The 245000-nt window shown below is 45.4% G+C and overlaps 5 protein-coding genes across 11 annotated transcripts in view; 3 read left to right on the forward strand and 2 right to left on the reverse strand.

The window, feature by feature from the left end:
* DUS2 (dihydrouridine synthase 2) overlaps positions 1-63494 on the reverse strand; it is a 68499-nt gene extending 5005 nt beyond the window's left edge. The window contains exons 1-9 of the mRNA XM_068259848.1: positions 63137-63494; positions 57976-58102; positions 48698-48743; positions 45536-45627; positions 31959-32002; positions 31142-31202; positions 29941-29988; positions 26967-27032; positions 845-915 (exon numbers count right to left, since the gene is read on the reverse strand). Of these exons, the coding sequence (XP_068115949.1) occupies positions 845-915; positions 26967-27032; positions 29941-29988; positions 31142-31202; positions 31959-32002; positions 45536-45627; positions 48698-48743; positions 57976-58102; positions 63137-63276 (695 nt within the window). The 5' untranslated portion in view covers positions 63277-63494. The remainder of the gene's footprint in view (positions 1-844; positions 916-26966; positions 27033-29940; positions 29989-31141; positions 31203-31958; positions 32003-45535; positions 45628-48697; positions 48744-57975; positions 58103-63136) is intronic.
* Positions 63495-65269, forward strand: DDX28 (DEAD-box helicase 28). The gene has a single exon (XM_068261171.1). The coding sequence runs from the start codon at positions 63564-63566 to the stop codon at positions 65172-65174; it is 1611 nt and encodes a 536-aa protein (XP_068117272.1). The 5' UTR covers positions 63495-63563; the 3' UTR covers positions 65175-65269.
* A 9159-nt stretch (positions 65270-74428) lies between these two features.
* On the forward strand, positions 74429-84901 carry GFOD2 (Gfo/Idh/MocA-like oxidoreductase domain containing 2). 5 transcript variants are annotated; one of them, XM_068261299.1, is made up of 3 exons: positions 74429-74515; positions 77172-77457; positions 83142-84901. In XM_068261299.1, exons 2-3 carry the CDS (start codon positions 77199-77201, stop codon positions 84038-84040), a joined length of 1158 nt encoding a protein of 385 aa, XP_068117400.1. In that variant the 5' UTR covers positions 74429-74515; positions 77172-77198; the 3' UTR covers positions 84041-84901. The 5 variants fall into 5 exon arrangements, with proteins under 5 accessions (XP_068117400.1, XP_068117402.1, XP_068117404.1 ...); XM_068261301.1 differs by having other exon boundaries at positions 74435-74480; XM_068261300.1 differs by having other exon boundaries at positions 74444-74534.
* A 7749-nt stretch (positions 84902-92650) lies between these two features.
* On the reverse strand, positions 92651-198506 carry EDC4 (enhancer of mRNA decapping 4). Of its 3 annotated transcripts, none has more exons than XM_068261771.1 (28): positions 198341-198506; positions 185984-186149; positions 180238-180349; positions 177751-177850; positions 174917-175103; positions 171696-171846; positions 171287-171391; positions 168586-168695; positions 165334-165417; positions 162530-162625; positions 157493-157592; positions 157215-157395; positions 155205-155277; positions 150124-150212; positions 147126-147304; positions 142763-142851; positions 137115-137274; positions 134008-134474; positions 129830-129979; positions 127127-127163; positions 123465-123645; positions 122463-122618; positions 121708-121823; positions 117059-117224; positions 110845-111031; positions 106147-106366; positions 99945-100108; positions 92651-94563 (listed from the first exon to the last, which is right to left on the reverse strand). In XM_068261771.1, exons 1-28 carry the CDS (start codon positions 198414-198416, stop codon positions 94371-94373), a joined length of 4095 nt encoding a protein of 1364 aa, XP_068117872.1. In that variant the 5' UTR covers positions 198417-198506; the 3' UTR covers positions 92651-94370. The 3 variants fall into 3 exon arrangements, with proteins under 3 accessions (XP_068117872.1, XP_068117871.1, XP_068117873.1); XM_068261770.1 differs by having other exon boundaries at positions 129830-130000; XM_068261772.1 differs by lacking the exon at positions 129830-129979.
* Positions 198507-222260: 23754 nt separating this feature from the next.
* The window catches only part of SLC12A4 (solute carrier family 12 member 4), a 135468-nt gene continuing 112728 nt past the window's right edge, over positions 222261-245000 (forward strand). The window contains exon 1 of the mRNA XM_068261427.1: positions 222261-222492. Coding sequence (XP_068117528.1) covers positions 222360-222492 — 133 coding nt within the window. The 5' untranslated portion in view covers positions 222261-222359. The remainder of the gene's footprint in view (positions 222493-245000) is intronic.

The raw sequence follows: 245000 nt of genomic DNA on the forward strand, positions 1-245000 counted from the left end.
ACTTAGATTCTAACCTCAGTAGAGGGAAGCCTCTGGATGATCTCTAGAGGCTTCACCAAGCCTCCTGCAACCCAACGCTTCTTGCTGGGACCCTCTTCCCGTCCAAACCCCTGCCTGAGTATGAGCGTGTCTGCACTGCACAGCCACAATCATGGCCTGCTCCTGCACAGCTGTATGAAGGAAAGAGCTGTGCTATTGTGCAGGCAGGGGACAATTGGGCACCTGCGCAGTGTGGCTGCAGGAGAATGTCCGTGCAAATTTATTTGACAAGCTCTTGTTGAATATGTCCAGAGGGTCCCAGCGCTGAATCAGCAGGGTGAAGGAGGATGGAAGGAGCCACAGGTTTCCCTTTACTAAGTCTCCATCTTTTGCAAATGTGTGTTACCCATAGGTATATTTTAAAACAAAAGCAGTTGCCTGGCAGTCATTCGGATGTTTCAGGCTTCAACAGTGCCTGAATCAAACAGCTAAAACACGCCTGTGGCTAATCAGTCTTAGAACATCTAATCCTGGAAAGCCGCGAATGTGCCTGTGCAGGTGATACGGCTTGCTTGGCAGTTGGAAACAGATGTTATTTCCCACAATGCAACGAGGTTCACAGGCAGGAAACTGTTAGGACCACCGTCATCATCAGACATCACACTGTGGGAGGGATTTCACCACAACATCAGCCATACAGACCCCTTGATGATCTATTTGAGAAAAAGTAAAGAATTCTCGTGGGAAAGGAAGTATCAGCTACTGATTGGGATGAAATTCAATCCTTGGTTAAAGTTTCTATTTAAAACCCCTCTTTAATTAAGTTTCCCCTCTTTGGTTTATATGGCAAGAACAGAGAGGTTACCTTCCATGGACAGCAATGGCTGCAACACCGGTTTTCTCAATAATTTTCACTAAGCTGAGAGTTTCTTCTAGCTGAAATATGAAGGATTTTAACATACATTAAAAAGCAGCATGAAATGTGTTTTATGAAACTATACACAAGATCTAAAGTAATGCATAGCAATTTTAGCAACTTAAACTGCTAAGTGTAGAAAAAAATTAAGGTAAAAATTAAATGTATCATAGCAATATTTAAAGTGTACCTGAGATAGGGACTTATATATAAAATAAACATACTGTACCTGGGGCTTCCTCCAGCCCCCTCCAGGCTTATCGATCCCACGCCTCCTCCACCTCCTCGTTTTGCCGCAACTGGCCCTGGTAAGTCGTTCAGTCGGCGCAGTCCAGCCGAGTGCGCTCTCGTGTCTCCCTGTCATCGCCAGGGGGCATACTGGTTTCAATATTCAATAATACAGCTTAACTAAACCCTACTCTCACACAGAACCCTCCCCTTGTGGTGCCTAACCCTAAGACCCCCCCCCCGTGTTATTTAAACACTAAGACCCCCACTGGTGCCTAAACCTAAGACCTGCTTGGTGGTACCTAACTCTAAGACCCCCACAGCCCCGCTGGTGCCTAAACCTAAAACCCCCTTTCCTGATGCCCTTTCAAATGTAGAAATGATAACATATTTGATAGCGTAAAATGTATACATCCAAACAAAATACTATGACAAACACTACAATGTTGCAAGTTTCAAAAACAGAATATATTTCAAAAACTGTAATTTTCTAATGTTGAAAACGATATATATCGGGCGCCCATTTTTCTGTTTTGGGCACCATATTAACGATATTTGCATTAGTACCAATGGCGATGCCTAAATTGGCCACTAGCCACCAGCACCCTTTTTTCCTGGGGCCCATACACTGGTCGATTTCAGCCATCATTCAATCGATTCTATAGAATCGATCGATCAGAAATCGATTCTCGAGAATCAGTTTCAATGGATTTGATCTATCTGAAGGATGGAAGATCTAGGTCGATCTGCTGCTGTTAGCAGATCTATGGCCCATACAGTTGCATTGGATCTAATGGTCCAATGATGCATTTAGATAGATTTCCAATAGATTTAAATCTGAAAATCTATTGAAGTCTGTTCCTAGTGCGTGGCACACATCTGATGGTCAAATCTGTTGCAAATCTATAAGTGTTTGGCCACCTTAAGACAGAAACAGCTCTTACTAAAGTGGCCAATGATCTTCTTAAAGCTAAATCCAAAGGCCATTAATCCATACTCCTTTTTGATCTGTCATCAACCACACCTAACTCCTACCGATACTTTCATCTGCAGGCATAAAGGGCTTCGCTCTCTCCTGCATATCTTCCCACCTCTCTGGTAGGTATTTCACAGTCTTATACTTGGATATGATCTTCTGTCCACATCCTTTGTCTGTGGAAGTACCTCAAGGCTCTGTCCTTGGCCCCCTCCTCTTTTCCATTTACATGCACAGTCTTGGCAAATTTATCAACTCATTTGGTTTCCAATACCATTTATATACAACTGTTTAAAATGTGGAACAGAGGCGCCACCAGGATAAAAATTCATAAAACTTTAAAAGTGCTTGGAGGAAGTGGTGGGCTTGCCTCCCAAAAGCAGACAAGATATCCTGTTTTATATCAATAAATACATTTATTATACGGACCCCAGCACTTTCATTTGGGGTACCCTATAATAAATGTATTTATTGATATAAAACAGGATATCTTGTCTGCTTTTGGGAGGCAAGCCCACCACTTCCTCCAAGCATTTTTAAAGTTTTATGAATTTTTATCCTGCTGGCGCCTCTGTTCCACATTTAAACACACTGTGTCCACTTCTGGTGGAGGGGATTGCTACCCCCATTCTTGGTTCTTTTCTACAGAGAGCGACTTCTGAGCCCTGAGTGAGGACAGGCCTAATCTCCTCACCTGCCTTTATAGTGGTTGCCTGAACGGTCACCCATGTTTGTGAGTATATTTTCTCTCACTTTACCATTAAAACATTTGTCTCAACATACTACACTATATTGGGCTCTCGGTTTTCTCTTTTACATTTATATACAACTAATACACAACTGTACCTCTCGGCCCCAGAACTTAACTCCCTCTTTACAAGTGTTCCTGACTGCTTGTCTGCTATATCCTCTTTCATGACCTCACGTTTCTTAAAACTTAATATGAATAAAACAGAACAAATCATTTTTCCACCGCCTCTGTCCACATCTCTGCATGATATAACAATCTAAAAGTTAATAACTTTAAAACTTCAGTCCCCAAAAGCACGGTGATTAGGGGGGTAATATTTGATTCCTCTCTCGCTCTTTTATTCCTCACATTCACTCCCTAACCAGCTACTGTCATCTCAGGACACTACTAAATTGTTAGTAGTCTTGCCCGGACTATTATAATATACTGCTTTGTGGACTGGCACCACTCCAATCTGTACTGAACTCGGCTGCTCGACTCATTCATCTTTCTTATCGCTCTTCCTCTGCTCTTCCTCTCTGTCAAGCACTTTACTGGCTGCCAATTAACGAGAGAATCCATTTCAAACTCTTTACCCTAACCTACAAAGATCTTCACAATCTCTATTCCCTATACATCTCCTCAATGGTTTCCAGGTACCAACCCAACCACAATCTCAAATCTGAATATGACCTTTTGTCCTCCTCTAGAATTCCCTCCTTGCATTCACATAAACAATATTTTGCATGTACTTCACCTCTCCTCTGGAATCCCCTGCCACAACACATTCGACACTCTCCAACCTTTGATATCTTTCAACGGTCCCTCAAGACTCACTTCAGACATACTTGACGTAGTAAGAGTTGCTGAACAATTAGTAAATTAGCAGCTATGTGTATGACTGGAGTTTTTCACACAGGTTCTTCTAAATAAACTCCAGCTATACTGCCTTTTTTGAAAAATGAAAAAACTTCTTAGACTATGAGTTTATTATGCAAGAGCATTCACATCTGTTTTTTGCTTCAACAGGTGAATGATCTGACTGTCAATAGAGGTTTCTTAAACGATAAGTGAACCTACACCATGTTTATATGCATTCTACCCCTAACTGCCTCCAATCAACGTGTAGTTATACTTCATTACTGATTATTGATCTGTTCAGCAGACAGTAGTCTACTAACGCTTCCCTATTACCAGCAGTAGTGTTGGCCGTGTCTAGGAAAACTCATGAAAAAGCATGTGATCAGTTTAGTCAGGTCTCTGATTTACTAGTCATGATCATGTGCTAAAGCAGAATGTGATCACGGCAAATCAGAGCTTGCAAATCTATCAGCTGATCAAACAAATCACATGCTTCTCCATGAGTTTAGACATGACCTTCACCAACCAGCTGTCTGTACACTGGATACCAGGGATCTGTGGCTGTCATCTTCCACTGCATTCCCACTGCCCTCCAAACTAGCTACCACTGTGATTCTACATACTTACCATATCTGTGACTGCCAGGTCTGATCTAGGCATAGAAAGGAAGGAAGTCGATTACAGAGAGAACTACTCAGGCACAGAACAGATCACAGATATTGGATTAAGATCACAGATGCTTAAAAACCCAATGGTGAGAAATTTAGCGGTTGGAGAAAGATCAGGGCAATGGGGAAGTGCCTGAAAACAAAAAACATAGCCAGGGAGTTTTTCACATCTCTTTGGGTGAGCAAACTTGGTAATAGATTATATTTGAATGATTACTCAAGGGATAATATGGGGATGGTTTAGCACAATGACATGTGAACCCAACGTATTTATGTAGTGCGAATTTATAGTGTACTTATTTTTTAAATCCTTCATGACCAAAGGAAGTTCTGTCTTAACTCTTCTTTCTAGTGGCTCTACAGTGGGTCACTATCTCTATCTAGTATGAAGGCTGTTTAGAATTTTATATGGCTTTACCACTTTTGCTGCACTAGTAAGGTTCTATTGAGTCTCAGGGAGTGCTAGTTTGTGGATGGATTTGCTGTTTCGGAAGCCAAGCCAAGCCCATTCCCATCCCTTGCCGCTATCCCTCTCCACCAGCCATATTGATAGAAATAACAGCACATGCCGCCACCACCAATACTAAGGCTAGGACGATGGCACACATGAGGATACTTAATAGATTCTTAGTTTTATTCTAATGAGAGTATGGTGATCCGCCAAGGCTCACCAGAGCCCCAGTTGACATAGCAGCCAGTGGTAGTGAAGTACTATTACACAGTCTCAGGGCCATGTCATACAAGAGATGTTGTTGATGCTACCAGTTCATGTTAAGTAGTTAGTATTGATGTCAGCTTATGATTTTAGGACAATTTTTCTGTCGGGTCCCTTTTGGTGCTCCTCAGTAAATCAGGTCATTATATCACCTCCTATAGTATTCAAGATGAAGGCTGAATACGTCCCCTGAAAAACTGGGATAAAAGCTGGTGTGATGGCATGGAATTCCATTACTTGATAGCCATCCCATAAACACAGGGAAGTTCACATATAAAATAGACAGTTCAACCACTCATTGCCTTTCACCACTGCCAAGCCTTGTCTAAAGTTTAGACAAACAAAACCAGATACTTACCTATGGAGATGGAAGGCTCTGGGTCCTATAGAGCCTTCCTTCTATCCTGGTACCCGCATTCCAGCGAAGTCACCCCGGTTTGAATCCCCCACCACCAGAGGCTTCGGGAACCCAAGTGCTCCCGAAGACAGGCGTCTCTGTACTGCACATGTGAGAGCGCTACCGCCCATCTTTGAAAGTACTTGGGTTCCTGAAGACTTCCAAAGGCTCCCGCAGTGGCAGAGAGCAATATTCAACCAATCGGTCAGACACCGAGGGACCGTGAAAGGAACGGGAAGGCTCTAGTGTTCCCCAACCCTGTCCTCAAGGCCCACCAACAGTGCATGTTTTGTGGAAATCCACAGAGGTAGTTAATCAGCTCTGCTGAGACACTAATTACCTCACCTGTGCATGTTTGTGGTTTTCTGCTAAACATGTACTCGGTGGGCCTTGAGGACAGGGTTGGGTAACTCTACTCTATAGGACCCAGAGCCTTCCCTCTCCATAAGTGAGTATATGTTTGTTTTTTTCCCAGCTTAAAATTTAATTTAAATGACTAGAATACTCATGTGGAAAGATCCAAGTAGGTGCAAGAGAAAATAAAAAATAAATAGAAAATAAAAAAGGGCAAACAAACAACTTGGAAAATAAAGTTGCCTCACTATACAGGACTACCCCACTCACAATGGCATTGATTCATGAAATTGCAGTAATATTACCGTGCATACACACCGCAACGTAATAATACAAAGTGCATGGTAACGTGAGCTTATCTCGCGGTGTTACGGTGCAAGTAGGTATTACAAGGTATGACCACAGTTTGCAGAAACACTGGCACTGAATCAGTAGTGTGAAAAGGTGTTTATTGTAAACCATATGGTACATGCAAATATAAATGCCAATAAGATGCAACCATATGCACAGCAAGCTATGTACAAACAACCAGGGAAATGCAGTGACAAATAAGGCCCATACACACATCGGATTTTTCCGAACGACGGGTCGTTTGAACGTCCCGTCGTTCAGTCGTCCGCACGCCAAATCGGGCGTGTGTACAGACTGTCGTTCGGGTGATAAGACTGATTTTGAACGATCCGCCCGGCGGATCGCTCAAGACTAGTCTTATCACCCGAACGACAGTCTGTACACATGCCCGATTTGGTGTGCGGATGACTGAACGACGGGACGTTCAAACGACCTGTCGTTCGGAAAAATCCGACGTGTGTATGGGCCTATATACTGTATACAATGATGCAAATATGATGCAAACATATACAACCCACATCCACCGCAACTATATACAGGTGATCACCAATCAATGAGAACATGCAAACCAACCTATCTATCTAACTAACTAGTGCAAATAACGATGAATATATACAAATATACAATTTATACAAATCAGCACGGTATCACAGGGAACAGGCAAATCAAGACAGAGTATCAGGGTCAGCAACGGGTAATCAGATACATACAAGGCACAGAGGAATAAACGGAAGCAGAGTCAGGACAAGCAAAGGTTCAGCAACAAGTCATCAGATCAAGCAAACAGGGTGCAAAGATCAGGAATCAGAGAACAGGCGTGACCAGGAACTCAGACCGACAGGGAACAGAAGTTCTGGCAATTGTTTGGAGGAAGAGGCAGTCTTTATATAGTCCATGTAACAGGAAGCAGCTGGTAGTAAGTGATCAGAGTTCCATTAGATGCCTCTGCAGGCCAGACAAAGAACTGCAAGTCCTTGTATGCAATGACAAGCCACCCGCTGGTGAATAGCGGAAATCCAAGGCAGTCCAACTCCATACCACCACCAGCAGGCAGGAGATGACAGAACATGATTTCTAACACACGGTAGTTACACGCTTGCGACGAGATGATTACCACATGCTTTGTAATACCACCGCGCGATGTGTAAGCGTGGTAATATTACTGCAATTTCATGGATCAAGTCTAATATTTCCATCAGGAAGGGGGCAGGTTCAATTCAGAATCCCCCCTTTCCCGATGTAGTGTACCACAGCGAAAAATCCACCCGGGCTCTAGCCTAAGTAACCGACCATATAAATCACCTCCTCTCTTTGGTTTATTTTTAAAATGGCATAGGGCACTTAAGGGTGAAGGCATCAACCTGACCATTCCGACATATGAAGATGTATTGTGCTACTAAAGGCCACAAACACACTGAAACGAAACTCTGCTGCCACTATTTTTCATGCGCCCCCCAAAAGAGTTCCATCTGTAGGCGACATTCTCATAGGCGCCTATGGCTTGTCCAAATTTCCCCTGGTGCCACTCTTGCCCAAATTGTCCATTTCATGCTCCTACATAGATGTTCTAGATAGACTAGTAATACTAATATAAAACACCTGTTCATTTAACCACCCTAGCGTTCTGGACGAGCTGAGCTCGTCCAAGAAAAAGTTGCTGCTAGTGTTTCGGACGAGCTCAGCTCGTCCAGCACTTCCCCCACTCACCGCTGTGCAGCGCGTGCATTCGGCCGCCTTCTCTGTGCTGCTGCGGGGCTCCCTCTCCCTCCTGCTGGGCTCTGATCACCGGTCCCCGGCTCCCCCGATCCTCCGGTCCCCGCTCCCCTCTTCTCTACGCAATTCTCCGGAGATCCGGCAGTCAGGGAAGATGGCGTAGCCCAGCCACTTCCTCTGACGCCGGCTCCTGCGCCCCCTAGTGTCCGTCGCGGCGACAGCATCATTAGATTACATAGGGAAACAAACTCTATGTAATCCAATCATGCTACTGTAATTCAAAAAGTTGTGTGCACAAACACAAACACCTGTCAGCTCTCAATAAAAGCCCTGAACCGTTACTGCCTCTCCCTCTTTCAGAGTCCCCAGAGTCCAGTGTTAGTCTGTTGTCAGCTATCATCTGTGATTTCTGTGCGATTTCTGCTTTTTTCCAGCCTTAGCTTCGTTCATATTACTGTCAGATTGCGTATTGCTTTCCGTCTTTTTCAAGACGCTGTGATCCCTGTGCGTTTGCTTTTGCCGTTTTTTTGTTGTTGTTTTTTTTTGTCGCTGCCCGTGACCCCGTACCCTGCTTGGGGTCATGGCCTCGTCCTCCCGGAGGCGTGTGCGTGACGAGGAGTTGCTGGATGTCCTCGAGGCAAGCGACAGCGAAGACGAGCTCCTAGAGGAATCGACAGACAGCGAGGTTCCCGATAACCTGTCTTCGGAGACGGAGACCAGTGATGAGGAAGCCGAGGAGCCAGTGACGGTCGCACGCACCTGGTGTGAGCTGGGGAGCCCCACTCAAGCTCCGCCACCCAGGTTCCCCTTCACAGGGGCACCCGGGCAGAAGATCGCGTGCGACGAGAGTCCGCTGTCCTTTCTGGAGCTCTTCCTGACTGATGACGTCATCCGCAAGATCGTTGAGGAGACGAATCGCTATGCAGCGCAACATCAGCAGGAATCTTCTCTACCCAGGTTCTCGCGGAGCAGGAAGTGGGAACCTGTGACCAGCAATGACATCTGGGTGTTCCTGGGGCTCGTCATCCTCCAGGGAGTTGTTGGTAAGCCGCTGCAGAAGTGGTACTGGACCACTAATAAGATCCTCAGTACGCCCTTCTTTGGATCGGTTATGTCCGAGCCACGGTACACCCTCATCATGAAGTATTTGCACTTCGGAAACAACGAGGAGTTTGATAAGGCCACCCATCCCGCACCCAAGCTGAAAAAAATTTGTGACCTATACCAGATGATTGTTGCGAACTTCAAGGCTGTGTATGTTCCAGATCGCGACATCACGGTTGACGAAAGCCTCATGGCATATAAGGGGAGACTGAGCTGGGTGCAATTTATTGCATCAAAAAGGGCACGCTTTGGGGTGAAGTCGTTTATGCTCTGTGAGGCCAAGTCCGGGTACATCTGGAACTCTGTAATTTACACGGGCAAAGGCACCAAATTTGCCCCTCAGTTCAGCCAGTTTGGGTGTGCCACCTCCTCTGTCCTAACCCTAATTGAGCCATTGCTGGATCAGGGGTACTGCCTGACGACAGACAATTTCTACAGCTCCCCTGAACTTTTTGATTACCTGGTCCAGCATAAAACCGATGCCTATGGTACCTTGAGGGCTAACTGTCGCAATCTGCCGCCGGCCTTTTCTGCCAGGAAGCTGAAGAAGGGGGAGGTCGTTGCCTGGCAGAAAGGCAAAATGATGGCTCTGAGGTGGAAGGACAAACGTGATGTATGTGTCCTCAGCACTATTCATAATGCCGAGACTGTCCGCACCACCAACAGGAGTAAACAGGAGGTGGATAAACCCAAAGCCATACTGGATTACAACAACACTATGGGGGGTGTGGACAGGGCTGATGGAGCCATGACCTTCTACCCGGCTGTCCGCAAGCAGCAGCGGAAATATTATAAAAAAAATTTTCCGCCACTTACTTGAGCAGTGCTTGTGGAATGGCTATGTGCTATACAAGAAAAGCTGTGTAAGGCCTGTACCCCACCATGACTTTGTCTGGCAGCTGACGGAAGCAATCTGCATGAAGTACCCCCCACCAGAGTCAACATCTAGACCGGGGCGCAGGGCATCATATGTCGTGAATCCGACACGGCTTTCAGGGAGACACTTTGTGGAGTACTTGCCACCGACCCCACAGAAAGCAAACCCTACAGGAAGGTGCGTTGTTTGCTGCAATAAGAAGGACAAGGATGGCAAAAAGATGCGGAAGGAGACCCGCACTTTTTGCCCCGACTGTGACGTGGCACTTTGCGCATTACCATGCTTCAAGATCTACCACACTAAAAAAGTGTTCTAAAGTACACTTGTACCCTGTATAATTTTGTTTCTGCCTTCATTTATTTATTTCTGCATTGATTTATTTATTTCTGCATTTTCTTTATATTTCTGCATTGAGGAAAAATGCAAGGTATTTCAGTTTGTCATTAATAAATTTTATTTTATTTTTGACAAGAATTAGTGTTTGACACTTTTATTATACTCAGAATGTATACTAAACTCTTGCTTGGCTCATTTTGGTAAGTTACAGGAAAAAAGGTGCTGAAACCAGTGTTAGTTACCTGGTAACATCCTTTTTAGTAACCTCCAGGACAGGTCCACCATGAGACGACATAGGCTCCTCCCAGGAACAGGAAACCTCCAAATTAGAGCACTCTATAAATTTTAAGCCAACCCCTCCATCGCCAGTCAACTACAAGAACTGTTAACCGTTAAAGAGGCATATTCATATTATTATACACATTCATCTATATATATCCCGTTATCCGGGTGGGTTACGGACCTGTCCTGGAGGTTACTAAAAAGGATGTTACCAGGTAACAAACACTGGTTTTTCCAGTAACCTCCAGGACAGGTCCACCATGAGAAGATGAGCAAGAAATCTTACCAATTTTAGGGTGGGCCGACTGCCTGCAGAACTTTTCTCCCAAAGGATTGTTGTCTTGCAGTCATCAGATTCACCCTGTAATGTCTTGAAAAGGTGCACATACTTGTCCACGTAGCGGCTCTACAAATTTTTTCTGGCGTAGCACCCGCTCTGTAGGCCCATGATGTAGCAGCTGCCCTAGTTGAATGAGCCCTAACTGCACCTAGTAAAGTAGATCCTGTCAACCTATAGGCTTCCTCTATACACAGTCTTATCCACTTGCCTATAGTTCTTTTTGACATCCTCATGCCCTTAGTAGCTCCTGACGAATTAATAAATAGAGCTCTTGATTTCCTAAAATCTGCTACTCTGTCCAAATAAGCAATGAGACACCTCCTAACATCTAAGGTTGGTTCTTCGTTGAAGGAGGGTAATATGATCTCCTGGGATCTATGAAAATTCGTAGCTACCTTAGGAAGGAACTCTTCACATGTTTTTAATATCACCCTATCATTAAATATGAGACAAAAGGGTTCATCACAACAGAAGGCTTCCAGTTCGCTCACTCTCCTGGCTGAAGTAATTGCTACTAGAAAAATAATCTTCATTGTTAATTGTCTTAATGGAATTTCTGATACTGGCTCAAATTGGTCTCCCTTTAAGACCCTTAATACCAAAGAGAGATCCCAACTCGGAATCTTTTTATTAATTATAGGTTTTCTTCTTTCTATGGATCTAAAAAACTGTATGATCAGGGGGTCATTTGCTAATTTTTGATCTAAATAGGTAGATATCGCTGTAACCTGTACCTTCAAGGTACTGAGGGCAATGTTTTTCTCCACACCGTCCTGTAAAAATTCTAATACGGTTGGTATTGTCTCTCCGGAAAATCCTGACTCTTCTTTCCACAAATTGAAAGTCTTCCAGTACTTTAAATATATTTTTCTAGTTACCTTCTTTCTACAGTCGAGGAGGGTACTGATAACTCTCTCTGAGACACCTCTTTCTCAAAGGAGACCTTTCAGAAGCCAGGCACACAGGTTTAGATTTGGTATGTAACTTATACTTCCTCTCTCTACCTGAGATGGTATCCTTCTGTGAGGCAATTTTATCGGACCCTCTAGTCTCATTTTCAGGAGAATCGGATACCAGCTCCTCCCCGGCCAATCTGGAGTTATCATGATCAATGTTGCTCTGGTCTGCCTTAACTTTTGCAAAACTCGAGGTATTAGCTGGATTGGTGGAAACGCATATGCCTTTCTGAATGTCCATCTCTGACTGAGCGCATCTACCGCCTCTGCTCCCTCCCTTGGATTTAGGGAATAGAACCTCTTGCATTTTGTATTTGCTCCGTTTGCAAAGATGTCGAGCTGAGGTCGGCCCCATCTCTTGACCAGATTCCTGAAGACTTTGTTGGATATCTCCATCTCCGAATTTGATAGTCTGTGTCTGCTCAGGAAATCCGCCATGGTGTTCAAAGATCCCTTCAAGTGGACTGCTGTGAACGAGAGGAAGTTCTCTTCCGCTATTAATAGAATTTCCATCGTCAGGTCTAGAAGTTTTCTTGATCTTGTTCCCCCCTGACGATTTATGTAGGCCACTGTCGTGGTATTGTCTGTTCTCAGTTGAACATGTTGCCCCTTCAGGAACTGTACCACCTGTACTAGTACTTCTCTCACTGCTCTTAGCTCTCTGTAATTTGATGACTGATTTCTTATTAGCTTTGGCCAGAGACCCTGAAATATCTTCCCCTCTAAATGGGCTCCCCATCCTAGGAGACTTGCATCCGTGGTAATGCATCTTTGTGCTGGTATTGTCCATAATCTTCCTTCGGTTAGGATCTTTTCCGACATCCACCACTCTAATGAGTTTAGTATTATGTTTGGACATCTCACTTCCCTTTCTAAATCTTCCTGCTTTTTGTTCCAGACTCCCATCATCCAACTCTGGAGCTCTCTTGTGTGTAACAGTGCCCATTGGATGGCAGGAGATGTGTAACGATCGGTGGGTGCAGAGAGTATCTGATTACCGGTGATCTGCAGTATCACCGGAAATACAGATATATACCAGATTATAAGTGATCTGCAGTCTCACCGATAATCCGATATACAAACTAACCTCTGTTCACCTGAGTAGAGTGTAGTGTTTAGTGTAACAGTAACACTTAGAGGACAAGGCCTCAATGCAGCAAGGAGTACTGCACAGATTCCTTCCGCAGACCTGAGCTCTCCAAGACGGGAGGAGTCAGACTGACAGTAGGAAGGTATATCTGAAAGTGACCCTCAGGAGGGAGGATCGCTAACAGAGCGAGGAACCGCCTCTAACGGTAAGGTCGGTTCTCGAGGTCGGACAAGCCAGGTCGTACACACACAGACAGATAAAGTACAAGATCAGGAGGCAAAGGCGGAGTCAAAGTACAGGCAGGGTTCAGCAACGGGGTATCAGATATATCGGGGTACAAAATCAGGAGGCAGAAGCAGAGTCAAGGAACGAGCCGGGGTTCGGCAACAGAGTATCATAAATAACGAGGTACAAGATCAGAGTTCAGAAGGGTGGTCAAGGCAGGCAAAAGTCATAACAGATAATCACAATCAAACTAGTACTTTAGCTATCAACAGAATCTAGCTAAGTGTAGGATTACAGCTCCAGCTGGTCCCGGCACACTTACGGATCTGACTACGGATCTGGGTGCTCCCACATGTGTGATCGCACGCCAGACAAAGAGCAAGTGAACAACCAGCAGTATATATACTCTAGGACCTTTCCAGGACCTCCCTAATTGCTGGTCCAATGGGAGCAGTGGAATTTGTCAGCTGACCCAGCTGGTCAGCCGACACCCTTCTAACTGCTATTTAAACTCTGCCTCTGTGCTCGCGCGCGTGTAAGTCTGAATCTTGGTGGACTATCAGTCCCAGCCACACCAGTACTGTCATGCAATGAATCTAATGCAGGGGGCCGCCTCTGATGCGGATTCCGCCGTTACCAATGCGGATTCCGCCGCACTGCCCATGCGGCATGCAGCGTTTTTTTTCCGCGTTGTGACGCCATGCTGGACGCGGAAACAGCCGCCTCACCTCGAGAGACGGCGGCTTTTCCGCGTTTCCTCACAGTACCCCCCTCCCGAGGAGTGGACTCCGGACAACTCCTACCAGGTTTCTCGGGATGTAAGGCGTGAAATTCCCTCCTTAATTCGTCCGCATGCATGCGACTCCCCGGTACCCATTGTCTCTCCTCAATGCCGTACCCTTTCCAATGTACGAGATATTGTACCGAGTTTTGTACAACGCGTGAATCTAAAATCTTTTCTACCTCGTACTCAGGTTGGTCATCCACCAACACAGGAGGAGGAGGAGTGGGACCCACATGGACTGATGGCTTAAGCAGGGATACGTGGAAGGACCTTACCCCACGCATGCTGGCGGGAAGATCAACAGCGTAAGTGACGTTGTTGATCCTTCTGGCTATCGGGAAAGGCCCGACAAACCTGGGACCCAACTTGTCTGAGGGCTGTTTCAGGGCCAAGTGACGTGTGGATACCCAAACCAAGTCTCCTGGTTGGAATCTCCACTCCAAAGACCGTTTCTTGTCAGCTTGACCCTTCTGACTCAGAAACGCCTTTTCCAAACTGTCTCTCACCGTCCGCCAAATATCTATAAAAGACCTTTGCCAAGCCTCCAGAGCTGGAAACGGAGTGGAGGCCACTGGTAACGGTGAAAATTTGGGCAATCTTCCAGACACAACCTGGAACGGAGAAAATCCAGTGGAAGAACTTTTCAAATTGTTTTGTGCAAATTCTGCAAAGGGCAGAAATTTGACCCAGTCATTCTGCGCCTCTGCAACGTAGCATCTCAAAAACTGCTCTAACGCCTGGTTGACCCTCTCCGTCTGACCGTTGGTCTGTGGGTGGTAGCCCGATGAAAACGACAGCTTCATGCCCATTTGATGACAGAATGCCCTCCAGAATTTAGATACGAATTGGACTCCCCGATCGGACACTATGTTTTCCGGAATGCCGTGCAACCGGAACACGTGTTTGATAAACAAGTCTGCCAATTCCTGGGCTGAGGGGAGTCCTTTCAAGGGCACAAAATGGGCCATCTTGCTGAAGCGGTCGACTACCACCCAAATGACCGACATGCCCTCTGATCTGGGAAGCTCACCCACAAAATCCATGGACAAGTGGGTCCATGGTTCACTCGGGGTGGGTAAAGGCTGCAACCTCCCTACAGGTGCCAGCCGGGAGGGTTTGCTTTTAGCACATACCGCACAATCCTTAACAAATTCTTTGCAGTCGGCTGCCAGAGACGGCCACCAAGCGCACCTGGCCACAAGATCCTGCGTTCTAGATGCCCCAGGATGTCCCGCATTCTTGTGTGAATGGAATATCTGTAGCACCCGGAGACGGAATGGCAGAGGCACAAATAAAACCCCCTCAGGCTTCCCCTCAGGGACATCCTGCTGAAAAGTACTCAAGGTCTCTGTCCAGTCTTCCCAGGTCTCTGTTACGGCCAGCACCAAATTTTGTGGGACAATGGTCTCTGGGGCAGAAGGCTGTGCTGTCTCCAACTCAAAGCATCTGGACAGGGCATCTGCCTTAATGTTCTTGCTACCCGGGGTATACGTAATTATGAACCTGAACCTCGAAAAAAACAAAGACCATCGAGCCTGACGGGGACTTAATCTCTTAGCCCCCTTGATGTATTCTAGATTCTTGTGATCCGTGTATACAGTAATTGTATGTTCTGCTCCTTCCAGCCAGTGACGCCACTCCTCAAAGGCAAGTTTAATGGCTAAGAGCTCTCTGTTGCCTATATCGTAGTTTCTCTCTGCCGGAGAGAACCTACGAGAGAAATACGCACAAGGGTGTAGCCTTCCCTGCAAGCCTGACCGCTGAGACAGCACAGCCCCTACCCCAACCTCCGAGGCGTCTACCTCAACAATAAAAGGATAAGAGGTGTCTACATGTCTCAGGATGGGTGCGGAACAAAACAAATCTTTTAAAGTGGAGAAAGCACTTAATGCATCAGGAGACCAGTGGGTGGTATCTGTCCCTTTTTTCGTAAGACAGGTGAGGGGTGCGATAACCGTGGAATACCCCTTTATGAACCTTCTATAATATTTCGCAAAGCCTAAAAACCGCTGTAAAGACTTCAACCCAACCGGCTGAGGCCATTCCAAAACAGCGGAGACTTTGGCGGGGTCCATAGACAGGCCCGTGGTGGAAATTATGTACCCCAGAAAGGCGACAGATGTGACTTCAAAAATACACTTCTCAATCTTAGCGTAGAGTGAGTTTTGTCTTAATTTGTTGAGTACAAATTTCACATGCATTCTGTGCTCAGAGAGGTTGTTGGAGAAAACAAGTATATCGTCTAGATAGACCAGCACAAATCTCCCCAACACCTCTCTGAAGACCTCGTTGATGAGTTCCTGGAAAACGGCCGGGGCATTACATAACCCAAAGGGCATCACCAGATACTCGTAATGCCCGTCTGGCGTGTTAAAGGCCGTTTTCCACTCATCGCCCTTTCTAATGCGCACCAGGTTGTACGCGCCCCGTAAATCCAGCTTTGAGAAGATCTTAGCATCGGTGACCTGCGTAAATAAATCGTCTATCAGGGGTAACGGATAGCGATTCTTTACCGTGATCTTATTTAGTCCCCGGTAATCAATACAGGGCCGCAGGCCCCCGTCTTTCTTTTTAACGAAAAAGAAACCTGCTCCAGCAGGCGATCGGGACGGCCGGATGAAGCCTTTGGCTAAATTGTCACGGATATATTCCTGCATAGCCAATTTCTCTGGCCCAGATAAATTGTACAAATGACCCCGAGGGGGCATACAACCTGAACGTATATCAATGGGGCAATCGAAAGGGCGATGTGGGGGTAACTTGTCTGCAGCCTTGGGACAGAATACATCAGAATATTCCACATATTGCTCAGGTACCCCCTGTACATGAACCCTGGTTTGGCCCAATGTCACCTTCCCTAAACATCGCTGAAAGCAGTGTGCTGACCAAGAAATTAGTTGGCCGGTGGCCCAATCAATGTGTGGAGAATGAAGGTGCAACCATGGCATGCCGAGTATAATGGTGGAGGTTGTCATATGCAACACAAAGAACTGTAACTTTTTCCAGTGCAGTACCCCTATGGTGACCCCCACCTCTGGTGTCTGAGACAGTGGGTGATTCCCTTGCAGAGGAGAGTCATCCACTGCCGTAACCTGGATGGGTGGTTGTACTGGTGTGAGCGGAATACACAATCTCTTAGCAAACTCAAAATCCATAAAATTTGCCGCGGAGCCTGAATCGATAAAGGCTTCCGTGACCTCAGTCTTATCTTCCCACGTAACGGTACAGGGAAGAAGCAATCGTTTTTCTTCTAGGGGTAAAAGTCGGACGCCCAGGGTGCTACCCCCCACCACTCCTAAGCGGTAGCGTTTTCCCGGCTTATTGGGGCAGTTCTGTACTATATGCCCCCCTTCACCGCAGTACAAACACAGCTGTTCGGTCATTCTCCGTCTTCGCTCTACCTGGGTTAATTTTGACCGAGCAATCTGCATCAGCTCAGAAGGAGGCAAGACGGGAGAAGGTGAAATAGTAGGAGGTGGAGTCACTGGGACCGTGGTGTAAGATACCCCTCTGAGACGGGAACTACCCCTGGTCTGTTTTTGGTAGCGCAGCCTGCGGTCGATTCGGATGGCCGCTGAGATGGCCTCATCGACTGTTCTGGGCTCGGGCTGGCTTAACATCAAATCAGAGACCTCATCGGACAGCCCTGACAAGAAATGATCTAATAGGGCATAGTTGTCCCACCTGGCCGTAACTGACCACCTCCTAAACTCGGCCGCGTAATCTTCGACCGGACCTTCGCCTTGACCCAAAAGCTTGAGCTTCCGCTCAGAAGTCGAGGCAAGGTCCGGATCGTCGTAAATTACTGCCATAGCTTTAAAAAATTCCTCTACAGAGGTAAGAGCTTTGTCTCCGGCGAGCAAGCTATACGCCCAAGACTGGGAGTCGCCGGACAACAAAGTTTTAATAAACGTGACCCTCTGGGTCTCAGTACCCGAAGATTGGGGTCTCAACTCAAAATAGGACAACACCCTACTCCTAAAATTTCGGAAGTCAGATCTGTGGCCGGAAAAGCTTTCAGGTACAGGCATACGTATGTCAGAGCTAGGAGAGGATCGCACATGATCCACTGATGTCTGGAGGGTTTGTACAGACCCTGATAGGGCATCAATAAGAGTTATGTGAGTGCCCAGTACTTGATTGATGTTGTCCACCGAAGCGGCAAGTACACCCAGACAATCAGTGTTTGCGTCCATTTTGTATTTTGGTCTGGCGTTCTGTAGCGATCGGTGGGTGCAGAGAGTATCTGATTACCGGTGATCTGCAGTATCACCGGAAATACAGATATATACCAGATTATAAGTGATCTGCAGTCTCACCGATAATCCGATATACAAACTAACCTCTGTTCACCTGAGTAGAGTGTAGTGTTTAGTGTAACAGTAACACTTAGAGGACAAGGCCTCAATGCAGCAAGGAGTACTGCACAGATTCCTTCCGCAGACCTGAGCTCTCCAAGACGGGAGGAGTCAGACTGACAGTAGGAAGGTATATCTGAAAGTGACCCTCAGGAGGGAGGATCGCTAACAGAGCGAGGAACCGCCTCTAACGGTAAGGTCGGTTCTCGAGGTCGGACAAGCCAGGTCGTACACACACAGACAGATAAAGTACAAGATCAGGAGGCAAAGGCGGAGTCAAAGTACAGGCAGGGTTCAGCAACGGGGTATCAGATATATCGGGGTACAAAATCAGGAGGCAGAAGCAGAGTCAAGGAACGAGCCGGGGTTCGGCAACAGAGTATCAGAAATAACGAGGTACAAGATCAGAGTTCAGAAGGGTGGTCAAGGCAGGCAAAAGTCATAACAGATAATCACAATCAAACTAGTACTTTAGCTATCAACAGAATCTAGCTAAGTGTAGGATTACAGCTCCAGCTGGTCCCGGCACACTTACGGATCTGACTACGGATCTGGGTGCTCCCACATGTGTGATCGCACGCCAGACAAAGAGCAAGTGAACAACCAGCAGTATATATACTCTAGGACCTTTCCAGGACCTCCCTAATTGCTGGTCCAATGGGAGCAGTGGAATTTGTCAGCTGACCCAGCTGGTCAGCCGACACCCTTCTAACTGCTATTTAAACTCTGCCTCTGTGCTCGCGCGCGTGTAAGTCTGAATCTTGGTGGACTATCAGTCCCAGCCACACCAGTACTGTCATGCAATGAATCTAATGCAGGGGGCCGCCTCTGATGCGGATTCCGCCGTTACCAATGCGGATTCCGCCGCACTGCCCATGCGGCATGCAGCGTTTTTTTTCCGCGTTGTGACGCCATGCTGGACGCGGAAACAGCCGCCTCACCTCGAGAGACGGCGGCTTTTCCGCGTTTCCTCACAAGATGTTGACGTCAGAAAACCTAGTATTCTCATGACTTCTCTTATTGTCAGAACTGGGTTCCTTATACAGTCCTGTATTATTTTCTTTAGTTTTGTCATCTTTTCTTCTGTTAAATACAGTCTTCTCCTCTCTGAGTCTATCACAACTCCTAGAAACTGTATTCTTGACTTCGGCTGTAGCACCGACTTTTCCCAATTTATAATCCATCCGAGAGTCTGTAGTTGATCTAGTACTCTCTCTGTGTCTTCTTCCGCTTGTTGATATGAGTCTGCTACTACTAATAAGTCGTCTAGATAGGGAATCACTAGGATTCCCTTTACATGTAAGTCTTTTATCACTTCTCCCATCACTTTTGTGAAGATGCGAGGTGCTGATGAAATTCCGAAGGGCAGGACTCTGAACTGGAAGTGTTGAATTGATTCTTTTTCTTTTATTGCAAACCTCAGAAATTTTTGTGACGACTCTCTTATTGGAATGTGCCAATAAGCATCTCTTAGATCTATATTCGTCATTACACAGTTGAGGGTTAGTAAGTTTCTCACAGAGAAGATTGATTCCATCCTGAATCTTTGATAAGTCACAGAAGGGTTTAATGGCTTCAGGTTCAGAATTAACCTGAATTTCCCCGTCGGTTTCTTTACCATGAATATGGTCGAGTAAAAACCCCTGCGAAGCTGATCGCACGGTACCGGAACTACCACTCTTTCCTCTATCATGCCTTTTATGATGCTTTGCAAAGCCTGACGCCTTTGTTTCTCTTTTGGAAGAGGAGTGGAAATGAACCTGTTTCCCGGAAGCGACCGAAACTGAATTTTGTACCCCTGACTTACAAGATTGAGGATGAAATCGTTTTTGGTTATGTTCGTCCATTGGGAATAAAATCCTGTTAGACGACCCTCAACTCTTTCTTTGGCGTCACTTCTTTTCTTGGTTTTCTGGGTTCCGAAAAAGAAAATTCTTTCTCGTTCCCTCTCTGTTGATGGCCCAGTGTTTTCTTCTCTGCTGAGGTTTATCCCTGTTTTCTTGCCTATTTCTTCTAAAGAATCTTTTGTTCTGTATATATTTCTTCTTCTTTGGAAACCCCTTCTTTCTATCGCTAGTTCTTTCTAATATTTCGTCTAGCTGGGCCCCAAATAAAAGCTCCCCATCAAAAGGTATGTTACATACCCTAGCTTTAGAAGCCTGACTTCCATCCCAATTTTTAATCCATAAATTACGTCTGGCGGAATTAATTAGGGCAGTCGTTCTTGCATTTACCCTTATGTTTTCTGCTGCCGCATCAGTTATGTAGTCTGTGGCCTTTGAAACCACTTCAAGTGATTCTAAGATTTCTTCCTTAGATGCCCCTTTTTCTACCTTTTCTTCTACTTTCTTAACCCATACTGCTAACACTCTCGATACACATGTTGTTGCAGCTGCTGGTCGAAAATTTGCTCCTGCTGAGGTCCATGCCTTCTTCAGAGCAAATTCCACCTTTTTATCCTGTGGATCCTTAAGGTATCCGAGGTCCTCAAAAGCTAATTCATTGTCCTTATTTACTTGAGAAAAAGCTGCGTCAAGCCTAGGACACCGATCCCATATCTTGGCATCTGTTTCTGCAAATGGAAATCTTTTAATAAACCCCTTAGACATGAATAACTTTCTATCCGGGTATTTCCATTGACTCAGAATAGTATTCTTTGTAGACTTATGCACAGGAAAAGTAAGGGCCTCCTCTGGTTCCATTCCCTGGTACAATTTATCATGTAGTGACACTTCTTCAGATTTCTTTGTCTCAATCTTCAAAGTATTATTAATCGCCAAGATAAGTTGGTCAGTTTCATCAGCCGGAAACCTGAACATAGAAATTTTCCTTATATCTGACTGACTCTCTATACTTTTAACCGAAGATGCATCGGAATCATCTCCATCATCCTCCTCTCCTTCCTCTTCCATTTCCTCTTCAGAGGAAGAAATAATAGGTCTTTTAGTGGAGGATTTACTTTTACTCTTACTTTTTGCAGGCCGTTCGGGCTGAGTAGCATCACTATTAGGTGTAGGAGTTACCGGTACTGTTGTACTAGGGCCTGCATTACTAGTATCTGTAGCTGGGGTCATGGCAGCAGAGAAAACTTCTTTCAACGATTTAATTGTATCAGACATCTCCTGCTTAACAGCTGACATAATCTCCTCCTTTAATCCCCCTGATTGTTCCTGAATTAGTTTAACAAAACAGGGTTGGCAAAACTGCTTATTATAAGTATGGGCAAGTTTTGTGTCACAGAGCGGGCAACGCCTCCTAGGCCTTGACGGGTCAGTAGACTCTGTGCCCTATAATAAAACACAATAACAAAAGAAGTGTCACCTGTCTGTCTAAAAAGACCTCTGTAAAGCAACACCCTTGTGCCCATGACAGAATGTGAGGAAAGCAGCTTCCCTACCCCAGACAGGAGGAAATAAAAAGGTACTAGTATTTCAGAATAGACTATACCAAGGACCTTTAAGTAAATATTTACTGGATAATGTAACACATTAATTCAAGTACTTCATTAAAGGTGTCCACATAAACACATTGCAGAGACCACCAAAATCCAGAATATATTAGCATAATAGCATAGTATAGTATCATATAGTAGCATAGCATAGAATAACATAGCCTAATAAACTGCTATATAATATCACAGACCTCAGACAGACGTAACATATACATATATAATGTCTATGAAGAGACCTCAGATCAGACGCTAAGCTGCCAGGCAAAAACACCAACCAAGTCAGACCTCAGCATAGACGCGGTGCAAGGCGTTCGGCTCATACCGTAAAGGTCCCCAAGCCTTCCGCCACCTTACCTTTCCTGGCTCCTGCTTAGCGTCCATCCTGCTCCGCTCGCAAAACGAAATGCCGAGCAATGCAGGCTTCCGGCGTCTCTTCACCCACGCTTCCGGAAGTGACGTCACGTAAGGGTGGAAGTACGCTAACGAGCGCCGCCATTGAGGGCAAAAACCTTCGCCAACCCTCCGGAGGCCCAGGCTTCTCCTCGTCACTTCCGGCGCGCCACAGCCTCCGCCATCAGGGAATCATGGACGCCGTTCGCGTCCTCGGAACTACCACCACCAGGGCAGCCATGACGCTTCTTGGAGAAGGTAGATATTCTCCTCCTCCTACCGGAACCTCGACCCTCTCCAGGCAGGTCCCCATGCGCCGCCAACCACGGTCCCCAGCACACCTGGCTAGACGGACCGGCGAGCGACATAGAGTACTCTTTCCTGGAACAGGAAACGTCAACTGGCGATGGAGGGGTTGGCTTAAAATGTATAGAGTGCTCTAATTTGGACGTTTCCTGTTCCTGGGAGGAGCCTATGTCGTCTCATGGTGGACCTGTCCTGGAGGTTACTGGAAAAAATTAAATGTACCGCTTTTTGCACAGAAATCCTTGGGAATCAGAACGGAACTCCAGTGAAAATAATGTAGTAAAAAAAGTGCTTCATTTTTCACCATAATTATGTATAAATGATTTAGTCAGTGTTTGCTCATTGTAAAATCTTTCCTCTCCCCGATTTACATTCTGACATTTATTACATGGTGAAATTTTTACTGTGGGCAGGTTATGTAGCTGCTCCTAGCTGTTTTGGCTGTTAGAGACAGCTGTAAACAGCTAATTCCTGTCTGTGAACATTGTTACATTGTGGCAGTTTGCCCAGAGTACCGTGGTACTCAGAGCTTCTTGTGGGAGGGGTTTCAGCACAAAATCAGTCATACAGCGCCCCCTGATGGTCTGTTTGTGAAAAGCATTATATTTCTCATGTAAATGGGGGTATCAGCTACTGATTGGGATAAAGTTCAATTCTAGGTTGGAGTTTCTCTTTAATTTTTCTGGTACCTGCAAGCTGACAAGTAACAGTCACAGAATATCCATCACTTTTCACAAACTGAAGCAGTTTTGAGACAGGATTATACCACAAACTCAGCGCACATGTCAGAAGGATCTGTCAGTCAGTTTGTCAGTTCCAGATGTAGTTCCTTTTAGCAACAGTATAAAGTGTTAGTATTGTGAGGGAAATAAATCCCCCTCTCTAGGTCTAAATAATCCCAAACCATCCAAATTTACTCAAGTTTGCACTTGCATTTGGCCATTAAACAGGGCACAATGACAACACTGACTAAACTAGATACAGAGATTTTTCCAGTGCTCAGACATTTGGTGACTTTGAGGATGGTACTTCATGCTGCTGCTTTACTATAGCTCCCAGGCTTCAGGAAAACACATATACTGTATGACATCTAGTATAAGTTGGTGGCCCATTGCATGGACTTCAGTTTGATGACAGAGTGACCTGGCATTCAGAGAATGCTCTCCATCCACAGCAGATGTCTTACCGGTTCAAAATGTTTAGACCTCGGTTTCCATGGTGACATAGCATCTGCCCGTTTCATAGAGATCTCCGCAAACTGAGTGAGACAACCTTCTTGGCTGACACACCTGTTTGCACTTGCAAGTTTCTCTTTAAGGTTTTTTTTTGCCGAGTAGAGGTTTTCAACTGAAATGTGGCTTTTAAACAGTAGAAAGCTGAGATTAATGTTACAGGACATAGTGGTTAGTACTCTCGCCTTGCAGTCCTGGGTCCCCGGTTCCAATCCCAGCCAGGGCACTATCTGCACTGAGTTTGTATGGTCTCCCAGTGTTTGTGTGGGTTTCCTCTGGGCACTCCAGTTTCCTCCCACATCCCAAAAACATACAGATAAATTAATTGGCTTCCCCTAAATTGGCCCTAGACTATGGCACATGCACTACACAATACATACTGTATGACTATTGTAGGGATTATTATAAACCCCTCTGAAGGATAGTTAAGTGACCAGACAATATACTCTGTGTAGTGCCGAGGAAGATGTCAGAGTCTGGCTATTAAAACAAGCAGGAGTATACCAGTACTACATCTACTTGCCAGAGAGGGGTCCTGGCCAGACTTGGCAGACTGCGAAGGAGCTGACCCTGAAGCGTCCTCCATGATCACAAACAACTAAGTGAATCATGGACATAGCATCTAGCTATATGCACAAAAAAAGGACCCAGCTGAAATTACTAATTGCAGCCCCTGCTGCTTAATTATTCAAATTCGCTGCACATACCTTTTCGAATCAGACTGGATGCTGATTCGTCCTCACCGCCGCGGCCCCTGCCGCATAATTAATTTCAGCCATGTTTGTTATTATCAGCGTCCTGCGCTGAATATTCCTCCTCTGCCACAGCCCCTGCCGCTCTGCAGACCTCAGATCACGCGGGACCCCATCGCCTGAATACTTCCGGGTCAAACGGAAATGAACTTCTTCCATACACGCGCATAAGTCTGCTGCCACACACGGAGATGCCTCCATTACGCTGCAGGACTCCCCACTGCTCACTGCGCAGCTCCTCTGGGAGTTCTGGCACACGTGGCCCCTGCCTCCAGACATGGATAGCGCTCCTGGAGACCTCTCTTCCGCTCCGTCCGGGGACAGGAAACTAAACTGAAGTATAGAAGTAAGTAGGTGCCTTTTATACAGCTGCCTATTGCTTATGCAAATTATTTTTTTTTCAGTTCCTGTCCACGGTGGGGAGGGAGACAGGTCCTCACCAGGGGTGCTGTCCGAATGACGTTCTGGGAAATAAATAATAACAACAATAATAATAAAACAAAACATTGCTTAGTCTCTAAAGTTAGTTTTTCATTCACCTAAAAATATTTCAATCAAAAAAGAGAAAATAAATTCACTTATGCCTTCAGTGTGTGTGTGTGTGTGTGTAACCTCATTTTGGGTTATATCGCATGCCTAATGGCTCTTTGCCAATCACTTTCCACGTTTCTGCTGTGTCCACAGCCTTGGGGCTTAAATCCCTTCACTGTCAGCACAGCGCACTGCCTTCTGGGAAACACGACTATTTATGACACTCAGGTGAGCCAATTACACCTGTTCCCAAGTCTAAACCCTGGACTGGAACTGCAGGAATGACATGCATGGTTTACCCCACTACCACACCTGGATCCCCAAGTGTCCTGTAAGTAACAGCAGTAAACCAGCTATCATCTGGGAACTTTTTTCCCCAAACAGACCACAGTTTACAAGGAATACAAGGTCACTAAGTTGTGTATGAACTTCCTATACATCTATCTAATCATTTTAACTTAACTTTTTTGTATTAAACTTTATTTCCTTTATCCAAATTACAGTATTTCCGGTTATCAGTAAAGTTGAAAATTTTCTAGACATGACTCTCAGTAAAGTTTAATAGGCTCATTTAGAAACAGACATCGGGCTTGTGATTCTTGTTATGTTATAACAAGTGCATATTGTTATTAGTAATTACACGAACCATGTGATCCCCAAGTCATCTGACTGTCTAGTTGGTGAAAGGCTGCTGCAGGTCCTTTGGACACAGAAAGCCTCAACAGTGCTTACACTTTTAGATGGAGAGGGATCAGGCAGCTTGTAATATGACTGTCTTCAAAAGGAGTTTAGACTGAAGTGGTAACTTACATTTATACAGATAAGTCAAGTAAGAAACATTACATGTTTTTTTTCAACGGTCAAAAAGGGAAAAGAAGTAAAGCCGGCACCATCAATAGCTCTTTTACAATTCCCCATCTGGTCCGTGTGGACAGATGGGAGGTACGACCGGCTATGCCGTCGGGCGTGGGGCTGCACCGGCCATAGTGGGGACATCTAGCAGCACACAGCGCAGGTGAGCCTTCTCGCTGCCCATTGGCTTCTAACTTTGCACATGAGTTTCAGGTCCGCTCATGTGACGCGGCGTGGGATTGGCTGACATGTATACACAGCCTGTGATTGGTGTATTTGAATGTAAGGTGTGGTATTTAAACTGCTGTTGTATTGCATTATACTAGACTGTCATTGCTTGATAAAGGAGCAGGTCCATCGCTCAGAAACGTCGCTTGTACCATGTGTACTTTATGAAGGCCTTTAAATAAATTGTAAAAGAGCTATGATAATAAATATTCCACTATGGCTCCTCTTCAGAGCAATGACAAGCCCTCCTCCAGCTCATATGTTTGCCGTTGTGTAGCAACAACTAATCATGCAGTGGCAGCTCAGCTCAGGGAAGTCTCCTTCAGAAGCAAGTTCTTTGCAAACCAGAACTGAGCTCTGAGGAAAGAAAGGAGGCAAGTAAGCTCCTTATTGGCCGGCACACTAGGAGCGAGAGCAGTTGTCTCTTGCTCCTCACAGAAACTTTATGAGCCGGGCCACGTGCTGCATAACTCGCTCTGCTGTGGGGGGAGCATCAGAATAGAATAATCCACAGCTGTACTCAGAAAGAGGATTCCCCTCTTGCATAATGAACTGCCCAATTACCCGTCGCCGTCAGTTTGCTCAGGGGACGCCGACAGTAAGTTAGATAGAAACAATGACATACTGCACAGCAAAAATATATGCAGTGTTCATTCTTACTGTTGTTGGCATATTGATCTATAGTGCTGCCAGAAATAATGCAAGTTTGATACAATTCCTTTAAGCACCTATTTGGGGCACTTTTTTCACTACAGGTACACTTTAAATGCTCAGAAATCTTTATGAAGGAGGGTACTTTGAATGAAAAGTATCATCAAAGAACGATTTATGAATGGGCAAAATTTTCAGAGAATAGTAATGCAAACAAAGGGTAAATACAATACAACCCCATTTATATACATGACTCTGTTTTTGCTAACACTACTGCAGTAAAGCAGCAGAATTATAATTGTACATTAATGGAAAACTATAGAAAGTACTTACTGTGGGAAGGATGCGTATCTTACAGGTCACTGGTATGGAAATCCCTTTAACCAATGTTCTGAGTACCTGTAAAAAATACATATACGACTAAAAATACATTGCAAGTCACCTAAATGCAGCACGGGGTCAAGAAGCTAAATAAGAAACATTTTTAATTTTTGTTGCAAGTCAGTTAAATAAGTCATGGCAAAAGAAAGGATCTGGAACTTGAAAAAGAGTCAATCCCTCTTGCCTCAGTTGTCCCTTAAGTGTCAAGTTGAATTCAAAACACATAACCTTTACAGCTGTGACTGTAATAATTCCTACTTAAAGGACCTCTGCCACAAAAATCTTAAAATTTAAAATATATGTAAAAATATACAGTTAAGAAGTAGGTTTATTCCAGAGTACCGACAATAAGACAGTGTCTTATATTAATTTTTGCTCTAAAAGATGTGCTAGGGCTTATTTTCAGGGGATGTCTTATAGTTCTGTTAGGAAGTGTCTCTCAGCAGAACATTTCCTGTTCCTTTGTACTGTGATGTTCATAGATTTGAAAGTATGCTACTGTACTGATCATTCAACTGCCCTGTCTTCCCTGCACAGCTGATAACCTTGCTGTATGCTGCGATGACAGGATCAACGCTCGATTAGCACTGCACCAAAGTGTCCCCACTTACTGGCTGCCTCTTCCTCCTCTAACTTCCGCTAGGGCTTATTTTCGGGATAGGGCTTATATTTCAAGCATGCTCAAAATTCCAGCAAGGCCTTATTTTCAGGGTAGGTCTTATTTTCAGGGAAAGAGGGTAAAATGAGCCATAAATTACTTTTCTACTAGGTTGCTGTCACTTACAGTAGGTAGTAGAAATCTGACAGAACTGACAGGTTTTGGACTAGCCCATCTCCTCATGGGGAGTTCACTGGCATTTCTTTATTTTCAAAATACACTTAGTGAATGGCAGTTGCTCCGTCCAACTGCCAAAAAGTGTACAGTGAGCAGGAAGGCTGGCCAGCATCTTTGTATAAATCTTTTTCAGGGAGTGTCTTTATAAAGAATAAAGGCCATGCCGAGAAGCCCCTATGGAGAGAAGGACTAGCCTAAAACCTGTCGGTAATGTCACATTTCTACTACCTACTGTAAGTGACAGCAACACAGGAGAAAAGTAATTTATGGCTCATTTTACTCAGAAAGAAACGTACTTCTTATTTGTATGCGATTTTCGCAACAGTTCCTCTTTGAGTGGGTACAGCAGGGAGGACAAAAACTAAAAAAATAAATAAATCATGAATTAAAACAACCTATTCACATTTTTCATACATTTTTCATGTTTTCATTAGTAAGATTGGGTGCAATATATTTTTCAAACACTGGATGGTGCAGTAGGGTCAAGTTTGACCATATGTTCCTATACTACTATTTTTCAAAATAAAAATGGTTGCTTAAAGGACAACTGAAGTGAGAGGTATATGGAGGCTGCCATATTTATTTCCTTTTAAGCAATACCAGGTACCTGACTATCCTGTTGATCCTCTGCCTCTAATACTTTTAGCCATAGACCCTGAACAAGCATGCAGCAATTCAGGAGTTTCTGACATTATTGTCAGATCTAACAAGATTAGCTGCATGCTTGTTTCTGGTATTAATCAGACACTACTGCAGCCAAATAAACCAGGAGGGCAGACAGGCAACTGGTATTGCTTGAAAGGAAATAAATATGGCAGCCTCCATATTCTTCTCACTTCAGTTGTCCTTTAAAATTATTGTGGAATTATTCAACTATTTTATGAGCAAGAAGTAATAATCTGAACATTTGTATAGCGCTTTTCTCCTGTCGGACTCAAAGCGCTCAAGAGCTGCAGCCACTGGGACGCGCTCAAGAGGCCACCCTGCAGTGTTAGGGAGTCTTGCCTTGAACTCCTTAATGAATAGGTACTTGACCTAGCCAGGATTCGAACCCTGGTCTCCCATGTCAAAGGCGGTGCCCTTAACCAGTACACTATCCAGCCACTACTAGAGCCGGCCATACACTATACAACTTTTATTTTCCATTGGTACTGTGATCGGCATCACAATCAACATCACCATGAACCAACCTTCAGATTCTGTGATTCGAGTGATGCCTATCCCAAACACAAAAATCCACTACAATTTTTTCCCATCATCAATTAGATGATCTTGTCTAATTGAATATCTAATTAAGAAAAAAAATTGTATAGTGTATGGCTACCTCAACAATGCATACACATGCATGAGGGTTACTCGTGGGGATTGGGACTTGATCCCTGCGGTGACAGTGCTTTACAGATGCATCGCTAGCCTATGGAGCAGGGGAAGGGATGATGTACGAAGCATGACAGAGGGGGAGGGCAAGTAGGGAGAACAATGCTCTTGACCTGCACTCGGTCAAGATGATCCAAAACTCTGGATCTCTTGGGGATGCATCGGGGAGGTTCAGAGGATTCTGTATGCACGACATCCCAGTGACATACTGCCTGTCCAGCATGGGATGCAGCAGGAGCATCGCAATGCAAAAAAACAAGTTTAAGACCATCCTGAGTGAAATATCTCCACACAGCAAAGTGGCGTAGTGGTTAGCGCTCTCGCCTTGCAACGCTGGGTCCCCAGTTTGAATCCCAGCCAGGTCAACATCTGCAAGGAGTTTGTAGGTTTTCCCCCCCGTGTCTGTGTGGGTTTTCTCTGGGCACTCTGGTTTCCTTCCACATTCCAAAAACATACAGATAAGTTACTTGGCTTCCCCCTAAATACATGGACACAGGACTATGGTAGGGATTAGATTGTGAGCTCCTCTGAGGGACAGTTAGTGACAGCACTATATATATATATATATATATATATATATATATATATATATATATTCTGTACAGCGCTGCGGAAGATGTTGGCGCTATATAAATACTAAATAATAATAAAACTGTGTTAAGTACCGTAAGTGGTTCTAAGAAAGAAAAAAAAAAAAAAAAAAAAAGTACTTACTTCCTCAACTTTTTCAGGTTTGGAGAGTAGTGCTGCTCCCATGCCACCCTAAAACACATAACATTGGCAACATTTTTTTTAAGACAGGCATCAACTTCTGAACACTAAAACTGGCCACACACCATACATTCTTCGTTGTATAAAGTTCCCTCTTCTACAGCACATAACAGCACTTTTGCTACAAGCTAGGAACAACTCTCCGGAAATGTATGACAAGACCTGTCAGCACAGGTGATAAGTGGCCTCTGTGAGGTAAGCTGCCTCCAAGGTAGAAGCAACAAAATAATGAGATGTAATTTATGTGATGGGACACTACCAGGGTGGAGAGCAGAAAGATGTGGATTAGCACATTTCAGTAGTTCTAGTCCACAGTTTCACAACTAAAGTCCCACAAGAACCACCCCGATGGTTCTGTCTGCCACAGGACAAGCCAGTTCCTTAATCTACCGCATCACCTAATGATCTCCTCCAAGTCCCAGCTTGGTGCAAGAGGATCCTGGTTGCAATCTTTGAGACCGTAAGTAGATTTTCATTTCTTTTTACCAGGCCATCCTGCCCACCAATACTTTGGGAATATGGTAGCCCCACAGTGGCACAGCAATAGGAAATGAATAGGTAGCAAACACACCGGGGCCCTTGAACCAGAGGAGCTCACTAGGGGTCCTCATTCAACTGATTTTTTTGGTGCTATGCTGGTAATGATCACCTCTTTATGTGCTTTGATTACCGGTAGTTGTAACCATTAAGACTTTTCTCCTCCCCAGCCTACACCTCTCTGACACTGCAGCTGTTCTTGGCAGGTTTTGGTGCTCCACATCAGTTCCTATGCATGGAATGCTTTAGGGGGCCCAATGTAAAACTCGCACTGGGGCCCAAAAATCCTAAGCTTCGCTACTGAAGCCCCACTTATTCCAAGGTAAATGGGGGCTCACAAATCATACAAAACAGCCATACTTGTTATAAAGGGTACATATTGGCCTTATTTGTTTCAAGAGGGTCATGATGGTCACACTTGTCATAAGAGGGACTTACAACCACAAAAGTGGAATAGGACACTTTCTAATAGCTCTCATTGTCTTTCATTATATTAGATAGGTTTTTCGAGTTTACCTATACCTTTTTTCTATAGCTACGTCAATTACATTCCAATTTAGAGTTGAATTACATTCCAATTTAGAGTTTACAAACCAGTTATGCATACCTTAGTTGAATATTCCTTTGGACAGCCCATGTTGATATCAATGGCAGCAACATCTTCTTCTCTTTGTATATGCATTCAGAAACACATTGAAAAAAATAAGAGAAAAGCAAAACGCAATAAGAATACTGCATGGCATCGTTTTTTTAATTCACACAAGTATCTAATGCCATTTCTGCTTCTGGTGGATGTTGTAGAGATTGTTATGTGTGGGAGGGGCTGCGGCTTGGGTTTCCAGAGACCACCCTATAGGTTGAGGCCCCCCAAATTTTGGGAGCTTCTAAAACCTGGAGGGCTGTTCTGTGCGGTTTATTCTTGAACCACACATGTGCAGCAAGCTCTTGCGACGGGAACACAATCGAGGCATGCAGACTAGACTGTGCATGTGCAGCATCTCACAACTGGAGCCCCAGTCGCAGATATTTTGGAGCCTGAAGCAGTGCAACGGAGGGGACCCAGAGGAGACTGAGGGACCTGATACACTACAGGGGGCTGGGAGTTCAGATGTTTAACCACTTTAGATTCTTTGCCATGACTCTCACATCCTAAATGGCCCCCCTACTACATACTGCTGCCGCATGCTCCCGCGTCTAAAATTTAAAAATTATTGGGAAAAAAAATACTACCCAAAGAAAGACTAGATTGTCCCAAAAAAACAATATATGTATCACTCTGATGACATAGGTAATAACAAAGTTTTTGCTGCATCAACAGTGACAGGCGAAATGCCAAAATTGCCAGGAATCTTAAAGGGGAAAAACCCCGGAATACAAAGTGGTAACATTTGGAAATCAAGTTTAAAGCAATAGTATGAACTTACACAAGTTTAGCCACAGCCAGAGCTCTCTCTGCATCCGCTGTTCCCTGTATATAAAACAAAAATAATAATAATGAAAGGATAAAAATGCTGTAAAGTGATCAATCAAATCCATCCCATGTAAAGTACATTCTTTTTTAACACATGGAAGGTGCATGCACAAATTTGCGGTAATACTGCCATGCACAGACATCGCTCTGCAATATTACTCTTACTGTGTACCCTGCACTGTGTACCACGAGTTACGCTATTAGTGCAACCCACACTACGCAAATAGTAATACCATTGGTAGCGCACTTTACCTTAGCAGCGGTCATGCTAGTAGCAGTGGCTGGATAGTGTAATGGTGGGCTCTGCCTCTGACACAGGTGACCTGGGACCTGTTCAGTAAGCCAGAACCTATTCAGTAAGGAGTCCTTGTAGGCTACTATTATTATTATTATTTATAACAACGCTGTGGAGTCGGAATTGGAGTCGAGGAGTAATTTTGGGTACCTGGAGTCAGAGTTGGAGTCGGTGGTTTCATAAACTGAGGAGTCGGGAGTCTGAGGATTTTTCCACCAAATATAACACCCTGGTAAGAATTAGACTAAGGAGTCAAGTGGTAAGGTGTGGTAGATTGGGGGTAGGCTATTGTAAAGAAATGTGTTTTAGGGGCTTGCTTGAAGGTGTTGAAGGAAGGGGCGTTCCATAGGGTGGGGCGGCTTTAGACACCCTAACACTACTTCTGACTACTGAGCGCACCCTAGTGGCTGAAGCTCAAGCGTTTTGAGTCTTCCTGGAGAAAAGCACGATTTAAAATGTTATTTGTCTTGTAAGTAAGGGTAATGCTACCGAGCAATGTCTGTGCAAGTTTGTACATAAGGCCTCAATGAGCATATGAATATTGTATATTTATTCAGACTGCAGATTAAAAAAAAAAAAAAAAGTAAGGCTACAGACTTAAAAATAAAAAAAAAAATAAACTGAAAAACTGACTTTGAAATAATGTATTTCATAAAACAATAGATATAGTAATTCCTTCTATGGAAAACCGTCTTTTGGCAGAAAATACTTCATACGACAGTTCTTTTAACTGTTTAGCATAACTGAAAATGTGGGCCAGCCAGTTTTTAAGCACCACCCATAGTAGAGGCGCCAATTCCATGTAATTGTACTTTATTGTGATAATGCATAATAGCTTTAAAGTGCCATAAAAAAAATGTATTCAGACGTATGTGGAGGTAACACGCATGGCGTAAGTATTGCTCTCCCAACAAGCTAAAAATACCATATTATAAAAACCCAAATTAAAAACAAATTCCATCTGTAATGCAATTCAGGTTCGGTAAACTCACTGAAGCAATTGTAATTACATTGTTGTTTACAACCATTGAACAGTTCTGGTCATATACACTGCTGGTCACCATCAGTACCGGACTCCTGGACAGACCTTCCTCAATGTTATTAGTGCAGTTTAAAATCATACAATAGCGCTGCAATTTTCAAAACAGTCCATCTTCTATGCACTGCTGGCATCCCTGTCCATATTGGACATATGGATAGACTCTTCTGAATGAAGAAAGGATGATACAGTTGTCTCACCATCCTGAGCAGACTGCAACAATATCTGTACTATATACAAGCTTGCCTCCCAGCTTGACAGACCCGTCTAGAGCTTAGTCACTTGGTGTGTGAGTTGGGTGAGCACTCACATAGTGGGAACACCACCCCACTGGACGTGTTTTGCCCTACACAATGGGGCTTCCTCAAGGTGAAGTGAAGCTGGGAGAAAAGGGGCGTTGCCTCCATTTCCAGTCTAGCCCAATAAATGTCAATTCACAAAGTTTTGAGCATTTGATAAAACAAGGCAGTTATTCAGTATTCTTTAACTAACAAACAGGCTTTCAGCAAAATGAAAAGGCAAAGGAGCCAGCCAATAGGAGGAGCTACCCTGTCTAACTACTCACCACACTGGTACCTGCTGTCCTGCCAGGCAGAACAGCAGAAAATAAACAAAACACCAAATGCAGGAGCAGGGCACATTCATAGAGGTTTCCTGGTAAAGCTTTACACGTGAACAGGGAAATACTGATACAGAGAATAAAGAGGGACTAAAAGAGATAGATCTAAAGGACGCTGGGGATGCCTTTTACTCTTGTAGGACAGAATCAGCAACTTGCAAAATGACTGGTTCGTGTTTTAGGCAGATGACTTGTACTAGAAGACAACTCTGGCCAAAAGTGGGAGAACATTACTGCCGCTTGCTGCAGAGACCTGCTCCACAGCTGTGTCTCATTTTGGCATTCTAGAGATGCCTGGACTTAATATGTTGATTCAGGCTGGTTGCACATGGTGCGGTGCGATTTGCAAGTGGCAGAAGAGCCAACCGTAGCGCATCACACCGCACTATTGCATGAGATGCCGACAGGAAAATCTGCATGCCTCCATCACTGTGTATGCAAGTGATGTCAGACGTCACTTGTGTTTGTCCCCTAAGTCATATGCACACTTCTGGACAGGAAGTGCATCACGCGATTTCGCCGGTATGTGCATGATATAAAGATTGTTGTGGTGCCATTGACTCCAATGCATCACGCTGCACCGAGCATACTGTGGCCCGTCTCATTGACATTAATGGTCACTGCAACGAGGGTGCAGCCAGCGAGAGTACACAACTCTATACCATAGCGTGAAACAAGCCTCAGCCTTCTCCAGATAATGTGCATAGGGGTCTTTTTCAACTACATAGGCATTGTCCCAAAGTGTGTTAGCGTCTTTTAAAACACATATGATGATGTTGTAACATTTTACAGTGGGTTGCAAAAGTATTCAGCCCCGTTGAAGTTTTCCACATTTTGTCACATTACTGCCACAAACATGCATCAATTTTATTGAAATGCCACGTAAAAGACCAATACTAAGTGGTGTACATGTGAGAAGTGGAACGAAAATCATACATCATTCCAAACATTTTTTACAAATAAATAACTGCAAAGTGGGGTGTGCGTAATTATTCGGCCCCCTGAGTCAATACTTTGTAGAACCACCTTTGCTGCAATTACAGCTTCCAGTCTTTTAGGGCCCTTTTCCACTAGCAATCGCTAGCGTTCACGCTGAACGCTAGCGATTGCTGAATCGCAATTAGCGGCGATTCCCCGACGTTCGCAGCCGCGATTTTGCTATGCTATGCACTGCATAGCAAAATCGCGGCAAATATCGCTCCGCCGCGCGTTCGCGTTCCCGACAAAAACGAATCGCGGTAGTGGAAATGACCTACCGCTATTCCTATGTTAAAAAGCAAACCGTAGCGATTGTAAAATCGCTAGCGGTTTGCGGTTTTGCGATTCAGTTTGCGCTGGTGGAAAAGGGCCCTAAGGGTATGTCTCTACCAGCTTTGCACATCTAGAGACTGAAATCCTTGCCCATTCTTCTTTGCAAAACAGCTCCAGCTCAGTCAGATTAGATGGACAGCATTTGTGAACAGCAGTTTTCAGATCTTGCCACAGATTCTCGATTGGATTTAGATCTGGACTTTGACTGGGCCATTCTAACACATAGATATGTTTTGTTTTAAACCATTCTATTGTTGCCCTGGCTTTATGTTTAGGGTCATTGTCCTGCTGGAAGGTGAACCTCCGCCCCAGTCTCAAGTCTTTTGCAGACTCCAAGAGGTTTTCTTCCAAGTTTGCCCTGTATTCGGCTCAATCCATCTTCCCATTAACTCTGACCAGCTTCCCTGTCCCTGCTGAAGAGATGCACCCCCCGAGCATGATGCTGCCACCACCATATTTGACAGTGGGGATGGTGTGTCCAGAGCGATGTGCAGTGTTAGTTTTGTGCCACACATAGCGTTTTGCATTTTGGGCAAAAAGTTCTATTTTGGTCTCATCTGACCAGAGCACCTTCTTCCACATGGTTGCTGTGTCCCCCCACAGTGGTGCTCACCGCCAGGTCGTGATCACGCTTACGCGTGGATTCACGACCATTTTGACGCATTCCGCCTCGGACACGCTAAGCCGTGAATAGATTTTCAACCACGAAAATCTACTTCGGCTTCGCGTGAATGCGGGCAGAAATCCGCATTCACGCTCGTGAAACCCGGGGCTGAAGTCGTGGTTTGCGGAAATGCGTCAAACTATGCGGAAGTGACACATTGCAGGCCAATCAGAGTGCCCCAGCCAGGCCCTAGCAACCAATCACAGGAGGGGAGCTATGCCCTCCCCTCCTGAATATAAAGCGGCGGCCATGATGGAAAAGCTCTGTCCTTGCTACTAGACTGTGGTGCTGAGAGGATTATCTCCAGGCCATTGTTGTTTGAGCAAGTGCATTTATTGTGTTAAAAACAAAGCGTTTTTTTTGCTAACACTGCTCTTATACTGTACACAGTTAGCTAGTCAGTGAGTGATTGCTGTAGTTAGTTGTAGTCAGTGTAGTGTAGTGGGAGTGTGGGAGTCTAGTGATTATTTAACTGTGTGTAGTGCTGTGCAGGCAGGTTCAGTGCTGCAGTGTAGTGGGAGTGGGGATTATCTGTGTGTAGAGTGCAGGCAGGCAGGTTAGTGCAGCTGCAGTGTTCACTTGTATATTCCAGTGACAGTTATACACTTGTACTATTTGCAGGCAGCCAGTCACACCGCCGGCGCCGCCACTCTCTGCCAGCGCTGTTCATTCATTCTGTCAGTGACCTTGTGCCGTGCCCAGTGCCCACTGCTCGCTCGCTGGCATATGAGCATCTCATTACACAGTGTGACATCCTTGTGTGCCCACTGCATCCTTCAGTGACCTAGTTGTATATCCAGTGCCCACTGCTGTGCCCACTGCATCCTTCAGTGACCTTGTACTGTGGCCACTGCATCCTTCAGTGACCTAGTTGTATATCCAGTGCCCACTGCTGTGCCCACTGCATCCTTCAGTGACCTTGTACTGTGGCCACTGCATCCTTCAGTGACCTAGTTGTATATCCAGTGCCCACTGCTGTGCCCACTGCATCCTTCAGTGACCTTGTACTGTGGCCACTGCATCCTTCAGTGACCTAGTTGTATATCCAGTGCCCACTGCTGTGCCCACTGCATCCTTCAGTGACCTTGTACTGTGGCCACTGCATCCTTCAGTGACCTTGTACTGTGCCCACTGCATCCTTCAGTGACCTTGTACTGTGCCCACTGCATCCTTCAGTGACCTTGTACTGTGCCCACTGCATCCAGTGATTCATTACTAGCAACATGTCTGGCAGGGTTTCGCGGGGTGAGAGGAAAGGGAGTTCAATTGCCTCAGCCACTTCTGGGACTGCTCCACGTCCAGGGAGAGGACGCCCAGCTGTACGTGGTCGTGATGCAGCAGAAAAGGGGGCAGCAAAGCCTGGGCCGAGTCAGCGGACGCCATTGTCCAAATATTTTAAAGTTTCTGGTCCCCGTGTGGTGGTTGAGCAAATGGAACCTGACGTACTCATGGACATCATGACTTCCTCCCAGACCTCTACTGTGAGCACCACTCCAAGCAGTAGCAGCAGCAGCCAACATCCCACGCTTGTTGTGACATCCACCCCAGCACCCACTGGTCAGCAGCCCTCCCAGGATGACAGCGTTCTGTCCCTCAGTCCGGCATCTGGGAACCTGCTGATGCAAGAAGCACAGGACTTACTGGGGACTGATGTGGCAGAGATTGAGATCGGGCCACAATCACAAGCGTTGTTGAGTTCTGGTGATGAAGAAGAGGGGTCTGTGTCTGGGGATGTAGGGACAGAAGAGGAGGCGGGGGAGTCAGAGGAAGAGCTGGATTATGATGATGCTGCTGATGATGACGTTGTGGACCCTAACTATGTGCAGCCTGCTGAATCCGTGGAAGAATGGTCAGAGCAGGATGACGAGTCACCTCGGCCTAGGCAAGGATATCGCCATATGTCAGGCAGGGGCAGGGGCATCGGCAGCAGTGGGCGTGGAGGAAGTAGACATGACACTGCTTCAGCCGGCACCACCACCATGCAACCCCCGGCAACTACTACCACACATTGCTCCGCTGCACCCTCTGCTAGTGGGGGCCGCAGTAAATTAAAGTCACCAGTGTGGGATTGCTTTGAGGAATGTACTGATGACAAAAGGTATGCGGTGTGCAGGTTATGCAGCAAAAGATTGAGCCGTGGGAAAAGTCTGAGCAAGATGGGTACCTCATCCCTCCAGGGCCACCTGAGAAGCCGCCACTGCCGCGAGTATGCGGACTTTAAGAGGAAGCAGGCACTGCTGGCAGGGGTTCCTGAGAGCAGAAGGCCCACCAGCGCAGCAGCATCCTCCCTCCCTCAGGGTCGTGAATCCCCCACAGCAGCAGCAGTAGTAGCACGCAAGCGCTCTTCCACCTCGGCTGCTCAGGACACAGACATTGAGGCTGGCAGCCAGTGTTCGTCTCTCTCCTCTGCCTCCCCTGCATCCCAGCGTCGTCAGACCCTGCTGAGCGACACCTTTCAGGGTCTGACCAAGCCTCTGCCTCCAAGCCACAGGCGGATCCGCAAACTAAATGGCTTGCTGGCCCGGGCCATGGCATCACAGCTGCTTCCCTACTCCCTGGTGCAGGAGGGGAGCGCCATGCGGACGCTGCTCCAATTTGGCATCCCCGAGTGGCAAGTCCCCAGTCGCCACTATTTCAGCAGGAGCGCGATCCCAGCACTCCACAAGTTTGCGGTGGAAAACGTGGCCCGTTCCCTGGACTACTCTGTGGGCAAGCGGGTCCACGTGACCATGGACTCGTGGAGTAGCAGATTTGGGACAGGTCGCTACCTGTCCTTTACGGCCCACTGGGTGACACTGATGGAAGGGAGGAAGGACAAGAGCGCATCAGCCCAGCTAGTGGTGCCACCACGCGGGATCAGGGGGGATGCAGAAGGGTCCTGTCACGACACTCCCTCAGCACCCGGAAAGCAAGCCCGCCTCGGCAGCAGCAGCGCCAAGCCTCGGCACTGCCAAGCCCTTTTAAAATTGGTGACCCTGGGGAAGGAGAGGCTTACGGCCACCAACGTCCTGGCCGCCCTCAGGAAGCAGGAGCGGAGGTGGCTGACCCCCAGAGGCCTGGAAGTGGGGTATGTGGCAGCCGATAACGGGGCCAACCTGGTGGCAGCAGTGCAGCAGGGAAACCTCCAGCACATCCCCTGCTTGGCCCACGTGCTCAATCTTGTGGTGCAGCGCTTCTTGCGCACCTACCAGGGGATGAGCGAGCTGCTGCAGGATGCCCGGGCGGTGGTACGCTTTTTCCGCCTGTCACCCACTGCCTCTGCACTCTTGTCCACCTTACAGCAGCAGTATGGAAGGCCACAACACCGGATGATCATCGACATGCCAGTTCGCTGGAATTCGACTCTGGCCATGTTGGAGCGGCTGTGTCAGCACAGGCTGGCTCTTAGGGCCTACATGCTAGACCCAAGTGTCCCCAGCAACCAGCAAGTCCCCATGATTACTGCCACTCAGTGGACACTGATGCAGCAAGTATGCCTGGTGCCGAGTCCCTTCCTGGAGGCAACCAAGATGGTCAGTGAGGAGCGGGCCTCTGTGTGCCAGTGGGTGCCCTTGGTTTGTCTACTGGAGCAGGCAATGGACAATTTAATTGAGCGTGGGGATGAAGCCCTGAGGCAGTTGGAAGAACAGGAGCAGATGGCAGCACAGTCCAGCTCAGAGGAGGGCTCACAGCAGGTAGTGGAAGAGTTGGAGGTCCCTAACCTGAATGAGGAGGAGGAGCAGAGTGCAGCAGGCGTTGTACGTGGATGGCGGTTTGAGGAGGACAACGACATGGCACAGGAAGAGGACAGGCATGCGTTATGGGACAATGGCGAGGAAGATCTTGCTGGCAGGGCCCACTTGTTTCCCATGGCTGTGCACATGTTGCGCTGCCTTCGCAGGGACCCCCGGGTGATCCAGATGCGTTCAAGGGAGGACATCTGGATTACCTTGATGCTTGATCCCCGTCTGAAGGGGAAGCTGGGAGACTTAATGACGCCATCCACCACCGAGCAACGCACAAGGGAGTTGAAGGAGGCCCTTGTGCGCAGACTACTGGAAGCATTCCCCCAGCATTCCACCCCCACTGTAACTGCTCTGCCAAGCCAGCAAGAGGTGCCTGCCATTGCCACTAGCAGCACAACAACAACCACCAGCAGCAGCAGCAGCAACTGGCGCCCCGGAGACCTGAAGAGCCTAAGCAAGAGCCTGTATGCAGTGCAGCAGCCCAGAACAGAGGTGCCCGCCACAGCATCCACCACCAACCAGCACAAGCAACGACTGACCACCATGGTGTCTGACTATATGGGGTCATCCAGCGGGCTCAATGACACCGACAGCCCCGTGGACCCCTTGGAGTACTGGGTCAAGAGACTGGACATCTGGAGCGAGCTTTCCCAGTACGCCCTGAAACTCCTATCCTGCCCTCCTTCCAGTGTCCTCTCAGAGAGATGCTTTAGTGCGGCCGGTGGCGTGGTCACAGAGAAGCGCTCTCGGCTCTCCCACGCCTCTGTGGACAAACTCACCTTCCTGAAAATCAACCAGGCTTGGGTGGAAGGTGAGTTCCTGGCCCCTATTGTCGGACACAGGGGGACATGAAGTGGCTGCTGCATGTGCTGTTGTTAACTATGCCTGCCTTTATAAAGACATTTACTACCTGCCTAGTGCCTACCTTGGTAAATTTTTTGGTGTTATGGTACTACTACCAGTAAGTTGCCATGGTCCTCCTTCTGAGCTGCTGAACTGACCGCCCGCTTTGTCCTCCTGACTCAGTCGCTACTACACTCTGCATTCACACTGCCCGGGTCGCCGGGTGCATTTAATTTTTTGGCCAGCACTATGACGCTGTGCTACTTCTACTGTGCTGCTGCTGCTGAACTGACCGCCCGCTTTGTCCTCCTGACTCAGTCGCTACTACACTCTACGTTCACACTGCCCGGGTCACCGGGTGCATTTAATTTTTTGGCCAGCACTATGACGCTGTGCTACTACTACTGTGCTGCTGCTGCTGAACTGACCGCCCGCTTTGTCCTCCTGACTCAGTCGCTACTACACTCTGCGTTCACACTGCCCGGGTCGCCGGGTGCATTTAATTTTTTGGCCAGCACTATGACGCTGTGCTACTACTACTGTGCTGCTGCTGCTGCTGAACTGACCGCCCGCTTTGTCCTCCTGACTCAGTCGCTACTACACTCTGCGTTCACACTGCCCGGGTCGCCGGGTGCATTTAATTTTTTGGCCAGCACTATGACGCTGTGCTACTACTACTGTGCTGCTGCTGCTGAACTGACCGCCCGCTTTGTCCTCCTGACTCAGTCGCTACTACACTCTGCGTTCACACTGCCCGGGTCACCGGGTGCATTTAATTTTTTGGCCAGCACTATGACACTGTGCTGCTACTACTACCACCAGTATGTTGCCGTGGTCCTTCTGTGCTGCTGAACTGACCGCCCGCATAGTCCTTCTCCTGACTCAGTCGCTACCACCACTGCACTCTGCGTTCACACTGCCCGTGTCCACTGACAACTCTGCTGCGATGTCATTGCTAATTGCTGCAAAAAAAAAAAAAAAAAAAAATTACAAAAACCTCTCTGGAGCCTTTTTGCCGTCAGCCACTCATCCTCCTCCAGCGGTACCTTCGCCGCCAAGTGCCATTGGAACTCGCCTTCACCTCTTTGACTGCTTAACGCGTATATCCCTTTTTAAAACCACTTATTACCAATTAATAGCCCCATTTAAAGTGTTGATTTCACTTTAAAATCCATTTTCTCTAGAAAAAATTTTTTGGGGGGAATTTTTTATGTTGAAGTTATGTTGCCCCTTATCACCTCGATAATCCATGCTATTTGGGGGACTGTAGCATGTATGGGGGCTTTGTTATTAACGTTAAAAGAAAATCCGCCTCCGGGCGTGAATCCGCGCGTGATTACGCCATTCACGGGAAAAAATCCGCGTGGTTGCGTGGACGCGGACGAAAATCCGCATGCGGCGGGGCCGAATGCGGATTTTTTTTTGCAACCACGCGGATTTCCGAATTCGTGGATAAGGCACATCCGAGCATCTCTGGTCCCCCACATGGCTTGTGGCAAACTGCAAACGGGACTTCTTATGCTTTCTGTTAACAATGCCTTTCTTCTTGCCACTCTTCCATAAAGGCCAACTTTGTACAGTGCATGACTAATAGTTGTCCTATGGACAGAGTCTCCCACCTGAGCTGTAGATCTCTGCAGCTCATCCAGAATCACCATGGGCCTCTTGACTGCATTTCTGATCAGCGCTCTCCTTGTTCGGCCTGTGAGTTTGGGTGGACGGCCTTGTCTTGGTAGGTGTACAGTTGTGCCATACTCCTTCCATTTCTGAATGATCGCTTGAACAGTGCTCCGTGGGATGTTCAAGGCTTTGGAAATCTTTTTGTAGCCTAAGCCTGCTTTAAATTTCTCAATAACTTGATCCCTGACCTGTCTTGTGTGTTCTTTGGACTTCATGGTGTTGTTGCTCCCAATATTCTCTTAGACAACCTCTGAGGCCCTCACAGAGCAGCTGTATTTGTACTGACATTAGATTACACACAGGTGCACTCTATTTAGTCATTAGCACTCATCAGGCAATGTCTATAGGCAACTGACTGCACTCAGATCAAAGGGGGCCGAATAATTATACACACACCACTTTGCAGTTATTTATTTGTAAAAAATGTTTGGAATTATGTATGATTTTTGTTCCACTTCTCACATGTACACCACTTTGTATTGGTCTTTCATGTGGAATTCCAATAAAATTGATTCATGTTTGTGGCAGTAATATGACAAAATGTGGAAAACTTCAAGGGGGCTGAATACTTTTGCAACCCACTGTATTTTGGAACGTTTGAGGTTCTTCTTTTGGATCTCCATCTTCATCAGCAGTCATGCTTGGAGTGTAGCTTCTGCCTTGCTGCAAGAAGTCTTCTATACATGTTTCTTCCAGTATTCCTGTAGCTTAGGCCCGGTTTACATTAGTGTTTTTTCCGGATCGGAACTGGAACATATACTGTACAAACGGAACGGATGTGAAAGGATCCAATGTTAATGGTGGGCTGGTGAGGGAGGGTTTATGCATACCTAATCCTCCGTAGCAGCTTGCGGTAGAGGCTTCCGTCGTCTTCTGCGTCATGTGACTAGTCACATGGTGCGCTGTGTAGTCACAGAGGAAGAAGAAGCCTCTACCAGGCTGCTACGGAAGATTAGGTATGTATTGCTGAGTGAAAACGGATCCGATCAATCATTGATCAGATCTGTTTTCATTATGTGAAACGGGCCGCGGACAGAGCCATTCGGATCCGTTGAAGCGGAGACCGGATCCGCACACCAGATCCTTTTGGCTCTAAAAGGCTATGTGAACCGGGCCTTAAAGGGAACCTAAACTGAGAGGGATAAGGATCCTTATTTTAAACAATTCCAGTTGCCCGGCAGACCTGCTGATCTCTTTGGCTGCAGTGGTGGCTGAATCACACACCTGAAACAAGCATGCAGCTAATCCAGTCTGACTTCAGTCAGCGCACCTGATCTGCATGCTTGTTCAGGGGCTGTGGCTAAATGTATTAGAGACACATGATCAGCATAAGAGTCAGGCAACTGGTTTTATTTTAAAAGGAAAAATCCATATCCTTCTCACTTAAAGGGATACTGTAGGGGGTCGGGGGAAAATGAGTTGAAGTTACCTGGGGCTTCTAATGGTCCCTCACAGACATCCTATGCCCACACAGCCACTCCCCAATGCTCCAGCCCCACCTCCGGTTCACTTCTGGAATTTCAGACTTTAAAGTTTGAAAACCACTGCGCCTGCGTTGCCGTGTCCTCGATCCCGCTGATGTCATCAAGAGCGAACGGCGCAGGCTCAGTATGGTCTGTGTCTGCGCAGTACACTCCTGGTGACATCAGCGGGAGAAAGGACACGGGCATGCAGGCGCTGTGGTTTTCAGACTTTAAAGTCAGAAATTCCAGAAGTGAACTGGAGGCGGGGCCGGAGCATCGGTGAGTGGCTGCGCCAACACAGGATGTCTGCGGGGGACCATTAGAAGCCCCAGGTAAGTTCAGCTCATTTTCCCCCGACCCCCCTACAGTATCCCTTTAAGGTTCCCTTTAAGTATCTGTAGCAAGGTTTATACTCTTCAAGCTTTTCAGCTCGACTACAAAGCTCTCTGCAGACCAACAAATCCCACTCAAACCAAAGCAGCTGAAAGCGATGAGAAAGTGATTATGTTTTCACTATCCACAGAACAAGACAGTGGGTTCTGTGCGTGTCTCCTGCAAGCTGAATTGCAGTCAGAGAGCACATTCCTTCATTGACTGACAAAAGATTTACACTGTGACAAAAATAAACTAATAGGAAATAATTAATGGAACCCGAGGCGAGAGGGATATGGAGGCTGCCATATTTATTACCTTTTAAACCATACCAGTTGCCTGGCAATCCTCCTGATCCTCTAACTGTAATACTTTTAGCCATAGACCCTGAACAAGCATGCAGCAGATCAGGTACTCTGACTCAGGTTTTACTGGATTAGCCATATGCTTGTTCCAGGGTTTTGACTCAGACACTACTTATGCCAGAAGATCAACAGGGCTGGCATTGTTTACAAAAAATATGGCAGCCTCCATATTGCTCTCACCTCGGGTTCACTTTAAGCACTTGTGAAAGTGATGGTGCGACAGGTGGCCATACATTCGTTAGATTAGCAGCAGATAGATCAGAAATCTGATGATCTATCTGATGTGTTTAGAAACATGTTTTAGTAGGAACAGATTTCAAATAGATTTCAGTATGAAATCAATTGAAAATCGATCTGATGGCATTTTTTTTTGCCATCAGATTTCCATTTGATCCAATGCAAAATGATAAGCAATCTCAACAGATCGACCTAGATTTTCCAGCATGTAAAGCTCAACACACACCATACAATCTTGGTTGTACAGATTTACCAAATCTATGTAGTATAAGGGCCAACGGATTAAAAATACCTTGAATGATTGATTGGAGAAGCTCTTATACTATATGAAAGTGGTAAGATTGAACAACCAAGATTGTATGGTGTGTGTTGAGCCTCAGATCAATTGAAATCGATCGAAATCGACTGCAAATCGATTGGTCAATCGATTTGCGACCAATCGATCGGCCACTAATCGGCTCAGTGTATGGGCCCCTTTAGACTATTCCAAAATAAGCAATTTAACAACACATAATGACGTCCTTAAAAAATACATAAAGCGACACGATAGTCCAGATAGACAGTTTAATTTACCTGGGCTTCTTCCAGTCTCCTGCACATGCACAGCGCCAAGCCGTGTTCCTTGATTGTGCACCTGCAGCTGGGAGCGTTCTGTGAATGCGCAGCTGCCTTTAGCTTACGGAACAGCACAGTAGCTTAAGGGAGACAAAGACAGCGAGGGACCAGGACGACTACAGGAGGCTGGAGGAAGCCCCAGGTAGGTTAAACTGGGAACCTTAGTGTCACTTTAGGTTCCCTTTAACTGGAGTTCCTCTTTGCTTGGTCACAGGATTACAGGTCTTTATACTACACCTATATTTCATTAATTTTTTAAAATTTGCTTCGAAGCACAGTGTAGTTATGAAGAGAATTCTTACCATTTGGAAAACCACCCGACCTCGCTCCCTCTCACAAGTCTGAAATACAACTCTCTCCGTTGGGGACACATAATCCACTGTTTGAAGGACTTCTGTGAAAGGCAAAGGCAAATCAACCAATTTCATCACTGACATTTATATTTAATCTGCCACTTATACTTGATAGGGCTTAAAATAAATGGTCACAGTCCTTTTCATAGTACCTCCCAGACCAACAAAGTTTCCTTTGAAAAATACAAAATGCTATAATGTGATGCAAAGTCCTTTCATATATCCCTGTCAGTATAACACCTGCAAGAAGTTGTGTTCTCAGAGTCCATATGTCTGTCTGTGTTTACTCAGATTGCTCCTATGCTCTCTTACACCACAAAAACAGTTAAAGTGTACACTGTGGCTAATTTATATCTCCAGCCCCAGGAGGACTGTGGGGTCCCTTGCAGGCCTCTCCGGCCGTTGTCCCAGGATTTCCTCCAGTCTCTTCTAAAGTCTGGGCCAGTTGTGATGTTCTGCTTCAACAGTGCTGTATTACTGCACAGGCGAAGAACGAACCCCCCCCCCCCCCCGCGGGAGTGCGATGGGGAGTGAGCCTGCGCACCCTGGGGGCAGGCGCCAAACAATAAAGCTACAGAAGATAGCAGAGGCGATCCTGGGACAATGGAGTGGCCGGCGAGGGAGCACACAAATCCTCACGGGGCTGGAGGAAGCCCCAGGTAAGTATAAATGCACCAATTGTTATCTCCCCTTTAACAATACGGCCTCCTTTCCACAGACTGTTGAGCTGTGTGCTCAGCAAGCAGTTACCAGGCAGCAGTAAGCAGTTACCGGGCAGCAACAGGCAGTTACCAGGCAGCAGTGAGCAGTTGTAAGCATTTGAGAGGCATTTCACTGCCTATCAATAGTGCGTGGAAAAGAGGCCTTAGTTAATAGACCACTATTATTAAACTTCAAATTATAAAATACGTGTACACATACAGGATCTTCTCAAAAAATTAGCATATTGTGATAAAGTTCATTATTTTCTGTAATGTACTGATAAACATTAGACTTTCATATATTTTAGATTCAAATACACACAACTGAAGTAGTTCAAGCCTTTTATTGTTTTAATATTGATGATTTTGGCATACAGCTCATGAAAACCCAAAATTCCTATCTCAAAAAATTAGCATATTTTATCCGACCAATAAAAGAAAAGTGTTTCTAAAACAAAAAAAAGTCAACCTTCAAATAATTATGTTCAGTTATGCACTCAATACTTGGTTGGGAATCCTTTTGCAGAAATGACTGCTTCAATGCGGCATGGCATGGAGGCAATCAGCCTGTGGCACTGCTCAGGTGTTAGGAAGGCCCAGGATGCTTCGATAGCGGCCTTAAGCTCATCCAGAGTGTTGGGTCTTGTGTCTCTAAACTTTCTCTTCACAATATCCCACAGATTCTCTATGGGGTTCAGGTCAGGAGAGTTGGCAGGCCAATTGAGCACAGTAATACCATGGTCAGTAAACCATTTACCAGTGGTTTTGGCACTGTGAGCAGGTGCCCAGGTCGTGCTGAAAAATGAAATCTTCATCTCCATTAAGCTTTTCAGCAGATTGAGGCATGAAGTGCTCCAAAATCTCCTGATAGCTAGCTGCATTGACCCTGCCCTTGATAAAACACAGTGGACCAACACCAGCAGTTGACATGGCACCCCAGACCATCACTGACTGTGGGTACTTGACACTGGACTTCAGGCATTTTGGCATTTCCCTCTCCCCAGTCTTCCTCCAGACTCTGGCACCTTGAGTTCCGAATGACATGCAAAAGTTGCTTTCATCCGAAAAAAGTACTTTGGACCACTGAGCAACAGTCCAGTGCTGCTTCTCTGTAGCCCAGGTCAGGCGCTTCTGCTGCTGTTTCTGGTTCAAAAGTGGGTTCATGCTTCCATCTGCTGAAAAGCTTTATGGAGATGAAGATTTCATTTTTCAGCACAAAGTGGCACCTGCTCACAGTGCCAAAACCACTGGTAAATGGTTTACTGACCATGGTATTACTCTGCTCAATTGGCCTGCCAACTCTCCTGACCTGAACCCCATAGAGAATGTGTGGGATATTGTGAAGAGAAAGTTGAGAGACGCAAGACCCAACACTCTGGATGAGCTTAAGGTGGCTATCAAAGCATTCTGGGCCTCCATAACACCCGAGCAGTGCCACAGGCTGATTGCCTCCATGCCACGCCGCATTGAAGCAGTCATTTCTGCAAAAGGATTCCCGACCAAGTATTGAGTGCAAAACTGAACATATTTGAAGGTTGACTTTTTTTGTTTTAAAAACACTTTTCTTTTATTGGTCGGATGAAATATGCTAATTTTTTGAGATAGGAAATTTGGGTTTTCATGAGCTGTATGCCAAAATCATCAATATTAAAACAATAAAAGACTTGAACTACTTCAGTTGTATGTATTTGAATCTAAAATATATGAAAATCTAATGTTTATCAATACATTACAGAAAATAATGAACTTTATCACAATATGCTAATTTTTTGAAAAGATCCTGTACAGGATTTTGACTAGTCCATCTTCTCATGAGGGATTCTCAGGAATTTATTTACTTTTTAAAAGCTCTCCTTGGATGGCAGTGGTACAGTCTGGCTGCCAGAACAGTGGAACAGTAAGTAGGCAGCAATTAGGCAGGCTGGCATCTTTGTATAGGTCTTTTCCAGGGAGGGATTTGTAGCTTTAAAAAGGCATTTATTGTGTAAAGTTATGCAGACAAAAATCTTTAAAAGAGGCTAAACATTTGTCATCTGAATAGATTTCAGCATATACTGATTTATATCAGTAAAGCCATATGTAAAACTATAAAAGTGCATACAGGAAAAAGACTAAACAGAGTTTTAAATAAACAACGCCAGTTACACTGTCAGATGGCTACCAGATTCAACCATCAGACAGATCCCTGTCTGCCTGAATCTGATCAGAGGGATCTACTACCGGCCACACACTGTACACAGATTTTCAATACATTTAGGCATGTATAAAATGTGTTAGGATAACAAGGGTAACAAGGCTTTGGAAGACAGGCTTTACTCTATGGCATGTGTTCTTAGGTTAAAATAGACTATAATTCAAATAAAAAGTAACTAAATAAATTTATTTTGAAGGTGGATTAAGTTAGTCTTACCATTTACAAGCCGTTTACACTGCAACATTTTTATATCAACCAGTTCCTAAGAAGGGCAAAAAAAAAGGGAAAAATGTATTTACACACATGCTAAGAGCAATTCATCTGTCTACAGGTAGTCCCCGATTAACAAATGAAATAGGGACTGTAGGTCCGTTCTTAACCTGAATGCATTCTTAATTTGGAACATTGTGTCACCTCTGTCTCCTGTACCTCCTATATGCGCCCCTGTGCTTCCGGTGCCCCCATCACCTCTGTGCCCCCCCCCCCCCATGGTGTCACCTCTGTCTCCTGTACCTCCTATATGCGCCCCTGTGCTTCCAGTGTCCCCATCACCTCTGTGCTCCCCCCCCCCATGGTGTCACGTTTGTCTTCCTGTTCCCTCAGTGCCACTCTGTGCTTCCACTGTGTCCCTCTGTACCACCACTGCCTTTGTGCCTTCTCCTGTTCTAGTGATGATTGTAATGTGCTAGTTTCGCTTACACAAAATTGGACGTTAACCTATTTTGGTTCCTGGACGTAGTTTCTACGTCCAGGAACCATGCGCGCTACCGCGCGCTCCCGCGGCCGATCGCGCGCGTGCACGCGCACTCCCGGCCGCGGATTTGGTAGCCAGGGAATCAATGTATCGGGCTATGGTGCCCGATCATTGATTCCTCTCCCCCGCTGAAAAAGCGACAGCTTCTCTCGGAAGCTGCGCCTTTTCTGGCCATTCCCTCTCCGATGAGTCACTCTAAGCGTGTGTTACGCTTAGAGTGACGTCATGTAAACAAACTCATGGCCGCCATCTTGTGGCCAAAAAGTAATACTACACCTGTAAGAAAAAAAAATAAAAATTAACACACATTTACATTATAAATCTATTGTTTACCTCCCACCCACCCAAAACTACCCAAATAAAATGTTTACTATAAAAAAAGAAACCATTACAATTAAAAAAAAAAAAAAAAAAATACATGTAAATATTTACCTAAGGGTCTAAACTTTTTAAATATCAATGTAAAGATGAAATATTTCTATTTTTTTTTATTTTAAACTTGTAAATAGTGATAGGTGCAAATGGAAAAAATGCACCTTTATTTCCAAATAAAATATTGTCGCCATACATTGTGATAGGGACATAATTTTAATGGTGTAATAACCGGGACATATGGGCAAATACAATACGTGAGTTTTAATTATGGAGGCATGTATTATTTTAAAACTATAATGGCTAAAAACTGAGAAATAATGAATTTTTCCATTTTTTTCTTATTCTTCCTGTTAAAATGCATTTACAGTAAAGTGGCTCTTAGCAAAATGTACCCCCAAAGAAAGCCTAATTGGTGGGGGAAAAAACAAGATATAGATCAGTGCATTGTGATAAGTAGTGATAAAGTTATAGGCTAATGAATGGGAGGTGAACATTTCTCACGTGAAAACGACGGAACCTGAATGGGTTAAATTTCGCAATTGTCATTATACGCAATTAAATATTTTGAAATTGAATAGATTTCACGTATTTAACACAAACTTCCAGAGGATCCCAGCGGTGGATCAGGTTTGCTTGAAAATGTGTATGCAGAACTCGCTACACAGTATAGTGTGTTGCAGTAGCATGTCATTTTACGTAGTTTAAAAAACATTTTTTTCTTTGAATTTTTTAAAATAGATTTTCTCAAAAACTAGAAGGTCTTGTTGAAAATATTTTTTTTTAAGTCAGACGTTTCTTCAGGGGTTAAGCTGGATGCACCTACCTACCAACCTACCTATATCACAAACAAACATGCATTTAAAAAAAAAAAAATAAAATAAAAAAAAAAATGATTTACCATAAATAGATACATTTTCAAATTGACAGATCCCTAATCAACTCAAGCAGGGGCAGCTGGGTGCTGCAGGATATAGATTGCTATTGTTACATTTTAGCTTATCAGCAAATCCAGGAAGATAAATTAGGCCATATTCAATTTGAGGAGCTTCTTATCCCCTCACAACGCTCGGGATTTACCAGCAAACTCAATTGCCAGCGTCACCTGAGCAATGTCTGAGCGTAAAGTGCGCAACTCAGGCGAATACCACCTATTCTCCTGTTGCTCCTGTGTCCCGAGCGATGAGGAGCAAGATTTGTGCTATGGAGTTGTCCTTCAGCACCACGGCATCCCTCTCCCTGGGAGATGCTCGTGCAACCGCCATCCACCCCTAGAGCCAGTAGGCTCCTAAGCATTTACCTGACGTCTGCCAATGCATGCTAGGCTTTCCTGAGTCACTCCCGTCACTATGAGATGCCTGCCGGACCTGCTGTACAGGCCACCGCTTGTCTCTTCTTGGTCAAGGGTTCAAACCAATAAGGATCCTCCCATGTAGGAATTTCTTTGGTCATTTTAGAGCAGTGTTCCCCAACCCTGTCCTCAAGGCCCACCAACAGTGCAGGTTTTGTGTAAATCCACCGAGGTAGTTAATCAGCTCTGCTGCAGCAGTAATTACACCACCTGTGCAAGTTTGCGGTTTCCTGCAAAACATGTACTGTTGGTGGACCTCGAGGCCAGGATTGGGGAACTCTGGTTTAGAGGACCAATGAAAATCCTCCTCAGGGAGGAATTACATACATTAAAAACCTGGACCAATGGAGAGCATGGTGGGAGGCTCAAAGATGCTTTGCTGGGGCTTCCTGAACAGTATATCCAGAGAGCCCGCAACATGAAGCAGTGCCCGGCAGGAAGTGGAGGAGAGACAGGTGGCCTCAACGGGTGTTGGGTAAGAAGAGTTTTTGGAAGTTTTTTGTTTTTTTTAGTACACTAAAATATCTGGGGGTCACCCTTTACCCATGTAATAGACAGGAATCTGGGGTCTAATAGCAAAGGAGGCTTCCAGATGCCCAAAGAAGCCAGCAGGACATAGGTGATACAGACTTCTCATCTCTTCTGTGCAGATGAAAAGATCACACCTATGTTTGATGGGAAGCATAGCTTCCCGGTGTGTCTTAAAGTGTACCTGTTGGGAAAAAGTGCCCCATGGGGTTCTCACATCGGTTAGGAGGAAGCCTCTGGATCCTGGAGAGGCTTCCTCTGTCCTCCTCCACAGGCCGGCTCCAGAGATGGGACCCCCAAAAAGTTGCTTGTCAGCAGCTTGCACTAGCACTGACCAGTTCGGCTTTGGTAAAAGCCAAGCCCGATTAGGTCAAAGCTAATCTGCATGCGCGAGCCATCAATGCCTGCATAGTAGCACAGACATGATTGGGCTCAGCTTGTTCCACCATTGCCCGAGTGGGTCTGTGTTACAGCGCGGACACAGTGTAGCTGGGGGGTTCAGTGCTGGATCAAGCAGCTGGAGGAGAACAGGGGGCGGCCTCTCCAGGACCCAGAGGCTTCCCCCTCCTGAGACAAGTATCTATTTTAGGCCATTGCAAACCCCTAGGTTTGCATTAAGGGGAATAGCCTAGGGGGTAAAAAATTCAATCGCCCAAGCTCTTTACCATCCGGTCGGGTGATAGTTAAAATTGAATTAGGGGACAGTCCAATCGCCTAATTTTAGAACTCTCTGACGATAGTGAATTGCAAAGAGCCCAAGTTATAATTTGTGACACAATGACACTGAAGCGAAAAAAAACCCTTATGATATAATGAATTGTATGTGTAGTATGGATAATTAGTAGAACATTAGTAGCAAAAAAATATTTTTTTCCGGTATAAAAATGACTTAAGATATTCCACTGTTTTATTTTATGTTTAAATCTACGTTTTAAGTTTTAACTGTTTTATTATGTTTGCTCAATGACATGCTAAAATCTATGAACCCCTTTTTATCTCATTCCTGCTCTCAGAAGCCATTTTCTGCTAGGAAAGAGTTTTATAGTTGGAATTTCTTATCAGTGAGGGTCACGCTGTAATAATTTCCTGTCTGAGTCAGGACTGAATCAGCCACTTACATACCTGCAGGGGCGTAGCAATAGGCCCTGCAGCGCCTGCGCCCGCGGGGGGGCCCGGCCCCCCCCTGGGGCCTGCTCGGGGCCGTTTTTTGGGGGCTGGAGGGGTGGCAGCATGAGGGGAAAGCCTTGCCCACAGTCGGCGGGGAGAGGGGAAGTTCCCCCCTCTCCCTCACCTTGGGGCTCTCCCCTCTGCGCTCCCCTCCAGCTAGTCAATGTGTGTGGGCAGCGGGCAGCGGCGGCGGGATACATACCTTCTTCCTTGCGTTCCATCGCCGCCTTCTCGCTCTAGCGGCTGACGTCTCTTCCGGAAGCGGAAGTGACGTCAGCCGCTAGAGCGAGAAGGCGGCGATGGAACGCAAGGAAGAAGGTATGTATCCCGCCGCCGCCCGCTGCCCACACACATTGACTAGCTGGAGGGGGATTTTCAGGTGTCTGCTGCCCACATTACGATTTTCAGGTGTCTGCTGCCCACATTACGATTTTCAGGTGTCTGCTGCCCACATTACGATTTTCAGGTGTCTGCTGCCCACATTACGATTTTCTGGTGTCTGCTGCCCACATTACGATTTTCAGGTGTCTGCTGCCCACATTACGATTTTCAGGTGTCTGCTGCCCACATTACGATTTTCTGGTCACTGCTGCCCACATTACGATTTTCAGGTGTCTGCTGCCCACATTACGATTTTCAGGTGTCTGCTGCCCACATTACGATTTTCAGGTGTCTGCTGCCCACATTACGATTTTCAGGTGTCTGCTGCCCACATTACGATTTTCAGGTGTCTGCTGCCCACATTACGATTTTCAGGTGTCTGCTGCCCACATTACGATTTTCTGGTGACTGCTGCCCACATTACGATTTTCAGGTGTCTGCTGCCCACATTACGATTTTCTGGTGACTGCTGCCCACATTACGATTTTCAGGTGCCTGCTGCCCACATTACGATTTTCAGGTGCCTGCTGCCCACATTACGATTTTCAGGTGTCTGCTGCCCACATTACGATTTTCAGGTGTCTGCTGCCCACATTACGATTTTCAGGTGTCTGCTGCCCACATTACGATTTTCAGGTGTCTGCTGCCCACATTACGATTTTCTGGTGACTGCTGCCCACATTACGATTTTCAGGTGCCTGCTGCCCACATTACGATTTTCTGGTCACTGCTGCCCACATTGCGATTTTCTGGTCACTGCTGCCCACATTACGATTTTCAGGTGTCTGCTGCCCACATTGCGATTTTCAGGTGCCTGCTGCCCACATTGCGATTTTCAGGTGTCTGCTGCCCACATTACGATTTTCTGGTGACTGCTGCCCACATTACGATTTTCAGGTGCCTGCTGCCCACATTACGATTTTCAGGTGTCTGCTGCCCACATTACGATTTTCAGGTGTCTGCTGCCCACATTACGATTTTCTGGTCACTGCTGCCCACATTGCGATTTTCTGGTCACTGCTGCCCACATTGCGATTTTCAGGTGTCTGCTGCCCACATTACGATTTTCAGGTGTCTGCTGCCCACATTACGATTTTCAGGTGTCTGCTGCCCACATTGCGATTTTCAGGTGCCTGCTGCCCACATTACGATTTTCAGGTGTCTGCTGCCCACATTGCGATTTTCTGGTGTCTGCTGCCCACATTGCGATTTTCTGGTGTATGCTGCCCACATTTGCGATTTTCTGGTGACTGCTGCCCACATTAGGATTTTCTGGTGACTGCTGCCCACATTAGGATTTTCTGGTGACTGCTGCCCACATGGCGATTTTCTGGTGACTGCTGCCCACATTGCGATTTTCTGGTGAACTCTGCCCACATTACGATTTTCTGTCCCACATTACGATATTCTGGTGAACGCTGCCCACATTACGATTGTCTGGTGAATGCTGTCCACGTTACAATTTTCTGGTGACTGCTGCTCACGTTACGAGTTTCTGGTGAACTCTGCCCACATTATGATTTTCTGGTGAACTCTGCCCACATTATGATTTTCTGGTGAACGCTGCCCACATTACGATTGTCTGGTGAATGCTGTCCACGTTACAATTTTCTGGTGACTGGTGCCCACATTACGATTTTCTGGTGAACTCTGCCCACATTATGATTTTCTAAAGGCCCACATTACGATTTTCTGGTGAACTCTGCCCACATTACGATTTTCTGGCCCACATTACGATTGTCTGGTAAAATGCTGCCCACTTTACAATTAATTTACAGTGAAACGCTGCCCCATTACGATTATTTGGCACCTATTGGGGGGGGGGGGGGGGGCCCATCCAAATATTCGCAGGGGGGCCCAGTGATTTCTAGTTACGCCCCTGCATACCTGATATTTGACTGATATTTAACTCTTTCAGTCAGAGAAAGAAAAAAAAAAAAAGGAAAACAGCCCAGTTATTTGTGTGCTAGGCACTTTACATACCCAGGTCTACCTCATCATGTCACCTCGGGTATCCTTTAACTCTTTCGGTACTGGAAACAACATGAGACTCATATCTGTGCTACAGACTAACCATTTGCGATAATTCAGGTTGAAGTGAGCTCCGAGATGTCTCCCAGTGCATCATTGCTGAATATATGCAATTTAACCATTGTTGCCCTTAGAAGCTAAACACACCTCCAGAACCGCTGGAATGCAATGATGTGTCATCTTGATAATTTGCACACAGCCATAATAATCCAACATGCATACAGACTGTTTCGGATTGGTTGATCCTCCACAGTGCATGGCATGGATTAATTTGGCTCTATGGAGTAGGACTTGAAACACCCAGAGGTAAAGACTAACCAGCAAGCTAATGGTGAACAAGAACGCATTGGAGTGTGTAAGGGGCTACAATGGTCCTAAAAGACCCCCTTACTAAAATGCTATGGAAAACAAAAGTTTTCTTTCTTTAAACAGATTTTGCAATAATTCAGGTTGGAGTGAGCTCCGAGATGTCTCCCAGAGCATCACTACTGAATATATGCAAATTAACCATTGTTGCTAATAATTTCTTAGCTGTACTACACATACAATTCATTATATCATAAGTTTATTTTTACTTCAAATTCCTTTTTAACTATGTGTTTCAAATGTGCAGTTATTTTTTAGTAAACTAGTAAATTTATTTTTACTAAATAAAAGTACATTAAGCACTACAAAAATTAAATGTAATTCAAACAGGACCTGATGACGCAGCTACTGGTTTAAGCATCTGGTGTAACTGTCCCTTACATAATAACATGCTGTCTGCTTACCAGGCTCTGCCTCCCTACTCTCACTGACACGCTTAGCCAGTCATTGTCAATGAACATCTCCTCTGAAGAATCGGCGATGCGCCACAATATGCTTCTTAAAGCGGTATGGTCACCAGGGCTGTGGAGTCGGTCCAAAAATCCACCGACTCCGACTCCTCAGTTTAGGATTCCACCGACTCCGACTCCTCTAATTTGCATATTACAATTTTGTTGATTGAAAGTATGTAACATGAAATTCGTCTCTTAACTGCCAACGCTTAGGAATTTTACAAGACAACTGAAGTGAGAAGGATATGTAGACTACTATATTTATTCCCTTTAGACTAAAACTAGTCCTTGGTAAGAGTACTTGTAAAAGGTACAAACCGGAACAAAGAACATCTATCAGGCCCTAGGCAATGTAAGTGTGGGTACATGTAAGAATGATGTGCAGGTACTCTGCATGGGAAGGAGGAGATTGTAAACAGACAACACCTCTGTGTTCAATGTGCACAGCATTCTCAGTGGATTCCCTGCAGCTCTGTGGGGAGTGCATATGTAGAGTATAGTACTACTGTGTAACAAAGTAAACCTGAGGCAGATTAAATTAAAGTTTTATACATACCTGGGGCTTCCTCCAGCCGCCTTCATGATAATCAGTCCCTCGTTGTCCTCCTCCACCACCTGGATCTTCTGCTATGAGTCCAGGTACTTGAGCCAGTCAGGCGTAGTGCGCATGCACACACTCCGCCGCCAGGAGCATACTACACCTGTGTAGCACTATTGCGCAGGTGCAGAACGTTCCTGGCTGTGGGAGCTGCATGCGGCTGGACAGCGCTGACTGGCTGAATTACCAGGACTCATAGCAGAAGATCCGGGTGGTGGAGGACAGCGAGGGACTGATTAGCCTGAAGGGGGCTGGAGGAAGCCCCAGGTATGTATAAAACTTTACTTTTCATCCGTCTCAGTTACCCTTTAATTTGTAGTCACCAAACCAAATTTTAATAACATATCAAATTATTTGATTTCATGAGCAAAGGGAGTGCATACATTTGCATAAATCAGCATCAATGCAGAATTATTTCCATCTCGTTGACCATCTCTATTAGTGACACAGCTACACATCAGGCTTTATTCTTACAGCATAGATGTTATTTAGTATATATGAGATTCCTGTGTACACATCATATATACAGTCACAATCAGATATGTATATCTGACCTTAAAAATACGGGGACTGCTTTATTGAAGCAGCACAAGTAACTAATTTTGATTGGTTTATTTCATTTTTGTGGACTAAGCACAGCTATTACTGTATATATACATTATTTTTAATGACTATTATCTGAGAAATAGAACATTTTATCATATTTTCTATTTTAATTACACTTACAAATTCATTAGGAGTCGGAGTCGGTGCATTTTTTCCCGACTCCAGGCACCCAAAATTGCCCGACTCCACGACTCCGACTCCACAGCCCTGATGGTCACCATAAAAATCAAATTTCAACAGCAACTGGTCTGAGTGTATTAAGTGATAAAGATGCTATTCCTGCATTCAAAACTTTCTCTGCTGTTATGGTTTGGAGTTATCACATACTTTAGGAGCACTGGCCCTAGTGCCAAACAGTGCCAAAAAGTTGAATGCCGGGAGTTCTTTTGAATGCTGGGAGTTCTTTTTATCTATAATATATTCCTCCTCTTCCATTTATTTCCCTGCCTAGCTGACCACTTGTGTTTACAAGCAAGGCTGAGGTGACAGTGATTGGATGTGTATATATATTAAAAAAAAAAAAAAAAAAAAAAAAGACTCTGGGAGGAGGGCAGCTAATGAATACACAATGGGCAAGAAAAGGGAGGGGGGGGGGGACAAGAGTCAGGAAGGATATGATGTCAGCATTAGCTTGGCAAAATGGCCACTGCCTAGAATAGGATTTTCTGCTTTTCCTTTGTAAAATTCACAGGAATCATTAAGTGGATAGCACAATACATCTGTTATGTAAGAAGAAGTAGTATTTATCTTCTTATATATGTGTTTTTTTATCTCTAGGTTAGCATGGGTGTCACTTGTTCTTTAAACAGTTTTAAGCTATTTATAGGATAGAAAGAATAAAACTCTACCTCTTCATTTGTAATTGGTGGTGTGCATGCATTTTCTTACCTCACAGTAAACAATATCTGCACCATAGTCTAAAGCAAGAAGGCGCATGGGCAAAGTCCCCACACGGACCATGGGAGCCAAAATGATTTTGTCAGAGAAGGAGAGACCCATGACAACTTTGTTGTTCCTAGAAGGAAAAAAAAAAAAAAAAAAAAAAAAAAAAAAAAGTTTAGCAAAAGATACACTTTACTAAGAAGTATTAACTAAAAGATTTCAGGAACAAGTAAATCAAGAAAATCAGAAAACAACACTAAAATGTAATCAACAGAAAGTGACAATGGAGCTGGTGCCTTAACTGCTGTGATTATGTAGCAAGCATGAGCGCTCATGCTTGCTAAACAGCCACGGCAATTAAAGCACCTGTTTTCTCACTGACCTGAGGAAACAGGCAAGTGCCCGCACAACGCATTGTCAATTTTATGTGCTCAAATTAAATACTTTTGTTTAATAAACTGGTGCAAATTCTTCAAGAAAGGTAAGATTGCCTCTTTGTTTATAAAATCAACAGATTAGCCTAGCTTTTATGCATTAGGCACCTCCACCAGTTTTAATTGTCTTGTCATTAATTATTATCTGTTTATACAGTGGGTTGCAAAAGTATTCGGCCCCCTTGAAGTTTTCCACATTTTGTCACATTACTGCCACAAACATGCATCAATTTTATGGGAATTCCACGTGAAAGACCAATACAAAGTGGTGTAGACAGTATGTGAGAAGTGGATCGAAAACCATACATCATTCCAAACATTTTTTTTACAAATAAATAACTGCAAAGTGGGGTGTGCGTAATTATTTGGCCCCCTGAGTCAATACTTTGTAGAACCACCTTTTGCTGCAATTACAGCTGCCAGTCTTTTAGGGTAATGTCTCTACCAGCTTTGCACATCTAGAGACTGAAATCCTTGCCCATTCTTCTTTGCAAAACAGCTCCAGCTCAGTCAGATTAGATGGACAGCGTTTGTGAACAGCAGTTTTCAGATCTTGCCACAGATTCTCGATTGGATTTAGATCTGGACTTTGACTGGGCCATTCTAACACATAGATCTGTTTTGTTTTAAACCATTCCATTGTTGCCCTGGCTTTATGTTTAGGGTCGTTGTCCTGCTGGAAGGTGAACCTCCGCCCCAGTCTCAAGTCTTTTGCAGTCTCCAAGAGGTTTTCTTCCAAGTTTGCCCTGTATTTGGCTCCATCCATCTTCCCATCAACTCTGACCAGCTTCCCTGTCCCTGCTGAAGAGATGCACCCCCCGAGCATGATGCTGCCACCACCATATTTGACAGTGGGGATGGTGTGTTCAGAGTGATGTGCAGTGTTAGTCTTACGCCACACATAGCGTTTTGCATTTTGGCCAAAAAGTTCAATTTTGGTCTCATCTGACCAGAGCACCTTCTTCCACATGGTTGCTGTGTCCCCCACATGGCTTGTGGCAAACTGCAAACGGGACTTCTTATGCTTTCTGTTAACAATGCCTTTCTTCTTTCCACTCTTCCATAAGAGCCAACTTTGTGCAGTGCATGACTAATAGTTGTCCCATGGACAGAGTCTCCCACCTGAGCTGTAGATCTCTGCAGCTCGTCCAGAGTCACCATGGGCCGCTTGACTGCATTTCTGATCAGCGCACTCCTTGTTCGGCCTGTGAGTTTAGGTGGATGGCCTTGTCTTGGTAGGTTTACAGTTGTGCCATATTCCTTCCATTTCTGAATGATCGCTTGAACAGTGCTTCGTGGGATGTTCAAGGCTTTGGAAATCTTTTTGTAGCCTAAGCCTGCTTTAAATTTCTCAATAACTTGATCCCTGACCTGTCTTGTGTGTTCTTTGGACTTCACGGTGTTGTTGCTCCCAATATTCTCTTAGACAACCTCTGAGGCCCTCACAGAGCAGCTGTATTTGTACTGACATTAGATTACACACAGGTGCACTCTATTTAGTCATTAGCACTCATCAGGCAATGTCTGTAGGCAACTGACTGCACTCAGATCAAAGGGGGACGAATAATTATGCACACACCACTTTGCAGTTAATTATTTGTAAAAAATGTTTGGAATCACGTACGATTTTCTTTCCACTTCTCATGTGCACATCACTCTTTCATGTGGAATTCCAATAAAATTGATTCATGTTTGTGGCAGTAATGTGACAAAATGTGGAAAACTTCAAGGGGGCCGAATACTTTTGCAACCCACTGTATGTGCTGTGCCAACAAATGTGCCAATGTTTTGAAAGATATTTTTGTATAACAAAAAGTTTTGAATCAGGATGATATCATTTATTGGCTAACTTAGAAGAAAAGCAACACTCTACTGCTTCTTCTTTGTTTAACAAGCAATACTTTATCTATGCTCACACTTGATTTGCTTTACTCAATCATATAACAGCATGTAGGTATATATGGAGCAACTGCATTGCATTTAAAATGTAAGCAAAGTGATTTTTAATTCTACAATTAGATACTTACCTCAGTAGTAGGAAGCCTTTGGATAGTCACGAGGCTTCCCTGATCCTTCACAAACCTCCGTTCCAGCACTTGGTACCTCCAACCATATTTTAATTTACTTTATCAAGCGCAATTTATGGCAACTGCCTCTGATAGCTGAACTACATAAGGATGTTGAGCTAAGCACAGCCCGTTACGAACTCATTTACCTCTTCTCCTTTATGTGAACTTGTTCAGAATCAGAATCTTTTTATTCACCAAGTACGACTGGGTCATAACCAGAATTGGTTTTGGCACGTACAGCAAGTATACAAAAACATTTAAAATTTGGTAGGAGTTCAGACATTACTCAATCACAGCAAAAAGTTGTACATAATGACCTTAGCATGAGTACCAGGAAAAAGGCAACAGACTGAAAGTAGCCTACAGGGGAAGAGGGGGGTTCAGAAGTCTGATAACAGATGGGAAAAATTAGTTCCTAAGCCTTGAGGTCTCCGGAAACTTTGGACTGATAGGAGTCGGCTGAAGAGGCATAAGTCTGGGTGGGAGGGGGTCGGTGGAGATCTTCATTGCTCTGGACCACAGTCTGGTGTTGGAGAGGAGGTCAAGTGGAGGAAGGGGTTTCCCAATAATTATCTTCACTGTTCTGATGGTCCTCTAAGTTTGTATCTGTTGCTAGCAGAGGAGCCAGTGAACCAGACCAAGATAAATGAGCAGAGGACAGATTCAGAAGTCCAGAAGGAGTACCCTAGCGTACGTGTCCAGTCTGTCGAGATGGACAGTGATGAGCTCCAGGCATATGTTCCAAGTTTGTTTGAGCATTAAGGGCTGCTTGTACACTAATGGTTTGTATACTACCTGGAATAGAATCTGTATGCAGCCGCTTTCCAGCGTGTGCAAAGCAGGTGTCGGTAACTACGAGAAAAATGCAAAAAAAAAACTTGCTGCCTGAGACCGATAACATCATCTGAGTGCTGGAAGCTGCAGACTTTTTTGCCATGCTGCCCTCTAACCTCTAGTGTGTGCGATTTTAGATGTTGGTATAACACCATGGCATAATACAAGTTCATATTTGAGCCAGTACACCGCCTGCATGGAGTTTGTATGTACTCCCCTTTTTGAGTGTGTTTCCTCTGGGTACTGATTTTTCCACCCTGATTCCTAAAACATCCAAATAAAGTTAATCAAGTTCTCCACCAAACGGTCCTTTCACACTGTTTAAGTTGCGTTCTACTGAGTTGCGATGATATTGCTATCGTGCACCGAGTGCTGTGTGGCAGGTTCCCAAGGAGTAATGCACTGCATGCTGTGCATTTACTGGGCCACTTGCACACTTATAGTGGCAGTAAAGTATACTTTCATTGTGCTGTATGCCTCTTATAGTTGCACTGCACTTCTGATGTGTATTGCGACTTTTCGGCATTGATTCGATGGTATCACAAATCAACAAGCACAGTGCGAAAAAACCCTGAGACTTTAAAGTGGATCCGAGATGAACTTTTACTCACTGCATCATTGTGTTCCTTTCCTATTGTTTATACGGCATTCCTCAAGCCAAATACTTTTTTGTTTTAATACTCTAATTACCTATAAACTAAACAAGCCTCGCCCACAGCTTTTCAGAGAGCCTTGGCATTTTCAGACAGTAGCAAGGGCTCATGGGAGCTCAGTCTGGGCAGGAGGAGGTATTACTAGCCAGAGATTTCAGAGGCAGAGAGAAGGAGGGGGTTTAGGTTTTTTTTCACAGGCTGAGTGCTGAAGATGCAGATAAGCTTGCCTGTGTGTAATGTTTACAAACAACATGGCTGCTGTCATTGTATCACAGGAAGAAGTAATCATATTCTATTGAAGCTGTTTGCAGCTAGATTTGCTCTGTAAACGATCCAAACTTTAGATAAGATATATAGACAAGTTACTTGTTATAGTTAGTTTTTCATCTCGGATCTGCTTTAATAGGGACATTAGACGGCATTAGTCTAGTTTAGGGGACCCAGCAGGAAACTTCATAGGGTTCAGTTCTCCAATCACTGCACCCTCTTTAGCACTAAGCGGTGCGACTGGCTGAATAGTGTGGACTTGTTTACTACAACTGATCTGAAACCTAGCAAATCAAGAGGGTGCTGTCCACCCAATCATGTTAGGGGAATTTCCCTTCGAGGTTACCTGCTGGGTGCCTTAAACTAGGCTAGTTCCCCTTATACTATAACGATGGTAAAATTATATTAAGAGCTAGTCTGAGGAATAATTAGTGACATGACTCCATAAAGAGAGGTGGGAGATGTCAGCACTCCATATATATAAGAGGCTGGATGGTGTACTGGTTAAGGGCTCCGCCTCTGACATGGGAGACCTGGGTTTGAATCTCGGCTCTGCCTGTTCAGTAAGCCAGTAATTCAGTAAGGAGTTCATTGGGCAAGACTCCCTAACACTGCTACTGCCTACTGAGTGCGCTCTAGTGGCTGCCTCGCAAGCGCTTTGAGTCCGACAGGAGAAAGGCGCTATACAAATACTGCCATTATTATTATTATTATATACATAATGATAAAAATATGAATATAGCAAAGGAATAGCAAATATCTTCGTTATATTCTTCCAGCTGACACTTTAAGAGGTGAATAATTTGACACTTTTAGAGGTGAATAAATTGCATCATCTTATCTCATTATTGTACACCTGTAAAATGCAGTACACACAACTAGCAGTTACAAATGCAGAAAAAGTGGAAACCTGAAATACTGCAGGTGTGGCTGAATCCGAATTCCTTGAGAAACTAGAAGCTGGGTGACTGGAGGAACTTCTCTGTGCGATGGAAGTGAATAACAATAAGAATGACCACTTCTGAGTCTCCCCGGAAGCTTAGCCAGCATTTCAGGAAAACCCAGGATAGCCTACAGCTGCAAGCAGCATGCTACTGTCAGGGCATTTTGATGACGCTCCAGTACGTCATTGCCGTGCGATCAGGAACTAAAGCCGATCTCTGCTGTCTCGGAGCAATGATGACAATCACTGCTGCCCATCACTTTTTGCGGCTGCCCATGCGCAGTACAATATCGTTGGCTGAGGCTGTCCTGGGTGCAGCTGCCTTCACGTCATTGCCGTGTGACCAAGAAGTAATGCAGAGCTCTGTACGTCATTGCTGTGCGACCAGGAAGTAATGAAGAGGTCTGCCATGCTGCCCTTGCTGCGGGCTCGGTGGCGGGCGCTTGCGGCTATAGGGCTGAGGTTGTCCTCGTCCTCCTCCGCAGAGCAGCTGCCTGTGGTTCGGCTCTCCCGGAACACACAGATATGGATGGAGAAGCAGGCAGAGCTGCGGAAGGCGGGGAAGATTGTAGCACCCAGAGTCGGAAAGCTTCTCATCAGCACTCGCCGGCGGGAGCTCATTCAGGCAGCAGGGGAGACGTGTGGCCGATGGGAACAACCCCGGCTGGTTAGCCAAGGATGGAAACATCGGGAGTCTCAGGGGGATTATTTTAACATTAACCGTATTCAGGAGCACCGTGTTTGGTCGGAGACAGAAGGCTCGTTTAGTACTCTTAACCTGGATGAAAGGCTGGTCACTGCTCTGGAGTCCCTGAACCTCACGACGCCCACCTGGGTGCAGAAAGCGGCCATCCCCAGTTTGCTTCGGGGTAGGAACGTGTTGTGCGCCTCGGAGACTGGCAGTGGGAAGACCTTGGCGTACCTGCTGCCCATCATGCACAACTTGCTGACCCAGGGGAACCTTTACCCGGAGAACCCCCACAGCTTGGTACTGGTACCATCCCGAGAATTGGCATGTCAGGTGGCTGCAGTGGCCCGCAGACTTGGTTCGCAGCTGGGTGTTATGGTGCGCCTTTTGGGGGGAGGACGAGGCCAGAAAGTGATACAAAATCAGCTTGATCAAACCTCAAAAGTGGATGTATTAGTGGCTACTCCTGGAATTCTCTTAAAAGCTCTGAAGTGGGATAAAATAACTTTAGCACATCTTCACTATGTTGTTTTGGATGAAGCAGACACACTCTTTGACCAAACCTTTTCTGACTTAGTGGAAGGCATTCTTGCCTATACTCGAATAGCTTCCCATGCGCGAGAGGTGGAAAAACGTGATGAGAAAGCCCAATTAGTGATTATCGGAGCCACTTTCCCAAAGGGGGTTGGGCAGATCCTTGGTAAGGTAATGGACCTTGGTAGTATTTACACCATCAAAAGCAAGAGGCTGCATTTCCTCATGCCACATGTACAACAAACTTTTATGAGACTTAAGGAAGCAGACAAAATATCAGAACTACTGGAAGTATTAAAGAAGCATGTTGCAAACAACCAAGAGACTGGTATTCTTGTATTTTGTAACATTTCAAGTACAGTGAACTGGCTTGGCTATATATTGGATAATCATGGTATTAAGCACAGCCGTCTCCATGGGCAGATGCCTGCTGTTATGCGGCTAGGTATCTTTGACACCTTTCGGAAAAATAAAACTAGTGTGTTGGTTTGCACTGACATAGCCTCTAGAGGTATTGATACTTCTAAAGTAGACACTGTGATAAATTATGATTTCCCTCGCTCTTTAGAGGACTACCTACACAGGGCGGGAAGAGTTGGACGTGTTGGCAGTGAAACTCCAGGCAGCGTAATAAGTTTTGTAGCCCATCCGTGGGATGTTGAACTGGTCCAGAAAATTGAAACTGCTGCCCGCAAGAGAAGTAGACTCCCTGATATGGAGTCTAGCATAAAACACCCTGTTCCAACTAATGACCTGATAAAGGAAAATGAAGATGAACTTTGAAGTAAATGTTTAATATGTGTGTGATTATTAATAATACAATTAACACATGTTACATCGTTTTTGTAAGTAGATGGTTTATACATCCTAATTTATGTATATTAAATAAAAAAAAATATTCATCAATACTAGTTTGGAGAGCATGCTAGGTTTTTGAATACAAAATGACTGCTTGCATGCCTCAAAGCACCCAATTGATTTTAGAGGCTTTTATAGAGGCCACTACTGCTGATCTTTTAAAATATTTTCCTGGTTAGTTCCCACCACAAGTGTACAGAAAGGTAAAAAAAATCATGCATTTTCTATATGGTGGGTTTTTTTGTGCAGTTCTTGCTTGTGCATTTGTGGTTCAATGTAATTGACTGAACCAGTCATGTGTATTGAACTGCATGTAGATTTCCCTATAAAATATGCAGCACTGTTTCTAAAGCTGGCCACTAACGATACAATCTTTTTCATCCAATCTTACTATTTCTATCTAATATAAAGTAACTACCTAAATTATCCATTTAATATATTCTCTCCGATTACTCTTCTGCTACATAGATTTGGTAAAATTGGATGAAACAGATTGCACAATTACCACCTTAAGATATTGAAAACTTGCATTTTCCACAAATTTCAGTACTGGAGACTAAACCTGAACGCCAGCTTAACCACTTAAGGACCACAGGCTTAAAGCCCAGGACATTTTTTACAAAATAGGCCACTGCAGCTTTAAGGCCTCGCTGCAGGGCCGCACAATTTATCACACAAGTGATTTCCCTTAACCCCCCCAAACATTAAATCTATCTTTTTAAAAAAAAAAAAATTGTATACCTCCCACCCTCCTCCAGCCAATCACTGTGATCAGCTGTCATAGGCTTCAGCCTATAACAGTGGATCACCCCTGAGCCTGCTAGCTGAGCGCCATCATTCAATCGGGGATGTGCAGGCGATCCCCTGCAATCTCCGCCCCCAGGACTGCACACCGATCGGCGTTAGGTGGTCCTGGAGCTGCCGCCGCATCAACACCAATTGGCGTGGAGCTTTCCTGTAATAGTTAAAGCGTACCATAGTGAAAAAAGTGCATCTCGGAAGGAGGAAGCATCAGGATCTTAGAGGCTTCCTTCATTCTCTTCCACAGGCCTGTTCGAGCGCTGCACTGGGACACCCGAAAAAAGGCTTGTCATGCAGGCGCACTAGCACCGTTCCGCTGCCGCTATTTCCCCTAGAGCCCCACCGGGGCAGTGTTAGTGCACATGTGCATGGATTCTACTCTACGGGGGTCCCAGTGGTGGAATGGGCTGATGTACCAGGACGGGGGGAGCCTCCTTAGGATCTTAAGCTACTTTCTGGAGGTAAATATCTTTTTTTTTTTTCCTTTATATAAGTCACAGGTTTAAAGGATAGGCAAGGTGAACTACTTTGTGCATATCAAAGCTCCAGGCATGTAAGGGCAGGAGTCCTCATGCCCACTCTGTGTTCTCCCCAGAATTTTTTTCCAGGCGGGTTGTATGAAAAAGTGTCCTGCTGTGGCGAGACGGAGAAACACAGGGCCGATGGTTTCATAGGGGCAAACTGGGTAAATGTCCAGGGCCCCATAATGCTGTGCTGTGAAGCCTCGTATCTCCTGCTAGGAGAGGTAAATTTATAAGCTCAGCAACTCTGCTAACAGCACCGCAAACGAGGGGGATAAGGAGGCAAGCTGATGACAGCCGGGTGCTCACCAAAATTAGCCGGAAGGTGCACCCAGCTAAAAGGGCCTGGGAGGAACACTGCAACCCCTGGTCAATCTCCTACCCCCTCCATTCCGATGTAATAGCCCCTGCAAGTTGTGGCCTGGGCGTGCACTACTGCGCAAGCGCTGGCCCACCGGCGTGCGTCTTTGCACTCTGTGCATGCGATATGGAGTGCGCATGCAATCAAGGACACGAGCCGCCAGTCCAGTGTTTGTGCAGTAGTGAACAACCTGGCCAAGACTCCTGGGGGCTATTACACCAGAATGAAGGAGGATGAAGGTGAACGGTGGGCATAAGGACTCCTGTCCATGCCTGGGAGCCTCAATTTGCACAAATGAGTTTGCCTTGGGTACCCTTAAAGCTTGATTCACAGTGGTCAGTTGTGTTGCAGAATTATTCTGCATGTTAACTCCTTGCCCATACAATTCTATAGGCCTGTTCACACTATTGTACTGCGTTGTAACTGATTGCGTTATTCTAACTGGCTGAATGCAGGCTTTGTATTAAAGTCTATGTCCAGTATCCATTGCAGTTCACACTCATAACACGTGTGTTATTCAACTGACCACTGTGAATCCAGCCTTAATGTGAACCCGAGTTGAAAATAAACTGATAAACAATATTTATCTTCCTACTCCTAAAAATGAAGTATCCCAGGGTTTTAATTTATATTTACACACAAAGTAGGCTGAATGTTTTACTGTCTCTAATAAGTAGCAGCCTATTAAGTGTTCCAGAGTTAAAATACATGAACTATTGACTTTTTCCTATCTTCCCCTGCCCTCGGAAGCTATTTTCTGCCAGGAAAACTTTTATGGCTGTAATTAGCTTATCAGTGATGTGGACAAGATAGAAGCATTCCAGAAAAATTAACTCGGATAGCAACATAAAACAAGTAAAACAGCCTGATTATTGTTTTGTACTGTACATACACGTTTATCTCATCATGTCATATGTAGCTTCGGGTACACTTTAAAGCGGTATTGTCACCATAAAAATCAAATTTCAACAGCAACTGGTCTGAGTGTATTAAGTGATAAAGATGCTAATCCTGCATTCAAAACTTTTTTGCTGTTATGGTTTGGAGTTATCACATACTTTAGGAGCACTGGCCCTAGTGCCAAAACGTTGAATGCTGGGAGTTCTTTTTATCTATAATATATTCCTCTTCTTCCCTGCCTTGCTGATCACTTGTGCTTACAAGTAAGGCTGAGATGACTCCGTGATTGGATGTGTAAATAAAAAAAAAAAAGACTCTGGGAGGAGGGCAGCTAATGAATACACAATGAGCAAGAGAAAGGAGGGGGGGGAAAAAAAGAGTCAGGGAGGATATGATGTCAGCATTAGCTTGGCGAGATGGCCACTGCCTAGACTAGGATTTTCTGCTTTTCCTTTGTAAAATTCACAGGAATCATTACGTGAATAGCACAATACATCTGTTATGTAAGTAGAAGTAGTATTTATCTACTTATATATGTGTTTTTTATTTCTAGGTTAGCATAGGTGTTGCTTGTTCTTTAAAGAGTAACTGTCAGGCTGCAGAAGCTAATTTAAACCTCTATTCTCCTGTGTTAAACAGTTTAGAAGGAAGCCTAAAAGCAATTAGTGAAGATAAAAATCTCAGTTACCTTTGATGTGTGCTTATCAGCAAGTCTGTTATTCTTAAGAAGACGCAAGCCACATATCATACTGCAAAGCATTCTGGGGCTCTCCCCTCGGCTGCTAATGAGACGTTATAGCAGCTTGTAATCACGTAGCACTGATAAATCTCGGGCAGAGTACACTGCAGGAGTCAGCTATTGTTCCTAGCCACATGGCTCATTAACCTCCCTGGCGGTAACCCCGTGTGTGACACGGGGTAAGCCGCCGGAGGGTGCCGCTCAGGCCCTGCTGGGCCGATTTTCATAATTTTTTTTTGCTGGACGCAGCTAGCACTTTGCTAGCTGCGCCAGCACTCTGATCGCCGCCGGCCCCTGCCCGATCGCCGCTATCTGCTGCGGCGCGGCCCCCCCCAGACCCCAGCGCTGCCTGGCCAATCAGTGCCAATGACGTCGGTGACGTCATCCCGCCCCGTCGCCATGGCGACGGGGGAAGCCCTCCAGGAAATCCCGTTCTATGAATGGGATTTCCTGATCGGAGATCGCCGAAGGCGATCGAAGCGGGCGGGGGGATGCCGCTCAGCAGCGGCTATCATGTAGCGAGCCCTCGGCTCGCTACATGATTAAAAAAAAAAAAAAAATTTTTAAAAAAACTGCTGCGCTCCCTCCTGGCGGTATTTTTCATACCGCCAAGGAGGTTATTCACTGCACACTGTGTTATTTAGTACAAGCTTATCTGTGATCAGGAAGCAGGCAGGACATGACGACACATTTGACAGAAAAACATGGAGCCTGCCATGAGCTGTCAGGAGCATCTATCTCTGCATATACTATATACAAATTCTGTGAAATCCAAACGTGGACAGTGAAATGCATATGTAATGTAAGTACAGCCAATCTTTAGCTACTGATATATGTGTTTATTTTCTCTGAGACCTTATACCTAACAGCTCCTCTTTAAGGTTATTTATTGAGAGAGGAGTGGAAGCAGGGTGTACTGCAGCTCTGACAGGAGTGAGAGTAAGGTGTACTGCAGCACTTACAGAGTGAAATCTGAGTGTACTGTAGCTCTGAGAGAGGAGTGAAAGCAAGGTGTACTGCAGCTCTGAGAGAGGAGTGAAAGCAAGGTGTACTGCAGCTCTGAGAGAGGAGTGAAAGCAAGGTGTACTGCAGCTCTGAGAGATGAGTAAAAGCAAGGTGTACTGCAACACTGACAGGAGTAAAAGCAAGCTGTACTGCAGCTCTAAGAGATGAGCAAAAGCACAGAGTACAGCAGATCTGCGAGAGGAGTGAAAGCAACGTGTACTGCAGCTCTGACAGAGGAGTGAAAGCAGTGTGTACTGTACTGCAGCTTTGATAGAGGCGTGAAAACAAGGTGTACTGCAGCTTTGAGAAAGGAGTGAAATCAGTGTATTAAAGCTCAGAGAGGAGTGAAAGCATGGTGTACTGCAATTCTGACTTTTGAGAGAGGAGTGAAAGCAAGGTGGTTTACTGCAGCTCTGACAGCAGAGTGAAAGCAAGGTGTATTGCAGCTTTGAGAGAGGAGTGAAATCAGAGTGCTCTGTCTGTAGCTCTGAGAGAAGAGTGAAAGCAACGTGTACTGCAGCTCTCACAGAGGAGTGAAAGCAAGGTGTACTGCAGCTCTGACAGCAGAGTAAAATCAGAATGTACTGCAGCTCTAAGAGAAAAGTGAAAGCAACGTGTGCTGCAACACTGACAGGGGAGTGAAAGCAAGGCATCCTGAGCTCTGACAGAGGACTGAAATCAGAGTGTACGGCAGTTCTGAGATAGGAGTGAAAGCAGGGTGTACTGCAGAACTGACATCAAAGTTCTGAGGGACAACAAATAAAAAAAGTATTAACAAATGAGAAGAGGGCAAAAGTCAAAGGAAAATAACGTTTGGATGATACCATTTATTGGCTAATACGAGTAAGCTTTTGGATGTGCAGCCTTCATCAGACTTCGATTAAACAGGATTGAAATCTAATGAAGGCTGCACAGCCTAAAGCTTACTCTTATTCTTTTAAAGGGACCCAGAGCCTAAAAATAGTAAAAAGATTCATACATACCTGGGGCTTCATCCAGCCCCATCCGCTCAGATTGCTCCCGCACCGCGGTGATCCGCTGCCCATCGGGTCCCATCACTGACGTCATTTGGCTCCAGTCTACACAGGAGAAGTGTGCCCTCTATGTATCTATCCAGCGTCTGCTGGAGAGATACGCAAACAGTGCACTTCTCCTGTGTAGACTGAGCGGACTGACGTAAGTGACGGGACCCGGTCCTGGCCTGCGCAGTACACCGCGGACAACGTGACTGTGATTGACAGCAGTGCTCACGCAGTATGAGGCCGACCCCGAGTTCCTCTTTAATATTCACTGCAGTCCTAGCTGGCTCTGCCTCCTCCACATGCTGCTGCAGTGCCAAGGTAATCTTTTCCTGTGTCTGAGAAAATCCTCTGTGTCCTTTGTGAGATGGCTCTGGAGCCCTTGGCAATTGCCCAGGTTGCCCTTATGGAAGTGCCAGCCCTGCATTTCCCTGTTCACACGGGTACATTTTCCTGCCACCATAACTTTAACCCTAATTAGCCCCTCCCCCCCCCCCCCCCCATGCCAGGGAGCCCCTTCAGGCAGTGAGTGAGTGCCAGGGAGCCCCTTCAGGCAGTGAGTGAGTGCCAGGGAGCCCCTTCAGGCAGTGAGTGAGTGCCAGGGAGCCCCTTTAGGTAGTGAGTGAGTGCTAGGGAGCCCCTTTAGGTAGTGAGTGAGTGCCAGGGAGCCCCTTTAGGTAGTGAGTGAGTGACAGGGAGCCCCTTTAGGTAGTGAGTGAGCGCCAGGGAGCCCCTTTAGGTAGTGAGTGAGTGCCAGGGAGCCCCTTTAGGTAGTGAGTGAGTGACAGAGAGCCCCTTTAGGAAGTGAGTGAGTGACAGGGAGCCCCATTAGGGAATGAGTGAGTGCCAGGGAGCCCCTTTAGGAAGTGAGTGAGTGACAGGGAGCCCCATTAGGGAGTGAGTGCCAGGGAGCCCCTTTAGGTAGTGAGTGAGTGACAGGGAGCCCCTTTAGGTAGTGAGTGAGTGACAGGGAGCCCCATTAGGAAGTGAGTGAGTGACAGGGAGTCCCTTTAGGTAGTGAGTGAGTGCCAGGGAGCCCCTTTAGGCAGTGAGTGAGTGACAGGGAGCCCCATTAGGAAGTGAGTGAGTGACAGGGAGTCCCTTTAGGTAGTGAGTGAGTGAGTGCCAGGGAGCCCCTTTAGGCAGTGAGTGAGTGACAGGGAGGCCCTTTAGGTAGTGAGTAAGTGACAGGGAGGCCCTTTAGGTAGTGAGTGAGTGACAGGGAGGCCCTTTAGGTAGTGAGTGAGTGACAGGGAGTCCCTTTAGGTAGCGAGTGAGTGACAGGGAGCCCCATTAGGGAGTGAGTGAGTACCAGGGAGCCCCTTTAGGTAGTGAGTGAGTGCCAGGGAGCCCCTTTAGGTAGTGAGTGAGTGCCAGGGAGCCCCTTTAGGTAGTGAGTGAGTGACAGGGAGCCCCTTTAGGTAGTGAGTGACAGGGAGCCCCATTAGGGAGTGAGTGAGTGCCAGGGAGCCCCTTTAGGTAGTGAGTGAGTGCCAGGGAGCCCCTTTAGGTAGTGAGTGAGTGACAGGGAGTCCCTTTAGGTAGTGAGTGAGTGACAGGGAGCCCCTTTAGGTAGTGAGTGACAGGGAGCCCCATTAGGGAGTGAGTGAGTGCCAGGGAGCCCCTTTAGGTAGTGAGTGAGTGCCAGGGAGCCCCTTTAGGTAGTGAGTGAGTGACAGGGAGTCCCTTTAGGTAGTGAGTGAGTGCCAGGGAGCCCCTTTAGGTAGTGAGTGAGGGACAGGGAGTCCCTTTAGGTAGTGAGTGAGTGACAGGGAGTCCCTTTAGGCAGTGAGTGAGTGACAGGGAGGCCCCTTTAGGTAGTGAGTGAGTGCCAGGGAGCCCCTTTAGGCAGTGAGTGAGTGCCAGGGAGCCCCTTTAGGCAGTGAGTGAGTGACAGGGAGCCACTTTAGGAAGTGAGTGAGTGACAGGGAGCCCCTTTAGGAAGTGAGTGAGTGACAGGGAGCCCCTTTAGGCAGTGAGTGAGTGACAGGGAGGCCCCTTTAGGTAGTTAGTGAGTGCCAGGGAGCCCCTTTAGGCAGTGAGTGACAGGGAGCCCCTTTAGGAAGTGAGTGAGTGACAGGGAGCCCCTTTAGGAAGTAAGTGAGTGACAGGGAGGCCCTTTAGGTAGTGAGTCAGTGACAGGGAGGCCCCCCCTCTAGCCGCCGACGCTCCCCCCTCACCTGGCAGTGTATTCAGACCTCAGGATCAGCGGGAACCCGACCAGTACTAGCGGGCACCGGACGCACCCGCTCAATATGCGGAAGTGATGTCACTTCCGCATATCAGTGCGGGCGCTGGGTCCTAGCGCCCGCACGATTGGTCGCCGGCTCGCCGCCTGATCCTGAGGTCTGAGTGACGCGGCGGCGGCTGGAGGGAGCCGCTGACAGAGGGGGTGGCGGTGCGAAGAGATCCGTGGCACCCCAGGACAGATTGGGGGCACGTGCCCCCCCAAAATAGGGCTAGCGACGCACCTGTCGGCCAGCGTTATCATTGCACCCTATGGCAGAGTTTCCCCGCACTATTCGCCTGCGGGGAAACTGCGGATTCGCTGCGGTTTCCGCTCAAGTGGAAACGCGCCCTCAGTCTTTTCTATGGAGCTGAACTCCACATCAGAAAAAAATCTTTGCAAGATGCTGCACACAAACATGCTGTACAGACACAAAAGATCAGTATCTGCAAAAGATCTGTTCCTGCCAAAGATCTGTACCTGCAAATTGCATTCATAGTCTATGAGATCTGCAGATCATCATACACACTTTGTTTAACTGATGTTCATCTGCAGATCAGATCCACCAGGATGGATTTTCAGATCTGCAGATGATTGTATGATCTGCAGATGAATGTCAGTTAAACAAGGTGTGTATGATGATCTGCAGATTTCATAGACTATGAATGCAATTTGGAGGAACGGATCTTTTGCAGATACTGATCTTTTGTGTCTGTACAGCATCTTTGTGTGCAGCATCTTGCAAAGATTTTTTTCTGATGGGGAGTTCAATCTTACCACCCTTCATGTAGTATGAGAGACATACCTTCACAGTCTTTTCTATGGAACTGGTCTGTGATCTTTCATTTTCCAAAGAGTGCGATGTGTGTATGCACCTTTAGCCTCCATGTGGTGTCAGTTCACCTCCGGGTGGCTCTTCCATCAGCTGCATACACGCTGGCGGCACATAGCATCTGACGTCAGACGCTATGCACTGCCACCAGCGTGTATGCAACTGAGCCACCCGGAGGACGGACACCATGTGGAGGTTGACACAGGACAGGTAATGTATAAATACACACGGTCGGGGGTGGGGTGCGACAGCACATTTATACATTAGGAGGGCAGCGGCGGGGGTTCTGAAATCGACCGCTGTATCCCCGATCAACCAACTTCGGCACAACATCTTGCATCAGGTGCAAACGATTAACGTGTCCAATTTCATCCCGAAATTGGTCGCATCGTTGGACGGGCCTGTACTTGGCGGCACCGATTTTCAACCAATTCGATAATAATAATCAAATTGGTTGGTCAATTGGCAGCCAAAGTCGCCTGATGTATGGGCAACTTTTCACTCAACACAGCACAATCCCTTCTATCTGAATTAACCACACTATAGCTCTCCTGATGAAACCTCATTGTAAACTACTCCCTCTCCAGATTGTTCAGTGTTACTGCAGATACACCTTCTCTCCTCCACAGCTCTCTATCTGTTAGCAGAATCCCACTTTCCTCTGCTGCTTGCTGCTTACAGCTTCAGCCCTGAGCCCTGCAGTAGTAGAAAGAAATCCAGAACTCCCGCCCGTGCAGGAGGTCACATGATTCGGTCACCAGACTCTGACATCACATCCTCCTTGAAGCTATTCCACTCGGGAAGGCGCTGTGATATCCTGTGCTGGGTGCGTCTCCTGACATTGTAATCATCGCAGATGAGGTGACTGAGAGACTGTGGGGTGAGAGTCCGGTCTGGCATCTGTGCTATAGCTTAGGTACTGGGTGGGATGAGCTGTCAGTGTGCTGCCATCTGCACAGCTTCAGCTGCTAAGGCTGGATCAATGTGGAGGAGTAAAGATCATAGTTTTGCATGCAACCCTCTTCCCCCACACCGTCCCATATAACCCCCTGAGCAGCTAGTCCTGTAACTTTCTATGCAGTTAATTTATAATTGCGAGAAGTGCTATATTGGGTATAATTTATTTTGTAAATTTCCAATTAAGTTACATGTTCATCTAGTGCAAATCAAGTTAATTTTTGTTTTATTATTGGGGCAACCTAAGTAATCGCCCCAGGGTTACGAGAAACAGCCAACGCCCCCCCTTCCCAGCCCAATCGGTCTCTCCCTACTTTATTGTGGTCCCCGGGGTCCCTGCACTTTTCAAAAGCGTAACGACTCAGCAGCTGCGTTCCTCCATTAGTTTCTGCGCTCCCATGTTCATCTTTGCAGGGGTGCCACATTTCAGTGACCCAGTGTATGTTATTATGTAATATGGGGATAAAGATGGAAGCACTCAGGGAACACTCTGCCAAAACTTAGCAGGGGCGCTGGGGACCACAATAAATGTAAGGGTGGGAGACCTGGGGCTGCTGGCTCGGGCACTGGTGGGGGAGGGGGGATTTTCCAGAAACAAAGCGGAACCCTAATGCTGCCTTCAGGGGGTGTCACTGTCACGGGGGCCACCAGTTTAATTTTGTCCCAGGGCTCCATTCTAACTAGAACCACCATGACTGTTACTCCATGCCCTGCCTTTCTCAGTGTATGTGAGATTAATTGTTGATTCTCCTGAAATGCTTCTCCTGGTTTTCTTATTTTACAGTGTTTTTCAAATGAAACAATACATGTGACTGGTTGCTATGGGCAACCTGCACAAACCTCACTCACCTAGAAATGATGACAGCTGGGCAATGGGAGCAAAGGTAGAATGTGTTGCCATCTATCAATTGAATGGCATACTTCCGCACCAGACTATGGAGGACCCTGTGCTGTGTGTAGTAGTTATCATATTCCTGTCACTGAAGTGGGCTGCAGTCATATTTCTTGGCTTTGCATTGCTGTTTGTGGAGTCTTACACTGTTTGAACTCTTAAGCCCATTGACTGCAATTTACTTACTAGCAGTGGCTGGTTAACTGATTTGCACTTTTATAACCTGATTAGTCCCTGCAAATGTCTTGTTCCTGTAGAACTGGAACTGGCACATTCATTCGATTTCTGGATCATCACGGATTGTGACCTGCATGTTTGTTCTGGTTCACAAATAGTGTAGTGAAGGACGACACTCCCAGTGCTTACATCTTTGAGGACCAGTTGCGTATGGCGGTCTCCATATTTATAGCGTGAGAGGTTTGTGTTGAAAGAAATCTGTACTGTGATAAATACGATGTTGCTGACATTGTTTGTGTGAAAGTTGCATTAAGGCTACTTTCACACTGGTGTGTCGCGGTCCATTGCATCAGACAACATAATCACATTGCAAATGCGAAGCAGTTATACTATAATGGTACATTCACATTTACGCCTTAGCATTGTGTTGCGATGGATCCGGATCTACTATGCAGGTATCTGATGGTACCTGAAACTCTTTTTTAAGTCCATATATTTATCATATCTGTATCCCATATTTATAAGCATTAAGGAGGCATGACTTCTGATAAAGGGGCGGAGATTACTTATTGGCTCTGAAGTTGTAAATCTGACTCTGAACTAAGGGCCGGTCCAAACAGGTACCAAACGTAGTGCTTGTGGTGTTCGTTGCTCAAGTGCTGTCCGTTCAAATGAATGGAATACTCTATCCCGTCATCTAGTCCTTGACGTTTACATGTAGTGTTCAGGAATGGCTAAGTTCCACGTATGATGTGACAACGAAACACCGGTAATTCTCTGCTCATTTGCAGGAAAGCTTCTGGCATCGCCTGAATCTGACATTACTGAAAGTCCATGTGAACTGTCCCTGAGGGCTCAGGCACTCTGTAAGCTCTTTTCTCAGTGCTCTTTGGCCACCAGAGCTGATCGTTCAGAAACAGCCCTATCAGTCCGCTGACAGCGCGTACACACACGCTACTATCGGCTTAAAGACCGCCCAGCGGGAGGTTCTGGCGGACCCTTCGTTGCCGCTGGTAGTGCGTGTACGCACCTTAATACTTTTAGCCATAGCCCCTGAACAAACATGTCAGAAACACCTGATCTGCTGCTGCATTATCGTCAGATCTGAAAGATTAGCTTCATGCATGTTTCTGACATTATTTAGATACTATTGCATCCTAATAGACCAGCAGGACTGCCAGGCAACTGGTATTGTATAAAAGGAACTACATATGGCAGCCTCCATACATTTCTCACTTCAGTTGTCCTTTAACTCTGCAGGTCCGGCTCGACAGGAATATTACAGAAGCATTACTAAGCATTCTGTTTTACATGTTTGTCTTAAGAAGAATGCATGGCTCTATGCCAGTTTTTACAAATCTCATGGTATCGGATGCTGCAGAAATAGCCAGAAGTATGAATCTTCTCCACGTAGTACAGCAGCATGTTTTGTTTCTGAAGTTTTGGCCACAAACTATCTTATTTTAACTGTTATTGTTTTAACCCGTTTAGGTGCTTCTCGTAATTTGATTCTTAAAAATGAAGACCTTACCAGGCATAGGAGTTTTCGGAACGGGGAGCACAGCTCGGGTACTGGTGCCGCTGCTTCGGTCAGAAGGGTTTCAGATTGAGGCTTTATGGGGTAGAACAGAGGAAGAAGCTAAATCCCTAGCAAAAGAACTGGATATTGTGTTCTGCACCACTTGTACAGACGATGTCCTGCTGCACCCTGATGTGGACCTTGTGTGCATCAGCATTCCACCCCCTCTCACTCGTCAGATTGCAGTTAAAGCATTAGGTAAAGTATGTGTGTATCTGCTGAAGGATGGGTCAAGATAGTGCTTTCATTAAAAGTTAAAACAAATGCTTTACCCCCATGATTCTACCCCCCCATCTATCACAGTGGACGATCCCTGTAGCCTCACATTTACTTCCTATGCAGACTGCCTATGAGGTAGAAAAAGGGAACATCAGATATTTACCTAAGTAGTGGGAAGCATCCCAGATCATCCTCAGCCCCACTGCTGTTGCCCAGGACCCTCTTCTTTTTCACGGACACGCTCCGGTTTATGAGCACGCTGTACCGCATATGCCCGAGTACTAGGGCTGCAGTCTGAGCAATTTTTAGGTAATTGATTGGAATCGGTTGTTTTATAAACTGAGGAGTTGGAGTCGGATCATTTTTGTACCCACTCCATAGCGCTGCAAGGGATGAGGAGTTGGAGCGATTTGGGGTACCTGGAGTCGGAATCGTTGGTCTCATAAACTGAGTAGTTGGATGATTTTTGTACTGACTCCACATCCCTGCTGAGTACTGTCTGCGCATGCGCAGTAGCACAAACCCAGTCGTGCATAAAGATAAGTCTTGCACAAACGGCTTTGTGCTACTGAGCTTTTGCACACAGCACTCGTGCATACCCAGTATGGCTACCTTCTTACTTACTCGGATGGAATTTCCGGCTGTGAGAACATATCTGCAAAGTCCCAGCGCTGGATGATCTGGACTTTCCAAAGGCTTTAGGTTTACTTTAATCTTGCTATTCTCACTAGTCATATGCTAATCCCCCATCCAGTCTTGAGCTACACCTCCCTTTTAATACTTTTATAAAAAGTAGCAATGCAGTTAAGTGACATGCTGGCCCACCTCTACCCCACAACTATTCATGCCACATTCCAGAAATGCCCATACTACAATTTGCATTGCTGTGGCCATGCCCACTGATTTCGAACTGAATTAGTGGAAATTATTAGTGACTATGTCACAATTATCATTAGAGTATTGTATATGCAATTCTGACTCCCCTTATCCTATGTATCCACTCAGTATCCCCTTAGATCACAGGTGTGGAACTCCAGGCCTGGAGGGCCAGATCCATGCCAGTGTTTAGGATGGCCTGAGAGAGGAATGTGTTCTACCTGATGGACCGCACCTTTCCCGATTCAGACCCATCAATTCATTTGAGCTGTGTCAAAAATGTGTGAGGCCCTCGGCCCTTGTAGGACCGGTTTGACATACCTGCCTTAAGCCTGGAACCCACTAGAGCGTTGTTTTTTTTTAGTGTTTAGGGAGCGCATTCAGTCGCTAGCGATTTCCCTAAACGCTCTGCCAATGTAAATGGATGGTACAGACAGGGCTGTGGCGTCGGTACAAAAAATCATCCCACTCCTCAGTTTATGAAACCACAGACTCCAGGTACCCAAAATTGCTCCGACTCGAACTCCAACTCCACAGCCCTGGGGACAGATTTCAATTGCAGTCGCAGGACATGCAGCATTTTGGGAGCATTTCCATTCTAATTAATTGTATAGCAGGAAAATTGCTCCCAAATTCGCTTGCAAAAACGCTATAGTGTTTTGTGCTTCTAGTGGGTTCCAGGCCACAGACTATAAACTCATATGTGCAAGGATCTTTCTTATTGTATCTTGGTATAGCCGAATCTACTATGCTTTCCTATTTATATTATTTATTTGTGTGACATCACAGATTGGGTTGGTGCTGTATTAATAATATAGAGTACGTACCCTTAAAAGGATGATAGGATTGGGACATCTGTAGTTGGAGTGTGGATGTTAGTATAAAGGCAGTCCTATTCCCCATTTGAAGTTTATTGTGCAGAGTAACAGTGACTTTTATTCATACTAAAGAAATATTAACTTTATCTTATGTGGTCCTCACATACATGTAATTAAAGCACCGAGAAATTTTGGCACAGTGTAAAGCCGAAAAATGTCTTACCCTGCAAAAGACCTGGCGGCATTTATTACTGTCCCCCCTCTAGCCCGCTGTGGACTCTGGGGTAACAATTCGTCTGGCTGCTGAATTGTTTTTATTGTAATTTGGGCTCAGTCTTTTGAAGGTTCCAAAATACAGTGGGATGCGAACGTTTGGGCAACCTTGTTAACCCTCCTGGCGGTTAATTTTTTTTGACAAAATGGCAAAAATCCTTTTTTTTTATTTATTTTTTTTGTGTTTCATGTAAAGCTACCAGAGTGGTAGCTACATGAAACACCACTAGAGGGCGCATGTGTCCCTCTAGTGCGATCGTCGCCGGCATCAATAGCAAACAGGGGAACGCGTATATAACGCGCTCCCCTGTTTGGCTTCTCCTGTCGCCATGGCGACGATCGGAATGACGTCATGGACGTCAGCCGACGTCCTGACGTCAGACACCTCCGATCCAGCCCATAGCGCTGCCCGGAACTCATTGGTCCGGGCAGCGCAGGGCTCTGGCGGGCGGGGGGGCCCTCTTGCGCCGCTGCGTACGGGCGATCGCCGCAGAGCGGCGGCGATCAAGCTGTACGCGCGGCTAGCAAAGTGCTAGCTGCGCGTACAGCATTTTAAATGGAGCAAATCGCTCCACCAGGGGCTGAGATATCTTCCTGCGCGGCATAGCCCGAGCTCAGCTCGGGCTTACCGCCAGGAAGGTTAATTGTCAATTTTCCTGTATAATTTGTTGGTTGTTATAATAAAAAAAGTCAGTTAAATATCATATAGGAGACACACAGTGATATTTGAGAAGTGAAATTAAGTTTATTGGATTTACAGAAAGTGTACAATTGTTTAAAATAAGCCAGGTGCATACATTTGGGCACTGTTATTTTATTGATTCCAAAACCTTTTAAATTAATTATTAAAACTCAAATTGGCTTGGTAAGCTTAGTGATCCCTGACCTACACACACAGGTGAATCCAATTATAAGAGTATTTAAGGTAGTCAATTGTAAGTTTCCCTCCTGTTTTAATTTTCTCTGAAGAGTAGCAACATGGGGGTCTCAAAGCAACTCTCAAATTACCTGAAGACAAAGATTGTTCACCATCATTGTTTAGAGGGAAAGATACAGAAAGCGGTCTCAGAGGTTTCATCTGTCTGTTTCCACAGTTAGGAACATATTGAGTAAATAGAAGACCACAGGCTCAGTTCAAGTTAAGGCTCAAAGTGGCAGACCAAGAAAAATCTCAGATAAACAGAAGCAACGAATGGTGAGAACAGTCAGTCAACTCACAGACCAGCACCAAAGACCTACAAGAACATGTAGGGAAAGAAAAGTACATACTCACTGCTCCCCTCGCTCCCTGCCGTCGGGTCCCGCTCGTCAGCCACAGCTCCCGGTACTGTCCGACTCTCCTGACCCGGACATACTGCGCCGCGCATGCGTAGTATGTCCTGTAATTTTTGCTTCTGGCGTCGCATCATGACGCCAGAAGTATGGACACTCCCCCGCCTCCTGCGCGTGCGCTCCAGCGGCTCCACTATAAAGCTTTAAAGTGGAGCCGCTGGAGCGCACACGCAGGAGGCGGGGGAGTGTCCGTACTTCTGGCGTCATGATGCGACGCCAGAAGCGAAGATTACAGGACATACTGCACATGCGCGGCGCAGTATGTCCGGGTCAGGGGCCAGGAGAGTCAGCCAGTACCGGGAGCTGTGGCTGACGAGCGGGACCCGACGGCAGGGAGCGAGGGGAGCGGTGAGTATGTACTTTTCTTTCCCCACACATTGCAGGTTTTATCTCTCGGCAGCCTTTCGGCTGCAGTATCCTTTAAAGGACTTCCGAGGCCAAAATTAATAAAATCACACTATACCTTTTTTTGCAGAATCCACGGAGGACGTCCTGCCTGTCCTCCGCTCCGTTCCGCCATCAATGCAGGTCTTATCGTTCCCCTACGGCTCGGCCCGACCCCACCGAACGGGTCGCACGGATGCCACCTCTAATATGGCCGCCGCCTTGCTCCGCGGCTGCGCAGTACGCTTTGTTGCTAGCGCGACTGCGCAGCCTGTGTGCGCCCGCCTGACGTACGCTTGGGGAGCATGCCGGGACCTAGTACACGGCAGGAGGCGGGCAATAGGCTGCGCAGTCGCGCTAGCGACAAAGCGTACTGCGCAGCCGCGGAGCAAGGCGGCGGCCATATTAGAGGTGGCATCCATGCGACCCGTTCGGTGGGGTCGGGCCGAGCCGTAGGGGAATGATAAGACCTGCATTGATGGCGGAACGAAGCGGAGGACGGGCAGGACGTCCTCCGTGGATTCTGCAAAAAAAAAAAGGTATAGTGTGATTTTATTAATTTTGGCCTCGGAAGTCCTTTAACCCTCCTGGCGGTTTGCAAAAAAATCGCCAGGGGGCAGCAAATCTTTTTTTTTTAAATTTTTTTTTTTTTTTTTTTTCATGTAGCGAGACAAAGTCTCGCTACATGATAGCCGCTGCTCAGCGGCATCCCCCCAGCCCCTCCGATCGCCGCCGGCGATCGGAGATCCGGAGATCCCGTTCAAAGAACGGGATCTCCCGGAGGGCTTCCCCCGTCGCCATGGCGACGGGGCGGGATGACGTCACCGACGTCATCGACGTCGTGACGTCAAAGGGGATTCCGATCCACCCCATAGAGCTGCCTGGCACTGATTGGCCAGGCAGCGCACGGGGTCTGGGGGGGGGGGGGGGGGGGGCGGCTGCGGCGCGACGGATCGGCGGGTAGCGGCGGCGATCGGGCACTGCACGCAGCTAGCAAAGTGCTAGCTGCGTGCAGCAAAAAAAAAAATTATGCAAATCGGCCCAGCGGGGCCTGAGCGGTGCCTTCCGGCGGCTTACCCCGAGCTCAGCTCGGGCTTACCGCCAGGAAGGTTAAAGCAGTTGGAGTCACTGTGTATCGTTCAACCATTCAGCACACTTTACACAAGGAGATGCTCTATGTGAGAGTGATGCAGAGAAAGCCTTTTCTCTGCCCACAGCACAAACAGAGCCACTTGAGGTATGCTGACATGTATGCTGCTGCTGCTGCTGCCCCCAGACAAATACACATCGCTGATAGCGAGTCTTTTAGAGGAGCCAGACTCCCGAATTCCTATGTAGAATTTTTTGCAGCAACAAACAGATCTTTGACTCAGAGCAAATATTGCCTTGACAAAGGGGCCCTACGCGGCTCCGAAACGTTGGCCATATTTTTACATGAAACCAATAAAGATTGATTTTGGATGTGCCAGCTTTCCTCCTTGTTGAATACTGCATAGAGGGCGTCATCCCTCTTTTTAGCTGTTGCACTCCCCTTAAAGACTATGGGTTTGATCCATTAGTGAGTGCGAGACAATACTTCCAATGTTGTGCAGAGAAACACCTGCCCTGCTTTCTCTCATCTCGCCCCACCCGGCTACTTTTTCATGACACCCGGTTGGAAGAAATTTCTGGGGAGAATACTGATAACAACCAACAATTTATACAGGAAAATCATGACAATTAACAAGGTTGCCCAAACTTTTGCATACCGCTGTAACTGTCTGAGCATCGCCATAGCTGTTATTCACATTATGGCCTAAGCTGGTGCCCAAATCTCCAGCTCAATTTTTGCCTGATTCGGTGGTCCTCATCTCTGTACAAACTCTATTAATGGACATAAGTTTCAGCATTCTCTGGTGCATATCCACTGTCCGTATGGAGTCAGGTAGGCTTCTGTATTTTTTACTGAGCATGGCTCACTTTTCTTCTTATGTTTTCCAGGAATTGGGAAGAATGTTATCTGTGAGAAAGCAGCTACATGCGTTGATGCCCTTCTGATGGTTAAAGCAGCTTGCTACTACCCTAAACTTATGAGCCTTGTAGGCAATGCTCTGAGATTCCTCCCAGCCTTTGTGAAAATGCGACAGCTCATTCAGGAACAGAATTACGTGGGAGAAATCCAAATATGTGATGTGCGTGTGTACTGGGGAAGTCTGCTGAGTAACCAGTATAGCTGGATCTGCGATGAACTGATGGGTGGAGGTGGTTTGCATACTATAGGCACCTACATAGTTGATCTGCTGACATATTTGACTGGCAAAAGAGCAGAGAAAGTACACGGACTTCTCAAAACCTTTGTGAAGCAAAATGATTCAATCACTGGAATCCGACACGTTACTAGTGATGACTTTTGCTTCTTTCAGATGCAGATGGCTGGTGGGGCTTGTAGCACAGTTACCCTTAACTTCAACATGCCTGGGACATTTGTGCATGAAGTCATGATTGTCGGATCTTCAGGAAGGTTAATCGTACGTGGAACTGAACTCTTTGGCCAGAAAAACTCTGCTTCTGAAGAAGAGATTTTGCTAGCAGATTCTTTGACATTGGAAACAGCTGAAGAAAACCAGTTTGATAAAGTTCCTCTGCCTTATTTGAAAGGCATGGCGCACATGGTTGAAGCATTACGGCTCTCTTTCCAGAACCAAGAAGATCACAGAACGTGGAACCACACCCCACTTCTAGCAGCAGCCACGTTTGAAGATGGTTTGTATATGCAAAGCGTTGTGGATGCCATCAAAAGGTCCAACCGGTCTGGAGAGTGGCAGACGGTGGAATTAATGACTGAAGAATCAGATTCCAACCAGAACCTGAGTCAAGCACTTCAGAGGAACACTATTTAAAAATGGCTGACAATATCTGCTCTATGGTTTCTGACAGTATTTTAACAGAAGGTTTTTAGGAAACATTGCATATATTAAATATTAATTTATACAGTTTTATAAGTAACATTTTTACAGTTCTTGAAATGACATGAAAACGTCTTCTCTTTCCAAGTCAACTATGTTAATGTCATAGTTTTTAGCAAACTTTGACAACAAGTCAAGTGGACGTTTGAGTAAGGCCTATCTCTGAATATCTACAGAATAAAAGCAGGCAAGAACTCGTTATAGTCTATGAGGCAAACAGGAAACTTGCAGTACTACACCTTGGTATGTGCAGGTCTCCTTTGCAAGAATGTTTTAGAAATGGTCAGTGGCATGCTAAAGATTCCAGATTGCATGCAGCTTGGAAGTGAGCTGGTCAAGTTCACTCTCTACTAAATTCAATTGGTCATCTTCTAAGCTGCAAATACAGTTTGACCACCCTTACTCATGTTATGAGTAGGGATGGTCCATAAGATGCAAATAATTTCAAGTTGCAGAATTATACAAATTTTGTAAGCAAATTTATGCAGCTTGTAAATAGACTAATCAAATTTTACTTCAGCAGGATTTGATTAATTCATTTTCATGCTGCATACATTATTTGCATAATACTGCATCAGCTCAAATTTATTTACATCTCAATGACCATCCCTAGTTATAATATTGACCTCAAGCCATGTAAGAGGGGAAGATCAGATATCCAATTACAAAAGCACAAGGCTGACACTACATTCTAAATATGGTTGTACCATTATTGTTTCAGATAAGCTAAATGTTTTGAAATTTTAAATGTAAAAGGTATTTCTTTTCTAATATTAAAGTGTATTTACAAGCTAAGTGGTTTTCATTGCTGTCACCAGAAGAGCAAACTCAATCAGCACTACAGGACTGCTGATAACCTTCCTCATGGGCGTAGGGTAAAGTTAGATGCCAGGTAAAGCCGCTAGAAGAATATTGGCAATGCTGCTGCTATTACCGATAATAGAATATCAGTAATATTCTGTTTACTTGGGCTGTAGCTAGGATCACACATCTAGGGAGTTGCCCAAGAAGTTACAAGGCCTATAGAAGGGTGCTTGTGTAAAAGTGTTAAACAAGTCAACAATTATATGAATAAGTGGAGTAGAGATAACATGATGTTGTTAGGCTGGGCCGCAGCTGTTCACATGAATGTTTTGCCTCTATTTCTGTATGCCATGCAGATACTGATGCTAAGGCCTGGTTCACATTAGCGTTCACTGTCCGGATCCGCACAGTATACCGTACAAACAGAACGTATGTTCCGCATAGCAATGCAACGTCTATGCGTACGTTCCATACAGAACGGAGCCGGATCGGATCCGGACTCTTTTACAACATGCGCTATTTTTCGGGTCCAGATCATCTGGCCCACGCACCCGGACCGGAGCCTGACTGCACCATCAGGATATAGAAACCAATGGGGAACGGAAAGCACAGAAAACACTGGCTATCCAAACCAGATGTTCTAACCCATTTCATATGCGTATACTAGCGGCCATTTTGGATGGGGACACATGAGCACAGCATTCCTGGAGTGGAGCAGCAGTGACTAACGTGCTGGAGCTGTTGGCAGTATGTCTGAGGTGAGGCCTAAACAGCGGAGGAACTTGATTCTACAGGTGCACCTTCTGCTGACCCCCAACAATTTTAATAGTAATTTCGCTATCTTTACCACACGGATCCGGATGGCAGCCTGATGCATGCCTCATGCAAACAGACCGGATCGGAACCAATACGGTTCCGATCCGGTCCGTTTGCATGCCAAAACGCAAGTGTGAACGGGGCCTTAGAACCTTAACATTTACACAGGCCCATAAAAAAAGGAAGATTAAAGGTGCCCATACATCTAGCGATGATGGGCAGATTCGACCAAACGACAAATCTCTTTGAGAGAGATCTGTCCCTGCCCATACACCGCAGGCCTTCCCCCCCCAAGTGTATAAAGGTGCCCCCTGTATGTGCATTTATACATCACCTGTCCTGTCTCACTTACCATGTGTTACCCATCTGTTTTAGGGTTCTTCATCTTATCTGCGCTAAACGCCAGCACTGTGTGAGGGGCAAATGGAAGAGGAAGAAGTACATGATGGGCACAAATGGGTGTACCTTTACACTAGGGGGAACAGCTCCAAGGGTTCAGTCACTGTCGTTTGGCATTACCGCTATGCACCTTATCAACCACAATGGCCCAACATCTTGCAGCATGTCCGATTGATACATGTGACCAATTTCAGTCTGAAATTGTCGCATTGTCGATCAGGCATGCTCTTGGCAGCACCTTTTTTCACCCGACACGATAATTAGCTGATTAGATGATCAATTGTCCGCCAAGTCAAGAGATGTATAGCCGCCTTACGGTTAATTAATGCTAAATGATAATACCTGAAGGTGATAGAGGGTTTTTCAAAACAGTTTATTGTACACCATAAACGTATTTTACGGCATTTAATAAATTATTTTGAATATACTGATTGGTCAAATTTGACAAGCCTGGAGGTAAAGAAACACTTACCTTTATCTTTAAACCTTTTTTAAATAATTTTATGTTCTTTGGGTACCTCCTACAGTATCCATTATAACCTCTGTTGGGGATGCTTTACATATCTAGGTTTTTTTTTGTTCTGGGGTGCAAGCACAAGAGGGTTTCTCTCACCCGAATGGGGATGGACTTTCCCCACATGCCACATTGACAGTGGTTGCTTGGACAGCAACCTGGGCGTTTAAGACCCCTTCTATTTAATTTGGACTTGGCTTTGTTGTACTGACAAACTGCACTATTGGGATCCTGGTGTTGCCATCTTAGTGTAATATGTATACAACCTTTAGTTAACAAAGATCAGCACCACCACTCATGAAGAAATAGCTCTTTATTCAGACATGTAATTAAAATCACATGCCAAAAAAATGGCATATGCATCTAAGACCATTTTTTTGGCATGTGATTTTAATTACGTGTCTGAATAAATAGCTATTTCTTCAAGAGTGGTGCTGCTGATCTTGGTTTCTTGAATCAGCGACCCTTGGGCATTAGGGTCATATCAGCTTTAGCACACTCCTATCTCCATTGGAGTGCTTGGTTTAACACTGTGTGTATAAACTTTAGGTAAAATAAGGCTGGATTCACAGCAGTCAGTTGAATAACGCCTGTGTTAGAAGAATGTGCACTGCAGTGGAGACTGAACATAGAGTTAGAATAACATGATCAGTTACAATGCAGTACTGTGACCAGGCCCATAGAATTGTATGGGCAGTGAGTTGACATGCAGAATTAATCTGCAACGCAACCGACCACTGTGAACATAGAAAGTGCTTGCATAACTTGCAACCACCATAAAGGCCTGCGGGGAGAATTCCACACCTGCTCGAGTCCAGGCTAATTCAACTCTGGAAAAAGGTGGTCACTCTCCTACTAAAATGGTTGTATGGAGACCTAAAATTCCAACCTTGCAAGAGGTGAGACACTTCATAACTGGTGGTTGAAGGCACCCAGTTGTGATGATAAAAATTAAAAACTGATTAAGGAGGTAGTGGTTGGCTTACCTCTCAGAGCCGCCCAGCCCCCCAAAAAAACATCTTGGTAGTAATAAAAACAAGAAACACCAAGAGCCCTAAGTGTAATATGTACTGGTAAATGGTTACTAGATAGAGTAAATATTAATACTCACAAACCAGGGTTACCATTAGGCAACTACTGTAAAGGCAGGTGGGGAGATTTTCCTGACCCCACTCAGGAAGAAGTCGCTCTCTGTAGATGAGAAAAAAGGGGGTTCAACCCTCCACCCATGGTGGACTCAATATTACGCAGGAGAACAGAGGCGCCAAAAGAATAAAAGGAAGCTAAATGAGCTTAAAAGCCAAATTCTTGGTAAATAGAGGAGGTAGTGGTGGACTTACCTCCTCCAAGTAGACACACCACGACTGTAGTAAAGACAGTCAATATATTTTATTTATGAACTCCAAATATGCAACGCGTTTCACAGGTTTTATCCCGCTTCATCAGGCAATAACAACGGAGCAATAGCTTATGTGGTCAGTAGAAGAGCCAGGCACCTCTGTGAGACAACGGAGCAATAGCATATGTGGTCAGTACTACAGTACGACTGTAGTAAAGACAGTATTGACTGTCTTTACTACAGTCGTCGTGTGTCTACTTGGAGGAGGTAAGTCCACCAGTACCTCCTCTATTTACCAAGAATTTGGCTTTTTAGCTTCCTTTTATTATTTTGGCGCCTCTGTTCTCCTGCATAATCTTGGTAGTAATAAATGTTATGAGCACATAAGGAAAGGGTATGCAGCCATCCTCCATTAAGCTTTGGCCTAACCCATTTCTAAAGATAGATCTCCATCTCGGGGTGTGGGCCTTCACCACCCACAACAACAGCAGAGTCTGCTGTACTGGAAAGCTGTAGCATGATCAGGTGGGTGAATGGGGTGTGGCCAGGAAGAACATGATAATGCAGAATAGTCATGGTCAAGTAGATGCAAATAATTTCAAGGTGATGCAAATTTATGCAAATATGTATGTACATTTATCCAGCTTGAAAATCAACCAATCAAATCCTGCTAAGGTAAAATTCGATTGGTTAATTTTCAAGCTGCATAAATTTGCATACATTTTCATCAACTCGAAGTTATTTGCATCTACTTGACCATCACCAATGCAGAATGCTTTTCAAAAATGACTGCCACATGCAGATTGGTAAAACTATATACAATACAACTTAATATTTAGCATGTAATGTGTCAAAGGTCAACACATTTGCTTTAAACATCAAACGTGACTTGTTTCAATGTTTTCCCTGTGCTGTTAGTAAAACTTAAAGTAAATTTTTTATGGTACATAAAGATAGACCATTTCAAAGCACACTTGAAGTGAGAGGGCTATGGAGGCGGGCATATTTATTTCCTTTTACACAATGCACATTGCCTGGCTTTCCTGCTGAGCCTCTGCCGCTAATACCTTTAAATACGGCCAGCTCTGTTCCTCCCGATGCCACATAGCCCTGCCCCCGCTGCTGAAACCTCTATTCTGTTTTCTCTACTTGAGACAGAAAATAGAATTGGAGGGGGGGGGGGGGTTCTGCTCGGGCTACACAACAGTACCTGGCAACCACGCACATTTGGGGGGTTTTTGGGAGAAACGGAGCCAGCAGGTAAATATGACAATATATACAATATATATACAATAAGATAACTGCATAAAATGAAAGTATAATTTCAGGCTGTGAAGCCTCTGGTTCCTCCATAAAGGGAAACAAAGGATACCAGAGCCCCCAAAAAATGTACTAAACGGGGAGCAGGCATGTATGGTGAGCTGTCCTGATGCTCACTGCTCCCCCTGTTCTCCTCTCTGCCCCCTCCGGTAGCTGGAATGGCCCAGTCTTCTGGACAGCCGGGTCGGGAAGTGTTGCGTCTTTCTGGACGGGCTTCACGTGTGCTATAGACACAACCGCTGCTACACGCGACGTCACGCGTGCGCTGATCACTCCCAGCCGCGGGTTCCGTACTGTTGTACGCGTGCCAGCAGCGGTTGCATCGTGAAGGGCGCAATGCTTCCCGGCCGTCCAGAAGACGGGGCCATTCCAGCTACAGGAGGGGGCTCTGGTATCTTTTAAGTGAAAAAAGTTTAACTTACCTGGAGCTTCTTCCAGCCCCCTGCAGTCATCCTAGTCCCTTGCAGTCTTTCTACAACCCTTCAGTCATTCGCTGCACCACTGAACATGCGCGGACCTGGGTCTCTAGATCAGACTCCTGCACCTGAGAGCGTTCTGCGCATGCACATTAGCAATTTTTACATACTGCACAAGTGCAGAACACTCCCGTTCACAGGAGTGGTGCGTTTGGCCCACAGCTGAAAGAAGGGCACTGCAGTTGACCGGAGGATTGCGGAATGACGGCGAGGGGCTGATAGAAACCTAAGTTAAAGTGCTCTTTTTTAAATTTTGTTTTCTGTTAAACTATTGAGGCACTGGCAATACCTACAATCTGGCAAGCTAACCCTATGTGAGTGATTATGTAGCACAATGTGACAAGAACATAAACTCAGTATCTTAAGTAGTCATGGTCAATGAGTTGCAAATCATTATGGCTTGCATGCAGATTTAATGCAGGCTATATGCATCTTAAAACTGGACCAATTAAATTTACATCCTCTCTTTTGGTTGGACAGATTTCAAGCTGCACATATGTAAGCTAGAATGATTTGCATCTCGCTCAGCATGGCAACATTCACACTTGTCAGTTTTTTATGTGCGTTTTTTACAGAAGCTAATGAAATTGATGGGGAAAATGCACACAGTGCTGCACTACCGTCACGTTTTTTTTTCTGCATGTGAAAAAATGCTTTCAAGTGTGCAATAGCCCATTAAATAACATTGGTTCTCATTTTCCTGTGCAGAAAACGTACACAAAAACAGACAAGTGTGAATACTGCTTTATAACTTCAAGGCTACGTTCACAATGGTGCATTATGGCATAATGGCCTCTTTTTAAAGCAGCATGCTGCTATCCCATGTTCAATGTGGCTGGTGCATTGCGGTATAACAGTGTGTGGCGTCGTAGTGCACTTGATGCATTGCGTTACTGCAAAATGTGCACGTTATTAGTGAAGCATACTTTTCATAAGACTGAATGCTTGACTGTATTTCAACGTGCAAATATGCTGTGCTGCTTTCCTGATGCGCTGTGATCCTGCTGCTACAGGGAATGCAACGCAGCAGCCACTGTAAACCTAGCCTTACATACCTTGAAACACAGAGTAGGGACACCAAGAGCCAAATATAGTGTAGTAGTACTGGTAGTTGAAATTAAGTATGATAGAGTAATAAGCTATACTCGCAAAGCAGGATTACATCAAAGGCAGCCACTGTATAGGCAGGTGGGGAGATTAGACCTGACCCCACTCAGGATTAAGTCGCTCTCCGTAGATGAAGAAAAAAGGAGGTAACGGGCCCTCCACCAGGGGTGGACTTGATATAGCATAGTATGGATATAGAGGCGCCAAAAGGATAGAAATATCTAAAAAGTTTAAAAAATGAGGAGGCAGTGGTGGACTTGCCTCCTCCAAGCAGACACACAAATAAAATACAACAAGTTTATTTACATACTCCGGGGGACAATGCAACGTATTTCACAGGTTTGATCCTGCTTCATCAGGAAATAACAGGGCAATAGCATATGTGATCAGTAGAAGAGCCAGGCACCCTGTCTCACAGAGGTGCCTGTGTCTTCTACTGACCACATATGCTATTGCTCCGTTGTCTCACAGAGGTGCCTGGGTCTACTACTGACCACATATGCTATTGCTCCGTTGTCTCACAGAGGTGCCTGGCTCTTCTACTGACCATATATGCTATTGCTCCGTTGTCTCACAGAGGTGCCTGGGTCTACTACTGACCACATATGCTATTGCTCAATTGTCTCACAGAGGTGCCTGGCTCTTCTACTGACCACATATGCTATTGCTCCGTTGTCTCACAGAGGTGCCTGGCTCTTCTACTGACCATATATGCTATTGCTCCGTTGTCTCACAGAGGTGCCTGGCTCTTCTACTGACCACATATGCTATTGCTCCGTTGTCTCACAGAGGTGCCTGGCTCTTCTACTGACCATATATGCTATTGCTCCGTTGTCTCACAGAGGTGCCTGGCTCTTCTACTGACCATATATGCTATTGCTCCGTTGTCTCACAGAGGTGCCTGGCTCTTCTACTGACCACATATGCTATTGCTCCGTTGTCTCACAGAGGTGCCTGGCTCTTCTACTGACCATATATGCTATTGCTCCGTTGTCTCACAGAGGTGCCTGGCTCTTCTACTGACCATATATGCTATTGCTCCGTTGTCTCACAGAGGTGCCTGGCCTTTCTACTGACCACATAGGCTATTGCTCCGTTGTCTCACAGAGGTGCCTGGGTCTTCTACTGACCACATAGGCTATTGCTCCGTTGTCTCACAGAGGTGCCTGGCTCTTCTACTGACCAAATATGCTATTGCTCCGTTGTCTCACGGAGGTGCCTGGCTCTTCTACTGACCACATATGCTATTGCTGTTGTCTCACAGAGGTGCTTGGCACTTCTACTGACCAAATATGCTATTGCTCCGTTGTCTCACAGAGGTGCCTGGCTCTTCTACTGACCACATATGCTATTGTTTCGTTGTCTCACAGAGGTGCCTGGCACTTCTACTGACCACATATGCTATTGTTTCGTTGTCTCACAGAGGTGCCTGGCACTTCTACTGACCACATATGCTATTGCTCCGTTATTGCCTGATGAAGCGGTATCAAACCTACGAAACATGTTGCATTGCCCCCCGGAGTAAGTCCACCACTGCCTCCTCATGTTTTAAACTTTTTAGATATTTTTATCCTTTTGGCGCCTCTGCATCCATACTACATTACATACCATGGAGAACTTGTAAAGGCTAAAGTGAAAAAGGAATCACCTCCTGCTTCACACAACTCTGACTACCGTGTGAGATAGGGCTTTCCCATCCTTTATTTAGTTATACCAGAGATCACCTAAGTATTTACAGCAAAATACTTTAAACAATGGAGATAGATATATAAAAAAAACACTTGAACATTTTAATAATGCAAGTTAACAACATATTTTGACAAATTACAAATATTCTTCTTTAAATATTTACGTCATCAAATCTATAGTTTTATTTTATACCTCTAGTATATGTGGAGTCAGTTTTTGTTTGTTTTGTTTTTTAAAGAGAACATGAAGCAAGAGGTATATGGAGGCTGCCTTATTTATTTCCTTTCAAACAATACCAGTTGCCTGGCAGTCCTGCTGGTCTCTATGGCTGCAGTATTGTCCGAGTCATACACCAGAAACAAGCATGCCGCTTATCTTGGCCGACACATCTGATCTGCATACTGGTCAGCCTCTAGTAGTATTAAGGTAGCCATGCACCTGACGATTATGGGCAGAATCGACAAAGAAACAAATTTATCTCTAATCGAATCTGATTAGAGATACATTTGTCTCGTGTCGATTCTGCCCATACACTACAGGCCGATTCCCGTCCGAATTCAGCATGAGATCTTCAGGGAATCGGCTGAGCCCGCCACATCCGCACTGCCACAGAATGTATACATGTGCCCCCTCATGTGTGTGCATTTATACGTTACCCGTCCTGTTGCAGCCTACGCGCGGTGTCCCATAGCCTCAGGGTGGTTTTCCATACGTGCTACTGGCGCATAGAGTCTGACGTTGGCGCATAACGTTTGACATCAGACGCTAGGTACCAGTAGCGTGTACGGAGAGCCAACCAGAGGTTACAGGACATTGCGCGGGGTGCCACATTTATAAATTGCGGCAGAGGTTTCGTAACTTTGTCACTCGTTCCAGAAATCGGCGTCGTACCGCCACGCACCCGACCAAGCAACTTCGGCCCTTGCAGCATGCGCGATAGACAAAGCGACCAATTTCCGTCCCGAAATTGGTCGCTTTGTCAGTTGGGCATGCATTCGGCGGCAACTATTTTCATCCAAATCGATTAGAATAATCTAATTGGATGTTCTATTGGCCGCAAAGTCGCCTGATGTATGGCCACCTTTAGAGGCCGACGAGCATCAGGATAGCCAGGAAACTGGTATTGTTTAAAAGAAAATAAATATGGCAGCCACCATATCCCTCTGTCTTCAGATTCCCTTTAATTTTTTTTTCTTTTTGCATGTAAAAAAGTGCGAGCTTTCTGCAAAGCAACAATCACTCTAACATGCACACGTTTATATATTTTAAAAAAACAAAGAAAAAAACATACTGAAACGTGAGCGAAAACTAGTTAACACTGCATTCTCAAGTCCCTTAAAACAATTGTGTATTTTATTGCTTGGATTATACTTTAGAAAAAAAAACAAAAACTCAATGATTAAGTCTTAAAATTCAACCTTTTAAAGATGTACAAAAGTAGTATATTACACAAACCAAGGATGGTGTTAGTGGCAGGTCACTTGCTGCCACAACAGAAATTTCAGTATACAGAACAGGCACATATAGCATGGTCTTTGTAAGAAAGAATACCCCAAAAATTACACATGAATAATGTCAAAGATCAAACCGGGTCATATCCCAAATCCGCAAAAAAAAAAAAAAAAAAAAAAATCTATAATTTTATGGTTATGAAGAAAGTGGAAGCATACCTTAATGACACAACCTGTAATAGAAATCACAAAAAAAAACACAAATCTCCAATTTTGTATATGGAAATCTGTGTACTTATTACAATCAGATTTGTATGCGTGGAACCTGGCATGTCTTTGATATGTGTGCCTAGCTTACATTTTGTGTAGCTAATCCTTGTAACAAGACCATTAGTCGCCGGGCAGGCTTCCGTGATGGGTTGTGAGAGTCCCCTTGTAGGAACTGGAGCAATCTCTGACGCACTTGGTTCATCACAGGGCCCATGTGATCTCTGGTGACCGGGTCGCTGTTATCCAGATGCATCAACGCTTCTTCCAAATAGCTGAAACAAGACGAATCATTTTTAAAAGCAGGCCCTTTACATTATACAAATCAATCCTATCTAATAAAAGTGCAGATGTCTGCGTCTACCTGCGCCCACGTGTGCTGACGCTGTTCTATGCAGGCACGGGGGCGTGTGCGAGTGGGGCTGCAACACCTAGTTCTGGTTAATAAACAAACTGGCTTAATTCCTAGTACAGTATAATCTTGTTCTAGTAAACTCTGATATAGTAAAGCTTTGGCTGTAGTAAACTAAATGTCCAAGTCCTGGCCAAGCACTATTATAAGTATATGGGAGTAACATCTGGTACAGTAAGCCCTGATATAACAAAATTTCTGTTATAGTAAACCTGTTTTTTGCCCCCTGCGGTATTCTGTATCCAGCTATGCTGAAAAGTGGGCGGTGCATAGTCATACATCAGTTGGAGATCAATGAGTTGTGGTCAGAGGGTGGTCTGGCAGCCACTTGTACCATGCCCGCCATCTGCACACTATGGGCCTGCGTGGATTACCTCAAAAGCACCGGCCAGTGAGACATATGCTTCCTGTTTAAGTTGTTGCCTGATTACTGAGGAAACTGCGACTTGCTTGTGCATGGCTGCAACACTACAGCATCATCCAGGACTGCATAGAAATGTGGACAGAAAAGAGCATGATCTGTACTGTATCCACATTAAAGAGAGTCTGAAGCCATTTATTTTATCTCTTCTTATTGTGCAGTTGAGATCCAAGCTGATTCGCCGCATCCCCGCGGCAGAATGAGGTATTTATCCCCCTGAAATCCCGGGGTAAAATTCTGCTTCCTTGTAGAGGCAGAGCTGTGTGCAGTAGCTCTGCCTCTTATCTAGTCAACCTCTGCCTCTCCCCGCCTCTCTCAGTGTTCTTTCACTGAGAAGGGCAAAAAAGGCATAGATCGGCTGAGATTAACTTGATAAGAGGCAGAGCTATTGTGCACAGCTCTGCCTCCACCAGGCAGCAAAATCTGCAACTTCAAGTCGTGGAATTTTGCCCCAGGATTTCAGGGGGTTGAATACCTCGTTTTGCTGCAGGGATGCGGTGAATCAGCTTGGATTTCAATTCTTAAAGGAATATTGTAGTGGGGTCGGCAGGGCCGGCGCTACCATAGAGGCAAAGGAGGCAGCTGCCCCAGGGCCCCAGAGCTTGTAGGGGCCCCCAGTGGCTACAAGAGGAAAAAAAAATTTCAAATCAACCTTATAGTTTGAGAAAATCGATTTTAAAGTTTCAAAGGAAAAAAAATACACATTTAAAAATCTGCCGACTTTAATGGTTAATAGCAAATCCACCTTAAATGCTAGAAACCCTAGATTTGCAGGATATGTTAAGGAGATCATTAGGAATAAGAGGAAAAAACAATTTTTCAAAAAGACCGTATAGTTTTTGAGAAAATCGATTTTAAAGTTTCGAAGGAAAAAAGTATACTTTTGAAAGCGGTAAATGTCACTTTTAGTAGCAAACCTAACGGTAGTGTAATTTTACATGCATCAAACGAAAGCGCAATAAATTTCCTGACGAGGTTTCCAGGGGGTCTATACGCAGTCGCAGCGCTTTGGCCAGGGATCGCTATACAGCCGTAATATGGCTGTATGAAGATCCCTGGCATTTTTTCCTATTTTCCCCCAAAAAATTTTATGTTTAGAGTGTGGGAATTTAAAAAAAAAAAAAAAATTATGTGGGGTCCCCCCTCCTGAAACTTTTTAACCCCTTGTCCCCATGCAGGCTGGGATAGCCAGAATGTGGAGCTCCGACCGATTGGGACTTCACACTCTGACTATACCAGCTGCAAAAAAGGTCCCCTAATGCCGATTTTTGTTCCGGGATATATTTTGGGGGCCCCTCAGGTTTATTTTGCCCTGGGGCCCCATTGTTGCTTAAACCGGCCCTGGGGGTCGGGGGAAAATGAGTTGAACTGACTCGGGGCTTCTAATGGTCCCCCGCAGACATCCTGTGCCCGCACAGCCACTCACCGATGCTCCAGCCCCGTCTCCAGTTCACTTCAGGAATTTCAGACTCCAAAGTCTGAAAACCACTGTGCCTGCGTTGCAGTGTCCTCGCTCCGGCTGATGTCACTAGGAACGTACAGCGCAGACAAAGACTATACTGGGCCTGCGCAGTACACTCCTGGTGACATCAGCGGGAGCGAGAACATGGCAACACAGGCGCAGTGGTTCAAAGTCTGAAATTCCAGAAGTGAACCAGAGGCGGGGCCCAGACTATCGGTAAGCGGCTGCACGGGCACAGGATGTCAGCGAGGGACCATTAGAAGCCCCAGGTAAGTTCAACTCATTTTCCCCCGACCCCCTACAGTATTCCTTTAAGGTAACTGCGCTATAAAAAAAAAAAAAAAAAAAGAGTTAAAATAAATTGCTTCACACTCTGCATAACTGGTGAGACCAATGCTTCCTGTGCAAGCTGTAGCGTGATTATTGCATACAAATCCCTGCATGTTGAGCACTGTGCATTTTCAGGGTCGGACTGGGACACTAGGGGCCCACCAAAGAAATTTCAACCTGGGGCCCACACATCCCATGATTGCGGTAAAAAAGGGCGTGGCCATACACCGGAAGGTGGGCGTGGTCATGATGTATTATGGACAGGGCCAAATGTACATGATCTTAGCAGCATTGTAAATCAGAGACACTGCTGCCCAGCAAAACTTTGCATAGAGTCCCCTCCTTCAATATAAAGTAATGTTCTACTCTGCAGAGGTTGCGACCGCAGAGGTTGTGACCGCATCGGGGCCCTTGGGCCAAAGGGGCCCCGAAGGCCCCTCAACTACAGGATTACCTCTCTATTGGTCCTGTGCTCATAATCACTTATATAGATACTTTGAACAGTGGTAATCAATAACAAGCCATTTCCCATCCCCTTCTTGCACCTCTGACACTGTAGTTGCCATTGGCAGGTTTTGGTGTGTAGTATCAATTGTTATGTATAGAGTGCTTGGGGGGCCCCATTGTAAAATTTGCACCGAGGCCTACAGCTCCTTAGCTACGCCACTGCTCTCAGCATGAGTGATTACAGCACTGAGAAGAGAATTTTTGTGCTGCAGGCAGCAATTGGAGCTCTGTCAGACAAGGAGGGGGGGCCCACCAGAGACCAGGAGGCGGGGCCCACCAAGGGAAAAAACTGTACTACTGTGGCCCAGTCCGACCCTGTACATTTTTATCTACCTTAGACACTGTCTGTACTCACTTGCTGAAGCATTGATAAGAAAAAATGACTTCCACTTACTGAAAGAATTAAGAAACAGTACTATAGTATACTTTATGTGCTTGGGCATGACTTATTTCTGATATAGTAAACTTTTGATATGGCACAATTTAAAAATGGGTACTTGCGTATTATCCCGTCTGCAGAGTTTGGCAGCTTTTTGTTAAAGTTCTGTTTGCTCCCCTACCGGGATCTAACCATTTTTGGACAGTGTAATGCTCCAGAGGGGTCTCCCCTGCACTTGGCTAGAGAAAGCAGGCTCACAGAAGTACCAAACAAAGCCAACATTGAAGATCAGCAGCACCCCCTTGAGGTCGTCTTCTTTCGCAGGTGTCTCTTTACAGAAGGAGCAGCCCAGCTACACCCCCTTGTCTCCTCTCTGTATGTGTTACTGGCCGTAGCGGGAGGCTCGATTCCAATGTGCTCTCTGCAACCAAGTGCAGGGGACACCCCTCTTTCTAACACCCCTACTTGTGAATGGGGTAATGAACTCGGGACATGATGCAATGGAAAGCCAGGACTTTTAGCTTTCCAAAATTGGATAGCTCTTGGTAGGGGAGCAAACAGAACTTAAACAAGAAGCTGCCAAACTCTGCAGATGGGATAATATGTAAGTACTAAATGTACTCATTGCAGGCCCATTGATTCACTTTCAAATCAAAGTGAATCGGGGCACAAGCAATCCATGTTTGTCGAACAGTCTACACAGGGACCAGCTACCACAGATCTGTGATGATGGGTCACTGGACAAAAATGTTGGCTGTGTTGAGCTGGGACATATTTCCTATGAAGAGAAGTGGGAAATGGGGGTAGTAAACTTCCCACTGCAACTGCACTTCAGATGGTCTTTAACCTTATTACCTCATACCAATTAAAACGTGAAATGTTCTTAAAGAGACACTGAAGTCTCCTAAAAATCAGCTTTCAAAAACCTCTAACATTATTGCCCTAAATAAAACGCAGCATCCCCGCGGCTGAAATCAAACTAAATACCCCCTACCTCTCCCCCGCAAAATCCACAACTTTCTTGGTCGTGGACTTTGCTGCTGGAGGAGGCAGAACTTTCAGCCGCAGCTCTGCCTCCTTACGCGTCAATCAGTGCATATCTCCACCTCTTCCCCACCCCTCTCAGTGAAGGAAGACTGAGAGGGGCGGGCGGAGGTGGCGATCCACGCTGATAGACGCATGGAGAGGCAGAGCTGCAGCTGAAAGCTCTACCTCTCACGGAAGCGCTGCCCGAATCCCCCCCCACCCCCCCCCCACCCGGGGAGTTTGGGGGGATTTAGTTAGTGTTCAGCTGCGGGGATGTGGAGTTTTAGTTAGGGCAATAATGTTACGGAGGTTTTTGAAGTCTCATAAAAAATCATCTTTTTATTTCAGAGTCTCTAAGTATGCTTTCCTGTCCTTGGGGTGGAGAACAATCTCTCTAAGGCTCCCTGCACACGATTCCGATTTTTAATCTGTTTTTACGTCCGATTCCGATTTTTAATCGTTACTGCATGCTGCGTTTTTTCCTCCGTTTTTCTGTTGATTGTATTCAGGGAAAATCAGAATTGCAAATCGGAAACGGAATTGCAAAACGGATTTGTAGTGTGCAGGGAGCCTTACCTGTATTTTCACTACAGTTAGTAACACAACACACAAAATAATGTAACCAACAACAGAAAAAAACTCTAGTTTTCCTGTGATTTGATTATGCTGTGTTGTGAGACACCATAATAACTGCTTAAAGTGCATCTGAGACCAAGTACATGGAAGAATTTATACATACCTTGGGCTTCCTCCAGCCCCATGAACACCGAGGGCTCCCTAGCCATCCTCCCTGGCAGCTTAGTTTGTCCACAATCCTTCCTGTTAGGAAGGTATCAGTGGCGCCAGTTGGGCTGCCGTGTGATGCTTTGGCCGCATCTCATCGCCCTTCCGTCACCGGGAAGTACTGCGCAGGTGCCTGAAGCCTTCATAAATGGGAAGGATTGCGGACATACAGAGCTGGCAGGGAGGACAGCTAGGTAGCCCACGGTGTTCATGGGGCTGGAGGAAGCCCAAGGTATGTATAAATTATTTTTTTAAGTTTGATTTTTTTTTAAATGAGAATTACATGTGCCAACGCAAAAATAAATACATTTGTTATTTTCTTTATCTGTGACATACCTTATCTTCAGTTCTGTTTGAGCACCCAGGTCAAATGAGAGCTGCTGGATGAGAGACAGGAGGACAGGCTGCGTGAGCGGGCAGGGCTGTTGTCCAAACACTTGCTGGGTGTCCACCGATTCACAGACATACAGGATCAGATTCAGATCTGAAGCAGTCAGTGCCTGGCATGGAAAGAATTGCAATAATGACTGAGGGATGGTGCACATCAAGAGCACATCTGAGCACTTTTAAAAAGTTTTTTGAAAAGCGCTTGGCTAATGTGTTTGTATGGGAAGGATCACACCAGAGCAAAGTGATTTTTTTCCTAAACACAAAAGTATAGGGAAAGTGGAAAATTGCTTTAAAAAACGATGAAAGGAGCAATTTTTCAAATAGTTTTTTGCCCAAAGCTGTTCAAGCTGTTAACTTCCATAAAGTTATAAGAATTACAAAATCCCTATAACTAAATGCTCCAAAATTGCTAGGCATAAATAGGAAATCGCTAGACACATGCCCAGAATCGCTACAAAAAATGATAAGCCTTTGTGATTAGGCCTAGCGATTTTTGGGGTGCACTAGCCCTGAAACTGGATTTGGTTCCATCTTACATGGGCGATATATGTGCGACATAAGTGCTGTGTGTGCAAATGTCTGGGGTCCAGGTCAGCAAAACAATGGCACAAGCTTACTGAGGTTTTAGAAAATACCAGGAAGCGTATGCACTGCTATGGACCACAGGACCTTGAGGGCCCTTCACACTGGCGCAGTGTGGCATTTTCACTGCAGCCTACAGCAGGGCAATGAAAGTCTATGGGTCAAATCACATTGCCTGCGGTGCGCCAGAAGTACCCTATTTAATGCAAGTGCATACCTACGTTACCTTGCGGCTCCTGGAGTGCACCGGAAGACAAGTAAGTCACGCGAAAGGCGACGCACTTGTTTTTAAACGACCCGCCTCACTTTTACACGTTGCGCATGCGTGGAAGAGTATTTTAGCAATACAGTTCCGCACACGTCATCTATTGGCCAACAGGAAGAGAGTGTCACTTCCTGCTTGGCTTGCTGGTTGCCAGACAGTGATTACCGCATACTAAAGCAGTAATCCTTGAAGGCCTGTTTTTGGCGGTGTGGCCCCCGGGCTGCACCGCTACTGCCAATCCACAGTGTGAAACCGGCCTTAAAGTAACACATAAGGAAAAACATTTTTTTTTTAAAAGAAACATTATGCCTTGTAAAACAAGTTGTGGAAGTCACGGTCACATATTTTACTTTTATAGTGTTTTGAAATATTGTGAAATTCACATCTGCTCATTGATTTATAGTGAACAGAACTGAGCTACAAATAAGCAATTGCATTGCATGGCTACAAAATCTGACCAGTTTACTTCTCATAATCCTGAAATTAAATAGGGGGTACTTAAAGGGACCCAGAGCAGTAGAAATAAATTAAATCGGTACTTACCTGGGGCTTTCTCCTGCCCACCTAAGGCCGCGTCCTCCTGGCTCCTCTCCCGGTACCGCTGCAGACTTCATTACCGGCGACACCCGGGCCGAGTGTCGACCTGACACTTCCTGAGCGGTGACGCTACAAGTCATCACGGCGGCCGCTACGCTTCATCGAGGCGGCCAGCGTGACAGTCCTGCGTATGCGCAGTTTTCTAACCCTGAACTGCGCATGCTCAGGACTTTCACCCCGGCCACCGTGATGACGCTTAGCATCACCGTTCAGGAAGTATCGGGCCGACACTCGGCCCAGGTGTTGCCGGTAATGAAGTCTGCAATGGGACCGGGAGTGGAGCCAGGAGGATGCCGGGGGACCTCGCGGCCTACGGTGGGGCTGGAGGAAGCCACTGGTAAGTACCGATTTCATTTATTTCTACTGCGAAGGGTCCCTTTAACCACTTCACCTCTAAGGGTTTTATACACCAAAGCAATTTCTGCATTTCAGCGTTGCGTCCATTCATTCGCCAATAACTTTATCATTACTTATCACAAGGAAATAATCTATACATATTTTTTTTTCACCACAAATTAGGCTTTCTTTGGGTGGTACTTTTTGCTAAGAATTATTTTATCATAAATGCATGTTAACAGGAATAATAAGAAAAAAATGGAAAAAATTCATTATTTCTCAGTTTTTGGCCATTATAGTTTTAAAATAATACATTCTACTGTAATTAAAATCCACAGTTTTTATTTGCCCATTTGTCCCAGTTATTAAAACATTTAAATTTGGTTCCTACTACAATGTATGCCGACAATATATAATTTGGAAATAAAGGTGTATTTTTTCCATTATGTGATTTTGGGTACTTTAACAATAACGTAAGCCCTTATTTGCAAGAAATTAGCAGTAATACACCCTCATAGCATATTTATTGTAAAAGCTAAGTCCCTAACGTAACAATTTATGTATTGTCTTTATTGTTATATGGGGGCAGGGAGGGAGCATAATAAAGGGCTTGTTATAGTGCTAGGAAATGTACATTTACTTTTTTTATTGTAATATTTTCGGCCACTAGATGTCCCCACACATTTCCCTGTCTGGTTAGAAAGCAGCTCAAGCTCAACAGGAAATGACAGGGTGTCACAGGAGCCCTAGTGGTCAAACCGCAAATTGCCTTCCAATCGGTTTCAGCACGCAGAGCATGCAAGCTTTGGTCGCGATCTTTGCGCAGAAACAGACAGAAATTTGGGCAGCAGCCCGACCAGAAGGGAGCCTGAGAGGTACGGTAATTACAACTTTACACACTATTTCAGGATATCTGCCACCACTACTGGTATGGGCCAGTGGACCTGACTGACTGGTCCAGCGAATAAAAACGGTTAAACACACTCTATTCTGTCTAGATATCAACAATAGTAGCGTCTCTTCAGAGGTCTGAGTTCAGTTCCTGTGTATGCTGAATAATAGGGTAGCGGAACAGTGAATGACTTTGGTAAAGTCTTTATTCACGGCAATATAAAAAATTAATATATACAGAAAATTATTAAAATCAACAATTATTGAGACATGAGATAACACAGTAGGAAAATAAAGGGGAGAAAAAATGGATACTTAGAGTTCATGGAGAGGTGTCCTTTTGTGGGAAAACTTGTAAAGTTCTTGGTTTCAATCAAAGTTCAGAGTTCAGACCAGGTGGATGCCAGCATATCCTCAAGCTGGCACAGATGTGATCAAGATGGAGTTTCAGGGTGGAGGACACTGAGTTTGCCTCCTCTGCCATTCTTATGCCCCTGATCCAGTAGGAGGGAGTGAGGGCGGGAGCCACACACCCCCTTAGAATATGAGATGAGTCCTCCCCTTGTCCTGGGGACCAGAAATCATATCTAACCATATATGGGCTCTATCTCACAGAACCGTACAGGTCAGGGCAGATTTACCAACATTTTCAGGTCTGTCTCGATTTACCCAGCAGCCTGATACCAAACATGAGGGGTGGGACCCCTGTGGTATCATCAGGGCACTTTCAAACTGCCTAACTGGCAGTCTTTACCTCAGAATGTTCTGAAACGTTCTCAGAACCAGCGCCAGACAGGGCCAATCCTGCTCTGTTAGTTTGGAGGGTCTGCCAGCCTGGCAACACAGAAAATATGACACATATAGCAGTTTGTGGAATAGGAGATACATCTGGGATTTACAGCAGGTCATCCCCAGGCAAAGGCTCTTTGAAGTTTGGGGCAGCAAGCTACATCTCAGCTTCCCTGCTGGGAGGAGAGCCAGAATGTCCGATTTTTCCCCAACTATATTGTTTCTGTCATCGTGCTTATCAACTATATCTGATGGATGGGCCATCAGCACAGCTTGAAGCCAGGGACACTCTGCAGCAGGCTAGTGCCTTTTGGTGGAAGGAGGGATAGAGAAAAAAAAGAAAAAAACCCCAGGAATGTTAGTTCTGTGCGCTGCAATGACCAGCAGATCTGACCAAGAAATCGGAGAAACCGACGGCGAATCTGGACGTTCCTCCCGGCTGTTCCGTGAGAGCTGGGAGAAAGGGAAACTCCAGGTTGCTACAGGTAGCCCCTACACAACCAATCCAGATTCTATTGATCTGAATCGCAATCGATGCAGAGAATCGAGCGCAATCGCTTTTTCTTCACGGGCGGTTCCAGGACACGTCTGCGGCCCCACAACCCTCCGTGACACAGGGAATGTCATTTTTTTCAAGGTAATGATTTCTGTTGCTAGTTGCAACAGTAATTTAAATTTACAGAGAACCCGAGGTGGGTTCTAAGAATGTTATAAGCACACAGCTCTGCTATGCCCCCATGAATCAAACGCCGAGCTGTCGACACACAGCGTGTCGCAGCTGGCTGTTTATCTCTGTAAGTGTCAGTCTCGGCTGCTCCCTCCCCCATAGCACCGGTCCACGCCTGCGCCCCTTCCCTCCCCGCCGGGCATAGCAGAATGCAGGGGAGGCTTAGGGAGGATCGGTATCGCAACAGAGGCTGGGCAGTATAGGCAGACCCAGCATCTGTGTGCTGATAACATTCTTAGAACCCACCTCGGGTTTCCTTTAAACACTTAGATTGGGTTTAGGAACATACGGACCCTGGACTCTGCACTCTCCTTCACCTCCCACATCCAAAACCTCACGAAGTCCTGCAACTTCCCCCTCCACAACATCTGAAAAATCTGCCCTTTCCTGACCTCTGTAACCACCAAACTCCTCATCCATACCCTCATAATTCCCGCCTCGATTACTCCAATACCCTTCTGTCTGGTCTCCCTATGACCCGAATTGCCCTGCTGCAGTCCATCATGAATGTGGCAGCTAGAGAATCATACACACCTCCCATCTCTCCACCATGGCGGCTCCCCTCTGTGAATCCCTCCACTGGCTTCCTATCCATTCCAGAATCAAATTCAAGATGCTGTGTTTGGCCTACAAATCTGTCCACAAAACCTGCCCGACCTACATATCCGATCTTACTCAGAGGTACACACCTAATCACTCACTCTGCTCCTCCAAGGAACTTTGTCTGACCACCCCCCTGCACCACACAGTCCCATGCACGCCTTCAGGACTTCTCAAGAGCTGCTCCAACACTATGGAACTCCCTACCTCCCCCATTAAAGCAGATCCGAGATGAAAAACTATAACATGTAACTTGTCTAGATATCTTATCTAAAGTTTAGATAGTTTGCACAGCAAATCTAGCTGCAAACAGCTTCAACAGTATATGATTATTTCTTCCTGTGATACAATGACAGCAGCCATGTTCTGCTTGTCACATTACACAGGCAAGCTTGCCTGCATCTCCAGGCCTCAGCCTGTGAAAACGTCACTCTCCTCCTCCCCTCTGCCTCTGAAATCTCTAGCTAGTAACACCACCTCCTCCTGCCCAGACTGAGCTCCCATAAGCCCTTGCTATATGACTCTCAGAGTGCTGAGGCACAGGAAAAGCGGTTTGCGATGGGCTTGTTTAGTTTATCGTGAATACGAGTATTAAAACAAAATAATAATAAGTATTTGGCTTGAGGTATGCCCTATAAACTATATGAAAGGAACACAACTATGCAATGAATAAAAAAAGTTTATCCCAGATCCACTTTAAGGTCACACCGTCTTTAAGAAGGCCCTCAAAACACACATTTTTACCCTGGCCTTCCTCACTGGTGCTCTAAACCCGCAGCTGAACGCTGAGCTCCGGCCCCCTACCTCTCCCTCTAGATTGTAAGGCTTCAGCAGGGTCCTCCTCCTTGTGTCTCCTACCTGATCATGCACCTCCATCAACATACACCTCCATCAACATACACCTCCATCAACATGGATCTGAGTGGACTCAACTTGTCTAATCTTCATGCACCCTTCCAGTAACTAAGCATTACCTTGTACTCATACTGTGCCGTGTGATCTAGTTTGCATGTATTCCTGTATTGTCTGTTGCTGTATGTAACCCCTAAATATTGCCTGTAACCATAACTAATGTCCAGTGCTGCGTACTATGTTGGTGCTTCATAAATACAATAAATAAATAAACTCCAATCTGTGCCCAGCCACAGAAGGCTGCGTGCATGCGTGCGCGTATTCGCGCCCAGCGGCCGCACAAACAGAGGGACGAGTATCTACACCCCTGGGAGCTCAGGTAAGATTTTCAGGGACGTAGATACTCATCCCGCAGGAGGGGAACTGGTTAAGAAACATAATGATGCAACATTGAGTTTTCTCATCCCAGTGATAAAAATAAAACAGACTGGGTTATGCAGCATACATACCTGCTGGAACGCCTGGTTTAGGTTCCCTTGCTGCAGCAGCTGCAGTATGTGTGTTTGTTGGGAATGAAAGTCAAAACCAGAAGTCTGTATTGGAGTGCCAGCAGCAGATCTCATGGCTTGCATGATGCTGGAAGTGACTGTGGCTCGCTGTTCCTTCAGCGCAAAGTTCACTTCTTCCTTTATTATCCTCTGGACATGGGACAGTATAGAGTCCTGCATACTGCAAAGAAATTCAGTACAACATTAAAAAGAATATTGAACAATTAGAGTAGGCAAGTGTGCTTTAAGCGGAACTTTACTAAATGTAACTTCATGATTAAAATTGTTTATGTTTTACAATATTAATTTACAAATTAGTCAATGTTTGCAGTTTGTAAAATCTTTCCTCACCCTGATTTAAATTCTTAAAGGAAACCAGAGCTGTTCTAAATAAAACATTTTATACATACCTGGGGCTTCCACCAGCCCCATACGCACGGATCGCTCCCATGCCGCTGTCCTCAGTTTTCTGCAGCGCCAGTACCAGGTCCCCTCACTTCCGTCAGTCGGGCCAGTCTAAGCAGAAGTGTTCCCTCTACGTATCTCTCCAGCGGCTGCACTCCACTGGCTCCGACTGACAAAAGTGCGGGGACCCGGTATCGGAGCTGCGACAAGACTGAGGACGGTGGTGTGGGAGCGATTTGTGCGTATGGGGCTGGAGGAAGCCCCAGGTATGTATAAAACGTTTTATTTAGAACAGCTCTGGTACACTTTAAATTTATCACTGCTGGCAAGGGGGGAGCACAATTGCGGAATGTTTGTTATGTGTTCCGCAGTGAGCAGAAACAACACCTGCGACCATATGCAATTCACTTTTTCACCTGAGTTTTCTCCAAGGTGATATGTTCAAAACTTGTAAATAAAATACCTTTTACATCCCCAGCAAGCAAACAAATACTCCATATAATTTTGACTGTATATTTCACATACTTTTTGATACTTTTTCCATTGCAAAGTGCTAAAAAGTCAATTTAAATTGATGAAAAATGATCTCCTAGGAGAAAAAATGAATTGCATATGGCCCCTGGTCTCCCATAGAGCTTTGGGGCAGAGTGCAGCCTACGCTAAGAATCACTGGAATGGTGGCTTTACATACCAATATACAGCAATATATAAATACAGTAAGGCGGGAAACACACTTGTCTTTCAGTTTTCTGCATGTGTTTTTCTGCGTATGCTTTCTGCACACCAAGTGTGTTTCTATGCAGGAAAACGCATGCGTTTTTTCACAGCAGCTGATGTAATTGATACAGAAAACTGACAAAATGTGCAGATTCATCATTGAGAATGTTAATGTGTTTGTCGCACGCAGAGAAAAAAAACGAAGTGTGGACAAGCCCATTGTTTAACATGAGTTCTCAGTTTTTCTGTGCAGAAAACGCGCACGAAAACAGTCAAGTGTGTTCCCTGCTAAAGTGTTTCTGATGCTGAAACCAAGATAAGTGATGAAAAATTGGGTATCCTGTAGGGCTGCACGGTTTTTCGGTTCAAAACCGAAACCGCGGTTCGTGCCAAGACGATCTGGTGATCGTCAGTATCCTCGGTTTTTACTGAGTGCCCGCCCGCTGCCTGCACGCTTGTCTGGCCCGCCTTCCGCTGTGCGCCGATTGGCCAGAGCCGCCAGAAGCAGTGAATATGTATTGTGGTTAATGAGCGGGGGGCGGGTCCACTCGAGCGAGCGGCACACAGCTTTACCAATCGCTGGATAGCGATGGAATGATGGCAGCGGTAGGCGGAGCTGTACGCTCTGTACAGCTCCGCCTACCGCTGCCGTCATTCCATCGCTATCTAGCGATTGGTAAAGCTGTGTGTGCCGCTCTCGAGTGGACCCGCCCTCCCCGCTCATTAACCATAATGCATATTCACTGCTTCTGCCGGCTCTGGCCAATCGGCGCACAGCGGTGCAGCCAGACAAGCGTGCGGGCAGCGGGCGGGCACTATGAAAACTGCAGATAGTGACGATAACTATATCGTCTTCACGTGAACCGCCCCCCCCCCCCCCCCCCCCCCCCCCGCTGCCCTCACATGAACCGCCCCCGCTGCCCGGCTCTTAAAAAGGAACACCAGTGAACACTGCTGACAGTAGCTGCTGCATGGTTTTTGACAGTTGGCAATAGCTATTTCCCACAATGCAGCAAGGTTCACAGACAGGAAACTGCCAAGAGTACGTTCTTTTCTTGTTCTTGTGGGAGGGGTTTCACCACAATATCAGCCATATAGAGCCCCCTGATGATCCATTTGTGATGGGGTATCAGCTACTGATTGGGATAAAGTTCAAGAGTCGGAGTTTCTCTTAAAGCAATCGTCCGCCCGCAGTATCTGGCTAAACTATACTGGGGGCATAGTGAATTTAGTGCCAAAGCTCGATTTGTGAAAAAATCGAAATCGCAATTTGAGAGAAAAATCGCAATTTCAATTTTTACCTAAAATCGTGCAGCCCTAGTATCCTGAATAATCTACTACATTTTACTATAGGTCATTGCAGCCCCTCTTTAAAGTAAATGTACTTTTTAGTACAGTTCTTCCAAAATAGTTCTTCCAATAATATAGGCACTGGTCTGTAGACCCCCCACTCTTCCATGCAAATCCACAAGTCCAAGAATGAGATCTTGGACCAGCTCAACAGAAATATCAAATGAATATTTCGTTGATAACAAATGATGCCACAAACTGGTCCAGAGCCCCCTCACTTTCCCTCTACACCACCAGCACATCATCTATGTACCTCACCCAGACCCAAATGCTGTCCCTGAAAGCCCCCAGGTACACATCTTTAGGCTCCCACGTGCCTAGGTATAAACAGGTATACTAAGGTTACACCCATCGACTTGCCTTGAACCGGCCTATAGTGGGAGTTGCTTGATATCATGCGACTCCGGACCAGCTGTCCTCATGTCTCCAACACTCCCAAGATGCTTGATATACAAGTGGTACCAGTACCTGCGTGAGGGAGAGCATGGGGAGTGGGCAGTTTTGTTTGCTGTGGAGCCCTCTACAACTGGTTTTAAATGGTCTTATGTTTTGGTTATGCACCTGTTAGTTGAATAAAGCTTGTTTTTGATATTATTTCTGATGGTGTGATGGCATTTGATTCATTGACATATCAAAGCACCCAGATCATGTTCTCCCTATATTGTCTAAGTGGCACCTAATTGAGGGTGCTGTAGACAGGGGGAGGAGCTTAAAGAGAAACCGTGACCAAGAATTGAACTTCATCCCAGTCAGTAGCGGATACCCCCTTTCCCATGAGAAATCATTTCCTTTTCACAAACGGAACATCGGGGGCTCTGTATGGCTGATATTGTGGTGAAACCCCTACCACAGTGGGATGTCATGACCAGGGTCCTGACAGTTTCCTATCTGTGAACCTCATTGCATTGTGGGAAATAACAGCTGCTTACAGCTGTGTCCAACTGCCAAAAAAGCAAGCAGCATCTCCTTCCATGGACATCACCTGCCAGAAATAAAAAAAGTCCCCATGTGGTAAATGTCAGAATGTAAATCAGGGAGAGGAAAGATTTTACAATGGGAAAACACTGGCAATCATTTATACATAATTATTGTAAAAATATATTATTTTCACTGGAGTTCATCTTTAAGCTAGAATGAGCTGAGTAGCAAAATTCAGTATGGATTAGGGTGATCCAGTTGTGGTAGATCACAGTGGAAAGCATTGCAATAGTCTAGTCAGCAAATTATTAGAGCATGCGCTACCAAATTAGCTGCTTTGGCAGGGAGGATCAGATTTTCAAAATGTTGGAAAAAGCATGAGGTAGCCAACTTAAAACTGAAGTAAATAAAAAAAAAAGTCAGCTACTTACCTATGGAGATGGAAGGCTCTGGATCCTAAAGATATATCCACTTCCTTCCTCAATGTCCTGGTTCCAGGGCTGTCACCCCAGTCTGAGCTTTTCAACCAACTGGTCGAATATACCTCCATGAGCCCTTGGAAGGCTTCAGGAGAACTTGTGTCCCCAAGCACTTCTAAAGACGGATGACGGTACTGCGAGTGCATGTTTGCACATGCGCAGTACAGAGCCGAGTGCTCCCGATGCCTTGCGAGGGCTCCCAGAAAAGGGCGACAGCGCTAGGATCAGGACACCGAGAGAGGAACGGGAAGGCTCTTTAGGATCCAGAGCCTTTCCTGTCCATAAGAAAGCCTTTCCAGAGCCTTTTCTCTACTTTCTTTCTACTACAGATTTGCGTTAACATGTTAAGGCGAGCTTTGAAACAGAGCTGAATTGCATTTAATGAAGCAAGAGAAAAAGAAAAAGGAGACAGCATTCATACAATCATGGGACATCCCTAGGGAAGACACGGACATGGTTGCCATACACTTAATTGACACACAGGAAGCCAAAGAAGCTTATAAGCGGACTAAGACCATGTAAATGGGTAGGGGAAAAAAAGAGGATGAAAGACTGAGCCATGTGGTATTCTAATAAGTTGGGACAGAGGATGAAGAAAGTTATCGCAGTGCACAGCGTTAAAATCTTTCCTCTGAAACAAGTTGACAGCCAAAAGAAAGCACATCACAATGTGCCCAGAGAGAAGAGACTATTTAGTAAAAAAACAAAACAAAAACAAAAAACCAGCATCATGAAATCTGAAAGAAAGAAATGAATAAAAGATCACACAAATGTGAAAAGTATAACGTACTTCCCAACAGCTAGGTGTAGCTGGTGCTGGACTTCGGATCGTACACTGCTGGATAGGTTAGAGGACAGTTGGTCTGTTGTTGTCTGAAGCGTATCCATAAGTTGTTGTAGTTGTGTTAAAAGTGGCTCCCACGTTTCCCGCTCATTTGCTTTTTTGTTTTTAAGATGACTCTCCAGCTGTTGCATATCTGAATACCAAACAGGTTAAAAAGAAAAGCAATATTCTAAATATTATATTCTTTTCATAAACAACCAAAACTATATATAAAACTAGGAGCAAATGTAAAACTCAGTAATAGACACAAATTAATTCCAATATGACAAGGACTGACCATATGACCAGGTCAAAAAGCTATACTCTAGTTCAGGGATGTCAAACCGGTCCTACGAGGGCCGAGGTCCTCACACATTTTTGGCACAGCTCAAATTAATTGATGGGCCTGAATCAGGAAAGGTGTGGTCCATCAGGTAGAACACATTCCTCTCTTTCTTAGTCCATCTTAAACACTGGCATGGATCTGGCCGTCCAGGCCTGGAGTTCGACACATGTGCTCTAGTTAAAAGTCTAGTATCTGGAGGAACCTATGATAAATTAATAAAAAAACTGCTTAAAGTGTCCCCAAAGCTCGGATACACAAAATCAAATACTTACCTAAAGAGAGGGAAGCCTCAGAGTCCTATTGAGACTTCCCTCGGTGGTCTGTTGTCCCCCGTCGCTAGATGCCCTTCCGCACATGCGCAGTAGCACGGAGCCTTGGGCTCGAGATTCTAATGTGCAGTCATGAACGCGGAAGAGGAGCCACGCGGCCACTTTGTGGAGGGGGGCGTCAGACAGACAACAGAGGGAAGCCTCAATAGGATCCTGAGGCTTCCCTCTCTTCATGGTAAAATAGTAATTATCTGTTTTTGAAGCCAAGCTTCGGCTCAGGGTTCGCTTTGCAAAAAATAAAAAAGGTTTTGGCTTGCCTTCAATGATGACAACCATTCAATAGCTTTTACAATTTGAAAGAAGAAAAAAACTCCTGCGTCTTCACAATTTAATGCTTTAATACTGCATAAAATAGATTAAAATACCACTAAAAAATCTATTGCACATAATACAATGCCCATAATACACAAGAAATCGATCCTAAAACCTGGCAGATGGAAGCCAATCTCAAAGAAACCCAATCAGCAACGAAGAGGTTAACCTTAGTAGCTTAACTGTCCACCAGATTCCACAGCGCTGACACCTTGGTTTATGAGGTTTGTAAATCAAACAATGTTTTCCGTACTACATCAAAGGTCAGCGCAGGTTTAGAAAGTCATTGTATGTAGGGAATGGTAAATTCTTCACCACAATATATCAAATGCTCAGAGGTAGGTATCCGCCAAACTTCAAAACAAGAAAAGGCTTACCAGCTCCAACAACCCACATTATAAGGTTGTGAAATGGCTCAGGTCACAGATAACGTCCAGGGAACATCAGATGTCGTGAAGATCCAGTGGACATCCGTATGGAGGTAAAGTTTCAGGAACTTTACCTCCATACGGATGTCCACTGGATCTTCACGACGTCTGATGTTCCCTGGACGTTATCTGTGACCTGAGCCATTTCACAACCTTATAATGTGGGTTGTTGGGAGCTGGTAAGCCTTTTCTTGTTTTGATGTTTGGCGGATACCTACCTCTGAGCATTTGATATATTGTGGTGAAGAATTTACCATTCCCTACATACAATGACTTTCTAAACCTGCGCTGACCTTTAATGTATGCCTGACTTCTGAACTTTTGGACATTGTTCTTCTTAGCAGCGGTTCCATTGTCCCTTGGCGCCGATATATTTGCTACTAATGTTTTCCGTACTGCTTGTTGCATAAAAAATATCAATACCATATGGTGTAGAGTTCTCCCATATATGCAAATGTGAAGCCAATACTGGTAGTGGTTATGGCAATTTGCTGTTTAGAATGTTCTCACGCTCCTTTTCAAAAAGTTTCAGCGCGTACTGTCAGCGCTCGTTCAGTGATGGTAGGAGGTCCTGACGAAGGAAGGCGTATCCTTTCGAAACGCGGTGGCGTGATTGGTTGAAACTGCACTGTGACGTCACGAAGCAGCACTTCCGGTTAACCGGGTTCTGGTAACCTAGCGACATCTGCAAGACTACACTGACTCTTCTGACTTGTGTGCGAGCGGCCGTAGCCACACAGAATTGAGCAGGACACAGACGCTGGGAAACCCGCCCTTCTCTACCTCCTCCTCCTACCATCACTGAACGATCGCTGACAGTACGCGCTGAAGCTTTTTGAAAAGGAGCGCGAGTACATTCTAAACAGCAAATTTCCATAACCACTTCCCCACTTCCAGTATTGGCTTCACATTTGCATATATGGGAGAACTCTATGCCATATGGTATTGATATTTTTTATGCAACAAGCAGTACGGAAAACATTGTTTGATTTACAAACCTCATAAACCAAGGTGTCAGCGCTGTGGAATCTGGTGGACAGTTAAGCTACTATGGTTAACTTCTTTGTTGCTGATTGGGTTTCTTTGAGATTGGCTTCCATCTGCCAGGTTTTAGGAAAGATTTCTTGTGTATTATGGGCATTGTATTATGTGCAATCGATTTTTTAGTGGTATTTTAAGCAGTATTAAAGCATTAAATTGTTAAGGCGCAGGAGTTTTTTGCTTCTTTCTGGTTTTACTACTGATGGGCTAAGAAGCACTATCCCATCTCTCCTTGCAGCCTATCTTCTATAGAATATTGTGCTAACTAGCTCTGCAGTTTTGTATTTGTAGCTTTTACAATTTATTGAAAAGGAAAATATTTTCTTTATTTCATAAAACGTTTTAGTTTAATATTTTAAAATTCGAACATTTCTATTTTGGAGAAGGACCACACCATCATCCCAAATGCCAAGTGGGGATAGTATTTATTTATTAAAGTATTTATATAGCGCCGACATATTACGCAGCACTGTACAGAGTAAATTGTCTTGTCATTAGTGCTTTCCAACAAGTGATTATACTGGTTGCATGTTGGGCAACCAGGAAGTGTGAGTATCCATTTCCTTAATGGGGGTGGGTCAGATGACCTTGGGGAAGAGCAGGAGCCCAATATAGTATAATATGTTCGACACTCAGGTGGATGTTCAAGATAAACAGGGTACTCACAAACCAGGGTTACAACCACCTTCTGCACGTGTTAGGAACACCCGTCCCACACTCAGGTTGTGAAGAGGTTTCTCTCTGGATGGTCGCTCTCTCTAAAAAAACTAGGTTGGGGCCAAGGACCCGTCCCTCCCAGGGAGGCCAACAAAATTGTGGAAAGCTTGTGGAAACCTCAAAATTGTGTAACTGTTGTATAGATATCACCAATATAAGTATTTTGCCTCACAAAGCGCGCTGTCTTACCGTGCACACAAATTAGTCTTTTTGAACCAAAGTCTAGACATCTCATTGTAGTAAGACACCTCTAAATACTTATATTTGTGATATCTATACAGTTATATAATCTTGGGTGCCTCTCATTCAACTTTCCACTTTGAAAGTAATATCGGACATGTCGAAAATTATCTATTGAACGTAAAAAAGTATTGTGTGTACCCAGCATTAAGCTGGCCATACACTAGGCCGATTCCCCGCCGATCAACAGCAGATTCGATCACTGGGATCGAATCTGCTGTCACATCGTTCACGCTACTCGCTAAATTTCGATCTATTTCATCCCGAAATAGATCGATCCCGTCGATCGCTCCGTGCGGGAAATTACCGTCAATCGCCCGCGGGTAGGGAGCGCGTCGCTAGCGGCGTTCGAGTGCCCGACGCAATAGAGTGGCAATACATTACCTGCTCCGCCGGCGCGACTCACCCCGGTCACGGCGGCTCCGTCTCCGCTCTGGTCTTGTCTCGGGGTCCGGCATGCTTCACTTCTTCTAGCCCAGCAGGAAGTTTAAACAGTAGAGGGCGCTCTACTGTTTAAACTTCCTGCTGGGCAGGAAGAAGTGAAGCATGCCGGACCCGGAGACCAGACCAGAGCGGAGAAGACAGCGGAGACCTGGGGACTGGAGTCGCGCCGGCCGGAGCAGGTAATGTATGCGGGCATGTGGGCGGGGGGAGCAGCGGCAGCACCACACATGATTGTGAACGGTTTCAGGCTGAAATCGGACACAATCTGTTTGCAGTAAAGGCAGCCATACGATCCCTCTCTGATCAGATTCGATCAGAGAGGGATCTGTTGGTCGAATCTGATGGCAAAATCGACCAGTGTATGGCTACCTTTACAGTGCTTTATCTAGTGGTCAGCCAGCAGTAGGGACAGATAGGCCCTTATTCATTAACTTTATCTCCTAGGTGAGATATTTTCACACCTTGTCAATCTTGTAAAATGCCTTTGAAACCCCAAGCAGGCAAAAAAAAATAAAAAAAAAAAATATTCAAATATATTTTTGACAGTACTTTTTCTCATAATTTTTTATGCTTTTTCAATTATAAAGTGCTGAAAAGCTATTTTAAAGGGAAGTTGAAAAATTCTCTCCTAGATGAAAACGCAGGAGAAAAGGTTAATTGCATAGGGGCCATAGTATGCTGCTGTAAAAGGACTGCCGAAATAGCTATTTTTGTTCTACTTCGTGTACAGCAGTGTATTGTCTGGTCCTAAAGGCCTCAAAAACTCTCAGTGTATCTGTGCAACTGTAACACTCTACCTTTTATGCTGGGAATACACCATTACATTTTTTGGCAGATAGATGGTTCGATAGATAATTTCCGACAGGTCCAATCTGATTTTCAATCTTTTTCTGATTGATTTCTCGTAGAAGTGAATGAAAAACGATCAGAAAAACGATCAGAAAATCGATCGATCGGTAACTCTGCTGAAAAACCTCATTGTGTGGAACTCACAGCGAGTGCAGTGATTGGCCCCAATATTGCAGCCTTGATCCCGCCCTCAAGACCATCGGACACGCAGCGGCCATGATTGACAGCGCCCCATCTGATTGGCCGCGGGGCTCAAAAGGCTGGCTGTGGAAGTGATACGACGACTAGCAACAGTGCTGCATATCCCCCCCTGATGGGCTTCACAGCGGGACCGATGCAAAAATGACAGGAGAGAGCGGCGCTACAGTGTCCAACACGCAATCTGACTCTGGATCTTGTAATGCATCCCACTCGCACTTTAGGCATGGCTGGTGATGGCAGGAGCAGCGCACGGCTCTACAACAACGCAGTGCCCAGCTGGCAGAAGTAGAAGCATGCCTGGAAGTTTAGTTCTCTGAAGGCTAGATATTAAACTGTGGGACAATGGGTGAGTGAGCGAGGTGGACACATGACACAGAGGGCAGCACAAATGTTGCGCATCGGATGGCAGGCAAATGTAACATACGGACCATAGGACGCAGGCACTCCCCCCCCCCCCCCCCACACACACACACACTTTTGGGGGAGAAAGTGTGTCTTATGGTCCAAAAAATACGGTACATTTTACAAGGATTTGCAATTTATTTGAAAAGGAGGTTGCTTTACTTGTAGGACAGAATCAGGATTTATGGGCCAGACCTCAAATGTTGTCTTTTATGCTTTATTTCAGCTGTCTACCATGCATTTTAGCATTTTCTACGTGTAGGATTTAAAGAGACTCTGTAACATCAAAAACATCCCCTGGGGGGTACTCACCTCGGGTGGGGGAAGCCTCCGGATCCTAATGAGGCTTCCCACGCTGTCCTCTGTCCCACACGGGTCTCGCTGCAGCCCTCCGAACAGCTGGCGACAGACCCGACTGTCAGTTCAATATTTACCTTTGCTGGCTCCAGCGGGGGCGCTGTGGCTGCTTTCGGCTCCGAACTACATGGAAATACCCGATCTCAGTCGGGTCCGCTCTACTGCGCAGGCGCCGGAAACTTGCGCCTGCGCAGTAGAGCAGACCCGACAGCGATCAGGTATTTCCGCCTACTTCGGAGCCGACAGCCGTCAGAGCGCCTGCGCAGGAGCCGGGAAGGTAAATATTGACGTCATCTTTCACGGAGGGCTGCAGCGAAGCGAGACCCCTGAGGGACGGAGGACGGCGTGGGAAGCCTCATTAGGATCCGGAGGCTTCCCCCACCCGATGTGAGTACCCCCAGGGGATGTTTTGACGTTACAGATCCTCTTTAAGTGGTCATTTCTAGAGATAGATATTATTGTGAATATTAAATGTTTTAAACATGCACCAAAAAGCTGATATAACGAAACTTTACATTCTTTGGTGCCTTGCTGGAAGCTGTGGTTTATCTGCTGAAACATAGACTGACATCCCTTCTCGAATGCGGGAAGAACGATGCTCTGAAAGGATTCTCTGTAGCCGGTCTGAATTGATATTTGAAGGGAATCTGCAACTCCTCGGCCTATGGCATCAGTAACATTCTGCAAAAAGAGGATAAAGATCCAAAAAAAGCAATGAACAATAACAAATGCTGTAAAGCAGAGGTGTGCATGCCGCACAGCATTCTAAATTACTGTAGTCACTATTGCACCTCAGTTTTGATAAAAAAAATATGACATGGAAGCAAAAACAGTAAATCTGTCAAAAAATTGTGAGTACTGGCAGTTTATTTATGGAAAGAAAAACAAAAGTTTGCTTTCTTAAAACAGAAAGAATTTGCGATAATTCAGGATGGAGTGAGCTCCAAGATATCTCCCAGTGCATCACTGCTGAATATATGCAAATTAACCATTGTTACCCTTACAAGCTAAACACACCTCCAGAACCGCTGGAATGCAATGATGTGTCAGTTTGTTAATTTGTACAGAGCCATAATAATCCAACATGCATACAGATTGTTTCGGATTGGTTGATCCTCATCAGTGCATGGCATGGATTAATTTGTCTCTATGGAGTAGGGCTTGAAACACCGAGAGGTACAGACTAACCGGCAAGCTCATGGTGAACCAGAACCCATTGGAGTGTATAAGGGGCTGCAATGGTCCTAAAAAAACCCTAATATGAACATGAAATCCCATCATTACAGGCAGAGGCTGCTAACACTTTAAAATTTTAGTTTAAAGTGGTTTGAACCTAAACTTCAAAAACTCTTGCATCTATTTGTTGGTACAAGAGTAAAGGTTTGACATAGTTCCCCCACCACTTTTTTTATATACAAACGTGTACTATATTTTTCAGACTATAAGACGCTCCTGACCATAAGATGCATTTAGGTTTAAAGGACAAAAACCGGGGGGGGGGGGGGGGGGGGGGGGGGAATATATATACTAAACCTGGTGCATCCATGGTGAAGGAACATCTTGTGGATTATGCACCCTTTGCACCTCATGCCCTCTTCTACATCTTGTGTCACCCTGTTTTCTTCTCTGTCCCCCCTTGTGTCGTCCTCTATGCCCCTTTGTGTCCCCATGTGTCCTCAGTTTGTCCCCCCCTGTGTATTCCTTTGCATGGGCACAGTGCAGAGAGTCCCTGACATTGCAGCGGGTTGGAGGAACGTATTGGCAGGCGATCACAAGTCAGGAACTCCCTGCATTTGGACTATAAGAGACGGTGACTTTTTTACCCCACTTTGGGGGGAGAAAAAGTGAGTTTTATAGTCCAAAAAATACAGTATATTTATACAATGACTTATTTGTCCCTGCAGTGTCTTCATACCACAAGTGTCGAGTGGAAAGAAGCTCTCTGTTGGTTATACTATTACTCCTCCTAGCCTCTTCCCTCCTTCTGATGAGTTGCTGTGGCAGCAGCTAACGAATCACTCAGAAATGGACTCGAACTGCATAGCTGCCACAGGCCCAAACACCCTGATGTCACAGTGACTGACAAAACGTTTGGGCCAGTGGTAGCTGCACAGTTCAGAACCATTTCTGTGTGACGCATCAGTTGTTACCACGCCAACACGTCACTATAAGGGAGGAGCCAAGGAGGCAAGTATAACCAACAGAGAGCTCCCTTCCTCTTAGCACCTTACGGCACAAAAGGAACTGCAGGGACAAATAGGTAATTGTATAGATAAATATCTTTAAGGAAAAAGTGGTGGGGGGCTATGTTAAATTAGTATTACAGACTACAGAGGGTCATCAGATCAGCGGAGAAGATCATTGGGAAACCACTTCCCACTCTGGATTTCCTCTACTACTGCAAGCTGCGCTCCAGAGCTTTGAAGATCACCAACGATCCCTCACACCCAGGCCACTGCTTCTTCAGCTGACTCCCTTTAGGCCACCAAGACTTCAAGACACAGGAACAGCTTCTTCCCCTCAGCTGTCAACCTTCTGAACAAACTCTCTCCCATCCACTCCCCCTGCCTGAAATGCTACCCCCCACCTTAGGCCTAGCAATATCATGCTGCACTGAGGCACACTGTACATAATAGCGCTTTAGTTCTTATGTCAAATTGTCACTGTCAAAACTTTTGAGAATTATGTGTTTTGTGAACTGATGTATTTTCTGTGAATTATGTTTTTCTCTGCATGTGATATGGTGTTCCGTTTCTTGATGTAGTCTGTGTGTCCTATCCTGTAACTTAAACTCTGTACGTGCCAAGCCCAATTCTGGACACGACCCAGTCGTGCTTGACGAAAAAAAGTTCCTGATTCTTCCGATTTTGATTCTACTCTTGTACTTAACAGGTACAAGAGTTTCGAGGTCCAGTTTTAAAGCGGCTCCGAGATGAAAAACTAACTATAACAAGTAACTTGTCTATATATCTTATCTAAAGTTTAGATAGTTTACACAGCAAATCCAGCTGCAAACAGCTCCAACAGTTTACGATTATTTATTCCTGTGATACAATAACAGCAGCCATGTTTTGTTCGTCACATTTGACACAGGCAAGCTGATAGCATCTCCAGCCCTCAGCCTGGGGCAAATTCAGTCCCCTCTCCTCCTCCCTCCTCCCTCTGTCTCTTAAATCTCTGACTAGTAACCTCCTCCTCCTGCAGACTGATCTCCCATAAGCCCTTGCTACAGTGCCAAGGCACTGTGAAAAAACTGTGGGAGAGGCTTGTTTAGTTTATAGGGAAATAGAGTATTAAAACAAAAAAGTATTTGGCTTGAGGAATGCCCTATTAACTATATGAAAGGAACACAATTATGCAATGAGTAAAAGTTTATCTTGGATTCACTTTAAAGTGAATGTCAACCTGAAAAAAAAAATGGGCACTACGGAGCGGCCATCTTCCGGAACAGTCAGGCTCCCGAAGATTTCCGAAGCCTCCCACAGCGGCAGATTGGAACAAGGTGACATGTTGGAATGAGGGGAACATGAGAGAAACAGGAGAGCCTTCACTCTCCATAGGTATCTGTTTTTTTTTTTCAGTTGACATAAGCTTTAATGGTAAAGTATTTTTTTTTTCTGAACAGAATTAACCAATCTTTCTCAGTCTGTGGGGTAAGACAGTAGGAGCTCTAATAACTTGTAGGACAAAACACACAGGTGCATTATATCCAGTCAGCAGTTGGAATCGGAACTGGGAGGGAAGACAATATTGCTTATATCCTGCTTACCAATCCTCTACTATTTTGTGAAGTTGCTTTATGTGTGATTTTGGCGCTCGTCCTTCGTCAATCAACTAATGTAGGTAGAACCCGGCAGTAATGTGTGTTCACAACCTCCTGCTGCCTCCACCTGCTTCCCGCATTCACCTCTCTCCCCTTTATGTCAGTGTTCTCCCCAGGCTCTTTTAGCCGGGTGCTCCACCCGGCTAGATTTGGTGACCACCCGGCTGGGATCGGCTAACCTCCTCACCTCCTCCTATGCTGTAAGCACAGTTGCCCTGCATTTTCAACTCGCCCCACCCGGCTACTTTTTCATGCCACCCGGCTACTATTTCATGCCACCCGGCTGGAAAAAAATTCTGGGGAGAACACTGTATGTGTTATTACTGCTGTGTAACATGGGTACATATCTTCTCCCTCTATGTAATGTACTAGCTGACCTGTTCAACTCTCTGTATTTATATACCAATGACCACTTCTGTAGCGCTTTACACAGTATATAAAGTCTTGTCGCCAACAGTTTCTCCCTGAGGAGCTCACAACCTAATCCCTACCAGAGACATATGTCCGTATAATCTAAGGCCAATTTTTTGGAGTGAATTCTAAGTTATATGTATGTTTTTTTGGAAGTGCCCAGAGGAAACCCCAATAAAACACAGAGAGAGCATACAAACTCCATGCAGAAAGTGTTCTGGCCCAGATTCAAACTGTAGACCCATCGTTGCAAGGCAAGAGTGTTACCCACTGCGACACCCAATTGAATTAAAAGCAATCCCAATTGTCAGTTCAGTTGTGCCTAGATGCAAATGCTCTATGGAATCCGAAGTGCCATCCAAAAGTAACAGATAAAACGTGTGTGGCCAGTGTGAGGGCCCCTTTCCACTGTTGCGACGCGATTTCGCCGGCATCCCGACGCTTGTAAAAACGCATGCGGATGCGTTTCCGCATGCGTTTTTACCCGCGATTTTGCGTGCGATTTCGCATGGCAGGGTGCCATGCAAAATTAACCATGACTCTGCCAGGGCAAAATAACATTGAAAAAGGTGCGAAATCGCACGCGAATCGCGGGTAAAAACGCATGTAAAAAACGCATGCGTGTTTCCTATTAAATACATTAGCGGCGATTCGCATGGATTCCCGACGCAGGCGAATTCTGTGGGTCCCATCGTGCAGATTTGGCCCGCCGCCAAATCGCTCCCGCACGCCGCACATATGGGAACAGCCCCGGCCACTTCAATGTACCAAGCGAATCCGCATGTCGGCATGTCGGCGCCGCATGCGGATTCGCTATGGTGGAAAGAGCCCTCACACAACAAACACTGCACAAGGGGTTAAATATGTTGACAAATGTTTCTACAAATTTTACAATTATGCTACAGCCTATAGCACGTATACAGAACTTACTTTGGATTTCACCATCTTGGTAACACTATCTTTCAGAGTGCTCTCCACTGAAGCCAGTTTTGCGGCTATAGTGTTGCTAAGCTGCCCCGTCACTGGCTCCAAAGTCTTAGTAACGCCTTAAATGCAAAAAAAAATAAAATGTTAGGACACAGACAAGATGCATATTTGTTTTATTACTGGTTTAAAGGACTCCCGAGGTGAAAAATGCTATCTGTCTTTAGTTACCTTTGGCTTTTTCCAGCACCTAGAAGTCTTCTGGATCCCTCGCCGCAGCTCTGGTCCTCCTCTGTTTCCTGCGGGCCGCCCGTAAAACGCTTACCAACCCATCAGTGGGTTGGCACTTCTGCGCATGTGCGGGCTTCCATCCGTACGCAAACACGCCATCAGGCGCAGGAGTACATATTGTGTGGGCGCCGCTCAGTTCGGCATAGGGAGAGCCGATTGACGGATAGGATATACTCGCTGTATAAGACTACCCCTCGTCCAACGCACACCAAATAAAAATAAAAAGTCATATACTGGTGCTATTTATGAACAGATACTGGTGCTGTACTGTATGTGGTACTCAGTATATAAGGGATTGACTGGTTGGATTGGTCAACTCTCCCTGTGGATTGGTCAGCTCTACCTAGAAATCTTGCAATTCAATATTTTCCTAAAATCGTTCAGGCCTACTGTAATACAATGTATTGAGATAACGCCTATACCTTCACAGATCTGCAGTACAAGATGAAAACATGAGTTAAGTAACTTACACAGTGGAACAGTCTTTTTGATTTCTTCCCTTATCGTTTTATCCAGTCGGTTACTGAGTGACCCAGACAGCGAGTGTGAAAGCTGCTGAGAGAGGTAGTCTTGTAGCTGACCATTTCGCTGTTGTTCATCACTTAAGATGCGATCCATCCTTCTCTCTGAGGCAAGAAATGTTAAGGGCGGCTTGTAAAACTTCATGGAAGTATTTTAACTACTATCACATCCTTGCTAATTAAAGTGTACCAGAGATGAATAATGCTTACCGTTTTATACATACCTGAGGCTTCCTCCAGCCCCATGCGCACGTATTGCTCCCACACCGCTGTCCTCCGCTGCCTACAGCTACGGTATCGGGTCCCGTTAGTTCAGCCGGTCACAGCCAGTCTGCGCAAGAGGAAGTGCACTCTTTATGTATCTCTCCAGTGGCCCCTGCAGAGATACGTAAAGAGCGCAGTTCCTCTTGCGCAGACTGGCCGCAGCTGGAGGAATTTGCAACTGGCATGGTTTACAAGGAAATAAATATGGCATCCTCTATATCACTCTCACCTAGGGTTCCCTTAAAAAAAAAAAAATAAATAAAAAAAAAAGACTCCCCAACTCACATTACTACATACACACAATCTCATTTACAGTGTCCTCCATGCAGCATATATAGAGCAGTCTAAGGCAAGGTTCACACTTATTATTATTGCCACAGATACAATGAAAGTCAATGAAGATTCACACGCCTGTTAAAAAAAAAAAAAATGTATGTGTGAAAGAAAACTTACACCTGGTAGCATAAATTTACATACTGCATGCAAATTCTCATTGCCTTCCATTAGCTACCCTGAAAATGGCAATGAACATGCATATTGTCCAAACACATGTTTTTCGCATGGACAACTGTGAACCTTGCTATGACCCCGTATCCATATTTTTCTTATTCACCTCACATTCTATTGTTATGTGCTCTACATACCAAAACAACAAGTAACTCTACACAGACATCAGTAAAAGGATACTCTCTTGTTCTTGCTGCGTATCGATCACCCGTTCCACATGCCCCATGATGGAGCTCTGAGCAGCTTCCAGATGATTGGTGAGTCTCTGCATCAGTTCCAGCTGATTCTGCCTGAGTTCAGAGAGTTCCCTTTGTTGACTGTACAGAAGTGCCATTATTTCCCCATGCTGTTCCAAACTTGTCTGAAGTGAAACAAAAGTAACCATCATTTTGTCTGACGTACAGTAGAGGAAAAAGGTTGTCAACAAATACACTGGCAGGGAGCACATTAGCTTTAAGTGGGGTGCTCACTGCTGTTATCAGTACAATACAGTCTCCAAAAGAAGCAAAGGCACGGCACCAATCCACAATCTTGGCATTTAACCACTTCACCACTGAGGGGTTTTACCCCCTGAGCACCAGAGCAATTTTCACCTTTCAGCGCTCCTTCCATTCATTCGTCTATAACGTTATCATTACTTATCGCAATGAAATGAACTATATCTTGTTTTTTCCGCCACCAATTAGGCTTTCTTTAGGTGGGACATTATGCCAAGAATTATTTTATTCTAAATGTGTTTTAATGGGAAAATAGGAAAAATGTGGGAAAAAAAATTAATTATTTTTCAGTTTTCGGCCATTATAGTTTTTAAATAATGCATGCTACTGTAATTAAAACCCATGAAATTTGCCCTTTTGTCCCGGTTATAAAACCGTTTAAATTCTGTCTATCACAATGTTTGGCGCCAATATTTTATTTGGAAATAAAGGTGCATTTTTTTCAGTTTTGCGTCCATCCCTAATTACAAGCCCATAGTTTATAAAGTAACAGTGTTATACCCTCTTGACATAAATATTTAAAAAGTTCAGTCCCTAAGGTAACTATTTATGTATTTTTTTTAATTGTAAATTTTTGAATTTTTTTTTTTAATTACAAAAAAATACAAAAAGGGGGGGCGTGGGAGGTAATGAGTTAATTTTTTGTGTAACACTAATTTATTTCTATGTAAAAAATGCTTAGGGTGTAGTTTTACTATTTGGCCACAAGATGGCAACAGTAACTTTGTGTATTGCGACCTGCGAGCGTCCGGACAGGAAGTAGTAGGAGGCTGTGAGTGTTTGTTTTTTCTCACAATGATCGCGCTGCCCATCGGAAAGCAGCGGATCATTGTGGGGCTTAGATCAACGAACGGGAATGGATTTTCCCGTTCATTGATCTCTGGGCGAGCGGGCGGCGGCGTGTTTACTAGCGGCGGGCGGCGTATTTACGAGCGGGAGCGCGGAAAGTACGGATTTCTCCGTCCCTGGGGGTTAAAGGATGGAAAAAGGGATGGAGACATTCGTACGGGCGGGGGTAAAGTGGTTAAAATACAACAAAACTAAAAAAAACAAACACACAGAGTCCAAGCTTGCAAGGGTTAAACAGGCTTTGGTGTGACAGCGTTTCGCAGGCTCTCCAGCTTCTTCAGATGCCACAAAGTACTTTGTGGCCTCTAAAAAAAAAGCAAGAGAGCCCACAAAAGGTCTGTCTGGCCAAAGTCTGTTTAACCCTTGCAGGCTTGGACTCAATATGGATTGTCTCTTGTGATTATAGTGTCGAAAATGTGAATTATTGCCCTGACTTTGCATCTTTTGGAAAAAACATAATTTTGTCTGATGTTGCATTTGTACAGTATGTCGTCATTTCAATTCCTCATAATTTATGATTAAAATGAAAGTAAACCTGAGATGTTCACATAGCGTGTATGTATACTTACCTGGGGCTTCCCCCAGTCCCGTGAGGACCATGGTCTCCCTCGCTGTTCTCGTCGGCCCCTCCGTTCTTGCACTTTGCCTCCCGGTAATCCAGCCAGCTGCACTCTTCCACGCATGCGTGGCTCGGCCATGTGCCCCTCATTGTGCTCCTGCGGCTGGGAGCGTACTTGCACAGGCGCAGTATTCTCCTGGAAACTGGGTGCATGAGCAACCCAGCCGAGCATGCGCAGAAGCCCTGACTGGCGGCAACTGACCGGAGTCATAGCGCCAGAACAGAGGGCGAGGGATGTCACAGTCCTCATGGGGCTGGAGGAAACCCCAGGTAAGTATAAATATGCCCCAGTTTACCTTTTCAAGTACACTTTAAGCTTCAAACCAACACTTAAATCATGTTTTTCCAATTTTGCCAGTGAATGTTCATTTTACGTCAGCATGGACTACATTTTCTTTCATTTGGTCTAGTCTCCCTCATGTTCTACATTACTGGAAAAAAATATGGTTATACTACCGCACAGTGGCATCTCACCTTGCAGTACTAAGCCGCAGAAGGTTCTGTCTCTGTATCGTGGGGAGGAAACGGGCCCATACACTTGTCAGATAAAGCGTCATCAGTTGCTTTTAGGCTGCTTTCACAGTGGGATGTTACAGGTGCACGTTAGTGCAGCCTGTAACGCATCCCAGCTCACAGTAATGAAAAATCAATGGGCTGTTCACAGTGCCCACGTTGCGTTACAGTGTAACGCTGGACGTTCAATGGAAGTGCAGCATACTGTGCGTTATAGGTCGGTTTGGCTGCGTTAGACTGTTTGCACATACTCAGTAAGGGGAAAGTCCGCTATTGTTCCTAGCCACATGGCTAATTAATATTCACTGCACTGTAGTGTTGTCCAGATCATGAACGATTCGGATCTTAGATCCGGATCTTTCTTGTGAGTCGAATCATCCGGATCATCACAATGAACAATTCGGTTCACAGTGGATGTCTGGAAGTAACAAGAACTGCAGCTTCTGTGCACAAGCACAATCTTCCTGCTGCATCTCTCCCTCCCCCATTAGCACCCTCAATGTGCCTTCATTCTCCTGCACCTCTCACTCTGCTGCACCCCTGCTTCCTGCTTCCCTAGTAAAATGATTCAAAGATTCGGTTCAAACATCCGGATCTTTTCAATGATCCGATTCAAATAATCCGAATGATTGAAAAGATCCAGACTTCCCAGGATAGAACATAAACAGCGCATCAAGAGCCACATAACGCGATAACGCGGCTCAATCTGATGAACTTCAACACCACCATGCATTGCGTTAGGGGCACGTTATGCGACCTTAAAGAGAACCCGAGGTGGGTTTGAAGAATATTATCTGCATACAGAGGCTGGATCTGCCTATACAGCCCAGCCTCTGTTGCTATCCCAAACCTCACTAAGGTCCCCCTGCACTCTGCAATCCCTCATAAATCACAGCCACGCTGCTGACAAACAGCTAGTCAGAGCTGGCTGTGTTTATCTCTATAGTGTCAGTCTGCTGCTCTCCCCGCCTCCTGCAGAACTCCAGTCCCTGCCTGCATCCCTTCCCTCCCTGCTGATTGGAGGGAAGGGACGGGGGCAGGGACCGGAGCTATGCAGGAGGCGGGGGAGCAGCTGAGACTGACACTACAGATGTAAACACAGCCTCACAGCATGGCTGTGATTTATGAGGGATTGCAGAGTGCAGGGGGACCTTAGTGGGGTTTGGGATAGCAACAGAGGCTGGGCTGTATAGGCAGATCCAGCCTCTGTATGCAGATAACATTCTTTAAACACACCTCGGGTTCTCTTTAACGTCCCCTAAAACGTCTTGGTGTGAAAGAGGCCTTAAGAAAACTGCTCAGCTGTGAATCCTGTAAGCCCAAGTCTCCCATTCCAGATGTGAATATATTAGCCCTGGATTTACCTGATGCATTGAAGCTTTTGGGAGTTGTGTTGTGTGCCTGGAAAATGAAGAGAAAAATTAGTTAATCGATATTGATACATAAAAATATTTTCATTAAACAATAACATTTGGAAAATTCAACATTTGAGATGATGTCCCTCTGCTATTTTTTTGGCCCTGTTTCCACTTGTAAAGATGTGAGTGGGCGTGTGAATCCCTCTAGCCGTGCCATGCATGACTATGGGCATACAAATGCATGTGATTTCAGAAGCAACTTATTGATTTCAATAGGCTGCGATTCCCCATCCGAATTCACCTGTGGGGAAAGGCAGCGAATCATCTTTAAAGCGGATCCGAGAGGAAAAAGTAACTATAACAAGTCTATATATCTTATCTAAAGTTTAGATAGTTTACACAGCAAATCTAGCTGCAAACAGCTTAAATAGAATATGATTATTTCTTCCTGTGATACAATGACAGCAGCCATGTTGTTTGTAAACATTACACAGAGGCAGGCTTATCTGCATCTTGAGCACTCAGCCTGTGAAAAAAAAACGAATTCCCCCCTCCTCCTCCCCCCTTTGAAATCTCTGGCTAGTAATACCTCCCCCTCCTCCTGCCCAGACTAAGCTCCCATGAGCCCTTGCTACTGTCTGAAAATGCCTTGGCTCTCTGAAAACCTGAGGGTGTGGATTGTTTAGTTTATAGGAAATTCGAGTATTAAAACAAAAACAAAAAAGTATTTGGCTTGAGGAATGCCCTATAAACAATAGGAAAGGAACACAATTATGCAATGAGTAAAAGTTCATCTCGGATCCACGTAAATGGAAACGAGCCCTACAATTATTTGAAAATCATTGAATTCAGATTTTACTGACATTTTTGAATTGTCCCAACTATTCTGGAAACGTCTGGCGTTGCATATACCATTCTAGGTAAGGTACAAAAAATAGCAATAGGCCACTTCCGCTATAGCCTGCTTCAGCCCTTTCTGCCTAGGCTTAAAGAGAATCTACAGCTAAGAAATAGAACATTAGTAGCAAAGATATGGAGTCTCATATTGTTTCCAGTACAGGAAGAGTTAAGAAACATCAGTTCTCTATGCACAAGTGCTGAGCTCTCGGACTATTTTAGTCGGCTACAGTGCTATTTTCTGAAGCACTTGTACATCTAAGAAACTGTGAAATACAACTTCAGATAAGATTATAATGCAGGGAAGTTCAGTATAGTTTGTGAACTGCAAATATAAGAGAATGATGCACTGTTATAAAAAAAAAATCTAAACTATATAATGGAAAATAAAATGAGACTTTTCTTTGCTACTAATGCTCTATTAATTATCCATACTACACATAGAAATTATTATATCATAAGGGTTTTTTTTGTTTTTTTTTTCCGCTTCAGGGTCAAAGATGGTTGTAACATCCAAAGATTAAAAAAAATGCAAAAAATAATGCAAATTTTATTTTTCTTCTAAAATAGGTCCTACTTGTTCCCCTTTTTTTTCTTCTTTTTTTTACATGGTCTGCGTGCCATTGCAGAACTGCAGCAACTGTTCAGTATAATTAGTGGGATTGTGGGATTTTTTTTTCTTTAGCTAAAGTAACAAGCTTGTCTCAGCATGCAAAGAACAAGTTTCACATTTCAGATAAGATAAGGACACTTTAAACGAGTCATCAGGGAAAATAAAATAAGTGCTACTTACAGGGGGCTTCCTCCAGCCCCAAGCTCCCAGCATGTCCCTTGCCGCAGCTCTGCAGTCAGCCGTTCGCCGCAGCTCCGTCCCGGTCCCCAGCGATGACTACAGGGCAACCTCTAAGTCGGCCTGTACTGCGCTTGCGCGAGCCCCGCTGTCAGTCACCGCCATGTGGGCCGGAGCGGACTGTGCAGGCGCAGAACTACTGCGCCGGCACGGTCCGCTCCGGCCCACGTGGCGGTGATTGACAGCGCAGCTCGCGCAGCCGCAGTACAGGCCGACCTGGAGGTTGCCCTGACATCGCCGGGGACCGGGACGGAGCTGCGGCGAACGGCTGACTGCAGAGCTGTGGTGAGGGACATGCTGGGAGCTTGGGACTGGAGGAAGCCCCCGGGAAGTAGCACTTATTTTATTAATTTTCTCCCCTGATGACTCCTTTAACCAGGATTCAATTTAACCCCCCCCCCCCCCCCGGTCAGCATTATAAGTCAGTTATACGCTAATTCATTCATGAATTAATTAACCGATTTCGGGCGGCGGTGATTGAAATCTTCTCCCTGTTTGGAGACTGTTATTCCTGTCAGGGTGTAGAATTCACTCACCGCCGCCACGCACTCTCGCCGATTGCGTCACTCTCTTCCTGACGCAGCTCATTCGCCCTGCCGTCGCTGTAACAGCAGAGCTCCGTGAGCCAGTCAAGAGCCGATTTCATTGGCTCCTCCCCGTGTCCATCAATGTGAGCCAACCTCATTGGCTCACATTGATCACAGTGTCTAGAGCCAATGAAATCGGCTCTTGAACGGCACACAGAGCTCTGCCGTCATAGAGACGGCAGAGTGGGTGGGCTGAGGCGACGGCTGTGCGGCGGTAGAGCAGACTCAGTGCGGCGACTCGTTTGTATGCTCCGGTTTCTGGTACCAGCAGTCTCTGGTCCTTAAGGGGCCAGAGACCGCTGGTACTGAAGGGGTTAAATACTAAAACACAAAACAGAGCATTGAAATATATTCTCTACTGAACAAACAACATACTTGTTCTCCTTCATTGATTTTCTGGAAGGCTTGGGTGACAAATTTGGGGAAATGCTCGTCCAGTCCTTTGTAAGCAACCTCGGACTCTGCCCCTTTGCTGCAAAGCCACTTAAGGAATTTGCTAAACTTGCCACTTCATCGTCATGGTCGCTGTAAAAACCACAAAGAAAACTACGTAGGTTTGAATCGCATAGTTCTCCGTCATTCAAAGAGTACACGCAAACTGTATCCAGCTTGGCACTGGGCCAAAAAGTTTCACCAAGAAGTGGATCTGATTGGCTCAATATCAGGTTGTATACAGTTTTCATGAAACATGCATGCAGGGCAGAATTAATTGCATCTCGCTGACCATCTCTTCTCGCGATTCTGTTAATGAGCCAGGGTCACGTGCTCTAATGATTGTTTAGAAATAATTATATAAAAAATGCTGTAGTTGACTGATAGTACAATGGGCAGTGCGATTTTGATCAGAGTAGTATGCTAATCCAATCAAAGCTGACTGTGTCATATAGTGTAGTATAAAATAACCCATTTACAATGAAGTCAGTGAACATTTTCCATAAGGCACAAGTACATTTTCAATCAATCTTGTCGATCTTAGCCTCTGTACTGTGCCTACATGAATACGTTCCTAAATGCCCAGTAAAACAAAGGCGCTCGCGCCTGGTTTTTCAATCTGTACAGACAGTACTAGTGCATACAGAGTACAGATGTGTTCGACCATGGACTGGAGGGCGTGCATGGAAACGAGGAGGGTCCTGGGCACTAGCACTGGGCCTGATAAGGAACGAGCATCCAGAGGGTCCCACTACTTAGGTAAATACCTAATTTAACTTTTTTTTTTTTTTTTAGCCTCAGGCTTGTTTTAAAGGGAATCTGAAGTGAAAGTAAACTTATGATATAATGAACTGTGTAGTACAGCTGAGAAATAGAACATTAGTAGCACAGATAGGAGTCTCATATTGTTTCCAGTACAGAAAGAGTTAAGACACTTAAATTGTTATCTATGCAAAAGCTGCTCTGAGCTCTCAGACCCTACTTGGGTGGGAAACGGTCCTATTCTATGAAGTACTTATACATCAAAGAAACAGTGAGACGCAGCTTCAGATAAGGTTTTATTGCAGGGGAGTTCAAAGGGTAATTAGCTCTGCTCTGTTTCATAGTTTAAAATACAGAGTGTTGTTTGTAATAGCAAATAGAGTATGACAGAATGATGCAATGTTAAATAAATTTTTTTAAAAAGCGAGAGAACTGAAAATAAAAATCAGACTGTTCTTTGCTACTAATGTTATATTACTTATCTGTACTACACATACAATTCATTATATCATAAGTTTTTTTTTTTTTTTTTTTGCTTCAGTGTCACTCTAAATGATGGTTTTGCATCTTGTGAACATGACCATGGCTTCTGCAGATTATTATTTGGGAAGCTGGGCTGCAACTATGTCTGGGGTGCACTGAACCTCATTAAAGAGGACATGAAGATAAAAAAAAAATTCACTTACATAGAAATGTTCCTGCAGCTGTCCTGTCCCGCGCCGGTGCTCAAAGATCCTCCGGTCCCCCCGCCTTGGCTTCGTTTCTTCACCGCTGACTTACAAGTCAATAGTTTCTGGGGAGTGTCTGCAACACCTCAACCCGAGCACTTTAATTACAGTGCAGGTAGATTTTGGCGCAGCCGCCACCACCATAGACTGTAATAGGAATTACAGCTATAGCAGCGCACACAGAGCAACTCCGGCGCTGTCAGAGAACGGAGCTGAAGTTACTTTTAAAACACAATAATTCGGCTTCCAGCAATTGCTGAATTATTTCATTCCCCACCATCCATGGCAGCCTGGAGGGGGAATAGTATTTAGCGCGGCCGGAAACTTGTGCAGCAGCAGGATCAGCCATTTACCGGCTGTATCCTGCACCCAAGTCTCCCGGCGCCGATTTTATGTGTATCCCCTCAACCAAATAAACGTGTGTAATAGGGCTTAAAACTAGAGCAAATATATGATTAGAGAAGGGAAAGAATAGCACCTTCCACAGCAAATTTAGGAAAAAAAGATAACAAAAGTATTCTCCTATGGGCCTCAATTCTCCTATTCTCCTTTGCCTCCATTTTCTACCAGGCATCCACTCATCACTATTAATACTGTATATCTGGATAGCAATTGTGCACTTTATTTTCATATATGTGAAATTTGTGTGTTTTTTTCTTGGAGATTTTATTGCACAGGTGTTGTTTTATTGGTCTTGCATCACACTAGGTTGTGTATACTGAACCCGGGTTCTCCCCTGTTGGGCTCAATATTGAGCCTACTGTGGGGTTTTATATCTGACAGCAGCATTGTGTCATTATACAATATATTGCATTTAAAGTGATTGTTTCATATGCAACAGGGATCATAATGGAACATTTATTTTTTAAATGGTTTTATTTTCATTGAATCATCAATATTGTGACTATTATTATACCCAATGTTGAATAAAGGCTTTTGTTATATATTTTTTCCTAAATTTTCTGTGGAAGGGTCCATTCTTTAAGGTCTTTGCTTCTCTACCGTTCGTGCTCCACAGCCGGGATCATCCTGCGCAGGTGCAGAATAAGAAAATCTCTACTGCGCCAGCACAGGACGCTCCTGGCGATGGGAGCACGAACAAGGTCTCATGCGGCCTGGGCACACGCAGGCGCAGTGGAGGCGACCGACAAAAGAGAAAGTGAGCTGGGGCGGGGGACCTGAGGATCACTCCAAATATGCGCGGGAGCAGGACGGCTGCAGGGGGCCGGCAGAAGCACCAGGTATGTGAAACACGGTTTTGTTTTTTGCAGTTTTCTAAGTCAAACTCGACATGCGGTGCTAGAGGGGATGATAATTACATTAACAAATTCATACTTGCATTAGGATTTTCAACAAAATGTTTTCAAATTTGAGTACAAATTTAGTACAATTTTTTAATTACTGCAGAAAATTTGACATACACATTAAAAGTGTACAAACCTAGAGGGAAAAAAAAAACTCTTTAAATTTTAGCAGAATTTACTCCGTAAAATGACAGTTCTATAGTAGCAACAAAAACAGACATAATAAAAGAACCACCAGCAGCCTGAAAGAACCCTAGGTAAAAACGATGTTGTGGCCAGGGATGCAACAACCACCTCCCAGGCCCTGAAGCAAAGTTGTGGTAAGGCTGTTCCCAAACCTCTGTCCCCTGTGTGGCCAGCCAACACCCCCCCCCCCCCCCCCCAAGAGTAAGCTCAGCAGTGCAGGGTAATATTTACCTGCACCGGCACTGCATCGGGTCTCTGCTCTTCCTGTATACTGGGCTCCCAATCACATGACATCAACAGTCAGCAGTATGCAGTATAGAGCATGTGGCTGCAACGAATAAGGGCATGTTCACACTAAGAGCTTTTTTGAGCGCTTGCGATTTTAAAAGCTCTTGCTAATGTTATCCTATGTGAGTGTTCACACTGGAGCGATGTCATTTTGTAAAAATCCCCCATAGGATTGCATTAGCAAGAGCTTTTAAAATCTCTAGCATTTAAAAAAGTTCTTGTGTGAATGGACCCTTAGAGACCAGACACAGTACTGGAGCAGGTAAATACAGTACATGTAACGAATGTCAGGCAGGCCGCTGCCCCCACACTGCCCCATAGTGTCACCACAGATACCAGGGTATGCCACTTTTATTTTATCCATGTTTGCTATATGCTATATATGAAATAAAACAAATTTAGGCCTGGTGCACACCAGAGGAGTTTTTTTCTGAGCGTTTTGAGTTTTTAAATCTGCTGCTAATGTTATCCTATCTGTTTGTTACAAAATCTCATTGCTCCAGTGTGCACAGACACATAGGATAACATTAGCAGCAGATTTAAAAACTCAAAACGCTCAGAAAAACTCCTCTGGTGTGCAACAGGCCTTATCCTGAATCAGCAGTGCCACGTTAAACACTATAGTGACTGAAACATTACACTTCTCCACCGCCCTTAGTCTGCAGAAGGGGTAAGAAGGGGCGAGCCCCTATAGCTCCTGGGACCCCTCTTTCCCCCACACGGGGGTCTCAGGGGCTATTGCTATGACTCTGGACTTGACAAACTGTAAATTTAAAAAGTTTTAACAGCAGAAAAACAATACATGTATGGAAAACATTTGCTATATAAATAAGCAGGATTACACTTGTCTTACCCATCAGTTATGCGATTTCTGGTTTCCCGTGTGATATCTGGGGCTGCCGGCCAAGGCTGGGAAATCATTTCATTTACTGTATCCTGAGAGCTTGGTTCATCCAGGGACTGAGTACTAATAAGCTCCCCCTCGGGTACAGAAGCTCCAGGCTCCAGAGGTCTGTGCCCAAGCTCCAGCTTGCTGCAGTTCAGTGCTGATAGAAGATGCAGCGCTGAGGCTGCTGAGCTCATGCTAGGAGCGTGACTTGCGTCCGCATCTTCAGAACTCAGGCCTAACGGTAAAGGCACTGGGTAACTTCTTTGCAACGTTTCCGATGCAATCTCTGGAATATCTTGAGACATATTAGTGGAAGCACTTGAAATAACATCCGGGGAACGCTCACGGGTAGGAGAAGCCTGGGATGCTACAGAAGGTTCCAGACCTTGCAGCTCCAATGTGGCCAGGGATGGAATACCTGATGGTGTGACCTATTGATGATACGGGGAAAAAAAACGTTCAAAAAAAAAGTAATGTCTTTCAAGCAACTACAGGTTTTAAAGTGTACCGACAACGGGAAGTAAAAGTTTAATACATACCTAGGGCTTCCTTTAGCCCCCACTGTGCAGATCGCTCCCACGCCGGCATCCAAAGCCTCCTGGATCCCCCCGTAGCTGCCCCGTTATCTTCAAACAGTCGCGCAGACGCAGTGCAGCCAAGCACGTTCCCCTGTATCGCTACCGCGGCCAGGAGCGTTCTACGCCTGTGCAGTAGTAATGCGCAGGGGCGGGCGGGCATGTGCAGTACACGCCCGGCTGGCTGCGGAGATTGGGGCTGCTACCGGAGGATCCAGGAGGCTTTGGACGCCGGCGTGGAAGCGATCTGCGCGGAGGGGGCTGAAGGAGGCCCCAGGTATTTATAAAAATTTACTTCCCCTCGTCTCAGGTTTACTTTAATGTTTCAATGTAACTTTACTTTAGAGCGCAGCTGAAGATATGCTTAAAAAAAAGTTTCACTTACCTGGGGCTTCTGCCAGCCCCTGCAGCCGACCTGTGCCCGTGCCGTTACCATACGATCCTCTGTTCTACCGCCGCAGCTCACTTTCACTTCACACAGTCTGTGTCCACTGCACCTGTCTGGCCCTGACCGCGTGCATCCTCGCAGTATGCTCCTGGCCACGGGAACGCGTACGGGGATACGCATGGCAAGGGCCGGACAGACGCAGTGGATGTTGACTTAGAAGTTGGCTTCCACTGCGTGAAGTGAAAGTGGGTCGCTGTGGGAGAACCGAGGATCATATGGTAATGACGTGGGCACAGGTCGGCTGCAGGGGACTGGCAGAAGCCCCAGGTAAGTGAAACTTTTCTTGTTTTAATCATATCTCCAGTTCCGCTTTAACCTATTTTTTGTCTAATTCTAAACTTAAAGGGACTCCGAGCACCTCTCATGGGCATGCCTTTAAGCCAGACAACTTCCGACAAAGTCGTGCTATGACCCCTTTGGAGGAGCCTCTTGCAATGGCCATGCGTGTCACTTCCTCTTCCTGCTTCATTCAGTGATGCACTTTTCTAACAGATAAGACAGGGGTGACCCGGAAGTTAAAACAGCCAAGATGGCAGCCGCGATTTTTTAAACTGAAATCGAACGAAAATTATTTGGTGCAGAATGGCGATTCGGGCATCAAATGAAAGAGGAGAGGAGAGCACAAGCTACAGAAAGGTATGCATCTTTAAGTACTTTGCAGTACTGGTCGGAGTCTTAAAGGCATGCCTATGAGAGGTGTTCTGAGTCACTTTAAAGGTCCGCTATCGCGAAAACTGTAAAATTTTAAGTACATGTAAACATACAATATATAAATAAGAAGTACATTATTTGGTACTCTTCCGTTAGCCGAGCTCAAGTGTAATAGGGCAAAGTAATGTGTTCTGTGAGCCCGTTAGCCGCCCGCAACTTTAATAGGGCAATGTAACAGATGAAGCAGCCGGCTTCGGCTCTGCTTCCTCTCCTCCCCCTGCCTTTATCCTATAGAACACCGGAAGCCCAGGGACACGCGTGTCCCCGAGAGTCTTCCGTCGCAAGAAACAAGCAGAGCGGGGAGGCTGCAGACATTGCTTCTGCCAGCACCTGCTCTGCAAGAACGAACGGCAGGATTCCGTGCCGCGACGAACGACTCTGGGGGGACACGCATGTCCCCGGCTGCCAGTATTGTAGGAGGCAGGGGGAGGAGAGAGAGCCGAAGCCGGCGGCTTCATCTGTTATATTGCCGCCGGCTTAATTTAATTCAATTAACTCACCTTTGATACCTTTGGCCACAGGGAGACGGCCAGTAAAAACTAGTTACAAGGTGTTGCAAGTTACACGTATTCCACTTTTATTCCGCGGCAGACACATTACTTTGCCCTATTACTCTTGCGCCCGGCTAACGGAAAATACCCATTTTTTCCAGAGTAAAAGGACACAAATTACTTTTCTACTATGTTGCTGTCACTTACAGTAGGTAATAGAAATCTGACAGAACCAACAGGTTTTAGACGAGCTTATCACCTCATTAGGGGTTCTCAAGATTTTCATTATTTTCAAAAGCACTTACCGTAAAAAAATGGCAGTTGCTCCATCGAACTGTCAAAAAACTGTGAAGCGAGCACGGAGGTTGGCCAGCATATTTGTATAAATCCTTTTCAGGGAGTGTCTTTATAAAGAATAAATGCCATGCTGAGACTCCCCCCAACATAGGAGATAAGTACTTTATGTGTCAGTGTACTCTGGGAAAAAATGTACTTCGTATTTGTGTATGTTTACACGTACTTAACATTTTACACTTTTTGTCACGACAGTGGTCCTTTAAAGACAGCTGAAGCTTGGGTACAAAATCACATACTTTGTCTAAGGAGAGGGAAGCCTCTGGATCCTAATCAGCCTTCCCGATTTCTCATAGATTTCATGCTGGAATGTATTGGAAATCGGTGTGCAGTGTATGGGAAGGCAAGAGATCCCTCTCTGGTCAAGAGATGAATGGGCATCTTTACATTATGGATTCAGAAAGCAACCTGTCTACATGTAAAGCTCTGAACAACATATCCATTATCAATAAAGAACACATTACATTGATTGCATGAAAACATTTCCTTTACCTGTACAACTGGTTTGGGAGTGATTTTGTCAGACAGGCCGGGAATAAGTACAGCAGAGGTTCGGGGGGAGGATGGAAAACTGCCACTGTGTTGTGTGCTACTTAGTGTGATGCTATTGTCCAGCTGTAGTTTTGGGCTTAGTGTAATTTCATCAGGAATCCTGTGGAAAAAATAGAATGTTTATTACGAGAGAACACCTCAAAAATAATCCCTCATTATGAATAAATCAAATGGTCCTAAGAATATACACTTTTCCAAAGTTTATTTTTTAACCACTTCAGGTTCCGAGATTATTATAGTTTCCTGACAATTTTGGCATTTCAGCCGTGTCGCTGTTAATGCAGCAATATTTTTTTTTTATTACTTATGCCATCTAGGGAATATACCTTTTTTTTCAGAACAAATTAGGCTTTTTATTTGGGTAACATTTTTTCCAGGAATGGTTTTATTTTGTAGGCATTTTACAGGGAAAAAGTAAGTGTAAGGGGCCGATACACTGGTTGATTTCAGCCATCGATCGGTTGATCAATTCTATCAACTCTATCGATCAATTTGTGGCAGTTTTTGATCAATTTCCGATCAATTTGATCTATCTGACAGGATGGAAAATCTAGGTCAATCTGCTGCTAGTAGCAGATTGATGGCCCATACAGTTGCATTGGATCGAATGGTCCAATAATGCATTTAGATAGATTTAATTCTGAAATCTATTGGAAATCTGTTCCTAGTGTGTGGCACACATCAGATAGATTCCTGTCAGATTCAACATGACAAGCATCTGACAGAAGTCTGATGGTGGAATTTGCAGCAAATCTATAAGTGTATGGCCACCTTAAATGTTGAAAATGCGCATTTTCTATGCTTTCTATTTTTCACATGACAAGTGCCACAGTTCTAAAACACCTCAAAAATATTCTTTAGCTCTTCCTGGTTAAAATCATACCTCATATGTCAAATTTCATTACTAGTTGGGCATATGGCGGACCATTATCACCAACCTATGCATTTGTAGTGATCGGATGTGGTCACTAAAGCACAGTGTTTGGGAACCTCAATGCCATACAGATGCTTCACTAGGCAAAAGCAGAGCAATGGGCCCCAAACTGTCGCCCCAGCGTTCATATCCAATCGCTACAGGCTGCAGGCATTAAAAGGTGTCTATGGATATTTACAGCAGTACAGGTGACACAAGGATTTCATTGGCTAGGTAGTGAGGTAGTGAGTTCAATACCACTTCACTTCAGTGGGGGGGGGGGGGGGGGGGGAACTATTATTTAGTGCGACACTGTCACTTTATAAGTGCTGAACTTATGCAAATCCTGCTAGATTTGGTACTGCAGACACAGGTGTATACCATTACACTTGATTGGCTGGCGGGCTGTTTGTGGACCATATAAATGGCAGATTGCTGGGTGGGAGTGATCATTTGCTTTTCATGTGTATTGCATTCATCATTTACAGTCAGGTCCATAAATATTGGAACATCGACACCATTTTAACATTTTTGGCTCTATATACAACCACAATGGATTTAAAATGAAACAAACATGATGTGCTTTAACTGCAGACTGTCAGCTTTAATTTGAGGATATTTACATCCAAATCAGGTGAACGGTGTGGGGATTACAACGGTTTGCATATGCGCCTCCCACTTGTTAAGAGACCAAAAGTAATGGGACAGAATAATATTAATAAATCAAACTTTCACGTTTTAATACTTGGTTGCAAATCCTTTGTAGTCAGTTACAGCCTGAAGTCTCTGGATCGCATAGACATCACCAGACGTTGGGTTTCATCCCTGGTGAGGCTCTGCCAGGCCTCTACTGCAACTGTCTTCAGTTCCTGCTTGTTCTTGGGGCATTTCCCTTCAGTTTTGTCTCCAGCAAGTGAAATGCATGCTTAGTCGGATTCAGGTCAGGTGATAGACTTGGCCATTGCATAACATTCCACTTCTTTCCCTTTAAAAACTCTTTGGATGCTTCTGCAGTATGCTTTGGGTCATTGTCTATCTGCACTGTGAAGCGCCGCCCAATGAGTTCTGAAGCATTTGGCTGAATATGAGCAGATAATATTGCCCGAAACACTGCTGAATTCATGCAAGCTGTTGTAAGTCCTACATTGTTCCCGATTTGGATGTAAATACGCTGACAGTCGAATAAAAACTAACCTGTTAATAACATTTTTTTTAAAAAATCCCCCGACAGTCTGCAGCTATTTGGTACAGCAGCAATCACTCACTTTGGAATGGGTGCACAGCGTCCATGGTTTTGTGTACAGGTGCCTGCAACAGCAGCAGCTTTCATCTTTGGATGTTAAATTGACATCCAAAGACCCACAGGGGGACTTAATAAACCTTAAGTGGTTAAATAGAGCAAATACAAATAACTCAGTGAAATTAGTCTATACCCCAAATATACGGTACTATGTAAACCTATGCAGGGGGTCACAAAAAGTAAAAATACCCCAGTGGCCATGCACAGTAATTATGCTGCTTCACTGATGGGCCCAGCTGCCATTAGGAGCTCCGTTGATAGCAAAACACATTCAGGACAAAACGTCACTGTATTGAGTTTTCATTCATCATAAAAAAAGTGAAAGATTCTAACTGGAAGAAATTGCTCTTTATGAAGCCACTGGTATTGGTAGAACAAGACCACTCAGGGCTCTTTCACACCAGAATGAAAGACTTAAAATTTACCTTTCACATCCGAAGCTGCGTTTTGGTGTGTTGGGGTTCGACGCACCCGGGAGCTTTTAATCGTCGGGAGTCTGCGTTTTCCCGTCGGGTGAATTAATTACTTCCGCCGCTGATTGTGTCGCACTGCTACATCCCGACAACATGCCGCAGGGCATATAACGTGTGCAGGAGAAGGGCTCCTGTAAGCGCTCTAGATGTGAAAGAGCCTTAAGAGAGGGTGTTCAAATTCATGGAACAGCACAAATAATTTACAGAGGTAGAACAATCTTTCAATGGTCTTTCAAAAAGATCAAAGGAAACTGCTAACATTTCTTTAGTAATAAATGATAAACACATACTGATTAGCCACAACATGACTATTTATGGAAATAATTGTAACTTCTTACAATGGCATCTGGCAAGCAGTGGGATAGATTAGTCAACAGGTGAACAGTCACTTCTTGAAATTGAAAATGGACCAGCATAAGGATATGAGTGACATTGACAAGGGCAAAATAAGGATGGCCAGACAAATGCGGCTCGATCCGGCGCATAATCGCAGCCGTGTATGCCCGACATTAGACCTCTTTTAGTAGGTATTAACCACTGCATACCAGGAACACCCCTCAATACCTGCCATATTTGAGAAGGACAACCAGTGAAGAAGCATTGGGTCCCAAATCGCCCAAGGCTCACTGATGGGCATCTGATTCGACGCGACACAACAGTTACTATAGCAAAGCCTACTGATAAACCTAATGCTGCTCATGAGACAAAGGTGTCAGAACACACAGTCCATCGCAGCCTGTATGGGCTATCTAGCCACAGACCAGTCAGTGTCCCAATGAGGACATTTTTCTACCGCCAAAAGCATTCTTAAAGTGTATCTGAAGCAAACAAAAAGTTTAAAATACCTCAGTAGAAGGAAGCCTCTGGACAATCCAGAGGCTTCCCAGATCCTCCTGGTGCCCACCGTTCCAGCACTGGGTCCCTCTGAACAGATTTGATAAGGGCTCATCAAATAAGCTCTTTTGTGCACACCTCTAAGCGAGTAAGAAAAGAACCGCGCATGTTCAGGGTTCCGGACCAAAGTGGTGGGCCCGAGGAAAATCTGAGAAGCCAGAGGACCATCCTGAGGCTTCCCACTACTTAGATGCTAAGTTTGGTTTGACTTCTTAAAACAGAATGATTTTACAATAATTCGGCTTTGAGTGAACATTTGTGGTTACCCACAAAGCACCGCTACTGAATATGCAAATTATCTCTTTATGAAAGCCAGGCTAGCATCCAAAACTGCTGGTGTCTAGCAAGCCTATAGCTTTAAATTTTACAGAGCCACACCAATCCCACATGCAGACAGCCTGTTTCAGACTTTTGGTCCTCATCAGTGCATGGCTGGGATTTATATGGCTCTATGGGATCCTGTGTGCACTATGGGATCCTGTGTGCACTATGGGATAGTGTGTGCACTACTTAGATAAGTATCTGACTTAACTTTTTTTGCCTCACAGATAAGCTTAAAGAGAACCCGAGGTGGCTTTGTATAACGTTAGTGGGGCACAGAGGCTGGTTGGGCACACTAACACCAGCCTCTGTTGCCCCATCGTGTGTGTCAAAGACCCCCCTGCTCGCCGCTATACCCCCGCAATGCTGGCGACACGCAGCGTGTCGCCAGCACAATGTTTACCCTAGCGCTGTCTGTCAGCGCCGCTCCGCCGCCTCCTCCGCATCGCCGCTACCCGCCCTCGTCCCTTCCCTCACGCTGATTGGAGGGAAGGGACGAGGGCGGGTAGCGGCGATGCGGAGGAGGCGGGGGAGCGGCGCTGACAGACAGCGCTAGGGTAAACATTGTGCTGGCGACGCGCTGCGTGTCGCCAGCACTGCGGGGAGGATAGCGGCGAGCAGGGGGGTCTTTGACACACACCATGGGGCAACAGAGGCTGGTGTTAGTGTGCCCAACCAGCCTCTGTGCCCCACTAACGTTATACAAAGCCACCTCGGGTTCTCTTTAAAGGTGCATACATACACATGAAGAAATTGAGTGCTCTACAGACGAGTTGTGTTGCCATGGAGAGGGGAGGAGGGACGACAGGATGGCACTCAAAAAAGTGGCTTCCAGCGGAAGGGGCCAAAGAGAAGAACAATGCGCTCAGCTGAGATTATCCAGCACTTCAGATCTATCGGCAACACATCGGGGAGGATATACATATGCAGTGACGCCATTGACTATCAGTGAACTCATTACATGCGTATGAGGCTTTACTAACTAGACTTAGAGACTCAGACATTAGTCTTCTTGCTTTTTTTTTTTTTTTTTTTTTTAACCTGGGGCTTCCTCTAGCCCCATAAGCATGGGTGTGTCCCTCGCCGTCCTCCTGCGATCTCCCGTTCAGCCGCTGTCAACTCCCGGTACACCACTCAGTCGGACTCAGTCTGACTGAGTGACCTCATCCAGGGTCTTCTGCACTTGCGCAGAAAGTCTGCTGCTGGCGTCAATGAGCCGCTTACCGGGGCTTACCGTGGCTGAGCGGGACATTGCAGGAGGACGGCGAGGGACACATCCATGCTTATGGGGCTGGAGGAAGCCCTGGGTAAGTAAAAAAAAAAAAACCCAGCAGGAAGACTCAGCTCTGAGTCCCTTTAATACTGTGTAAAATGCTGCAAAAGATGTCAGTACTGTATAAATATAAAGTAAATAAAATACAATAATTTTACTGAATGGGAGACCTAGAAAACATTACTAATTTAATCAAATAAACACATTCAAAGTATTGTTTTACATTATTTTATAACCTCTTTTTTTAAATCGATAGTTGGCATAGACTGTATTAAATTCTAGTGTACATTACTGCAAGATAAATTATAATAATCAAATAATTTTATGCTGCTGATGTTCTTTAGGGGATTAAACAATTTTTGAAACGTTAGGAAAAGTTAAAGTGATGTCAGCCAGAATATTAAACTGAGTTACCTTGAAACAATGGTGTCACTGCTGGAGGCACTGCTCAAAGGTGTGACGGTAGTGAGGGAGCTAATGCTGGTTCCAGGAGAAGAGGTAATCTATCACAGAAATTATGAAAAACAAAATGAGCACATGTGAATCAATAAATTAGGAGGCACTTTAATGCAAAATTCAACCCAATCAGTAGCCGACACCCCCTTCCCTAAAAGGAATTTTCACTTTTTCTTTTTCTCAAATAGCGTATCAGGGATGTCTGTGGTTGACATGGAGGTGAATACCCTCCCAAAGTGTGATCTCTTCACAAACAAGGTGTCTACCATCCGTGCCAGCATTACACCAACTACATCAATTGACCACTGGACGTTGCATATGCCTACTACCGTACCACCATGGCAAGTCTTTGACACTCTGAGTGTAGAAGATTTTGGAATTCTCATTCAAAGTCTCCGCCCCACTACCTGCGACCTGGATCCTGGCCCAACTGGATCCTTAATGCAGTGCCCAGAGCTGATCAGGCCAGCACTTCACAAAATCACTCAGTGCTCCTTGCAAAGTGGTCTTTTCCCAGAAGAACTAAAGAAAGCAATCATAAAACCCCTCCTGAAGAAACCATCACTAGATCCTGATTCTGTAACCAACTACAGACCAGTGGCGAACTTACCATTCCTATCAAAAGTTATCGAGAAAGCAGTCGCCAACCAGCTAGAAGCCAGGCTTACAGATAACAACATCTTTGATACTTTTCAGTCAGGATTCAGGAAAAGGCACAGCACTGAAACAGCATTAGTCCGAGTAATGAATGATCTACTTACTGCAAGGGACAAGGGTGATTGCTCAATTCTGATTCTTCTTGACTTGTCAGCAGCATTTGATACTGTGGATCATGAAATTCTTATCCAGCGACTGAAGAATTACTGTGGCCTAAGGGGTACTGTTCTTAGATGGTTTCAGACCTTCCTATCTGGCAGGACACAGCAAGTATGTCTGGGCACACACTACTCTAATCCAGTGCCACTTGCCTATGGAGTTCCACAGGGTTCTGTACTATCACCATTACTCTTTGCAGCCTATATGCTCCCACTGGGCAAAATAATCCAGAACTATGGCCTAGGATACCATTGTTATGCAGATGACACACAACTATCTGTCCTTCAAGCCTGGCACCCAAGACCCATCAGCATCCATAAATGCGTGTCTAGTGGATTTACAAAATTGGATGAACACCAGCTGGCTGAGGCTGAACTCTGACAAAACAGAGGTGTTGGTGGTAGGTGGTCCACACATGATGGATAAAGTTCAAAACGCTCACCACCTCAAACTAGCAATTGGGGGAGATACTGTACAGTATAAAGACTCTGTGCGAAACCTTGGGGTGATCCTGGATGGAAATCTAAAACTCAGACAGCAGGTATCAGCTGTCGTCAAGTCTTCCTTCTTCCATCTAAGAAATATAGCGAAAATCAAACACCTTATCCCAGCTGAAGACCTACCTGCCCTGGTTCACGCATTTGTATCCTCCCGCCTAGACTACTGCAACGCCCTGTTCATCGGATCTACAGATAAGGCTCTGCGCCCCTTACAGCTAGTACAGAATGCTGCAGCCAGACTCCTAGCCAATGCCCCCCGCAGCTCACACATCACCCCAGTACTGCAAACTCTTCACTGGTTGCCAGTAAAATGGAGAATCAATTTTAAGATCTGCCTGCTGACATTCAAGGCTCTACACCACATGGGACCCAAATACATAGCGGATCTATTGGAACTTTATGCCCCTTCACGCACCCTCCGCTCTGCCAACAAGATGAAGCTGGTTATTCCCAGGATACACTTAACATTTGGTGCTCGGGCCTTTTCCTACGCAGCCCCTACTCTATGGAACTCACTTCCACAATCAGTACGAGAGGCTCCTTCTCTGGACAGCTTTAAAAAAAAGGCTAAAAACTCACCTCTTTTCCCGAGCCTTTGAGACTGCATAATGCAGGGTCACAGCGCTTTGAGTCCCCAGGGAGAAAAGCGCTATATAAATATTATTGTTATTGTTATCTCATTGCCATGGCCCTAACAGTTTGCTGTCTGTGAACCTCATTGCATTGTGGGAGATAATTGTGTGTGTGTGTGTGTGTGTGTGTGTGTGTGTGTGTGTGTGTGTGTGTGGTGTGTGTGGTGTGTGTGTGGTGTGTGTGTGGTGTGTGTGTGGTGTGTGTGTGTGGTGTGTGGTGTGTGTGTGTGCAGGTGGTGCTGTCTGGTGGTTTTGTTTTGTTTTGTTTTTTTATGTGTGCCCGGCATAAAGATGGAGACCTGCAGGTTCACGGAGGAACAAATCGCAAGAATGGATTACACAGCAAGTATCAATCATTTCTTGATCTACTTTCTATTTTTAACTTCTTACTGGACAATGTCTTGATTTATCTGCTATCTTTCTAAGTTCCTCCTTAAAGCCCTCAAATTTCACAAGAATTATGATGATAATTATAATCGGGAGTTAGTCTAGTTGAGGGAACCTATGTCCACTTCCTGCTAGCGGTAGTTGAGAGGCAGGAAACATTATCCATGCCACCATCCAAATAGGTTTAGTAAAGCTTCCTTCATGCCTGAAGCCCAGCGGGTGAGGGTCCTGGTCTGCCATTTCAGAGTTTGCGTTTCCTGCTAGGTCCCCCATTTCACATTAGTGCAGTAGAGGGTTTGGAGAGGCACACCTTGCCGTCAGTAGTTGGGGGCATAGCCAGGATGCAAAGCAACTCCAGTACAGTACAGAGAGTCCAAGGTTGGCTAGCACACCAAAGTAGTTTGCAGGGGTATTTATTCCTCAATGCATGTGTTTCAGGGCCATGGAGGGTCCCCTTCATCAGAAAGTGCAGACATACAAGTTATACAATGCAGTGCACAGACATATATACAACGATTAACCACAACCATCCATGGTAATTGAAGGAAACGCCCCCTCATCAATATGCACAGCACTGTTGTATTTACCTTTGCTATGCATATTGATGAGGGACATTTCCTTCAATTGCTATGGATAGTTGTAGTTAACTGTATATAGGTCTGTGCACTGCATTGCATAACTTGCATGTCTGCACTCTCTGATGAAGGGGACCTTCAGTGGCCCCGAAACAATTGTTAAATTTTGTGTTGACACATGCATTGAGGAATAAATACCATCTCACATTGGTGGTTGCTTGCTGCAATTGCTGCAAGCAGGGAGCAACTGTTGGTGTATGAGGTTTCCATCTGGGACCCTCCCCCCCCCAACTAGACAAGCTCCCATAATAGCAATCTTTCGGTCCCAAAACCTTTTGTTACTACTTTAAGGCATTCCTTGAAAGACATAAGGGTAAACAGACAACCTGGCCTCACATCTGATAAATGTTACAACTACTAAAGTTGTACTGTAATGTTTCAAAGAAATAAAAACGATAATACTTGCAATATAAGTTAAAACATACTTAAGATAACTGGCGCCAAATGGATCCCCTGCTTAAAGGGAATCTAAACTGAGAGGGATATGGATGTTTCCTGTTGAACAATCCCAGTTGCCTGGCAGACCTGCTGATCTCTTTGGCTATAGTACTGGCTGAATCACACCCTGAAACAAGCATGCAGCTAAACCAGTCTGACTTCAGTCAGAGCACCTGACCTGCATGCTTGTTGAGGAGCTGTGGCTGAAAGTATTAGAGACACAGGATCAGCAGGAGAGTCAGGCAACTGTTATCATTTTAAAAGGAAAAATCCAGATCCTCCTCAGTTTAGGTTCCCTTTAACCACTTAACAACCTCTGCCACGCTTATCTACGCCCCTTTAAAATTCACCTGAGTCACAGGGGCGTAGATAGGCAACTCCTGTTTATTTTCCTGCTGTGCGCGATCGCGTCCGCGTGCACGCGGAAGTGCATACACGTCGGGCACCCGCTGGTCCGTGATTGGCTGATGTGAACATGTGTTCACAAAGCCAATGACAGTGCTTATTCATGCAGAATGTGTGTAAACATTGTATCAGTCACTATGCTGTTACAGTTACTGAGATCACTCGTGAGAGGATCTCAGATAACTAATACAGCATTAGTGAGTGATCAGCATCAGTGAGGGTTTTTTTTTAAATAAATTATACCCCCATTAAGCCCATTAACCCTTGCCTCCCTGAAATGTTAAAATTGCTGTGGTTTTAAGGTGAAAAACGCTGTGGTTGAGAAGTGGTTAATATAGGATCCGTTTGTACATTCGCTCCTACCCAACTGAATCATACTATTTTGCGGCCTAGCGTGAGCCGGCCCTTTAAACAGTGTCTGTGCATCCACACTGATAGCAGTAAGAAGATGATAAAAGCACACTACGAGCCACAGCAATAAAATCTCAGTTCAGATGCAGAGGGTTACCTGTTGAACTGGAACACTGGGAACCATGAATGCATCAGGAGTCATCAGCTTTGGTTTAGGGTCATTTGGAAGCAAAAGGAAATCTGTAGAGCTTCTTAGAAGATCATTCTGGGATCCGTGCAAGGACTGCCCAACTTGCAGCTTTTCAGGGGTCAGGTCTATCACTTTATCCTGATTAACTGGAAATAAAAAGGAGGTTTCAACATGCGAAAAAAAAAAAAAAATTCTAGCTTCACTATCATATACTTCACTATTTAGTAAAATTACCCCTGTCAATCTTTAATTTAAAGAGGCTCTGAAGCATTCAAAAATACCTCTATTTATTTCAGAATCCTCTTCAGCAGTATCAGCCAAGCTGATTCGCCAAATCCCCGCAGCAGTACAAGGTCTCCCCCCTCTCCCCATCCCGGGGCAAAATCCTACGACTTTCAAAGTCAAAGATTTTGCTGCCCGGGGGAGGCAGAGCTTTGGGCTGTAGCTTGGCCTCCAGTCCATTCAATCACCGCTGATCGCCGCCTCTTCCCACCTCTCTCAGTGAAAGAAGAGGGGCCTGGAGAGGTGGCGATCAGCTGTGATTGAATGGACTGGAGGCAGAACTGCAGCACAAAGCTCTGCCTCTTCCAGGAAGTAACAGATGATTCTGGGGTGGGGGGGGATAGGGGAGATAAAGACCTCGTACGGCCACGGGGATGTGGCGAATCATCTTGGCTGATACTGCTGAAGAGCATTTTGGAATGGAAAATTCAGACTCTAAACAAATACAGCCTGATGTTTGGCCTAAGAAAATATTTATTTTGAACTCTCAAAAGGTGCATACACACACACACACACACACACACACACACACACACACACACACACACACACACACACACACTTGCTGTTGGCTGTAGGGATTTGGGACTCAATTCCATGTGGAATAGTTTGGGGCCGAGCGCTGTACAGACGCCTCACTCTGCTACAGAAGAGCAAAGTGCCTATTGCTATGAAGTAGGGATAACTGTTTGGCACAGTACTTGCAGAGGGAAAGGTAAGGATGGGACAATTCGCTTAGGGGTCACTGTCATTGAAATATCCGGCTTTCAGGCCCCATCTTTAAATCAGCTCTGAGGACACCTGTATTGATGCTTCTCGCCCCAGCGGGCCCAAACTGCCTCCTTGACTGAGTTTAGTATAAAGTGTGTGCACATACTATAGAATGCTTACAGTTTAAAAGAGAGTCTAATGACAGGTTCTGTGTTAATGATGGAGGATTGGGGGTTTTCGGGGTTAAATACTTACCTAATCGGCTGTAATTCATGCAGGCAGGCGATTCCGCCCCCTTGGAATGGAGGCTGTGTGGTTTTATTACAAATTTCTGCCATGGCTCTGGACACCCCCATCTGCGTTGCCGTGATCCACCCTCAGCTCAGCAGTTGTGGGCTCATTGGTTGCTGCTGAGCTGGGGGATGGGCCGTGGCAATGCAGGGAGAGGTTTCCCCGAGAATTTCACCATACTTTGGTAAGATGGCCCGGAAGAGCGTTCCCTAGGAGTGGGATGGAGCGAAGAATTACAGTTGATCAGGAAAGTACCGTAATTAACCTTGACCCTCTAATCCCCCCCAACCCTGCAATATTAAGACAGCCTATCATGACAGGCTCTGTCCTATTAGGCCAGAGGTACTCTTTAAAGCAGTGTAAACAAGCTAGTCTAAACTAGTCAGAGATGATATCAGCTGGCCACCTCTGCTTAGAATCTAGCATGTATACAGCTGTCCTGAGTCACAAAAAGATTTGTAATGCCTGATCATCTCAGCCCAGTACATTGTTCCTCTCCGTATCCTGCCGACTGAAGGCTGCACAGACATGTGCTTTGAGGAAGTCCCTCCCCCCCCCCCCCCTCCATAGCACCACAATGTGTTTCAAGACCTTAACTTTCACCCAAGAGAATGTGTCTTAATCCCGTAGGGCCATTTTACACTTAATGCGTTTTAACTTTCCATAGCAGTGCATTGTGAAAAAGCTTCAGTTCTTCAGTGTATGGTGTGAAAAAGGCCATAGGGAAACATGGACATTACCTTGCACATCATTCTGTTATAACTGACAGCAACTGATTAGGGTTGCCTCGGTATACCGGTATGATGATATACCGCGGTTTTTATTGTGCATGGTAATCATTTATCGTTTTCGGGGGTGGGGTGACTAGGTGCGGGGGATCTTGGGGGGGGGGGGGGGGGGGGTGGGCGGGGGACGTGACGTAACACCGGGGATGCGATGCAGCGACTAGCGCATAAACAGCGGCAGAGATAAGTAAATACTCACTTGCTGGCAGCTTCATCCTCCACGCTGTACTGGCTTCATTCTACTTCCTGTTCTTGCCTCACATTCCCCTGAAACAGCGCCCCCTGGGCTGGATAGTGTAATGGTTAAGTCCCTGGTGCCTGCGATGCCGTCACTGCCGCTTTTCAAATTTACCTCTTTTGCCGTATATCAAGGCTTTGTGGTGGTGGGGGTTAAGGTTTGGAGGGTATACGATCTTAGGGTTAGGCACCTGGGCAGTCTTAGGGTTAGGCATCAGTAGAGGGAGGGTTCTGTGCGAGAGTAGGGTTAGGTTTAGCTGTAGTATAATATCGGTAAACATTACTGATATTTTACTATTGGAATCCAGCAGTACAATACCATTAATTGTAGCGATATTCTACTAGCTGCAATCTGCTGCACTCTTTTTCTTGGCGCCTCTTTCATGAATGCCTACAGTGAATATCAGCTTTTAATGTGCACACACACCTCGTGAACAGATCTAAAGGAAAACCACCAGGGTTTGAAAATGTATGCAAAAATGCCAAATTATAAACATGAAATAAAAAAATATTCAGAAAAAAAAACATGGATTTCAAATCATCTATATAACAGAAATGTATAAAAGTAAAGATAGTCTGTTACATTTAACGCCTATTGCCATGCTAAAAATCACATTTGCATGATTGCCATTGTAAAGAGGCATTTAATTAAAACATACCAAAAAAATCATGTGCATCTTTTAAGGGAAGTGCACTGGACTTCTGCTTCTGGTGTGGCGTAAACTTGATCTGAACATCTTGCAATGCCCTAAAACATAAAAAAAAAGTCAGCGAGAAGCATATTTTTAAATACATCTTTAGTGTTTATTACAGTATTGTGAATATACAAAGCGCTGGCATCTTGTACAGCACTTTACAGAATCCCAGATGTGTCACTAAAGGTGGCCATACAACTTTTAGCGCCTCTGTTCATTTTCACATCGATATGTTTTTGGGCTGTGATGTGAGAGGAAACCCACACAAATGCTGGAAAAACCTGAAACCAATGCAGCGATTGGTACCTGGGACACATTGCTGCACTACACCATGATGATGAAACCTAATATTCATTCTGTTATGCACACTAACCTACCCCTTTATTCACTGGGCAACATGTTAATCACAGCTACTAATCAGTGGTGTTACTATGCAGGCTGAGGGCCAAAGCTCAGCTACATTATCTTAAAACAAAAAATACAAAGCTTGAGATTTCTGAGCTCTCAAGAAGGTCTAATGCACGGCTTTCTGTGCACGACTGGCTCCATGCTATAATGCAAGCATTTTGAACTTGGTACTTATTCTCGTTACTAAACTACCAGACACAAACAACTCCAACACCACCACCCAAACGTTGATGGGCCCAAAAGCTTTTCATGCTACCTTAAGGGCCCGTTCCCACTAGAGCGAATCTGCATGCGTTTTCTGCATGCAGATTCGCATAACCAATATAAGTGGATGGGGCGGTTTCCACTTGTCAGGAATTCTGTGCGGTCTGCTGTGCAGAAAAAATCTGCATGGCAGAGCCGTCAGAATTCGCATGCCGCACACGAATCGCCGCTAATGTAATTTAATAGGAAAACCGCTAGAGTCTTTGTCTTGCAGTTTTCCCGTGCGTTATCGCTTAAAAACCCATGTCCATGCTTACCGGCGTTGACATGGTTAGAATCGCATAGCGTAAACTGCGAGCGATTCCGCGTGAAAATCCGCATGGAAAAGCGAATGAATCTGCACCTGCATGCGGATTCGTTGACACGTTTTCCACAACAAAACTGCAACGCACAAGTGGAAACGGGCCCTTAGGCCTTGTTCCCATTGCGTTCGGCTCACGTGTCCGGTTTCCATCGATTTTCTGCTCGTTTTTGTGGGCGTTTTTGTAAGCGCTTTTGCAGAGCAAAAAAAAAAAAACGTAATAAATACAATTTTTTTTTTTTTTTAAACGCTCACGCAATTGCTTGCCAAAAGCACCGCTTTTCAAAGCGGATTGCAAACGAACCGTGCTGATATGAACTCTCTCATAGAGAATCATTGCACAAACGCTTTCAGGGCGATTTTGAAAGTCGCCTGCGCTTAAGATATACAAAACCGCCTATAATGTGATAATAAGTAACAGACTGTGCTAAATAAAATTCATAAAATATCATTAAAAGCTTTAATATTGAAAATTATAAAAACAATTTCAGTATGAGGTAGATAAGGGATTTGATTACTCCTTATATTGAAAGGATATGTGGATCTCATATAACTTGAAGGTGCGTAGTGCATGAAAAGAATATTGCACAATGCTGGCATTTATCTGGCGTTGAACTGGCAGCTAGTGTACTGCAAATTGGTTTCCTTATAGGGAATTGCAATTCAGAGTGGTTCGTGGATAGGAGCCCTAGGAGCAATGCCCTTAGACATTGACCGGTTGGGGTGAACAGTCTGTATTTAAACACTGATCTGGAATGTCACTGACTCCTGTCGGTATTGTATCAATAGGTCTCCGACACTGTTAATGTACAATTGTGAATAGGTTGGATCTCACCAATCCTGGAGCATAGAAGCAAGGTGATCTTCACGGGAGCCGCTCGATCTTACCCGCCCCGGCCGGCGGCAGGGCAAGAGAGACTAGACGGCTGGACTGCGTCGGGCTGGTTAGCCCGGCTCCCCTAGAGGGCGGAGGTGGCAGGTGATGGTACAATCTGGCGGGGTCCGGTGTGTCTCCCTTCCGATCGGTGCATGCAACCGCGTAACTCCAATGCGCCTCCTTCCCCTCTGTGTGTGTGACGTCACAGAAGCAGCCACTGCTGACGTTTCGAGGAACGCCTCCCTTTCTCAAAGCTAGGCTGCTGAGGGGATTAGGAGGTTCTCTTATGAAGCCTTGCCAGATGGGTGGTTCTTATTCAAAAGCATGTAAGTCCAAGTCTTTATTTAATCCATGAGGTGTCGAGTATTAAGATTGTAAATCCACATGGTTTCTCGCCGAGACATTTCTGCCAGATAATCTCCACCTCTCCATGATTTGTTTACCTGCTCAATTATACAGTATTTCGTTCCCTTAAAAGAGCAACCATGCTCATTCTTATAGTGCGCTGAAAGAAGATGTTTTTGATTTCCTTTTATAAGGTTTGTGCAATGTTCACTCAGTCTCTCTTTTAGCGGACGTTTGGTCCGTCCTACATAATGTCTGGAGCAGGGACAGATTAGCACATAAATGACTCCTTTTGTGTCACAATTAGTGACATCTTTCATTTGAAATGTTTCTTTACTAGATGTTGATGTAATGTCATAAATTCTTTCAACTGGTGGGCCTGATTCTCGACAAGCCCTACAAAATCCACACTTTTTAAAATAGCCACTCCGCTTCTTTATTCCAGTTCGTTTAACAGTAGGAGTCAGTATATTGCCCAAATTCTCTGATTTTCTAAAGATCATTCTGGGGTTTTCTGATAAAATAGGTGTGAGTAAGGGGTCCTCTCTTAATAGATGCCAGTATTTCCCCACTATATTCCTAACACGGGGGGCTTGGGAGGAGTATTGTATAATCAAACTTGGTTGTTGGTCATTGTGTTTATTCTGCACCTCTCTCTCTTCCAACAGCGATTGTCTCACTGTATTTCTAGCCCTTTCCTTAGCTCTCATGACCAGCTCTCCAGGATATCCTTTGTTGTCGAACCTCTCCTGTAATATTTCTGATTCTGCATCAAAGTCAGTATCTTTAGTGCAGTTCCTCCTGAGCCTCAAAAACTGGCCTCCTGGTATATTCCGAAGCCATTTGATATGATGACAACTGTCTATTTTAATATAGCTGTTTGTGTCTACTGGTTTCAGATAAGTCTTGGTGAGTATTTTATGATTTTCTATATAAACTGTAAGGTCCAAAAAATTGACCTGCTGTTGACTACAGTTATCCGTGAACCTCAAACTGTAACTGTTTTTGTTAATCCATCCTAGAAAAGCATCAATACTTGGTCTACTCCCCTGCCAGATAAAAAAGGCATCATCTATAAATCTCCTCCAGAGCACCAGGGCGGGTCCAGGGCCCCCTGGGCCGAATAGATGGAAACGTTCCCAGTGGGCCACATATAGGTTAGCGAAGGAAGGAGCGAACCGTGTCCCCATCGCCGTCCTAGGGCCCTGGAGGAAGTATTGACCCTCATATGCAAAATAGTTATGTTTAATTATAAATTGAATACAATCCAGGACAAATTCAATTTGATCTTCCGGTAGTGTATGAGCCTCCTGCATAAAAAATTGCACTGCCTCAATTCCCTTGTTGTGGGGTATCACTGTGTACAATGAATTCACATCCACGTGCACAGCCAGTAATCATCCTTCCATATGATGTCATTAAGGATCCTTAAAAAATGCCCTGTATCTTTAATATAGGTGGGAGTGGTTTTAACTATCTCCTGCAGATAAATGTCCACATATTGGGATAGATTGGACGTCATGGAGCCGATCCCCGATATGATCGGCCTTCCTGGTGGGTCAATAAGACCCTTGTGTATTTTGGGGAGATGGTAATACACCGGGTTTCTGGTGCTGTCCACATACAAGTAGGCGTACTCTTCCTCATTAATGATTCCTTTCAGTTTGGCTTCCCCCAAAAGTATTTGCATGCACCGCTCGGAAGGGAGACACACCGGACCCCGCCAGATTGTACCATCACCTGCCACCTCCGCCCACTAGGGGAGCCGGGCTAACCAGCCCGACGCAGTCCAGCTGTCTAGTCTCTCTTGCCCTGCCGCCGGCCGGGGCGGGTAAGATCGAGCGGCTCCCGTGAAGATCACCTTGCTTCTATGCTCCAGGATTGGTGAGATCCAACCTATTTCCAATCGTACATTAACAGTGTCGGAGACCTATTGATACAATACCGACAGGAGTCAGTGACATTCCAGATCAGTGTTTAAATACAGACTGTTCACCCCAACCGGTCAATGTCTAAGGGCATTGCTCCTAGGGCTCCTATCCACGAACCACTCTGAATTGCAATTCCCTATAAGGAAACCAATTTGCAGTACACTAGCTGCCAGTTCAACGCCAGATAAATGCCAGCATTGTGCAATATTCTTTTCATGCACTACGCACCTTCAAGTTATATGAGATCTACATATCCTTTCAATATAAGGAGTAATCAAATCCCTTATCTACCTCATACTGAAATTGTTTTTATAATTTTCAATATTAAAGCTTTTAATGATATTTTATGAATTTTATTTAGCGCAGTCTGTTACTTATTATCTGTTTGATGTACATCTGAGGAATTGGGACCTCTTAACAGTACTAGGTGCTTCCGAGTAGGCGCAATACTATCTGCTCATTATCGCCTATAATGTGAGCATGGCCTTAGGCATTTCTTAAAAAAGTCACCTGAAGTGAGAGGGACTGCCATATTCATTTATTTTTAAACAATTCTAGTTGCCTGGAAGTCCTGCTGATCCTTCAGCATCAGTAGTGTCTGAATCACACACCTGGAACAAGCATGCAAGTAATCCAATCAGACTTCAGTCAGAAACACCTGATCTGCATGTTTATTCAGGTTCTATGGCTAAAACTATTAGAGGCAGAGGACTAGGACAGCCAGGAAATTTGCATTGCTTAACGGAAATAAATATGGCAGCGTCGTTATCACTCTTTTCAGGTGTCCTTTAAGGGTCAACAGAGAACTTGCTACCACATACCAATCAACGTTACAACTACTACAAAGTCTACAGGTATACTTTGTTGTTTCAAATAAAAGCTATAAAACATACGATAAAGGATAAAACAGCATACTTACTTTGTGTGGACACAAAACAGTTTTATAAGCACAGCAGGAGCTCCTTCAGCTTCATCAGCCTCCAAAGTTTCTTCTGCATATACATAAAAATAAAACCAAAATAAGCTTGAAATTGAAAAAGGCAAATTCTTTAAGTCATCATACTGATGAGTGTAAATTAGAATGGAAATAAAACATTTAAAAGAGAAAAATCCATTGTGTTGCTGTGCTTTCCTGCAGCTGTGCACATAGTGGCTGGTTAAGGGCTCTGCCTCTGACACCGAAGACCTAGGTTCAAATCTGAGCTCTTCCTGTTTAGTAAACCAGCAACTATTCAGTAAGGAGACCTTGGGCAAGACTTCCTAACACTGCTACTGCCTACTGAGCGCACCCTAGTGGCTGCAGCTCTGGTTTCTTGAGTCAGCCAGAATAAAAGCGCAATATAAATGTTCTGTGTCAGGTTTATTCATAAAGGATTAAGGCCTTTTAGCAGATTCAGGTTTTATAACTGCTCACATCTCTTTACTGTGAACTACTGTACAAGTCTGTCTCCACAAATATTGAACACATTAGTTCTACTGTACTGCAGAGATACTGGAAAATGTAGCCTGCCATTTAGTGTTCTGCCTAGTAGGAGTGTCACATGGTAACACCTGATTAACTCGCCAACTGACTGAATCCAGGAAGAAAGCCTAGCGTATGTGGCCCATGAGCAGGATTACTTCCAGCATTTTGCTGCTCTATACTGTTTGCATTCACTTATCAACCTGACTGCTGTTATTAGAATTTGCTTCATCCAATTTTAGATTTAATTAGGCTACAACAATAGCAGAACTTAATTGATCAAACTATAAAAGACTAGACCAGAGACACAGCAAATACAAAGCAAGGCAAATTATAAAAAAAATCTTAATTAGTGCTGCTAATTGACAACTGTGTGCAGTGCAAACCTGCTGGATGAAATATGGAGTGGAAAGAAAGGCAGTAAATTGATAAACGTAGAGTAGACCGCCACAGCCCTCTAGGCTTACCGGTGGTGTTGGGCATACCCTCCATAGGGCAGGACAGAGTCTACAAGAATGCCCCTATGACACCATGGAGTGTAGTGTATCCAGGAACATTTATTGAGCACAAATGACAAGCAGAAAGGGCAGCTGATGCGTTTCAGACTCGCATGCTTGTTTCAGGTGTGTGATTCAGACAATACTGACACTGCTGGACACAAAGATGAGCAGGACTGGTATTGTTTATAAGGAAATAATTATGGCAGCCGCCATATGTCTATCTCACCTCGGGTTCCTTTTAAAATGTACCTGAGACGAGGGGAACAAGAGAATTTGTAAGCCTTCCAGCCCCCTGTAGTCTGTCAGCTCCCTCTGTGTGGTGCTGGTCAGCTCCTCTGTGCTCCTGTCACCCCGTTACAGTCCGCAACTCAGTCGTGCCCTTCTGCACATGCTCTGTCCCAGCCGCGCACCTCCTCGAATATGCTCCCAAAGCCACAGAGCTGCAATTGTTGGAGTTGCAGCTCGGAACTGCGCATGCGCTGTAGCCGGTGACCCAGATGGGTCATGGACTTTATTTTGACTTAGAGCAGCATAGCGGAGCGGACAAGGACGACACAGAGAGAGCTGACAGACTACAGGGGGCTGGGAGAAGTCCCAGGTAAGTACACATTCTCTTGTTCCCCTCCTCTCAAGTTTATTGCAGGTTCACATTGGAGACGATCGCGTCCGCGATTTGGCGGGTTTTACAGGAATTTGCACTTGTGATTCCAGTTAAATAGAACAAGAATCACAGTGGGATTGTCAAAGCGCTGCATACAGTGAGTTTGAGCTTGATCGCAATCACAAACACTGGAGTGAGAATGTGTTCATAGAGATACATTAGCAGCAGCGCTTTGCTGATCACTGCAAAAGTGCCCAGTGTGAACCAGCCCTTACTTTGAAAGGGCAGCAGTTCTGTGCATGGCTGGATAATCTACCATTCAATACAAACAAAGGGTGGAGAGGAGAGGTTTGTGTTTTTACCCACCTACACCAATGTTATCATTTTCTATCTCAGAAGGGAGAACTTCTGTGTGTCTTATACGACATCGACAGACGTCCTGAATTCCAAAACTTAAAACTGGGTGAGTCAGCAAAAACTCTGAGATTGACGTAAAAGCTGCCCGTCCTTCATCCTGATTCTGTTCCAACTCCATCACATACAAAACCTGCAAAAGGAAAGAAAAAATATCAATGTGCAACAGCTGGACGTCGCTTTTCTGGAAGAAAGTAACATATAAAGAAAATCATGATTCTACTACGTACTTTTCTCTGAACATCTGTGAGAATCAAGTATTCTGCAGACAAGTCCAGGGAAACCTTCAGCCCCGGCAACACGCTGGAGCTAAACGGATCTGGAGAGAAACTAGAGAGAGGAAACTATATTACCACACCAGAAATTAGCTGCAAGATTACACTTTTCAGAAAAATCGAGATAAATGCAGCCGCCATGAGAGATGAGTCAGAATTAACCAAGCCACTACTGACTTGCATTTCCAAACATATGGAACGTGCTGAGAAAAATACAACTGACAGGAGAGTTCGGTGGGTCCTATAGAATCTATAGAATCTCCCCATTCCTCTCACGGTCCCCTCGTTCCAGCATGGTCACCTTGCTCCAATCTACCACAACTGGAGGCTACGGAAATCTCCATGAGCCAAAGTGCTCCTAAAGACAGGCGACTTCGTACTGCGCCTGCATGAGCATGAGAGAGCGGACAGGCGCAGTACGGAGCTGCCCATCTTCCGGAGCACTTGGGTTCCCAAAAACTTCCTGAAGCCTCCCGTGGCGGCACAGTGCAGTATTCAACCGATCGGTCGAATACTGCTAACATGGGTGACAGCTCTGGAACAAGGGGACTGTGAGGGTATTGGGAAGGCTCTATAGATTCCAAAGCCCTCCCCCTCTATAGGTAAGTACCCATTTTGTTTTTGTTTTTTATTTCAGTTGACATTCACTTTAAAATGTATGGGTGTGTATCCGGCTGCCTTTCTAACTGAACTGCAAAGCCCTCACACATACTATCGCCACACAAAATGCTAGGGTTTTCAGGGGCACCTGTGGGCAAATGTCAAAAGTGGAAAACAAAAAATATTAAAAAATAAATAATTTTTCTAGACACCATTTTAAACATAGTGGAGGTGGAACTGCAGTTGGATTAAGTCTTTATCAGGCCCATACTTTGATCTACAATAAAGAACACCCTCCCAGAGACCAAGTCTCATTTTATTAGGCCACTAAACTAATTATATACCTGATGAAGCGGGAGTGTAAAGGTGCATGCACACGCACTACTAAAGAGGACGGGTCCATCAGACCCTCCCGCTAGGCGGTCGTTCTCCCGACAGTAGTGCGTGTGTGTACAGTCTGTCTGCAGACTGATAAGGCTGTTTCTGAATGATCAGATCATTCAGAAACAGCCTTATCAGTCTGCAGATAAGACTGAACACACACGCACTACTGTCGGGAGAACGACCGCCCAGCGGGAGGGTCTGACGGACCCGTCGTTCTCTTTAGTAGTGCGTGTGTATGCACCTTTAATCTGTTAAACACATGGATGTGAGCTCAAACTTTTTGCCTCATTATGGCTACTGTTGGTCTTTGGAGTTAAGTCCACTCCTTTCTCCATTTTAAATGGTTTTTAATTATTTTATATTTTTGGCGCCTCCTTACCCAGTTATTTCAACTTGCCCACTATGAGTGGAGAAATTGGGATATTTCTTTAAACTTTCAGCCGGGACTCCACTTGGATACGTTGCTTTATGCCATATCACAGCAAAGGCATGCACAAAGTTATGGTCAAGAGTCAAGACCATAATCAGCTAGGCCATTCAGTGGTAGAACGGTTGGCAGCCATTACTTGTGAGTACACAGGTGTGGTGTTATTAACATCCACTAAAACGCTATTTTGGGCTCTTGAGCTTCCTTTTTGTCTTTTGAGTATCTACTTCAGAACACTCCTCTATATATCTAAAATAACACTGTTTAGTAGAACAATCACACAATTCATTTACTTTTAGAAATAAAGGTTCAAGCAACCCGAAGAGAACTTGTCCAATATAACCCAACACTGTGATCCTAACATAATCAGATGCTACCCAAAGTGAAAACTGCATTTCTAAACTTTTTGGAGTTTCCCAGATTGGAGTATTTGGTAGTGAAATTAAACTGAACTAAGTTTTAGTGAAATTAAGCTGAGCAATGCTTCAAGAAGAAAAGAACAAATGCATCTCGCCAGGTTCTATAAGTCCTCTCTGACACCCCCTCTATGTAGCTGGCTCAAAGCCATAAATGAGGATGGATGAACTTATGGCTTCAGTTGACACTTTAGAACCATGTGTTTCAATGCGGTTCGGTTGGATCGACTTCCGCAATTCCCAAGATTTCTTGAACATGCTAAAATCTAGCACACCCTGAGATGTTTGAATGCCCCCATACCTTAAGGGCCCATTCTAACCTGAGCAGGAATCGCGCGATTCCCGCTCACGGCACACCGCTAGCGGTTCTGCAAAAACCCGCTACACAATGTAGCAAGTGGCAGTGTTCTCACTGCCGTGGTTGCGGTTAGTGATCACCGCAACCGCACTGCATGCAGCGGTTTGCCGGCGACGAGCATTCCGCGATTAGCGATCGTGATTAGCGTGCAAAGCTTGCTAATCGCGATCGCTCCAAAACCGCTGCAGTGTCCAGTGATTTTTTTTCCGCGCTAATTGCGGGAAAATCACTCCGGCAAAACGCCGGCGGAAATCGCTGGCGTTCTGCGATTCTAAGTGGTAATGGGCCCTAATACTTTACTGCAAGAGGTTTCCCCTTAATAATGGTGTTTTTCCTATATGCCATGATATTGCCTGACTGGTATCCTCTGCTCCCCCCTTCCCCCTTTTTTTCCCATGTCTGTATTGTTCTGCAACCAAAAATGTATAGGAGACCGCACTCCAGCGATGCAGGGGATGAGTGTGCAGCGGATCAACCTGTACCTTCTGGGTATATCAAGCAGTTTCTCCAAAATGATCCAGCACAGCTCTTTTACCAGAAATGACTTTATTTGGTTCATAAAAAACAAACTGTTACAGTTGCATAGTGGCTACGGTCCACCGTTTCGGACCTCCACAGTCCTTGTTCACGCCACACAGCCAAATGAGCAAATGCAAACACACTTCTTTATATAGTCATTATCACAGTATAGCAGCCAATCAAAGAACAGTATGCAAATGATCGGACCTGATGGGGAACTGAAGGGTTTGTCCACAGGGAACCACCCACCCATTCTATTGGTCAATGGTTCATGTTGTCACTGCGGCAGCTGTTACGTGGGGAAAACCACACAAGAACTAAGGGATCCTGTTTCCAAACACAAATCCAACATCAGGGGCAAAAGCTTGGACCATGCGGTCTCAGAACATTTTGTTCAGTTTAGACATGATGTTAGTCAACTTAAAGTCCAAGTACTAGATGGGGTACCCCGGGAGTTTAGGGGTGATAGGGGTAGAGAACTGTTAAAGAGGGAGGCATGGTGGATAAGGGAGCTGGGGACTATTGGTCGTGGGTTGTTGAATAGGGAATATGACCTTAATTTTGTGTGGTAATGGCTGTGCTCTGTGCCTGTTTTTTTAGGGGTGGGGGCTGTCTGGGGAGTCTTTTCTACCAGTTTAACATTTGTATCATGTTCCTTTGCCTTGATGGCAATTTTGGTGGAAACAGGGGCATTGCTTTATGGGTTGAGGTGCTGAGCATCCATTGTAGGCAATGGGCATCCGTATTATTGTTTTTGTTGATTCCGCACTATGGTACACATGCAATGCGTCTGTTTTTCCGCATCGCGATGGTGATTGGACGCCCGAGAGGCGTGTTGGCGTACGTCATTACGTTGTTAGGGTCAGGTGACATGGGTTGCCGTGGCGAAAGCGTGCAGCGCTCTGTTCTTGTTACAGCGCGGTTGTGCGCTGATGATTCCACAAATCTGTTTATGTCCTATGCTTCAGGATGCACTTTACCTCACCCCTGGATCTTTTAGGTAATTTATAGCTACATTGGATCTGTGTAACAGATGCATTTTACATTTGTTTCTCATATGTGTTTTGCTAATGCAGTGACATCATGAATCATTGACCAATAGAATGGGTGGGTGGTTCCCTGTGTGGACAAACCCTTCAGTTTCCCATAGGGTCCGATCATTTGCATACTGTTCTTTGATTGGCTGTTATACTGTGATGACTATATAAAGAAGTGAGTTTGCATTTGCTCATTTGGCTGTGTGGCGTGAACAAGGACTGTGGTGGTCCGAAACGGTGGACCATAGCCACTATGCAGCTGTAACAGTTTGTTTTTTATGATCCAAATAAAGTAATGTCTGATAAAAGAGCTGTGCTGGATCGTTTGGAGAAACTGTATTGTTCTGCAGACCTGTCTGACCTCTTTACCACCTCCTCCTTTATGTTGTTCTGGATGGCCATTTATCATATTAACTTTTGTCCATGATGTTAAGGCCAGTTTTACACCTATTTTTTGCCTTGCGGTGGGATGTCATGCTCCTGCCACATCTCACGGGAAAAAAAAAAAGAGAAAGAAAGAACCAACATGCGGCAGAGTGCGCCGACAGGGTCATATACATAGTAACGCACTCAGTGACGTACTCTCTGCTCGGTAAAAAGTACAACACTGGGATTCCCATCAGTCAGCACATGCGTGCCATCCGTCGTTTAAACTTGGTGCGTCGCCCATAGACTTACATTACCCCAAGCACTGTGCATTAAGTGCGGTCTCTGCTGTAACACACCGTTGCCCTTTGCATCAGATGCTTCCGGCACACCGAAACGGGCCACAACTGTGAAAGTCTCCATTGACTCATTGCTTTTGCGGCTCCTTGTGGCAAAATAGGGCAACCCAACGCAGATTTACCCTGCTAGTGTAAAAGGGGCCTCATTTTAATGATGCTCCCTGATCACCATGTCAGCCGGTTCCAACGTTATTTCACATAGCCATGTAAATTCCATACTAAGAGACATGCGGGTTTGCCCATGCTGTACATAATGACTTTGTTATCCCCAATGTTGCGCACATTTTATTTTACTGTATTTTGTTTTATTGTCCTGTCTATTTAAAATCGTGAATAATAAAGACAAATTTAACAAGAAATAACACATCACACTGTATAGGCTGGCTTTGAAAGAGGAACCGTAAGGTGTTTTACTGATCCTCCTTTCAATGTCACATTTACCAGCCCATTTGCTCCTGGGGATTCATTTATATGCTATAATGCTTTTCTTCTTTCTTCGACCCTTTGCACTTCTCTGGCTACTCACCGTATAGTCTGTAGGCAAGTCCAGGACACCGTACACCACATCTTGAGCTCTCTGTTCTGATCCGCTCCGGTAATTAAAAACCTCCAAAATGGTACGCTGTAACAAAAACATAGTCACACTCTCACACGTAAATACTGAAAGAACTCCAAATAAAAGTCACCTCAGTTGTGAGGTGGCTCATGCGATTACCAACGGCTCCCCGGATCTCAAACCGATTCTCCAATAACATAAAACTATAGCACAAAGCATAAAACCTTCAATATTGAGCCTCTGCATGCAACTTATGTGCACTTATGCATCCCAGGCGAACATTAGGCACATCAAGGATTGTTTAAATGCAATGTCTATGCGGGTTTGCATGAGACTCTAGCATGTCCTGATTACTCCTGCATGGCAGTTTGAACTTCACCACAGTTTCTGCTCAGTAGTCAGATGGGCTAGGCCGCTATCCCCAATGGCCAACGAGCTACTTTGCTGTGTGTGATACTAGGTCATGTGCCCTGAGATAAACCCACAGGGAACTGGATAATTCATATACTACGGGTTTTGGCAGGCAGAGACTAGAGAGCATGGACTAGATACTAAGTTAGATACTCACTTAAAAAACAACTGAAGTGAGGAGGATATGGAGGCTGCCCTGTTTATCTCATTTTAAGCTATCCTGCTGATCCTCTGCCTCTAATACTTTTAGCCATAGACCCTAAACAAGCATGCAGCTTCCCCTCATTCCACCACCAGCGCTTGCTCAAAGTTCCCACCAGCTAAGTCTTTGGGCTAGATTTATCAAGAGTGTCTGAGACAAAACATTGGTAGGTTTTTAGAAATCCGTGCAGAACTGTCTCAGGCATCTTAAGAAATCATTAGATTGCAGATTCCTTCTAAAACTGTTGTATAATAGGAGGAGCTAGGAAGGTCTCTCAGACAGTGCAGTGTGTGAGGGGAATTGCTGTAGGTAACCAACACACCTGCTGTATTGATAGCAGCAGGCTCTGACGAGGAATTCAGCAGGTGGGAGGAGCACATCACAAATCATGTATAGCCTGCGCTCTGCAATCATGTCTAGCCTGCAGTTCTACATCTGTAAAACTGCTATCAAGCACTGCTTAATCTGTGCCAGTTTAGGCTCCGTTCATATTACAAACGCGGACGGCCATGCGTGCGGAACGCAACGCATGCGGACGCACGCCATCCGCGTTTGTATGCGTTGCGTGGCTGATCCCATCACTGAAAAACGAATGGGACAGCCGTGCGTTTTTGCAAAAAATGCGTGCAGCATGCGTTCCCGGACCGCACAGGTCCGGAACACATGCAGTGTGTACATCAGACAGTGCACTCTATGCACTGTCTGATGTCGTGCGTGTCGGCCTCCCGCACGGGTTTCCAAAACGCGGCTGGAAACGTGTGCAGTATGAACGGGGCCTTAGGGATGGATTTGCACTTTTCTTAACTGTAGTGCAGCTGTAGAAATTCATGCTAAATTGCCACTATTACCTAGGATTTAAGAAGGTTCTTATCATGCAGAACTGTTCTCCCTGCTGGTTAGAACAGATTAAGAAGAAAAGACTGTCGGTAATGCGTTGATAAATCTCCCTATTTGTGTCTCCTTGAAAGTACTCAGTTCTCCAAGTATTTCCGAAGATGAGCGTCTCTGTACTGTGGTTGCGCAGCATGCAGCCGCTCATCCTCAGAAGTACTTGGAGACCCGAGTACATCAGTGACCTTCTGAGGTGACTCTTTGACATTAAAGCTGAAGACTGGAATGGGGGGCTCAGCGATGGACCGAGGTGTAGCAGAGGGAAATAGAAAGGCTTTAGGGGAACCAGAGCCTTCCCTCCTCTTGTGAGAATCTTTACTTTTTATTTTTCAAAGGTTAGTTTTTTTTATTGGCCAATTTGACTACTTCCCTGTAGTATGAGAGCTTACCTACAGATATGTGGGTAAGTACCTGCTAGTATTTAAAATCTGTTGATAACTCATAGTACATGGAGGTGGTAAAATTGTTCAGTGATTGGCCAGCTAAAATTGGATGTGTGTATGCACCTTAAAGAGACACTGAAGCGAAAAAATATATATGATATAATGAATTGGTTGTGTACTATGAATAATTACTAAAAGATTAGCAGCAAAGAAAATATTCTCATATTTTTATTTTCAGGTATATAGTGTTTTTTTTAACATTCTCTAATATGTGCAGATTACACAACACTCAGCATTCAAAATGATTCTTTCAGAGCAGTCTGTGAACTAATGACCTCTCCTCTGGCAGAGGAAAAGTAAAAAATTAACTAACAGTTTAGATAATAAAAGTCAGATAACAGCCCTCTCCAAGACTTTGAAAGTCGTAGAGCTTAATGGCTTTTTTGTATAGAGAACAACTGGAGTTTCTTAAATCTTCCTGTACTGGAAACAATTAGACTGATGTATCTGATCTTAATGTTTTATTTCTTAGCTGTACTACAAATACAAATCATAATATCATAATTTTTGTTTCGCTTCAGTGTCTCTTTAACCCCCCCCCCCCCCCCCAAAAAAAAAAGTAGCAACCTTACAATGTTTCTTCAATGCTTAAAAATATCCAGGGCCCCAGCAAGACCCTAATCTGTTTGCAATTCCACATCCTCTCCCTCTGCAGGGGGGTCCCACACTCCCTGCTGGTGACAGTGTGCGGCTGCACAACTTGTGCCAATAACCATGTAAGAATTTGCAAACTTGTGTCTTCAACAGATGGTTGGCAATCCAGTTCAATCACATGGCAATAACATTCTTTCTCATTAACTATAAGAAAATAAAAATATTCAGCTTACTCTGGATCCTGCTTCTTGTGGTTGTCACAAAACAACAAGCAGGATACAGGCCTGCCATTGTGAGGTTTCCATTCGTGGAGACATCTGTAACACAAATAAGAAAAATTACCAAATGCTGGCCAATACGCAATTTATTTGCTAACAAGCACTGCCTTGCAGCACTGAATACAGGATGAATTTTCATCAAAAACAGTATGTGTATATGGTTTTGTATGCAATCTCTAGTTTCCTTGGGTTCCTGTGCGCTGCAGTAGTCTTCCATTCATCAACAACATGGTTGGGGCAAAAGCAAAAACAGCCATATAGATATAACGCAACCGCGTGCTAGAATCATGTTTTGCACCATAAGTATCAATCGAATGTTAAGAAGACTGTTAAGGTGCCCATAAACGGTACAATTTTTCACTAAATGCGATTTGAATGATCGTAACTAATCTGAATGTAATTATTGATTGTTCACATTTACTGAACGATTCTTCAAACTGAATCATAAAATCCAACCTTCGGATCAATTTTATCCTATTTAGCAATTGACCAAAGAATCATTGCTTATCGATTGCCTTCATAAACGGCCAATTTCTATACAACTCTATCGTAAAAATGGCATCGAAACATCGCATTTGGTGAAACAATTGTATTGCTAATGGGCATCTTTAGTCAACATTAGATTACATCACTTAACCACTCGCGTACCAGCAGTCTCTGGCCAGAGACTGCTGGTACCAAAAAATGGGGCTTACCGACAAATCGCAGCACAAACCCGCTGCTCTCTGCCGCAGGCCCCTTGCTCTGCCGTCGTTATGACAACAGAGCACGGTGAGCCAACCAGGAGCAAATTTTATTGGCTCCTGACCCTGTCTTTAATGTAAGCCAACATGGATTGGCTCATATTGATCACGGGTCAGGAGCCAATGAAACAGGCTCCTGACCGGCTCACAGAGCTCTGCCATCATAGCGACGGCCCTGCGGTGAGAGATTCGGAGGGAGCGGTGGGTCTGTGTGGTGCGGTAATTTAAATCTATGCCCTGACAGGATTAAGCAGCCACAAATCGGGTGTAGATTTCAATTACAGCGGTCCCGAGGCCAACTCTAGCTCACCACACAGGTGTGCATGAACAGGACCATGGCCACGTAACATGAGCTTGTAGGGTATGTTCAGGAGGTCAAAGCGTGGCAACGGTGGGGCCAGGAGGATAATGGAAGTCTCTGGAGGAGCTCTCTTAGGCAAGTATCTCAATTTTTTTTTTTTATTTCACCTCAAGTAGCAAAAATCATATGAATTCCTCATAGACTTGTATAGACTTAGACTTATGCCCTACCCTTCAACTATTGAGTGTGCCTATGTCAAAATATAAGCTCTTCAAGGGATAGATAGCAAAAGTGTCTATGTAACCTGTAAAGTAGTTCACAATTGTCAGCAGTATATAATAATAGGGGTAACTGGGGTTTTAGTTATAGAAGTGCTAGTTTACAAATGTAATGTGTGACAGTGTGCTCTATGGTTTAATGCAATGTTTTTTAAGGGAGGCCAATAAGATGCAAATAATTTTGAGTTAGTTCAAATGTTTGTGCTAATTTTAGTGAAAATTTACGTATTTTAAAAATGCATGAATCAAATGCTGCAGTAGGCACGACACAGAGCATTTATATTGCACTTTTCTCCTGGCGGACTCAAATTGCCAGAGCTGCAGCCGCGAGAGAACACTCAGTAGTCAGGAACAACATTAGGGAGTCTTGCCCAAGGTCTCCTTACTCAATAGGTGCTAAAAGAGCCGGTATTTGAACCCTGGTTTCTTGTGTGAGAGGCAAGCCCTCGATCCAGAGAGTGGTGAAGCAGCAGGAATCTGGAAGGCCACTACCTCCTCGCACTAAAGCAAGAAGGCGACCCAGCATCAGGGGGAGGGGGCGGGGCCAGCAGCTTGCATGCTGTAGATCTGTTCCCCTTGCACCATGGTAGTTTTGTAAGTATGCAGTGTATTGTGGTGCTGGAGGGGATCATTTGACGCTGTGTCGGATTAGATTCAGCAACAGTGCTCCTAGTGATTACCCAAAATAGGCCCATGGAATATTTAAATCACATGGCGCTGCAGTGGAGGATGAAGCCAGCAGCAATCAAAGTGCTGGACTTAGTCCAACACTAATCTAAACTAAGAATCGAATTCTGTGCCGGATTTTTTGGCCAACAGCGCCACCTAGCGGAAGCCATTTTTCCTATGTCAGACTGTGTTCGACATTGGACTTATGCAGGTAAATGCTAATGTTGGACAGTCCAACATAAGATTTGAAGGGTTGAAGGATGCTTGATATACTTTGTTGCTGCATCTTTTATTATTATTTTTTAATTATATAGCGCTAACATCTTCTATGGCCCATTATAAAGTAAAAAAAAACACATAATCGGGATCATATATACATGATAGGTTCAAGACACTAATAATCCTAACCCTAACATTCATGTTGGACTCAAAGCACTCAAGAGCTGCAGCCACTAAGGGCGCGCTCAAAGGGGCCAGCCTGCTGTGTTAGGAAGTCTTGTCCAAGGACTTCTTACTGAATAGTACAATCATGACATCCTGCAATACGAGTACAAATACATGCATAGTTAAGGTGTACCTGAGACGGGAGGGGGAAAAGATTCAAGATACCTGGGGCTTCCTCCAGCCCCCATGCTGTCCTCCTCCAACTCCTGGATGTTCTGTAACTGGCCCCAAAATGTCCTCCAGTCAGTGCAATGCGGCTGCGAATGCTCCCAGTTCCACTCCTGTGGCCTGATAGCATTTTGCACACAGTACTATGCGCAGGCTGCTCCCAGCGACAGAGGTGAGCATGCGCCCGGGCTGCACATGTGCAGTACGCCTCGGAGGAGTTTCCAGGGCATATTGCAGATGATCCAGGAGCCGGAGGAGGATGGCAAGGGAGCCATAAGCCTGGAGGAGGCTGGAGGAAGCCCCAGGTATGCATATATTCTTTTTTATTCCACATCTCAGGTTTACTTTAATATGTGAATTGATAGATCACATTGAGAGATACACATTCTTATGGTAAATTACAGCTAAATAAGAAACAATAAGAGGAGGTCCCTCCCCTTGCGAGCTTACAATTAGTTTAGAGGGTTTGAAACGTATTCTTTGTATTTTTTCACAAAATGCATTATTTCCAAATATTACTTCAAATCTTGCAACCAGTACTGATTTCTCATACTGAAATATATTTTTCCAATAATCAAAGAACAATGACTTAAAATATAATTACCTGGGTTGATCTTGTCCTTCAATGTATATCTGCCAAAACTTCACATAGCCATCGTGGCTGGCTGTGGCCAACACTGTCCCATCAGGAGAAAGGGCTCCTTCACTCAGACGCTAAACATGCACCAACGTAACAAGAGCAGCGTAAGTACATGAAAACATACAGCCCATCAAACACAGATCATTTTATTTTTTGGTGAACTCAAATCACTACCACACAGGCTACTGGTTGTTTCTGGTACTTAAAGAACAACCAAGGTGACATGTGACATGCTGAGATAGACAAGTGCATGTACAGTGCCTCACATAAATAACTATGCCATTTCCCTTTTTTCTTTCTCTGCCTGAAAGAGTTAAAAATCAGGTATGCAAGTGACAGTTTTTGTTTGGGTCGGGACTGGGTTGGACTATAGTGTAACCCTCACTGATAAGGAATTACAGCCATAAAACACTTTCCTGTCCACGTCTTCTCAGAACAGAAATATAAAATAAAACTGGGGGATAGCTTAAAAAGTCATTTTTAGGAGGGGGAAGACAAATACAATTGTTTATCTCATCTTATTTTCACCTCAGATGTCCTTTAACAACATTATCAGAAACCGCTGTAAATCTCCACAGATTATGTGGGCGGCTTATCATCAAGTTTTCCTAGTTCTGTACTGTATTCAGTTCTAAAAAGTGGTGTTAAATGATTAATAAACCTACATCCAAATTTACATAAGCGTGATCTCAGCTTTTTGTGGGCCCCGAAGAGTTCACATAAATCCTCAGATTAACTGGAACACTCAAAAAGTTTCCTTCCATACTCGATGGACCCATGACAACCCAGTTTTCAAGCATCACAAACTTGAAACAAACCTGTGTTATGCTTAACACAGTGTCTGTTACAGGTAAGGCTTTATAGCAGACCGTCTCTCCACCCTCCCTACTTTGATGGTACAGAAAAATCAGACTATAGAAGGCTAACAGGATCCTAAATTGTCCTGTATGTCCGGATGCAGGAGGATTGCCGCCCCAGGTCAATCACATGACTGAACGGCTCTGCAATGTACAGACTGGCTGAAAATCATGTGGGTGAAAAGAGAAGGATTGTCATGGTCTAATACAAAGATACACTTCTAAATGTTGGATTTAGCCCCATTTCTATGACTTCCGATGCAATGGACATTCTGTGAACAAGAGGTTGTGCCATGAAGGCATTTACTGTCATTGTACATTGCACAAACCGGTCGTAGTGTGGACCCAGACTGAGGTCTTTTCTCACTGGGACGTTGTGTTACCCTGTTTTTATCACAGGGTAATGCAACACCTATGAAAGATTATGGGGACTTTCATACCGGGACGGTGCGATGCTACGGAAGTGATGTTTTTCACTGCCGGTCAACGCGAGGGAAACAGCGTTTTGGGGGCCAGCTTGTGCAGCGGACCGGAAGTCATGTAAGTCTGTGGCGGTGCCGATATTTTAAAGTGGCCGCCGTACGTATTTGGATCGCACATGCATGAAGTGTATTTTGTCAATACACTTTTGCGCAATTCGTCTTTTCAGCCACAGGAAGTGAGTGCTAGAGAGTCTCACTTCCTTACTGGCCTGAGGCCAGAATGGGGATTACAGCGTATTAACGTGGAAATCCCCGAAGGCCGTTTCTGGCGTTGCAGTACGACCTTCACAGAGCACCGCAACGCAAACACTGGTTGGCAGTGTGAAACCGGCCTTACACTTAACTTTTTTTTATTCATGATGTGTGTCTCTCTGTTATTTTTGCATTGTACACCTCTCCATAGCATGAGACAATTAAAAAAAATCCAACCAAATGAATGTAATAGAGACCTTTTATAGAGTGACCAGATCCATTTAGACATAGAAGGGGTGACCCACCTCAAATCTCCCCCTGGAGGAGCCCTCCTACTGGATCCAGATCTTAGTCTGGATCTCTTCCCCTGCCATTTTATTCCTCACAGTAAGCTGTCCAGTTGCATCTGCTCAGTCACTCTACACAGGACTTGAGATGGTCAATGAGATGCTAATTTTGTCTGGTACGCATGAAAATTGAATGCAGTTTTTTTTTTAAACTAAGCCAATCAAACGCACTTCGTGCCAATTTTAATTGGCCCAAATTCAAGCTGCATGAAATATGCATGCATCTCAATGACTCTTTACAGACCAAACATGAATCAGATTTGAACAGATTATTAAACCTTTCCAATCCTATGTCAGACTATTTCCGACATTGGTGTTTTCCAGCATAGGTCCAATGTTGAGCATAGTCCCACATGGGCTGCCGCTAGGGGGCACTGGTGCCAGATCATAACCGAAACAGCATCAGCCCCTTTAGATCAAAGTGTCAAACTTATCGCCATCGGCCCGATCCTCTGCACCACGTTATTTAGATATTACATAGGCGCATTTGGGCACCACTGTTGGATCTAGCCAGGCACTGCATCACCCTTTGTGGATTGAAGTGTCGGAGTTTGTACAATACACACACACTGATGCCGGGCTTCCTCCTTGCTCAAGTTGGATGAGGTAGTGACCCTCCAAATCACTTTCTACTTATGTCGATCTTGTAAGTGTGATTTTAATGTTATCGACTCATCAAACAGTTACACAAACTGTATTATAAAGTAATCCAAGCCGTTGGGGCACAAATGAACCAGGTGTTGGGATCTACCAAGCTCATCGTACTATTAAATAGAACAGCACATACCCCAGAATGTCCTCTCACGATGATGAATCCCTCCTTTATATCAGAGATATCTGTTGGCCAAGAGCTGTGGTTTGCTCGTACAATCTCCAGGTCCCATACTTCTGCCTACCAATAAAAAAAAAATAAAAAATAATAAAAAAAAAAAAGAAGTTGAACAAGTTAAAATTTTAAGGGCAGCATTCAAACAACGAGCAAAGAAATATGGAAGCTGATGATTAGAAGTTATCTTGGACAAACAGGATTGCGTTCCATCTCCTTGTAACAGCGCTGGACAAAAGCACCAGGCAAGTAGAAATGAAGTTTTCTCCCTCGTCACAGGCACACTTTAATCTATGTGGGGCACCTCTTTATTCTCATTCATCTTACCCACTACCACCTGCTTCCAAACAAATTGAATGAGGGACCTTACCCTATCTTCGTGCAATAAAGCCATATTCTGACTTGCATCTTCTGCTGGCAAATCTTCATTGTCTTCAGGGATGTAGGGGCACCAAAGAATTCTACGGTGCGTATTTAACTGTGTGTGATCTGGCCTTCGTATGTGAATGACAATTTCATCTCTGGATACAAAGTTAAGAATAATGAAGAAATAGACAGTTTAATTCCATTATCAATAAGGTGATTTATTCTTACAAATTAGCCCAAAATAAACCTGAGAGGTGGGCTTGGCAAAATGAGTGGGGAGTGACACAGCGAACAGATGGGTTGCAGCGAGCTGGACAGCACTGGACTAGACCGTCTCCTCATGGGGGATTCTCAGTATAGCCTTTGTTCCTTGGATCTATATAAAGATGCCAGCCAACCTCCCTATTCATTTGCACACTATTTTACCAGTTGGACTGAGTAAGTGCCCTCCAGCAAGTGATTCTGAAAAGAAATTCCTAGGTACCCAAGCCCCCCCCCCCCCCCCCCCCCAGCGACCTAAGAAAAAGGTTATTTAGATTGCATTTTACTCTACAACAAATATACATCTTATATGTATTTATTTTAAAGTTTACACTTTTTTTCAACTGTGCACCATTAAGAACAGCACAGTTCAAGGAAAGGTCTGCCGAATACACCCAGTTCAGCAATGCTGATCAGACAACACCATCTGCTTTCAATCTTCACACTCCGTAGCATAATTCAAGCTTCTATATAACAATGTGTCTTGCTGCTGCCACAGATCGCTATATGATAAACAGAATTAAATGCTGGGAACACATGATGCAATTTCCTGTCCAACTGACGGGTGATCAAACAGGAAGTTGTACCATGTGCATATGTCCAAACTGCTCCCGATCATTAAAGGGATCAATTTTCCAATGAAAACTGCACAAAATCGAACCCTTTCTCAATCGGAAACAGATCGGACATGTTGTAGATAATCCCCCCATTCACGTCGATCGGGCGGTAAATTGCATTGTGTGATCACAGCATTAGGGTATCCAGGAACTCGAGGTGAGAGGGATATGGAGGCTGACAGCTTTGTTTCCTTTTAAATAATGCCTGGCTGTCCTCTGCCTCTAATACTTTAAGCCATGACTCTATGCCAATGACAAATATGACAAGATTTGCTGCATGCTGGTTTCAGGTGTGTGATTTAGACCCTACTCACCAGAAAGATCAGCAGGACGGCCAGGCAACTGGTATCATTTAAAAGGCAATAAATATGGCAGCTTCCATAGGTCTCACACCTTGGGTTCTTTTAAAGAACAACTAACATGAACAATTATAAAATATAAAATACATACATATAAAATGTGGCGGGGCTTGGCGGACGCACCGGCGGTTTGCCATGGCGATCTGCCATCGCGTCTGCCTGCCCCGCCCGCCCGGCATTGGCCGCTTGTGGGGGCGAGCGTGGCCGGCCCATTGGTGACGTCGGGGCGGTGGGGAGTTAAGATCCCCATAGGTGAAGTTTGAGAAGTGACACACACCTCCAGTAGAAGCCAGAAGTCCGGCGAAACCGGTCGAGGACGCATGTGCTGCGTCCTGACCTCCATTGTCCTCCTGCACGTGGACCTGGCCTAACCCCTGGTGCGGCCTCTGGATCCCATATGGCAATCAGCTCTTCTGTTTGAGCCTACAAACAAGCATCCTACCGCCATCTTGACACAGCAATCTCTGGAGCATGTAAGCCAACCTCTTTGAGACAGCAACTTTACTGCAATATATCCGCCTGTTGCCGCTTTTCTGTCTGCATACAAGCAAGTGTCTTTCACTTCAAAGGCTGGATCGCTGCCTGTGTCTGCCTGATACCAATATGGAGCTTTTGCCTTATTAACTTTGTTTTGCATGGAACTGTGCTTTATGTGCTCCTTATGCTTCCTGCTGTTATCAAATCAGGCTGTTGTCATACAGACCAAACCACACAGATGCATGATCACCAGACCTGTTGTGGCTGTGCTGCTTCTTGGCATGGATGCATACTTATGTGACTTGCTGGAGGATCGCTGGAGGATCGCTGAATCTGTCTCTACTAAGCGTTGAGCCTGGCTAATCATATGATTTATCTATGTCCCCTTGCTTTCACTAATGCACGTGCATAATAACTTTCATCTCTAAACCAGTGATACTTTAAACTTTGCAACTGGACTAACAATCCATAGGGGCCTTACAGGCTCCATCATTCCATTATCTATGGAGGTATAGATCAGTGGGATTTGCTGTAGGGGTTTGAGGGTCCAGGTTAGGGGGATTGCTGGGGGTGCAGGGCGGGCACATTTTTACGATGTGTTTTATATATTTGGATTAATAAAGTATTCTTTTTGATATAGTAACCCATTATCTGTGATTTGTGCTCAACCGGGTCATACCCACTTTTTCTCTATCTCACTGTTTTCTGATATACATATAAAATGTAGATCATGCACAATCAATTACGTACTTTTTTTTCCCCCAATGTTGCTGTTACTTACAGTAGTGAGTGAAAGGACTAGTCCAGAACCTGATGAGATCTATCTCCTCCTACGGGATTCTTGAGTATTTCTTTATTTACAAATGCACTTTCTGAGCATCAATTGCTCAATCCAACTCCCATAATAGTGAACAAATGAGTAGGAAAGCTGGCTGCATCTCTGTATAGATACTTTCCAGGGAGTGCTTTTGCAAAGAACAAGAAAATACAGAGAATCCCCCAGGAGGAGATGGACTAGTCCAAAGCCTGATTTTTACTACCTATTAAGGGCCGGATTACTAAAAAGGCCGTTAAGGCCTGGGCCTTGGGCACCTATTGACCAAAGGGGCGGCTTGACATGTAAGAGGGGTTGCTGCATAAGGTAGAGGAAGCTGCAAATGGAAAAGGGAGGTAGCAAATGGGTAGCAACACATGAAAGAAGGGGCTGCTGCCCAAGAAAGCAATATATGGATGTTAGACATGGAAGGGATGCTAACATAGAATGGGAGGGCAGCTGCTGCACTTGGAGGGAAGCCACAAGGAATTTTCCTTAGGGGCAGAAAATGTATAAATCCAGCCTTGTACCTATTGTAATTGACTGATAAACAGTGTTGCCTTTATAGAACTGGAGACAGCTGCAGGTCATCACAGCCACATGCCTAAAAAGCGAAACCATAAATTCCAAATAGTTAATAGGACATACACTGTTCCTTTATGTTCCAGTAAGCTATTATTATGAAAGAAAAGGATACTGTATCTTTTCATCTTCCATTGTAAGTTTCCACACAAAAAGGCTTCCTGCTTCATCCAGACAAGCCAGCTGGTTGGAGTTTAGGTGGGCGAATGCCAAGTCTGTAACGCTTCCAGTAATACCTTTCAGTAGGATCCGCTCTGCCGTTGTAACGCCAAGGACCCGAATCATAGCTGATCCGTTAGAACCTTGCGGTATAAGGGAAGGAATGTACTGCATAAGTCTTATTATTGATTTATAAAAGCGCCAACATATTTCGTGGCGCTGTACAAAGAAAAACGAACATGGGGTACATAATACAGACAATAGTGTACACCAATATACAAGATACATAATTAGTGACACAATACAAAAATGATACACAATGCAGAATACAAAATACCGAATTAGTAATGACAGTGATAAAAGTAACATGATAAATAAAATGTACAATGATTTCCAAGACACAAAAGGGGAGAGAGCCCTGCCCTTGCGAGCTTACAATCTAAAGGTAATGGGGGGGGGGGGGGAACAAGAGGAGGGGTAGTATGCAGCAAATATATAGAGGCAGTGTGTTTTAAAATACCTAGTAGGAATGCAATTTGGTCTTAGGACAAAGGGAAGTGGCCTAGGATAGCGCATATGCTTGTCGGAACAAATGAGTTTTTAGAGAGCGTTTAAAGGTAACAAAGGTTGGCGAGTGACTGATGTGTTGGGGAGGGCATTCCAGAGGAGGGGTGAAGCGCGTGCAAAATCTTGCAAACGTGAATGTGAGGAGGGAATTCTAGAGGAGAACAACAGAAGATCATGTGCAGATCTGAGATTGCGATTGGGTTTGTATCTGGAAATTAGTGAGGATATGTCCCGGGGAGAGAGATTGTGGAGAGCTTTGTAGATTAGGGTTAGGAGTTTGAACTGGATCCTCTGATTAATTGGCAGCCAGTGAAGAGCTTGACAGAGAGGAGCAGCAGAGGAAGATCGAGAAGAAAGATGAATGAGATGAGCAGCTGAGTTTAGTACCAACTGAAGCGGGGCCAGTCTGTTAGAAGGTAGTCCACAAAGTGGTATGTTGCAGTAGTCCAGACGAGATATTATAAGAGCATGCATTAACATTTAGTTGTGTCTTAGTACAGTAAATGCTATATTAACTACAGTATTGTGACATTAACCAGAAAAAAGGGGTGAGAGAAGAAAAAAAGCAGCAGAGATTCTGCGCATTCATTTTTGCACCACATTACTTAGTTAGTCCCGCTCTATATCTAGGACATAGCTGCTACAGTATATGCAAGGGTATGAACCAAGGCTGGACTAGTTGAGGGCTTTACCTCTGACACAGGAAACCTGGGTTCGAATCTCAGTTCTTCATGTTCAGTAAGCTTGCACCCATTCAGTAGGAGACCTTGGGCAAGACTCCTTAACACTGCTACTGCCTAAAGAGCGCGCCCTAGTGACTGCATCTCTGGCACTTTGAGTGCGCCAGGAGAAAAGCGCAATATAAATGTTCTGCGTCCATTTTATTTAACTTATTGCAACCCAGTCTCCATCTCTCTCTGATGTACCCTCTTTTCCTTATCTAACCGCTCTCTGCCTCTCCCCTTTTCCATCTTGTCCCTCCCCCCTTTTTATCTTTCACTCTTCTCTCATATTGTCCCTTTTCACCATCATATCACCTCTTCCTTTCCCTCTTCCAAAATATCTACTTATCTGAGACTTCATAAAGCAATTGTAGTTTTTGAGGTCCTTTGGGTCCCCCTCCTTTATTTCGCTGTCACCCCAATTATAAAGTGTGTAGCCATGCTGACTCAGACCCTATGGAACTTGCACTGTACCCGCCATGGGGCTCTTCAACCGCTCTCCTGTAGCTGGAAGCCTTCTGCGCGGTTACAAGTCTTTACAAATTGCGCATGCACAGAACACTCCCGGCTACAGGAAAGAGATTATAGAGGCGCATGCGCCAGACTCAGCCAGGTCACACACTTGGGTCGACAGCAGCACAATGGAGGTGACGAAGGACACAGAGGGACCTCAGACGACAGGGAGCTGGAAAAAGCCTCAGGTAAGTAAAAATCAACTATTTTTCTCACGGTTGCTTTAATGGGGGGTACACAACTGAAAATTAACCTGCACCCAGATAAAAATGGAGCCTGGCCACCCAGCCCCCAAAGCTGATCAAAGGGTTAATAGAGCAAGAGTGTTTTACATTCTTTATTTAAAATCAATAACACAAATGAAAGAAAACAATATTAACATATCCATTTGAGCTTGCGGGGATGTTTTACAAATAGTGGTCTTGAAAAAACTACTCCACAAATCGCCTGAAGCATATAGCTCCATAGTGATGATTGGGAACAACTTTGCATATTCCCAATGTGTGATTGCAGCATAGACACAAGAAAGCTTCATAGGTACATACAAGGCATGTCCTCTGGCGGGGATCGGAACTCGATATCTCAGGCAACAATGCAGGAAGAGGCTGTATGGACACGTCGCTAGCCTCTAGGTTAGGGATACAACCTGATGTTATGTATGGGTAGGAGAAAGGGCACACAGAAGAGGAGCATCACAGAGCGGGCAGGGTGAGGGAGAACAATGCCCTCAGCCAGCACTCGGCCGAGACAATCTACCAGGCCGATTGCTCGCCCGCACACCATGGGGGATCGGTACACACGCTAGGGTTTCAGCACAGGCGGTCGTTATTAGCCACCTCAGCCGAGTTTAATCCAGTGTGTGAAATCTAGAATCTGTACAAGGCTTAAATCGGGCCCACAGTTTTCTATGTTCCTTTCCTATAAAAATAATGACTAAGTAATACACAGAACTGAACTTAAAAACACTACCAGAAAAGGTCTGTCATACCTCTAATGGCATAAGCAAGGTAGGCATTAGATACTGCTATTAGATTGCCATAGTAGTACTTCTGCTCCCAGTCATATTTGGCCACAGGCTGTATTTTAACCTGCAAAGGATAAAAGACACAGTTCAAGAATAGCATTACCGTTCAAGAAACTATTATACAAAATTAGCAAAAGTATTCCTCCTCTTGAACTGTCCCACATTATTCATGTTCTCTCATATAGAATTAAAATTGATTTAACTAAGATTTTACATCACTGAAGCCCCCGCGTACCAATATCCCGCGGTGTGTGTGTGTTTGGGTGTGCGCATCCCCCCACCAGAGCAGGGAGCAGCAGTGGCGTAGCTTATGCGTTGTGGGCCCTGATGCAAGTTTTACAATGGGGCCCCCCAAGCACTCTATACATAGCGATTGATAAGGCGCACCAAAACCTGCCAATGGTAACTACAGTGTCAGAGGAGCAAGAAGGGTATGGGGAACAGTTTGTTAATGATTACCACTATTCAAAGAATCTATAGAAGTGATTATTACCAGCACAGGACCAATAGAGAGCTAGTACTATAGTAGAGGGAGGGCCCTGTGGGGCCCCTCTGGCCCAAGGGCCCCGATGCGGTGGCTACCTCTGCTACCCCTATTGCTACGCCCCTGGGGAGCAGTGTAGCATTTCTGCTCTTCCAGCGCTGTGTTGAGTCTCCTCTTCCTCCTGGTATCCACTCACTCTATGCTATCATTCCCTGTTTCCATTGCATGTCATGTGATCACCTGCTGTGTATGCAACAAAGAGCGAGTGGCTGCCAGGGGAAAGGAAGGACCCTTAGCAGAGGAAACAGGTAAATATTACACTGCTCCCTGCTCTTATTGGGTAAGGGAGGATGGGGGGGTGTCAAGTGAAAATGAGTGCGTGCCAGGGGGCGGGGACAGTGGAAGAGCGTGGCTGGGTCAGCGGCTTCATGGCGACTTTTCTTGGGAGGCACAGGACATCTGCTTCAGCACTGGAGTGAGATAGTTTTCAACCAATTTGGTGCAAACATCGTCCTTCATCGGAGGATCATAGATGATATCATATATATATCTGGTACCCAAATATGTTGATAAAGGAAGCTAAAGAAAGAGTAAGTAAACTGGCACAAAACAGAACGTCTGAAACCAGAAGAGAAGACGCGGGTGAGCAGAAAGCTTGTTTGGAATTTTAGAACTGAATTCAATTCAAATATGGAGTCTATAAAATAGTTCTATAAACATTGGCTCATATTACATTGAGATCCATATCTTACAGCTGTTCTGCCGGGAAACCAGAGTTTACATCTCAAAATGTAAAAACTATGCTGCACCGTGGAGGATGAAATGTGATTCTGCAGACAGACTGATGTACTGAGGGTGCTATTGTGTATAAATCATGTGCATTTTAACTTTAACTTTGTTGTTCAATGATTGATTTTGGAGCTACATAAACTTCCCACACATACAAGGGTGAAGAGACGCCTGGGATGAAATTTTTTTCGTTAAGAATAGGATAAAAACAGAAAAAAAGAGGAGGCTTAGCTCTCCAATGATACAAATACAATAAAGGAAAGTTGATTCTATTTGCACAGAGTACGGGTTTTGTGGATGCAAGCCCACTTCCTCATGTAAATAAAAGTGCCACTGCTGTATTGCCAAAGGGCTCTGAGCTATACAGCAGTGGCACTTTTATTGGACTGAGGAAGTCAGCTTGCCCCCGTGAAACGCGTTGCCTGTGCAAATCAACTATTGTATTTGCGTCATTGGAGACATAAGCCACCTTTTCTATTTTTGGGGAGGACGCTATTGGACTACAGTGGTTTAGACATTTGCAGTACCAAATATTCCGCAACTTGCAAAAAAGAATCGATCAATCACTCGAAAAAAGAATCTATCACTAGATGCTAATGTGATTTACTGCTTGGTTCCTATCTTGATATCTCTTACATAACATGTACATCATGATGCCTCTGACAGTATCCTGGTTTGCTCTAACTATAACATTATTTGACTGCTTAAAGTCACAGTTCAAGACACGCCACACGGCCTTCAGCAATATACGAACGCAATATATAAATGTGCACACTTGCACTTTAAAAGTACTGTAATACTCTGCACAATAAACCTTAGCCCATTAGCTCAAATATGCTGCCAGTTTAGGACGTCAGCGGCAGCTTCACAGATGGCGAATCGATTTCATGCTGAAATCGATTCACAATCTGTTTGCAGTAAAGGCAGCCATACGATCCCTCTCTGATCAGATTCGATCAGAGAGGGATCTATCTGTTGGTCCATCTGATGGCAAATCGACCAGTGTATGGCCACCTTAAGATTGATCATACAGGTGTGCTTAGTGTAGAAGATCCATCTAAACATTTCACATTTTTGTGGACAGACAATATTTTCTCTACTTTTACATGAAAGTAGCTAAATTCACAGAGTGAAATTCAGCAGAACAAAGATAGAACCATAAATTACAAGGAGCTCACCTTACTACTTCCTCTGGCCTTGCTGCAGATATTTGAGTCAGTGCTGGCAACTATTTCAACGTCTTTGCTAACAATCTCAATGAAAGTAGAAGAATCATCTCCAGAAAGGCAGCTAAAAAAAAAAAAAAAAAAAAGTTTCAGCATTAAACCCTTTATTAAAAGGGAATCTGAAGTGAAAATAAACTTATGAAATAATGATTTGTATGTGTAGTACAGCTAAGAAAAAAAACATTAGTAGCACAGATATTGTTTCCAGTACAGGAAGAGTTAAACGTCAGTTATCTATGCAAAAGAGATTCTCTGAGCATTCCCACTAATTTATTCAGAGAGCAGTGCTATTTTGTGAAGCATTTATCTCAACCTTTCTCTCCCGGTTTCTTGTTTGATGCTGGGAATACACGGGCCGATTCTGGCGCTCGATTCTGCGCCCGATCGTTTTGCCTGCTCGGTTCGATTGTCTTCCACTCGTTTTTCTTATCTTTTTTTCAAGTTACGTCAATGATGAATCGAGCGCAAAACGATTGAACGGTGATCGGACATGTCGGAAATGATCTAACCAACCATCTTATCAGCTCAGAATCGACCCGTGTAATTCCCACCATAAGGTTTTTCTGCCAGGAAGTTTAACCTCTTGCCGACCGCGTCTTGCCGATGGTCGTGGCCGCAGCCCCAGGACCGCTTAACGCCGATTGGCGTAAAGTCCTGGGGCCAGCTAATGCATCTCCTGCTTGGGGGGCGGAGCTCCGCCCCGCCTTCAGTCTCCGAGCGGCTATTGCCACTCGGGAGACTGTTAGACGGCGTGATCGCCGTCTATTTACAAGGTGCAGCGCTGCGATGATCAGCAGCAGCGCTGCACTGGGGACAGCCGTGTGGCACGGCTGTCCCCCTGGGGGACAAGAGAGCGATCGGCTCTCATAGGCAGAAGCCTATGACAGCCGATCGCCATAATTGGCCGGCTGTGGGGAGGGAGGGAAGTGGTTTAAAGAAACAGGCTTTTTCTTTTAAAAAAAACACAAACAAAAATATTTATTATAACAAAAATAAACATGGGAGAGCGATCAGACCCCACCAACAGAGAGCTCTGTTGGTGGGGAGAAAAGGGGGGGGGGGGAAATCACTTGTGTGCGGTGTTGTGCGGCCCTGCAGCTTGGCCTTAAAGCTGCAGTGGCCAATTTTACTAAAAATGGCCTGGTCACTAGGGGGGGGGGGGGGGGGGTTAGCCCTGCAGTCCTCAAGAGGTTAAAGGGTCATTAGCTCTGCTCAGTTTCTTCACTTAAAATACAGAGTGTAATTTGTAAACTGCAAATATTAGAGAAGGATGCAATGTTATAGAAAAACAGCTATATAACTGAAAATAAAAATATGTGAGTCTTTTCTTTGCTACTAATGTTCTATGAATTATCCATACTACACATACAACTCAATTATTTTTCGCATCAGTGTCACTTTAAGTAGATTAACATTTCAAAATGATCTATATAGCAGCTTCCACTGCAGATTTGTCTCATCTCACGGGCATACATTTGCCAAAAGGTACCGGTTTAAAATGGCGCTGGAAAGCAGTAGTAGAACATTGGTACATTTACTGATATTCTACTTCTTCATTCATATACTGTAGTAAAAAGATCAGTAATATTTACCATTCTATGATCTAAAGTCTCCCTACTCTCGCACAGAACCCTCCCCTGGTAGTGCCTATCCTTAAAGGAATCATCAGCCAAATTATAAAAAAGCCGATTTACTTACCTGGGGCTTTCTCCAGCCCCTTGCAGCTGACATGTCCCACGCCACAGTTGCGCTCTCCGCCGCTGGCCAGGGGTCCCTGCATGGTGTCTCGCCAGACGTCCTCTACTGTGCGTGTGCCGCTGTCAATCAAGGCCACGTTGTCGGCCGCTTACTGCACCTGCGGAGTACACTGAACAATGTGGCTTGACTGACAGCGGCGCTTCACGCAGGCACAGTAAGGACTTCCCCAAGGTCAACCTCTTCACCGGGCGGGGAACCCGGGCTGGAGGCGGAGAGTGGAGCTGCCAGAGTAGGACAATCGGATGCAAGGGGCTGGAGAAAGCCCCAGGTAAGTAAATCGGATTTGTTATAATTTGGCTGATGATTCTTATAACCCCCTCCTTGCGGGAGGCTAACCTAGTCCCTAACCCCCATGAGCACCTAACCTTAACCGGGACACACTATTTAAAGTGTACCAGAGACGTTAAACTCTAAAGATTTGATACTTACCCGAGGCTTCCTCCAGCCCCATAAGCTTGTTTGAGTCCCTCACTGTCCTCCCCCGGTCTGCCGTTCAGTTGTCGGGTTCAGTTTGGGTCTACTGCGCATGTGCGGGAGGTCTGTGCATGCACAGTAGACCCAGACTGAACCCGACTGAGCCTGTTCCCGAGGCTGATCGCGGCTGAACGGCAGACCGCGGGAGGACGGTGTGAGACTCAAACGAGCTTATGGGGCTGGAGGAAGCCCCGGCCAAGTATCAAATCTTTACAGTTTAACGTCTCTGGTTTACTTTAAAGGGCTTGGTCACACTACAAGAACATTTAAAGCGCTAGTGATTTTGAAAAGCTTTTCCTAATGCAATGCTATGGGGGATTTTTACAAAATCACATCGCTCTAGTGAGAACACACATGTAGGATAACATTAGCAAGAGATTTTAAAATCACAACATGCTTAGAAAAGCTCTTGTAGTTTTAACCAGCCCTAAAAGGACAACCACTATAATAGTGGGAGCCGGGGCTGTACAGCGCTGTAACAAGTGACAGATTTACCTATACATACATGCAGTCTCAGAATGCTGGCATTTTTAACAGATAGGCCTCGATTCATAAACAGCAGTGCGATAAACAAAATCTTGTCGGGAAAATACCGCACTCGGTATTTTCCCGGTCTGTGTGCTAATTCATAAAGATTTCCCCAGCTGCCCTTGGAGGTCGGTAAATTACCGCAGCCCATTGAGCGGTAGAGTGGAGCAGTGTCCCGATTCCCCCTTTGCCCTGCAGAAATGAATCACACAGATGGCTCTCTCTGGCTCTCCCACTGATGACTCAGACAGATGAGTCACAGTCTTTCCCTGCCTGCTAAATGACTCACACAGCCGACTCTCTCCACTGATGACTCAGACAGATGAGTCACACAGTCTTCCCCTGCCTGCTCAAATGATTCACACAGAGGGCTTTCTGGCTCTCTCCACAGAAACAGACTTTCGGATCTCTGCACTTTGCATTAATCAGAGCTGTCAGAGCTGTCGGTAACTTGTTAAGACCTCACCAGTGGTGTCGGTAACTACCGCCAGGCTTACCGCTTGTTGAAGGCTTTATGAATTGACATTTGCTGACAATTTACTGACATGTGTTGTCGGTAACTGCAGCCAAGTCGGTAATTTATCTCCCTGGTCAGTAATGTCAGCTTTTCATGCAGTAACAGCCTTGATGAATTGACATTTTGCTAAGTGGTAGGTAAAGTCTGCTGTTTTCAGCATTACCGCATGAGGTAATGCTTTATGAATCGAGGCCATAATGTCTGTGTATAAACATTGGTCACAGTTGTTAGGTTTCTAAACTTCAAATTGAATTATACATTTAGCTATTTTTGGAAGTGAAAAGTAGTAAAAAACTAAACTACTACATGGAAGACAGGAAACACTATGCCAATTTCAACAGCACTTGCTAATGTCAAAGCAGAGTTATTTTTAAATCAAGACCGAACTGTGTACAAATGTTAGGACACACTTCCACTTGTGACCTGTGACCACATATGCAAGGTTTCTGATAGGAATGACCTCATTAGGTCTAAGCACCCAGGAATTACACTGGTATGTCACTATTGGAGAAGGAATGCCTTACCTCTTATCTTTATATATTGTATATTGCTTTAGATAGAATATATATAAGCCAGCAACTTACACTGGATGCCTCCACTCGACGGTTTCACTAGCAAGCTAACTGACGTAAGCAGAGCAGGGACCAATGCTAAGGAGGGAGCCAGTACAGGGGGAACTCACCGAGTACAAAAGATGCTGCAGCCTGTTTTTTTTAACCAAGATTCTCCTTTTAGGCTGCTTACACACAGGGACGTTACAGGTGCACGTTAGTGCAGCCTGTAACGCTCCCCCAACGCACAGCAATGTAACACAAGTGGGCTGTTCACACTGCCCACGTTGCGTTACATGTAACGCTGCACGTTGTAGTGAAAGTGCAGCATGCTGTGCGTTCTAGTGGCTTTAGCCGCATTAGACTGTTTGCACATGCACAGTGGGGGGCGGAGAGGAGGCGGGGAGATGCCGCTACAGTAGCCGCACACATGGCTACTTAATATGCACTGCACCGGCGGCCGCTGATTGGCCGGTGGGACCACGTGATGCAGAGTGTCTCGCTCCGCATCACGTGGTCCCGCCGGCCAATCAAAGCCACTCTGGGAGACCTTATGCGGATAGAGCTGCCTAACGCGGCTCACTCTACCGTCCTCTCCCGCACCACCATGTGTTGCGTTAGGGGCACGGTGTGTAAGTAGCCTAAAACAACACCATTTCTTTTAATGCTGTCAGTGTTCTAGTTTGTTGTGAGCATGTTATAACATTGCAAAGGGTTAAAGGGGAACTTCAGCCTAAACAAACATACTGTCATTAAGTTACATTAGTTATGTTAATTAGAATAGATAGGTAATATAATCTCTTACCCACCCTGTTTTAAAAGAACAAGCAAATGTTTGTGATTCATGGGGGCTGCCATCTTTGTCATGGGGGCAGCCATCTTTTTGGTTGAAAGGAGGTGACAGGGAGCAGGAGACACAGTTCCAATTGTCCTGTGTCCTGATCACCCCTCCCAGCTGCATGCGCTAGGCTTCAAATGTCAAATTCAAAATGTAAAAAAAAAAAAAAAATTGCACCAAAACAGCAGAACGAGAACAACAACATCAGAAATACCATCATGCTTTGCACAGCATCAGGGGAAAAATGCCCGGGCAGTTTTCTTCTGTGCAGGTAAAAATGAGGCTTGTATAAGAGAAACAACGTTCTGATGCTGTGAAACTGTTAAAGAAACACCAGGCCTTTTCAGTGCTGCTGAGTCGATTTTTAGTCTGGAGGTTCAACTTTAATGATGATTTGCAAGTAAATTGACCACATCACTCAGCACCTGTTTTTCCTTTAAATTCTATCAGGATGCGCAATGCTACCATTGTTGGAATTGATCCCTTAAGCTGGGTACACACAGATTTTCTGGCCGATTTACTGTCAGATTATTATTTCCAACATGTCCAATTTGCTTTCCGATCGATTTCCGAGCATTTTCTGATTGATTTCCCATTGAACTGAACGGAAATCGCTCAGAAAATGCTCGGAAATCGGTCGGAAAGCAAATCGGATATGTTGGAAATAATCGACCTGACAGTAAATGGGTCAGAAAATCTCATAGTGTGTACCCAGCATTATATTTGTAACCGCTCTTTCTTTTACAATGAAACAGCACTTGCTGGTGCAACGTACATGATTTTTCCCGACGTTTATAAGCATGCTGCAGCAACTGACACCCCTGCTACAGTTCAACGCAAAGCAAAATCTACTTATAGAGATGAGATCTATTCAAAGAGCTATTTGTCATGCATGGTTTCTTCAGTAAGTCCACTTAGTGCTGCTCCATTGGAAAACTTATTAAGAGGTATAACAATTTGTAAAAGGCAAAAAGTAAATAAAAATTATATACTTTAATAGGTCATCCAATTAACCAATGACTAGTTACTTACATAACTTGTCTGTCAGTGAAGAGCGCTTTGCTAGTACTTTGGAGAGTTGGCTCAAGCACTGTACCATCAGCAGAGACTGCATTTCCAGAGTCCACCTTATCATTGGCAACAAACCCATTCATATCTCCATTGAAAGAGCTCTTAAGCTGGTTTTCAGTCAAGGGATCTAAAAAAAAAAAAACAAAGCTTCGTAAAAATTCAATTAAAAAACAAACAAACCTCTATTATAGTGAAACATGATAATTTAGCTTCAGAACTGCCCCCGATACCTAACCAAATCTCCTAACCCTTAACACCCCCCCAAGGTAAATCCACGATACTGCTGTTAAGAAGCTTATTTTGTGCGCCGGGAGGCACCAAATTAGCAACAAACATTCCACATTTCTGTATCTGCTCGATAGAATTGTGGGTGCCGGGAGGTTGTGGAAAGATCAAATTACCTTTGGTAATATCTTTTCCAGCAGTCCGAGTAAAAGCACCCCTCCTATGAGACTTGTCTCCCTCCCAAACTTTGGACTGGAAGCTATAAGACACAAAATTTGCATGGCGGGCAAGAGGATTGAGATATATATATATATCGAAGGCAAGTTGATCTTTCCCAAAACATCCTCCTGGCACCCCTCCTATGAGACGATAAACAAGAATAGTCTTTAGGGTGGGACAACCGCCTGTAAAAAAAACTTTCCTACCAAAGAACAAGTCACTACTGGCTAAACAGTTACGTCTGTAGTGTTTAACAAAGGTATTTTGGCTGGACCAGGTGGCCGCCCAGCAGATCTGCTTGATGGAGGCGCCATCCCTCTCTGCCCAATAAGTTGAAATACTTCTTGTAGAATGAGCTTTGACTGAAGAAGACAAGGTCTTGCCCTGGGACTGATAAGCAGCAGCAATAACCTGTCTGATCCATCTGGCATGGTTGTTTTGGAAGCCTGCTTTCCCCTGAATTTTCCGTAAAAAAAGTTCCAACAAGGCATTTGATTTCCTCTAGGACCTGGTTCTTTCCATATAATGAAGGATACGTCTCCTGACATCTTAACAATGTAGCCTTTTCTCCTTATTGTTAGATGGATTATCACAGAAGGATGAAAAAAAATATCTCCTCCGATGGAATCCAGAAACCACCTTAGGAAGGAAGGCAAAATCTGGACGAAGTGTAATTCTGTCATCAGAATTAGTACAATATGGTTGCTTGATGGACAGATCTTGTAATTCACTAATTCTTCTGGCTGAGGTAATTGCAAGAAAGAAGACTGTCTTCAAAGATAAACATTTCTCAGAAATGTGATCCAATGGTTTAAAAGGGATGTTCACACATGCTCTGCAATACCACATTCAAGTCCCAGTTGGGTACCTTTGAAACCACTATCGGCCTAAGTATTTTTAAAGAGAACCAGAGGTGGGTTCCTGCAATCAATATAGGACACAGAGGCACATTCTGCACACTTTCAGCCTGTGTCCTTCTATAGTGCCCCCAGGCTCCCCCCGTGCTCTGCTGTCCCCCCTTATAAAAACCGCAACGTTAGCGACACACAGATTGTCGCTAGCTGGCTGTTTACATGAAAGCTGCCACTCACTGCCGCTCCCCCACCTCCTGTAACACACGGATCCCCGCCTGTATCCCCCCGCCTGTATCCCTTCCCTCCCCGCCTCCATTGGCTTATGGAGGCGGGAAGGGACGCAGGCAGGGATCCGTGTATTATAGGAGGCGGGGGAGCAGCGCTGAGTGGCAGCTTGCATGTAAACAGCCAGCGAGCGACAATCTGTGTGTCGCTAGTGTGGCGGTTTTGATAAGGGGGGACAGCAGAGCACGGGGGAGCCTGGGGCATTATAGAAGGACACTGAGGCTGGTGATAGTATGCAGAATGTGCCTCTGTGTCCTGTATCGATTGCAAAAACCCACCTTGGGTTCTTTTTAAAGCTTGAAAGAAGCGTATGAAGAAGTCCTCTTGTGCTAATCTCTCCAAAAATACACTAATGGCTGCTGTTTGTAGTTTAAGTGTGCTAATGCTTAGACCCATTTGAAAACCATTTTGCAGGAATTCTAAGACTGAGGAAGAAAGTCTAGTATCTACAGTTTTCTCTGAGCACCAATTACAGTAGATTCTCCAGGTCTTTTGGTAAACCTGCCTCGTTACCTTTTTACGACTTTGTATCAAGGTTTCAGAAAGTCTGAGAACCCATTTGATTTTAGGATCCCCCACTCAGGCTCCACGCTGAAAGGTGAAGGCGCTTCAGATCCGGATAAAATACGAGTTCCTGGAGCAATAGATCTGGTCGTTCTGGTAACAATCGGCTGACACATTGCTAATCTCTGTAGAAGAGTGCATCATAGTCTTTTTGGCCAAAATGGAACTATCAGGATTACTCGAGCCTTGTCCTGTATAATTTTGTTTATTTCCTTTGGAATAAGAGATAGTGGGGGAAATGCATACATTAGCTCAGATTCCCATCTGATTGAAAAAGCGTCCAGTACCCATGGATTGTCCTGAGGACACAGGGAGCAGAACTTGCGACACTTCATATTGTCTCTCCTGGCGAACAAGTCTATTGAAGGAGTGCCCCACATCATACTGATCTGATTGAACACCTCCGGATTCTGATGTAGTGGGCCAGAACATCGCAAGTCTCCTTCAGATGAACTGCTCTGATGGACCAGAGATTGCCCTCGGCCTACTGAAGTATCCTTGAAGTCTGTGACCACAGAAGTCGACTCCTCATGCCGCCTTGGCGATTCAAGTAAGCCACCACACTGCTGTTGTCGGAGCAGACTAATTTGTGGCACTGAGTGATGTGACTGCTGAAATGTTGAAGACCCTGCCACACAGCCTGCAGCTCTCTGCTATTTGAAGATCTCATCCTCATCGACCTGGACCAAGGGCCTTGAGCAGGCAGAAAGTACATATGAGCACCCCACCCTCAGGAACTGGCATCCGCCATCAAAATCTTTTGTATTGGTTAAGACCACAGTTGACTGTCTGAAAAACGAAACCAACTCTGCAACCAAGTGAGTGACACTTTTATATTGTAGGGAACCGGAACTCTTTTCCAAAGATGCGACATCCCTGTTCCAGCTTCTTAGGATCCAGAGCTGTAGTGTCCTGGAGTGAAACTGACTCCATTAAACTGCTGGGAAGGCTGCGGTTAACAGACCTAGTACTGCCATGGCTTTTCTGAGACTGAAGGTTCTTGCGTTCTAAAACAAAAAAACAAAATTAAGTATCGCAGTAATTTTTCTCTCAGGAAGAAATATTTTCTCAATAATGGAGAAGATAAACCCCAGATATTCCATAGATTGGGGACTAGAGAGTATATCGACTAGTTAACCAACTTGCCTAATATGATTGGAGAAAGTCAATGCAAGTATCAATTTGAGCCTTTACAGATGTCAAAGAATCTCCCTAAATCAAGAGATCATCCAAGTAAGCAAGCACATTAATAGATCTACATCTCAAAACTGCTAAGACCTTCACCATGACTTTTGTAAACAGCCAAGGAGTTGAAGCAAATCCAAAAGGAAAAGCATTAAACTGGAAATGTCTGCATCCTTTAGGTCTAGAGAGGCTAGAAAACAGTCTTAGAGATTTATTACTGAATAGACATTGTCCATGCGAAACTTCCTGTACTTTACAGCCTTGTTTAAACCCTTTAGATTCAGGATGAAATTAAAGCCTCCCTGCATTTTTGTTTTTTACTAGAAATACAGGAGAGTAATACCCCTGACCCCTCTGGCAAGAAGGAACCTCTCGAATAACTCTTTTGTGCAGAATAGATGACACTTCGTTTTGTAGAGCGGCTCTTTGGGCCCCTGACTTCGGATTTGGAGGTATGAAGAATCTTTGAGGGGGGGTGTTCAATCTCTATGGTGTACCCCTCTAGCACTATTCTCAGCAGCCCCTGATTTGAGAAAACTTGGAGCCATGTTTCATAGTAGTGGGAAAGCGTTCCCCCTACTGGGATCCTGGTGTCATTGTTTATTGGGTTGGGAGGGCTGGGGAACACCTTATTTTTCTGGACTGATTCTTTTTGAGTCAGACTCTGGCTTGGTAGAGCTTTGAAATGACCGTTTATAATGAAAAGGCTTCTTTTTTGCAGGAAAATTCTTCTTATAATCTGACGTTCTTTCTAAAGTTTGGTCAAGATCAGAACCAAACAAAAGATCCCCCTCATAAGGTAAACCACATAGTTTAGAACGGGAGGAATTGTCCCCCTGCCAAGTCTTTACCCAAACTCCTCTTCTGGCAGAATTAACAAGAGCAGTGGTTTTGGCGGTTAATTTAACAGTATCGTCTGCTGCATCAGTGAGGTAATTCGTAGCATTGAACAGATTTGGGAAATCATTCAAAATCTCCTCTCTTGGAACTCCTGAAGCTATCTTTGCCTGAGTCTATGTAAGCCAAGCTTTGAGAGATCTGCCCACAGCTGTAGAGGCTACAGCAGGTTTAAATGTTAAAGATGAAGATTCCCAAGCCCTGTGTAATAAATTGTCCATTTTCTTATCAATCTGGTCTTTTAAGTTTCCAAAATTTTCAAACTGTATGTCAGATATCCTTGACATCCTCGAGAAAGATGGATCCAGCTTGGTAGACAGACCCCAAAACCTTTGGTCTTCCGTAATAAAGGGGTATCTATGAGACAACGACCTGGGTCAAAAGGCTTTCCTCTCCGGATCATCCCATCCCTTTCTAATCATAGATTTTAGAGAAGAATGGACTGGGATGAAACAATTCTGAGGTTCCGCCAATCTCACGTACATCTGATCCAAGGGTGTCAACGTTTTCCGTTCCACTGTAATACCCATGGTTTTCTGCATAGCAGATAATAAGTCCTTCATGAGATTAGGAGAAAAAGCACATTTTTATGAAGAATCTCAGGGTTATCTTCCTTCTCACCAGAAATTTCTTCTAAGGATGATATGTCTGCCTCCACCACAGACAACTCCAAACCATAGGACTCCTTATCCTTCTCTTACGTTTGACAACTGGTTGTGGAGGAGGGTAAACAGGGGGCGCAGGTATATCTAAAGGCTGTGTAGGATCATCAATGACCACAGCAAAGGAACCAGAACTGGGGCTACCACTATAGAGGATGTGGAGGGAGCTGTTGCTGAAACAGCAATTGCTGAATCTTTAATTGCTTTAATAGCAGATACCATCTCTGAAATAAGAAACTATCAGCCATTCAGAAGTAGAAGTCAGAAATAACAAATCTCCCCTCCCCCGCCCCCCAGGCCCGGGGGGGGGGGGGGTTGACAATACAGCTTTCCAGAGAGGGATTAGCGCCAGACTCCGTAGAAGGCAGAGGAGGAGGGCCTGCAGCGTCCTCCATGATCAACGACAGCAATGGTGTTTCATGGCTGAGTAACATTTAAATAAGAGAAAAAAAAAAACGCCTCCCTGTTAAGGGAATTACCTGCACCTGAAGACAATCAACACCGCAGCCCCAGCCGCTTCCGCAATCAGCCACTAACTGCTGATTCGTCATGAGGGACGCTTATGCATGACGTCATTCCACTTTTGCCCGGGAACTTCCAATTCATGCTCCTGCCGCTATAAGCCTGTCACATTCCAAAGGAGAAGCCTCCGACCCGCTGTGTGCGGGACAAGCTGAAACCCCTGTCCAACAGAAAACATGCTCGTGCTGCACCTGCTGCCCCACATGGTAGCACCTGGAGACCTCTGAAGTGTCCCGTCCGGGACAGAAAAACAACTAAAGGGCTCTTGTGAGATGTCCATATAATGTCTCCTGTCCGCCTCTTATGCAAATTTGTCTTATAGCTTCCCGTTCAAACTTTGGGAGGGAGGCAAGTCTCATAGGAGGGGTGCTGTCAGGAGGACTTTCTGGGAAATGCAAATTGCCACACTGCAGTGGGTGAGGATTTCTCGTTCTTCGCCGGATGCTCCCAGTGGTGGGAGGGCGAACGAGGACGAATGCAGCCAGTGCCACGCTGGCACAGTGGCTGTTGACTTGCAAGTCGGCGATACCGACACTTAGCCGCAGTGGGGGACCGAAAGATCAGTCTGTGATGGCACAGGGTGGCTGCAGGGGGCTGGCAGAAGCCCTAGGTAAGTGAAAAATTTTTTTAAAGTCCCTTCAGGTTTCCTTTAATAACAGTGTACATTTATTAGGAGTCCGTGCCATTTCTAACGACTCCAACGCCAGGTAACCTAAAAATTGTTCCAACTCCTAGACTCTGACTCCACAACCCTGATATTCACCAGCAAATATAATTCTTCCAGTCATATAGTTTACTTCTGGTAATTACATACCAGTGTTCTCCCCAGGGCATATTAGCAGGGCGCGCCGCCCGGGTAAAGTCAGCGGCCGCCCAGGTGGCTTAATTAGCCAGGCGTCTGTTCAGAGACATTTTATTATATGCGTGCGTTAGGTCCCAGGTAGCTGAAGGCTCTTTCTTTCCCTCCCTCCTACCCATTGGTTCCTCCCTCCAGCCAGTAAAAACAGAGAGGCAGCCGAGTGCTCCCCGCCCCTCACAACTTCGTCCAGCCAGTACTAGCAGCAGCAGCCATTACACCCGGGAGGAGAAATCATCTTTGCTCTACACGCAGAATGTACGGGCAGTGTGCACGGCAGCGTGACATTACACAGTGACAACTCAGTCACTGATACAAGTCACTCCAGCACACCCGTACTGCAGAAGACCTCTAACTCTTTCAGGCTCACTGGTCACCAGGCAGCCAGGTAATTTAACCTACATAAACAAACATGGAGCAAAGTGTAAATCACTTCTCCGTATTTCAAAGAGAGTCCGCTAAAAGAATGTGGGAAGTTAATGGGGAGAAGTGTGTATCCAGGCAAAGAAAGCGTCAAGAATATAAAAAAGTGCCAACCTAAGTATTGTTCTCTAAAACAGACAGTCTCTAGCAGTCTTATCTGGTCCCTTTCTGTGGCTACACTACCATCCAGGTTGCTGCTGTCCCCTCCAAAAGATCTCCAACCACAGCTGGTTGCAGGCTACTGTGCATGCAAGGTCTCATCTGTGCACCTCTCTCACTCATGCTCATGTAGTCTGGAGCATTCTGCGTTTATGTAGTTTAATTATGTGTGAACTGCGCAAGCACAGAATCATCCTGGCCTCTGGAGCACGATTGAAAGAGGTGCAGACGTGCCCTCAGCCAGAGTCGGGGATCTTTCGGAGAGGACAGCAACACACTGGAGCAGATTGGAACTACAGCAAGGGACCTGATAGATTGCTGGAAGAAGCCCCAGCTAAGTACAGGTAGTCCCCGGGTTACCAACAGCCAACTGTTGGTAACGACCCGCCAATACGAATGCCCGCCACGATGACGTCATGCATCCCGGGGACTACCTCTTGTGCCCCTTTTTCTAATGCAGAGTATGCGCAGCGGAAGGCGCAACAAGTCTCACTTCTTTCCATGGCGGCTCCGAGCCAATCAGCGGCATCCTCTCTCCCCTCAATGTTCCTCCCGGCGGCTTCACTAGTAGCGTCACGTAATGACGCAATCAAAAAGAGTGGATGAATGGTGAAGGGAGAGAGGATGCCGCTGATTACCCCGGAGCCGCCATGGAAGAGGTGAGACTTGCAGTGGCTTCTGCTGCACATACTCTGCATTAGGGGGCACAAGGAGACACAGAGGGGGCAGAGATGATACAGAGGGGGGACACTGGAAGCACAGGGGACAGAAATGGCACAGCGTCCCGACTTAAGGACGGATTCAGGTTAAGAACGAGCCTACAGTCCCTATCTCGTTCATTAAACAGGGACTACCTGTAAATCTAACTCCCCTCCCCCAATGAGCAACGCGATAACATGTAAATCGCAGTGCTCATTTCCCACTAGCAAACGTTTTTTTTCCACATTGCAATTGCGCTCAGTTCCCGGTGGCTATATGCCACAGTCATGGGTAGTGGAAATTGTAGGTTGTGTGATCACATCGCGATTGCGCTTTCTAGTGGGAAAAGGCCCTTACTTCCCCACCCGGCTACTTTTTCATGCCACCCGGCTAAAAAAAAATTCTGGGGAGAACACTGCATACCTTTTGGATTTGAACCACATGCCTTCCACTAGCATGCCCTCAACCGTCATCTCTATTTACCTGTCATACTGCTGCTATGGTATACATTCTTCTCTCCTGTAACACACAACAACAGCACTGCTCTTCTGGCCCTTTCAAGCTGCACACCACCTCTACTCAAAGTCCCAACTCTGCCACACATCCCAGGGTACCATGCAGCTTACTGAATTAAAAAAAAAAAAATAGACACACCCACCACTCTCCACATCCAACACTCTCCAGGAAAGATCCCACTACTTCAGACAATAACTTGCAAGCATTTTGCCGCACAATATGTGCGTTTATCTGAGATTGAATGCAGATTTTTTTTTTTTTTTATTTTTTTTTACAGTAGCCAGTGATTTGCAATAAGGAATTGCATTTGTTGTGTGAAATAGTGCAGGTTGTATCTTTTTTTTTTTTAAATCGCAGTAGCCCCATAGGAAAGCCCTACTTGCATTCTCGTATACTACTTAATCTTGTAGTCCACCAATGGGAGGACAGAGTTGGTCCTTGCAGCAGAGAATGTACCAGGGCATGCTGGGTCATTTCTAGGACAATTTCTGATATAGTAAACTGATATAGTAAACCGCTTTTCCTGGTCCCACTTTAACGAGATTATACTGTACCACTTAGAATGTTAAGCACAGAATCTGTTTGGACATTTGCCTGCCAACATGTCTGTTTTGTGTCTGGTGTCCATTGTAGTGCTGGTACACAAAGTCCTCACCTGCACGATATTTACATGAACCAGACTATAGTCAGACATGTCTGAATAGCAATACTGCACTAACATGTCCAAAGCAATGGACACAATTGTCACCGTTCACATCTCCAATCCGACAGAGTGAATCCAACCTGAGAGGAATTTAGGGTTAGCTGTCAGAAAGAGAATAACCTTAGGTGGGGCGGAGCTATGTGCAAGACATCAAAGAGGCATTGTTGGAGAATAGGTTATTGATACGTTAGCGTGAAATTCCATGGTGAGCAGCTCTCCAATCACAGCAACACCTACTACTTCTAATTGGCTGAATGGTGAGGGGATTTTATTACTATAAACTATCTGAAGCCTAGCAGTTCGCGAAGGTGCTGCCCACCCAATCACGTTAGTGAAATTTCCCCATGGACTTTCATTCTGGCTCTAGCGCCCGAAAAATAAGAAAATACAACTTGCATCAGGTTAGCCCAAACTTTGCATCCGTAAAGTATACAGGGAGTGCAGAATTATTAGGCAAATGAGTATTTTGACCACATCAACCCTTTTTATGCATGTTGTCTTACTCCAAGCTGTATAGGCTTGGAAGCCTACTACCAATTAAACATAATAGGTGATGTGCATCTCTGTAATGAGAAGGGGTGTGGTCTAATGACATCAACACCCTATATCAGGTGTGCATAATTATTAGGCAACTTCCTTTCCTTTGGCAAAATGGGTCAAAAGAAGCACTTGACAGGCTCAGAAAAGTCAAAAATAGTGAGATCTCTTGCAGAGGGATGCAGCACTCTTAAAATTGCAAAGCTTCTGAAGCGTGATCATCGAACAATCAAGCGTTTCATTCAAAATAGTCAACAGGGTCGCAAGAAGCGTGTGGAAAACCCAAGGCGCAAAATAACTGCCCATGAACTGAGAAAAGTCAAGCGTGCAGCTGCCAAGATGCCACTTGCCACCAGTTTAGCCATATTTCAGAGCTGCAACATCACTGGAGTGCCCAAAAGCACAAGGTGTGCAATACTCCGAGACATGGCCAAGGTAAGAAAGGCTGAAAGACGACCGCCACTGAACAAGACACACAAGCTGAAACGTCAAGACTGGGCCAAGATATATCTCAAGACTGATTTTTCTAAGGTTTTATGGACTGATGAAATGAGAGTGAGTCTTGATGGGCCCGTGGCTGGATTGGTAAAGGGCAGAGAGCTCCAGTCCAACTCAGACGCCAGCAAGGTGGAGGTGGAGTATTGGTTTGGGCTGGTATCATCAAAGATGAGCTTGTGGGGCCTTTTTGGGTTGATGATGGAGTCAAGCTCAACTCCCAGTCCTACTGTCAGTTTCTGGAAGACACCTTCTTCAAGCAGTGGTACAGGAAGAAGTCTGCATCCTTCAAGAAAAACATGATTTTCATGCAGGACAATGCTCCATCACACGCATCCAACTACTCCACAGCGTGACTGGCAAGAAAGGGTATAAAAAGAAAGAGAGGATTGGCATGGCTGTAGGGGAGGAGGAGGCCATACTTAGGGGTATAAAAAAAAAAAAAAAAAACTAATGACATGGCCTCCTTGTTCACCTGATCTGAACCCCATTGAGAACCTGTGGTCTATCATAAAATGTGAGATTTACAAGGAGGGAAAACAGTACACCTCTCTGAACAGTGTCTGGGAGGCTGTGGTTGCTGCTGCACGCAATGTTGATGGTGAACAGATCAAAACACTGACAGAATCCATGGATGGCAGGCTTTTGAGTGTCCCTGCAAAGAAAGGTGGCTACATTGGTCACTGATTTGTTTTTGAATGTCAGAAATGTATATTTGTGAATGTTGAGATGTTATATTGGTTTTACTGGTAAAATAATTGAAATGGGTATATATTTGTTTTTTGTTAAGTTGCCTAATAATTATGCACAGTAATAGTCACCTGCACACACAGATATCCCCCTAAAATAGCTAAAACTAAAAACAAACTAAAAACTACTTTCAAAAATATTCAGCTTTGATATTGAGTTTTTTGGGTTCATTGAGAACATGGTTGTTGTTCAATAATAAAATTATTCCTCAAAAATACAACTTGCCTAATAATTCTGCACTCCCTGTAAACTGCAGTGGTATTTTCCACCATGAACAGCAGACAGGGCCGGATTACCATAAGGCACTGTAGGCACATGCCTACAGACACCTGATGATGGAAAAGCAGCTCACTTCCCTTCCCCTGGTTCCTCCCTCTCTCCCTCACTATGCAGTCCCAAGCAGAGCGCGAGAGGTTACTCACCCACCTCTCCGCATTCCTCTGATGAGTTCACCCTTCAGTCGGGGGAACCACTAACTTCTTAAAGTGAACCTGAGATGTTTACATAGCATGTATTTAAGCTTACCTGGGGTTTACTCCAGCCCCATGAGATCCGTGGCCTCCCTTGCCATCCTCTTTGGCCCCTTTGTTCTAGCGATATACCTCCCAGTAATCTGGACCAGCCGCGCATGCACCCCTCATTGTGCTCTCGTGCCCGGGAGCCACACATGCGCAGAAGCCCACGACTGGCGGTGACTGACCAGATTACCAGGAGTCGTAGCACCCAGGGCTGTGGAGTCGGTACAAAAATCTTCTGACTCCAACTCCGACTCCTCAGTTAACGAAACTGCTGACTCCAACTCTGACTCCAGGTACCCAAAATGCCTCCGACTCTTTAGTCTAATACTTACCAGGGCTGTGCATTTTGTCTAAAATCATCCGACTCCTTAGTTTATGAAATCACGACTTCAACTCCAGGTACCCAAAACTGCTCCAACTTTTCGACTCCAACTCCACAGCCCTGGTAGCACCAGAACGGAGGGGCCGGAAGAGGACGGCGAGGGAGGCCATGATCCTCATGGAGCTGGAGGAAGCCCCATTTAAGTATAAATAAGTCCCAGTGTACCATCTTAAGTACACTTAAACACCAAGGGTACCTCTGGCTACCTAATGCTAAGGAACACGTGCAGCTAACTATGGCGGCCAAGGGAAGTAAGGGAGAAGTGACAGCTGGACCAGCCAGCACACTTGTAAAGCAGTTCGGCAGGGGTGTGTTGGTTCATGGATTGTGAAGTCTAGGGTACCAGGACATCTGTGCCTATAGGATCCTTTGATGTAAATCCAGGCCTGACCATGGATATGCAAATATATTATGAGGAGACTAAAAACATGGTTTACAAATGCCTGAAAAATATGCACTCTGTCAAGCATCTATCATAATATCAATGTACAATTAGCTTAGTCTCAGAACTAACTGCCAAATAGCAATCCCTTACAATACTGTCTATACCGCAGAAATACACTGGAGCACCAAATGCTTTACAACTAGGCAGGGCTTTTTTCAGCCTGTCCCTCAGCTCCCAGTACTGATAATTTCCACACTAATCCATAATCCCACAACACTCTTCTGCTGGCATCAGGTGGTAGAGAGTAACTTATTAATGTCCCTGCTGCCACCTTCTACTATAACTGTCTTTATTATGTGTAACTTTATTATTAGAACTCTACTACTTTCAGTTACTGGCCAGTTCCAGCTCGGCCCACCACTTCCTACAGTCCGTCCAGCACAAAAGCTGCTGCTGCGAGCAAGGCAATGCTATGAGCTCACCCACAGGGCGATCCAGCTTTAATATGTCCCGCAAGCGCTGCGTGGCGTCCACATCAATGCTAGACGCCGAAGCCATTTCCAAAGAGTCAGTCCCGCCTGGCCGAAACCACCGCAGAAAAATCACTCTGGCTTCTATGTTACTACTTCCTTTCCGTTGTGTGCGAATTCTATTCCTTCCCCCAAGAAACGAGCACAGAGCTGAGGGTTCCTGACACCAGTTCACTGAAATGTTCCTGTCAGTGGTGATGAGACTGATGCTATTGATGCCTTGATAACCCAATTTCGTTGTCTGGCGTGGCCAGCTGCTGGCAAAACATTTCGTTCTTTTTCAGTTTACTCAGCTGATGCACCTTTCATAATTCTCAACCGTCCATATCTTGGAATCAAATCCTTTTTTGTCCCTCCTTCTGAGTTATCTGTCCCTTTCTAGGTGGGGTTAATGTGCATGTCTATTAAAATATATTTATTTTTTCTGCTAAAATGTGTTGATGTGGTCCTATACTCCCAAGGAGGCAGCAAGTCAGCCAAAATACTGGTAGGGGTAGCCACAATCCTGGTAGAGCCGGTGTCACAACCTTGCAAATTTTGAGTACCAGAGGGGAAGGTTCCTGTTAGATGAGAGGTTAGACAGAAGCAGGGCTGTTTTTAGGCATAGGCAGACCAGGCTGGGGTGACAACTAAAGAAAGGGGCCTTCACAACAGTTATACAAAGGTTTTTTATGTGGGTATTGCTTAATGTACATCCTTCCTTTACATAAGATTGTGTATGTATGGGTGGGGGGCAGCGCAAAATGTGCCTTGCCTAGGGCACCAAATTGCTCAGAAATGGTCCTGGGCAGAGGAGAGGTTAGTGTTAGGCAATGGGTGGGTAAAGGTTATTTTTAGGCATAGGGTTAGGGTAAGAGAGGGAAGGTTAGGCTCAGTTAAAATGTAAAGCGGATCTCAATTCTCGAATGGCCAGCCGGTGGGAATAGAAAAGTGTCCTACGGTTTGCTTGGTGTCTGGAACAGATGCGTTTCCACCATTGTTTCCATCGGGAATGCATCGGCTTGTCTGGAAAAATCACGCAGGTCTTGAGTTTGCGTTGTGCTTACCATAACAGATCTAGCGTGGACTGATAAGTTTGAACGTATGCTATAAATAAAATAGGATCCATTCACTGTCAGTTTTGGACACAAAATGTCAGATTTGCATTGTGAATCAAGCCTTAGGCAGAGCGGTTGAACGGTTCATGTGAGGCAGAGGAAAGGTGGCCTTACAAAGTAGCAATTATTTTTCCCAGCAGAGACCTTACTACTCCTCTGTCAAGAGACCCGTCCTATTAACATTTTTGACTTAGTATAGACTGTAACTATGGTATAGATTAGACTGTAAACTCCTCTGAGGGGCAGTTAGTAACATGAGTATGGGGAATATGTAAAATTCTGCAGAAGATGTCAGCACTATATAACAACAGTAATAAAGTGGGCATTCAGCAATACGCTGTGTTTTTGAGTGTTTTAAAGGACAAATTAAGTGAAAGTGATATGGAGGCTGCCATATTTATTTCCTTCTAAACAATACCAGTTGCCTGGCTGTCCTGCTGATGCACTGCCTCTAACACTTTCAGCCATAGACCCTGAACAAGCATGCAGCATATCAGAGGTTCTGACATTATTGTCAGATCTGACAAGATTAGCTGCATGCTTGTTTCTGGTGTGATTCAGACACTACTGCAGTCAAATAGATCAGCAGGAATGCCAGACAACTGATATTGTTTAACAGGAAATAAATACTGTATGGCAGCCTCCATATCCCCCTCACTTCAGGTATCCTTTAAAGCAAATGTGTAGAGAAAAATAGAAAAAGTCAAATACTTACCTATGCAGAGGGAAGGCTCTTGATCCTGTAGAGAAGGGGTGCCCACACTTTTTCGGCTTGCAAGCTACTTTGAAATTCACCATGACCACGATCTCCACCAGTACAGGTAGCTAAGTATAGATGCCCAGTAAAGGTAGCTAAGCATAGGTGCCCAGTACAGGTGGCTAAGTATAGGTGCCCAGTACAGGTAGCTAAGTATAGGTGTCCAGTTCAGGTAGATCAGTATACGTACCAAGTACAGGTAGTTAAGTATAGGTGCCCAGTACAGGTAGCTAACTATAGGTGCCCAGTACAGGTAGCTAAGCATAAGTGCCCAGTATAGTTAGCTAAGTATAGGTTCCCAGTACAAGTAGCTAAGTATAGGTGCTCAGCATAGGTAGCTAAGTATAAGGGCCTCTCCCCTTCAACTACGCATCTCCCCTCCGCATCCCTTCCTTGATTGGCCACAAGCAGCGCTAGCATCAAAATTTGATGGGTTGTGGCCGCAATATACTCAGCAGTTGGTCGTGTTCTACCGCTAGATAACTATCAACCTATTGGGCTCCCCTGCTATAGAGCCTTCCGTGCCTCCACTTGGTGTTCTCATTCGAGCTCTGATTCCCATTTAAATTTGCTGCTTCCGGAAGCCCACAGAAGGATTCGAGAGCGCTCTTGTCCTGGAGTGCTCCAGAACTCGAGTGGCGCTGTACTGCGCATGCGCGAGGGTCCCCGAAGGCATATTTGAGCAGTTGGTTGAATACATGCAGGGACGGATCAAGACCAAGTTGCGCCTGGGGCAAGGTCAGGTTTTGATGCCTAAAGGTCAGGTTTTGGCGCCTAAACTGCCATTCATTTTGCCGCCTTTTTAAGAATTCAACAAACTGCGCCTGGGGCAAGATACCCGCTTGCCCCCCCCCCCCTCCCCCAGATCCGTCCCTGAATACATGCAATCGGGAGTGACAGCGATGGAATGAGTACACCGAGAGGGTCAGGAAGGCTAACTTTTATTTTCCAGAGGAGTATCAATCCAGAGCTGTGCACCATTATATAAAAAAAAATAAGGTCAACTGGAGACCTCAAGAGGTGGAGACTAGAGATGACCCGAACGGTTCGCCGGCGAACGGTTCCTGGCGTACTTCCGGTGGTTTGCGTTCGCCATCTAAGGCAAACTTTTCCAGAAGTTCGGTTCGCCCCCATAGTGCACCATTAGGGTCAACTTTGACCCTCTACATTCAGCACAGTCAGCAGGCACATTGTAGCCAATCAGGCTAAACACTCTCTTCTTGAACCACTCCCCCCTTATAAAAGGCAGGCCCCGCCGGCCATTACACTCACTCGTGTGCCTGCATTAATTAGAGAAGGGACAGCTGCATCAGATTCTCTCATAGGGAAAGATTAGTTAGGCTCTTGTAGGCTTGTAAGCTTGCTCCTTGCTGATTCTTATTGCTAAAATAGCACCCCACAACAGCTTTTTTGAGAGCTAATCTTGTTCTTATGATCTATTTTTTTTTCTGTGTGTCCCACTGACACTTGCATAGACAGCCTTGCTAATTCATTCAGTGACTACCTGTGTGTGTGACAGGTGCACATTGTAATACCCAGTACTGCATATACCTACCTGTTGTGTTCAGTGAACCCACCTCATCACTGCATATACCTACTTGTTGTATTCAGTGCACCCACCTCATCACTGTATATACCTACCTGTTGTGTTCAGTGAACCCACCTAATCACTGCATATACCTACCTGTTGTGCTCAGTGCACCCACCTCATCACTGCATATACCTACCTGTTGTGTTAAGTGAACCCACCTCATCACTGCATATACCTACCTGCTGTGTTCAGTGCACCCACCTCATCACTGCATATACCTACCTGTTGTGTTAAGTGAACCCACCTCATCACTGCATATACCTACCTACCTGTTGTGTTAAGTGAACCCACCTCATCACTGCATATACCTACCTACCTGTTGTGTTAAGTGAACCCACCTCATCACTGCATATACCTACCTTTTCTGTTGTGTTAGTGAACCCACCTCATACTGTCACTGATCCCTGTCACTGCATCACTGCTATACCTACCTTTTTGAGTGCACCATGATACCTACCTGTGCTGTGCACGCTGTCTACTGTACTGTATTTGTGACTGCACATTGTATTAGTCAAGTCAGTGCTTACCTTTCACTTCACCCCCCCCCCCCCCCCCCCCCCGATATGGACAAAATGGACAAAACAGGTAGAGGAAGAGGTAGAGGCAGACCCAGAGGAAGGCCACCCGGCAGGTCTTTGCGAGGTCATGTTGAAGTGATTTCGTTCGGCCCTGGCCCAAAGTACAGTGCTCAGAAGAAGGCACGTGCCATCAACTCCCAAGATTGTTAGGACGTGGTTGACTATTTAACACAGAACACCTCATCTTCCGCAGCCACCAGCGCTACTACAAGCACCACATCCGCTGCATTTGACACTTCGCAGGAGTTATTTGGACACAGCCACTACTGCAAAAAAAAAGATGAAGGCACTAAGCAAGTTACACCACCTCATATGTGTGAGTTAGTCGACACTATAGACGTAATGTGTGAGGAAGAGGATGATGAAGTACCTGCTGTTGGTGCAGTTTTGGAGGTGTCTGAGACAAGCGAAGCTGGGCAGGATGATTATGTTGATTATGATGATACGGATCCCACATGGGTTCCTAAGAAACAAGATGACCAAGGGGACAGTTCAGAGGGGGAGTCAGAGAGGAGTAGGAGGAGATGAGTTCCTGAAAGAAGCAGGGGGAGCTCATCATCAGAAACAGCTGGTGGCAGTGTCCGGCGCCATGTATCGCCACCTATGTACAGTCAGCCAACATGCCCTTCAACGTCAGCTGCTGATGCCACCATAGTGCCATCACCCCAGGGGGGCTCAGCGGTTTGGACATTTTTTTATGTGTCTGCCTCAGATTGGAGCAATGCCATCTGTTGTCTCTGCCTCCAAAAATTGAGTTGTGGAAAGGCCAACACTCACGTAGGGACAAGTGCCTTATAAAGGCACATGGAGAAAAGGCACAAACTGCAATGGGAAGAGCACCTGAGCAAAAGCAGCACACAAAAGAAAATCCACCCTCCTTCTCTTCCTCCTTCAGGTGCAGCATCTTCAGCCGCTTTCTCCCTTGCACCTTCACAGCCACCCTCCTCCACTCCGCCTCTGCCCTTGAGCAGTTCCTGCTCCTCTCCCCACAGCAGTCAGGTGTCCGTGAAGGAAATCTTTGAGCAGAAGAAGCCAATTTCTGCCAGTCACACCCTTGCCCGGCGTGTGACAGCTGGCGTGGTGGAACTGTTAGCTCGCCAGCTGTTACCATACAAGCTGGTAGACTCTGAGGCCTTCCGTAAATTTGTGGCCATTGGGACACCGCAGTGGAAGATACCAGGCAGGCCTCAATTATTTCTCTAAAAAGGCGATACCCAAACTGTACCGTGAAGTTGAGAGGCAAGTGGTGTCATCTCTGGCACACAGCGTTGGGTCAAGGGTCCACCTGACCACGGATGCCTGGTCTGCCAAGCACGGTCACGGCCACTACATTACTTACACAGCCCTTTGGGTCAACCTGGTGACCGATGGCAAGCAGGGAGTACGTGGCTGTGCAGCGGACAAACTTGTGACACCTCCATGGCTTTCAGGCAGGCCTCCTGCCACCTCCTCTCCTCCTGCTACATCCTCTTCGCCGTCGTCCTCCTCCTCCTCCTTGGCTGAGTGGCAGTTCAACTCTACTGGTGCTGCGATCTCCTCTCCAGCTACACAGCCCCGGCTCCCCAGGGCCTATGCTGCATGCCAGGTACGATGGTGTCACGCCATCTTAGACATGTCTTGCCTCAAAGCGGAGAGTCACACTGGAGCGGCAACGTGGTGTGTGACAATGGCAGCAATCTCCTTTCCACGTTGAATTTGGGAAAGCTGACACATATACCCTGCATGGCACATGTGCTGAATCTAGTCATTCAAAGATTTGTGTCAAAGTACCCAGGCTTTGAGGACGTCCTGAAGCAGGCCAGGAAGTTGTGTGGGCATTTCAGGTGTCCTTACGCGGTCATGGCACGCTTTGCGGACATTCAGCGGAGAAACAACTTGCCGGTGAGAAGCTTGATATGTGATAGCCCGACTTGCTGGAATTCGACCCTGGTCATGTTCTCTTGCCTGCTAGAACAGGAGAAAGCCGTCACCCAGTACCTGTATAACTGCAGTAAAAGGACACAATCTGGGGAGATGGGGATGTTGTGGCCCAACAACTGGACACTGATGCAAAATGCAGATTCATGCGGCCGTTTGAGGAGGTGACCAACCTGGTGAGTCGCAGTGAAGGCACCATCAGCAACTTGATCCCGCACGCTTACTTCCTGGAGCGTGCCGTGCGTAGAGTGGTGTATCAAGCTGTGGAGGAACGTGAAGAGGAACAGTTACGGCAGGAACAGTTGTGGGAGCAATTTACATCAGAATCAGATGTTTCCTCAACACCTGTGGCAGCACAGAGGGGGAGGAGGAGGAAGAGTCATGTGGGGAAGAAGAGTCAGACTCGGATGATGAGGAAGGTGTTTCTTTGGAGGAGGAGGAGGCGGCGGCAAAAGAACAATCGCAGCAGGCATCGCAGGGGGCTTGTGCTGCTCAACGTTCCCGTGGTATTGTTTGTGGCTGGGGGAGGAGGAGGACTTTCCTGACGTCACTGAGGAAAAGGGCAAGAAGAGATAGAGAATACGTCTGGATCCAATTTTGTGCAGATGGTGTCTTTCGTGCTATCCAGCCTGTTGAGGGACCCCGTATAAAAAAACTCAAGGGGAATGACCTGTACTGGGTGGCCACGCTACTAGACCCTCGGTATAGGCACAAAGTGGAGGACATGTTACCAACTCACCTGAAGGCAGAAAGGATGCAGCACATGCAGAACAAGCTGGCAAGTATGCTGTACAATACGTATAAGGGTGATGTCACAGCACAACGCAATAAAGGTGCCACTGCTAGTAATCCTCCTCCTCCCATGTCCACGTAGGCAAGGACAGGACGCTCCAGCGATCTCATAGTGATGTCGAACATGTGGACATTCTTTAGTCCAACGCCTCACCTTAGCGCTTCTGGATCCACCCTCCACCAACGCCTGGACCGGCAGGTAGCCGACTACCTGGCCTTAAGTGTGGATGTAGACACTGTGAGCAGCGATGAACCCTTGGACTACTGGGTACACAGGCTTGACCTGTGGCCAGAGCTGTCCCAATTTGCCATCCAACTTCTGTCTTGCCCTGCCTCAAGCATCCTGTCAGAAAGGGCCTTCAGCGCAGCTGGAGGCATTGTCACTGAAAAGAGAAGTTGCCTAAGTCACAAAAGTGTTCAGTACCAGACCTTTATCAAAATTTATGAGGCATGGATCCCGGAGGGCTACTGCCCGCCCGAAGACTAAGTCAGTCCCCACACACAGCATCTCTGCCTGCATGCCGTGTGACTGGCTGCCTGCCCCAAGACTAAGTCACTCCCCAGTGCCACACAGCATCTCTGCCTGCAGGCCGCTTGCCTTCTCTGTCATCACTAACAGGGTCCAGGACTCCAGGCGGATTCCAGAATGTGCGTGTACATGCCTGCCTAATTTTTCTGGCTGCACTGCAGCTGCAACAACAAAATAAAAGGCATGTACATGTGCCCATTCCCCTTCATGATCATTACCTTGCCGCGGTGAAGGGGATTGCGTATCACAATGAAGCAATGACCAACGGCTATATGAGTGTCTCGGGGGGAGGCACACCAAAGATAGTGGACAGACCAAATTTGATAAGCTGGACAGTCACTGTTGTTCTATCATTGAGCTACCACAGCCCGGCGACCATATGGGCTGGAAAACTGCCACGGCCTGCACTCTCGCCATGGTGCGCACCAGTCCAGCACGGCCGTCACTAAGCAAACAGCTGTTTGTGGTGCGTTACACAGTGAGTTTGGTGTGTCAGTGTGAAGCAGTACTCTAATTTATTCCCTGATTGATGTATACACATGCAAGATGTTTTAAAGCACTTTAGGCCTGCAATTTAGCATTCAATGTGATTTCTGCCCTTAAAACGCTGCTTTGCATCAAATCCAGATTTTTCCCTGGGACTTTTGGCATGTATCCCACTCCGCCATGCCCCCCTCCAGGTGTTAGACCCCTTGAAACATCTTTTCCATCACTTTTGTGGCCAGCATAAATGTTTCTAGTTTTCAAAGTTTGACTCCCCATTGAAGTCTATTGCGATTCGCGGAAGTTTGCGCGAACCGAACTTTCGCGGTAGTTTCGGGCCATCACTAGTGGAGACAAACAAGGGATCACAGAAGCCAATGAGTATAGTATTTCAGTTTAGTTGACAGTGAACTTTCTTCTTTCTGAGAGATTATACTCACAAAAGCAGAATATTTACAGAGAAATAACTTGAAACTGTGGGGTCCCCAACAAAATGGGGCAGCATCTATGTTCACCCAGTGGTGAATCCCACAGCCTATCTGAAGCAGAATAGCCATAACAATTCCGGACACCCATACTGGTAACCCTCCTTCCATAACTATGTCAGTATATTTTCTCACCCCTAGTATTGCCAGTTAACCCCCCCCCTCCTCCCCGTTACCTGCCTCAGTTCACACTGCAGCCCACTTTCTGCCACCTGTCTCACTCTCCTTGTGGCTCCCTTCTCATCATGTGTCCATCTACTGCAGTGGGACATGCTACATGTTATATGCTACACTGGGGTATGTTGGGGCACTGGCCCCACCTGAGGGTCACTGTGCCCCCCCCCCCCCCCCACCGAGTTCCCCACCTGCTCAGTAGCATAGTTAACAGTTTTTAGGCTCCGTCAGCATGCACTGAACAGGATAGGGTCTGTAAAAAATACTCTCCATGTCAGCCTTAGTCTATGTATGCGTTAATTAACCAAGCTTCGTATCTATTTGCAAAACATACCTCACAATCTTTGTAAGATCCCTTGTAATTAATGACTCTGACACTTATATTTGCAAAAAAATCTCTCTACCTCCTTCTAATTGTATGTTCTAACATTGTCAGTCAACAGAGAGTCAGAAAAAGGCTTCACTTACCTGGGGCCATGAAGTTTCCAAGCAATCCTCCGTTACCCCGCCGAGGCTCACTTTTCTTCACGTAGTGGAAGCCAACTTCTAAGTCAACGTCCACTGCGGCACACGTATCCTCATACGCGTTCCCATGGCCAGGAGTGTTCTGCGCAGGTGCAGTAAGCTCCCGGCGACGGAAGCAAGGACGCGCCCAGCCAGGGCCGCGCAAGCGCAGTGGATACCGCCTGCAAGAAGTGAAAGTGAGCTGCGGCAAGGGAACAGAGGATCGTTTGGTGACTTTGCGGGCACAGGTCGGCTGCAGAGGTCTGGCAGAAGCCCCAGGTAAGTGAAACACTTATTTTTCTAATATCTAAATCTCGCCAATCAAACATCGATTTTGGTCACTCAAATTGGGCCTACCAGCCAGCTATTACATTTATGCCCTCTCAAATTTTTAAGCTGGAGCTGCCACTGATCTACTGTGTGATGCTAGAGGAGTGGCAACAGATTAGTGCAAGGAGGCCACCTCTGGGAGAGTGAGGCAGCCAGGAGTAAAGGGACTGCAGCAAGCAATGAGATAGGCAGGTATAACAACACTCCCTTCACTACACCACCGTGCATTGGCATTACTAGAGGATGTCAGTGTCACAGGAGCCCTGGTGGTCGGAACGCAAATTGCCTTCCAATCGGTTTCAGCACACAGACCATGCAAACTGTGGTCGCAATCGGTGCATGGAAATCGACGGAATTTAGGCAGCAGCCCGACTAGAAGGGAGCCTGTGAGGTTACGGTAATTACAACTTACACACTATTTCAGGGTATATCTGCCACCACCACTGGTATGGGCCAGTGGTCCCTACCTACTGACTGACTGATCCTGCAAATAAAACGGTTAAAACACGCCGTATTCTGACTAGATATCAACAATAGTACCGATTCCTCAGAGACCTGAGTTCAGTTTCAGTGTATGGCTGTATAGCAGGTGTAGCGGAACAGTAAATGACTTTGATAAAGTCTTTATTTACGTGCAATATAAATAATTAATATATACAGAAAATCGTTAAAATCAACAATTATAGAGACATTAATAACACAGTATGAAAAGAAAAGGATAAAATACTTAGGTTCATGGAAGATGTCCTTTTGGTGGGAAAATCATAAAGTCCTTGCTTTCAATTTCAGCAAAATTCTTTGTTTCAGATCAGAGCAAAGTTCAGACAAGATGGCCGCCAACCATGTGTCCTCTGGCTGGCAGCAGACCTGCTCTCATACAGATGGAATTTGGAGGACTGAGGGAGGAGTCCCTCGCAAACACCCCATCTTTGGGTGAAGTCTCAGGTTCAGCCCAGGGGCTGGACAGGGGCGGTTAATCTCCTGGGTGGGTTTCCCATGCCCACCAAATATGACATTTGTCATATCTCGGCTTACGCTTCCCGTACACACATGACCATCACAGATTCATATTCCTCAGAATATGCCAGTTCATATGATACCAAACTTGCTTAGGGTAGATGATTCAGTTCCTGAGAAGTTTTTTTTTTTAAAAATTGTTTTTATTTGTTTTTATGCATAACATACAAACTCAGCCGCCACTTCTCCGCTCACAGGCGAGAGGGCGACTGTACAAACACATAGGAAGACCATCATTACCCTCTCCCACCCACCCCAACCCACCATTCCACCCCCCCGCCCATCCGATCTTTTGTTGTTCAGGGTATAGCAAGTTGCAGATCCGAGCACAGTAAATCAGTTAGATTCTGCCTTATCTATCCACGGCTTCCAGATTTTGGAGAACTTTTGTGGGCATCCTCTCGCTGTGTATGCAGCTTTGTATAAGGGTAGGGAGTTATTTATAAGTGATTTCCACTGTTGTAAGGTCGGGGGTTCCACCGCTTTCCAGTTAAGAGCTATTGCTTTCCTGTAGTAAAAGAGGGTAAGACCAAGTAGTGTTCTAAGGGCTTTGCTTGGTGTAAGTGAGGTGGTCAGGCCCAGTAAACACCAGGTAGGGTCTGGTTGAAATGTAGTGTGGGAGATTTGAGAGACAAAGTCACATACCTGTATCCATACAGGCACAAGTTTGGGGCAGTTCCAGAAGATATGGGCAAAGTCAGCTTGTGGAGAGTTGCAGCGCCAGCAAGTGCTGTTGTGTGCCCCACTCAACTTGGCCAGTCTGGCAGGCGTTAAGTAAGCTCTGTGCAGTATCTTGAATTGGATAAGTCTGTCTCTGGTAGCTATTAGATGCTGAAATGGAATGATCCAAGCGTCTTCCCAGTCCTCATCATCAATATGCGGGGTTATATCCATCCATGGAGCCTTGAAGATTGAGACATGTGGCTCAGTAATAAGTATGACGTTCTTGTAGATTGATGATAGTGCCTTGGACAGGTTGGTATTTGTGAGAGTATCTTCTATTTCCGATGAGCGGATACGTGGAGGGGATGTGCCAAACTGGGCCTGAAAGGCATGTCGAATTTGTAGAAACCTAAAGAGGTGAGAGTTGGGGAGATTAAATGTTTCTTTCAGGTGGTCGAATGTGAGGAGGGATCCGGTAGAGACAATATGGGAGATGAGGCTGACACCTTTGGAGATCCAAATAATGGGATCAGGTATGGTGTAGAAGTTTTTAAGAGAAGGATTGTTCCATAGGGGGGTTCTAGGTGAAAGGGGTCTGGGATTGGGGGAGTCCCAGGCCTGCACTAGGTTCCAGGCTTTAAGTACTGTTTTCATAGAAGTAGAAATAGGGTATGGAGCATGGAGACCCCGGTAGAGGAGTTGGGATAGAGCTTCATAAGAGCCAAGCTGAGCGGCCTCTAGAACCGTTGCTGCATTGGATTCATCCGGGCAGAGCCACCAGTGGGCTGTTACAAGAATGCTGGCTATATAATATTTCTGTAAGTGGGGAAAGGCGAGCCCCCCCTCCGTCCACGGCCTCTGAAGTTTTTTAAGGCTTATTCTGGGGGATTTTTTGCTCCATATAAAACTAAGAAAGATAGAATTAAGTTGAGCAAAAAACTTTTTAGGAATCCAGATAGGACAGTTTCTGAAGACATAAAGCAGACGGGGTAGTATTTTCATTTTAATTAGGTTTATCTTCCCAATTAGGGATAGCGGGAGAATTTGCCATTTATTTAAACAGTCCTTGGCATGGGAAATTAGCGGGAGGAGATTGAGATTATAAAAGTCAGCTATATTATTGGTAATCTGAATGCCAAGGTATTTGGTTTGGGGGACTACTTCAAGATTAGAGGGTAGGGTGGGTGTTAATGTAAGAGGGAGGAGTTTGGATTTCTTCCAGTTGACTCCAAGACCTGTAAAGGGCAGAAATTTTTCAAATATATTCAGAACTCCAGTAATGGATCTGTCTGGGTTTTCAAGGTATATGACGAGATCGTCGGCATATAGGGACAACCTCTCCTCCAGCCCCCCAACCCGGAAGCCCGAAATGTCAGGGCATTGTCTAAGAGAAGCCGCTATTGGTTCCATTGCTAGGGCAAAGAGGGCCGGAGAGAGAGGGCATCCCTGCCGCGTTCCCCTGTGTAGTAATATTTTATCTGACAGGATATTGCCCATTTTTATATTGGTGGAAGGGGATCTATAAATGGTCTGGATCCAGGAGATTAGTCTTTGTCCGAATCCAAATCTGGCAAGAGTGGCCCATAGGTAATTCCACTCTACAGAATCAAAGGCCTTCTGGATATCAATAAAGGCCAGAGCCTTGGGGGTTGGAGAATTGAGGTTGAGCTGTATGTGGGTGAAGAGCCTTCTGAGGTTGATATCAGTTGTCTTATTAGGGATGAAACCTGTCTGATCAGGGCTTATGAGTACTGTAATAATCTTGTTCAGTCTCAGGGTGATAATTTTGGTTAACACCTTAAGATCATTATTTAAAAGGGAGATTGGTCTGTAGGATTGGCAGTCAAGTGGATCTTTCTCCGGCTTAGGAATAAGTATAAGGTGGGCTTGGTAGAATGAGGGAGGGAGGGAGCCATCTTTAAGGGCAGAGTTGTAGATATTCTTAAGTTTGGGGGCAATAATTCGGGAATATCTTTTATACATCTCGATCGGGATGCCGTCTGGCCCGGGAGATTTATTGCAGGGAAAGGAGGCAATGGCATCTATTATTTCATCCTCTTGGATGTCTACTTCAAGGAGTTGTGCTTGTTCAGGGGACAACGTAGGGAGATCTATTTTGTTTAGATGATGGTTCATAGTGTCTAGGGTGCTCGTAAAGTGGGATTTATAGAGGTCAGCATAGTAGTTTTGGAAACACTCTACAATGAGGCCGGGGACAGAGGTGGTGCCACCAGAGGGAAGGCTGATTTCTGGTATAACTGATTGAGCAACCTGGTCTCTAGAAATATTCGCCAGCAGCTTACCATTTTTATCCCCTTTTTCGAATATTTCCTGCCGCCACTCTGTGAGGGAAGCTTTAGTGATATCAGTCATATGGAGATTTAAATTACGTTTTATTTGCATCAGATGCGTAAAATCGTCAGGATTGCTGGAATCAGCAAAGTTTTGTGAAGCCTCAGACTCTGCAGTCTGCAAATTCAGCAGGCTTTGATTAAATTGTTTCCTATGAGTGCTAATTTGGGAGATGTATTCACCTCTCAGAGTGGCTTTAAATGCATCCCATATCATATTATCGCTTGCAGATCCCTCATTGGTCTCCCAGAATGCCTGGATGAAAGGTGACATATGTTGACTTATATTTTCGTCTGAAATCCACTTTGGGTCCAGCCGCCAAATATTCTTATTAGGAGTATGTTTGAGAGACATGGTGATTTCTAGCGGTGCGTGGTCTGAAAGACCGCTTGGGAGATAGTTAGCAGAGATAACACTAGTTAACAGGTCTGCATTTCCAAATGCCAGATCAATCCGAGAGGCGGATTTATGTGTTGTGGAGAAGCAGGAGTATGAGATTTTGGAGGAGTTCTTCCATCTCCAAAGCTCTGTTAAAGAAAGGGCAGAAGCCCAGTTTATGAGCTCCGGATTTGCAGGTCTGGTGGGGTTGGAGGTATCACGTGTCGGGTCTAAAATTGCATTATAGTCTCCTATAAGGAGTAGTTTGGCCGGGAGGTATTTGGAGATTTTAACGCTAAGTTCCTTAAGTAATGGAGATTGGATGTTGGGAGGGGCATATATGCCTATAAGGCAAAATGTTTCATTATGTGTTTGTACATTTAGAATGACATATCTGCCATCTTTATCCACCTCTGTTGAGAGAACCTTGCAAGCTATGGCCTTGCTGATCAGGACGGACACACCCCTGGAGAAAGTGGAGAAGGTGGAATGGAAACCTTTCTGGATCCATGCACGGTGTAGCGATCGTGGACGGTCGCCTATCATATGGGTCTCAAGTAGAATGAGGATATGCGGTTTATGTTTTTGAACATACTGAAACATTAGGGAGCGCTTGAATGCGGAGCCGAGGCCCCTAACATTCCACGAGATTACTCTCAGGGGGGTCTCCATCACGGATCAGCAAAGCAGATGTAAGTGCACATGGAAAGGTACATTTTGGCGGGAGGCCATCTGGGGAGAGGGTGGTAGCGGGACCATGACGGGTGGAGGGAGGGAGAGAACATGATCTTCACAAACAATACATACATTAACCCAATACGCAACAAGCATATGTATAACATAACCCCTGCTACATTACCAAGAAAAAGGAGTACGTAGCCCTGTATCCCAACAAACAGTAACATTGGCACCTGGATATTATATTAAGTCCCTGGGTGCCCGAAAAAGTGGGTAGTAGTGTCCCTAGGCATACCCAAAAGCGTCCGTAACTCGTAGTGGTTAATCATTGAAAGGCAACCTGTTGCTAGACATTTAGGATGTGTGGTATAGTGTAGAGTACAATCCGTATTTAAAGCGGCTATACTATATATATCTACACATTCCTGAGGAGATGCGGTACTATACCCGGTCAGATGGTGTCCAGCCAGTCACTGACCTCCTGAGGGCGTTCAAAGAATCTGGTGGAACCCCCATGTATTACTCGGAGCTTTGAGGGGAAAAGCATGCTGTATTTCACTTCTTTTCCCCGCAGGCGTTTCTTGACCTCCATAAAGGATTTACGCTGTTTTTGGATTTCCGCAGAGAAATCCGGGAAGAGCATGACTTTCGCGTTCTCATACACCAGGTCTTGCTGCTTTCTAGCTTCTGTTAAGATTAAGTCCCGGGCTTTGTAGTTTAAGAGCCGTGCCAGGAATGGGCGCGGGAGAGATCCAGGGGGGAGCGGGCGAGACGGGACTCTGTGGGCTCTTTCCACCACGTATGTGGCTGGGAGATCCGTTAGGCCCAAAAGGGACTTGAAGAATATCTCCGCGAATTCAGCTGGGTTGTCTCCCTCAATTCCCTCCGGTAGGCCCAGGACTCTCACGTTATTTCGCCGGAGCCTATTTTCTGCATCCACCGAGCGATCCATAAGCTGCTTCACCTGTTGCTTAAGGGAGCTGATGTCAGCGGTGTGTGTGGCAGTTGTATCCTCAGTGTCTGAGACTCGGCGTTCTACCTCGGTTGTTCGCGCCCGGAGTTTATCCATGTCCTGGCGAATTAGCTGGATGTCTGCCTCAACCTTGTCCAGTTTGGTGGTAAGTGCGACTCGGGAGGCAGTGATCGCTTCCAGGATTACTGCTGTGCTTGCGGACGAGTGCGGCTCCTCTCCGGCCTCCGCCATCGTAGCAACGTTATGGCGGCTGCTGCTGGTCACGTGGCAGCACTGCGTGCATGTGTTACCTGCGTCTGCGGAATTTTTACTTCCAGCTTTCTTATTTTCGTTTTTTTTTGGGGGCATGACACCTTGTTCGGCTCCGGGAACCCTCAGGAGACCAGCCGCGGGCAGTAGATGAGTAAAAGTTGCCTTTTTAATAGGATATTTGCAGGATGGTTACGGAGCTTCAGGAGTGCACGTCTTCTTCCTCTTACATCCGGACACGCCCCATCAGTTCCTGAGAAGTTTAATAACTGGGTTGTAGGGGCTCCGGGCCCCTCTCGTCTGGTATCAAGAGATTCAGCACGACCCTACGGATCCAATGATACTGCTCTCATAACTACTCTATTTACGGTATTCTGTAAATAGGCAAAAAATTATATAATACCTGCATCTGCCCTTGCGGTGCCCGTCAGTCTGTGGGAAGCAGGTTTGGAATAGCCTCCTGCTGTGAGTAGATTCCTTGCTCTCCCTGTATGCAAAGGGCTCACCAAATGGTGGGCAATTGACATCTGCCTGAGCTAATTAAAAATAAACATTCTCCCTGACACAGGCCTGGCCCAAGCTAATTAACACATCAAAAGACATCCTGCATCTAAGTACTGCTAGCTCTCTGCTGAGCAAAGAGGGAGCCCAGATTGACTGCAGATGCTCCTACACAACCAATCTAGATTCTAGCACGTCAATGGCAATCGGTACAATAAACCGATTGCGTTCTCGTTTCTCACGGCTGTTCCGTGACAGTCAGGAAGGGTAGAACAATCAATCTCTCTATGTCACAAGAGATAGCGTAAGAATCTGCCCTCAGCCCTGGGCCATTTCCAGTCACTGCCACATTTTTCATCGCCATTTCCTGTCACTGCCACATGGGTTCATATTAAATTAGAGCTCTAATCAGAGAATAAAGGCCTGTTGGTGGTCCAGCCAAGCTGGGCAGAATGCCTCCAGATTCAGGCAAAATCACCCTGAGAAATTTACTGTAGCTAAGGTGAGGTAGTAGGCACCTCATAGCAGGGACGGATCTAGACCAAATTGCGCCTGGGGCAAGGTCACGTTTTGGCGCCTAAACTGCCATTCCCCATCCAGTTTTGGTGCCTAAAGGTCAGGTTTTGGCGCCTAAACTGCCATTCCTCATCTAGTTTTGGCGCCTAAAGGTCAGGTTTTGGTGCCTAAAGGTCAGGTTTTGGTGCCTAAAGGTCAGGTTTTGGCGCCTAAACTGCCTTTCCCTATCCAGTTCTGGCGCCTTTTTAAGAATTCAACAAACTGCGCCTGGGGCAAGAGACCCGCTCGCCCCCCCCCTAGATCCGTCCCTGCCTCATAGTAATGATCAATGTTATAATGTGTGCGTGGCTGTAAGGTGTGACATTTTTATATTCTAATGACACCATGTTTTGAGCAGCTTGCCATGTTAGGCCCCTTTGTTATTATCCCTCGTCCTTGCACAGTACAATACTTAGATTGGGGGCTCCCCAGGACATGTTGGCCCCCTAAAATAGGGCTAGTGACGCCCCTGTTTATACAGAACCTATATGAAACTGTATAAAACCTGCTTTGAAAATTTCACTTCAGATTCCCTTAAAACTGTATCTAATTAGCTACTAGAACTGATTAAATCATATATGTAGCATGGAGAAAATCCGGCACTATAGTGTTTAATAATAGCAACAATTAGTAGACAGTGGCATAAGACGAGTGGTCATGATGAACATAGCAGAGCATAACATACAAAGGGTTATCGTAAACCCACCTCCTCCAATACCATCTTACATAGCAAAAGCTACCACCCTCAGCATGTCATCACCTCACTCCCTTACGGCCAATTCCTGCGACTTCGCAGGAATAATAGCACACTTCAAGACTTCCTCCATCAAGCAGAAGAATTGAAACAAAGACTCCTCATTCGAGGATACGAAGCAAAAAATCTTGATCTGGCCATTAATAGGGCCCTTGGTAAGGAAAGATCAGACCTTATTAAGAGGAGAAGGCGAGATAACACAACTAAACAGTCAGGGGTGTTCTCGTTTGACTTTTCCCCTATGGCCAATCAAATTAAATGGGCCTTCAGTAGAAATTGGTCCCTCCTTTTGGAGGACCCGACTCTCAAAAGTATTCTACCTTCTCAACCCCTAATCACCTTTAAGAAAGCACCAACTATTGGTGATCTTTTGGTGCACAGTGATTTTCGCGAGCATCCACAACGCACTTGGCTGAGCGATATTGCCTCTATAGGCAATCATAGATGCGGCTTTTGTAAAGCCTGCCGGTTCATGAGAACTGGCAAGTCTTTTACTTTAGGCCCAGTGCAACACAACATCACATTTTTTGCCACTTGTAGAACAAAATTTGTTGTGTACGCTCTGTGGTGTCCATGCCACAGATTCTACATTGGCAAAACCACCAGGATGGTGAAGGAACGCATCCTGGAACACATACGCTTGCTTCCTAAAAACAAAGGATGCCCAAGGATTGTTGAACACATGTCAACTGTTCACCAAAGCAATCCCAATCTCTTGTCATTTGCTTGCATCGAGTCCTGTGATGCCCCCCGTAGAGGAGGCGACAGGAAAAAATTATTGCTCAGACAAGAGGCGCATTGGATCCTACGCACTGACGCAATGGGTCCCTTGGGTCTTAACGACTATGTAGATCTGGCCTGTTTCCTTGACCCCTGATCATTCCTTCAGGGGTTCTTTGTGCTACTTATATGACCCCTGTACATTCTCCCTAGGCCACTTCTTGTTGCCCTTACAATCCTTTAGCGGCTTCTTTACCCTCTATTTTTTATCTATATTCCTTTTACCAACATCAAGTGATGGTTTTTAGTGGAATTATATTAAATTAAAATAAATAATTAAAATAAATAAACTAATAAATTTGTTTCATTAAAGAGAACCCGAGGTGGGTTTGAAGAATATTATCTGCATACAGAGGCTGGATCTGCCTATACAGCCCAGCCTCTGTTGCTATCCCAAACCCCCCTAAGGTCCCCCTACACTCTGTAATCCCTCATAAATCACAGCCACGCTGCTGACAAACAGCTTGTCAGAGCTGGCTGTGTTTATCTCTATAGTGTCAGTCTGCTGCTCTCCCCGCCTCCTGCAGAACTCCAGTCCCCGCCTGCATCCCTTCCCTCCCTGCTGATTGGAGGGAAGGGACGGGGGTAGGGACCAGAGCTATGCAGGAGGTGGGGGAGCAGCTGAGACTGACACTACAGATGTAAACACAGCCTCACAGCACGGCTGTGATTTATGAGGAATTGTAGAGTGCAGGGGGACCTTAGTGGGGTTTGGGATGGGCTGGGCTGTATAGGCAGATCCAGCCTCTGTATGCAGATAACATTCTTTAAACACACCTCGGGTTCTCTTTAAGGAGGATGAGCCGCTTCAGGGATTGTCTGTCCCTCTCCACTTGGTGGCCGTTCTGCGATCTGCAGCCTCTCTTCTCCTTGGTGTACCCAAGTACCCCTTCCCTCTTTTTCCCTTCTTCATTCTTTTTATTCCCCACTCACACCCCACCACCTTCCACTCTCTTTTTGGGTATCACTTGTTATCCTCCTCTTCCCCTCCCTGGCTCTGCTTTACCCTGCAGCTCAGCATTGACGCATTGTGTTTCAGTCCTTGGTGGAAATGGTCCACCTATCCATTTGGAGTGCATCTACCACTAGCTGCCCCCCCTCGGTGTCTCCATCTGTTTTGGTAGCACCGAGGTTGCTATGGTTCCTATTTGGCACGTGATTTGAGCGCGTCATAGCAGCTCCGTGTGCCGAAGAGGCTGATGTGGGTTGGGATTAGTTAGCGTGCACGTACGTCACTTTGACGCGTGCACGCGACTGTCCATGCGAAATAGTTCCCGCCCCCACCAGTGACGCTTATGAGCTAATCAGCGTGAGCGGACGTCATCTTGACGCGTACACGCGACTGCGCATGCGTCACTTCATGCGTCCCACGAGACTCAGCAGGGGATTGGCCAATTCTGGCTAGCAGTTCCAGAAGGGGCGGATCCAACTGCGGCGGACCGGAAGTGTACCTCCAACACGCTTTATATGCCCCGCCGCTCCACCAGCATTTGCTGCACCTGCACCTTAGAGAAAGCTTGGCGTAAGCCACGCGAAACGGTCGTCGGGCCGTGCACCCTCTGGCACCCACCACCGCTACCTCCCACCCACACCCAGGTACCAAGTTAGACATTTTTGGCACTATCGTCATTGTTTGCTATTATGCTTGGATGTTATGCTCTGCTATGTTCATCATGACCACTCGTCTTATGCCACTGTCTACTAATTGTTGCTATTATTAAACACTATAGTGCCGGATTTTCTCCATGCTACGTTTTTGTTGAACCTGCTGCTCTGTATTTGTCCTGAGCACATAGTGTTCTGGGTGTTTATTACCTACCTACCCCGAGTGCCCGCCAACTCTCCCTCAATTTTTAAATCATATATGTCCATATTTAAAAGGATGAGTTGGCAACACTAACCTGGGAAACTCAGGCCAGGGGCCCTCTAGAGGTTGTTAATAGCTGTTGCAATTGCTCAGCGTTTTTGCAAGTAGTTTTTACAGCAATTTCTGGCACTTTTAGAAGCAGTACCATTGCAGCTATAGCCGCACAGATATCAGCTGCTACGCAACGTTGTCCAAGCGCTGTGGTGATCAGCTTTGTACTTCTATGCAGTCTAAAGGGGGGGGGGGGGGAGGGGAGTCACACTTACATCTGCGGGAAACACAGACGATTACACCAAAATGTCTTTTTTTACAATACGTGCGTTTATCTGCAACTGAATGCAGTCTTTTTTTATTCACAGTAACCAGCGATTTGCAATGAGGAATCGGATGAGTTATGTGGAAAAGTATGGCAGGCTGTGTCTTTTGTTAAACGCTGTACAGAATCGCGGATGGATTTCAACAAGTGTGACCCCTGTCTGCAACCTCCCTTAGGCAGGAGACACACTTGCAATTCCGGGATTTCCGTCACAGTGCGTTAACAATCCCATTTTCTGCCCATGATTTTTTGTGCTCGTTTCCACGATTTTACATTTACAGCATAATACATTGTAATTACAAACTGGCGCATCGTGCGAAAAAGAGCAGAAAGCTTTGTGATTTGAAAACACGTGCAAAACCGTGAACGTAAAATGTGATCAAACGCCTAACGACATGCATTTCCCGAGTGGGGCCATTGACTCCATTGGCCAACGTAGCCGTGTGCATTCTGCCATCTGCAACGCACACGATCATTCTACCAAGTGTGTTCCCTGCCTTACAAAAATCACTACAGCACAGTTACATCAGCAGATTCACCCAAGAGACAAATCTCTCTCTGATCAAATCTGATTAGTGAGAGAGAGCTGTCGGTTGCCCATACACCACAGGCCGATTCTGGATCAATTTCATGCTTAAATCGATCAGCAATTGGCCTTGTGACGCGACATTCGCCATCTCGCCAGCCCGAGGGTGTCCCCCAATGTTAAATGTGCCCCTCCCATGCACTATACTGTCCGTGCCTGCTGCTGGCTCTATGCTCCATCTTACGTCCATACACGCGCCCCATGTGGTTGCCTGAGTAACGCGGCCGTGTGTACGGCGTCTCACGCGTGCCTAATGGCCCATACTCACAGGTCGCCCGTGAGTATGAAATGTCGCTACTCGAAGCTGTCGCCGGGCAGTTGGCGTGGTCAATCGCCTAGCGACAGTTTCCGCCGCAACTTCGCCACAACTGTCGCTAGTCCACGTGTGTATGTGGACTAGCGACAGCAACCAATAGGGAATGCACAGAGCTTCCGGCGGGGGGGAGGGACGTCGGCGACAGCTTCCGTCGCATCAGTAATCCCTCTTCCGGCGTGTGCATGCGGAGGGACTCGGAGACAAAGTGTCGCCGATGTGTCGTGCACACGCTCCCGTGTGCTAGCGACGAGGGACAAAAGAAGCCCGTGAGTATGGGCCATAAGTGTACGCTGACAACCACATGGGGTGCATGCATGGGCACAGGCTGGAGCCCAGAACCAGCGGCAGGCACCGAGAGGTAAAGTATAGTGCACCAGCAACCGGGGGGAACACATTTGACATTTGGGGGGGCAGCGCTGGGGTTTTTGTTGCGTTTGTCCGTCGTCCCGATACCGCTCGCTGTTACCAATTGACCGCAACGGCCCAACATCTTCCAGCATGTCTGATCGATACATGCAACCAATTTCGGCCCGAATTTGGTCACATCCTCGATCGAGCATGCTTTTGGCGGCACCTATTTTTATCCTATCCTATACAATAAAACCTAACTGTCCCTGCGCCAGGTCGGCTGATGGAGAAAACCGGACAGGGGGTGGAGTTAGGGGTGGAGTTAGGGGCGGAGTCAGAAGCACACTTTTATGTAGAGTGGGGCTAAGCAATGGGCTTTTTAAAAAAAAAAATTTATAGTATTTATATCGCACTGACATCTTCTGCAGCACATTACAGAGTACATAGCCATGTCACTAACTGTCCTCACCAGTAGTACTGGTCCAGTGCACATAAGAGACAGTTTTTCACCAGTAACTGCACATAAGAGACAGCTTTTCACCAGTAAATGCACATTATAAGAGACACCTTTTCGCCAGTAAATGCACATAATAAGAGACAGCTTTTCCCCAGTAAATGCACAAGAGACAGCTTTTCACCAGTAAATGCACATAATAAGACACAGCTTTTCACCAGTAAATGCACATAATAAGAGACAGCTTTTCACCAGTAAATGCACAAAAGAGACAGCTTTTCACCACTAAATGCACATAATGACAAACAGCCAGTGTTCCCAGTATATGTAGCCAGGGATATATGTGCCCAGTATATGTAGCCAGGGGGTATATATGTCCCAGTATATGTAGGCAGGGGTGTAAATGTCCCAGTATACGTAGGCAGGGGTATATATGTCCCAGTATAGGTAGCCAGGGGGTATATGTGCCCAGAATAGGTAGCCAGGGGGTATATGTGCCCAGAATAGGTAGCCAGGGGCTATATGTGCCCAGAATAGGTAGCCAGGGGCTATATGTGCCCAGAATAGGTAGCCAGGGGCTATATGTGCCCGGAATAGGTAGCCAGGGGCTATATGTGCCCGGAATAGGTAGCCAGCGGCTATATGTGCCCAGAATAGGTAGCCAGGTGCCCCCCGCCCCCCCCCCCCCCCCCCCCGCAGGAGGAGAACAGTGCAGCAGAGAGAGAGCTGGGAGCAGCGGTGGAGAAGGGGGGCAATCTCCCCCCCCTTCCCTCACCTTAGGGTGCTCTCTCTCCCCCGCTGTCTCCTCCAATATGATGTGCAGGCTGGCGGGTGGCTGCGGGCGGAACTTACCTCTGTGTCGCAGGCGCCGGAAGTTCGAATCTCAGCGGCTGCGGGACCCGAACTTCCGGCGCTGGAGCGACACATAGGTAAGTTCTGCCTGCAGCCACTCGCCAGCCTGCACATCATCCTGGAGGAGACAGCGGGGGAGAGAGAGCACCCTAAGGTGAGGGAAGGGGGGGGGAGATTGCCCCCCTTCTCCACCACTGCTCCCAGCTCTCTCTCTGCTGCGCTGTTCTCCTCCTGCGCTGCGAGGGGGGGGGGGGGGGCTCTAAACCGGACAACTTAATTGTCCGGTTTAGCATGCCTTTTTGCACAAAAACCGGACTGTCCGGTGTAAAACCGGACACCTGGCAACCCTATCCACTTTCCCTGTCTGTCCGTCCGTGGCTTTTTTGTACTGCACATGTGCACAGTACAGACAGCCTTCGGGACGGGAGGTCAGGCCAGGGAGCAGCGCGGGCTGGTGCGTGCGTGGCGGATGGTTGGGTGCACGTGCACGGCGGGTGCGCATGTGCACTAACATGGTGTGGCGGTGGAGGCAGTATCACTACCTAGAGCCCGTTTTTAAGCGGGCTTAGGTAGACTAGTTCGACAATAATTATCAAATCGGATGATCGATCGCTCGCCAAGTTGATAGATGTAACGCCACCTTTAGTTTTGAATTCCTAGTATTCCAGTGAGCATTTAATCAGTAGTTCATCACACAACAGCGAAGAAGTAGTGAAAGTGAGTTTGCTGCAGCCAGATTCAGTCTAGACAGCTCCTCTGACATCACAGATCTGTACATCACTGACATTTTTCAGATGATACAGATCAAAGGGCAAACGTTGTAACTGACTGAGCACTTGTAAAGCATAGGTTTACACATGGTGAATGAAAGGTTTGTGTACATTTTTCCCCTAGATCCTTCATATGATGAGGGCTTTCCTTTTAAAATTCCTAATTCCCCCTCCTGTTGTGAGAGGGTGGGCGGGGTTTGAGGGAATATGTTAATTTCCTGGGAGGAAGTGAGTCTATGGTTTTGGAATTTGACTGGGAGAAGCTGGGAAGCTTGTTTAGGTGGCAAAAAAGGGCTTTCTATTTAGAGGCATTGACGCTTCCAAAATGCCCCATTTTACAGTAGTTCCTGTAGACAACAACCAGAGGGGCTATGACAACGTGGAGGGTCTGAACTGTGTGGATTATCGAGATACAGGACAGCACTCCCAGGATGTGTACGACACTGTTAGCTCAGATGGTAAGTTCCCACTGACATCTCACCAAGTTCTGATCTGTTAGACATTTAGAATCTAGGGAATAATGTAAAGTCATTTTGAAAGTTTTTATATTCTTTTTTTTTTTTTTTGTATTTTAGCTGAGATGCTGTGTGTGGTATCCTCTGTCTGTCTCCATGTTGCTGTCAAAGAATGTGAGCAGCTATATATATCTCCTGTTCCTGATACTTTTATTATGTGCAGTGTTCTGGCTCTGCTGTGCAGCTGTAAGCCAAATACTCCAAGGCTCTGTTCACAGTGATCAGTTGCTTTCCATCTGACAGCAACACAATGTTAGATACAGCGGTGCCGCAGATTACCTGTACAGTGAAGCATTCAGTTCAGTGAAAAGTATGCTTCACTTCCACTGTTACCGCGTGCGTTTGGTGGCAAGGCACTGCATGCAGTGTGTTAACGTGCCACTTGCCATTATATCGCAATGTCTGCGCTGCACTTTGAACGTCGCTATGGGTGGAGCATTGCAGTGCGGTGAGCTGTGTTACCGAGTGGCACTTATGCAGCAATGCTCCACTGTGAATGGGGCATTAGGTTAAAAAGTCTGAAGAGCTGCGCCTAAACAATTAAAGTGTAACTCCACTAACGGCTTATTTTCAGTTTTTAATAAATCATTTGAAAATGAGTTGTGAACAGTTAGAAGCTCTATTCTATTTCATTATGCTGGGTACACACTACGGTTTCTTTTTCCCGTCGATTTTCCGTCTGATCGCTTTCCGATTCGATTCTCTTATATTTTCTTATTTATTTCCATTCACGTCTATGTGAAATCGATTAGAAAAATGATCGAAAATAAGATCGGACATGTCGAAATTATCTAGAACCATCTAACACAAAATTGTATGGTGTGTACCAGTGGCGTAGCTAAGGAGTTGTGGGCCCCGATGCAAGTTTTACAATGGGGCCCCCCAAGGCGTACATTTGAATACGGCGCTGGTAGACTTGGGCGCAGGATCCAGCTGTTAAATGGCTGGTCCTGCTTCTGCACAAGTCCGGGGCGTTTTAATTACTATTCCCCCTCCAGGCCGACATGGATAGTGGGGGAATGAAATAATTCGGCTTCCAGCGATTGCTGGAGGCCGAATTATTGTGTTTTTTAAACAACTTCGGCTCCGTCTTCTGACGGAGCCGACCTTCCTCACTGAGCGCCGCTATAGACTGATTCCTATTACAGTCTATGGCGGCGCTGGCTGCGCCCAAAGCTAGCAGCGCTGAAAAGCACTGCTCCGCCCCCAAGCACTCTATACATAGCAATTAATACGGTGCACCAAAACCTGCCAATGGCAACTACTGTGTCAGAGGTGCAAGAAGGGGATGGGGAACAGTTTGTTAATTATTACCACTATTCAAAGCATCTATAGAAGTGATTATTATGAGCACAGGACCAATAGAGAGCTAATACTGTAGTTGAGGAAGGGCCCTTCGGGGCCCCTCTGGCCCAAGGGCCCCGATGCGGTCGCTACCTCTGCAACCCCTATTGCTACGCACCTGGTGTGTACCTAGCATTACGGTTTCTTCACTGGAGAGTTTTCCAGTCATTAACAATAGAACTTATGGAACGATCGACCTTCCAGTTGATCAGATTGGATAGTGCTCTCGTGGCTGCAGTAGAGCAGCGCTTGAGCATGGAGGAGTGTAGCCCTGACCGTGGGAGGCTCCCTGGCAGTGGCAGACGCAGGTAATTATTTGATTTTTCACCCTTAAAGGTTCTATACATACCTCCCTGGGGCCAGGCGCACTCCACCGTTGCGCTCCTGTCCCTGGGAGTGATCTACGCCTGCAAAGTAGTATTGCGCAAGCGCAGAATGCTCCCGGCTGCGGGAGTGAGATGGGGGAGCATGCCGGGCTGCACATGCATGACAAAGCGTGACTCTGCCGGGCTTTCGAGCTTAATTGCAGGGGACCGGAGGAGCCACCCAGAAAGATGGCGAGGGACAAGCTGCCTATGGCTCCCTGCACACTGCAAATCCGTTTTCTGATTCCGATTTGCAAATCCGATTTGTCCTGGATGGAATCAACAGAAAAAAGGAATCGATTCCCATTAATTCGCCAATACCTTTATCACTAATTATCACAATGAATTGATCTATATCTTTTTTTCCGCCACCAATTAGGCTTTCTTTGGATGGTACATTTTGCTAAGAATAATTTTTTCTAAAAGCATTTCACAGGAATATTAAGAAAAAAGTGGAAAAAATTCATCATTTCTCAGATTTCAGCTATTATAGTTTTAAAATAATACATGCTACCATAATTAAAACCTATGTATTTTATTTGCCCATTTGTCCCAGTTATTACACCATTTAAATTATGTCCCTATCACAATGTATGGCGCCAATATTTTATTTGGAAATAAAGGTGCATTTTTTTCAGTTTTGCGTCCATCATGATTTACAAGCTTATAATTATGGCCCAAATGGACCCAAATTTAAAAAAACTACATTGGACCATTAAAAACTATGTGCTAAATTATAATAAGTAGCAGCATTTTTTTTCGCTGCATGCTGAAAATTATATATTTTTTTTTTAATGTGGGAGGCAGTAACCCCTCCCCTCCTTTGAAATTGCCGGGAAAAAAACAGCAGACTGTGGTGGAGTGGGAGGTGTCCGGTAAAGGAGGATATGGGAGGAGGAGACCTTGCCTTGCCGGAGATAGCCAAGTCTCGCGGTGTCTTGACCACTGTTGGTGAGGTCATCCGGTGGAGCCACCTGTCAAAAAGTTTGTGCAGAGGAGTGTAGCGCCAGAAGGAATACTCGCTTGCTGGGGACGCCAGAGACTCGTGCTGTGAGCCGCAGGAGGGAGCCATGAGCCGACAGGAGGGAGCCATGAGCCGCAGCAGGGAGCCGCCAGGAGCCATGAGCCGACAGGAGGAAGCCGTGAGCCGCAGCAGGGAGCTGCCATGAGCCGACAGAAGGGAGGAGCTGGGAGCCGCCAGGTGCCGTGAGTCATGCTCGGAGGAGAGGACACAGAGCCTGCCGCATCGGATGCAGAAGGAGAGGGCTGATGTCGCTTGTGTGAGATTTCAAATGGACAACACCCATGTGTGGGAGGGCAGCTGATGGCAAAACGCACCCATGATTTTGAACCTCCTACTGAGCTCAAAAGTTATGGCTGCCTCCTGTTTAACACTAGTTATGAACAGAAAAATGAAAAAGGCATACACTGAAATGCTCATGTGCATAAATGAGTTTTTATTTATCTTTGTATGTGTCAGGGTGGTACAACTAAATATTTTGAATTAAAAAATATTTTGGTTTGGGTCCGCTTTAACCACTTCAGCCTACAGTGTTGTTCACCTTGTACCTAGGTATGTATTTGGCTGGTGTTGGCTCCACCCACTTTTTCTAACCCTAACACACAATTACTAAATGACCACGGTTGTGAGTTTGGGCATCAATAAGTTGTATATTCCCATAGGAATTAAACAAATCAGATTGGCTGTTTGTGACTCACCCACCCTCATCCAGCATTTGAACCCCAGTCACCCAATGACCAATTGTAGCAGGTTTGAGGCATCTGCTATTAACAGTGTAAAAAATGGCAGCAATTTAAATATTCCCCTTGAAAATCAACAGGTGAATTTTTGATTGGCTATTATAGGCTCCACCCACTTCCCTGAATATTGATCTCAGTCACCCAGTGGCCATCTGGGCAGAGTTTGAGAACCCTGCCATTAACAGTGTAAGAAGGTCTGCAGTTTATATTTTCCCAGTGAAATTTGTTTTTGGCTCTGCCCACTTTTTGTAACCTTGACACACAGTCACTCAATGACCAAGTTTGTGAGCTTTGCGGTTCTTGGCATCAATAATAATTTGTATTTTTTTCCCAGTAAAAAAACAAAACAAATCTGATTGGCTGTTTGTGGCTCGGCCCAATTTTCTGAATTTGAACCCCAGTGACCCAATAACCAACTGTACCAAGATTGAGGCTTGTGCCATTAACAGTGCAAGAATGGCAGCAAATTAAATATTCCCCTTAAAGAGAACCTTAACTGAATGGGGGTAAAGAGTTTCACTTATCTGGGGCTATTACCAGCCCCCTGCAGCAGTCCTGTGCCCTCGGAGCTGCTCTGGAATCCTCCGGTCCCCCGCTGTCACTTAGTTTCGTTTTTGACGACTCACCAGTCGGCCGGCCGCCATGCGTATTGACGCATTCCCTACAGCAATTAGCGCTGTTGTGGACAAAAATATGCGTTGCCGCATTCCGCATTGATAGATATGTCTCAACGCGTATTTTTGTACGCGTTGCGGTCCGCAACAGTGCTAGTTGCAGTAGGGAATGCGTCCAATAATACGCATGGCGGCTGGCCGTCAAAAACGAAACTAAGTGACAGCGGGGGACTGGAGGATTCCAGAGCGGCTCCGAGGGCACAGGATTGCTGCAGGGGGCTGGTGATAGCCCCAGGTAAGTGAAAATCAATACCCCCCGTTCAGTTAAAGTTTCCTTTAAAAATCAACAGGCGAATTTTGATTGGCTTTTTTAGGCTCCAACTACTTTTCTGAATATGAATCCCAGTCACCCAGTGACCAACTGTGCTAAGTTTGAGAACCCTGCCATTAACAGTGAAGAAAGGCTGCAGTTTACGTTTTCCCAGGGAAATCTGTTTTTGATTCCACTCAGTTTTTGTAACCTTAACACACACTCAATGACCAAGTTTGTAAACTTTCGGGTTCCTGGCATCAAAATTGTGTGAATGGAAGCAGTTTATCCAGCAAATAAATCTGATTGGCCGTTTGTGGCTCCGCCCCTTTAGTGAATTTGAACCTCAGTCACTTATTGATTTGGTTGTTGTATGCTCCAGCCACTTTTCTGAATATTAATCCCAGGCAGTCACCCAGAGACCAGCTGTGTCAAGTTTGAGAACCCTGCCATTAACAGTGTAAGAATGGCTGCAGTTTATTTTCCCATGTAAAAAGTTAGTTGTTTTTGGCTCCGCCCACTGTTTGTAACCTTGACATTCAGTCACTCAATAACCACGTTTATGAGCTTTGGGGTCCTTGGCATTAATAAGTTGCATTTTTTTTTTTTTCCATTGAAATTAAACCTGATTGGCTGTTTGTGGCCCACCCCTTTATAGAATGTAAACCCTAGATAGAACGAAGTGGTTAAAAATGTTCGTAAGATACCCTTTTCACATGCATAATAAGTTCAGACTCTTAGGTAACTATTTATGTTTTGTGGTTTAATTGTAATTTTTTTTTTCTTTCATTAAAAAATTTATTTGGGTAATTTTTGGTATGGAGGTAAACAGTTAATTAAAATGTAATAATGTGTGTTTATTTCATTGACAAATGTATGTAGATGTAGTTTTACTATTTCGCCACAAGATGGCCACAGTCAAAAACATTTTTTAGTTCTGGAAGCTAACGCCCTCGCTTCCAGGTAGCATAAGGAGGACGAGAAACTTTTTTTTTTTTTTTTTTTTTAACTTATCAGAAAGATGGCGGTTTCTGATAAGAAGCCGTCTGTCTTTCTACCGGGGACTTAGATCAATGAATGGGAACAATGTCCCCATTCATTGATCTCCAGGCTAACTGGGAACAGGTGCGTGCGCAGCAGCGCTACAGCAGCCGGCTGGACGTGACAATCACATCCAGGCGGCATAAATAGTTAAAGAGGAACTTCTGTGAAAATAACGTAAGGAACAAAAGTGCTTAATTTTTACAATAATTATGTATAAATGATTTAGTCAGCTTTTGCCCATTGTAAAATCTTTCCTCTCCCTGATTTACATTCTGACATTTATCACATGGTGACATTTTTACTGCTGGCGGGTGATGCCAGTGGAAGTAGCTGCTGCTTGCTTGTATGGCAGTTGGAAAGAGCTGTTATTTCCCACAATGCAACAAGTCTCCCACAGTGTGATGTCTGAACCATGGTCCTGATGTCACACTGTGGGAGGGGTTTTAAAGAGTAACTGTCAGGCTGCAGAAGCTAATTTAAACCTCTATTCTCCTGTGTTAAACAGTTTAAAAGGAAGCCAAAAAGGCATTAGTGAAGATAAAAATCTCTCTTACCTTTGATGTGTGCTTATCAGCAAAGCTGTTATTCTTAAGAAGACGCAAGCCGCATACCATACTGCAAAGCATTCTGGGGCTCTCCCCTCGGCTGCTAATGAGACGTTACAGCAGCTTGTAATCAGTCCAGCGCGTAGCACTGATAAATCTCCGGGCAGAGTACAATGCAGGAGTCAGCTATTGTTCCTAGCCACATGGCTAATTAATATTCACTGCACACTGTGTTATTCAGTACGAGCTTTTCTGTGATCAGGAAGCAGGCAGGACATGACGACACAATTGGCTTCATAGAAGACAGAAAAACATGGAACCTGCCATGAGCTGTCAGGAGCATCAATCTCTGCATATACTATATAAAAATTCTGTGAAGTACAAACGTGGACAGTGAAATGCATATGTAATGTAAGTACAGCCAATCTTTAGCTACTGATATGTGTTTATTTTCTCTGAGACCTTATACCTAACAGCTCCTCTTTAAAGGGAACCTAAACTGAGAGGGATGTGGATGTAATACCAGTTGCTGGCGGTCCTGCTGATCGCTGTCTGCAGTAGTGGCTGAATCACACACCTGAAACAAGCATGCAGCTAATCCAGTCTGACTTCAGTCAGAGCACCTGATCTGCATGCTTGTTGAGGGGCTGTGGCTAAAAGTATTAGAGACACAGGATCAGCAGGAAAGTCGGGAAACTTGTATTATTTTAAAAGGAAAAATCCATGTCCTCCTCAGTTTAGGTTCCCTTTTTAACACTATTATTTATTGTATTTATAAAGCGCCAATATTACGCAGCGCTGATATCAGTATACAGAGCCCCCTGATGAGCCGTTTGAGAAAATGAAAAGATTTCTCATGGGAAAGGGGGGTATCAGCTACTGATTGGGATGAAGTTCAATTCTTGGTCATGGTTTCTCTTTATGAAATGTAGTAATGTATATTATTGTCTTCCTCCTGCCGACGCTTCCCGTCGGTACTGCAGCTGCACCATAATAATGGGTTGTACACTAGAATCTCTTTATAGTAAACTCCAAGGGACTGGAAAAACGTAGTTTACTTTATTAGAAATTGTAATACTCAAGCTCATAAAGTATACTAGAGTACTGGATCTTAATTCAGTTTAATAATTGAGTCATTTTTTTCAGTTCAATGCTTCAGCAAGCGAGCACAGACAGTGTCTAAGCTAGATATAAAAATGCACAGTGTTTAACATTTGCATGCGATAATCATGCAACAGTTAACCACCCTGGCGTCCTATTAAGATCGCCATGGTGGCTGCGCAGCAGTATTTTTTTAAATTGTTTAATTTATTTTTTTTTAAATCCTGTAGCTAGCCTAGCGCTAGCTACATGATTCCCTGCCGAATTCCTCCCACCCTTCCGATCGCCGGCGATCAAACCCATTAGGAAATCCCGTTCTGAACGGGATTTCCTTTAGGGCTTCCCCATCGCCATGGCGACGAACAGAATGACGTCATCGACGTCAGAGGGAGTCCCAATCCACCCCGTAGCGCAGCCTGGAGGTGATTGGATATATATAAAAAAAATTGTGAAAATCGTCCACCGCGGCGGTCATTAACGAGCTGCGCTCATCCATACCGCGAATGCAGGTACAGTACTTACAGTGTGCTTCCCTGTCCACATTTCTGTGTAGCCTGGATGATACTTCAGCATTGCAACCATGCACATGAAAGTCACAGATGACAGGCAATACCCTCAGTAATCGGGCAGCAGCTTACACAGGAAGCATAAGTCTCACTGGCTGGTGCAGGCCCAGAGTAGTGTGCAGATAGCGAGCATGGTACATGTGGCTGCCAACCCACCCACTGACAAACGCTCATGGGTCTCCTACTGACGTATGACACATGCGCCGCCCACTTTCCACTATAGCTGGATACAGAATACTGAAGGGGCCAAAAAAACAAGTTAGACGTTCTATTATGTCCAGGTTTACTATACCAGGCGTTAATCACATATACTCATAATTGGGTTTGATCGGGACCTAGACACATAAGGTGCGAACACACGCACTGCTAAATGTAACGATTCGCTCAGCGGATCGTTCAGAAACAGCCTTATCAGTCTGTCGACAGCGCTTACACACGCGCATACTGTCGGCTAAAGACCGCCCAGTGGGAGGGTCCGGCGGACCCGTCGTTGCATTTAGTAGTGCGTGTGTACGCACCTATAGTTTACTATACCTGAATGTTTGCTATGTCAGAGTTTACTATAAAGAGATTATACTGTATTTTTAACTTCTCTTATCTGAAAGTTATCCAGGTGATTACATTTTTTTTTTTTTGTCTTTCTCTTTATCTTATCCGTTCTCTAAAGGGGAAGGTAAATAAAAGTTAGATAAGGTAGGGAAAGTTTTATTGCTGCTTGGAAGACTCAATAGTTTATTAACAATTAAGGGCCCTTTTCCACTAGCAATCGCTAGCGTTCACGCTGAACGCTAGCGATTGCTGAATCGCAATTACCGGCGATTCCCCGACGTTCGCGGCCGCGATTTTGCTATGCTATGCACTGCATAGCAAAATCGCGGCAATAATCGCTCCGCCGCGCGATCGCGATCCGGTCAAAAACGAATCGCGGTAGTGGAAATGACCTACCGCGATTCCTATGTTAAAAGCAAACTGTAGCGATTTGACAAATCACTAGCGGTTTGCGGTTTTGCGATTAAGCAATCGCAAACGCTGTAGTGGAAAAGGGCCCTGACTGATGCCACATTTGTTTGAAATGAAAAGTATAGGGTAGCCTGGAGCCGTCTGATGCCTTGTACACATGCACTGTCTAGCAACGCATCTGTTGCTATGGGGGGAGGGGGGCAAGGGAGAACGATTGACATGCGACAGAGTGGATTCCTGTTGGCTAGGGAGCAAGGAGAAGGATGAAATTGGGTGTCGGGGATCACTAAAGATCCATCTTTAGCAGATGTTGTGCGGCTGCAGCACACACACTGGTCTGACTCCTGGTTCTAGGCCATGGTGGTCATTGTCTGTCAGGGCCGAGTTCAGACCAGCATGTGTACGTAGCTCAGAGCACCGCACAACCGCATTGTTCTTAGCACCTCTCCGTCTGCAGGAATTAGCTCTGTCGCATACATTTTTTTTCTCTCTCCCCTCCACCCACCTTAGCAACAGACGCGTCGCTAGCCAGGAAGCCGGTGACGACACCATGCTGGTGTGAATTTGCGTTGTACGCAAAAACTGTTTTTAATGACATTTTTGTAATACATAAGTTACTTTTCAGGAGCTCTTGCAAACTTTACAATGGAAAAAAATTGTTCAGTATTTTTACCAGCATCCAGTGCATACTTTATTTTGTGCATATAATTCTAGTTTCTTGCTCCTCAGACTAAACAAACATTAAACTGCTTGGTAAGGTGTCTGGCTATCACTAAGTGGCACCTGAAGTAATCACTAGGTGCAGCAATCTGCTTTGCAATCGGCTCTCAAAATAAGGCTTTTTTTTTTTTCAGACGGATGCTTGCCAAGCAGTTAAGTCTCCCATTTGCCGCCCACCAGTGCAATTCGGATGCAATTTAAATGCAGCCAAATTGTAACAGTTGTAACACCACTTGTGTCAAGTGTGTGTTGTCAGGCGGTTGTGTTACTGGGCGGCAGAGGACCGCGACATGTCAAATATGGCAGAATAGAACTTCAGAGGGCAGGGGAGAGTTAAAAATACATGACCTATTTACCTTTTTTCTAAAGGTGCCCATACACTCGTCAGATTGGCAGCAGATAGATAAGAAATGCATCTGATGGTCTATCTGATGCGTTTTTAGAACATTTTTTACCAGGATAGAATTCCAACAGATTTCAGTTTGAAATCTATTGAAATTCGATCTGATGGCATTCTTTTGCCATCAGATTTCCATTAAGGCCAATGCAAACTGATAAGCAATCTCTTCAGATCGACCTAAATTTTCCACCCTGCAAGTTCGATGGAAATCCATCGAAATCGATCGAAATCGGCCATCGATCGGTCGATTGGCCAACCGATTTGCAATCGATCGATCGATCGGGATCGATCGGTCGGCCAGAAAATCGGCTGAGTGTATGGGCTGCTTAACTCTGGGACAGAGACAATAAAACATTCAATATAAACAAACAAGGAAGGATCTGCAAGCCAGACAATGGATGATGAAAAAACTGGTATTTTTTATTATAAGGTCCCCTTTAAGGCATGGACAGACAGACCTACACCATGCCTTGACAAAGGGGAACTTATTGGCCCCGAAACAATCGTTGGTGTAATGATCAGATAATTGAACGTGTGTGTGATGGGACAATAAAGGTTTCGCTGTTTCTGAATAAGCCTGTGTGCGGATCCATACTTCGATTTTGTGGCTTACAATTGCTGAGGATCCTGCACCAGCACCCGCTGGATTAAGGTGTGTGTGTGTGTGTGTGTGTGTGTGTGTGTGTGTGTGTGTGGTTCTTCTTCTATGTATTGAGCCTGACACTGCATCTGCGTGGCCATGGCCGCTCGCGTCCTTGCTCACATGACCGGGAGCATCCTGCGCAGACGCAGTAGAGATTTTCTTGTACTGCACCTGCGCAGGATGCTCCCAGCAACGGGAATGTGAACAAGGACGGGCGCAACCAGGGCCATGCGGGCGCGGTGGCCGGTGACAGGCTCAGTCGCCAAAAGTGAAACTGAGCCACGGCGGAGGATCATAGAGTACCGGCGTGGGCACAGGGCGACTGCAGGGTGCTGGTAGAAGCCTCGGGTAAGTAAAACTGCCTTTTTTTTTTTTTTTTTTTTTGTTGTTGTTTATACCGCTTACCGTAAGTATCCCTTTAAGAGTAGTTACTGAACTTTTTAGTTTTGGTAGTATAATCCCCTCTGTAAAGCGTCTTTTACATGGAAAGATGAATTGCACTCTTGCTGCATGGTTTAGTCAGTGATTTGCTTGGGAGTGGGTGCCATACAGTCACTATGTACCGGTAATTATCGACGTGTAACACACTGCATGGTTACTGCACAGCTGGAAACCGCCACATGTAGTGTGCAGCTGTACATCCAGAGAACAGGCACCATCTCGCCACCCATGCAAGCAGATCCACAGGAACGCTTGGCAAACAGTGGACACACTATGGTAAGCCTTTTTCACACAGCAGTTGACACCTGTGCAATGAACTGGCTTGCAGTTCCCATCAGCCTAGTGTTGTCTTGTTTCATTGAGGATCAGAGCTGTGACATTTGTCTCTGGTAATCCTACCCATCTGACTGGCAGTGCCTGCACACACTAATATTGTTTATATAATCATCATATTACACAATGCTATGTATCAGCTGATCTCATAAAGCACTACACTCTTCCCCACTGACAGGATACAGACTCTCTGCTATGCAATGTCCTGATCACAGAAGAACATTATGCACTCCAGGAAGGGGGTTTAATGACAGTTGTAGTTTGAAATGACACACCCTGGAATTGTTAGAGAATATGAACAGAAGTTTGGGCTCAAACACCTACTTGCCTAAGGAGAAGCATCTGGATCCTAATGAGGCTCCCCTCTCTTTCCTCTGGTCCTCCGTTGACGCTGGTGAACCCTCCAAAGATAACCAATAAAGGCTTGTGAGTAAACTGATCAGGGCTGTGCTCCTCTTCTTACATAAGCCCGGCCGTGCCTGTTCAGTAGCTCTGAGTGCAATACAGCTGCGCTCCAGCTTGAAGAGGAGTGCGGCCCTGATCAGATTACCGACAAGGCCTGGTCTGTCATTTTTGGAGGGTCCACACATGGCGACAGGGGAAGGGAAGACAGTGGATCCTAATGAGGCTTCCCTCTTCTTAAAGGACAATAGGAATGATCACAGATATGCAAATTGTTCCGAGTTGATGCATATTTGTATGCAAATATATGCAGCTTGACCATGGGCCAATCAATTTAAACCTGAGTCCATATTTCACGTATAGCATTGTCTTTATTATGTACCCCACGTTTGTTTTTCTTGCTTTGTACAGCGCCACCGAATATGTTGGCGCTTTGTAATAATAATAATCCGAACATTTATATAGCGCTTTTCTCCTGTTGGACTCAAAGCGCTCAAGAGCTGCAGCCACTGGGATGCGCTCAGGAGGCCACCCTGCAGTGTTAGGGAGTCTTGCCTTGAACTCCTTCCTGAATAGGTACTGACCCTAACCAGGATTCGAACCCTGGTCTCCCATGTCAAAGGCAGTGCCCTTAACCAGTACTCTATTCAGCCACACGATCCCAAAAAGTAGGCTGTCTGGCCAGCCCCCCTGGTCTTATAGTGCCCTGGCCAGGACACTCCACCTTTCCTTCACACCTGGCGACCCAATTGTTCTTGGACAGTCCAGCTCAGAGCCCACCCGGTCACGCCCCTTCTCGCCCTAGCTTCGCCCAGCTCTCAGGTTACTTGACCAGGGTAGGGCCCTATTTGAGCCGACCTTATTAATTACCGTAACAGAAGCTATGACTCCCAATTGGAGTTATAACCCTAAAGTTAATGTTATGCTGCAGACACTTTAGTACAAACTGCCTGATGAGACTCACAACTGGGGGTGATGATGAGGTCAGATTATTTACCGCTGCAACTACCGCCATGTTGTCTGTGCGAAATCAGACTGATTTTAACACTTATGAAAAAAAAAATGTCAATTAGCTGTGATGTTTTTCCTGTTTTTGGTCATGCTCTCACTCACAGGAAAGGGATAGGAAGGACAGGAAATCTATACTCTGTTATGCAGGCACAATTTTAAATTATAAAAATTGATGAAAATGGCAAATGCAGAACCACGTATGGTATGTGAAAAATCAGTATCTGTTCTTTTCTTTTGTGTGTGTGTTTTTTTTATTGCTAGGACAAATGTGAACCCTGCCTCAATTTGTACCCCACAGATGTTATGTGCTCACAGGCTTCTCCTTGGCAGGGTGCGGGGGGGGGGGGTGCTGGCCACTGCCCATGCTTAGCACTAGAAAGCGCCTGGCTGGTGAATGGGAGCAGCTGACAGGTGGTGAATTCACTACCTTCAGCTGCCTGTGGAAAATAGGCCTCGGTGGTTGATAATTTTGCTCAGAGGTATCTAACATTCAGTGCAGTGACACAGAGGCGGGACAAGGTCCTCCAGCACCCAAGGCTGAGACACCAAAGTGCGCCCCTCCATCCCTGCCACCCCAGCCGTCACACACTGGTTGCTATTAGACTAAGAGGTGCCACAAGGCCCACAACCTCCCCAACACCTTAATATCTAGTTATCTGGCTTGCAGTCACTGCTATGTATCCCCTTTTCTTATTTCTTTCTGCTTCAAACACAATTAGGAATGACAGCTGAATGAATTGTGCGCCCCCTCCTATTCTGCGCCCTGAGGCTGGAGCCTCTCCAGCCTATGCCTCGGCCCGGCCCTGCAGTGACATTACCTGGTAGAGGAACACTTTTTTTTTGTTTTTGTTTATTTCTTTGTTCCAACTGTTAGTCCTTGTACACGTGCTCAATGGTTCTCAGCCAGTTAGGGAACCAATGTTTGTCCTGTTTGATGAAATTATCGAATCGGAAGGTCGATCGACCCCATAATATAAAGTGATGTTTGGGCACCTTAGAGTGGAATTAAACCCAGCATTTATTTGCTCTAAAAAAATTATTTACAGCATATTATATACTACCACGATTTTTTTTTTTTTTTTTTTTGTACTAGAACAGCACTCAATTAGTTAAACAGAGCTTGAAAGTTCAGTGCAGAGAAATCTGGATGCATCCGAAGTGAAGATGTTATCTTGTGCTTGCTCAATTGTATCAAGTGAGTAATGTGATACATTCTCTGACTGTGCAGAACCTCCTGGACACAGACGGGAACTCAAAGCATTTCTGCCTTCAATACAAGATGAATAAAACCAGTTGTGAATAAAATGCAAGGGCAGCTCTCAAAGCAAAAACTGTACTTTTGGGAACTTGTAATTTCTAAATGAATAATACTTATGCACAAATGCAAATATAACTGTATGGGATATAAAATGTAGGAAAACATGTTTTCATTGAATATTATGTCAGGGTTTTATACCGCTTTAAAGAGAGTCTGACGTCTCGTAAAAATCAGGTTTTTATTTTAAAAAATGTTTAACATGACTGCCCTACCTAAACCGCTACATCACCGCCGCTGTAATCTTGCTAAATCCCCCCCCCCCCCCCAAACTCCCCAGGGGGCAATCCGGGCAGCGCTTCCATGAGAGGAAGAGCTTTCAGCTGCAGCTCTACCTCTCGGCGCGTCTATCAGCCCGGATCGCTGCCTCTCCCCCGCCCCTCTCAGTCTTCCTTCACTGAGAGGGGCGGGGGAGAGGCAGAGATCCGCCGCTGATAGACGCGAATGGAGGCAGAGCTGCGGCTCCTAGCTCTGCCTCCTCTAGCAGCAAAATCCACCACCATGAAAGTTGTGGATTTTGCGGGGGAGAGGGGAGTTAGAGGGGATTTAGTTAGATTTCAGCTGCGGGGATGCGGCGGTTTAGGTAGGGCTAAGATGATAAACACATTTTTTAAATAAAAACATGATTTTTGCGAGACTTCATTGTCTCTTTAACTCTCAGTGATAATTAGAGTTAGAAATATCTGTGGCTGATTTAAACAAAAACATTTGTAAGTGCAGGGAACAGGTAACAAGTTCAATCACTCAAGATTCGTTGGTATGGGAGTTAAATAAGGGCTGGTTCACACTGCAAGTGCTTTTGTAAGCACTGGTGATTTTAATCAGTTCACCCCTAAAGGCTCATACAGACATCAGACTATAGTCTTTTGAAAATGAAAGATCACAGACCAATTTTACCCCCTTCCATGTAGTATGAGAGCCATACCTACACAGTCTATTCTATGGAGCTGAACTCCACATCAGACAGAAATCTTTGCAAGATGCTGCACACAAAGATGCTGTAGACATTCAAAAGATCAGTATCTGCAAAAGATCTGTTCCTGCCAAAGATCCTTTCCTGCAAAATGCATTCATAGTCTATGAGATGTGCAGATCATCATACACACTTTGTTTAACTGATGTTCATCTGCAGATCAGATCCACCAGGATGGATTTTAAGATCTGCAGATGATTGTCTGATCTGCAGATGAATGTCAGTTAAACAAGGTGTGTATGAGGATCTGCAGATCTCATAGACTATGAATGCATTTTGCAGGAACGGATCTTTGGCAGGAACAGATCTTTTGCAGATACTGATCTTTTGTGTCTGTACAGCATCTGTGTGTGCAGCATCTTGCAAAGATTTTTTTCTGATGGGGAGTTCAACTCCATAGAAAAGACTGTGAAGGTATGGCTCTCATACTACATGGAAGGGGGTAAAATTGGTATGTGATCTTTCATTTTCAAAAGACTATGTTCTGATGTGTGTATGTGGCCTAATGCTTCATACACACTTGAGATAAAAGTCTTTGGAAAAGGCAAGATCACAGACCAATTTTACCCCATTCCATGTAGTATGAGAGCCATACTCTACACAGTCTATTCTATGGAGCTGCACTCCCCATCAGATAAAATCTTTGCAAGATGCTGCACACAAAGATGCTGTACAGACACAAAAGATCATTATCTGCAAAAGATCTGTTCCTGCAAAATATAAATTCCTGCAAAATGCATTCATAGTCTATGAGATCTGCAGATCATCATACACACCTTGTTTAACAGACTTCATCTGCATATCTGGCAATCATCTGCAGATCTGAAAATCCATCCTGGTGGATCTGATCTGCAGATGATCTGCAGATAATTGTCTGTTAAACCAAGTGTGTATGAGGATCTGCAGATATCATAGACTATGCATGCATTTTGCAGGAATGGATCTTTTGCAGGAACAGATCTTTTTTGCAGATAATGATCTCTTGAATGTGTACAGCATCTTTGTGTGCAGCATCTTGCAAACATTTTATCTGATGGGTAGTGCAGCTCCATAGAATAGACTGTGTAGAGTATGGCTCTCATACTACATGGAAGGGGGTAAAATTGGTCTGTGATCTTGCCTTTTCCAAAGACTTTTATCTCAAGTGTGTATGAAGCATAAGGGCTCGTTTCCACTGTTGCGACGCGATTTCGGCCGCATTCCGACGCTTGTAAAAACGCATGCGGATGCGTTTCCGCATGCGTTTTTACCCGCGATTTCGCGTGCGATTTCGCATGGCAGGGTGCCATGCGAAATTAACCATGACACTGCCAGGGCAAAATAACATTGAAAAGGTGCGAAATCGCCCACGAATTCGCGGGTAAAAACGCATGTAAAAACGCATGCGTTTTTACTATTAAATACATTAGCGGCGATTCGCCCGCATTCCTGAGGCACGCGAATCTGCACGACCCTGTCGTGCAGATTTTCCCCGCACAGAAAAACGCCGCCGCCGCCGCACACGTGGAAACAACCCCATACAGTAACATTAAGTATGCGAATCCGCATGCAGTGCCCGCATGCGGATTCGCTACAGTGGAAACGAGCCCTCAGGGTTTTTACCCTAACGGACCAGAGCAATTTTCACCTATTAGTGCTTCTCCCTTTTATTCCCTAATAACTTTATTACTACTTATCACAAAGAAAGTGATCTATACCTCGCTTTTTTTCACCACCAATTAGGCTTTCTGTAGGTAGTACATTTTGCTAAGAATTATTTTATTCTAAATGCGTTTTAATGGTAAAAATAAGAAACTAATGGAAAAAAATTCATTTCTCAGTTTTCGTCCATTATAGTTTTAAAATTAAACGTTCTCCTGTGGATATAAAGGACACATTTTATTTGACCAGTTGTCCCAATTATTAAACCGTTTAAATTATGTCCCTATCACAATGTATGGCGACAATATATTGTTTGGAAATATAGGTGTTATTTTTCTGTTATAAAAAATCTAGTTTTAAGCAATCAAAACTTGACGTGTGTGTGTGTGTGTGTGTGTGTGTGTGTATGTATGTGTATATGTAAATGTGTGTGTATGTATGTATGTATGTATGTATGTGTATATGTAAGTGTGTGTGTGTGTGTGTGTATATGTATATGTATATGTATATGTATAACTCTCTCATCAGCCCTAGAGAAAGCTGCTCCACCAATATTTCGCCGCCACTGACCCCCTAACCCCCAGCCCTGGCGCACTACCCATACTCGCAACCTCCAGAGGAAAACACGTGCCACTGAACGGAAATGGAGAAAAACTAGACTTAACCAGGATTTCCTACAGTACAAGACCAACCTGCTGCAGTTCCACGCTGCCCTTGCTCATGCGAAGCAGGAATACTTTACCAAGCTTATCGGAGCACAAGCTTCCAATCCCCGGCGTCTTTTTGCCACTTTCAACTCCCTGCTTAAACCCACCCCCCGTTTCCTCCCTCTCTGCCACAGATTTAGCCACCCACTTCACCAACAAAATTGTCTCCATCTGCCAAGAAATATCCAATCTCCAATCTTCACCTCCCACCCCCTCCCAACCAGCTCCTCCTCCACCGTATTCTCCCCTCACATCCTTCACTCCTACTACCACCGAGGAAGTCAACCACCTACTGCAGACTTCCCATACCACTACTTCGCCCCTTGACCCCATCCCTTCTGATTTACTCCAGCCTCACTTCACGGAATTGGCCCCAGTCCTCACTACCCTGTTCAACCTCTCCCTATCCACAGGCACCTTCCCCTCAGACTTCAAGCAGGCCACTGTACTACCCCTGCTCAAGAAACCCTCCCTCGACCCCTCGCTACCCTCTAACTACCGTCCTATCTCCCTCCTCCCCTTTGCCTCAAAACTCCTGGAGCGTCTGGTTCACAAACGCCTGACTCAGTACCTCAATGCCAACTCACTCCTAGACCCACTGCAATCTGGATTCCGGCCTGCCCACTCAACCGAAACTGCTCTCACCAAAGTGGTCAATGACCTTGCCTTAGCTAAAGCTGAAGGTAAATACTCCATTCTCCTCCTCCTTGACCTTTCAGCAGCTTTTGACACAGTAGATCATCCCCTACTCCTCCAGTCCCTCCAGTCCTTGGGCATTCACGATCTCGCCCTGTCCTGGCTTTCATCCTACCCCTCCAACCGCTCCTTCACGACCGCCTTCAATGAGTCCTCGTCCACCCCCAACCACCTCTCGGTGGGAGTCCCCCAAGGTTCGGTCCTTGGCCCCCTACTGTTCACGCTATACACATCCTCCATTGGCAAGGTTATCTCCTCCATGGGTTTTAACTATCATCTGTATGCAGATGACACCCAGATCTACCTCCACACCCCTGACATAACCACCACTACCATGGACAAGGTCTCCTCCTGCCTATCAGCCATCTCCTCCTGGATGTCCGCTAGGTTCCTGAAACTAAATCTAGACAAAACGGAATTTATGATCTTCCCACCCCGGCCATCCACGAACCTCCCAGATGTGCATGTCACTGTTAACCACACTACCATTCGCCCTACCTCTCAAGCCCGTTGTCTGGGTGTCACCCTGGACTCCGCACTCTCCTTCACTTCCCACATCCAAAACCTCACAAATTCCTGCAACTTCCACCTTCGTAACATCTGTAAGATTCGCCCTTTCCTGACCTCTGCCACCACCAAACTCCTCATCCATGCCCTCATAATTTCCCGCCTTGACTACTGCAATGCCCTGCTGTCTGGTCTCCCTATGACCCGAACAGCCCCACTGCAGTCCATCATGAATGCGGCAGCCAGAATTATCCACTCTTCCCATCGCTCCACCACGGCAGATCCCCTCCTAGAATCCCTCCACTGGCTTCCTATCCAGTCCAGAATCAAATTCAAGATACTGTGTCTGACCTACAAATCTGTCCACAAAACTTGTCCAACCTACATTTCCGATCTTACTCAGAGGTACACACCTAGCCGCTCACTCCGCTCTTCCAATGAACTTCGCCTAACCGCCCCCCGCATCACCCAGTCCCATGCACGCCTCCAGGACTTCTCAAGAGCTGCTCCAACACTATGGAACTCCCTACCTCCACCCATTAGGGCAGCCCCCTCCTTCAACATCTTCAAGAAAGCCCTCAAAACTCACCTTTTCACTCTGGCCTACTACCCCTCGCAAGTGCTCTAAACCTACAGCTGAACTCTGGTCCCCTACCGTTCGTGTCCTTACCTCTCCCTCTAGATTGTAAGCCTTTGGGCAGGGTCCTCCTCCTTTTGTGTCCTACCTGATCATGCACCTCCATTACTGTGAACCCATGCTATGCATCTGAGTGAACCTAACTTGCCTAATCTACAATGCTCAATCCAATGACTAAGCATTACCTGGCACTCATACTGTGCCGTGTGATCTGTTTTTCTATTATTCCTGTATTGTCATATTGCTGTATGTCACTCCTAAATATTGTCTGTAACCTAAATTAATGTTTAGCGCTGCGTAATAGGTTGGCGCTTTATAAATACAATACACACACACACACACACACACACACACACACACACACACACACACACACACACACACACACACACACACACACGTTTTAAAATGTTTATTTTTTACTGATATTTAAACAAAAGTTGGGTATAATTTCTAAAAATGGCAGATTTCTCGGACTTTCAAAGAGGTCAAATTGTTGGTGCTCGTATGGCAGGCGCTACTGTAACAGAAACTGCCAGAATGATTGGCATTTCAAGAGGTACTGTCTCAAAAGTAATGGCTGCCATTGAAAGAAAAGGAAAAATGCCCTCAGCAAAGCACAGTTGTGGCCGAAAGTCGAAGTTGTCTGAGAGAGACCGTCGGACTCTAAATCGAATTATTAGAAAAGCTTGCAAGACCGCGGCTCCCAAAATCACTGCAGAGCTGAACACCTACAGAACCCAGTTTCCACAAAAAATGTTCGTCGAGAGCTGCACAAATCTGGATTCTACAGAAGAACTGCAATTAGAAAAACTCTGCTCTCAAAGACAAATGTTTCAAAGTGTTTAGAGTGGTGTAGAAACCACCAGAACTGGTGATCAGTTCTGATGATTTGGGGTGCTATTTCTTGAAAATCCACTGGGCCAATGATTTCCCTTCATGGAAGAATTAACAGCCGAGACTATCTAGTAATTTTGGGCAACTAAGTTCATCCTATGGTTCAAGAACGGTTTCCGGAGGGGAATGCCATCTTTCAAGATAATGCCCCAATCCATACAGCTAAAATTGTTAAAGAATGGCACAAGGAACATTCAAATGAAGTTGAGCATCTCATCTGGCCACCACAATCCCCAGACCTCAACACTGTTGAGCATTTATGGTTGTTATTAGAGATTAAGAAGTCGATTTCCTCCGCCATCGTCTCTAAAAGAACTGGAGGGTGTTTTTATATGAATAAAGGGCTAAAATTCCTTTGGAAACAATGCACAATGTGTATGAATCAATACTTCGGAGAATTGAGGCTGTAATTGCCGCAAAAGGAGGACCTACACCATATTAAAATATATTTTGTTGATTTTCAAGGTGTTTCCATTATTTTGTCCAACCTCTGTACATTGTTACCTGCGACAGTCAAAACTCAACTTTAGACTAAAGATGCGTACACACGCACTACTGTAATGAACGACGGGTCTGTCAGATCCTCCCGCTGGGCCGGCATTCTGCCGACAGTAGTGCGTGTGCAGTCTGTCAGGCAGACTGATAAGGCGGTTTCTGAGCGATCCGCTGAGCGGATCGTTCAGAAACAGCCTTATCAGACATTACGCACACACTACTGTCGGCCCGAACGTCTGCCCAGCGGGATGGTCTGTCGGACTTGTCCATTACAGTAGTGCGTTTGTACGCACCTTATGGCGTTCTGGGATAGGCCTATTAAAGATTAGGTAATGTGTGAAATGAAGTCCGCTCAAACAACCACCCAGCAGGGCCAGATTACACAATGGTTCTTAATCATAGCTGCTCTGATTAAGAACCATTGTGTTTGAAACATGTTAGCAGACATGTTGTGCTATGTTTTACTGCTTCAATAAAGATTAATTGCTGGATCATCTGGCGGAACATCACTTTCTTATTAAAGATTAGGACTAGACATTTACAGTTATGTCCCAGTTATCGGCTTACTTTGACTGCTTTTGCAAGTGGGAAAAAAACAGAAAACTATTGTTTTATCTGAGTGTAGTGTGGAATGTGTCTCTGTAGGTGTGAGGAGAGGAAGCTGCATAATGTACATAAAAGGGAATCTCCGCTGGGGGACATGCGTGGACAGGTTCATGCAGATGGGAGATGTTACCAGAAGCACAAGCTTGGACTTGTGGTTCTACACAAACCATAGTGACATCACAGGAGCTTTTAGTGGAGGTCTGGAAAACCTGGGATCTTCCAGAAAAAGGGGAAAAAAGCACAGGAGAGACCAGGCGCCCCTGACGGCGTAACATGTTATGCAATTGCTAGAAAGGAGACCTATAAACGTGGTAATCACAAACCTGGATTACGTAACGGCAACCACAGTATCTAAGCTTTGGGTGTGACGTATCCGATCACACTTGTGGATGTATATGTCTTGAAACAGTTCGATTGTTCTCCAGAACAAGTGTATTTAGGATCACCAAAAGGGAAGCCCTTTAGCGTCCTGGATGGATAACCAATTTAGGAGGGTGTCGTAGCGTAACTTGGGAGGGAGGCACCATCCTTTGTTTACCCATCTGCACGCACAGATCTGGAGCAGCACTGTAGTGGATCGAGTTGGTCAGGTCTAGTGTTGGGCGAACACCTAGATGTTCGCGAACGTTCGCCGAACATCGCCGCGATGTTCGGGTGTTCGACCCGAACTCCGAACATAATGGAAGTCAATGGGGACCCGAACTTTCGTGCTTTGTAAAGCTTCCTTACATGCTACATACCCCAAATTTGCAGGGTATGTGCACCTTGGGAGTGGGTACAAGAGGAAAAAAAAAATTAGCAAAAAGAGCTTATAGTTTTTGAGAAAATCGATTTTAAAATTTCAAAGGGAAAACTGTCTTTTAAATGCGGGAAATGTCTGTTTTCTTTGCACAGGTAACATGCTTTTTGTCGGCATGCAGTCATAAATGTAATACATATAAGAGATTCCAGGAAAAGGGACCGGTAACGCTAACCCAGCAGCAGCACACGTGATGGAACAGGAGGAGGGTGGCGCAGGAGGAGAAGGCCACGCTTTGAGACACAACAACCCAGGCCTTGCATGAGGACAAGAAGCGTGCGGATAGCAATTTGCGTTTTGTCGCCATGCAGTCATAAATTTAATACAGATGAGAGGTTCAATAAACAGGGACCGGAAACGCTAACCCATCACAGATGTTCATTGTTCATGTTACTTGGTTGGGGTCCGGGAGTGTTGCGTAGTCGTTTCCAATCCAGGATTGATTCATTTTAATTTGAGTCAGACGGTCTGCATTTTCTGTGGAGAGGCGGATACGCCGATCTGTGCTGATGCCTCCGGCAGCACTAAAACAGCGTTCCGACATAACGCTGGCTGCCGGGCAAGCCAGCACCTCTATTGCGTACATTGCCAGTCTGTGCCAGGTGTCTAGCTTCGATA

This window comes from Hyperolius riggenbachi, chromosome 11, assembly GCF_040937935.1.
Source record: "Hyperolius riggenbachi isolate aHypRig1 chromosome 11, aHypRig1.pri, whole genome shotgun sequence".
NCBI lineage: Eukaryota > Metazoa > Chordata > Amphibia > Anura > Hyperoliidae > Hyperolius > Hyperolius riggenbachi.

Bases quoted from the DNA above. Each gene is read 5' to 3' on its own strand.
- DDX28 (XM_068261171.1), top strand. From the start codon at position 63,564: ATGAAGAGGTCTGCCATGCTGCCCTTGCTGCGGGCTCGGTGGCGGGCG.
- GFOD2 (XM_068261299.1), top strand. From the start codon at position 77,199: ATGAAGACCTTACCAGGCATAGGAGTTTTCGGAACGGGGAGCACAGCT. The intron at 77,458-83,141 runs GTAAAGTATGTG...TATGTTTTCCAG, and splicing joins GATTGCAGTTAAAGCATTAG to GAATTGGGAAGAATGTTATC.
- EDC4 (XM_068261770.1), bottom strand. From the start codon at position 198,416: ATGGCTTCGGCGTCTAGCATTGATGTGGACGCCACGCAGCGCTTGCGG. The intron at 147,305-150,123 runs GTATGTTTTAAT...TTTTATTTCCAG, and splicing joins AGATGCACATGATTTTTTTG to TTAATCAGGATAAAGTGATA. The intron at 122,619-123,464 runs GTATCCTTTTAC...TTCTTGCCTCAG, and splicing joins TACGCAGCAAGAACAAGAGA to AGAGAAGGATGGATCGCATC.